This window comes from Amblyomma mixtum, chromosome 3, assembly GCF_055824585.1.
Source record: "Amblyomma mixtum isolate Tamu chromosome 3, ASM5582458v1, whole genome shotgun sequence".
Lineage (NCBI taxonomy): Eukaryota > Metazoa > Arthropoda > Arachnida > Ixodida > Ixodidae > Amblyomma > Amblyomma mixtum.
Window position 1 is genome coordinate 44,744,878 of NC_143014.1, and position 255,365 is coordinate 45,000,242.

Genomic DNA, 255,365 nt, shown 5'->3' on the forward strand with positions numbered 1-255,365 from the left:
CACAGCGCAAGATCAGGCTGGAGAAATATGACACTTGATTATTACTCTTCAAAAGATGAAGGATAAAAAAGGACTGCAACGAATGACGGTGATTAATTTGCTCGGATGAGCAAGATAACTCCGTTCGCAGTGCTCACCGCATATTAAATATTTATCACAGTTTATGGTGCCATTAAATTTGTGCTTAACAGTGGTCCTCATGCAGGTGTTGAACGAAACGCCCCCATTATAGAGACAACGTTTTGTTAATGAATGCGTCTGGCTACAAGGTACAGTCTGTTGCAAGACACGTAAAGGTCACTGCAGCATTAGCCAGAAGCGGCTTTTTCTTCTCTGCGAGAGACGGTTCATACCGTAATTTACGGCATGCAGTACGCAGGCTTTATACGTTTGAATGTTAAATTTTTACGCTTTCCCGACTATCTGGCGGTGCGGACTCTACAGTACTTTTCTTTTCTAAACCGCCTGTTACGCCCTGCCAAACGCAGTTCTCACTATCACGAGTTTTTTGCGGCCATACTTGGCGCTGTGTTCTTGCCACTGAGCAGTTTAGTGATTCTAGGCGTGATTACTAAACTGTCTAGATTCAAGTTGCATTGCGGGTCTCGCCTGAAACCCACGCCGAAGATAAAGCGCGTGACTGATCATCGGCGCCGGGCTATATAAGACATGCGCGTAGCCTGACTGTTGTCACCAGCGGCCAACGCAGTGTGCTGCTGTGTGTTTCGCATCGCCTCGTTTCACGCCTGCTTTCGAAAAAAAAAGAGAGAAGAAAAAAGAGAAGACAGGCCTTTTGTCGATAGAGAAATCAGAGACCTAATTTGCTCCAGCCGCCTGGATGATGCTGATCATGACCGCGTGATTTTTTTTCGTATAGCGATTGGAAATAACGTACCCTCGCCAAAGAAAACAACAACAACAATAAAAAACATTGAACTTTCGACGCCCTACGGTTTCGTGGTCTTTGCGCTACTCCCTGCGAATTGAGTGCAAATCTAGCAAAAAAAAAAAAATGTTTTTCTACTAGAATTGAGCTTTGTGGACTATACACCGGATGCGGATTGTAGCCCTGAAATTACGACACCCGAGGCATCAAAACGCTGCTCAGGCCTTATGTTTGCGTGATTGTAGGTGTAAGTAAGTAGTGGTTTAAATTTTTAAGACGAAGGCCCCAGAGAAACATTTATTTAGAAATAGAGTGGACCGCTTCATAAGAGCAGCCGTCCTGTCATAACTATCATCAGCCTTTCAAATACCTTTCTCAATGTACTCCAATTATTACCGCCTTTATCGCCAGTCGTGGCCACCCCATCCAAGCAGATTTCCTAACCTCCAAGTCTCTCCACCTGAATTTCGGCCGTCATCGACTAATTTTTCTTCCCCTCGGGATCCGCGTCTTTTACCTTATCAGACAACTGGTTATATCTTCTTGAAGCAACACATCCCGCCCAGGTACACTTTTTCTTTTAATGCCCGCTAAAACACCATTAACTCGAATACTTCCTCTAATCTAGGTTGCTCTCCTTCGGTTATTTAACACTGCCACGCTACATTCTTTTCTACAGCCCGGTGCGCCGTACTCTGTGTAATTTCAAGCCTCTTCGTTAGGCTCCAAGTTTCGGCCCTACGGGTTAGCCCTGACAGGATACAACTGCTGGGAACTTCTCATCCCAGGGACATCGCGGTAAGCTGCTGTTCATAAGTTGAGCGTGTCTGCCGCATGCACCTCGACCCAATCTACTCGTGATTTCTTTCCCATGGCCCAGTTATGCAGTCACTTCTTGGCCCAGATGGATGCTCTACCCTTACTAGAACTCCTAGTTATATAACCTTTCTGCTCGCAACACCTCGTAACCTATCAAGCGATTTGCGGTTGAACTTCGTCCGGGTAGGCCGCCAAGCATGTGCTGCAATGCATCTCCTAAATTAACCAGGGCAATACCATCAGTAAATCGGAGTTTACTGAGACTTTATTCGTTAATCCTTACACCTAGATCTCGCATCTCGCAAGCCTACAGTGAGGAAAAGCGGAGAAATACCGCCCTCTGTCTGGCACTCTTGCTGAGTGGTGTTTTCTCGTTTCAGTGAATCAATGACTATCGCAGTGCAGTCCCTGTAGATATTTTAGGGGGCATTTACATGGGCTTCTTCCACGCCTTGCTTGCGCAATGTCTTCTTGACCACGGATGTTTCAACCGAGTCAAGGGCTTTTCCATTTACAGAGACTCGTTATATTGTGCACATTTCTCTGCCAGGTGATAGGTGACTGATCCGAAAACCAGCCTTTTTCTTTGTTCAATAAAAGACTAAGGTTGCTTTGACTTCATTAGTGATTTCCTTAGTAGATACCTTGACAGCAGTAGACAGTAAGCCAATGGGTGTCTTATCCTTTTAACTTTTTGACATCGCCGTTCTGCTAGGTTACTGCTAGGTTACACGTCATGCGGTTTTTTTTTTTTCTGCCGCTGTCCATTCCTACATTGTAAGAAATGTGTGTGAATTACGCGGCGCCCCTCTTGCCGTAAATATTCATGAGTAGCGGTTACGAGCTACCTCTCTCCATTGCAAGCTAAGTAAGCATCTCGAAATAAGAAAAAGTTTGGAAGCTGGTGGACTTAGCCCCACTCGGGCGCGCATGTTGAAGAGGTCATGTATTCACTGAAAAAGCGAGAAAGGAAGAAAACGACTCTCAAAAGCACTCGCGTGCATTTGCCTTTGTCCTAAACAAACAAAAACAGCGCAAAAAACGGGAAACAGGGTGAAGAAATGACACGCGAGTAGTTTTGTGGGAATATTCGGAATTTTCGAATAGCGAATATAACGTCCTCCTGTTGGATTCCCCGAACGAAACAAATAGGGCATGCGCAAAATCATTCGAAACTAATCGAATGTGTTCTCAAGTTTTCTAATACTTCTCGAATGGCTGGCACTTACCGTAGGTCCAATAAGACAGCGAATAAGACAGCGTTTCAAATTTCGAATACGGGGTCCACTCCGACGCCTCAAGGCATGCTGCCGCGATCGGACTGCGCTGGATGCAGGGTTCATACTTGGCCTCCAAGATTGGGTGATGCCGCAGGGATCAGGCTGGCTAAGCGAACCCTGCTTTCAGGCGTGATCTCGGAGGCAATGGCTCATGGATAATCTTGTTCCCCACGCATCTACCGAAATGAGGTGCTAGATTAATCGCTGCCGTCATCAGTAGCGAGGGTAACTTTCCTGTATGTATAACATGATGGTGATAGAGTTAATATACTGGCCTAGTGTCGCCCACTCCCTAGTGGAGATCGCTCTGTGTTTTTTGACGGCTATAGCAATTGCCCTATAAATTATAGCGCCGTGCCTCAGCGCCAGCACAAGTACTTACCTGTTTCGCACGATTTTTCGTTTTCTACGAATATTCGCACAAGTAGCGAATAGTGGTAAAATTATTCGATTGGTACTCAATTCAGTTGTAGCACTTTTCAATTCGTGTTTGATAGGGTTTTTAGCAACACTATTCGTATTTTATTTGGTAGCAAATGAATACTGCTGGTATTTGACTCTATTTTAAACTACACACGAGCGCCGTCAGCTGGATGCATTTTTTAATTTGTTTTTTTTTTTTGGGGGGGGGGGGGGAGCGCGATTTAGGGCTCTTGAACAGAGCAAACACACAAATAAACCGGAAATAAAATCAAGAGCAAAACACTGGGACCCGTCATCCACGAATCAAGATAGGTCATCTCGGGGAGCGACAAAGAAACCGGAGGCTTTCTTACGCAAGATGCTCCCTTGCCTCGAGAGCTTCCCTCATCCGCGAATGGGAGTACGGCTTGAGGATGGCGCTCCGTTCAAAAACTGACACACACACCCATTGCAGGTCTGCCAGGCTGCTGTTTGGGGCAGCTGCATCCATAGACGAGGCATGTTCTCGATCACTGATGCATCTCCCCGTTTGACCAACACGGGAGAACCTAAACGACACTTCATGCACGACATAGGTGCGGCAGGCTACAAAACGCTTTTCGTGCTTGCGACACCGGTCCGTACGAGGCACAGGAAAGCTCACCTTGCTCCACAAGCGTTGAAGGGGGCGGAAAAACATATGCCCAACCTTGAGAGAAACGCGCGTTAGCTTATGAAATACTTTGCGAACGCGAGGCACAGCGGGGATATTAGGCTTGTGTCGAGGTCCCACTTGCTTGTTGGCCACGGATTTTCGTCTTCCGGCTATCATCCTCTCCACAACACTCAGCAGCAGTGACCCTGTGTAAACAGCAGACCACAAGCGTCCTTTTTGTGCTTGGCTATTTTCTGGCACCTAACGTTGGCACGACCTGGAGATTGATTGTATGGACGCCCTTTATTTTGAGAGGAAGGCGCAAAGCCACTAAAGGGGAAATGGGGAAAAAGCGTTAGTCACACTGGAGGTCCGAGTCGGTGTATTGTCCAATTTGCTATCGCTGAACCTGATCAGAAGAGCTTAAGTAGGCACCCCTACACCGCCCTGATCAGTCCGCCTTGGCTCCCATATGCAGCAAATAGGAGCTGTTTGTCGGTATCCGTGAGCAGCACGGTTCGGTAATCTGTGTACTGCAGGGACTGTATGGTCATTCTCCCGGTTCCAAATGCAAGTACATTGCTAGAGTAAATGGGTAAGGTCCGCGCGGCAGTGGAGCCCGCAGTGCGAGCACGGTACCGCGGTGTTGTTGAGCCGTCGCCATTTCGCCAGAGCGTATGCGGCATATGCGGAGTCAGCGTAAACCTTATTGATGAAGGCCTCTTGGGAACGTCTAAGGCGGGTATTGCACGAAAAGAGGACCAGCGGAGTAGGTTCTTTGATGCAGTGACGACTTGAAGTACGGAGAGAGGCACGGGCGTAGTGCATGGTAGCTACTGTGGAGGTTGCATAGCTGAGGAGGTCGTACGGGTTTGCCCAGAAGAGTGGGGGTAAGGAAGAATTGATCGTCCCATATGCGGTAGCAGTGGCGGCATGTGCCGCCATATTGCCTCCGGGCACACCTTTATGCCCCGGTGACCAAATGGTTTCGATCTGATTACCTGCATGTGCATGCCGGCGGAAGGTGTGTTGTATGGCCGTGGCATTCTCCGAGGCAGGGCGAAAAATTTCTAAGCCGCGTGTGAATCGGTTGAGACTCTGACTGGTTTGATACAAGCGTGTGGGAGGGAGGCACTGGCTCCGCAGATTACGAGCAGCTGAGCGTGCAGGGGGTACTGGAAGGAAGGTGTCATGTGTAGGCCCCCGAGCAGATAGAGGTCTGCGTACAGATCCACGCCATGCGGACTCCGTCGCGCAGAGAGAGCAGCATCAGTGTAGATGTCGAGGTTTTGTGAGTGCGCATCCGCAAGCTGACGCGTTGCAAGGAGCTTGCAGTGGGGTCCATTGTCGCGGGCTATGGGGCGACAAAACTGCCTAGAAGCGATCGGAGTATCCCATGTGAGTATCCCATGTGCTTCCCACTCACTGAGTGAGTGGGGAGCATCGTCATGTCGCTGGCATTTTTGAGAACTCCTGAGGAAATTTGGCTCTTGACGTCCGCGGAATGGTCCGGCGTGAAAAGAAGAAAGCTCTTCCGCGCTCGGGGCTCGTAGCGCTAGCATAGGTGATGTCTTGGAAAGAGGACCATCGCTTCTATAAAGTTTATCGGCCCAGGGGGAGGGGGGGGGGGGGGGGACGCTTTTTCTCAAAGCGAGAAATTGTACTTAGGAAAACCATGCTGAACCCCACTATGCCGACAAAAGAAGTCCAAGGAATACTTGGTTCGCACGAACCCGGCCCTTCAACCTCTCGCCTCCAACCGCCGCCTCCAAGAGTGACCCATAAATCCACCGCTGATCTGCCTTTCAGTTGGTGAGCAGGTATGGACGGAGGCAAGTTCCAAAGATCGCGAGCACCTCATCCACTCGATGTGTTCGAACATTACCCTTGGATCATTCCCGAACACTGAAAAAATTGCCGACGTGGCGAAAGGCTTTCATCGCGTGAAATCCGTTCAGTGCCTTCTGCAACTGTCTACCACAGTGCGGGAGCACTGTATCAATCAATCAATCGATCGATCAATCAATCAATCAATCAATCAATCAATCAATCAATCAATCAATCAATCAATCAATCAATCAATCAATCAATCAATCAATCAATCAATCAATCAATCAATCAATCAATCAATATTTATTTATTTCTGTCTCCCAAGAAGAAAAGGGGGGGGGGACGGGTAAAAGCCGCCTAACTGCGTCTTGACAAAGCCCGGCCCTCTCTATGTACAGTTCGGCAGCAGTTCTAGTACTACAATGCAAGAAACGACGACATTCTACCGGGTTCAGATTTTCACACTGCAGTTCGCAGAACCATATTAGCACTTTACAGAACAAAACACTTCAGATCAAAGCACATCCAGCTTGGAGTACATTAGAAACCCAGTCAATCTGAAACACATTAGGTTCTAAAATTAATAAAAATGAAAAAAAAATCAGTTTAAAACACTGTAGGTTTGAAACACAATCAGTTTAACGCAGTCAAGTTTTAAACTTGTTTTAAATTTAGAGTCTGGAAAACTTAACATTAAACGCCATGTAGAATTGAAAAACATTTTATGGCAAAGCAAAGCACATCATCAAAATAAGAGTGAGATTATAGAGGCTCCAATAACATAAAGAAAGTACACCCACACGTGTACAAGAAATGAGACCTTGGCCATATAGAAATGTGCATGAATTACTTTTATTAACATCTTTTCCAGGTAGGTATCGATGAGAGTAAGGCTATTTAGAAGAACAGCAGCATGGTAACAGATGTACTCGCGACCGTACTCTGTACGGGCGTCATTTTAACGTGTATTATGGGTATAAGTGCGGGGGCGAAGGTTTATCAAATTCAGGATGCTGTGACTACTCGCTGAAACAGACGAGCAATATGTGCACGTTAGACAAAAAGGGTAAATAAATTCCATGGAAAGAAGCTTATAATGCAAGAAGTAATCAGAAGTATGTGCATAATAATAAATATTAGCAATGCCACGCAAGCTACGCTTCGGACAGATTTTACGTTTCACTGTTTTTTTTATGTAGTTGACCAGATTATGGGAGTAGTTAAGTGTCGACCAAAATACTCCGTTAAGCGTTTAACTGTTCTTGGCAGGAAGTAGCGGTGTCTGTTTAGTACCCTGCAAACCTCATTAAGTTTGTTGCAGAGTTCTTCACCGTATTTGTTCCACGTAAGACTTTCCGAGAATGTTATGTGAAGTGTCCTAATTTCATTAACAATGCTTACCTTTTCGCCGTCTAAAAGTATTTTTCTTTTGAGGTTTACCTTTGTGTTCTTAATGCAGAAGAGAATAGCTTATGTTTTTTTTTGTTTTTGGTATTCAACCGCAGGTAATTCATTTGCGACCAGTTTCTAACTAATGACAAAGCGTGATTTGCGGAGCAAATAAATCATCAGTATTTTCTCCTCTGAAAAACACAGCAGTATCATCCGCGTACTCAAACCACAAAGTTGTGCCGGGAAGAGAATAAATGTCATTAATATAAACAACAAATAACGGAGGCCCAAGAATACTTCTTGTGGCACGCCGGAAGTGATGTTTTTTTCTGTTTGAATTGTGATTGTTGTAGTTAACATATTCGCATCTGTTTTGAAGATATGAAGACAGGAGAAGATTATACCGCGTACTCCGGAATGTTCCAGTATAGACAATATCGTTTCCTGATGGACACAGTCAAATGCTTTTGTAAAATCAATATATAGTCCTACTACACATTATTTATGTTCAAAAGCGTCAATGATGAATTCCTTTTCTATTAATAGTGCAAATCTTGTGGATTCACCTTTCAGGAAGCCATATTGGCGCGGCGAAACAGGAACCGATGCAAATTCCTTCGTTCTGCCATCACCAGGAATTCGTGACAAACGATTCTAGTTCCCTTGATTGACACCACGTGGCGCATGTCTTAAAATATCACGCTGACGTCATCCGTGCTGCAAGAAAAAAAAAAGAGAATGACCGAGTCGCCTTCTATTGAAGCGCTTAGGCCGCTAGGCTCGTGAAATGAGTGTCCGAACTTGATAACCATATAGACCCCCGGTAACAGGAAAGTGTCTGAAAGAAGCTGATTGCGTCAATGCCGCGCCACGAGATGGCCCGTCTTGATTCGTGAATGAGGGGTCTTGGTGTTTTGATATTCGTTTTATTTGTGCGCTTCCTCTTGTCACGCGTATTTAGCAGCGATCACGCAGTAAATGCATCCAGTTGATAGTCTGCACTCGTCTGTCGTTTATTCCCCCATGTTTTCCATTCTTTGAGATATTTTTCGTTTGAAATATTCAGCCATCAGCTTGCCGAACAACGCGTATTGACTTTTTTTCGTTGTCTTCTTGTAACAGTTTAAGCTGTTAAGTACAAATGAGCCAGGACCTGGTGACTTTTACTCACTGGAACTGTCGCGACGTTTTTTCTTAGACAAAGTCTGCACCATAGGCTGCCTTTACTGCACTCCGTCTGAGGCAGTTTTTGTGAGCAAAAGTATATATTTAATGCGTGTTGTATTGTTACATTCACAGAATTGCCGTATTCTACTCGTAAGGCATGAAACACGTACTTAACATTCAGTGGCAACCACTCGTGCCATATCCAACAATTCTGGACAAAAGACCCGTACGAAGACAAGTCCTCTTGTCGAAACATTGGCAAGAACCCCGAGGTTCTCCCCTCTCTTGGTAAATTTGTGATTAATTCTGGACAAAAACATTTTTGAGCAGGAAATAGTGTATGAACGCATTTTTTTTTTTCATATAATATAAGACTTCACTGCAACAATCAATATATCCTCAGATCACCCGACGGCAGTCTTGCATTTTTTTTTCTATCAACGTTTTTGCTATCGCCAAAAGCGTTCCCCATAGGTTTTCTATGGCAGTCTTAACTGTTCGATGCGATCGACGGAAACGCTATAAAAGAAACATTTTGCAACATATCTGAAGAATGGACCTTTACCTTCTATATATCCATAACAGTATCTTACAGAGGAAGCTTGGGCGAGTTGTTACGACATTTTCCTTAATAACAGCGCGAACTTGGACGAGGACAGAAGAAAGACACATGAACGAGCGCTGACTTGCAAGTGAAAATTTTAATTGCTTGGACAGTGAAAATAAATGGGTGGCCACCAAACAATAAAGGAAAACAACACACTCAATCATACATACTCATCATTCATACACACTCAGTCATGAAGGAGCCATACGATATATCACTTGTATGTCGATAAAAAGTACAATTCTTTAGATGAAAGTGCCATGGAGGGGCTGCTGACACAAGATTCTGCTGACCGGGCGATTTGTTCAGCTTCAATGACTTCACGCGTTAGCTGATTTTTGTGTTTACTTATCACCTTGGTTTTCTTGAAGTCCGGCCGGCAATTTCCGCCCTCACAATCTCTGCAGTGAATGCCTAGATGCCCTTTCACGGTGTAATGCACGTTGTTGTTGTGTTCTTATAGCCGTTCATATGTGATTCCACTTTCTTGCGGCAAGCAATATGTTGGCCAGACGGGCAGATGCCTAAACGAACGGCTAAAAGAACACAACAACTACGTGCATTACACCGTGAAAGGGCATCTAGGCATTCACTGCAGAGATTGTGAGAGCGGAAATTGCCAGCCGGACTTCAAGAAAACCAAGGTGATAAGTAAACACAAAAGTCAGCTAACGCGTGAAGTCATTGAAGCCGAACAAATCGCCCGGTCAGCAGAATCTTGTGTCAGCAGCCCCTCTTTGGCACTTTCATCTAAATAATTGTACTTTTTATCGACATACAAGTGATATAGCGTATGGCTCCTTCATGACTGAGTGTGTATGAATGATGGGTACGTATGATTTAGTGTGTTGTTTTCCTTTATTGTTTGGTGGCCACCCATTTATTTTCACTGTCCAAGCAATTAAAATTTTCAGTTGCAAGTTAGCGCCCGTCCATGTGTCTTTCTTCTGTCCTCGTCCAAGTTCGCGCTGTTATTCAGGAAAGTGGTTTGGTTTGGTTTATGGGGTTTAACGTCCCAAAGCGACTGAGGCTATGAGAGACGCCGTAGTGGAGGGCTCCGGAAATTTCGACCACCTGGGGTTCTTTAACGTGCACTGACATCGCACAGTACACGGGCCTCGAATTTCTCCTCCAAAGAAATTCAACCGCCGCGGCCGGGATCGAACCCGCGTCTTTCGGGCCAGCAGCCGAGCACCATAGCCACTGAGCCACCGCGGCGGCTTTTCAGGAAAGTATCTTACAATTCTCCGATATTCAAAATTTTTGTCCGAGAATGTTGGACGCACTTCATTCGGCCGCCCTGCCTTCGAAAAGAGCAATGCCTGAGTATCTCCGCAGGGTAGCTCCGTCGCGGCACTCTTCAGCGCGGCATCCTGAGCAAGGTTGGCCGTGGGCCACGCGGCGTGTCTTTCACGCGGTGCCGCGACACGCTGATCTCGCATCGCTCACGCCCGCCAAGAAGCGCCCAGCAGTGCGAAGCCGCTGACAGGTACGGCGGCGACAAAAGGGCGCTTGCATGGCGCTCGCAGGAGCGCCCACACGCGTCGTCGTATATGCGGTCATCAGGGACTCATCAGAGGGCTCGACGAGAGTGTTTGCGGAGGGGGGCGCATGGGCCGCGGAACACCTTTGTCCGCGTAACGAAGGCGGTCGCCGCGCCGAATGTGCACGAGTGCGCGGCGTGCAAACAGGCGGCAAAGGAGGCCGGCCGGCCGCCGAGAGGGGTCTGCTGGGACACCGCCGGGGGGCCCGGACTCACGACACGGCCTCGGACAAGCGCGGCCAATAAATAACAGGGCCAGTTACGCCGAAGGCACGCATCTCGCGGCGGGGACACCGAGGAAGTGCCCGAGAGAGGGGGCCACAATGAACGCGCGGCTGCTGCGCGGCGGCGCCTTGTGCTGGAGTCTTCATTACCGGGCTCGTCTCCGGACAAAAGGGGCCGCTCGGGCTTCTGTTCGGGGCCGCCCTGCTTTTGCGTTGCCTGCGGGAGGCTGCCGCGGGTGGGCCGCTACTGCGCACCGCGGCCCACCGGTGCGATACGGGTGTCCACCGACACTACCGTTGCACCTAGTGAGTGAAACGAATCGGTCTTGGGTAAAGAATGTTGCCTTCTGACACTTCACTTGGCGTGTTTACAGGCCCCGCAGTACCGTGGCAGAGAAGGCGGAGATCACGAGTTTGCTGTCGCGGGTGAAAGCAGCGGGCGACGCGGAGGTCGTCTTGCTATTTAGACTATAGAATGTCTTTTGGGGGATGTGTTTGAAGGTGCTGCCCTCTGTGACAGACGCATGGGGTTGAGCGCAGCACATTGTCCGTGTGCTCAACAATGTGATCAACTTATACAGAGTTATGCCTTTGTTTGCGGAGAGTTACTTTCGAGAATTTTTCCCGAGTGTGAGCATGAGCACCCCTACGATTGTTGCAGAATCTACACGACGAAGCAGCCTTGAGCGTTGTAGAATAGTTAACTTCTGAGAGCTGACTAACGAAACAAGTCTTCATATGCAGAAGGACACCAGCGCCGTCGAACGGTGCAAAAATTCAGAGAGGACACAGATCACGCCGAGAGTATTCGGAAAAAAGCAGATTGGCAGTAGAACAACTGCTTCAGTGATATCTTTTTGAACCCCAGTAATAAGAATAATCACGCTGCGGTAGCCTGTAAGGAAGTATTCGTCAGAATCTCCTTTCGCACATTCACTTGCAACAAATAACAGGGCTTTGCCATCTTTCCTTGCAGCCGAACTGAAGGGCTTTTCCGTAAGCTGGAGTGGATCGCCACTGTTTTTGGGAGGAAACCTTGCATAGTCTGACCTTTCCAGTTAGGTTCTAATTTCTGCCTAGCCTTCTTCGGATAGCGTTTTTGTGCAGATCTAGGCACAGTCATGTTCTGCGGGTATTGACAAAATGTACTCTGTATGAATGATGTAAAGCGCAGCTGTTCCCTAACTTCAGTCGGCGGCAAAGATCGAAAACTTCCAAGTTGATAATCCATCCTGGAAAAGTTGTGGCACAAAGGGGGACAATATGCAGTTGAGGAGGACGGACACGAGCATGGACTTGGAACTGGCATTTTAATTTGGAAATAGGCATATTTATGGAAAGGTTGGCGATATTAACGAAATCGATGCCACACTGCGGCAGCGCCGCGAACTAGACCACAGAGGATTGGCGCGCACGCAATCGCGTCTCCAATGCATCAGTGGTTTGTAGACACAATAATGCGTTGTTTTTAGAGTTTCGCGTTAAAAATTAAGTTTTAGAGCAGCTCTTACATGGATTTTTGCTCGGTAACGAGATAGAAGAGCTTCTATGTGTCATTGCGCAAGTTGTCTGGTGCCAGCGACACAGCGCTGGGAACAGGAGGTTGCCACGTCCTGTTGAAAGGCTCGCAGGATTTCCCTCCAGACGAAGCGGCACCGTATGTCATAGATTATCTCAGCGTATATTGCTTTGTCCGAAGGCTAATCCTCATCAAATAATCCGATTCATTCACGGGGTCACAGCGAGCGCAGTCTTGGCTTTTCGCAACGCCGTCAGGTGACAGGCTAGGCTCGATTAGGAGTAAAGGCAAGCGCGTACGGCACTGAGACTTAGAGAAACATTCAACAACAATGAGGAAGAGGTAACTAATTGCAGCAACTCATGACCTGATCCAATAATAGGGACCTCGGCTCCTGACTTCTGCAGGTGGGTGCGCTGCCGGCTGGCAGGTGTTGCCTACACATTGTTCATTTACACTTTATTGGTGTTTAACGTCCCGAAGCGACTCAGGCCATGAGGGACGCCTGGGGCTCTTTGACGTGCACTGACATCGCACAGTACATGGACCTCCATTGTTTGTTTACAATTACGCGATGTAAAGTCGAAACAGAGTTTACTTGGCTTTTCTCTTGTCCTCTCAACAACTGAATAAGTCTCTTTCGCACAATTATTTTCCTTTATCCAGCCACACGCAGCACCGTGTGGTAAAAGCTTTATAGTTAAAGCTCAAGCGGCAGTAACTGGCTAACATTTCTTACTTTCCTGTTTTCTGCGCAAGCAGCATGACAGTCGCTCTTTCTTGCTTACCCCATAGTTAAATGCACAGAACTGAGCTTGTTTAGTTTTACCATTCACCAGTTGTGCAGGACTCTTCATCGCCGACATCAGTGGCACGTCAATGCAAACCTCAATCGCGCTTTCAGGTATACGTGGCGGTGGTGTCCACCTTAAAAAAACCGTGCTTTCGCGCAATATTTCGTGCTTAGCAATGCTAAACCGCCAGACATTTTTTTTTATATTTAACGTATTCGTGAACATGGGGTTGTATTGCTATTTCGGCATTTAAAACGTCAGCTGAAACTTTTTCTGCTCACTTTTATCCCTCTTTTTTTTTCTGCCCTGTAAATATCGCGAGATAGGTTTGCTCAAAGGCTGCAACAGTGAACGACTGTCCTTATGACCCGGTTTGAGATGCCTGCAGGCAGACTTGGACAGTATCGAAGACACATGTATCTTCGATACTATCTTTCGATACATTTTGTGTATCAGTATTAGGCATCGCTAGCCAAAAATGAAAGTATCGGTATCGGAAAATAATTTTATTGGGTCGTGTATTTTAACGATACTCGATACTAAAAAAAATGTGCCGCAGATTTTGAGGCCACTGTAAGACTTTGGGCCGCTGGCGCTTGCTCAGGCGGTAGCGCACTGAAAAAAAAAAAGGGGGGGGGGGGGGGGATTGAGTACAATTAGAAAGACGATGCCAGTGACATTGACGCCGTCAGTCTTCATTCTTCCTACGTTCATTGTTTTGGAAACAGACGACGTATACCTTGCGCTTCTGCACATTCGGTGACAGAAGGAATGAGGAGACATGCTCACCGTTGTGGTAGATACAACACCTCCTTCGCTCCTATTTCAAGTTGCGGTGGTTTCCAACAAAAACAGACGACTTTCGCTTGACAGCTTGTCCTGCTAGCTCGACACTTGTCCTAATCAAGCGACTTTCGCCGTTATGCTCAGATGCTTACAGAGCATTTGTTGTTTACTTCACCAGCCCGTTAAAGGTCAGGCACTCTTCCACATGCGGGTTAATGGGGTCATCAGCACCAACAGCGTCGAATACATCAGCTAACGCATTCCTTTGGAGGAGCTACAAGCGATAGTTCTCAAAGAGGCGTTCGTCAAAATTGAGTCTTTTAACTATACCGTTAGGATGCTGAAGTCGACGTGGCTATATGTTCTTACCCGTTGCTAAAAGGCACCTTCATTAAATGAAACACGGCGTCTGCTCCGGTAGCGAGACTTTTTTCATTCGCTTCGCTTATATAATGTCCGCATCGCGGGGCTCTTTCGGATCAGCGGTTCGAGCGAATGCTGTGACTTAATATAGATAAGTAAACGCAGCGTCTGGTTTGGTTTGTTAGGGTTTAACGTCCCGAAGCAACTCAGGCTATGAGGGACGCCGTAGTGAAGGGCTGCGGAAATTTCGACCACCTGGGGGTTCTTTAACGTGCACTGACATCGCACAGCACACGGGCCTCTAGAATTTCGCCTTCATCGAAATTCGAAACGCAGCATCTAAACAACTGAGATGAGCAAGATATGTCCTGCCTGATCAAAACTTTCAACCCCTTTATTTCCTTTTGTTTTCTTTCCAGCTTTCAACGCGGAATTTTCAACTTCAAATGTCTGTTAAACACAGTGCTGGGGAAACAGTGCTGGTACAGGGTTATGCGCATTACGTGAGATCTCTGCCGCCTGACACAAGGAGTGCCTCAGTCGATGTTTTTTTTCTCTTGATTTTTTTTTTCCTGCTGACTATGACCTTAAACATACGATCACAGAACGAGCGCTGCCTGAAGGATTTGCATTCCAGCTGTAGATATGAGGAGAGAAAGCCGCCTTGATGAGCCATGACGCGATCCTAGGAGAGGGCCCTATCGGGCGGTCCTTCAAATAAAGTTCACGCTGAGAACATGACAAGCTCATGGTAAATTTGGAATACAGCTTGACGGCCGTTAGTACATCTGTACCAACATGTGTGTGTGTGTTTGTGTGCGCGCGCGCACCACTTTTGCAGCTCACATCGCAAAACGTGCAACTTGTCTGCATCCAGCACTGTTTACATGATGCATGCACGTTATGTTGAGAACTAGCTGTGCCGTACCCAGGTCATATGGACTATACAGTCTTGGAGTTGCATTAGAGCAAAACTCGAATACCGACTCATATGAGGAAAAAAATTTCTGGCATGGATGGCCCGAAGTTTTGCGCTTTTGGTTCGATGTCAGTGCATCACTCGTTTAAAAGGGTCGCCAGAGCGTTACGGCGGTTGGTATTAAAAAATCCGCCGTGTATCGCCTTCCTGGCATAAAAACTCGATGTAAACACGGCGAAAAGTTACCGATGTCAGGCCAGAAATTAATTTGCAAGAAGCGCGGCGAAGTATGGCCTACATTTGCTTCTAGGAATGGCCGTACTGCTAATCGACTCAGTCGATTCGTGTCAGTATGCGAGGGATAAGAGAAAGAATTCCGGCGCCCATTAACACCAACGTAAGAAAATGCGATTTGCGGTCTTGGTCCCCAGCGCAGTGAAAGTACGCATCACTTGTAGCTCTTCTGTCGTCGGTCCGTGCAAAAAGAGGAAAAGAAAGCAGGTCATAAACGCACTGAGAAAGAAAAGCGCAGCGAGAAATGATGCTCAAGCAGAGGGTACTTTCCGGAATTTTTCGTGGGAACGAGGTTTCAAGCTCCAATAAGCGGCCATCATTTGGTTATTATAAAATGCTTGAATGGAATGCATAAGAGGTTGGAAACAAAAAAAAAAAAGCGAAGCAGACAAGACGGTAGCCCTCGATCGTTGCCCATTTCCCCGCAAATCCTACGTTCGAACGAAATCGGGCTCCACTGCGAAGGGAAAGAAGAGCAGAGAGCCATTGAATCGAGGACAGCGGGGTCGGGCTCGCCGAAATCATCGTTCCCGCCGCTCATTAACGCTTGCGCGACCATGGCTGCCGTCGCGGAGGCCGCGGAGCGCGTGCAGGCCTCGGTGCGCGTCCCATCGAAGATCGTCGCTTCCGCGCGGTTAATGACCTTTCATTACGTGTTACCGGGCGATTTGTTCCCGGTATTCATCGTCCCCTTGCTTTTGTCTTGTTCTCAAGAAATGCGGGGCAGCGAGGAAGGGCCACCACTTCACAGAACCTTCGTGTCCCTATAGTTGAGCTGCGGCCTGGCAGGAATCACACACACAAAAAAAGAGAAATTGTGAAAGAAAGACAAAAATGCGTGCTGGATGGAACATGTTTTGCAACGTAAAGGCGCGGAGGCTGCGGAAAATTCTTGCTCAGCAAAACACTCGGCCTCAGTTCCCACTAGGCACGTAATACGTATACATAAGGTACTACGAAAAATTGCACCCTCGCTGGTATGAGTGGAAGGTAGTTCAACTTTCTCAAAGTTTTCTGATTTTCAGCTGGCCTTGCAATAAATTTTCTCCACCTCTGTTAGCATTCATGAGCATTAAGCGTTAGCATGACATCCCGACTTATCAAGGCGCTGGTTTGCACAAGAAAGCTTCCCGTCGCTCTAATGATGCTTACAAGTCCACTGGCTCTGCTTTTCCACCCTGAAATATACACGGTCTACATTTTGCGCAGTGGAGGGACATAATCGCCGCCATTAGGTCAGCACGACTCTGTCGGCGCAGGAGAGGGCAGTGTGGTCCTCTCGGAAAGAACTCCGCACAAGGCTTTATATCCAAGTGGCCGCTCCTAAAGACTCGTCTGTGAGGCTTCTCGGTCAAGAAAACATTCGGCAGAAGGGACAAATTTGATCACAAACTCGGAGACAGCGAGATTTGCTACGCCTTTCAGGACCGGCGAGAGAAATTGCCGACTTTGTCCGACAACGCGAGCAACTAGGCTTTTCCTGGAAGTCGTCACAGAGTCCAGCTCCGGGATGAACGGACCCACGCCGTCTGGGCCGAATTTCTGGCCGGGACTACTCCCGCTACTCCTTGCACATCTTGTCACGAGGAGGGAAAACTTTGGGACGGTGGCTCTGAAGCCGGCCCCGTAACCCAATCTGCAGGCTTGCCGCGGACGCAATGAACCAGGAAGTGCGGGCAGGGTTGTTTGCGGGCGGTCCAACCAACGAGATGGTTTCCGGGAAGCGGCCGTATTACGCGCCAATCGCGCGAGGGATCCCGTGGCCGATTCCTGGTATACGGGGACCCCCCTCGCTGTCGCCCCCGGCAACCGAATGCGCGCTCACGTGACTCCGATGAAGTAACAGGGACACCGAGCAGTGCCGCTCCCCCCTCGCTGTGGTCCAGGGCCGACGGACCTAATGACCGGGTGGGCCGCCGCCGCTGGTCCGGCGTCACGCGGGCTGCGGTTCCCATTCGCCGGCGTCCTTCCTCCCTGCGACGCCCTCGGAGCAACCGGACAGCGTGCACCGCTTCTGCGGCAGCCTTGCGTGCTGTATGGCCGGCAAGTCCGCCTTGAGATAGGGCCAGAACGCCGCTTCGGACAGAGGGAGACAGCGCCACTTTGCGTGGGCCGCATCGCTTACGAAATGCACTCAGGGCATGCATTTGTGCTTGTTGGCCCCTCTGGTCATCGAAACGGATGACGCTGTGCTGCTCGTCTTCACTCGAGATGCTTAGCAGCGCACGAAGCCAAGACAGAAGAAGCACAGCCAGAGCGCACGGGCTGAATTGTTTGCGTTTCCGCGTAATGAGTCTCTCCGTGTAGTAGCGGCTAATGCTCAAATGTTCAGTGGCCCAGCATTAGTTCTAGAAACGCTACAAGCACTGGGATACTTAATAGCAGATGCAATTCTCAGCGATTTGGTAGACGGGGAAGCTTTTGCAGTATATATAACATCGCAAAATTTGGTTCATCTCACTGCATTCGCTGGCAAGGGATTTTTTCCTACCTTGAGTTGTGCTGACTGCGCTTTCTTTTGCTTTTTTTTGCTAGTGTGAGACCTCTGCATATAGCCAGTGCCATACGTAAAGTGCACAGCATCAGCAAATAAATCCTGTCCAGGTGTCGTCAGGGCTGGCGTTCTTATCTGTTTTTATGCAGTTTCCGCCCAACTAAAGTACATTACGAATGTCTGTGATGCGTCATGGAAAATAACCTTCTCATCGTTTCATTTGCGCAAGTAGTTTTTGTTGCGTTTTAACGTAAAATTTCGTGCGTCCCAGTTATTTTGTTTAATTGCTTGACGACCGATCTTGTTTTCGTTAGCCACTTTAGTCATTATTTTTGGACGGAACGATAAAAAAAGACGTTTGCGTCCCGCTGACTTTCTTAAGACGGGAGTTCTTTAAGATTTTCTTTTCTCAGAAAAAGCAATATGCCTTGAATGCACAACTCGAGGTGCTGAGCTTTACTACGTCACGTGTGACGAAGTTGTGGTCATTATTTGATGCAGATTTTGTCACCTTTTTCTTAATATTTTCCACAAACGACTACATCTAATGCCTGCCTTATCAGTAGAGTCCAGGCACTGTAACAGGAGGTCTTGGGTCCCTTTTTGTCGTCTGTAAAGATATTCAAATGCAACAACGTTTGTGTTCTCCTGTATTTGTGATCTTTGAGAAAGAACATAAAAGTGCGATGAATAGGAAGTACAATCAAAGTGCAACAAAGCGCTGAGGAAAAATCTTATGCACGGGATTTTAGACCTTAGACAACTGAAATTATAGCTGAAAATCGAGACATAAATAACTATTTATTTTGAAATACGCAAGAAAACAAATCAACGACCGAACTGAGTACAAGAGTGGGACGTGAAATAAATTCGGGATCGTATTCTGGGGGTGTACAAAGAGAGTATTACATATGCATTATTTAGTCTGGCACCTCATGTTACATACAACTCTGGGGAACAACGTCACAGAACTACAGAAATTTAAGTGCCTAGTAAACAGTGGCGTAGACCCCATGAGCTTCATAGGATGGCTTATATATCAAGTACCTTTAAGTAAAAGAAAACGCATGCTACTACATTTCATTTCAGCATATTAGAAAAAAAAATGGTAGGGTTTTGACGGAGTTAAACCAAGTAGACGTGCGAAAACATGCGTTCAGCCTGATTGGCTCACGGTTTTGCTTTGCTCAGTCCTCGGCACGTCTGGCGACGATATCAGACTGAGGTTAAGCTCTGATCGAGGTTAAGCTGATCTGATCTGTTCATGCCGCAGATGGAAGTTGATGAAGACGACGATGTTGTTGTTGTTGTTGTTGTTGTTGTTGTCCTCTAGATAATGGCGCGTACCCACTGCGGGGGATTGGCCAAGACACAGGCGGCAACTGATAGGTGTACAAAATGTTAAACAAGAAAATAATGGTTATGAAAAATAAAATAATCATGATAATAATAGCAATTAGGAAATAAATGAAAGGATCTCAGATGTGTAATTGAAATAGGATAAACAAATGCTGTGAGATCGGTGACTGAAATAGAGAACGGGGCTAAATATTCCACGTTTCAGAAAGCTTTCGTTCCAGAGGAATATTGATCATGAGAAAGAGCAGAGTTTAAGACGGCAGCCGTTTAGTGTCTGTAAGGAAGTTTTGCATGGCGGAGAGCACATTCCAGTTGCTGTGCCCAAGGGAGGAAGCCCCAAGAGACAGAGCAACCCCGGCAGACAGACTTAGACCAAGCTGTCGTAGCGGAAGCTCCAGCAGGCGGCTCCGTAAAGAGGAGAAACGGCGGCAGGTCAACAAGAAATGATCTATCGTTTCGGGTTCTCCGCAGAACGGGCACAATGGGGAGACCGCCAGACCAGATCTATAAAGGTAGAAGTGGAGTGCACAGCGCAAAGAGTGTGTTGCACTTTAACATCCTCTATGCACCCTGGCGAATCCCCCGCCGTGGGTATGGGCCATTAAGCCTGAGGACATCATAATCATCATCGTCATCACGAGGCGTGATCGGCTGCGGTGATAGAAAACTTTTCACGCCGCCTCGGGTTCGAATCCCAGTGGCGGCCATATTTATTTATTTATTTCTTCAAGGTGAAGGCTTCAGCGATGGACCGGCTTTTGCAACTTTGGTCGTGAAGTAGAGATTTCGCTCTAAAAACTATCCGCACAGTATTTCAGGTGGAAAAACTGAATACTGCCTGCGCACGCAGCCTAGGACACCTTGCATGGGGACGAATTACGACCTACAGCCCGCCGTGATCTACAAAATCCCTTTCGTACTTATTTTACCCCGACGGGCCTGGGGCATTGCAGAGAGGTGTTGCACGAGGTCAGAAATATCAAAACGCAAACAAGTCATCAAATAGCTCCTATTTACACAATGTAAAGTTATGTGTTTAAATAAGGTTTGTTATTGCTTATGGCTGTAATGGCATTGAGAAGGAGTTTTCATTCCAGCGATACATGAAGTAAAACTAATTTACAGATTAAAATGAATAAATCGTATTATGAAATTACAATGATTAATACATTGCATGCAAAAAATGATCCGCTATCTGGGAAATTTCTTATTGTTTATTATATTGCCAACCAGTGGCGAAACAGGCCGATATTCCTGGTACTGGGGAAAAGGGGAAGCGATAAATTAAAAAAAAAAAATGCTTCTCTTCGGTTTCCTTCTCTTTTGCGTTTCCCTTGCAGTGAAACTGACATTACATGTTTCGATAATGTATTTATCGCGAACACGCAATGTGCACTTGTGGATATATTTCTAAGATGAAACTTTGTACATTTAGCTGTAGTACATGAATTTGTCTGGAACTAGCAAAGGCGGGTTTATGGGCACTCTTGTTGGGAAGAGGGGGTGGGGGGGGATTTTCACATGCGCAGTAGTACATTTTTAAACTTGATTCGCGGAAAAAATTAAGGTCACTTCGGTTTTTTCAGGACGCAATTTGTCGCTTAGGAAACTGGTGAGGAGGGGCTTTAAACCCGCCTGTAGCAATTAGTGATAGTCCTTGCATGCCGAAAATATTGCCGAGTAAAAGCCACTCTCATGCGCTGAGCCTTTACCTCGGTACCATGAAATTTTAAGCCAATGGAAATCTTTAATAGTATGTCCGGCAGCACAAAAAAAAAAAAAAGACCGGTTGCGCGTTTTGACACTTGCACCTCCACTGACGATATTGTTAACACTGCTTATTGTTCGCCGCGTTCTTCACGCAAGGTAAAGCGAGACGTCAGTTTAAGCGCAAGTGAAGCTCAGAAGAGATGGCGAGGTCCCGTACACTTACGCTGTCGGGTTCGCATGCAGCAATCAATTACGAAAGTGTTGGGCGGAGTGATGTCAAGCGGCAGTTCGAGGAAAGACGTCCTTGTGCTTTCAAGAAACCAAATCACTGTTCTCTTTTCGTTTTGTTTTTTCGCACTTCGTACGTCGAATGTGTGCAATCTGGAGGATCGCTGTTGACTGCAGTGTCCTTGCACACGCCGTTCAGTGCTGCTTCTCAGGAGGCGTCACTCGATCCATGCTGCCACGTCAGCTGCCGCAGGCCCCCCTTTTCCTCCAGATGTGTACAACAAACACCCCTGGCGTAGGGCAGACGGGTAACTGGATCACAGGGGCGGGCAGCACACTGTAGTGCCGACGTACACAATGCGCTTCGGTGGTCAAGGACGGTCGTTGTGGGAGGCGCCACGTTCCGCGCGGATCGTGCTGAAGTTGTGACAGGGTCTTCTGCGTCGCCAAGCGAGGTATCCAAGTTGGGCGGTAGCGTATTAAGTGAGCGTGTGGTGGGTTCTTGTTGATAATCTTGGCCTTCAGATCGCGAGTCGGGCCCTTGATAGGGCTACGGGGAGCCCGGTTTTTCCCCTCCGGCGATCTTCGCCTCCTGCCCCTCCTGAGTCGGTCGCCGCGGCTGTCGGGCGGCAGACGGCGGATACTGCCGCGCTGCTAGCTCCGTACGGGTTTCTCGGTCTCGTAGCACGTGCTGTCTTTTTGCTTGTACTGTTTCGTGCTGTTTTTTTCTCTCACGCGGTGGCATGTTTTACTGAAGGCTACTGTGGCTGAGTTTTTCTCTGGTTTTTTTTTTTTTTTTTTGCGGAAACAGCTTCAGACGGTAAATAAAATAATTTATTGGGCAATAAATGTGGCTCTTGAACAACAGGGCAGCACTTCCGTGATCGTGAAAGTGTGCACCGTGCATTCATTCTTGAAGTTTTTGAGCCATTCATGTTATTTCCCCGAAATAAGGGTTCCGAATATGCGCATACAAATTTTCAGATTTTTCAGATAGTGGAACCATAATGGGTGTCTGAAAGAGATATGCAATCGAGCCCACTTATAACGGCCGCAGGTATAACTAACGGTCGCCTATTACGAACGTTTGCGGTGCTACCGTAAAAATATCTATCTTCTTCCTTGCACCATGTGACGAAGCAAACCAAAGTTCATAGCATGGTACAATCTAGAGCAGGCAGTTTGAAGGAGAGATTGACACACAGTTCGTGGAGAGGTCGACCTGAGTAACGCTGTGGCCTGCCACTTCACACTAGAGAAGAGGGGGAGGGAAAAGGAAGAAGTTGTAAGTTAATCCCACTGTAATCAGCACTGACCTGCCATCAGCTGAGGGAGGCGTGATCGGCGTTGACATCTCTTCGTAGGGATTCGACGTCTTCTTGCCGACCTCATCTGCTCTCTCTTTCGCATTGCGGCTACGTGTCTTTCCTTAATGTGGCCCCGCGGCAGACCACGGCAACTTCTACCATCCTGATCACATTTCGGTTCACTTCGTCAGTTTCGCACTCAGATCGCAGCACGTCACTTGCATGACTCACGGGTTCGGGGTGTCTTGTCTCTGTCACTGTAGCCTGCGTACATGGCCAGTTCTTTCACCCACGTTGAAGTAAAACCCTACAATTCCTACTGACGTGTCTCTTGTTGCGACAGGCGTAGTCAAAAATAGGGACACCTGTCGCCACTTTAGGAGCTAAACGAAAATAATTAAAGCTTAACTACCAGCTGTCTGACGTTAACTAGGTATAGCGGCCTCAACCATCCATCTCTAAAGATTCATATCTTGCTCCACCCTATCCAAACAAAAAGACTCATCACACCACCTGCTCTTCCTCCATCTTGTCTGAGCTACGCTTCTCTTCCCTTAGAATCCACACTGGCTCTCGGATTGTGCACGGGATGTGTGTGCCGTGGGCGTAACACATGCTTTGTCCACTTTCTCCTCTTGATTTCAGTTAGGACACCATTAACTCGCGTTTTTCCCCGAAACCACTCAGAGATGTTTTTGTGTTTACAATAGCCTCTTTGTGTCTTTTTTGACGCGTTTCCGACAGTCTCTACATTTCGGCCGTCATAGATGGGTAATAATAAGAGAGTGATTACTCATTGGCATCCACCCAAGCGCAGCCATACGGCTACAAAGGAAAGCTATACAGCTTTCTGAGAAACTTTGCAGTTAAAGAAAAATTCGTCTTGGTCCGAGGTTTCTGAGAAAGCTGTATAGGTTTCCTTTGTGGCCGTACGATTGCGTTTGGGTGTATGCCAGTGAGTAATTACTCCCTTATTACAATTCTACTCCACCTTGGGGGATTCCCCTAAACATTTGACCAATAGATGGGTAATGGCGGGATTATATTCTTTCTTTTTGAGGACATTGGTAATGTGTTATTAATTTAGAAATGTCAGCCAAATTCACGCGGTTCCATTCTTGTTTTTGCGTTAATTTCTATTTCAGTGTTCAGATATGCCGCGACTGGCCCTCTAAGTATAGGTGTACTTCCTTATTTTAGCCTGTACTCCACTGGCTATCATAAACTGTCATAAACACGGGAGCTATCAGAAACCTATCATAAATACGGGGCGCTATTCTTCGTTTAACCTCCCCAACTACCGCGCCCGAGCATGGTCCGCTTGTGCACTGCCGAACAAGAAGGGCGGAAATCATCGTGTGCTTAAGCATGGGCGGCATCACCTAAGGCAAGCACTCCAAAGAAACCTCAGGGTTACCTCGCATCTTCGAGCTCAAGCTCTGCTTCAGATAAGCTTCTAGAAGAAATATCCGCAAGTCACAGCGATGCTACTAGATAAACTACAGACTTCAACCACCTGAACCACACTGCAAGTCCTGGGCGCGCTCAGTCCTGTCCTATATTAAACCATGGCTTCCTAGCTACCTTCGTTTCATGAGGAAGCCACAGGCGCTTCAACTCGTCTGTGGAATTCAAAAGGCCTGAGGTGACGAATTTTCAGTTTTCGCCAATTCGTTTTTAGGAGCCGACATAATAAACATGACGAGCTCTACGTTCCTTCCGTCTTCTCTCCCTTTATTCCTTTTATGCCCCTCCCTATGTGTAAAGCAGCCATCCGCGATCACTATGACTGGTTAACCTCTCCGCCTTCATTTTCGCCTCTCTATCTCTTTCTCTCTCTCTCTCTCCAATTCTCTACGCATTCTACTTCTAGATATCGCTCACAGTGCGCGTAATGAACAATTCTTACGATTCTACTATAGTTCTATTTTATCTTTAAGGCTATAGGCAGCCATGTTCGGGAATTTTTAATATTATCACGCACTTCGTTTCCTGGAAGTGCTTGGCAGATCCTGCCTAGCTACTCAACCTCCTACTTCACTTGAACATTCTGTGAGCATAATGATCACGTTATTGTTCATTGCCTCTACGCAATGCTCGTCTTCCTCGGCTTTATATCTAAGCATTGTCCCGAGAGCTTGAATGGCTGCATACTTTTTGACTTGATTCTTCCTGGCAATTTTCGTTCTCTTCTCAACGCTAAGCGATTCTCTTTTGGCGAATTTAACTTCCTTACCATTATATCATCTGACAGCGTATAGGGTTCGACAGAATTCTGCCTAGTAAAGTAACTAGGTAATAACGTACAGAGTAAAATTTCAGGTCACTGGCCACGCCAGGATGGCGGTTGACAAAGACTGCGATGAAATAACCTGTACGAGTTCCGAAACGGCAATCAACGTTGTGTCTTTGTTGGTGGCAAAATATTTTAGTATTGAGATCTGATATCGCAAAGATCTGATATCTGATGAAGTATTGCCTTCGCAAACACATGCCTCACCTTTGCTTTAACCCAGCTTGTGTTCATCCTAACTAGAAAAAACTACTCGTTCTTAAAACATGCTTCCCACATACCCGGGTAACCTTTCGTCGCCAGCATTTCAAGTGGGGCTAGTTGGTGTGATCGCATGACGTTAGAACTGCGCTGGCTGAAGGGAACAGGACCATACGAAAGGACGACGCGAACAAAAGGGTGTGTCCGTGTTCACCCATGTGTTCGTGTCGCCGTTTCACCTTGTTCTGATTCCTTAAGACGGCGTAGTTCTAACTTCGTGTAACCTCTTTTCGCTTTACGTGTTTGCGTGTGATTAGCGGCCGCAAAGTAATACAAACCTCATTCCATTACCTGCCATTGCAAACGAAAGAAGACCATCCATGACAAAGGTGGCTGCATAAAAATAAATTCTGCACACGGTATCTACCGATTTCATGAAATGTTCTGTACAAATAACTGGTGTATTTTCTAAAGTAAAATGTAAGAGTTTATTAAAGCGTACATCCCCATATCGCTGTAACCGTGCGAATGTCAAGTGCATGGTTCAGCGCTAAAATCAGAAGAGAAAACAACAAAGAGGATGGAGTGTATTGAAGTTGTTGAAGTTGAAGTTTATTTCTCGCTCTCAGTATTGATCTACTTTAAACACTTCATCCACTTGAGAAAAAATACCGCACTATCGGCAAAGCAGTCCAATCATTCATCCCAAAATCCAAGCCGCATCTTGTTTTTATCAGCACTACCTAGTTTCGTTTTATTTTAATACCTTAATGACGCCTTTCGGGGTTTCACAAAAATGGCGGGATAGTATCCCGCACACCGATCCTAGAGAATTTCTGGGAACTATCAAATAGTTTTACTACAATCAGTGTTTCTTTGTTCGATGTACACAAAGGCTCTGTTCCTGATCATGAAATTCATCACCTCCTAAACTCTGCATCTTTGTCTCTATTTACTAATGAACCTTTCATATATCTTACAGTTGAATCACCAGATTGTGTCAGGTATAATATTTCATTCTAATATTGCCACGAAATAATTTGAATCCCTTCACCTCTCAGCCTTATCTGGGATCAATTCGAGTGTGCTGAAAGAGACGTGAAAACGCCACAAATATATTTATATGGTGCATATTTTAGCAATCCTTATTATCCGGATGCCGAAGGTTTGTAACTTGGGGAAAGTGATTTCAGAACCAAATAAAAAGAGCCATCATCTTCATTCCAGGGAACTCCGTAGGCTTAAAAAAAGGGGGGGTTAATCAGTGACTCACATTATCTTCCGCCCTTTTGAGAGCCCGAACAGCTTGGAAAGTGGCAAGCGGCCAGAGCCAGTTTCTTTACAGCTCACACTCGCTCTCTTTTATGTTATAATATAATTGTAAAAATTGGGAACTTTTCGAAGTTCAGATGATTCTTTGACAGCAGTCCTGCAAAGGAAATAACGCTAGCTTGTTTTTCTTAGTGTTCTTAAATACCCTGTGTGAGGCGCACAATTTGTTCACTCCTGCGTGGCTGTACTGAGAGCGTCACAAAAAAAAAAAAACTCACAAAGTTTTTTTTTGCTCATGTTGGCTGCCGACGGCGACCCTGCCACCGGCTGTATTCGAAAGACCCCGGCACTAGAAACGCGCGCAATAACCAGATGTAGAACGAACCTTTTGTGCGCAAATACTCGCCATAATCTGTTCTTCACGCTATGTAGTCTGATTTCCAGCCACCAGCTGATCTAGAGCTTTTTAAGGAGAATCCGAGGTACCAACGGGCCCTTTAACCTCGTCGTCTCGGAGCATGCACCAAAGAATGACTTCCTTATGATGCATATCTCCGAACTACCACTGTAGATGCAGCTGTCACATTCAATGATGGTAGCATGAAGGTATCTGGGATGTCACCGCAGGAGTGCATCGTGATATGGCTGCATGAGGTGGAACTTTTTTGGAAGTTCTTCACTGGGAACGATGCAGAACAGACCGTTACGGAGATAATAGACGCAAAGTGACAATCAAAGGCGCGTATAATTGACACGTGCATTGATTGCATGGCAGGAAGCTACTAAACACGTTTCGGTGCGCGTTTTTTTGTGACAGAAAACTGAAGTAAACTTGTTTTATCTTGTAGCTTAATTACCTAAAATATCAAGCTACATTTGGTATATTATTGAAAAAAATATGAAAAGGTGGAAGCCTGCCTGTTTTGAAGCTTTATCCATGCAGAGGTCCAGAGCTGTTGAACAAAAAGGCACCTACGCAGTTGTTTGTTTTTTAGAAGAGTTTTATTTAAAAACAAACACTCCAAAGAAATTATGGATTAAGGAAAAAATAGCAAAACGGTTAATTGGGAAATTAAATTATACAAACCCGAATGAGCTATGTGCAGCATAGTTGCTGAGAAAACTGGTCTCAAACTTTGAGACCAATGTAATTTATTGTACCAATGTAGTAATGTAGTTTACCAATGTAAATTGTTACCAATGCAGCAATGTAGCTTACCATTACATTGTAGTATAGGGCGTACCCTGGATTGTTAACAGTTATCGCTTTATAACCCTCGCAATAAGCAGTTATTGAAAACATGTGGGCACGCGGTTTACTCTTACACGGAAGAATTTATAATATTAGTTCGATTTTTTTTCACTTTGAATAGCATGCTTTCCGGAAAGGTTTGTGACCTGACACTCAGCTAGCAGTCTTCATTAATGGAAACAGTTCCCATCTCGCAGTTAATATACCAGTCGACGCCTTCTTCGTGGATTTGGGATGGCTTTCGACAGTATTTCTCGCAGGTGGTGTTTCTTAAAACTCTTGCTTGAATCAACTCCCTAACTGGAATGGGACTAACAGCCTTTAGAAGCGTCATCTGTTCTTATTTGCTAATAAACGTTCCTCTTCTCTGGCTTCCGTTGTCTCCAAGGTTCCTCAAGGTACAGTAGTCAGCCCTTAGCTTTTTACAATTTACGTTATTGCCTTGGCCACTCCTGTCTCTTCTGACTTGAACCGAATCGCTGATCGTTGTAACTCAACAACCTGTTCCAAGCACCAATAATTCCGAATCGTTTAATCTGACCTAAACCAGATAGCATCATAGTGACATGGTGCATTTCTCAGATGTTGATAAATCAGCCCGATTTACTTTCCACCGCTAACCATCCTACCTATTTCCTAGGTATATTACATATGCCTCCGCAATGTGCTCCATTAACTGCCATGAATTCCGGATATCAGGATTTCTCAGTTCCTTAGCAGGCCGCCTTCCATTTCGAACATTACTGATAACGTCAACCACGCCCTTTGTTTTCTACGCCGTGACCCTATGACTAGCACCCTTCTATATGAAATCGCTAACCAATTTGACCTTAGTTCGTCTCAAATTGGAATAAGCAGGCGAAGTTTCGCACCTTTGTCATTCCAACGTTTCGTTCATCCTCGAGCCCATATAAAAATTGCGCACCAATATTCAGTCATTCCAATGACTGCTTTTACGCTAAAATCATTAAGCTTAGGTCCCAATTTCATCTCGCCTCCCTCAAATGGCGCAGTAGAAAAGCTAGGCTATGTGTGTTCTAGAAATATAGCGTGTTGCCATATGGAAACTGTCATTACACCGGCTTACTGCGGTTCAAGACGCCTTAGCGACGCTAAAACAGTTTGTCGCCGATATGCGCAATCTGCTGAGCTCTATAATTCTTTTTTTTTTGCTTCAATAGCAAACAACTGGAATTGCCCAGCCAACGTAGGTCGCCACTCCAGAATTGCGCATTTCAAAGAAATATTTTTATAAAGTTTGTCCATCTACTTTAACGGCCTGCTCATGCAATATACCTGCATGATGAATAAATAAATAAATAAATAAATACACGCTGTTAAAGTTAGTTATAGATTCTGCCCCGGGGAGGATCCTGTACTTGGTGGGGGCTCTTGATTTCTTCATTAAAACAACGTTAAATACGGTAACAACTGAAAATTGCAGATAATATTGAAGATTCTCCTTGCAGTGATAGTATACGGCAGCTGGTAAGAATCTCAGATGCACATTATGCTTAGACCTCGCTCTTTACCCCTATCTTAATTAATGAGCAGCATTAACTCTTGTTTCACCACCTCGTGCGCATTAACATGCCTGATTTTTTTTTTTTTTTTTCACTGCCTTGACCTCCGCGATGCCTCCTTGGAGGACGTTCGCTTCTTGAAACTCATTAGGACGATGCGCGTCGAGTTCTTCTCGGGCTCCTTCAATGCGTTTAAGTTCGACAGCAGTCTCGATTCTTTGTCATACTCAATGTTGTTATCACGAAAATTTTATTTTTCTTTTCTGTCTTAAGTCATTTCAGCTTACTCGCCCAGGCTGTTTGCGTTCTGCGGTTTCACGCTTTTCGCGCGTTTTTTTTTTTTTTGTGGGCCTCGAAATCGCTCGAAGGGACCCCGAAATACCCATTGTCGGGATCACAAGATCTGCATAATATGAACACACCCGGAAATTCGGGACAAGCCCATTTTTTTCTACGGGAATTGTTTATGAACGGAATTTTTTTGCATATCGAAAGATTGCTTCATAACAATCAACACATCCGAAGCTCACTCCTCGGGATGGTTGTTGTTTTCTGCTATTTATTGTCAAGAACGTAACCCCATTGGATTTCTGTGGCAGTCTTAACTACTCGGTCTGAGCGCAGGACAAATTTTAAAAGCAAAATTTTGCACACAATATTACACAGTTGTCTGATAATTAAAAATTATGTCCTCCAAGGTAGCTAGACATGGAAGCGCCACAGCAAGAATTTTTCATAGGCGACTCGCACTGGCGGAGTTATGAGCCATCAGAGAAGCTCCTCAGCGCCCTCCGAGGCATTTCTCGCCATTTGCAATGCGCTGGAAGCGACATGTTCCTTCGACCACTACGAGGTGTTTGCGATGCTGCACTAAATGGCTCCGCTTTATATTGTATTTCCTTTCTTGCTCGCGTGCTCCAACCGATGATTTAGGCATGCGGCTGGTAGCGTTTGTTTGGCCTGCGTCCACTAGCACCGCCCATTCGTGGGTGTATATATATATATATAGGGAATGGGAATGAGGGGCTCGTTATAAATATGAGAGAAGCCTATAGCCACAGAAACCAAGGGACACAGGGAATTTTTAATTAATTTATTTATTTTGTGGTGTTGATAAATTTAGAATATTACTGAATATGTTATCGCTCCGGTCGTGTGTTCGGATCCCACCGGCGGCATGCGGTTGTTTTTTCTTCTGATTTTCTAATCAATTAGCTTTAAGCGATAACATATTCAGTAATATTCTAAATTGGACAACTCCACAAAATAAATAAATTAATTAAAAATTCCCTGTGTTCCTTGGTTTCTGTGGCTGTTGGCTTCTCTCTCTTTCTCTCTCTCTCTCTCTCTCTCTCTCTCTCTATATATATATATATATATATATATATATATATATATATATATATATATATATATATATATATATATATATAAGAACATTTCCTAAAATGACTGATGAATGGGAATTATTATCATATTGGAAAGTGTTCTAAGGCACCTTTGAACAAGAAACGCTGGTCTGTGTTTGTGTACGTGGCCTCACTGGGGGAGTAAAATGGATGAAACAAAAGTTTTAGGAACCGGTGTACCTAAAAACAATCCAAAACTGCCGATGTAAACCGTTATTACTTTAGATCAGTGGCGCCTCGGTGTCTGAGGACCCATTGTGACACGGGGCAGCTACGCGACAGGAAATGAGTATGCTGCACCTGGATTTTGTTAGGTTCCACGAATTTCTGATAATTTTCGATGATTTGTATTAAATTTCAGAGAGTTTAGCGATATTTTACTGCCATCCTTTGGATTATGAACTCCGCCTCTGAAACCGTTAACAACAGGACTAATACCCCTATCACACTAGCAAATTTGATGTCATTCAAATTGAAGGGCATTCGATGCATAGAATTTCATTCAGTCTCTTTCGGGGCTACATAGTAAAATATAATGTCATTCGCAAATGGTAGCAATGGCGATCAGTAAAAAAAAAATATTTTTACAATGAAGGGACATCAGCGCACATAAAAGGTGTTTGAAATTGTTGTGTAGTATTTTAAAAGCGGGTGCGAACATTTCTGTGCAATAATATAGGGTTTAAATATTAGTTCCGGTCATTCTGCAGCACTTTAGCGTTCAAAAGCTAAGCCAAACCACGAATCCGATAAATGTAAGCACTCAAAACGACTGACACGGCAGGGCGTGGTGACGCGCAGAGCGTGGAGTTCCAGAACCGAGAAGCGAAGCGTTCATTCTAAACGAGCATGGAACACCAACCAACCACACACACTCAACTCAACAGGATCGACGGTCGCGATGGGGCCTCTGCAATTGGCTGGTGCTGATTCCGAGAGTCATAGCTGTCCACGACAACCTCTAGTGCGAATAGTTTCACACCCAGATTAAAAATTTTTAACAGTTATATAAATAATACTCCTAACTTTGATGGTGCACACATTATTTTTTCGCTTCGAGTGTTTCTGCTGCGTATTTGGAGTCCATAGTATACATTCGCTTCGAGATCGAATGCGAATGAGTTCCCCGAAACTCTTTCGAACCTAATGACGTTAAATATTCCCGTGTAGCAGCTGTTTAATGACATTAAATGCTAATGCCATTCGAGTCGAATGACACTAAATTTGCTAGTGTGACAGAGGTATAAGGAGCAATTCGCTCTAAACGAAGTAATTTAGTCATAGGCGAAGCCCTACGGGGTACTGATTCGCAAAAAAAAAAAAAAAAGAACGCTGGGCAGCCAGGCCATACCAGTTCGCTGAGAGACCTGGAAGCGTGAAAACACATGAACGCTGGATGCTCTGGAACAAATGTCAGGTGAATGGGTATAGAGGCAATGGCGGTATATATGTATGTGTCCCACGATTCCGCATCCCATAAACATTTGTCCGTGACGGTGCATTTGAGCCACTGCAGTATCTTCAAAGGTTCTAAGCCTCGATGTACGCTGCTCTTTTCGGGTTGAAACAGGAGGGGCAGCGGGCCGATATGCCAGCACTAGGTCATGCTTTTGTACTGTTCTCAGACGCGTCAGTGGTTCTAGGCTCCTCGACGTGTCGACAAAGAGCATTGAGTCACCGCAACGAATTGGCGACAACCGTTGAGTCACTGAGTGGCACCAGACAGCGCGCGAGACAATCTAAGAAGGAGGCCCTCGGCTGCCGAGACGGCGCCATCCGTCTTGATCCGATCAGAGGATGAGAGGGAAGGACCACTGAGGCCGCTGTTCTTCGCGATAAAAGCCGTGAAGCACAAATAAGTTGTTAAAGGCTGCACAAGCGAAAGCAAGGAATAGCACTTGACCTACAGCATAGACAAGCTGAAGACACATATCAGAAATTGCATTGGAACTAAAAAAAATATAAAAAACAAGCTATTTAAAGCGACAAGAATTTTTTGTGGCAAAGAGTTTTAATTTATTTGATAGTTCACAAATAAGTAATTATTTATCACTCACAGTACTGCTCTAAACTTGGAACATTTCGGCTCGCAACTAACCCAGCAGTGCGCAGTTGCGTCGTCTGTCCCCAAGACCGCCTCTTGCCTTGAATCATGATTAATTGATCAGTCAGTCAATATATTGCTTTCGTTTGGCAGCTGACAGACAGACAGACACTGATTGATTGATTGATTGATTGATTGATTAATTGATTGCTTGATTGATTGACTGACTGACTGACTGACTGACTGACTGACTGACTGACTGACTGACTGACTGACTGAGTGAGTGAGTGAGTGAGTGAGTGAGTGAGTGAGTGAGTGAGTGAGTGAGTGAGTGAGTGAGTGAGAGTGAGTGAGTGAGTGAGTGAGTGAGTGAGTGAGTGAGTGAGTGAGTGAGTGAGTGAGTGAGTGAGTGAGTGAGTGAGTGAGTGAGTGAGTGAGTGAGTGAGTGAGATAGTGGCTGATGAGTGAAGTTTAATATGCTACTAACCTTTCTGATTAATTGACTGAGGCCCTTCGCCCTCGAAGGGCCTCCGCAAATACTATATATGGCACTCCTGGTGCAGGCACATCCTGGTGCAGGCACACCAGAAGCAGTCGGGGGTATCGTCTGCGCCGTCGTCTCCTGCGGTGTGCGGTTGGTTTGTCATGCCGCATGCGCATTCCATGTAGAGCTGTCTAAGATGCCAGGTTTCAGCGACTTTAGCTGCTAGCAGATGTCGCGCATGCAGCAGCACGTAGCACTGTACGAGAAGCTTACGTGATTCGGCGAAACACCCAACTGGCTGATCGCCTGGACGTTTTGCTGAGTATGTTCGGCATTGCAACACTAATTTATCATGACACTTTCTTTAAAATATCGGCTTCGGAATGACGTTTCATATTTTTTCATGGTCTTCTTAAAAGCACTCGCCAGCCGTTAACGAAGGGCCGCGTTCATAGGTACACTGTGGAATGAGAAAAAAATTACGGAGGGCGCTTAAGACTACTTATGTGCTGTGAATGCAAATGCATGCACGCTGGGTGTTCGTTTGCGGCGATGGCGTACTACTCTAATGCGGTTGATCATGTTCGCGCCACCCGAATGGAAATTGATGAAGACGACGAAACCCGAACCCATTGGGAGAGAGTATAGCACGTGGGGTGTTGAGCTGCAGTGATGGCGTACTGCTCTAATTCAGTGGCCAGCGAAGTTTATCTGTTCGCGCTGCCCGAATGAAAGTTGATGGATGACGATAGCCAAACCTAGCGCGAGAGACTGGCAGTTCAGCGCGCGGGGTGTTGTGCTGGAGTGACACTTCCCCTTGGTGATGCGCTCAGCGCTATACCTCCCGTCTAGTGCTCTGTTGCTCTGTCTTTTTGAGACGTCTGTCGTGGCTTTTCCTAAACCTTTGTAAATAGGTAATGTAAATAGAACATGACTTCAGTGTAACAAATACCTTGGTAAGAAAAAAAAAAAGCGGTGATGGCGCAGTGCTGTAATGAAGCGGCCAGCGAAGCTGATCTATTCGCGTCGGCCTGGGCTTGAAACCCACTTCGGGAGATATTTTATTTATGAAATTTTATTTTTCTTCCTTTCCTGATGATACAGGCGCTGGCGATGACATCCTGAAATCACGCTGGTTTTCGGGCCGTCTGGCGTGGACAACGACAACGCCGGATTTTCAGCCTCGTGAGGCATATAATGATTTCGCATTAGTAATCCTGGAAAGTTCTGTTGAAATGCATTACTGTGGTCCGCGCTCCGCGCCGCTAATTCGCCCAGCAAAAACTCTGACATGCACATATTGCGGTATTTTAAAAATAAACAGGCTCTAAAATGACGTATCATGCTTACAGATTCTGTTCTGGGATGTACTCGGTTTTTATTAACTAAGCGAAGACCTCATAGGTGCAGCGTGAAATCAGAAAACCACTTTGAAAACTTGTTTACACTGCATTCCTAGGGGCACGGACCCCCGACTGCTGCCCGCACCGATCACAGCAGCGCCACCGCATCTTACTTCCGTCACAGATTGGTGTTTATATGTAGTTATAAATGAAATGAAATTTAAGCGCACACAAAAAACGCACACAAGAGGAGATACACACAGGACAGGCGCTAACTTCATCTGATTTATTCGCAGGTAAGAGAGCGAAAATATATACATAAAACGAGACATGCGCAGTAAAGAAACAGATCGTCATATCACAATGCGTGCTCAAGGTATCTGTATTCTGCCTGCAAAAGATTAACTGATGTATCACTCACACAGTCATGCCCCCTCTTCCTGATGTGAAATGCTTCTAATAATTCACGTGCCGTCTTATCACCGCTCCTGCCAAGAATCTTTATCTCCTTCAGCCGCGGCTCGCACGCTCTGCAGTTCGCACAATGGTCAGCCAAATGTGTCCCTCCACCCCTTAATGCCCGCAAATGTTCCCCCGCCCGGTCATTGACACACCGCCCAGTCTGGCCTATGTAAGCCCTACCGCAGGTCAAAGGTATCTCGTAAACGACACCGGAACAGCAGTCGACATACTTCTTTGAGTGCTTCTTCCTGCAGCCACTCTTCTTTTCCGTGCACGAAATGCGTGAGCAAAGGTGGGCTTTTGCGTTTTTTGTGCGTTTTTTGTGCGTTTTTTGTGTGCGCTTAAATTTCATTTCATTTATAGCTATGCACCATCTAGCCCAAACAGAAGTTTTGTTAAATATGTAGTTAGTTCAATTTATTATTTCGCATAAAAGAGAATGATCCGATTTCGTATCTTTGGAGGGCCCTACAGGAACCAAGCGAATCTGCAGTCATTTGTTTCTGCGTATGCCTCTAATTCGAACTTGTTGTTCACAGCGCACAATGCAGTGCTTGTTTTGTTTTTTTTTTCTATCAGGCTCTGTTCAGACAAAAAGGAAGGCTGGAACGGCGTCCTGTTGCAGGAAGGTGGTGACAAGCATATGAGCCAGCACTGTGACTCATGCCTGCTTTAAGGCGTGACGTGGAATCTCTCTATTCCAGGCCATGACGCGTGTGGGATCTGTGGCTCCACAGAAAAGCGTCAGGGACGCTGACCCCATCGTCGCGACAGTACTCAGACCGCCGGAGCCTTCGAACAAGGAGATTCGATTAAACGCCGACGGGTTTTCGATCCCACGCCGCATTGTGCTCGACAGGCTCCATCAAGTCGGTGTACTGAGGAGACTGCCACGACGTACCCTGGAGCCGCTGAATCGTTTCTGGCAGTTGTCCAAAAATCCAACAGAGCTGCTCGGCGTATGTTTTTGGTTGTGACTAATGGAAGCGATATATACGTGACGTTTCAAGCAGAAAACTGCAAGCAAACCTGAAGATATGCGGTGTCATTTCGTCAGGCGCATCTTTTCTCTTTCTATTCTGGTTCTACGAAGCGAAGTATCACAAGCCTAGAGAGTAAAAACCTTAAAGTTGCCACAAGAGAACATTCACATTGAGGTAGGAAAACGTGAATGACTGCGAAACACCATGCATAAACTAATTTCTCATCTTGATACCGAGGAATCGTCGTTCCAGCAAGTACAAATTTTGGTGTTTTGCCTCGAGTGACTCTTCGTTCAACCCGATTGATCAGCGTATCTAAAAACGGTTTGTATGCAAAATTTGTTTATTTCTTTCTTCATCGAGGGATGGCGTGACAGACGTTCGGCGTCCTTTGTCAAGGCGCATCAGCGCCAAAGTGAAAAGGACGTTATAGATAGACCAATGTATTAATCTATTTGGTCTCAGGTTGAAGACATTAAGAGAGGTGTGGGTTACTTTGGAAGAGCAAGCAAAAATAGAACATTAGTACAATAATTCACAAGCTCGTATGTATTAACAGTAGTGGTTTTGAACACTCCGGCGTTTTTAATGGAGGCGCCGGAAACGGGAGGTGGTTATAGTCTGACCTGGTTTTTTGGAGTGAAAGAGTTAAGATATTATATCAGTACAGCAGCTGGGCACGGCAACCATGACCGTTTGGCCGCTGCTGGATGAAATCAGTGATGATTAAAAATTGAGGAAGGCGCTAAGAGTCGCATTAAAATGGAAATTCTTGTGAAATATGCACAGGCGTGAAATTTTTCGCCCATGAGAAAGATGTCGTAAATTGATATTAAACTTCATCATAAGGGAGGTGCTTGCAGTGCCGTGGTAACAGAATAATATAAAACATGCAGAGCCACTCAGAATGGCTTCGATATAAAGAATGAAAGCACCGATGGATGGATACCAGACGAATGATGCCTACTCGGGTTTTGGTCGAGAAAGGGTTTCAGTTCACATTTGGAGGATAGGTCATAGAAAAAATATCGGTGGAAGTAAGCTCGCGAGTAGTCGATGGGTGTTTTCCAATAACGGTAATCAGAAATGTATTTCGAGGTATTTGTAAGGAGCTGTTTTGATAAAAAGGAGTTAAGTATGTAATAGGAAAATATGGGGCTAAGAACACTTCACGGAGTTCTCATAATCTTCTGTTTAGTCGTGTTTAGTTTTATTTGGCAAGTATCAAATCCACGAGGAAGTTTTTGGAAAGTCGGACTGCAAAATAAGGTGGCCTGCAAGACTCAGGACTACGCGATAAACGACACAGTCACGGGGAAAAAAAAAAAGCAAAAATTGTTTCCCTGTAAATCGTTCATCTTAATGCGGAAAAGTAAAGGTCCTAAGACTGATCCTTTGGGGACGACGGAAATTACTGGGCATGAAGGTGAATCGAAATCGCTAACGGTTGCGAACTGAATTCGATCAGACAGAAAGCACTCAATCCCTTTAACAACGCTAGGACCAAATTTAAGTTGACTTAGCTTAACCATCAGTAATCTGAGGCACTCGGAATATAGCACCTTAGCGAAGTCAACAAATATGCAGTCGATAATGGACGAACGATTAATAGCAGAACACAAAGCATCAATAAAGCAGAGCTGCTGAGTTTCGCACAAGCAGCTCTTCGTGTGTCGATCCCGGCCGCGGCGGCCGAATTTCGATGAAGGCGAAATTCTAGAGGCCCGTGTACTGTGCGATGTCAGTGCAAGTTAAAGAACCCCAGGTGGTCGAAATTCCCGGAGCCCTTCACTACGGCGTCCCTCATAGCCTGCAGAGTTGTTTTGGGACGTTAAACCCCCATAAACCAATAAACCAACCAGTTCTTCGTGTATATGTGTTGACGATCACTAAAAAATGAGCGATCTTAAATAACGGGCTCTGCAAGTTTGCATTATAGGCTGGTCAGTAAAATGGGGTCCCGTACCGGCATCGTACCAGCATCTGCAGTCGGCGCAGCGGGCGTTTAGGATATCGAGGAGACACTGTAGGCTAGCCTGAAAGCGAGTCGCAGAGTGTTCGGTTCTCATTCGTATTGTCACGAAACGCATTCGGTCGCAGCGATTAAACGAAACTCGCTCAACGTATCACTGCCCAGTACATCCGTTTCCAGTACCTCCGCGGCTCCGCAGCGCAAGCGCAACAGCCCGTCGTATATAAACACCAATTAGATCGAATTAGCGGCTCCCTCGTCCTTCGCCGAGAGACGGGCCCAGCTTCCAGTCCGCTACGCCTTCCACCCCAAGAAGCGCGCTCTCATAACCCGGACAGTTCCCATTAAGCGGGCCCGTCCGGCGATACAATACCGCGCGGGCTTCCGAGTAAGAACAACGTCCTTCGGCGGTGACTCACCCGTGGCCGACTGGCGTTTCGGGGCGCGATGAAGGGAGATCGGCCGGAGGTTAATTGCGCCGCGGCGAACCCGGCGCTTGCATTTGCGTGTCAATTCCGTGTACGCGCGAGCACGAGACGCACCACGGGCACCCAGAGGGGGCAACCGTCCTTGCCACGGTGCGCAGCAAGGCCGGCCAATTATCTCACCTTTCGCTGATAACGAATTTGCACGCTTCTCCGTAATGAGCCGCGGCCCACGCAACGAAGGACATCGTTCGCAGAAGAGTGGCGCTTCGTCTTCGCCCATACGTCAGCGGGGCGCTAAGAATCAGGTGAAGCGCCGGGTGGAAAGTAGATATTCAAAAGAGAGAGAGAGAGATAGAGAGAATGATAGCGCGTGTTACCACACAGACGTGGGGGAGACGGGAAGCAAAACGAGGCTGCGTCCCCACGAGGCCACTTTGACCGCGAGAAAAAAAGTAACAAGGAAAGCGCAGCCAAAACAACCCGCGGTGGCACCGAGTCCAAAAGGCAGGCGGTGACGTCGTCCGCTTGGCGGGCTCGGCCGATAAGGCGGGTACAACAACACACTGACACGGCTGCAGTGCCAAGGCGCTGCGGAGGGCGACCAAGGTGATTGAATATTTTATCGAGCACGACGAAGCACACGCGCAAGCAAAAAAGAAACCTTCGAGGTGAAGGCTGCTGGTTACGCATCTCTTGTTTATTGAACGCGGTTCGCAGCCTCTCCGCCAGGAGGCGCGAATGGCCGGGCGACAACGCTCTTCAGGGAAAAGATTTCGGACTTCTGCTGGCGCCGATGTAGGAAAGCAGCGCAGCTGGAACGGAGAACAGATGTTGGCTTTCGAGAAGCCTACGTCAGTTCTGCCTGGCAGGGTTAATTGGAGGTTAATGGGAGAGGTCTTTGTCCTGCAGTGGACGTAGTTGGTCTGTTGGTGATGATGACACCAAGCCTGCATGGAGGGCTGTACAGCATGGCGCGAAAAGGGCCTGAGAGAGGTCACGTAGGCACGTGCACTTCACGCGAGCGACTGATGCGCGTGTTTATGGGCTGAAACACGCTTACCGGACCTGTCATTCTAAATTAGTCATTCGATTTTTTCTACCTCGTCGCTTGCGAAAGAGTTGATTAAGATTAGTCAACCTTCTAAACGCTCAAAGTAGGCGAGGAAGAATGATTGAAAGATAAATTAGCGCCGAAAGATGCACATAGTGACTCTGTTTCCAAAAATTAGTTAACCTAAGCTTACCGACTTAGCGCATTAATCAGCGAAAGCTGACTGCCATTAGCAGCCGAGAGGTCTGGAGTGGCAGGCCCGTTTTGCATTTGCACAGACGATTGCCCAGTAAGGCGCTTCACACGCCTGTTTTGACGCCTCTACGCTGACGTGCATAGTCAGCTTTCTTCCGCTTGCGGTCTTCGGTTTGGTCGCGTTCACAGTACACTCACGGACTCCAGAGCCCGTTTACATCAAGCAAATTAGCCTATAGTTGGAAAGAAAAGGCGCACAGCTGGCTTACTGGATCAGTGGACTTCTCAAGTGGCGGTGGTATCCATCTAAACAACGCGTAACACGTTACACGGATGTCGTTGTACCATAGAGTAACATAAAAGTAAAGAGCGGACACTCGGGCCCTTTCGCGGCCGAGTTCGGCGCTTCCCCGTTTCCGCCAGATGGCACTGAACGTGCAAATAAAAAAAGAAAAAGAGTATGGTCTTGGCATATCTTGGCTTGCAGTGACGTGCGCTGCGCGCCTACGGTCGCAGTTACGTCAGCAACAGCGGCGTCTTTTTAGTGCGTCAAGCCAACGGGCAAGCACGCCCAGGCGGCAGTGTGCGACGGACCGACGGTGTGAGCGGCTGTATTTTTTTGCGGCGTCTGCAAGCTTCGTGGGCACGTCCGTTTTGTGTACTGCTGTGGTGCTGCGACGGTTGTTTCTTCCACCCCGTGAACTGTCCAACAAGAAGCTGCAGCTGTCGGCCTTAAAGGCGGCGGCGGCGGCTCTTCCTAAGCACTTCCAAAGAGGCAACAAAGCTGCGTCAAGGGCAGATGCCCACCACCAGGTTTTGACAGTAAAGCCTCCAAGATTCCTGTTTAAACCTATCATCTCTGAGGCCAGTGCGTTTCCCCGGGTCCGCTAGGTGCGCTGTGCACAAAAGTCGGCCGCTGGGGCCTACGGGAGTGTCCGCTCTTTACTTCTATATTACTCTATGGTTGTACCCTCTAAATGGCTTGTAAAATGCTATTACGGCTTAAGCTGTAAAAGAAATTAATAGCTTTACTTCGGAAGCCTTTCTTTCATTGAAGATTCAGGGCCTCGGTTTCAGAGCCTTCTTTTTAAATAAATGTATTCATTAATTATTTCTTTATTCTTTTTACATAAAAATGGGAGGAACACATATGACGGAAGCCACCAGTCATCAAAACTAAGGAGCATAGATTTTTTTTACATAATTTGTTGTAAGCATCAGTGTGAGATTAATACGGTGATTATTTTTAAAGATAATTGATTAGAAAGCAGAAGAAGAAGCAACCACATCCTGCAGGTGGGATCCGAACCCACGACCTCGGAATTTCGCGTCCGGTGCGCTACAAACCGAGCTGAGGCAATGGCTGTTCAGTCTTCGGCTTTCGGGGGTATTCGGCTTTCGGGGGGCTTTCGGGGGTGAGGGCGCAAGCTGTGTGAGAACTCTCTTATGCTATCTACGGCATCAAGGCTGGCAGAACCGAGGCCCTCGTTAGCTATTGATCAGACAAGGGAAGAGGAAATAGGGGCTCATTATGACACACATGACGGAAGCCAACAGTCATCGAAACTAAGAAGCATAGGGGATTTTTATTTTTTTAAGGATTCACTACATCCGCCGTACTACATACTACGTCCGCCGCTATGGACGAGGGTGGCGCTGGCGAACACTCTCAAGGTTCGGTTACACTACACATAAATACCCCCGAAAGCGGAAAATTGGACAGCCGTCGCCGTATCTCAGTTGGTAGAGCATCGGAAGCGAAATTCGGAGGACGTGGTTTCGGATCCCACCGGTTGCATGTGGTTGTTTTTTTCTGCTTTCTAGCGAGTCATCTTTAAAAAATAATTACCTTATTAACCTCCCATTTATGAACACCACAAATTATATATAAAAAACATCCCCTATACTCCTTAGTTTCGATGTCTCTTCGCTTCCGTCATGCGTGTCAACGAGCCCCTCTTTTCCCTTCCCTTGTCTGCTGAATGCGACGAGCAGGCATCTCGGCCGCTGGGGCGCGCTGATTGGTCGATCCAGCATGGAGTTCTTGGACATGCCATGAAATCGGCCAGTAGGCGACGCTCGTGCAGTGCGCAGTTTAATTGCCCTCGTATTCTTTACTGCTGCCACAGCCTTTCATGAATACGGGGTGAGTGAGTGCTTAAGTCCGCATTTATATTATGTCGCAAAATTTCTACTAATCCTGAACTCCCGTCAAAATTACGCAAATGTTTTGTATACCGTCTTGCTGGCTAACCGCTGTCATGGAAACGAACCTCATTTGGTGCTGTCCTTTTTTGCTCGCAGCCGGATGGAATAATTGGCGGAAAGAGAGAGGCGGCAGATGGATGGCGTAATAGAAGGCGCCGACTCTTCCAGGTAGCATGACGCTGCAGAGCTCCCCTGCTTGTCTTGAGAAGCGATGCTTCGGCTGGTTTGAATGTCGAGGAAACCAGCAGGAGAAAGGTCCGGTTTCGTTACATAGAACAACGACCGTCCTTTTAATTTTAATTCTGATAAACCTTCACGGACCCTAAACAGAGGAAGCGAGAACAGGATAAGTATATAATGTTTCGCGCTTTGTACCTATGTTGTGTGGAGCGATGGAAGGCGCTTGTGCTTATATGCCAATGCCATCCGAAGTTGATACTGCGATTTTTTTCGCGACAACTTTGCTCCTAATTGCCAAGCACAGAAAACCAGTAAGTCGCACATTCTTAGATTACGTATACGAGTAATGATAGATTAAAGTCATTGTTCACGCCTGATTCTGTCATACGGGTGGTTGCAGCGTGAACAAGCAAAAAAGCAAGCCGTCAGTCTCAGCAGCAAATACCACGCAAACAATATAAGTGAATGATTTTTTTTACGCGATGAGAGAAAAGCCCTTTAACAAAAAACAGAGATTTCAGCCGGTGTTTGAGGGTTGAGTGTCGCAGGACAACAAAAGAAGAGTGGAAGAGACAGCTGGCCAAAATGGGTGCTGGAGTGACCAATGCTCACTGAGTAGCATGAGTCCAGTTGCGTCCTTCTGTGCTTGTCTGACTTCATCTCAAGATCTGTAGGCTCCGCCATTTCCTATCGCCGCAGCAGAAGCGGAATCTATACTCCTCCGCGCGTACATGCGCGAAATTCATGCGGCAAATTTTGGCCGCGCTTCCAAGCCTTGCGTCGTTCTGCGTTTTTTCGCTGGTTGATTCTGGCTCCGTATTGTCGCATCGACTTTTCCCTTGTCTGTCGTTGTCTTTTGCCGGCCAGTTGTTTAGCTCTTGATGGCTTTTTTTTGTTTTGTTTTACACGACTGCGCATAATGCGTAATGTGGCAAGATGAGGCGGAAAAGGAAGCAGCTTGCCTCGTGATAAACAGCTGCAGCCCTTCGTTGGCGGGTTGATTTTTTTTTTTTAGAATTTGTTTAGTTAAATTTCTGGTAGAAATCGGGTTCTTCAATAAAGAGCTCCATAATTCAGCTTTTGCCGGGTTGTTTCTCTCTTTCTTTCGAGGAAAAATGGCCCACTATTTGTGCTCCAGCTCCTTCCACACATAAGGTACCGTATTTTTGACTCGTTGTATTTATGAACAATCTAGAACTTCAAGGTTCGCCGGAAGACTTTTAGCGAAGTAGCTATTAGTTTTTAATGCGATAGCATTAAAGTTAACATCAGGAGCAAAATCCCCAGTCCGATGTTACGAAATTCGCTGATTGGTCGCAAGGGGTCACGTGAGCTTGTGACGTCAACACAACCTGCCCACCTGGTTGTGAGCAACCTCCTCCTATACTAGGATGCTAATGTCGGCACCGTCACAGCATAGCGGCTACCTGTTACTGCAGCTAGCAGTCTAAATATGGCGATGCACTGCCAATTGCAAAGAAACTGGCGCAAACATACATCGAAGTTGCAAGAGAAGCTGCGACAAATGTGAAATCTAATGGTGTCACATCCCACTCTTAAGGTGACTTCTCGTTTATTGCACTTACTGTGTAGTCTACTTTGTCATGTCCATGTGCAGCACATCCCCGTGTGCGTTGTACCTTCCTGCCTTTGTTTGTACACTGCGGAAGCATTCATTCAACACAACAGCCGCCATTTTAACAGCGTAATCGCCTTGAAGCTGGACGTTGTTGGTGTCAGTAGCGGTGCTGCGACGTCTGGTCAGTGCCTTCGTTCTCACCTGTCGCTAGTAAAACGTACCTTTGGAACATAATCTCTGCTCGGTCAAGCCGCGTTTCTGGATACCAAGGCTTAAAATCATCTGCAAATAATTGAAAACACCACTGTGAAAGAAGTGTGAGGCATCGGCTAGTTTCCCTGTTGTGCCTTTTGAGCTGTGCGCTGACAAACCATATTTTCCTGTAGGCGCATGAATAGGGTTTAACCCGATTTTTAAGAAGTCTGCTCGGTGTTTAAGAATCACGTAAAACGGGGCTTTACATGGAAAGAACCCTGTATATAGCGTGGTGGAGGGGCAGCAGTGGAAAGCTGTGTTTAGCGCTGAGACTTTATAGTGAATAGTGAATGCAATAAAACCAGTACAAGAGGAGGTCCCATAGTACGCGACTGTCGAGTGGACCTCCTAGAGCAAAGCAAGCGGGGTAAAATCGCAAACAATGGAAGGCAGCGTATCAATTAGTTACCATAAAAACACAACCTACAAAAAGCGACGGAAACAATAATACGTGTGAAAAAACGGAACAAAAAGTATATACAGTAACAACTTTGGTACATAATACAGACAACATAAAATTTTAAACAAGGGTTACTACCGTTAAGCAGGTGAACTGCACAGCAAATTGAATAAATGCTCTTTAATGCGATGGTGAAATGAGTGAAAAGTAAATGACGCTTTAATTTCACATGGTAAAGTATTCCAACGGGATATGCCGGCAAACATTGTAGCAAATGTTCAATAATCAGTCCTCACTTTAAGCAAACGAAGATTATTACGTTGTTGAATTCTAGTAGGATTAGTATTTATAAGCTTATCAGTAAAGCCGTCAATATGAGCGTGACGATTAATTAACTTGTACATAATGATGAATGAACTGACTGACATGAGCCTGATGGCTTGACTGTGAAGGCGCTGGAGTCTTTCAATATGTGTGAAGTGTGTATTTCCTGAGCAGGATAAACAGTAACCAAGGTGCATAATATAATGAACGTATGATGTGCGGTGGAAAGTACGCACGTGTTTTGGTAATGATATAAATGGCGAACGAAACCTTACACAAGAGAGATTAAACATGGAGATGAAACTTGAAGTACTTATCTAAAGTGACGCCCAGAAATCTGAAAGTTTCGAAGAAAAGCAGGGCATGGTTATCGAGTGTCAGTGATGGCGGAACATTGAGGATTGCGAGAGCAGAGTGGAATAACATGAAAGTTGTTTTTCTGGGATTCATTTGCAACATAACGTTTTTGCACCAGTGGTCTTTAGGTGTAAGAAAGACATGCCACTTCAGACAGGAAGGAGTGCAGCGGAGGATTAAAAAGGCACGAAGGTGTTGGGGAAAAGTGAGAGGACAGAAACATCTTCGCAAGTTAAAGAACCCAGGAACGCCGACGCAAAGCTCTTGCGTAGGGGGGAAACACATCGGCGGTTGACGATGTAGCTCCTCGATACGCGTGAAGAACTCCCAACGTCCAGCAGACCACAGAGCTCTGAAAGGTGCGAAAGGAGCCAGTGAGTACCGGAAGAGCACCAGTTTGTGCGGAAGACGGAAGAACTCACGCCAAGCTTTCCCTGTTCTTTAGAGTACGTTATCAACGGGCACGAATATGTGTTCATCGCCCTTGAGGCGCGTGATACGAAGGCGAAATTGCAGCTGCTTAAGTGCGTACAGGCAGCGGCCGTGAAGTGAACACGTGGTGACCGAAGAAGCGATGCTGACGCCGCATTAGGCGAAGCATTCAGCGGCACATGATCAGTCTCAATCGGCTCGCCAGTTGCCCCTGAGGCACCGGTCCTCTCCCAACCAGTTCTTTCTTGGGCTGCAAGGGAAATAAATATAACTATTATTACAGCACTTAGCAGCAACATTTAGGAAGAAAAGAACCTCACTAACTAGTGAGAAAGGGTTAGAACACAGACGCATACAGACAAGAAACTTTAAGAGAACACACGGGCACCCATAAGCATAGCTTCTGCGCTCGAACCCGTTTGTGCAGCCCTGAGCCGTGTAGTCCATGTCTCCACGCTGCCTTACGCAATTTAGTTACTTGCGCTTGGTGTAATTGCATTTGCTGTAATAGTGACTTCCGTACATCGAGAAATAAAACGTTATCAAGGACCTTATCTACAGTGACTTACCTTGGTTGATAAATGTAGAACAACAATAAAGGGCACAGGTTGGAATTTGTGAAGCGCTTTGTGCAATGCGGTTAAAGGGTCAATAACTGTTTATGATCAGTTGAGCGTGTAAGCGCAAACGCGAACTTTCGATAATGCGGGCATACTGGGCCGTCTATACAATAAAGTAAACATGCTAATTATTGCATTTTCTCTTATCTACATTGGCTTCACAGTTGCGAACTGAAACATCCTTTAATACCTCATTACAAAACTACAACCTGTCTTAGCAAATAAAGCCTATCCTGCAACTCAAAAAAAACAAAAAAGAGGGAAAAAGAACGCGTACATAGTTAACAATGTTGAAGTGAGTATACATTGCAAGAAGGCAAAGAGCGGAAGCCGCAGAAAGACAAATAAAAGTTAGTTGCATTTTTTTCTAACGCTCTTCCACAGCCAGCGCCACAATCTGCCTCGTTCTGCTGAACGCTGAGTTAAAGCACCAAAAAATAAATGCAGTAAAAAAAAAGCTATACAGAGATAGCGCCGCCCTCCGTATATCTTATCACAGTGTTCCCTTGGGTGAGGACGCAAGAAGCAAATGTTACCCACCAAAAGCAACTGCGCCTGCAAAGTGGCCGCTCGATATCGCACGAATGCGACAACTGTACAAATAAAATAAAAAGAGGTGCGAGTGACCATGCTGAGCATTACAGCCTTGCAGTGCTGTCTACAAGCGCTCTTTAATGAGAGTTCATCACATATTCCGTGAACTGAGCATACCTGCAAAAAAAAAAAAAAATACTGCAGGGAAGATAACAGGCAATGCATCTGTTAAGAATTACCGATGACACGGCCCGAAAACAAATAAAGGAAGCTTGAGTAGGGGGGAGGGAGGGCAATACGTAAGGTCAATAGCATTTGAAATTCAGAGGCACTACCCTGGCGATTTCGAAGGCCTGCCACCGCGCCCCGCCGTCAGGTGCCCGAATGCCCGGAATCACTCACTACCAAGCACAGCGCAAGGGCGAGGGGGCTGCACGGATCGATTCACTCGAAACGCGCCCGGTCAACAGGGAAAGCGCCGCTTATTAGCATCTGGGGGCACCGTGTCGGTAAACGAGACAGGAATGCGAGCGACCACTGCGCGCGGCGCGCCCCGGAGGATGGGGGCGAGGGAAAAGCGCGCCCTGGGCCGCGCGCGAGCCTGCCCGACGCGCGGTCCCTTCGAGTGCGCGCACGAAGTTTCTCCGGCGCTCGGCACGCAGAGAGGGAAAGCGCGGTCAAAAGTTGCGTCCTCCCGGGTCACTGTGTCAACGGGAGCGAGGATAAAGGCCCGGCCGCATCCTGGATGAGGCCAAAGCTGCAAGAGCGCGGGGGAAAAAAAAGCTAAAATTTCCAAAAATAATAACAAATAAAGAAATATGGACGCACCGAAAAATGAACCGGGTTGCGCTAACGAGCCGGCAGACCTGGGGCCCGGAGCTGCGCCGGGGTGGCACCACGAGCGGCGGCGGCGGCGGCAGCGCCATCTCCCTCTCAAGCAGGCCCGAATAATTCGGTTCCAGGAACACCGGGGGTTGGAACCAGCTGGACCAATCAGGGGCCACGCCAGCAGCCGTACACACGGCGTGGTTTCGATTTGCGCGCTTCCCGGGCGAAAGCAAAAAAGAACAAGAAGGGGCCGAAGAGCGAAAAGGAGAGCAAAGGAAGGAAGGCGCGCAAGAAAGGGCGCGCTGTTCGTTTTATGCGGACCACGAGCCCAGACACCAGCATGAGTCACGGGGAGATGAGCGGCCCCAGCGCGACATGCCGGCAGTGTTGGCCGACCCGGGCCCTGGGACACTGGGCCGCCGGCAGCGCTCGAGCCCCCGACCCATGGATACCGGCTGAGGAGCCCGCCAGCGGCTGCTGAGCCCCCCGCGCGGGACGTCCCGGGAGATATGCCCGCCGCCTCCGCGGGCCGCCGCCGCGACGGTACGGGCTTCGGGACGGCGCCGGGACCCGGTGAGTGCCTTGGGACAGGCCGCGCGCATCTTGACCCTGTCTCGGCGCGCGTGAACTGTCACGGGCTCAGCTGCGCGAGAGCGTAGCCTCGAGAGGTTCCCTTTCTCTCGCTGTTGTTTGTTCGTTTTCTGTTTCGGCTCGTCGTGTCTGTTAACGACGCGGGGCGGCAAAAGTGTATGGAAGATGTTGCCGCGCTTTCAGAAATGGAATTTTAGCGCGTAGAGCGGCCGGCACGAACGCCCCTCACGTTCGCTTCTCCAGAAATTGTGCGGCAGTTAAGGGGAAGCGGCGCTTTGCGTCCGGCCGGTGCATGCACGAATACGGAAGGAGAAGCAGCTCACCGTCGTCGTGCCTGGGCCGGTAATTCCACTGCGTCGTTGCGGTCTCGCTCAGTTCCCGGAGAAAGTGCAACTCCGGCCGGCGCCGATGAGTGGGCTCGCGCAAGCCCGAGTCAAGGCGCGTTTTTTCCCGCGGTTCCGGCGCGCGCCGAAAGAGAAGACGAGAACGCTTTCGACCGCCCAGCAGTCCTCCCGGAAACCTCGGCGCCGGAGCAGCGGAAGGGCCCAGTACGCGGCGGCCGCGCTTTCGCCTCGGGTGCCGTCCGAGCGTTCCCCGGGCGCGGACCCAGGTGCGTTCCGTGCAGCGATGTCGTGCGCGGCGGCAAAAAGAGAGACAAAAGCGAACTCGGCCGCGGAGTGGAAGGGGGGCCCGTTCCGGGAACCACCGCCGCGGATCGCGTCAGATCACGTAACCGCGGCGCTCACGGACGCTCGGCATCGACCGCGCGCGTCTGGCCTCGCGGCGTGCGTCAGCCGCCGATGGGAAGGGGCGCCGCGAGGAGTTCCCGAAATCGGCGGTCTGCCCCGGCGGGGCTTTTCCCCTGGCCGTTCGCCCCGCGCGGTCGATGCGCATTCCTGGCGAGAAAATACGCCGCCGCTTGTTTTCGCGCTCGGTCGTTCCCCGGTCAGATGCACGCGGCTCGATCCCTGCGGCGAAGCGACGCACGGCAACGACTCCTTGGGCCGCTCCACCCGCGGGGATGGTGCGCGCCAAGATGCGGGACGCGCGAGGAGGAGATTTCATTAGGACGCCCACCCGGCCGCGCGCCGTTCCCACGCTAGGCAGTCAGCCGGCTGGTTCATCGCCTCTCGCCGTTTAACCTACATCGGAGAACGCAGGCACAACACTGGCTTTCGAGTTTTCAATCTGCTCCGGATGGCAACGTTCTTGCGAATAATGCACATACCTTTGAAATTTTCGAGTGCTTTTTGTACAAATGGCGCAGAGGCTATCCTTTACGGCGTGACCGTAGTTTTAAATGACGCAGTAGAATGTCAAGTGCTCACTTTACTCAAAATTTCAATGAACGACGCGCAGCAAAACGGCGTCAAGCCACCGGATGTACCTGGGGGGAGCAACGTAGAGCTTCCCTTAAAAGTTTTCAGGCCACTTGTTTCGTTTTTCTAGCGTGTAGTAGAGCAGTTAAGACATCCCTTCAGCTCTGAATTTCTGTAAGCTGAGGAGAACCTTTTGTCCTCCCTTTTCAAGAACTCTCAGTCTTTCGGTGTTCAGTAAATGTTCCGCTTTACGGCGTGAACAAAGCCACGTGACCTGAAGACTTTTGACCAAGGATGTACCTTGTATAAACAAAGCGCTTAGTCGCGCGCTGTCATTTGTTTTGAAGTGAGTAAAAAAATATACACGCAATTGGTGATCAGATCCATATGCTGAAGTATGAAAAAGAATATTCGTTCGATCGGCGATAGCACTTGCAACGCAGGTTGTAACTGCTACCGCCAGAACGCCGAGTGCTCTGCGAAGTTAGCGATACATGACGTGCAGCGGATGACGCGTGTAGGGGTGTACTCCTCTTTTCATTTCTACGAACTATCTTCATCTGTCGACTAAGAACCACTTAAGGCTGCTCGGTTTCGCTTTCGGCTATTTTTAGCTCTTTTGCTAAATTATCGAGAGAACGGGGTGGTTCTAATTCTAGCCGCTGATACGGGAGAAAATAACTGTGTTCCCGAAATTCCCCTTCCTCGGAAGACCGCAAATGACGGGCTAAAAGACGCCATGGTCGGCACTCGACAAGCGAGGAACGTCGGGAGATCGGCAGAAAACACGGAGGGATGGCCGCGTTTCGTAACTGAGTTTCGGGGGACGTTGGGCCTCGCACCGTGGACGATCGCGTCCGCTCACTGGAGCAGCAATAAGGGCACCCACCTGAGACCCACACCCGGCGCTCGGCAAAGTCGACCGGGCAAAGAACCGATCGCCAGGGAAGCCTAGTTTCTCTCCGGACGGCCGCCGTTCACTGCAACTGTTGGCTCGGCGAGGGGCTTCTTCTATGCGTACACAAGGCCAGTACTAGGAAATTTGGGTGGTCGAAAACCAAACATGCCGGGGAGCGTCTTTTTTTATTTATGTAATCCATTCGCTCTTTCCCCTCCCCTTCTTCCCTCCGAGGGGAGCGCGCGTGCACAGAGATCGCTTCGAAAATCCAGGTGTAGGGGCGGATTCCAGGAACCGATGAAGACGTGTCGCCGGTGGCATTAGGTGCACAATAATGGCGCCCTGAACGTCTTCCTAGAAAAAAACACGCTCCGACCCAGTTTCCGCCCGGCGCCCTTGTTCTCCCCCGTTGGGTCTCCATTGATTGCTAATGCGCCGGGGGAAGAAGCGGGTGGGGAGGGAGCGCTCTATGATGCGGAATGGATTCTGTCGTCGGGACTGCCACCGCGACCACACCTCGTCGCCGCCGCGGAACCAAGCGCGGCTGCCCGCTCGCTCACTCTGCGCCGCGGACGCTCGTGGCCGGGTTCGAAGACCTCGGCTCTCTCTCTGCACGCCGCTAAGCGTCCATGTGCCAGGAGAACGCGCTGGCTCTTCTCACGATGAAAGAAAGAAAGGGGCGTAACTTTAATTTGACTTGGTCCGAGTTTTTTTTTAAGGGAAACTCATCTGTTAAGCTGCCTGAGGTTTGAATTGATTAAAACTTCAGTTTGTTCGTACGTTAAGGATGCTTGCACTATGTAGTTTTCTTTTGATTTTCTGGTCCGTTTGTGCCTTTGTTGCTGCACGAATTAGATTTTTTTTAGTGAATAATGAGTCTTAGGGAGAGTGTGTTCGCGCGGCCCTGTTTCCCGCCATGCTTTTAGTATGTCCCCAGAGGGCAGACATTTTCAAGCTTCTGATTTGGATCTTTCTTACGCGTTTTTTCTTTAAGTCCACAATCAAAAGTATATTATTTTCCCATTTATTTCTTCAAACTAAGGGTCAGCAGTTTTCGAGCTTTAACCGTTTTATAAGAGCTTCGCAGTGACCCGCTTCGGTGTATGTTGGAAAGTACGAGGGCTGTGTAGTCAAGCAGCGTCTGTTTGTGTCAAGAAAAGTGGTCCGTGCGTCACGGGTTGCTGTTTCTGATGTCTGTGGACGGGGATTTCTGCCCCAAGTGCGTCGCTTTGCTTTCCTGTGCGATTGTCCTGGTTGCCGAGTAGATTAGACCGCCTGGCTTTCTGGCTTTCTCTAAGGCATTAAAATAATAATAAAAACATTCAACGCGTGTGATGACGCACGCTGGATCCAGCTATGCAAACAGCCGTCATCGCACTGTACAAGCGCTCTCACTTGTGAAAGTCTATACATAGTTCGGAGGTAGCCACATATTCGCTGTGCTGTTTTCTCTGCGCGTATGGATGTTATAGTAGAGACGCAGACGGAATGAGAATGCACATTTATTTGTTGAACAGTTGCTTGGACGACTGTGTTGGTCTTCATTCGTCCTCCAGGGTTGCTCCGGGTAAATTCCAGACGTGACTTAATGGAGTACGTCGGCAGAAATCTGGGAACACACTTGGGGGAAAAGGGCAGCGACTCGCTAGTGCTAAATGCAGGCATTAGGCCGTTATATTTGGTCCGTGATGTGTGTGCCGGTGTTCCTTGCATGCGGTCTGAGGCCCACGGCGAGGACTGCTGTCACGACATTTGCCGTTTGTGCGGTCACCTTTCCCTGCAGGCGGTGTGTGGTGCGATCGCTACTCGGGGTTTATTAAAGAAATGGTTTCCTTGGTTTATGAAAGAAAAAGAGGAATCACGGCGTGCATTAAGGATGCTGTGTGAGATAGAGCCACAATCGATTTCTCCGGCCTGCAGATTTGATAAGCCGCTGCTGCTCTCCCTCAACCTTTTGTGCCGACGGCGCATGAGGCCGCTGTCTCTACTGCTTTGTTTCGGATTGGCGGTCCCTTAACACTGTTCCAAGGGGCGTTACAGTCGCCGAACTTGATTCATGAACAGACGCAAGGATAGGATCGTGCATGCATTACGTGGCAGGTGATGCTTACGATAGACCCTGTCAGACGTTCTTTTTTTCCAGCGACCACGGAAGCCTCTGCCATTGCTGCTACCTTTTAGCGTGACAGCGTTCGGAGGAAAAGCCGTGCGCGTTGTCACACCAATTCCGGATTGGTCGAGAGGGCTCCGACGTCACGCGTTGAGCTTCGGAATGAAAACGATTTAAACCGGAGTTAAATTGCGACTATGAGTTCGCAGCATGACTGAAATGTCATTATGACATATAAGGATGTAGAGTAAATTCATTACGCTGAAAATAGAATCGGTGGTAATTCGTCAGGAATCGAACACATGACCCTTGAGCTACCCCTAGGCAATTAAGGCACGTTCGTTCGACTTGATTACAGGGAGACCCTGTGTGTCTTGTGGTGTATCACGGGGTCTAGTACGCTTACTGATGTGAGCTAATCAGTGTGTATAATTAGAAAGAGGTATTAATTAAGAAAGAAGTACAAAATAACCCTTACCGCTTTCACGTCATACCCTAAGGAGGAGCTTCAATGTCCTCCTAATTTTCGTTAAGAGTTTCATTGAAGCTTTATGCACAATAAAAGTTGACGGCACTTGGTTCGTATGTGAAGGACTGATTCGCCGGAGTTTTTCTGTTATACCTGGGCAATACGCAAGACAGTGGCAGTACAAGCACTGGATGGGCCGTATAGAGCACTGGTACGCGAGTGACGTGTGCACTATCGCTGCACCTCCGCTCCGCTTATGCTGAGCGTGGGAACGTAAGCGGAGCGGAGCGTACAACCGGTCAACTAAAACTGTCTACTCTCTGGCGACGTCCTTTGATGTGCTGTTTTTCTTCCTTGGACAGTTTGCGTGTTTTCGTTTATGGCTGTGCATTAGATTCAGTTGCGCATGCTAGAACTATATAGTGGACGAGGAGAGGCGGCGACAGGACGCGTCGGCGCCGCCGTCACACGAGATGCCCAGCGCATCCGCGCCGCTCGCCGTTAACTTGAGATGCCTCACACCTGCGCGGCGCGGCATCATCAAAACGTTTAGTCGCTCTGCTCCCTCTCTCTATCTCTCCCGCGAGGGCAAAGCCCTCGCCACAGAACTTTAAGAGAGGTTTGAAAGCCTGTGACTTGGATTTTAATCGGGACAAAAGAATTCTACAGAATGCACTTTGCTGCTTATTATTTTTAAATTCGAAGTAAACGAAATTCGATGAACAAAGTACGACGAAGCACTCCTTCAGAGAGCAGTTGGAGCATTTGGTTTTTTCAAGGAGGCAATTATATTAAAAATGCTTCGAGAGCACGCTGGATTAGTCCGGGCTTCTATAATACTACAGCTATAATGTACGCATAAATTTGTGCCGCTTCCCACTTAACCGCCTGTAGGAACCACGTTGTTGCTACAAATGAGTCCTTGTGGCCGGTCGGGATGCAGAAGACAAAGTGTGTTTTTGGTAATGATTAAACATTTTTATATCCCGAGGTTCTGGAAGAAAAAGATACAAAGTATACCAAGTGCAGACGACACAGATGTGAGTAGGAAGGTACACTCACGGATAAAAGTTTGCGGGAAGCGGATTTCGCGGGAAAGAAAAAAATGATTTCTGCGTGGTCAAGTAAAGCAGATTAATGAACTCGATAGACGCATCGGGAGGTTTTCGTGCTCAATCCGCTAGAACTAATACCAGCTGAGCATGGCAGTCGGGAAGTAATTTTCCTCGAATCCGCATTCCGCAAACTTTTGTTCCTGACTGGACTTCGCATTCATTTCCGCCGCATATCCGTTTTTGACGAAGCCAACTTTCCTGTCTTCCTCACTTTTTTTTTTTTCATTTTTGCATTGTGTAATTGATTTTGTTGTGCGCACAAAAATAAAAAAAACTGTCTTGGCAAGTCCGGCTTATTGCTTTTATATGATATGTACTCACAACGCTTCGCTAAGTCTGTTCCATTCTTCGCTACTATTCGCTAGCTAAGTGCCCTCTTCGTTACATAGTCTAATGTGTCTCCAGCGCGCTGGCTCTGGCTATGGTGCCCAGATGCAGATAATACGTTCGTGGGTGGGACGCAGGCCGCGGCGGCCGCATTTTCATGAGGTATAAATGCCAAAATAGTCCGTTTAGCGAGATTTAAATACACTTCAAAGGATGCCAGGTGGTGGAAAAACAGTCCGAAGACAGCCCCCCCCCCCCCCCCCCCATATACCGTCGGGAGGTTGAGTCCTTTTGTTTTCGCATAGATCCCGCAAACACTCGCCTGTAAAGTTTTTTCGATCAAAATTTATCCCAAAAACTCCGATTTTGCAGCTAGATATTTCGGATAGATTTTCTTTCGAACATCCGGGCACCCTTCGAATGTCCCGTACCGGCTAAGCTGGTCTCCTTTATGCGCGTTGACTCCTTCCTGTCATTCAGCCAAGTATACACGATGTTAGTTTCAATGCCTGGTTACCACCCTCTTACTTGGCTGGTGGCGTCCCGTAGGAGCAAAACCCGCGCTTATCGGCGCCATCTTGGGCTGTGCGTACGGCGTTGGTGCAGCGGCTACTGCGCTTTGCTCGTGAACGCTGCCTGACAGCGTGGTTCGCGGCGTTCCTGAACTGAAAAAAAAAAAAAAAACGGCTGGTTTCGTGTAAGCGAGCCGAAAATTAAACCACACCATCCGAGTAAGAGTGTCATTGCTGCATGGTGGAAGCGGCTGCAAGCAGCAGTAGCGGCCAGCACGAGGGCGGCGCCCCGCTTCCTACCGAGATGTTTATGTTTTGTCTTTTGTGCAGTACATGTTTCGGGTTATGAATCGTAACCGCAGTGACAACTGCGGTTACAACTTTGGACACAACCGCAGAGTGAAGGAGCTGCATGAGTAGCTACCGATCGTGCGACGCTGGTGTACTATGCGGCTCGCTACAGTACACCAGCATCGCGCTCTGATCATCGCGCCGTGCGTCCCGTTTCATGTATACATCTCCCGATGGTGCCTGCCACGACTTAAAAGAGAGCTACCTTCATATTGCATGAAATGATTTCAAGTAGAGCCGCTCACGTCACATGCGTATCGTTTACCGTTGTTTATGAGGTTTGTCATTGCGTCCAGGCGGACAGAAGACCATACGTCGTGCCTTTGACCTCCTGGGCTATGTCATAGCATTAAGCTGCGGATCTGCTTCGTTCCTCTCGGGGTATTGAATGTGCGCTGACGGGCATTTTTGCATCTCGTCGTGATCGAAGTCGGTGATCGCTATAAGCGGTTGCCGCCAAAAGTCTCCTATCTAACTGACTTTGGCCAGAAACCAGCATTAGGATTGGGTAGCGAAGTCAGGGTACGAACGTCTGAGTACTGTGGGAACGATCACTACTGACGAGATGTTGCGGGTGTTGTAATGCCATCAGGTTACTGCTACATTCACTGCACGATCCTCCTCATTTAATTCCTTTTTTTTCCAGATTGTCGTCCCGCATACATCCGCATGGAAGTCGTCAAATTCGTTGATAACGTCAAGGAGTGCCAGAAATTTACAGTGCCCGTACCGCTGTTACAACGTACTACATACCCATCTCGCGTTTGCGGACCTGTCCAATGTGTTAGTCTTGGCGAGGCACCGCGATCATACAACCGATAACCAGGTCAAATTTAAAATAAAAAGAAAGTAAACTTACAATCACTGTTACAACATGATCTCAGTGATTTCACGACAACGAAACAACTTCTTTAACTGTTCGTGACGCGATAGAAGAATAAAAATCACTTGCCCAGCTCTTGTATCCCAAGTTCAACACGGGTACCGGATTTTATTCCGTGGTACTGCCATCCACAACAGGGGTTCAGTATCCGAGAGTTCATAACTGGTACCAAGACTTTCCCGTTTACGCAAGACATGCATGGGCAATTTGACTTCAATTCGGCGGGAAAGCAGTGTAGCAGAAACATGAGGCGACCCCACTGGGACTGCCGCTGTCGGCGATCCGCTTCCGATTTCTTTGATTGTTGTGCAGTCCGAGATCAAGCAATCCTATCCCGACGACCTTCCCACTCAGAACGGCATTGATACAAATATTTTAAACGGCAAAAAGACAGACGAAAAAGGCGGCTCTGCAACGCATAAAGCGTGCACAGCCCACTCCAGACTGGCAGCAATGGACCGGCGGAAACGGAAATGGCTGTAGACGCGCAGTGCATGGGGTTAGAGAGTGTCTTCCTCCTTCCCAGCCTGCCTTCAGTAAAATGCTATATAAGTAATTCATTCATCGTGGGCTTGGGCCTTGAATGTCGCCGCGACCCAACAGTGTCCGGTCATCTAGAGCTGCCCGAAGGCCAGTCGCCGTCCTGCTCATCCCCCCCCCCCCCTTCCTCACCCACCCTCACCTTATCCACCAAAGTGGGTCTAATAAAGTTATTACCAACCAACTGCCCATTCATGAGCCTCCTTCTAGCAGGGATCTGCGCAGGTACCGGCCTTTGAAAACTGAAAGCGTCGAAGAACTGCTAAAACTGATACCTTTGGGTTGTGCACCATGTTGAGGCTGATAGGGCCGTACTGTAAAACAAAACATTGCAAGCGAATTGCAGTATATTGGCGGGTCGTTGGAGTGCCAACCGTGAAAGTGGAAATGTTTTGAACATTCCAGATTTACGAGCCATTGTTTGCTCTGGTTATGCAAGCAAATGGCCATGTTCTCCTCAAGAACTGCACGAGAGCTCTTGCAGTATGAAGCCAACGAAGTGATCTAGATTATTGCAACCGTTCTGGCGTCTGCTTAGCAGGGGCTGGCCCGTATTTCCCTGTTCCGTATTCTGAACCTACCAAAGCGTGCTGCAGTTGCGGTCGGAAACGTAAGAAAGTACTCTTCTGTGTATCGTTACATGTTGGCAATAGCGACTCAATGCTTTGGCTGCTAGTTGTTTAATAAAGCTGGTGCAACGGGTTTAGCGGGGTGGTGCAGCGGGTTATTAGTGTTTAACGTCACAAAGCGACTCAGGCTATGAGAGAAGGCCATAGTGAAGGGCTCCGGAAATTTTAACCACCTGGGGTTCTTTAACGTGCACTGACATCGCACAGTCAGCTGCCGCGGCCGGGATCGAACCCGCGCCTTTCGGGGCAGCAGACGAGCGCCGTAACCACTGCGCCACCACGGCGGGGTCGTTTTGAAGCAGGCAAGAAGGTCAGCAGCAGCTTTGTCAATAGATAAAGTATGCGACTGGTCCATTATCACTAGATTGTCGTCTACATATCTAAAAAATCGTAGGTTAGGCAGTAAGTTTAACAAACTTTTGTCAATGCGAGCAAAAAAAGACGTCAGACAGGACGGGTGCCACACGCGACCCAATGCAATTTGCTGCTTTTTCTGTGTAAAACTGGTTGAAGATAAAACTCTAACAGGGCTAAGACAGGGCAAGTTTCTTGGGCGCGGAAAAGATCAGATTGAAAGAGAGATTATTGAGGCGTATCACATCAGAAAAGCGGATGATCAATGTGTCAGCTAGCACCCCATCCTTGTTTCTTCGTGATAAAGAAGTGAGCTTTTTTGCCACAAGGTGATAATAGCGTTGTCCTGAAGCTTGGTTTTTCTGAATAAAACTTACTTGGAAGTTCAGCTTTCGTCCTGTCATGCGTGATTTCTTTTTGTCCCCGTTTTTTTTTTTCTTGCAGCGAACGAGTTTCAGTTGGTTTGATTCACAATGGGTTAACCCGATTTCTTGTACGTGATTGTAGGGAAGATCGAACAGAATTGGTTTGCTGTCAGTGTGCGGCCAAAGTATAGTCCTTGCTCGCCGGCAAAAGGGCGGTGCTTATGCTTTAAGTAATGTTCGTGCATTTTCTTGCCGTCATATGCTTTACTTACTTTTCTGTGGTGAGCGTCTTTAGGGAGACCAGAATTGTTGGTGGCATTGACACTGCTTGATGATCTCCAGTGCTTTCTTCATACCTTCGTCATGCCACAAGGTAATCATTGTTTTCAGTTTGTACGCTCAGGCCATCTTATAGAGAGCGATGAAACAAGGGCAGAGCTTGCGAGCAACCAGTAAAGCTAATATCATTACCTGTGGTGCACTAAAGTGAACCGCATTGTCGTATATTGCCCCATCTCTAGCTTGCTGCTAAAATAATTCTATCGTAAGAATATGTGGCGCAAATAATTCTTAATATTTACATGATGTAAGCCCAATAGCCAGTAGTAATAAACAAATACTTGCGTTAATCGATGACGCTTGGCCCGTTGAGCTGCAGAGTCTTGAAAAATGTGGCGTGCAGAGGTGGGCGCCCCCTAGTAAGGTGTTGGTCATTGACATTTTTTTTTTAAGTTCTTTTTTTGCTTAGATGTGGCGTGTTACGATGTATTAGCTACGTGTTCCGAATTGGCGCTTTCCTCGTGCTTCATTGTTATGTGTGGTGATGTGTCACTGTTTTCTTAATGTTTGTAGATAGCTAATATACATAAAGCATCGCATCATAGTAATAAATACCATGTTAAAAAAGAAACGAAAAACGATGGTGGCCGAGTGGCCTAAGGCTCAGGAAAATGAAGCTTCTCTTGTGATTCTGGCAGTGCTTCGAATCCCACTCAGGGCTGCACTTCTTTTTTCTCTCCGCTGGCTACCATTCTGGCGGAAAAATTTGAAAGTTTTCGGATATGTTCGGCCTTCATGTTCGGCCTTCGATTCACTGCAGTTTCTAGACCATGTTCGCCGAAATTTGCCGAGAAAAGGAGCCAAATTTTTTTTATGCTTGTTAGTGTTGCAGTAATGCATGTCAGAGTTTGAGGCGCATTCCTAGTAACTTCTTACCACGTCTGTCCTTCATTTTAAGGGCAAAACTTCACTATTAACACTGACGTAGTGTCTTTTAATACAAGAAGTAATAAACAATTGAGAATTAAAGGGAAAAGGGTGGAACGAGCTTTCGACATTGACGGTGGTTCGACTTCCTGCACCAAGTTGACGACGTCATTTCTTTCAGTGTGATTATTCACTATTGCGGAGTTTTTTATTTATTTACATGAACAATGAAGGAGAGGTAGGTGCCTGGTAGCGGCTGCGGCTACTTCTTTTCGCAAATTTAAAGAAACCATATGTACTGACGATATACAGCTCAACAAAACCCAACACGACATACACAGTACACAACACAGAAAACCCGCTACACAGGTCAGGAGAAACAACATTAATGAGAGAGCATAATCTGTGTAAATGCAAATACAATACAGTATTCAATAGGGGAACATAACAACAACAAAAATGAGCAAGCACATAAGATCGTTGCAATAAGCAAGGACAGCATAAAAATAAACAAGGGCAATACGCACGCAAGATTGACTTAACCGCAGAGACATGAATCAACCTTAAAAAATGGCTGTTTGGACGCCATCGCGATCGTGTATAAAGTGCTTGCAGGAAAGTGAATACTAATGACATTGGAGATACTGACGAGTGGTAGCAGCTCTTACATTTTGTAATTCAAATCCATTAACACCGAGTAAATCCCAAGGATTCCGCTGTGCTTGAGAAATGATTTAATTGTCATTGTGGGCATCTTGCGTACCACGGGTTCTATTGTTTATTTTCTTAATTTTCCAATTATTTTCATAGCTTTCAAGTGGGGAGGGAAAACAACAGTAACAACAAGCTGGTGTACACCGCTCGCAATTTAACAGTACATGTGAGGTCAGGGACGATTTAACTGCTGCGACGTGAAAAGTAAATGATTCCAGCGAGGTGGACAACGATCAAGAGTGAGAACCAAGTATGTGACAACGTCTCGAAAAGGGGTAAATAACGACGCGATCGAGAGCAATCCCCTTTCGAGACGCTGACATAATTTCTAGGCACTCTGCACCCCCTCTGCTACAAGCAGGGCGTATTAAAGGCATGAGAAAAAGAGCCTCTCTCGCTCCACGAATATATCGTGGGTACTGCAAACAAGACGCGACAGCAGTAGACCATTCTCCCGCATCAGTCATCGCCGCCAAACACTGTCAGCACGGATGCAATTTTTACAGTACGTTCCCCCTACGATTAAAAGTGAGCCCAGTCACTAACATAACTCGAGGAAAGTAATTATTTAAAATGCAATTATAATATTAGCAATACCAATAAACCTGCCCAAAGCAATGCGCGAGGTTTGGAACTGCAAGGCGCTGCGTATATGTCCAAAAACTTATTAATGGCATGCCAGAGGAATTTTTTTTTTTTTTGTGGACTCGCGTGCTAAACTGAAGTGGCCATTGGCCGTGTTGTGATCGCCTTTTGTTTGCGTCTGTTTGGTGCTGATATCACGTTAGAGCTTCCCAGTGATTTTTATTTCATTCCTTGTGAAACATGTCCGACGTTTGTTACTGCTATTTTATTTATTATCTTTGCATTACATTTGCACAATCATATATACATACTGAAAACTGCGCAAAAAACGAAGACACAGAACGAGAAGGCACAACACGGGCCTCTGTGTCTTCGTTTTTTGCGCAGTTTTCAGTATGAATTCCTGCCAACTAGCCCAGTTTACCGTTCTTATTAATCATATATATATTGTAACCGCATCACTTAGCTAACAATTCCGGGCCACATGAGACCAGCTTAAGTGAACCCGTTTTGCTGTGTTCATTTTCTTAAGTGACGAATAAAGATTTGTTATTAGTATTATTCTCGTTGGGAGTATATATATATATATATATATATATATATATATATATATATATATATATATATATATATATATATATATATATATATATACATATATATATATACGAAGGCCAGACCCTGGTCGCAACGTTAGAATAAAGTTGTTGTTTTTCTACCGTGTGTCAACCGAATTACGTTTTTATATATATATATATATATATATATATATATATTTAGAACGGTCCTGTTTATATGTCCTGTGTTTCAATGATATGGCGTCGTTAAATGGGCGAAAATATTTTAATATGCATGTCAACGCCATGGATGCATGGGTAATCAAGACCTCCGCTGTTGCGTTGAAAAACCAACACATTGAAACCGCAAGAACAACATTTTTTTTTCTTGGGGAGGGGGGGGGGGGGATCTGTTCCCATTGACAACCGTAAGTGTTCTTGGGGTAGAAATCTACCTCGGGGCTTACGGAAGATATCCTGCCTCTGTTAGGCAGTGCGCTCTCATATAGCGTAATTCGTGCATAATGTGCAGAAGACGAAAAAAAATGGTTCTGGGCACAAAGGCGACGTTACAATTAATTATTAACTGTGGCATATAGCTTTTTCAGGACAGCCCAAAGAGCGATAAAAGGGAAATGAGAGGTTGCCCTTTGGATAAAAGTAGAAAACAGCTTCGGTTAACGAATAAACGCGTGTTCCAGAGACAGAAAGAGAGAGAGAATGGGACTCTATTTAGAGCGCAATGTATACTATGGTTAAATCTAGGCCGAGGAAACTGATTTGGGCTGGGTTATTTAGTGGGCCAATGACATCCTAGTCGAAATCAAGAAGAAATGGACTTGAGCAGGGCATGTAATGCGAATGCAAGATAACCGACGGTCCTTATAGGTAATGGATGATGGATTCCGAGAGAAGGGAAGCGTAGCAGGGGGCAGCAGAAAGCGAGGTGGGCGGATGAGATTAAGAAGTTTGCGAGGATAGGGTGGCCGCAGCTGGCACAGAGCAGGGTTAATTGGAGAGGCATGGGAGAGGCCTTTGTCCTGCAGTGGACGTAGTCAGGCTGATGATGCTGCTGCTGATGATGATTTAATGCTCCGAACAGACGTCCGGTATGCCTTCGAGTGACAGAATGGATACCAATAAAACGGACACAACCACTGCGAGAACTTGGATTATGGCGATGATGATCGTAATGATAACTTCGTTCTTTTTTTTGTATTGTTTTAGTAGAACAACTTTTTTTCTTGCATTGTGCTTTTTGTTAAACTCAAGTCGGTAATGTACTGCATAGCGTGCAGTCTTGCACACAGTACAGAAAACAAGTAACCGGTTATAATTATCATTAATTAGTCTGAAATGGAACTGTTTTAAGTGGTCAGTTGCAGCCTATAAAAAGTAACTGAACAATCACAGGATATTAATCGAGTACTGTTGTTATTTTTCACCCCGCTTTTATTAACGTAGCGCAAATATGCACGGACGCGAAAGCGCTCCTGCGGCTTCCTTCATCTGCAGTCTGTTGCAGTACAAATTGAAGTACGTACTTTGGCAATTTTTTCCACGCTTCCTGGTGAAAATATCCGCAGCGACACTGAAGAATATTTAGATGTACGCGCCTGTAGGGAAGTGTGTTGCTTTAACATGCGAAGACCTTGCGCACCCCCTGGAAGTTAGGCAAGGCGTCGCGCATCGCTGTAGTTCGCGCTCTGAGGGCAAGAGCTCACGCTCACTAAACACGACATTCCGTTGTGCCGCCGTGATGAAATGCGAAGCGCGGAAGACGGAGCTATTTAGACGCAGGTCGCTCGTGCTTACATGTGCGGACATCCTCACGTGCGGGGGTTCTCATCAGCTCGACCATTGTCGCTCTAACGCGATGAATTCCGTACTACACCAGCGTTTGCCACCGAGTACAGGTTCTCGCAGTTATACCACTGCTTACAACTTGTTTCAGAAAAAAAAAAAAATGTGATGGATTACTAGAAGAAAAATAGTTGGATTGAAAAGAACGTTACGCCTTACAAAAAGTAATCACTGCATTACAAGATTCGAGGATAAGTGAATTTATTACAAGTAATCGATATTACTTATAAGGGGTTACGTACAAGTCTGATAGCCTGTGACCCAGACTTGCAGTTGCGGTACATATTTGTGTCTTATCGCGAACGCAAGCTGCGTAGTCAGTGACATCTTATCATGAGCGGGTATGACATGCAGTATGAGGGCCAGGGATTTTGGTGAACTCTAGAACCTGTTCGGCCTCGCCTTTCGAGTTCAGTCTGTTGCTCGTGGCTAAGTGAAAACTATCCTGGAGAATGTGAGCAGCGTATCGCACTGATTTTAATCACCACGAGACAACGATCGCGTCAGACTTCTGTAAGCCAGGAAGAAAAATATAGCTTGAATTCGGTATTTATTCATTTTATTTATTTATTTATTTGTTCCTTTAATCTTAATCTTCGATTCCGCAGTACTGATTTCATGAAGGCATGATCCAAGAAATTATCTGAGGATTGTATGACTTGTTAGTTTGGTTAAGCTTACGAAGCAAAGAAGCAACACTAGAGTACTAACGACACCAACACACATGCGACCGAACAAAGAAGCCTGACCCAGCCAGGAACGTTTTACAAGCGTCTGGCACAAAATGAAGCGTGAGACGTTCCTGGGCGCTCAGATGCATACTGACTGCGTCTTTGCCGCAGAGAATACGCTCCCTTGGGGCTAATGAGTGCGTGGCATTCTTTCTGATGACAGCACTAACAACGCTTTGAATGGGCGTGCAAAACAGCAAGTGCTATGGTATCCACTGCACGATAGAGAGTTCGCGCCAGCGGGGAACGTTTGTCCTCGCGAGTGGACATGCCCTGAGCGACCTTTCATCCCCTCCTGTTCCCTTCATTTGTCGCCGAGAGAAAAACAGAGCGGGCGCAAGGGGCGCGGTTTCGAGGACGCGTCAAAGGCCGCCCGTAAGTGATGCGACCGAACATCACCAGCCAACCTCCTCCCCTGCCCTTCCCATCCTATGCGGGGCTGATGTATCACGCACAGGTTGTAGCAGCCTGCTTAACTGCGTGTACCTCCGGGACGTGTTCATCGCCGCCTCTTTTGCCACCGCGGGTCATCGAGGGGTCCTTTGCTTGGCGCCCTATCTGTTCCCATCTCTCGCCCGTGCCGTGGCGGGGCGTAAATGCCCAGGGAGCCCCATTGAGGAGGGCCGCTCTTCGGCGAACTGCGCGGGGTGCAGGGCGTGTGGGGGGGACTCCACAATGCGCCTGGGAGCCGGGCTCAATGAGCAGGGGGCCGGCTGCGAGAGCAGTGCCAGCCGGTCACCAATGCACAGGAAATGGCGTCGAGGTCAATATCACAAGCCGAGGGCGCCCCACGCGGACGGGCCCCTTGTGTCGAGAGGTTTGTCGGACTGAGGGAACACGCCGCGCCCGGAGGTGTCCCTCTCCGTGACCGCAGAGGCTCGCGCTGTGAAGGAGGACTGCGGGACACGCGGGGACATACGAGGTGTCCTTTCAGCGCCAATTGCGCGCACTGCGACTCCGGCATTCCTAAATGGTGCGCGCTGTCCTTGAAAGGGGGGGTCGCACGGGGCAGCTCCTGCCTAATGACGCGACCACACGCGAAAAGTGCGCGGGCACGGACGAACCCGTGTGGGAAAGGCGTTGTTGCTAGTCGACCTGAGTGCTCTAAAAAGGATGCTTCGGTTACAGTCCAGAAGAAATGAGGCAAAGCAGTGTTGTAGGCTATTCGGTGCTCGAACATGCTAAAGTGCGCTGCAAAGAATTACTTCACGCAACGAATGCTTAAGAAACAAAACAGTGAGCTGACAACATATGAAGCAGTTACAAGTTCAATTCTTTTTTGGTGCGATAGAATTTTCCCAACATCCAGAGCGCTGTAGCTGTCTTTCTCTTCACTCCAGTCGCTGTGTGAATGCTTGAAAACATTTATTTCAAAAATAACAGGACAACACCCCCATTCCCTCATAATGCGATGTTCGAGCATGGCTGTCAAGTCTCTCGAAGGCCAGAAGAGCTATAAAATGTTTGCTAAAACAGTAAACTATTAGAATATGATGTCTGTCTTTTCTTTCATTCCATTCGTCTTGACAAAGTACGGAAAACACTGAAATCTAAGGGGAGAATGCTCGTGAGCGAGACATTCTTTGTCAAAAGTATGAGCCCGAGGGTTTCCTCATGGCACTCGCTGTGTGGCTCACTATGCATCGCCAGTGTTCGAGATCTTTAGAAGGTAGAAGGTGAGAGGAACTGTCCTCACCCGTCCGAAAGTTAGGACTTCCCCGGATGCTACAAGAGCCCCACTACGCCCCTTAGAAACGAACCACTCATTACTTTTGACAAAAGCTCTACCCTAAACCGTTCAACCGTTAATCACCACGTCAGCCATGGCGGGGTCTGTAGCATCGTGCAGATTTTAGATGAATACGGGAACTACCTGGTGTACATGAATGACCCACCCGGTATTTACCAGAATGTATTCAGTTTGATATGGCTAGGGGCTGCACTTTTCGGTTTGTATTTTTTGAAAATTCGCGAACTTTTGTTCGATTTGTATTTCAGGACGCTACGTTGCGGTTCTTTTCGGCGAAAATTATTCTCGACGAATGAAATACTGACTTTTTTTCGGTGACTTAATGTAGCAAATCTGCGTGATCGAAGTCATTTAAACTCTTTCTCGTTATTTTTCTCATCCTGAACAATTTATCTGCCAGCAATTAACGTGCAAATGGTAGTACGTGGAGTTGTGCTTGTAGGAAAAATTGTCGCCCTCATCAAAAGAGTAACTCAAGTTAAATGACACAGCCGGCAGACAAAAACGGAAGTGGAAGTTTACTTCCAAGAACCATATGTTGACATGCTATCGTTGCATTGTCACGCTGCGTTGAGCGCGAGGGCGGGCATCACGTGGTCTGCGTTTTGATGGCAGCGGTGGAACTTCCGCTCAATTGTCGCGGTAGCCAAAATATACTTTTTCGTGAGGCCCATTCGCGGTTGCGTGTCAGTGTCCTACATTCATTTGATTAACCTCGTTAACCAACTATCTGCTCTAAGCACGTGATGATATTGAAGAAACAGTGTTTAGTCAGCAGACGGCGAGGAGGTGGTGCTTCCCGCCCTTACAAAAAAACTTTTAGACAGTCTATAGACTGCTTATAGACTTCCGTCTATAAAGTATATAGAATCTATAGACAAATCCTAGAGAGCAGTCTATAGGCATAGAAATGCTATAGACAGTCCTTAGACAATGTATATATTTATGGCCATACACTTTTAGTAGACTTTTGTCTATAGACAGTCTATAGACTATGAATAGACAAAAAGAAATATCTATAGGAAGGCAATAGGGTCTATAACACGTCTATAGACTGTCTATAGACCATTTTATTGAGGGTCGGTCTGCAAAAGCCTTTAAGCTAGCAGAGCAATACCTCAAATCGTACAACTGTGCTGCTTATCTACAATACCATCGTTGCACCATGGCCCTGGCTTCCCTACTTAGTTCATTATCTACTTTAAGTGAGTGTAACTCGCATTCAGCAACCAGCTAGCTGTGCCCTGCAAGCCAAATATACTGACCTTTTTCGGTTAAAACTGGATTTCTAAAAGCGAATTCGGCGTACTTCTATCGCTTTTTTTTTTCGGTTTAAACCAAAAAATCCAGCTCCTAGGTATGGCTCAATTGCTCAGTTTGTCGTTGGTTTTCAGACGATGAAAGCATCTGAGCACGAAATGTTTTTAGCCCCCCCCCCCCCCCCCCCCCCCCTGCGGTTTCCGCTTAGTGAAGCCTCCAAGGGTTCAACACAGTGCAGAATAATGTGCACACAAAGGTCGCCAAGAATATGAACTCTGCACACTTCTGCATTTTTCGCGGCGAGATTTTTTGTGGGCCATACGTAAAGGACTAAGCAACTCGTGCTTAACCGAATTCGCTCTCAGACTGAACGTCCGAATGAAGCTCGATAGTGAAGCTGGCAACAACTGCTGTGTTCAGGGTGTACGTATGTGCTGCTTTCTTGTTCATACAGTATATGTCTGCATGCACGCTATCATTTTGTCTGCAGTGTTGTAGCTATATGGTCTGTTGTTCTCCAACGGGTCACTTATGAGCTCATTGCTCTCAGAGGTTACCTCCGTTAGTCTTCTTGTTCAGTTCGTGTGCTCCATCCTTACGCTACTTTTTTCTTTTTGTTCCATTCCTCCTTATTTTGGGGAGAAATGAGCTGTGTAATTTATGTTTTAGTTCACCCTCTGTTTTTGCTCATTTTAAATATGATTTCTTAGACAACCCATACGGAAACGATCACCCACCTTTAATTTACGCGCATCGATCGTTCTCAATAGCGCTCACCTGGACAAAACCACGGCTTTGGTCTTATGCATCGCAGTGAGTTATTATGCATCGCAGTGAAGAATGCAGTAAATTCACATAATCCTTAACATGTCTGAAACAGCAACATAGGCAGCATCAATGAAGTGTTATTTTTGTGAAACATTAGCACAACATCCAAATATCGCCAGTAGTTGAACATTTTAAAATTTTAACATTTTTTGTAGAATATCACAGAAACAGTGCTCCTTTTTTATAACGTTTCACAAAAATTCTCACAGAATTTTGTGCACATGCCTGTTACAAAATATCATAACGCAGAAGCAATCATTTAAAGCTATAGTTTAAGTTCTTCATATTAGTACTGACCTCACAAATAATGTTCAGTATTGTAGGCATGCATGATTGACGATAATATTCCTTCTCCATGGCTTGTATAACATGGGCAAAGAAAAAAATCCGCAGATACTTTATGTAGTTATCATTACCGTCTTAAATTTACTAGATATGACAACAAGAACGAGATAATGCAGGAACTCCTAAGATAAAGCGCCGACATGCGCTACATTCGTATTGGCTCAACCGCATTCTACTGGACAAGAATGTTTGCTTCGTGCTTGGTGTCGTTCTCCGGAAACCTTTTTTAAACGTCGCTAAGAAATTGTTATGGTACTGCGCAAAAGGTGAGGGCGTACATGGGCATGATTTGAGTCTCCTTCCACCGCTCTCTTCCGATAACCGCGTTCGAAGATAACCTACAATTAGCTCGCGAGCACGAGGTCTGTCGCCAAACATACGCCATGTCGGGGTCGTTTTCTTGCTAAGGAGTAAACGTTTCTCCTATAGGCCGAGGAAGGTCGATTAGGCCTGCGTCGCGGCTGCAGGTATTAGCGTTATTGGGAGGCATCGATCATTAGTGCGAAGTTGGCGATGTTGACGAGAGAAACAGATGAGAGAGGCGTGTGCCTGACTGGATGGATGGGCGAGAGTGAAACGACATGCAGGAGAGGGTGATCCCTTGCTGGGAGAAAGTGTGCACACAATCCGGGGAAGCACCCTGTTGTTCCCCAGAACTGGGCAAAAATCAACACGACCTGCGAGGGGGAGAGAAGAAGGAAGAAAAACAAAGGCTTAAAGAGGGCAAGAGACGACAGCGATGCTCACAAGCTGTCAAACGGCGGCGCGCAGATCGAAAACTCCGAGACACCTTCTGGCGCAGGGAGGAGACTTCTTCGAAGCCCTGTCAATCGTGCGCGGCCTCCATTCATAACAGTGCGGCCGAGATATCGAATTTGTTTTCCCGGGAACGCAGTGTCACGTCGCGGACGCCGGCGTTCGCGGAACCTGGCGCGGGTCGCCCGCCCGCCTCGGACGTCGCCTAGACAGCCGCGGTCGCGTGCGCCCCGCGTTCGAAGAAGGGCCGCCGGCGCTCTGGCTGCCCGCTAACGGAGCCCCCGCGCATGGCTGTTGTTGCCGACGCTGCGGCTGCTGCTGGTCGAACTGTGGGGAGGGAGAAAAAAAATATATATAAACGAAACAGGAAACAGCGTCACGCAGCTACAATTTCTGATATAAGGCGCTTGTTACTTTAACGACCGCACTCCGGAACGATGGCATTTTATCCAACCGGCAACGAGGCAAACGAAAACATGGTTTTTGATTCTCTTCGCGTAATTGATAAATATGGCCAGAGTTTTGTTCGGCGATCGCGAACCAGCTGCCTGTGATCTCCTCCTGTGCGCAGTCGACACATGCTATGGTTCATTAGATTCCGCCGGAATAATTGTGCGCACAGCATAATCACAGTGTTTAGCAACTTTGCCTCGAATTAAAAAAATAAATAAAGCCTTCCATAAGATGCAAAACACACGTCTGCATGTCAAAACGCACGACAGAAATAAAGCAGGCGGTTGGGTACAAGCATGACCTGTACAGTCGAAATGAATGTTCATACCGAATATTTGCAACCAGTCTACCTGAAAGTCTCTTTCGATAGAGACACAATTTTCAAATGAAATGCTGAGCGCGGAGAATGATAGGACATGCGTGGACCAATATTTTGATGGCATCGAACCCAAACATTACAGAAGCATGGCACTTGTATAGTAGATGATGCTTAATGCGCTACTATATTCGCCAAGTACATTCAGGGACGCAAAGAACGCGACATATAACGAGTGCCAGATGTTCCCACTTCATTGCGGTTAACAGCACCTTGCTAGTCTTGCTATTCAAGCTGGGCGTGATCCATACGCTTCAGTTATTTTCTTCTCGCCGCAGGTATGCCAGTGGAAGTACGAACGCTTTGCGATCGCAGTGTTGCCGCGTGGTCGCCTACTAATTCCGCCGTGTGCGTGTGTGGGAGCGCAAAGCGCAGTTCCGTTTTGGCGTAGGCCTCGCGCGATCGCCGCGCGCTCGTGCCCCCCCTTTACTGGTCTCGTTGGCGGGTGGGAAGACCGCAAATGGGCTCTGCCACATGGACTCATCTAAATGCCTCCGTAAGAAAGAAAGAAAGAAAGAAAGAAAGAAAGGAAGAAAGAAAGAAAGAAAGAAAGAAAGAAAGAAAGAAAGGGAGAAAGAAAGAAAGAAAGAAAGAAAGAAAGAAAGGAAGAAAGAAAGAAAGAAAGAAAGGGAGAAAGAAAGGGAGGAAGAAAGAAAGAAAGGGAGAAATAAAGGGAGGAAGAAAGAAAGAAAGGGAGAAATAAAGGGAGGAAGAAAGAAAGAAAGGGAGGAAGAAAGAAAGAAAGAAAGAAAGAAAGGAAGAAAGGGAGAAAGAAAGAAAGAAAGGGAGAAAGAAAGAAAGAAAGAAAGAAAGGAAGAAAGAAAGAAAGAAAGAAAGGGAGAAAGAAAGAAAGAAAGAAAGGAAGAAAGAAAGGGAGAAAGAAAGGGAGAAAGAAAGGTAGGAAGAAAGAAAGAAAGGGAGAAATAAAGGGAGGAAGAAAGAAAGAAAGGGAGAAATAAAGGGAGAAATAAAGGGAGGAAGAAAGAAAGAAAGGGAGGAAGAAAGAAAGAAAGAAAGAAAGAAAGGAAGAAAGAAAGGAAGAAAGAAAGGAAGAAAGAAAGGAAGAAAGAGAAAGGAGGAGAGAGAGAGAGAAAGAGAGGGAAAGAAAAAAAGTGGCGGAAGCGGCTCCGTAATGGTATGTCTAGTGCTCGCAATCGCTTGATAACAGTGACACAGAGCCATATGTTGTTAAGATATAAAAAAAGCTTTCGTTTCTAAACCAAAGAAAGAGGAAGGATTATCATGCGCCCTAGAGAGTGGGAAAGGAGATGACAGTTTTTCTTGCCCGGGCAAGGAAGACCTTGGCCTCGCTGCAATTAACATACTGGCACCTTATCATGGCCTGATATAGGAACTTAATGAGCCCAGGCCACACGCACTAGACGCGCATCGTCTCATACGCCTCCCACCGGCGTCACTCGGTTCTTTAGGGTCAGTCTAAATAGTTTACACCTGCCGTGGTGTTCCAGTGACCAAGGTGTTCTGCTACTCAGCCCACGGTCGCGGGTTCACGCCCGGGCCGCGGTGGCCGCATTTTGATAGAGGCTGATTTGAAAAAACGATTGTGTTTTTCGGTGCGCGTCAGAGAATCTCCGATGGTCGAAATTGATCCGTTGGACTCCTCTGCGGCGTACCCCATAAACGCTCCCTCGGTTCTGGCTAGCAAACATTTATTAATTATTGTTATACGAAATAGTCGAACTTGTAAACTATTTCTGCAGTCGAACATGACCGTCAAGATGGTCCTGCAGAACTTTATTTCTTTTCCGTCATACCAACTGCCTTCCATCCGGATGGCAAAAGCAGCCTAATAGCCAGAGTTCGTAGCTCAATTAGTACGATACCTATACGAGAAAGAATTACATGCCCTCAGTGGATGGAATTCTTCGGAACACAAGTGAACCAGTGCCGTCGGTCGGCTAAATGATCACGCACACAGTATGAGAGTGCATGTTTCATTTTACTCCAAGCAGTCACGGCTCCGGGGATGTCGATATGCCACTTAAGCGTTCGGCACACGCCCACACGTCCTGCGCTCGGACGTCGCTGCAAGCACCTCAGACGCTTGTAAAACGATCGTCCCGAGCAGTCGTCTCCCGGCGTGGCTGGAGGGAGACGCAGCTAAATCCAAAGCGGAAGGCGATCGCAAGAGCTGCGTGCTTTCGCAGCCGTGTCCTGTTTATTCAAACCGCGAACGAAATGAGGCGTAAGTTAAGACCGCGCTGTAGTTAGACGCGTAAACAACACATCGCTTTGCCTTCCAGCTGGACAGATGGCGCGGAGGCGGCTGGCGTTGAGTGGCGAGTGCCTGCGTAGTCTGTGCGACGACCAAGCACTTTTCACTGCCTGTTGCTAAATCGCCCGCAGTAGAACGCAGAAAGCGTGTTACTCGCTTCCACAGTTTTCGCATACAGTCCTCCGTGCAGCACATGACTCTTGGTGACGCAGCACGATACCGTACTTGCCATCATACGGTTCGTTTGCTGCAACGGATCGATATACATTCGAACATAAGTAATTGAGCTTCAGCGTCGGTCTGGCGCATGGTGAACTCATACGAACCGAGAACATTTGCTTTCCTTCGACTCCTACTTGTTTTCGTGGTGCTTATCACGTCCACATTTTCGTATAAGTTTCGGCTGTAAAGCGGAAATGTCTAGCTGACAAATTGGCAATCCAGTGTTGGCCAAAATCTATCACCCATTTTATTCGGAACATGGAAACTCTAGTAAGCGAAAAAAAAAAACAGGAAAAAAGAACAACAGTGTGAACTGGAGGAGATTAAGAGGCTCCAAGGCACGCACGTGCACAGAAGGATAGGAGAACGACGCATGTGATGTGGGACACACGCAACCGTGCATAGCCAGATATTGATTACTGATTCGCACTTCTCCAGTCGGCATTGCTGGCTCGAGCTGCGGCCGTATCGATTTCACCCAGAAAAAAAAAATGAAAAGGCAGAGAGAGGGAGAGATGAATTTTGGAAATCCATTCGGCCCTCGGTCTGACATTTAACATCGACAGCCCATACATGGCGTAACATGTCCCGACTTCCGTTTGTTTACACATTCACAGACCATGTAAGTCTAGCTTTTTTCTATGTGCAGCTCTGCCGGTTTACACAGGCTGCCTATTGAGCAACTATGGCCTATTTTTGCCAAATGTCTAGGGAATGAAGCGCTTGATGATGCACTTTGGTTCTAAATACCTAGTGTTTGCGTGCTAGACGTTAGTGCATTCCGTCTCCGGAAAGTGCTGTTCATTGTTTCCTTTGCAAATGAAATTTATACAGAAACAAAGTCCACGCGTCATGAAAGCGTACTTTTTAGTGGTTTGGAGTCTCTCTCTCTCTCACACACGCACACACGCTCACACGCGCGCGCCACACACACACACGCACACGCACACGCACGCACGCGCACACGCACGCACGCGCGCGCGCACACGCACACGCACACGCACGCACGCGCGCGCGCGAACACACGAACACACACACACCCGCGCGCACAAAACGCCGACATGGATAGCCATGCAACGGGCAGTCAGCGTTGCAAATTGACTGCGTATGGAGCAGCCAGCTGTCTTCTCGCCGTCAAAAAGCCCCGGTATTACGCTGGCACCCTCTCGAGTGTGATGCTGTTTACGCGCTACCTAAAAAGTGCGTATGCCTATCCGTGTGAATTGGCTGATCGCAAATTGGTTCCGCCTGTGATGGATGGTGGCGCGCGCCGCTGTATTGAGCGCCTATACCTCCCAGCGCGAGTCGTGTGCCTGTTCCCTCTCTGGCTGGGACTCGCTTGCCCCAACGGAGGCCGCCCAAAATTAGCCGCGCGTCATCCCCGACGGGCCATCCACTTCCCTGCGGGCGGGAGATGACGGGAAACAGCGCACACCTCCTCTCCCTCGTTTCCAAATGCCGCGGCGTCGCGCATCGTTAGAGCGACGGGCGTCGCAAAAACCGCGGCCACGCGGCGACGTGGAAAGAAAAATGGGCCATTTCCGCGCGAACTCGAGTGTGCTCCGGATATGTGATGCAACAGCAGGCTTGGAGGTCCGCACGCAGGATGGGGATACACTGGCTACCAGTGCCGGGTAGTGACGCGACTCACCGTCGCCGGAGGTCACGGGCCTCCGTATGGTTGCGTACACGACTCCCACATGCAGCAAGTGATACCACGGCGATAAGGAGCGATGCCTAGGAGTCCATAGTGGAGGAGTGCGGGGACTGTGCACGTGATGGCGTTCGGTATTACTGCATACCGAGTGTATACGTGCGCCTTGGAATGCACCGCAACACCAGCCAGCTGGCGAGCCCGTTCTCTCTCACCGCCCCTCTACTGCTCCTGCTCAGTCACAAGGCCCACCACGTAGCTTGTGTAAGACGTCGCAGCGATTTGCAGCGACAGGACCATTTTACAACAGAAATCAGCTCGGCCTTTCCACTTTAAATTTGTAGGAAGCGGTCTTTATCCGGCCCGGGCACTTCGGGAATCGCCACCAGCCTGAGCTTCGCGTATACCGAGGGATAGAGGCCATCCCTCTCGCTGGGGCTTCGACCACTGTCCTACACGAATCGCTCCGCGCATTCCTGGCTCACGACATACGGGCACGTGTACAGCGAAGAGCTGCGGTGATTTCTGCATATTGGCCCGAGCAGGAGGCCACGAAGCGAGTCGACACAGAAGCTGGAAAGGCCGCCGCGGTGGCTCAGCGGTTATGGTGCTCGGCTGCTGACCCGAAAGACGCGGGTTCGATCCCGGCCGCGGCGGCTAGAATTTCTTTGGAGGAGAAATTCTAGAGGCCCGTGTACTGTGCGATGTCAGTGCACGTTAAGGAACCCCAGGTGGTGGAAATTTCCGGAGCCCTCCACTACGGCGTCTCTCATAGCCTTAGTCGCTTTGGGACGTTAAACCCCATAAAACCATAAAACCAAACAGAAGCTGGAAAGCCCGCTCCTGCTGACCATGGCTCCTGAATTTGCGTGCTGCATGAGCTCGTGCCGAGTGACGAATCACTCGTAGGAGCCAAGTCTGCGTACAGTCGCGTGTACGCTTCTACTCGCCGCCACAGCAAAACACTGTACCAGCAACAGCAGGCATCGCCGTGCAGGTGACTCGAGGAAGAGCGATCCGAAGCAAGTCTCTTCAGCACGCTCCGCTGGGTGTCACATCCTTCGACTGGAACTCATTTATATCACGAAATAACAAAATTACCGCCTACGATAACTTTGTTTTGGTTCTTAAAAATTTAAAAGAATCCTGCAAAAAAAGTATCATTGTCAAAAAACGAAATAATAAATGCTTCCTTACAGCTGACATTCTCGCAGCCATTAGATGCAAAGAAGCGCTGTGGTCAAAATGTCGCGCTTCACCAAAAAATGCAAACTTACGAAATGAATTTCGGGCTGCTAGGAACAAAGTAACCGCTCTTCTTCGGTCCTTTAGCTAAAAGGCGTTACTATGCTAGCCAGTTTCGCAATTGCCACCATGACGTGGCCAAAACTTGGGCTATCGTGAACGAACTACGTGGGCGTCAGCGTAGACCGGTCAAGGACGCAATAGAGCATAGTTTTGGTCACTTGAAATCCTCTTTGGCAAATGATTTTAATAACTTTTTTTCTAAAGAACAGCGCATTGCCCGTGCCACATCACGTTCGCCGTTACTTCCTTCTTCTGTGATTGACTCAGCATTTCTTCCACACATAACAGAGCTAGATCTTTTCAGCATAATCTCCAGTCTACGGCATAACAAATCAGCTGGAATTGATGGGATATTTATCAGCGACCTTTCCAGAAACTTCCAAAGCTTGAAGTGTGTCCTTCTTTTTATGCTAAATGATATGATATAAAGTGGCTTCTTACCATGCTCTCTTAAACAAGCGCGTGTTATACCACTTTACAAGCGTGGCAAAAGAAATGATATCTCGAATTATCGCCCAATATCTATCGTGTCGTGTATATCACAAATTTTAGAAAAACCCGTCTTATGTGCAATGTCAGCATTTTTGCTGAGGCATAACGTGCTTAGCCCACATCAATACGGATTTGTCGCTGGTTCTGGTACCCAAACGTTATTAGAAAAGATGTCGGATTCCGTTCATTCTAGTTTTGATAAAAATGAAGTGGCATTTGGTCTCTTTCTTGATGTCAGGAAGGCATTTAATACTGTTCACCATGATATTCTCTGTGAAAAGTTGTTTTGCTATGGTTTTCGTGGTCCTTTTCAAATGTTACTAAGAAATTATGTGTCTCAGCGATCTCAAATGGTGGAACTTGGACCTGTGGAAGGCAGAATTATAGACTTATATAGTGGTGTTCCCCAGGGATTCATCTTATCACCCCTCTTATTTAATCTCTATGTTAATGACCTCCCCAGCATTATAACTTCATCACAGATTTATCAATATGCAGATGACACCCTCCTCATCTCATCTAATACAGATTTTTCTTGCGCACTCCGTCAACTTCAACAGGACGCTACTAATCTATATGATTGGTTTCAATGTAACCTGATTGATATAAACCCCCAAAAAACTCATCTAGTGTGCTTTAGAAATGCACACAAGCCAATCCCGAAAAACGCTGTGGTTTTTTTGCACAGCTCCAGTTGCACTGCATGTTCTTGCTACCCCATTACATGTGTTCCGTCCGTGAAATGCCTTGGCATTTACTTTGACAGTGATTTATCCTGGAACACGCACATGGCACACCTCAGTAAGAAGCTTAGAGGCGTCGCATGCTTGCTCTATGCTCTAAGGGCCTACCTGCCATTTGCCATAAGACGTTTAATTGCACAGTCTTTGGGATATTCTCTGCTGAGATATGGCATGTGCTGTTTCTTCAACTGTTCTGCAACATGGAAAAATAGGATAAACCGTATTCTCAAGAATATGGCTAAGAGTGTCATCTATTCAATACCCCATAAACAGCAAAGTGTATTCCTTTCTTCCGGTCTGCCTTCCTTTGACATTGTGTTCAAACAAATCACTGTACTCAGATATTTCTGGAACTCTGAATTTCGGTTCCAAAACGTTAAACCAATCCCATTAAGAAAAGTTTCTCGATATATTGTCCCTGCAGTGCGAACTCATTTTGGTATGTCCATGAGGTCATATTATATCCCATGTATATTCAATGAGATGCCTGATAATGTTTTCAACTTGAACACTCGCAGACAGTTACGGGATGCTATTGCCGAGCTTGAACAGCTCTAGTGCATATGCTTTAATCTACACAAAACAAAGAATTGATTTGGTAACAGAGGTTGTTGCTGCTGCCGGACGGCGCCCTACAAGCCCAATTCAGGCTTTGGCGCGTCCGCGCCTTGTATTGTTTCTTTGGAGTAAATAAAGTATTTATTATTTATTATTATCTTAAATCGAACCCCTCCGGCTTGCAGCACTCGCCGTTCAAAGCAGCGCATCTTATCAAGAGCTTGCTACGGTACTCGCGGGCCGTTACGTGCCGTCTGCGCCCTCACGGCCGTTCGTCCAAGCACCCATTGAATCCACTGCTCTCGGACTTACAGGGCAGTAACCACTCTCCCATCACGTCAGCCTAACTGGGCTGCGTTCTCCGCTCTTGCTCCTGGTTCATGCGAGATCGCATACAAAATGCTCAGGAACCCGAACACAGACAAGCTGTACTGCTGCGCGAGCTCACAACGTCAGGGAGTGCATTCGTTATCTGTGGCTAACCGTGACGGCGTGTACCCTATTCAAGGCGAGGAGTCCGTACTCATATTACCAGTGCACCGCCGACACCAGTGGCTTGGGGGCTGATCTCCCTCAGACGGCATGCTGAGACGGTGACTGCTCTGGGGAGTAACAGAGCGACTTACGCAGGATACGATGCGCTTGTGCTGCAGTCTTGTCCCTATCCCCATTGCCCTGCTGAACATTATTGTCATGTCGAACCAACTAGCCCGCCCGCGCGTCTACTTAGCGAGTGGAAGATATTTTTCCTTTCCTAGTACGCGTAGACTTCCTACAGCAACTTACCCCCCCCCCCCCCCCCCCGCCCGAACAATCAGGCACGCACGCACGCACGCACGCACGCACGGCCAGACGCGAGTGTTCTTTTTTTTAGACGTCGAGACGTCCTTAGCAATGACTCTAAGTCAGACTTGTCACGAAAGTACGCCTCTCTGCGCACACATGTGGCCCTTGGTCACATCTGTGCCCGGATAGACAGCAAGGCGCCAAGGTGCACTGAAGAGGATTCTTAACTTGTCTTTTTGCCGCGGGAACTCGATCTACACGTTCCTAGCATTCTTAGAAACAGTGACTTATTGCCCTGTGTGGCCGATTTCCCCAATTAAATCGAATTAACGTCCGGCTCCCGCCTTTTTTTTTTTATTCTACCTCGTACGGTGGGCGGAGTCAACCAACGCGTGGAGCGCCTTTCACCCAGTCCCGTGGAGGCATTGGTTTCGCTTCATTTTGTTTTTTAGATTTCCGCGAATAAATAGTTTCATTCGCAGATAATAAAGCCGCAAAATAAGCCCGAAGAAATAAAAATATGCGCGGGCTATTTGCTACTACGGACTACTACGTATTACTCCGCCGATGGCAGAGCGGCAAGCCGCCACGGGACTGGGTTAGAGTGTACTAGAACCTATTCTAGTACACTCTAACTGGGTGAAAGGCGCTCCACGCGTTGGTCGACTCCGCCCACCGTACGAGGGAGAATTAAAAAAAAAAGGTGGGAGCCGGACGTTAATTCGATTTAATTAGGGAAAGTGGCCACACAGGGCAGTAAATCGCAGTTTCTAAGAAAGCTCGGAACGTGTAGATCGAGTTCCCGCGGCAAAAAGACAAGTTCAGATCCCTCTTCAGTGCACCTTTAATGGCGGGAAGTCTACTTGCGTTGAGCACTGAATTTCTTAGCGCCATAACTTTGTTCGTAAAAATCGACTAAGCGACAGCTGTAACTACATGCGCAGGCATATATCCTCCATCGTTGGAAGATGTACTTAGAACGGGCCGAACCAAGGGCGAACGCTAGCACGGGAAAGATTTGATCGAAAGAGAGAAACTAATAGCGCAGTTCTTGTCCGCTTATACGACGAATGGCCATCAGATACGGGAGGTTAAAATTAGCTACTCTATTACTTAGCCTCAACTGCGACCTTTTCAGGATCGGAGAGACCTCGTCTGTATTGAGATCTCGCATTACAGTTGTCCACGAAAGCACACGTCCGGCTGGAAGACGGGATCTCAGCGAAGTACATTTGCTGCTGGAATTTAAGTTTTCGAATTGCTTGGGCAGCTGCCGTAACAGCGTTTGACAACTGACCACTCTTGCGATCTGTGCGCTCCGAAATAACGCACGACAAACGCTGAGAAGGGTAAACGGACGAAACTACAACTGGGCACTTCATATTTAGGCGAAAGCCTTTAATGGCTCGTACTCCCGTCCGTCCGTCGGCGTTACATCCAGCCCCTGCGGTGACTCATCGACGATGACGGGTGCCCACTGAGATATGTGAGACAGTTACTGCGTAATTTCCTTTCCTCAAATACAATTTTCATTTTCTTTATTACGACCCCTCTTTCTCTTTCTTCTTTCACTCCCACTTCCTCCCTTCTTGTACGGTGCGGTTCGGGTGTCCACCAAGATGACAGAGAATTTCTGCGCCATTTCCTTTCCTCAAAAAGCGTTGCGTCCAAAGGCAAGGCATCGCGCCGAACGGTTGGTGGCGTTCCGTGGACTCCCTGGCAGCGCTACAACACGCTGTCGCGTTCCACTCCTAAAGGCGAAGCTTAAGCGTCATTAATTAGCAGTTAATTACTATTTAGTCATTAATAAGTAAATAGTCATTAATTATGTGTGACGTCAACCAGTGGTGACGTCACCAGTGCCACAGAGGCGGTCAAAGTGGTGCGGAAAGCGCTTTCGCCTCTACGCACTTTAGACAGTCAAAGTGCCCCCCCCCCCCCCTGATTTTTGTGTGTTACTCCGCTGAGCGGCAGTCGCTTACGCGGCATAAACCAATTAGCTCTTGCTGAAGACATTGAATGAGTGAGCACTCGGTACAGTACGTGAGCACTGAACGCTCCTTGAGGCAAGCAACATGCAGCAGTGACCTGTGTCAGATCGTATTCTCTAAGTTACTTAGGAGGAGGTTTTGCCAGCGAATACATTACCTAGACCTTTGTAGCCCACCTTTCACACCTGTATATTCTGTGTACTGTATCTGTATACTGTAACTGCATACTGTATACTGTAGCCGTATACTGTATCCGTATACTGCACCCGTATACTGTAACTGAATACTGTATACTGTAGCAGTATACTGTATGTGTATATTCTGCATGCATCTGTATACTTTTATCGCACTTAACATATGATTTGCAACTAGCGTCAAACCCTGGCTGTCGCATATGATCAGATTTTCCTGTTGAAACGACGAAAAGACATGAAAAGGGATAAAAAGGACGGAATGTTTGGGAGACGCTTGCATTCCTTTTATCAGGATCCCGACTGAAATTATTATTAAATGTGCTCAACTGCTGGGGCTTCGGGTACAAGTACAGCACTGCGCTATTTGGAGTGTAAACAACAAGAGAAGGAACAGCAGCAACGGTTCACCTCACTGGATATTACCTCAGAGACCAAAACGTTTCTTACAAATTTTTGAAATTTGTAACACGCGTGTAGGTGCTCCACAGATATATAGTTCTCAAGTTCAGCGCTTGAAACAGAGTTCCTTGCTAATTCTCTTAGAAACCTGCCTGATTAGGTACGGGCTGATAGGCCGTGTCACACCTTTATCACCCTTTGAATGCCCTCTATATCGCTTCAAGGTTCACTTAGTTAACTGAACAAAGGGAGTTCAGCAACTTGACAGAACTTCTCGGTTGCAACACCTACCCGATTTTCAAAGGAACTACGGATCATTTCTGCATTATTGCGCCCCGGAGAAAATAATAGAGGGAAGAAAGAAATGATCAAATCTCCCCGATCTCGGCGCTGTGTCGCGTCTATTTCAGACCAGCTCACCTTGGTCCAGCGCTGAAGCGTCTCGAACCACACAGGTTGTACTAGATACACAAAGCACATACCAGAGCTCACTGTAAGGGGCGGTTTAGTATGAAGTGAAAGAGAAATCGATAACCGATTCCCATTGAGCGTTTCTGTCCGCACTGAGGTTATAGCGCCCTCGACCCAGAAAAAGGCAGCAGCAGAACAATGACCGCAGTTTTTTTTTTTTTGATTGGCAGTTACCTCTTTACGCCGTGCAACTCTCAAATACACGGTGTATTTCTTAGGTAGCTTAAAAATAAAGTGAAGAAAAAAAGGCAACTTTTACCGATGGCAAAAGAACAAAGCTCTCGCCACCGTTTCCAACAACACCGCCAGAGAGCTCCTTCAATGCTACTGGCGATTCAGAGAAATTGTGCCCGAGGAAATGACAGTTTTCCCGAAGTGCTACCTTGGCGGCAAGCTGCATAAGGAGCGCTCAGAACGCAGTCGGAAACGTGTTTCTTTGCCACAAAAGGCATTCACCGCACGTTCCTTCCGTGACCAAGGACATCGAAAGCAAAGTAGAGAATTTCAAGAAGGTTAACTTGCGAAACTGTGCGCCGTTGTTAAGCGCAGCCGCAGACACGCTAATGCCGAATCCCCTCAGCGGCGACATCTCGAACAGTTCATGACATGTAATGTTCGTGAGCAGTTCGCCGAGAGTGCTGCTTTCTTTTAGCTTCTAAAGCATCCCACGAGCGTGCTTCGACATCATAACGACTCTGCATGTTGCAACGAGCCTGCACGACCGCGAGCGGGCCCCGTGCTCGGGAGCACAATCGATGCTATCTCCAATTTCTTCGAAAATCGTTATGCACCGCTTTCGGTCAAGAGCCGCTGGGACGCCGCGGCGGTGAATTCCGGCGCGGGTCGTCCCGCCCCGCCGGACGACCGCGGTGCCGGCCTCGCGGCCCGAAGCGACCCGATCAATCCGCGCCAGCGCCCCCGGACTCTCGCCCCGAGAGTTGGGCACCGCGGCTCCCTAGAGCTGGGGAAGCGGCGTCGCTCAATCTAGGGCACAAGTGAACCTTTGGGACCACGTGACACACTTCCGCCAATGACAGGTCGCTTTTCCTTCCCCGTTAGCAGCCTCCGCTTCCCCGCGTGCGCTCGGGGCGCTCGCGGTTCTCTCTCTTCCTCCCCCTCTTACTTCCCCCCACCGCACTCTTGGACTGTTGTTCTTGCGGCCGTGCAGTTGGGCCCTGCTGCCATTGCGCAAAAAAATCCGGGAAGATTAGAACGCGCTGCCTTAGTTCTCCACCCCGACTGCTGCCAACCAGTCGGAATCCTAACGGTCCACGCCGTTGCCACTGCGTGGGTATCTAGGTTATCGCTCGAAAGAGAGCAAACGAGGGAGGGAAAAGAGCGCCGGGCGCCAGCAGCGACTGCGGGAGCCGGCGAGACTTGAAGGCTACAGGGCGTCCCGCCGCAGCGCGCCGGTGCACGAGTCGCCACCCTCCGACCGACCGCCGTCTGCACGCGCCAGGCCCCGGCTGCTGACGACAGGCTTCACCGTCGAGCGGCGAGGAAGCCCGGAGAAGCCCGCCTACAGGTAACAAAGCTGCTGTGCATGCCTTTGCGAACGGGCGTCCGCAGACAGCTCGCGAAAGCAGCAGCGTGCAACGTTCAAAAGGCTTGCGGAGCCATGCGTGAAGCATTTGTTGCAATACAATGTCTTGGAAGAAATTTGGTAGAGGCAACGAGGCAAAAATCGCTGCGCTGCAGTGCACATTTGTTCGTTGAAGAGATTCATCCGCGTAGAGCTGCAGCACTTGATGCGGGCTCTGAAACTCCGCAGCCTTTAGCAGCAAACCTTTCTGGAACGCCCTGCAAATGTTTTACGCGATGCCAAATAGCGGTCCCACTGAAACCGAGTGATCCCATTGAAACGCCGAAAATGCCGGGGTGCTGTTCGGCCCACCATCGGGCGAGCAGCCTTTTATAGCGCGGTGCGTGCGTCGACGTTACAACTCCCAAAACGGAGAACGAGCATCGCGGCGGGGCGCACTTAGCGGCGCCGGAACGGGTGAAGCCGGTTCCCGCATCGGCCTGGCGCCGGTCCACGGCCCAGCCTCTTCCGCTGCCGGCGCGGCGAGCGAGAGAGCGCCGGCGTGGCCCCGCGCTTGAACTTGGCGGCCGATTTGAAACGGACGCGGAAGCGACCTTAGCCTCCGAGTCCCTTGCGGGCGAGGCCGGACGCGACCACGGGCCCTTTCGCAACCGCGTAGCTTAGCCGAGTCACACGGTCGTCTCCACGCTCGCGTGCGAAGTAACAAGTCTTCGGAAATGCGTCCCGTAAATCGAAACGGGCGGAGCGGGAGCAAGCAGAGGCCGCGTGCAGCGCGCCTGTCATGCTTCTTATCTGAGCGGACCTTATCCGAGCGGATCTTTTGAGCGGATATCCGAGTGGAACTCTCTTGCGGCGGCATTTTTGGGCTCGCATTCGGCATCTGTTCATGTTCCCGGGAACATAGCAATGCACGCCACCAACTGAGGCAGCCGGCAGTCGCTTGGTCACGACGACCGCACGCTCCAGTAGGCAGTGAGGCACACAGCAGTCGCGATGAAGAAAAAGAAAGTGAACGGCGGTGTCCGTGAGTCTGTTATGGTTTCTCAGGAGAGGGCGTCTTGAAGATTGCGAGGTCGGTTTTTTTGCACGTCCGGTGCCCTAAAATAAGCAAGATTTCACCAGGGGCTTGAACATTAGCGCATGCAATATTTGTAAAACATCTTTTTGACATTTTGCGCTAGCTCTGGCCGTCGCAGTTATAGTATATTATGAGCGACTGCGATCATATTGTATGCATGCCCGCATTGTTGACGGGAACTGACTCGATACCAGTGTGTTCACGGGGTGCCACTCAGCTGAAATTTTTCAGCAGAGGCTGGAAATGCTTTTTATGTAAGCGTATTTGAAATGTTTTTTTTTTTTCACTCTGTAACAGCCCGCACTGGCTTAACAGTATTGTAAATGAATAAAATAAATAAATAAATAAATAATTACGATGACCTTCCCAGGGTCAGAAGCGCGAGCCGAAGACTGGGATGTGTCGCGTCTAAATCGTATCCTCCTGGGGGCGTTGTGCGCAATTCAAATTCTTTTTGCTTAAATCAGTACGGCCAGTTAACTTCTGTTGCGGCATCGGTGCAGTGAAAGCGAGCCAGGCGTTCATAAAATTATTGAGGGTGTGAGCCGATTCATGTGTTACGAATGTTTCTTTTTCAACTTAATATTCCTCTTCTAGGCGTTTCTTACGACGGCTGCGTCATATTTACTGCAGTTTATCCAGCCTTGCAGAAGGCTGGTTAAAAGAGAAAAATTATAGTGAAAACATTTAATCCTGGCTTCTTGCTGATCTCGCTGTTGTTATAGCATTTTCTTTTCCTCCAACACTGCGCCGAGGAAAGATAGCGAGGCATCGGGGATAACAGCAAAATATTTAATCTCCATAGCGCAGTTCGCTCAAGATTGAAGTGCAAGCATTTCTCATCTTAGCCATTCGGAAAATGCGCGAATAGAGGGGTTCGCGCACGGCCTAACGATCAGCTGAATGAGAGCCGAGGAAGCGTCGAATATCCCGGGCACAGCTATGTATGCTAGGCTCCGAATAACCCTGGCAGAAGAGTGACGACGCTTGTTTTGCTCGCTTTGGTTTCAGCGCGAGGAGACGCGTGTTGGAACAGCTGGTTCGCGCTCGTGACTTCCCCTCCGTAGCTACGTCTGCGTATACTTTATTTTTGCACACTTCAGGACTTCCCAGAACGATCTAGCATAGAGGCCGCAGTTGTGATAGCGAAGCGAACAATGCCATGAAATAAATTACAAAACAAATTTGTCAGTACCTAGCCGAGAGATACAAATTTCAGAAGAGACGTCGAGTTTGACGAGGAGAGGTTTTGTTCTTTGTCGATACTAATAAATGGGAAAGACGACACGAGAATTGTATTCGCAAACTACTCAGCTGCGGCACAGATCCTTTATTATTAGTAGTACGGTGTGGGGTTATAACGCTCCGTGAAACAGAGAGGGAGAGAAAGAAAGAATACATACGTGCATGCGTCATTAACGCTCGTGCATTATTTTACTGCACTCTTCTGTAGGAATTTAAATGGTACTGGGAATATTACGCGTCCAAACGAAACAAAACAGCGTCCTGAGCTTGTCCTGTAATACGGTGGCGCCATATGTAGCTTTCAGAAAACGGCTCCGTATCACTGAAACAACGTACGTACAAACTCCGAATGTATACCGCCATATGAGAACAAAACGGCAGTTGCAGAAGCATGCCAGCTAAATAAATTCGACTGCTTGCTCGCTTGGAAACGAATCTCATCAAGGTGATTGCGCCAGGCCGCACGTTTGTCTTGTATGATAAAAGCACCGTGCGACTATCTATCCACACGACGCTCATTGTTGATGAAGCGTCTGTGGCTGAAACGGGCACTCAAGTGTGGCGCGTGCATTGCAATGCGTCTCGTGCTACGTTCGCCCGGCGCACCGATGCAGCGTGGCGTCACAGACGCTGCGAAATTAGGCAACTTCAGAATACGCCACAATGCGATGAGCCGAGAGCGTGCAGTTTCGAAAGCGCGCAAGGGCTATGTACGGGATGCAGCAACGCGAGACTGGTACTGGTTGCGCACAGAGACAAAAAAAAAAAAAGTAGAAAGCTTGCCTCAGTTGTAGACTTTAGCTTTCAAGAGAACACTGACATTACATTAAAACGAATGCCGTGGTTTCTCATTGTGTCTTTTCCTCAAGAATGGGCTCGTTTTAGCCGTCTAGGACCAGGAGAAGCTTCGCTACTAAAGCCTGCTTGAAAGTTAGTTCTTTGTGTCTCTCGATGTAACTAATCCTTCCGTCTTCCTTACTTTCTCTTTTAACAAGCGTAAGATCGATAACCTCAAATGCTAAGTGTTCTTGTCGCCGCAGCTGAGCCTGTGTGTGACGTTCGCTTGTTTTAGGGAATTAGTAATTTAGGGGCCTGTAAGTGAAATTTTACTTTGACGTGTTTACTATCGCCCGGATACTCCTGAACAAGTTTTGAGATTTACGAGCAACGACACATTTCAAGCACTCCCTCGGAATCACCGTATTGAATAAGACACTAAGGGTCTCATGCGGGAATGCACGTTACGCTAAAGCTGCACGCTTTCTTCGCGTGGTAGTCTAAGGCATTCGGGCCGCTGAAACAGATGCATTTTTATTTTCCTTACGTCCCTTAACAACAATAAAGCAAACGGTTGAAATAACCATGCAACTTCTTCCTCTCGGCTCTTGGTGCTCGCACTACGGACAATGTCTCGTGATTTGTCTTGTTTAGCATGACACTAAGCTGCACAGTTTATCAGATTCTTCATTGAGAGAGAGAGAGAGAGAGAGAGAATGTGTGTGTGGAAACAAAAGAGGGTATCATTCGACAGAGTCCGTGGAGTTTCCGCTGGAGTCTGCGTCATTACCCCCCGCTTCAACTCAGCGCCCCTCTTCGAAGCAGTTGTGTTCCATGCCGTAATCGAAAATTCCCCATTTCAGACTTTTTTTTCCTCTGCAGCAGCCATTTCGGTTCCTCCAACACCCTGAAAGTGCGTAAAAGTATCCCTTAAGCCAAATTTTACCCCTCAAATTTTCTACAGGGAAGGTTCCTCGAATGGAATATCGCTGGTACTTGTCCGTGAAGGCCAGGCGCTTAACACCCTTCCTCACGCACTTTCCTTTTCCGCGTATGGCAATCAGAGCTATATCGACGAATGCTGTGCAATGCATCTTGCTGGGGCCGGGTAGTCCAGTGCCCCGTACGGAGCCAGTGTAACAAATAGTGTAGTTGAGGCGTATGAATGAATTGGAATAAACGCCTCGCCTGTACCATCTGCACATAACCGATGTAACAGCACGAAAGGAACGTCGTTTTTGCGCGATAATAAGAGTGAGGAAGGAGGGGCGCTAACCGGCTCGAAGCACCTTTCCTCTTCCGCCACCCTGTTCCACAAAATGTGTTCAGCCTTATATTTGCTTTGCAGCTTTTTTCGGCTCTTACACGCCCCACCCTCTTCAACAGCCTGGCACATGTCAGCTCACCGGCCCCTCCACGTCTCAAAAAAAAAAAAAAAAACGCAAAAGAACTATGTTCTCTGCTTTAGAGGCTGGTTTGAACTGATGCAGTATGGTCGACAGTGACAGATACGCTTAAGACGCATACATTTCAAAATAGCAGCCCAACTGTGTTTGACTAAGAGTTTATTCGTTCACATGAAACTATTCGCATCATTATCGATCTACAGCGTTTGGTGTGATCTTCTACCGTTAAACGAGAGTAAAAATACGTTGGTAAACAACAAAACCGGTGAGCTATGGGCTTTTATGGAGATTTAGGCCCAGTTAGGCTCTGTTTATTTTTTGGATTTCGTGAGATGCGCAGATTAAAAAAAGTGGATATAGCTTTGTCGCCATGCATGCTTTACTGGCAATGACAGTCACATGAGAAAGCGCTTTTTGGGCTGAATCAAACTACTTTGTTAAGTACTAGACGTGTTCTTAACGATGGAGCTTCTCCGTTCAGATGCGATGGTGCAACACGAAAGAGTACCAAATAGCAAAAGACTACAAGCTAAAGTGGTAACCAACCGAGACAGAAGCATCGAAAGGAACCAGTCTGGCTCGTTTTACCGCAGAACGACCTTTTCCACTGGCACATAACGCACCAGTGGCTGCCAAGCCGGCTTCTTCTTGTTCTGCGTGCAAAGCTGGTGCCCGTGACCTTTACGAAGCGCATCGAGCCGGCTGCAGGCAGTAGTTGCTTCATGCACTTGGCATACAGGAACCCCGGAGGCGGCCTTAAACTGCAGTGCAGCTGGTTGCTTCTGCCTCAATAGGAAATGGTCCCTACTTCGAGAAACTCTGCGCCTAAGGATTTTAGCTGTAGGCTGCGTCCATGCGGAAAACGGAAGCCTTGGGACGTCGCCTGTTTATCTGCTTTGGTGTGCAAAGCTTCTTCTCGTGTTCAGCGTAAAACAGTTATCTACCAAACAACAACAACAAAACGAAAATCCGTCGTCTCTTAATACCGAACTCCAGGCCAGCTCACGGCACCGAATGGCAGTCATGATACTCACGCCTGGCAGACCTAGAAAAATTTTTTGCCTTTGTACCAGGGTTGCGCTGTCGCTCGATAGACCTCTTTTTCTGCGCTTTAGTCATCGTGATTCACCCCCTTCCTGCTTTCTGCTCCCCTTTGTGGTTTAAGTTGCTCCTGCTTTTTTTTTTTTTTTTACCTAGGTTGCACGTTTCTATGGCATTTCTGTGTTCGCAGTCGCACTAGTGGCTTATATTTTCGTAATACTCCTCTTCAGAAGCCTGTAGGTGAAATACCCGCACGGAAAGCAAGCCAAATGACTAAATTCAAGAGCCTGTCGCCATTTTTCTCCTCGCGCGTAGCAGCGAATGTCAGCGTGGTGCAACACCTGTTGGGGTCCCCGTATATCAACCGTGTCCTCAGTTGTAATGTCGTGTAACCACTTCATAACGCGGCAGTACCGCGTTCTTCGGTGCACGGGAAAGATCTGAGCGAGAACGGCAGAGGCCTCACGCGCTCGGCCGTACGCCGAGCGCGCCGGCATTCTTCCGGCAACGCGGGGGCTGCCGGCAGCATGCGTACAGGCGCCCACGATCCGTGCCTCCCATTGGGAGTCAGTGGACCCTGCAGCACTGCGCTCAGGCGGAACGCTTACAGTGGGCCGAGGGAGGCCTGGCATCAAGTGCGCAGTTGATCGCCGACTACGCGCCGCCGCACGGCGGACGCAAATGAGCCACCGCAGCGCCGCAGTACTCTGTGGGTGTCCCCGGACCACGTGACGCCTTTCTGCGCTCTTAAAAAGAGCACCCCTGGGCGCTTGCATCTCAGCAAGCATCCAGCCGCTCGTCAAGGTCTTCCGGGTATTCATCACTGTCGTCGTATTTTTATTTCTATTATCTTTTAGCGCGGTTTGATCAGGAGGTTAGGCACCGTGTATGAGGCTTTTTGTCAGGGGGCAGGAGAGCAGGAAAATACCACTTCTGTGCGGTCGGCCGCGTGAAAAGTTGGGAAGACGAAGTAGGGCAGGGAGGGTGAGGAAGCGGCTTTCCCCCTCTCCATATCCTCGCTCTGCCCCTGTTTTGCATCAAATCTGTGACTGCGCGAAAAAAATTTATGGGCATACTTTCTTTCAATCGCACTTTCAGGAATTGCAGTGTAGCCATGAAATTGTTTTACAGCCAGTGAATAATGCCCGTGTCGCGCAGTCGCTTTCAGTCGACTGTCCAAGGTAGATATACCATGGTAGCGAAGGCTCCATAGACGCCCATTGGTCCAAAACATGGCGGCTCATGGGGGCACCCCAGCGCCACTAATTTGGGGGGCAAACTACGTATGAGTGACGTTGAATGACGTCACGCATACCTACGCTTTTGGCGCGAATTATGAAGTGGTCTTTTTATAGAACCCGCATTTTCGAGCCGGTATCACTTTAAGGTTGCCTTTCAGTGCGCACCAACCTTTGCCAGTCAAATGTGCTCGAGTTCCTGCTAGTTATGGCCTTGTTAATGTGCAATTGGGAACCCAATGAAAGTGACTGGCAAAGAAGGCAGCACAGAAAGGCAGCAACACTTGCAGACGCTGGGTAAGAATGCATGATTCGTAGTGGAAACCTTGGTGGAAATGCTGGTGCTAGTACTTTTGAGTATATCAAGGTATGATGCACAAAGCACAGGCTCAAGTGCACAGTTTGCAATACAGTGCACGGCAAGTATGGTTTTCATATTCATGGTTTATTACAGCAACCAAACAAATACAGCGATAAAGCACACCAACAAAAAATGCGCGTCACAGGCAGCTCAAGCAGTAGTTTTTTTAAGCTGGCTATTCATCTCAATGGTCACAGTGCGGTTAGGAAAAAGCCCTTAAGTTCCACGAACGTTGCCAGGTAGGAAATTGAAAAGTATAGGAAACAATGAATGCTACGACAGCTTCCATTGAGGCAAACGTGACATGACATAGTACGCGCATCAACACATAGACCATGCAGCACACAGGGACTACTCTTCACATTTCATTTCTTCAACTGAAAGAATACAGCAGCTATGTTCACACCTGCATGACAGTATTAACAAGTTTTAGCATCAACAAATCTGCTCAACGCTAGAGCATTACACCATACATAGGGCCTGCGCACAACCTCAACAGCTCCTTCTTGTCGCTAACCGAAGTAATTTGAAGCAATTCTAATCAAACCAAAATATACATGAAGTGCAGTTTAAAGTGAAGTGCAGGGATATTCAATACAGCCACTCCTTCCTCGAGTAGGCACAGCATCGAGACGCAGCCATCCTGGCCGCAGATACACAAACAGTTCGAAGTGCTTGGAAGAAACCCTCAGGTCTCGCAGCTGGCACGGCGTCTTCTCCAGGCTGAGGTTGCGGCAGAACTCCACCCACGTTTTGCACCTGGACATGAAGCAGCATACACGTTATACAACTGCACCCAAATGAATACCATATACTCCAAACGTCAATACGCCAAGATTCCTTTCACCTAAATGCAGTACGTTATAACTATGGCAGAAAATGCTCGCGCCAAGCCTCCGCGCCTCAGAGTGCGGTTAAGCTCGCCTGATACCACGCGGCTAGCTACTTTTCTATGCTCAAAGAGTGACGAGAGCGATGCAGCAAAATGAGTCTAAAACTACATTGACGGTCATGTATACGTAGAACGGCAATAACTACTGCTGGGCGAATTCAGTTAAGGCACAGTCAATGCGGCGCACATACACATGGTTGAGTTTCGATACTGTCAGTTGCGAGGGGATCCTCAAATTGGCTTCACGGTGCTGCAAAACCCATTAATGTCACGCTCAGAACTGTTAGGCAACGCAGTTGGTTTTAAATTGAACATGCGGCAAGTCAATTTACTAAAACATCCCGATAACATGAAGCCAAGTGCGTATGAAACGGTTACAGCTACGAATGGGCGCTGAAAGCCCGACAAAAGCATATCTAGAGCAGACGAAAACGGCAATAGCTCACCTGCGAAAGTCCAGAGGGAAGCGGTGCAGGCTTGGTAAGACACCCACGGTACAACCCACGCTGTCACAATGTGCCACGGAGCAAGGTCTCTTCACATGCCGCAACCTCATCTTGAAATGCAGAGCTAAGCGCTTGAAACGATGAGCGCGAAGCCTCGGGAAAAGGTTTCGCACTGGCCGTACACCGAAGGAAACGCTGCAGCGGTGCAGCGGGGTGCAGATCTTGCCAAACGGTGACAGAGAAGCGACAGGCAAGGACGACAAAAACTTCTTAAAGGTGCCATTTCGAGACCGGCGAGCTTAATTTGCACGCTTTCTAAGGCGCGCCATAGCAGGCAGCTGGAGATAAGAAAAGAAATCGCTTCGTAAGCTCCCGCAGCCACTGTGGTCAAGGGGGGCCGGGTACCGAAACAAGGCCTGCAAAATCGCGCTGGAAATGCACAGAGGGCGCAACAAGAGCGTTGCAAAAATTACAAAATTCGGCTTAATATGTTTTGCTGAAATAGTTTATCTATTTTATAAAACGTGGCATTAAAATGTTCATTTGTTTTTGTTGTTTTATAGCATTTTTATTTGTGCTTTTGAATTTCATTATATAAGTGTTTCGGCCGCCCAAAGTGGCTGTGCTGCAGTCGCGCTAGACCGTTTTTGGGCCCAGCCTTCGCCACCATTCTACATCCACCTTGGACTGTCTGTCGAACTCAGCTGAGTTGAGTTGCTGCTTGCGGCCAGTTCGATTATTTCACACCAGACACTTTTGGCGTCACCACCATTACCGATGGTTTTGTGCATACATTGAACAACCAAGCTGCTATTTTAACCAAAAGGGATGAAAACTGGAACGTTGTTCTTCCTTCAAAAGTAATTCTCATTGCTTCTGACATCTACCCCTTTTCTTCTCATGCGCTCCAACGTTGCCCGAGTGAACTTCGTGCGGGCGTGCACTGTTTTTCAAATGTACCATGTTTTGTTTTGCTGATTAAGCTACTTTCTCCAGTTCAATAGCTTGAGCGCACTTTTGCGGTTGTAATTTTGCGGCGCGTAGCTTTGAGCGCACGGCGCTCGAGAATGCGCGCTGCTGCTGTGACGCGAGCGCCCTAAAAATCTCGATATATCGACTTCCGCGCTGCCCCGTCGATTAGGCATACTGTTGACTCGACGGTTGTTGAAGCCACCCGTGTAGCAGGGCTCAACTGGCCGTTGAATCGACCGACTACAGATTCAAGGGCCTTCTAAATGCCGGTATGATACAGGCATATAAATCACTTCGGTTGCAGGGGACATTTTCACTCTCTGACACGAGAATAAAGAAACACCGAGCAGACGGCCTTACGTATCCACAGCAGACGAACGAGGCGCTATGAAGATGACGTTCGGCGCGCTTGGACTCATCAGTGTGCAATTACTTCTGCACTCTGCGAAATCTCTTTGGCCCCACCCCGGGGCATTGCGTCAAGCGATTGCGTGCTCGAGTGCAAGAAAGGCGCCATTGACAAAGCGCGCATCTGTGCGGTGGTGTATGGGCGTTAGTCTCGCAGGAGGCAGGGATTTCGTCAGCAGCGCAACGACGCTGCGCACGTTTAAAGATGGATTAGCGAGGCGCACGAACAACGTTGTTTTACTGTTTGCGATTTCCGACGGCAGAAGAAACGCATGGGTGTGTTCACGATATATTTGTATAACGTACTGCAAGCAGCTTAAAACTATGAAAACGAACGCGCGAGTGAGTCATGATATTCGCTGCGTCATAAAATGACGAAAACACCCACTCTAAGGCTGTCTCACGGCCGCGATGTGTCTCAACTTCATGCTTGCAAGCGCTAGGAGTGATGCGGTTGCATAGCAGAAGTTAAAGCTGTATGTTCGTTGCAGAATTCGCTAGCGACCAAGGACAATTAAAGTTACTCGGTAATCATCACCAGCACCACACTCCATTGATATCGCAAATAAATGGTCTTTTACTTGTCGTATACTGTGCCGAGAATTTGTATTCAGACAGCGTGCGGGGTATTGCTTGAAGTGCGGAGGGTACGAAATCACATCTTATGGGCCATTAGAACACCGATATGGAGCAGGAGGGGGAGTGTTATAGACGCCAGCGCCTAAATTCAAGCCCCGCAAGCCGCCCAGCAGCTCCGTGATGAAGGTTGTGCCTGTCACCTTGGAAAAGGTACGAGAGAATGGTCGCTATTGTGCTTGGAACTGGAAATTTGGAACAGTATGTGGGCACCTCCACGCGGCGGCATGGTACACAGCGGTATCATTTACGGGCCTGAATTCAAGCGCAGTTGCGACGATCAGCATGCATGCGCACTCAATTGCATGCCACCTTTCTGCGCGTTCTTTCGCCGGACCTGCGTGCATTACTAAACAAAATGACAGCTTACGCAAGATACGAGGATTGAGTGAGGCAACTTACACTATTTGTTCTCGCAGTAGTGTTGGACATCGATGGGGCCTGAACGCATCACCAACCCCTAAACATTTGACCAACACAGTTCCCACTTCGAGTTATTGATCAATTCGCTCTCGCCCTACCATACGCTTGCCGTCCCGGTTAGCTCAATTGGTAGAGCGACTGCTCCGGTGAAGCGGTGGTCCCGGGTTCGAACCCCGGACCAGGACGAATTTTTCTTTAACTACGAAGTTTCTGAGAAAGCTGTATAGCTTTCCTTTGTAGCCGTATGGCTGCGCTTGGGTGGATGCTAATGAGTAATTACTCCCTTATTACAAATCTACTCCACCTTGGGGGATTCCCCTAAACATTTGACCAACGATAGGTTTACGTTGGGCGATGAACAGATGCAGCGATTTGAAGCCTAAGAGAAGCCTCGTGTGCTGTGTTGCCGATAACAGAACAAAAATAATTTTCTGGAAAACTATTTTATATATATTCGCTATGAAGATCGTAACAGAATGTGCCGGACCCATCGAGCTAAACGGTGCATACATACGCGTAGTTTCAGGTTTTACCCGTGGCTGCGACAGGCGAACCGCATTGACTTGTTAAACGGAGGGGATAAATAATGAAATAAGGCGCCAACACAGCCGAACTCTGATCTTACAAAACCGGAATTTGCGAATTTCCTGATTTTATGAACAAATTTTGATGCCTTGACAGCCATAAATGGCTAATTGTAATCGCTACTCGATTTTACGAACTAAGTCTGGTTGCTGACCTCGACTTTACGAATCCTTTCCAAACGATCCGGAGAAGGAATTAAAAACGTCACAACACGGTTACGTGTTCGCTATGCGTATGATACAACATTAGCTGGCTTGTGATCGCGAAGGAGTGGAGACATGTCAGGCTTTATATATTAGAGCGGCTGCTGTAACCACTAGTCGTTAGAGTATACACCCCGTATTCAGGAGGTGCGGGGCTCGTATCTCGGATGTGCATTTTTTCCCGGTGGATGCCCGAAGGCTCAGTTTTACTCGCGGGTGCCCGGTGGTAGTCTTGTGGACGCCGATGCCAAGGGCGCAAAACTTCAGAAAGAACTGCCTTAATCAGCCGGCCACCGCAGCAGGTGCCCGGGGGTTAGCGCATCCGCCCCGTACAAGGGAGGTGCTGAGCTCGTAGATGGGAGGTGCACTTTTGCCGGTGAGTGCCCGATGGTGGACATCGCCACCGTCGCCACATTTTTGAGGAACGAGCTAAGAACAGCTAACGCTTCAAAAGTTCCGCAAGACGTGCAGCGAAATAATACTGAAGCCAAACACAGTCATATCGCAGCCAGCTCGCTTCGTTGAGCTAAAAGTTTTGAGTGATGAAGAGACATCTGGGAGCTTTATGCACGGTCAGTCACATTACGCTCACATACGCGAGCTTTGGTCTCACGAGGCTACCATTGCTACCGAGGTCCTGTGAACAGCTTCTCTAACTTGAACCGGTCCTTGCCCAGGCCGGCTGTTGCCAAGATGAAGGCAGATCGTTTTGTCGAAAGTTGGCTATCGGACTGAGCCTCCCCTCCAGTCCCTCGTCCGTTTTGTTTTGTGCTGAACCGGTCCTGTCAGACGTGAACTTTGGCGACTACATGGAACAGGTACTTCTGCCGACGGGAACACCTCTGATGCTTGTTGTCGGCGTTGGATACGTGTCTAAAGATGATGTCAATGATTCCCCAGGCTATGTGCCGAGAAATAGCGAGGTTGCCCATGTCGACGACCTTTCGCAATGGTTGCCATGGAGGAGACAGCCATTGCTCTGGCGAGCCGCGAGGGCTGCATAGCACATTTACTTGCGATCGCGCACAAGGTAAAAAAATATATATATATATATCAATGTATTCGCCATGAAATGAATTCGTACTTACCTCGGGACATTTTTCTCTTGTGTGCGTGTGTCTCAATTTTACGGAAGTTCTGGAAATCACCGTCGAATTAGTAAGACCGTATTTCAACTCTGTGTACGACTCAACGAGAAGGGCACGCACCCAGGCGCACGCAGGCGTTCTGACTGACGATACGTGCAACACGTCCGCGGCGTCTAAAAGGTTTGAGCAATAACCAGCAAGCGACATCGCCTTCCACTACGTCACTTTATGCTAGTGGAAAGGAACCAGAAACGATGGCGACTCGGAGACGATTCTTCGTCGTCCGCATTCGAAACAAGAAGGGAGGAGGAGACGGGGAGAGACAAAATAAAACACGCACGTGGAGCGATTCCACTGCCACTGAGCTTTATTGAAAAAAAAAAAAAAAAACTCGTCTTTTGGTTTGGTTTTGGATCTCCGTATAGGAGCATTATTCGTTGGACGGCCGCCAGCGTTTCTTCCGGGGAAACCATCCCGAGAGAGAGAAAGAGGGGGGGCACTCGGAGTCGCCGCGAAACCGCTATGCAAAACGTTTTTCGAATAGGCAACAGCTCCGTTGCAGCGCAGTGACGTCGTCACTGGAAGGCGACGCTTGTGGCATCACGTTCGGAGCTGGGGAAGCAAACAAACTACGTGACGGGAATGGCGTAAGCACATGTTCCGCGCTGTGCGAATCAGGCTCTCGAGACGGCGTCAATTGTAGGAACGCATTATATTGAAACTGGCGGCAGATTTTTTTTTTTTTTTTGACGCGAAACCAGAAATAAGTGCTATAGGAACTGCATTGCGACAGCCGTTCCGGCACACTCCATCGCTTGTAGGCACGCTGTTTACAGCGTGTGTCATGCTCCGTCGCTCGTTGTCTTCGAAGAGCGCTATTTGACCATTAAATCAGTAATGCTTTGATGAATCGGCGGGGACTGGATCGGCGAGAACGAACACTATGAGCCCAGGAAATTTTGAGACCGAGGATCCACACTAAGAAGTCAGCGACGCCAGCTCCTCGGCTGCCGCGTAAACTAAGACATTCATGCGTTTGCAATTAATTAATTATCCACTAATGACTGAAGTGCATTGCGACGAATTAGTTGGAAATTAACGCTAAAGATGTGCACTTCCTGGCAGCCCGGTTGTGGTCCACGATAGGCCCTGCGCCCATGCTCGCAAACACACGCGAACTGGTTGATAGATATGGAATTTTTCGACCGGTGCCCCCTCCATGGCAGCACTGCCTGCGGGACATGCGCTGTTCACGGGCTTACGTGGCGTGAGTCTTCCGCACGCGCACGGTAACGACGCTTCCCATAGATAAAACCTTGGTCTCTGCTCGTTGGCGTACCTCTCGTAGATAAAAAAAAAAAAAACAAGTGTTCGAGAGAAAAATAAATGTTCAAATACAGCAGCATCCCATATTTACCGTTGCAACCTTGGCAGTTCAGCCGAGCTTGTTGTTTTGGTTCGCTTACGTATGGTTACCGGCCTGAGTGTTCTGGCTTTCAGATGTTCGATAACATTTGTTCTTTTCGTTATCAATATCTTTGTCCGTGTCCTCCTTGCAAGCAGGATGTTCCCTTGACGTCATCGTGCGCTCTTCTCTATTCTTCTTACGCGCACTTGTCTGACCATTTTTACATTAGATAAACTTCAGAACGCTGCCGCAATGAAAGGATATGAATAGCGAGAAGGGCCATTTGCGCTCATTTGTGTTTCTGCGTCGAAGTTGATCATTTCGCTCACACAACCGTGAGCGTTTGGAGGTGACCTTAAGGTTCATGATGGGCGCACGCAAGGACCGGTCTTTCGTGCGCTTGGACTCGCTAATCTCTGCGAAAAAAAAAAAAAGAAGAGAAAAGAAGAAACAAAACGAGGGGTTATTTTTGTACGCAACCGCTCTATTTAGACCGCGAGCGTGATGGCAGCAGTGGCAATTAGGACAGGAGCATTAGGCGCAACACGGGAAAGGGCGCGCTCATCCAGCGCCCCGACCCTCATCGATCGAAGCCTACTTAACGCACGGATGGGCACACGCCCGTTTCGACAGCCGCCGGGTGGAGCGACGCCCGAAGACACCTCGTTCATATTTGAAGCCCCGCACAATGACCAGCGGTCCGGACTCCGGAGAGAGGGGCTTCCATCGCGTGGGGCTTCTACTTGAAGGGCTGAAACGAGTGACCTCGCCCGGTGTCACAACAAAGCCGAATCGAAATGACAGGTTCGTGACACTGTCTACACCGTCCCATCAAAGCAGGGCTTTGTGTACCACTGTCCTTCCGTGACGGCCGACTCATCGACGCCGCGGTTTCCCTAAAAGCTCCCTAGGCTGCCAAGTGAGGTGCAGACTCTCCCTAAAGAGATACCTAGAGCTGGGCGCCCGCGCATATTTGCATATTTATAACTTCGAACGTGCAGGAGAAGATGTGCAAACGTTGTGAGGAAGAGCTTGTTGACTGCAGTTTCGCAAGCAAAAACGCAACGTTTGTATGCGCTTTAGCGCATCACGTACTGAGTGCAAAAATGTTTTGTATACATTTCTGATTCCGTTTTTTGCTTTCACGTAAATTATTTCGTCAGCAAGCGCACGCTCTCCTTCGCAGTTGTGCCAGATCACCTGGAACGTTGTACAGTAGAAACATTCTTAGGACTTGTAGCAACTCTCGACGATGGCGCATTTACAAGTGTTTACAAGCATTTACAAGCCGTTCGCTCACTCTGTGCGCCGTAACTGTGTGTTACGAAGGAGGCAATGGGTCTTGCTGAGTCATTTGCACTTTCATGTATGTTGGACTGACGTCGAGTGATCGAAGTCAGTCGCTTTCGTAACTAGCCAGGCTTTCATGCAGCCTCATTCGTGGCAAGCGACCTTTGTGCTTGTTTCCTTTTTTCTTTACTGTTCAGTCAATAAACAGGGGTGAAATTGCTTGTACTTCATATGGGGGTAAAATTATATAATCGAGTCTTTACTGTAACGGGCGTAAGCTCGTGCGATCGCTGTTTGCTGGTAGAGTGCATCATAACGGGCTGTCAGTGGCTTCGATATTTTACTCGCGGGTTGGTCTGAGGTAATATTACGTGCCTTTTTCGTGTGCCTCGTCCACGGTATTGGTAATTTTTGGGAGGATTTGTTTTCTGGTTGTTTCTTTTTTCACGAAAAATCGGGTCATACCATGCAGCGGAACGCGTCATTCATGAGTAAAGGGGTCCTGCGCGAGATATATAATAGGGCTAATGAAAGGAATGGCATGCCCGCCTACGCTGTAGCGCCTTCAGTACTATGTACGATCTATGTACGAACAGATAATAGCACTTAGCAACAACATCATGGCGCCATGCAGTAGTCAGATACTGTTTAACTTGCTAGTCTACATGCGAACTGTGCACACCGATGTGCATAGTTAGGAAATAAGTTGTGGCTAAGCGTTTTTTTTTTTTTTCAAGCGTTATCAAAAACAGTATATGTCAGATGTTTAGGGGAATCCCTCAATAAGTACTTTCTTCTGGGCGAGTTGGTTCATAATTTCCAAAGGTAAAAACTTGCGCAAACAGTAGAAGAAGAAGGAGACGGTACAACAGGACAGAGCGCAGGTTTTGCGCTCTGTCCTGTTGTACCGTCTCCTTCTTCTTCTACTGTTTGCGCAAGTTTTTACCTTTGGAATCCCTCAAGGTGGAGTGGACTTGTAATAAGGGAGTAATTACTCATTGACATCTGTATAACGTTCCTTTGTCGCCGTATGGCTGCGCTTGGGTGGATGTCAATGAGTAATTACTCCCTTATTGTGTTATCAAGAACAGTTCTCAAGATAAATATTCCCCTCTACAAGCTAGCTCGTCGTGAACCTGATTTGAACAAGGGAACGATTGCAATTGCTGAATATTCCTGCGCGCTTTACTCCTGAAGATTTCCAACTGCTGTCGGTGACACGAAGCAGTGAAGGGAAGTGAAGTGGAGCGTTGACTCAAGTATGTCCGCCCTGCAGAATTCTGAACCGTAGTTAATGTTAATGCACAGTTGTACATCAGAAACGTCCAGTTCACTTACTGCATCCGCATTATCGGAAACGTATTTTTTTCCGGGCGGCGTTTAATCACGTTTAGAAAGAGAAAAATTTAATGTGTCACAGCAGCGAGCAGCTTTGGCGTTGGAGTAATCTCACTGCGTGCTGTTCGCGAGTATGCGTTGCAGCAAAGGTTTTACTGGCCCAGCATATTGCGGCACGGTTGGACAACGTCGAAAGAAGATCAGCGCGCATTCGGCGCCCTCGTTTAGTGCATGTTTTTTATGTGTGCTGGCAGAAACAGTACGAACCTGGATGAACTCTCCGAGAGATGGCATCACACACACAGACAAAAAAAAAAACAAACGAACCTGCAGTCTTTTTTTTTTTTTTTTAGCAGTGGTGAAGATAAAACCAATTGCTTCGGTCCGTGACAGACCACTTCTAATCAGCCTTTTTTTTTTTTGTTAGTCATTCGGCTTGTTAAATGTCTTGTGATTTTGAGCACTACGCTTTAGAAATAAAAGTGACGGACAGAATCTAAGTACAACTGCATGATGAAGCTTATACACAAGCGTACACGTTACGCCCACTTCAACGTGCAGTTGCCAGAAGCACCAGCACCAAAACAGACTAGATGCGAAGAGCGAATGCATTTTTTGCAAATATTCATTCCATTCTTGCTGTAAAAATCACTACAACTAATCTATGTAACAGACCTTGGAGTGGACGCCTTTCAGGCAGGCGCTGAATTCACGAAGTATGCAGCCAATAGGAGGAGAGATGGGCCAATAAGTGGCAGGCGGAGAGGTGAGATCAAGATACTTGACGGGGTAAGCTTGCCGCGGGTGATGCAGGGCAGGACTAAAGAAAAATCAATGGGAGAGGCCTTGATCCGGCAATAAACTGGTGGGGACGACGGCGATGGTGATGGCCAAGCCGCTGAGCAATAGCTGTTCTTGAGAAAGTCTTCATTAGCACAGCTGCCGACTAGCTGCCACCAGCTCTGGAACTCAGGGGTGTTTAAAAATGGGCAGTCAAAGCAACCACATCCGCTGATTCTTTCCAGAATTTCTGCGCTGCATGTTAATAGGGTAGCTGTGCAGCTTCTCCGTAAAAGAACTTAGGAGCGAAGCGTGCATGGGCTGCCGTGTAGCTAAAGCCGCAAAAAGGCGACCTTAGCGCGATTTGCGTGCAGCGCCCTCCATCGAAGAAGGAGGCCGCTTTGGGTGCACCACACCACGCATGCGCGATGCACGAAGCAGCGCAGACCAACGATCTCGAAAGTAAACTGTGCGACGCAGTGACCCCTGTGCGCCCTCGATGAGAGGTGCGCGGCATTTCTTCTCGGTTCCGTACAAGCGCCGAGACAGGTGAAACTGCGAGGATACAAGGCGCCCGCCTCGGGCCGCTGCTTGCGTTGGCGACGAAGCTAAGAGAACACCATGCGTGACCCGAATCTTAATGTCGAGGCGGACGTGGGTTTTGCGCCCATTTCCGACACCCCCAGACCGATAGGGAACAGCGCGATCTGTGCGAACACGTTGTTAGGGACAGGGAAGCGAGCCCGCTGCCGCCTGCCGTAAATCACTTTTCATGCGCTGATGATGCATGCGCAGCTGACGGCCTCTGCATGTTGACTGCTTGCCGAGGTCGTTGATGCGCGCGCATTCTCGCGCATGTCGGTGACTTCAGTGCGAGACAGGGCCCACGGGGGCATTGTACAGGAGGCCAGATTCGTCGGTCGACGCAACCTGCTTGACTTGGAGGACCGTATGCATGCAGTGAGGCCAATAAGCTGCAGTAATTGGTTTGCCTGCAGGTGTCGTGAGGCTTTACAGTGACAAACCTTGTATCCATTCTAGAGTAGGGATAGTGCGTGCGGATAGGAGAATTAATGGCCACATCATTTATCGTATCGTTTTGCGTTAACGAATGTCATCTGCGTTTATTTTGAAATAACGCGGTTAATTTTCAGAGAATGTCACACGAGGTTAGCTGAGCGGAACAATGGAAATCTGATATCAGGAAGCTTAAGGTTGCTTCAGAAATTGCACTTACCAGACGCTTGTAGTCGGCCTCTCAATTTTTTTTTTTTTGTACGCAACTGATTTGTGGCTGTGAACCACGCTTTTCCCGACTCATTGTTGTCGACCATATGTTAAAGCGACACATAATGTGCCACCGTTCTGTGCGTCCAAAACGGTGGGCTGAAAGTAAGGAAGTCGATTCTCATAATCAACGCAATTTCGAAAATGCAAACTTGGGTGAATGCCACCGGCTTTCCACAGCCGAGGCGCGCAAGCCTTCTCGTCTTCACGCGATGGCACCGCCTCTCAACAGCCGCGGGTCCGCGCGGAGCGGCCGCAAGAGTGGCAGGTCAACGCCACGCGCGGCCAGGGAACGAGCAGCGCGCCCAGCGCCGACTCCCTCCCGCGCCCAGCCCATGGCGTGGCGCTATCGCGATCAGCGAGCGGGGCCTCGCTCCCACACGCGGGACGCCGCCACCCGCGAGACGCGATGCCGCACGAATTAATCTTGCGCCCCCGCCCACGCGGGAGACGCGAGGGGCCCCCGCAGGTCGGCCGCGCTTGTCGCCGACCCCGGCGACAAAACACGCCGCGCTCGGCGGCCGCTGCAGCGACCGCAAAGGCGACCGACGACTCCTCGTTCAGGAAGTGCGCGAGAGGCGCCGGCGCTGTCATGCCGCTCGTCGTCGGGAGCGTTTGTGCGGCCGCTTTGAGGCAACGTGGCGCGGAGCGGCGGCTGTCATCGCAAGTCACCGGTTTACAGAAGTAGAGCGCGGGCAGGCCAGCTGAGGGGCTGTGCGCGAGCCGTATGGGTGAACGGACGAGGTCGGCCGGGCCAGCCGCGTCGCAGGTGGCCTCGCGTTGCGCGATCCTGGGCGGGTGTGTGCGCGCGCAGACAACGTGGGTCGGGCAGCCCAAGGCAGCTGTAGCGCATACTGTACGCGGCAGGACTTCGTGGAGTATGCGGGCACGAGGTGCCGAGCCGGAGCGCCGCTGGCGGTCGGGAAATGCTGCCGAGTGGGAAATAAGCCTTGCACGCTTGTACTTTCTTTTCAGGTGTTCTTATGGAAAGGGTACTGTTTTTAATTGAATTCGTTGAGATATCAAGCCTGTATATTATTGGGAGATAAGTCGAGCAATGAAAACTGTGTATCGATGAATATTGTAGTATAAAGAGCGGTGCAGTTGAAAAAAAATATGGGGCTGTATGCCCCGTCATTGCTGTTGCTGTGTGGGTGCAGTCAATTTCTATGAAAGTAATTTTTTTTTTCGAAAACCTTCGCGATTGTTCTCTTTGGGCGCCCGAAAGTTTTCCTTTAGTTATCACTAAGCGCCAAGACAGCTAATTTGCGTGCAATAAATTAAGAAACAAAACAACTGTATGAAGAATAATACTTGTCTGACACCCTCATTCGCTTTGTCTGTACATGGTCTGTACTGCTCGACGTTAATGCCGACAGGATGGAACACTGCAATGAAAGAGAAGAGATGGCAGTTGACAGAGACCAGAGAAAACAAGGACGGTGGAAATGCCACACATTCCGTTTTCTTCGCATCAGTTACTTTCACTTGTTCCTTCGTGAAGACAAGCTGTGTTGTATTCGATGTTCCATAATTACTTTCCCTATAACGTCCAGTGACACTACTTCGCGACATACCATTTATACGCCGGGCACTCATTCCTGCAAAGATCTCGCATACAAATTCTGGTGTCAATATGGTGCAAGTAGCCAGCGCATTTTGGTGAAAATGTTTAACACCACTGTGGGGAAGCTGTGTGAAGGAAAAGGGCGCTTGAATGTGCTTTTCCGAGCCAACGTTCAACCGATCTAGACTGTCTCATTTTGTGAGCGCTGTTGTGGGAAGAACAGGAAGTAATTAGAGCGATTGAAAATTGTTTGCACTCCTTAGGCTCTTGCTTGAAACTTTCTTTTTGACGAATAACTTGTTATTTTTTCGTTCGCCAATTCACGACATTGCCTCTCCTATCTAAAATGACCGCGACAATGATGGTCCAGACCGCATGCGCCGTTTTAGAAAGGGTTCAGTCGTTGAATATGAGTCGCAGCAGTGATGGCAGGCAGGACAGTGTCGAAGGACAACAACTGTCTGAGTTTAATGTTCTTAATAGTAGAATAAAGCGACGACGAGAGCGAGAACAGACGGCCCCGAAAATGTAGCTTTGCAAAAAAAAACAAAAAAACAGGAAGAAAGCGACTGCACTATAATTGTCAAATAGATTTCATTTGCTGCAGATGCAAGCTGTATACCTCTCTCTAAGAAAGAACTGCTGTTTGTACCATATACATTGTGAAGACGCACCTCCAGTTTGGTTTTCTACACATCTCTGACTATTTGCAGAAAATGGACCAAGTTCCCACTGGCACTAATTCACGTCATACCGATTTCCCATTCTTGTGCTGTATTAGCAAGCTGTTGGACTTAGTTTTCCTTCGTAGGTACTATTTACACAAGTTTCCATAATGCCGCAATCCCGATTTGCCTTGCATTCCTTCATAATTTGGTCGTTAAACGGTTTACGCATCATCATCACTATTAGGTTAAGTCATTTGCAGCACTTAACCTAATAGCGGTCAGACGCACTGTTGTTCCATTTCACAGTTGCCCGACCGGAAACAGGGCAGGTTTCCTGTAGGGAGGGAGGGAAAATATTAGGCCATAAAAAAATTACTGTGCGCGCTACGCATGAAGACCCGTAGGGTGGGTATATACATATAGTGGAATATTCCTAAACAGTGAAACGAGGGAGGGGAGACGGTACAAAGATTTCCTTGACAGACTTCATGATAACAGCCTATGTCTGTCTGTTTTATAAGTATTAACTCTGCGTGACCACGTAACGTTCATAACTAGCAAACAGCGCAAAAAAAAAAGAAAACGACAGAATAGCAAGGACGAGCACTCGTCCCCTGTATTATCCCAGGTGTGCCTTTGTTTTGTTTTGTTTTTGCATTGCGTGTCCGCTATGAACGATAACCAATTCGCCCAGCGTTCGATGCTTCTGACCAGCGTACGGTCACGCGCCTCTGGTCGGCGACTGCTCCAAGGCACGCGTCGACTCTGGGCAGCACGCACTCTCCGAGGGCTATTTTGGCTCCTGCGTGCGGTGCGTCTGCAACGGACGTCTGCTCTCTGAACACCGCATTTTAGCGTCTCCAGAAAGGGAGACTGCGCTCGGTTACGTACACTCGAAGGTCACGTATACCACTAGACCGTTTTACGCCACTATCATTTCGAAAGCCGCAGCCGGTTGCCTGCCCTCAAAACAGCTGCTTTCTTTTATGCAGTTGAGATTTACGGGTATTCTCGATCAAAACATGCGCTGATCTGTTCAGTCGTAAGACTGGCCCGTTGCCGTATAGTAAGTGGCAGACAATACATGCAATCCCGAATGGCGAAACAAGACGTCCCTCCGGGCACCTAACCGAAACAAGTCTCCGGGGAGGGACTTTTTTGTCTTCGTGGGTGGCAGCATTTGCACTACGTGTGCATTAGGCAATGGAAACAGCTGCAAAGGAGGGATTCAGTCTCAATGCTGAACGCGTGTCTCGAGTAACGCTATAAATTGCAGTCTCTCGAACAGGTGAAGGGTGATCGCTGCACAACGCGCGAGCAGCAGTCGACGCGCATGTGTCTGTTTCGTTACTGGAGATCCCTGTATCGCATGCAGTTCTTTCATCCTTTCATTGCAGCACTACATCACTAGGTTATGGATATAAGCAAAGCAAAATGCTTGTTTACTATGTGATGTCCGAAGCATACCTAATCATCATCAGTTCGACGGCTACTCCTGCTCCACGCTTATATCAGGTGTTTCAGCGAAGGTGAACCTAAATTTTTATAGGTAGGCTTTTTGAGGTATGAAGGCAGCTTTTGCGGCACAGTGATACATGCTTTGGCGTACATTAAAAAAAGTGAATAAATTCAACAAGTTAGCAGCTAAACTAATTTCTGGCAATTAACCTTTTAACCATCGCAGTTAGGCAACCGGCTGCAATTAGATTTGTAGCCGTTCGTTAGTAATATGCAGATCAGTTTTTATAATTTCTAAAACCCAATAACCCTTGGTGCTGTGGCCATGGGCGTCCGGAGGGGGGGGCAAGGGGGGGCTGCTGCACCCCCCTGGAAAATCACTCACTCGAACCGTGAGTGATGGCCGCACGCCAGGGGCGGTGGTGCGCTCAGTCAAAAGGGTAAAAGCAGCCCCGCATGGTCACATCTGCGAAATGCCGCGTCCGGGCGTGCGTCGTTCCGCCGTTTTCAAACCACGCCATCGTTAGCTCTACTGAAGGGCGACCTGTTCCAGACATACAGCGGCACCGGCGAGCATGTGTTTCGAGCCGCCTTGAGATGGGTGTCTGTTTCTTTGATCTCTAGAGAGATAGCGACACGGAGGCAGACAGTGCACGGGGCATCTTGTTTTCGCCTATCGTTACGCCGGTCACCGATGAATTCTTAAGGAGGGAAGGTAAAATCAGCCGTGTCCACCCCCGCTTTGTCGGGCTGCTCAGGGGCAAGCGGGCGATGAGTTGGCGCCGCCGCCGCTCGCTGTCTCCTCCGATCCACGGGTAGCGCAGTTCGGTAGAAGCGCCGCTTTCAGAATCTCCGGCAAAGGGGATTAGCTGCTTTTGTTCACGGCGACGCAGTCTCCCGAGGCGCCCCCACACCAGCGTTCTTTGCGTCTTCTGCGAAAACCAGCGCCTTTGGTCAACGCAGCCCGATGGCGCCTGCCTGGCTCGCCTGTCACCTCTGGCTGGGCCTCAAATCACAACAGCGCCCATGTACTGTGCGTGTCAGTGCATGGTAAAGAGACCCAGGTGGTCGACATTACCCGGAACTCTGTACTACTCCATCCCTCATAGCCTGAGTCGTTTTGGGGCTCTGAACCCCATAAAAACACAAAAACAAATTTTCCGACTGGAGTGGCGAGTGTCCCTTCCCCTCGGAAGTTGCGCGGCGTTCCTTTCACCCCCAAAGTGCGCATTCGGGGATACTGCGGCAAGTAAGCCCTTGCACGTGTGCGCGCCTCTGTGTTTGTGCTTGGGTGTTTTTAGTGGCCGGTTGTCAGCGAAGCTGAGAACAACCAAGACAGCGGACGAGAAAACGACGAGCGGAGAGCAGTGTGTGTGCGGTTGCTCGACTGTGCGGATGCGCAAGCAAGATGGAGCGAGGTGTATGAAGCTGCGAGCGTGCATTTATCTTGTAAATAAGTTTTCGTTGTATATATAGTCATCTTTTGTTTTCAACGTACGCGTTCAACAGTTTTTCCAATCAATGTGTATGATGAGTGTGCACCGAGAGCGTGTAATGAAGCACAGAAGTGAATTTATCACACGTGTAATTACGCAATTCGCCCAGAAAAATCCGAGGCGCCTACAGTTGCTGTTCAAGGAAGACTGACTGAGTGACTGTAGTTGCGTGTTTGTGAACATATTGTGCTGTGTGCTGGTCATCAATCCGGGTGAGTCGAGAACCCGTATGCAGCAAGACTGAGCACTCTTCTCCACGAAGTGATATAGCATCTTTTTGCATTTTTATTAATTTTAGTTGTTTCTTCGTTGATAAACTCCAATGTACCTCTCATAGCCGCGCTTTAATTTGCTGTTTGTAATTTTTCTTTCATGTGTGCATTTTGTTTAATTTTTATTTATATATAAATAAATAAATTTACTCCGCAAATAGCGCCTTTCTGCTACGAACATACCCCCCCCCCCCCCCCCCCCCCCCGGGGCACCAACGGGGCCCCCCCCTGCAAAAAATTCTGCGGACGCCCTTGGCTGTGGCCCAACAAGTTTCTCTAACATCGTGCCAAAATGCATGCGCTTTCGCAAAGCTTGCAGGCAAAACAACCCCTCCAGTGCACGTACTAATTGAAATTGGCAAGTTTTGTCGAGCCACGGCGCTGAGGGTAATCGCGTTTTCGAAATTCTAAAAACTGATGTGGCTATTGCTAACGACTGGCTACAAATCTCTAATTGTAACCAGCAGCCTGACAGTTATAGTTAGAAAGTTAATTATCAAAAATTAGCTGAGTGGCTAACTGGTCAAGATTATTTACCTCTTTTCTAATGTCCGCCAACGCAGGTATTATTGCGCTGCAGAAGCCGCTTTCATACCTGAAAAAGCCTATTTTCAAAAATTTTGGTTTAGCTTCGCTTAAACACCCGGTATATACCTAGACCTTTCAAATCAGCCGATCTGGGCGCAGCCATGGATAATACCTCTGGGCCGTGGCAGTGGCTTTCCGGTTGGTCGATTTCTCAGAGGCAGCTTACTGTGAAGACATGTCACAGTCCGCGTACACGTTCACGGGCATGTGGACCGTGAAACAATAAAAACGTCTAGCGGCACAACTTTTCAAGTTATTCATGCCTTAAACTGCTGCATACACGATTTATGTCCTCTCGGTACTAGATCTGTCCGCCGAATATGCCGACACGGTTTTGCACCTAGTAGACGTGACTGAACTTAAACGCCAGTTATGTAATTGAAAAGCGAAAGGAATCGACTGCTGTCGTTTTTAAATGGATTCGATGATGTGCAGCCGTACGTGTAAAGTTTGAAAGGGCCATTGTAAAACGCTGAAATGAAATACCGAGTGCCATGGCAGAGGAGGCCGAGGTTAGGATGAAAAGAAAGCCGCGGTAACAGTGTGCCGAATATGCAACTTTTTACTAAAATCAGCAAATGCAGGAAGGTTAACAGAGAGCGCGACACTGACGAAGGTGCGAGCAGGCACCATTCACTGAAACCTTAATAATGATCAGAAAAGCAAACATGAAATAGTTTAATGAAAATGAAAGTACAAGCGGAAGCAATGTGAAAGAGAACACGCGAGCCCTGGGGCAATGCGCGCGCCTATAGCTGTTCTAAAAATTGGAAGCACGCCTCGTCGCAAGCATCAATTTTTAGAACAGGAAGAGTTTTAAATAGAGTTCCTCCAATTTCAAACGCGGAATACGCACAGAACGAGCACTTTGGCACGCACAGCGCCTTCTAAAGCAGACGGCACGAAATAGCGCGATGGTGTGCCTGCAATGTTTAGAACAAATATACAAGAGCGCGATCGGAATGCATCGCCAGGGGCCGCTTATTCGCTTTCATATGTTGCGTCTGCTTGTAAGTGGGGAGGAGAGCTGTGATGATCGCGCACCCGCCTTGTCTCGGAATGGAGCTCAGGCTGCGTAGATGTTCTTCCATTCATTGCACAGCCTTTTTCATCGGGCGAGGGAGATGTCGAAACAGCTCCTCCACCGTGCTATATGGCGCCAGGTGCACACAGCAGTCCAGCGAGCAATGTGGTGATGCCCAGGGAACCCTTATTGCAAATGACTATGTCTTAGGACGGTGGTTTTGCGGCTTTATTTTTCTAGACATGGTGATATAAAAAAGGGCGATTTTTTTTTTTTTACCTCAAATTCGGTTAAAAATCAGATTAAACAGTAAAAGGTGCCATAATTCAGGTTTGAAATTCGTGTTCGAAAGACTCGCAGCGCGCTTTTCTAACTTATTCTCAAATTTCGCCGCTTCATGAAAAAGGAAGTTGTAAAACGCCCGTCTGGAACAAGCAGAAGATATCCACTCATTTTTGTTCGGTGCCTTCAACTTTGCGCTCTGGAAAACTACATTCCTTAGAAGGTACATTTTCGGGTAGAAATCTGGTTGAACCCGAGAGAGAGAGAGAGAGAGAGAGAGAGGGAAAGGCAGGGATGTTAACCAGGAAGGATTCCGGTTGGCTACCCTGCACAGGGGAAGGGAATGAGGGGAATTAAAGAGGAAAGAGAGAAGTAACGAGAAATAATCACAGTCTGTCAATTAAGGCAGTCGCTCTCAAAAAGCGAAAGAGTGCCTTGTAAGCCTTGATGGCAGTTGACTGTTGTGGCCACGGACCGAGGATCTTGGCCTCTGTGAAAGGGCGAGGGTCCAGGCGGTCCAGAGCACATCGCAGCTTATGTCTTAACTGCGCCTGTGAGACAATCACCCATATCTTGTGCGAGTGCCCTGCCTTGGTTGAACCCGATTTTCAATAATGTGCTCGAGGTGCAAGAGTCGCGTAAAACCAGGTTTCTCTGCAGCACAAGGAGCGCGATTTCTCCATAAATGCTTGCATCTGTGAGACGTCATACTGACGCCGCTCTGACTCGCGACGCTGATTTGGCTGCCTATTCGCGCACAACGACGTATCACCAGCCCCACGACGAAGAGTGGGTTCTGAAAACCTAATTCAAGTCCTGCAAGTGCAGTAAGTCTTGGTGACTGGAGCTGTACATATCAAGGCAGATCATGCTCATAAGAATACCTTTCACATACGGAATGATGTGCCGAATGAAGAAAAAAAAATAAAGAGAAGGAAAGCGGGAAACGACGAGAAGTATTTAATTACTCCAGTATTTCTGTGAAATCGCAAGGTTTTCGTTCTGCAGTGAATGGCAGCTGAAAACAAGAGTTAAAAAGACATTTTTGCGAGATGTGGTTTTCTTTCAGGCACTACTGCAGTAGGACGTCAGCTTCCACAACCTTAAAGGCTCGTTTATAGTCCGACGTGACGCGTGCGCGCGCGAGCGCGCGGCACAGCGACGTCACGCTAGCAGAAACGGGGCACTCTACAGTCCGGCGCGCCAACGTCGCCGACGTCCACCAACGCGCGCCGGCTGCACAACGTCGAAATAGAACCTGCTCTATCTCGCGCCGACAGCAGACGCCTGCGCTACCCAGAATGCACTGCGTGTCTGACCGAGAGCCTTTGCGCGCAACGCGGGAGGCACGGTCCACAACGGGAAGCCATGGCGGAAGTAGGCAGCATGGCCGTGTATTCCGACAGCGTCATTGAGGCATTCATTGAGGCAATTAGCAGACACCCTTGTGTGTATGACACGCGAAAACTCGAATACAGGGACACGGAGCGGAAGGAAAACGCCTGGAAACGGATCGCAAGGGAAAGCGGCCTGGCTACAGGTAAAATAAGCCGTCGCTACTCGCCGTCTGTAGTGTTTACCCTTTGTTGTGGTTGCTGCAAGCCGCTTGTTTTTCTTTCGTACTGTAGTGGACGAATGCCTAAAGTTGTGGAAGCGGCTCCGAGATCGTTACACGAGAGAACAGAAGGCAATTGAGCTGTCCAAAAGGAGTGGGAGCGGATATGTTGCGAAGCGAACGTGGGAATTCGCCCAAGCTATGGAATTTTACCGGGATTGCGGCCGACCAAGAAAGTACGTATTGAACGCAACGCACTTTTATTTGTCATATTACGCGCTTGTTATTTTGTGTCAGCAGTCGTATGGTATATTATGCGATGCCCCCAAGCCTGCTGCTTGACAGTGACAGGTCAAAACACATGCAGCTTGCATGTGCAGCGTGTACTACTTGTGTGTACGGAGGTGGTGGCCGCTGGCGTGCGGCGCGGAACTTGCGTGTACAACAGCGCGCTAGCAGTGGAACTTTTTCATAACTGGTTTGCATGTGTATGTGAATGGGCTTTGTATACGTAGTGCAGTGTTTTGAGATTACGTTCTTTCCGCCATCCCCTCTCGGAAATCCCTACAATCCGCATTGCGCCACTCTGTCGTTTCTCCTGTCACTAATTTCCTCCGGGCGGAGCTTTTTCAGTAGATAGCAGATGCCGCAAATGACATCGCTCTTTGCCTTTGTCTTCCATTTTTGCTATTTATGTAGAACTTTACTAACAGCACCGAATGCCTCAAAGCATTCAGGCTTGCATCCGCATGGCTTGCATGATAGATGTCATGGGTTCATTAAATGACTGCGCTGAAAATGCAGTGGACGAAAATCTGTAAAAACAAAGTCTGGAGCAGATTGTCGTACCGATCATCAGCCTCTTGTTGCCAAATTTAAGCTTCGATTGAAGCAAGCTCAGAAAGCTAGCAGGCCATTCACGTACGATTTGGATCAAATTCCATCAGAATATGCACTGGAAGTGAGAAACCAATTTCAAGAATTCGATCTAGGTGAGAGGGCGCTTGAAGAGATGTGGACTGATGTTCGTGTATCTTACCGGAGGTTACTGCTGAGATAGTGCCAAAGGCAAAGAAATGCAAGAAAGCAAGATGGTTGTCTCAAGAGGCATTGCAAGTAGCCGAGGAAAGGAGGTTGGCAAAAGTTATGGGTGAAAGAGAAAGAAAGATGCAAGATTCTAAATGCTGATTTTCAGACTAGCAAGAAGAGATAATAATGCCTTCTCGAACATGCAGTGCAAAGAAGTTGAGGACAACAGCCAATTGAGGAACTCAATGGCTCTGTATAAGATAATTAAAGATATCAAAGGAAGTGCTGCCTTTATGCAATTTACTGACATCTGTTTTCTCTTCCAGAACAACGTGTAGTTCCACTGCACGACAGACAGAGAGGCCAGTGCTTGATGAGCCCAGCACCGCAGAAGACATCTTCGCAGCAATGATGGATGGCCCCTCAGTTCATTCAACACCTGAAACAGCAGCAGAAAGCTGCGACATGCAGATAGAATTACCTGCACCTCCAGAAAGCCTTGTGAGAAGGCCCGAGGCCAAAAAACGAAAAAATGACAGTTTTGAGGATCAGCTGCTTTTGCAGCTTCAAAAAAAAATGTCTGAAAATGAGGCCTTTGGTCTATCAATTGGGATGACCCTTGGCAGGTGGCCACCGCAGATAGCCAGCCAATGCAAGGCAAAAATAATGGACATCATAGCATCATTTGAGCCACAACGTTTATAAGTACTGTGCACTCCCTTTTTTTTTGGTAATAAATTCAAATTTCAATAATCCCCAACTTGTGTGATATACTTGGAAGCAAGCACACATGACAGTTTTGCGATCATTTCTTGCTTTCCTGCAAAAAGAAGAGACATAGAATTTTGGTTCTCACAGCCATTGATGCAACTAGTGCACTGTCGGCCAGTCTGGACTACAGCTTAATTGGATTTGTTTGGACATGCAGCTGTCTTTTCAACCTGGCATAGTAGCATTGTCTCAGGTGGCCTTGCATGTGAAATTAGATCCTCTGTGTTATATGCACATTTCTGAAAACAGTAAGATATTTAGTACTGTTTTCTCATAAGACAATAAAAGGTTGCAGAATCAGCAACATACCAGTCAGTAGTGAGGAGTCTGGGTACTTTTTTAAACGCTGTTTGCGTGCAAGCTTATTTCCTTCTCGTTTACTACAGTCGGATAAAACTTTCGCCCGCAGTGAAACTGTCCACATTGTGGGCCACCACACAGAAATCGTCCGTGACAAAAGAACGGTAGTGTGCTGTGCTAACTTTTTATGTTGCCTAAAAAAGAAGCTAATCCCAAGTAAAAATACGCCCTAGAATTTTGATGCCTCTGGTGTGTTTATTATAGTCAAAGATTAAAAAGCTGATTTCGCTTATTGTTGTGCTTGGTCAGTGCAGTAATATGGGACGCTGCAGACCGTGGCCCATTGTTACTAAATACTGTTTTGTAAGTTGTATCCTACTATAGCAATGTGCTTATGATCATACACACTTGCATTTTCATTATTTGTCTCACGCTGGAGAGGTTCAGAAGGCACTGTGAAGTCATTCTATTCCAGTGGGTATACGAACAGCACAGAAATTAAGGAATCATTTATGAAATCTAACACTGACTCTAGCGACCATATGGGGCTGTGCAATGTTGCGGCTCAGCAGCAGATCGGCAATAGGTGCAACTAGGTAGTCACCATCAGGGATAGACAGGTTGGGACGCAGGGCAACGAAAGATGCGGCTCGTGATGGCAGAGAAACTTGGCTAGAAGAATACAATCAGGGCACAGAAGACAAGGGTTCGGGATCGATGGGTGGGAGAGCAAGGTGCAAAACGCCTTGCGAACAGTTGATAAGAGCTGAGCATTCACACAAAAAATTGAAACCAAAAATAAGGTCATGTGCACAGGGGTCCAAAACAGTCAACTCTACCAGCAGACCATGGCCGGCAACACTAACGCGAGCGGTACAGAGTCCTTCAACAGCAACCGTGCCATCGTCCGCGACAAGCACTCAAGACTGAGCAGGTGTGGGGTTGAGTCATTGCAGCTGTTCTGGTGTAGCGACCGCTGCGAAGCTCCGTGGTGCAACGTGCCAGGACGCGGAGGATGGGAAAACCCGTGCCTTCACCAAGATGTTACGAGGCGGAAGGAGTTCACAGCACGTAAACCACACAAGACACAAGCACAGGGCACATGGGACATCAAGGCACAGGCTACCATGATGAAACAAGCCAGCGAGCGCATGCCAGACCCACACATACTCTTCGTCTGCATCGTCCTTGTTCTCTCGAAGCAATATTGTTACGGGGAAATACTATTTACATTTATTTACAAGCGGTAGGATAATAGTTCCTAGCGGCGAGCATCAGGAAGCACCAACAACCTCTTCTTCTTCGTGCGACCCTTTCACGCAGGAGGCCACTTCGACTTCCACTTTCTCTTCGTCGTAGCATGACCCCCGGCGGCATGAGCGCCGTCCCGGCGTTAGGCCGGTGATAGAGGAGCGGCGTGGTAGGGCTTGAGGCGCATAACGTGAACAATGTCGGTGGGTGGTGTACATGAAGAGGAGGCAGGTGTATGAGGAGCAACTTCATACGTGACATTGGTGACCTGACGCACAACACGATAAGGACCATGGTAGGGAGACAAAAGTTTTTCAGAGAGACCGACGCGACGGGAAGGGGACCACAGAAGAACGAGCGACCCCGGTTCGTAGGTGACATGACGATGGCGATTATCGTACAATGACTTCTGCGCTTGTTGGGACGCTTGGAGCCGAGTTTGGGCGATTTGGCGAGTGTCTTCAGCTTGAGCAATGGCGTCCCGGGCGAAGGCGGTGACGGGACGGTCAGCGGATGGCACGAGTGTGTCCAATGGCAGGACGGCGTGTCTGCCGTATAAGAGATAGAACGGAGAGTAACCAGTTGTGTCATGCCTGGAGGTGTTGTAAGCGAACGTCACATAGGGCAAGGCGAGATCCCAGTCTTTGTGGTCGGGGGAGACGTACATAGACAACATGTCTGTTAATGTTCGATTCAAACGCTCGGTTAGCCCGTTTGTCTGTGGGTGGTATGCTGTGGCAATCTTATGCTTGGTAGAACACGAACGCAGGATGTCGTCGACAACTCTGGACAGGAAATAGCGTCCGCGGTCTGTGAGTAATTGACGAGGGGCACCATGTTGTAGAATAAGACTGTGCAAAAGAAAGTCAGCGACATCGGTCGCGCAGCTCGTAGGCAGCGCACGGGTGATCGCATACCGAGTGGCATAGTCCGTGGCTACTGCGATCCACCTATTTCCGGAATCCGAGGTCGGGAATGGTCCGAGGAGATCGAGCCCTACACGGTGGAACGGCTCCACAGGCACGTCTATAGGATGCAGAAGACCAGGAGGTGGTGCCGAAGGCTTCTTTCTGCGCTGACAAAGGTCGCAATTGGTGACGTAATGCCGGACTGTACGGTATAATCCAGGCCAAAAGAAACGGCGCCGTATGCGGTCGTAAGTTCGTGCCACACCAAGGTGGCCAGCTGCAGGCAGGTCATGGAGTTCTGCAATTATAGAAGACCGCAGCTGCTGGGGAATGACTAGGAGGAGTGAGGGCCCGTCAGGACGGAAGTTGCGGTGATAGAGAATGTCATTTTTAGTAACGACAAGCTGCAGGGAGCGCTTCAAGCTTCCAGAGCTGAGGCCCTCGATGATGGTTTGCAAATATGGGTCTTTGCGCTGCTCCTCGGCGATGTTTTGTAGATCAGAAATGCCAAACAGGGAAGGGATATCGTCAGGGTCACTGAGAGCAGGTGGCTCGACAGGGTACCGAGACAGGCAATCAGCGTCTTGATGGAGACGTCCAGACTTGTACACGACAGTGTACGAATATTCCTGAAGGCATAGCGCCCAGCGGCCAAGACGCCCAGAAGGGTCTTTCAGCGAGGACAGCCAGCATAGGGCTTGGTGGTCCGTGACAACAGAAAAAACACGCTCGAACAAGTATGGCCGGAATTTAGCTACAGCCCAAACCAGAGCGAGGCACTCACGTTCCGTAATGGAGTAATTTCGCTCGGCAGGTGAAAGCAGGCGGCTAGCATACGCAACCACGTGGTGTGGGCCCCGGGAGCGTTGAGCCAGCACGGCTCCGATCCCGTAGCCACAGGCGTCCGTGCAGAGTTCAGTAGGGGCCGCGGGATCAAAATGTGCCAGAATTGGGGATGATGTCAGCAGGCGGACAGGCGTGGAAAACGCATTTTGTTGATCAGAGCCCCAGGTAAAGTCTGTGTCCGTCTTCAGGAGGTCAGTGAGGGGACGAGCGATAAGGGCAAAATCTTGAATAAAACGGCGAAAGTAGGAGCACAGCCCAAGAAAACTGCGCACGTCTTTCTGAGAATTTGGGCGAGGGAACTGTTGCACCGCTGCAATTTTAGCTGGATCAGGACGTACACCGGAGGCATCGACGAGATGTCCCAGAATGGTGAGTTGCCGGCGGCCGAATTGGCATTTGGACGAGTTGAGCTGGAGCCCAGCCGTACGAAAGACAGTCAGGATACTCCTGAGACGTTCAAGGTGCGAGGCAAATGTGGGCGAGAAGACAACAACATCGTCAAGGTAGCACAGACACGTAGTCCACTTAAATCCGCGAAGGAGTGAGTCCATCATCCGTTCGAAAGTAGCTGGTGCATTACAAAGTCCGAACGGCATCACTTTGAACTGGTATAAACCGTCAGGTGTGACGAAAGCTGTCTTTTCGCGGTCTTGCTCGTCAACGGCAATTTGCCAATAACCGGAACGAAGGTCAATGGAAGAAAAGTATTGAGATCCGTGGAGACAGTCGAGAGCGTCATCGATCCTAGGGAGTGGGTAGACGTCTCTTCTTGTGATGCGGTTCAGGTGGCGGTAGTCGACGCAGAAACGCCAACTGCCGTCTTTCTTTTTAACAAGGACGACTGGAGAGGCCCAAGGACTGGACGACGGTTCGATTATGTCCTTAGCGAGCATCTTTTCGACTTCCTGTTGTATCACTTGGCGTTCGGAGCTGGACACCCTATAAGGCCGGCGGTGCAGAGGAGTGGCGTCACCAGTGTTGATACGATGCTTCACAATAGTCGTACGAGCTAAAGGGCGGTCATTGAAGTCAAGATGCCAGAAGATGGGTAAGCGCCTCAGCTTGGTCGGCAAAGAGATCTGAAGCGATCATATTGGCAAAGTGGTCAGGTCTCGAAAGAGCTGTGACATGATCGTCCGGAGAGGACGATACACAATTTGTGACTGCAGAGATCACGTATTCATCGGTAGGGGACAGCGTGGCGAGGCACATGTCTTGAGGAAGCGTCTGGACGTGCGTACTGAAGTTGAGAACAGGTAACCACGCGCTGTTTGCCGAGACTGCGACAACCGTATGGGCAAGGGCAACATTCTTTGTGACGGGCAAATCAAGGACAGGGGTGATGATATACTGGCCGTTAGGAAGAGGTGGAACAGATTTAAACAATACGTAAGTTGCGGCTTCAGGTGGTAAGCGGGTGAACTCGGCAGTACAGAGACGGTGCACAACTGGGGCAGGTGGTTCTGAGAGGTACGGTAGGTCCAACTCAACAACACTCGTAGCACAGTCAATAAGGGCTGCGTGCTCACTAAGGAAATCAAGGCCGAGTATGAGGTCATGAGGGCACTGATTCAGAACGATAAAGAGCACAGTGGTTTGGCTGTCAGCACACAGCACACAGGCCGCAGCAGCACACAGGCCGAGGACTGGGGACGTTGTGCCATCGGCAACTCGAACAACAGCTGTAGGAGCAGGCGTCAGTACTTTGCGGAGGCGGCGTCGTAGGTCGGAACTCATCACAGAAATGTGGGCGCCCGTTTCAATCAGAGCAGAGACGGCAACGCCATCGACTTGTATGGTCAGTAAATTGCGCGGGGCACGAAGAACTAAACGAGGATTTTGGAGCCGGGTCGTATCTGCAGCATCACCTCTGGATGCTGCAGAAATTAGTTTTCCGCCTGTGATCGTCCGTAGGGGCCGGGAGAGGAAGCGCGCGGTCGTTGCGGCGAACGGGACTGGCGGCGCTGTGGAGATGGTGAGCGGCTGAAGCGGGGCGGCGGGACGTCGGTGGTGGGTCTTGACGTGTCCAAGGGTCGCGAGAAAGAGCTTGAGTCTGCAGCGTCGGGGCGATAAGGTGGGGTCGAGTAACGATTCCGCTGGGAGGAGTACCATCGACTACGGCAATGACGGGCGATGTGGCCGACACGGGAACAGTTGAAACAGATAGGCCTGTCGTCGGGCGTACGCCACTCGGAGGGGTTGCACGGCCGAGGAGCGGCGTAAACAGGCCGGACAGGGTATAGAGGAGGGACTTCGGGCACTTGGGAGGGATGAAGAGCGGCGACAGAGGACAAACCCAAGTTAGTAAGTTCCTGGCAGACGACGGCTTGAATAAGTGGCAGGGGCAGGGGCTGGTTGGCTGCAGGTGTTGCTAAGGAGGCCGGAGCAATGGCTTCAAGCTCACGGCGTACGATACGGGTCACGTTCTCTGGTGAGGTCGGCTGGTTCCGTGGACAAAGATCTTGGCAGGACGAAGACACAGCCGTGTTGGGCAGGCGTGCGATATGCTGGGTGATCCGTCGGCATTCTTTTACGATGTCTGCAATCTTGTCGCAGTTCTTATAAACGAGCAGATTGAAGGCATCGTCTGCAATGCCCTTCAGCACATGTCCGACTTTGTCAGCCTCGCTCATCTCCTTATCGACCGTGTAGCACAAAGCCAACACATCCTGAATATAGGACACGTAGGACTCCGTGGATGACTGGGCGCGACTGGCAAGATCTCTTTTAGCGGCAAGCTGCCGGCCGAGTGGTTTGCCGAAAAGGTCAATAAGTTTCTGCTTACAGTCATCCCAACTGGTTAATGTCTCTTCGTTACTGTCGTACCACTTCAGCGCCGTGCCCTTAAGGTAAAAAACCACGTTCGCAAGCATGAAAGTTTGGTCCCACCGGTTGTTAGCGCTGCACCGTTCATACTTGCGAAGCCAGGTCTCAACGTCAGCGTCGTCGTTCCCAGAGAAGGGTCCAGGATCCCGAGGGTGAGTGAGGACCACCGAGGACACTGATGCTGCCGAATCCGCTGGAGCGGCTTCCGTCATTGTAAGCCGTGGAAGGCAGCGGCGGCGTGAAAGGTACGTCGGGGGTGGAAGGTAGCGCCCGCTGCGTAGTTCCGTCTTGCCGCACCTCCACCAAGATGTTACGGGGAAATACTATTTACATTTATTTACAAGCGGTAGGATAATAGTTCCTAGCGGCGAGCATCAGGAAGCACCAACGCCAGCAGGAAGCACCAACAACCTCTTCTTCTTCGTGCGACCCTTTCACGCGGGAGGCCACTTCGACTTCCACTTTCTCTTCGTCGTAGCAATATGTACCGTATCATAGATGATACGCTATGCGGTAAGGGGTTGACGTCACTTCACAGCCTGTGTGTGCTTGAGTGCCTCCTTGAACGAAATTCATTTGTTGTGCTTTGATTTCGTCCAGTAATACCGGTTATGAAGCGATGTTACTGATGGAAATTTACTTTGTGGCCTTCACTGCACCATTTGCTTCCGACTAAGGAGTACTCCATCCAATCACTTCAACACCTTCGCACAACTTGCAGCTGCCAAGGCACGGAACCTTCTTGTGACATGAAGTATTGTGTCAAATCGTCTCTCATTGCCAAGGCAGCTGGTGAAGAACGGTTGCTGGAAGATACGTGCTGTTGCTGCACCGAAGCTACCGACTGCCTCCAAGATCCGTCTTGAATTCTCTGCCCACTGGGCCTGTCACCATACTCGCTGGGGCAGTAGGCATTGTCCGCCATCAAGAAATTGTGCAGACATACCGCCGCCTTGATCATGTCATCGAGGAGTTTGAGGTCTCCACTGACAGTTCCTAGGAATGACCGCCACCTCGATACTAAAATGCCAAAGGCATTTTCGACGCACCGCCGTGCTCGAGAAAGTCGGTAGTTGAATATTTTCTTGGCTTCGTTCAGGTTTCTGCCTGGGTATGGCCGCATCAAATATGTGCGGAGGGGAAATGCGGCATCTCCTAGCAAACATGGGGCCCACCTAGATGCACCTGAGGGCAGATGGTAGCTGCCATCCTCCAGCTTCTTCCTGATATCACTTTCTCTGAAAAAGGAGCCATCTGACTGGCGGCCTTGCGCACCAATGTCTACCAGTGTGAAGCGGTAGTCGGCATCCGCTACTGCCAGCACAAGGAGGGAGTAAAAGCCCTTATAGTTATGGAATTCTGATCCACTGTCCTCCGGGCATCGGATAGCAAAATGCTTTCCATCGATGCTGCCTACAGCATTTGGAAAATTCCATTTGGAGTGGAAGTTCTTCATAATTGCCGTCCACTCTTGCGTACCTGGTGTTTTTAATACCACAGGTGCAAGGCAGTCCCATATTGCAGGAAGCGTCTCCTTCAGAATCCCAGACAGGGTAGACGGATGCATTCTATAGCTGAATGCTATATCGTGCATTGAGCCACCTGTTGCCAGGAACCTGTAAAGTGCAGTAATGGTTATGGATTATTAAACGTGTTTACATGCTTTTCATTTTGTCACTTTGAGGCAGGAACAGAACTACAAGTAATGAGGATCCCTTGGCCCACAAGCAGTGATCATTGACAAGCACAAAAAAAAACAGCAAAATATTCTACAGACTAGTACCATTGCCAACAAACAACGCAACAATATGGCACAGCCACCCTTTTGTTCCCAGTGCATGCGATCACCTTATGTCCTGAACCGAGATAGGAGTGGTAAGTTTAGCAAGCTCACACAAAACTGCAACACATCACAGAAAGATGAAAAATTAAAGCACAACACTGCATGTGTGAGCTACAGTTGTGCTTAAATTATCATGGTCATGTAGGTGCATGTATGTTTGGTAAATGATAATGTTTGCAAACTTTGGCCTAGAGCAAACATTGGAAGCCAGGAAAAAGCAACCTGAGTCTTTCAGCTGGTGGCACACTACATGAAATGAGAGTGTGTGCCCATGCTGAAAGCAATATACGCTTGAAGCTAGGCACAGGATGTCCAAAACACCTGAAAAGTAAATCGGCCATGTTTCTGTCATGCTCAAAGATAAACAAATCTAGGTCACAAAGAGCATAATCGTTTTGCATGCTTCGTTTAGGTTTTTTTTCAGTACCCTTGTCATGTATGCGAGAACTTCTTAAATTTGGAGACAATGATTTCTCTTCTACAAGGTGGCAGTTATTTAATGCCTATCTGCGTCTTTGTCGTTTCTCTCTTGCCCCTTGTGTTTCTTAATGAATTTGTAATACTGATAATCTCTTGCAATTTTTATTTTTTAGTTCTTCATACAATGCAAACAGACATGTGAAAAAAATTTTGAGGCAGTTTTGGCTCACACAATTACTATAGTACAACCTTATTTTCTAAGCGGTGATATGGTTGCTCTTTTGGTGTCGGTTTCACTGTCTCTATATACACATATATCTAAGGGGATGGTGCAAAAGGCCAGAAATATATCCCGCCCAAAGCACAGCAGCAAGATGTAGTGCTGTGGGCAACATTCACGGTATGAAAGTTTATGGATCTTGTATTTTTGTAAAACCAATTTTTGGTTCTGATTCTGACTCACCTCAAAGTGACTGCAAGGCGCTCTGCTGGTGATATAGGACTTCTATGATTTGGTGGGTGGAGCACCCTGTGGTACACTAAGGCCAACAGACGATCGAAGGAAGCCTTGGTCATTCTGCGTGCAATATTTCAAAACATATGACATTCCGACATCATCAAATGTGACAACAAACTAACATCAGCTGTAATATTCTTAGCCCATTGTTGAATTTCCATTTCACTGCAAAGCGGTAAAGAAAAATTACTGAACAGCCAATCATTCCTTTACGTATAACTCTGAACAAAAAACAATGCCTGGACAATATTTCAGGAAAGGTTTATAAACAATCAACAAATAGCGACATACAGAAAAAGATGCCAAGCACTGCAATAACACATAAATATCAAGTTCTGAACACAAATAAGCTGTGATGCAAACCCACTGAAACCGCAATAATATATGTCTGGAACGCTGCACTACAACAGCAAACATTGGTTGTGTTCTTTCAATTCCTGCTGTAAAGATTTTAGCATGTGTCAGTAAGCATTTACCGCGATCAAGGCCACTCTTGCGCAGCCAATAAACTGCTGAGATAAAACTGGAAGACGTGCTCTGCGTTCAGTTACCTGAAGTATTTGAAGTGATACTCCGGGTCAGATTGCCGAAGCTCCTGCACAAGGTGATGGAATTCTCCAAATGTTGTGCGCTTGTCAAATATTTCTCTGACATACATGCTCCTCTTTCGCTTGCGCCGATGCCGATCCAACAGCAGCGAAATGGCAAGGTTCTGCTGGGCGGGATATGTCCAAGCCATTTCAATCAGAGAGCACCAGAGGCGTTTGCAAGCGGCGACCAAGGAGACAAGCGCGTCGGAACAAACCGCATGCAAAAAGAGACGACTGCAAAGGAAACGGAAGCAGTCTTCGCGCAAAGCATGATGGTACATAAGGCAGCGTAGACAAATAAGTTAGTGCGAGTACCACCACTTCGATTCAGGGATACAAGAAAGGTGTCTATTCATTTATCTACTTGTTCTGACAAGCGACGTGCGCCAAGAGTCGTCGAGCGACGCCCGACTGTAGAGTGGCGCGCACAGCGTAGCGAGCTCGCTACGCTGCGCGCGCCACTGACGTGACGCGTACGCCGGTCAGCGCGCGCGTCACGTCGGACTATAAACGAGCCTTTATGCTCACACTGCGCGTTTTGTGTCAGGTTTTATTTAGTTCATGAAGTGCCAGAAACTGTGATGTTAGTCAGGGTAGAACTGATTGGTGCACAGTGGATAGGAAAGGTGAGCAATGACCTTCGACAGCTTAACACTCTAAGTAGGGTCCTTCATTTCCGGGTAAAATCCAATATTACTCGATTTTTGCACCCCTGAGTAAATTTTTTAAAAATCGGGCTAAACCCGATTTCTACCCGAACAGAAGCCTTCTAGGAAACTTAGTTTTCGTGTGAACAAAGCTGAAGACACTGCAAGCAAATTAGCGGACAACTTGTGCGTGCATCCTGAGGTGTGCTTTATCACGGTGCTTACTTTGAGGCCAAGTTCGAACCGTACGTTTCGGAAGTGAAAAGCAAAAGCGCGGGTACTGACCGGATGTCTCATTGGCATCACTCTACCAAGCGCTGCACACGCTAACGGCGTCCTGCTGCAAGGCTATTCCGCGTTTAAAATGGTCGCATTGACGTTGAATGAATGTTGTCGCAGTGAACAAATGCAAATGTGTATTTCACAGACGCTGACGTGCTGCGCAGTAGATGAGAATGTGCGCGGGGAAATTATCACAATAAATGAGAAAAAAAGAAACATCTGATTTTATAGAACGTTTTCAGTGCAGTCTGCAATTTCCATATTGTTTACAAAACAATGTGCAACGTTCCGTACGAAGACGAGCGCTTATAGTGAATTGTCTGCTGCTGCAAAATATGGCCCGATAAAACCTGCATTATGGAACGTTTTGCTCAATAGCCCGATTTGTACCCGAATTTCTGCAAAAAAAAAAAAAAACATCGCCGTCTTTTTATTCCCCGAATTTCGGAAAAAATAAAACCCGAAAACGAAGGGCCCCAACATCCTATCTCGCTATTTGGTTCGTAATTCCCGTTTAAACTAGAACGGGCAAACAAGGCAAGGAAACAGGACGTCATAAAGATTTTCATTGCTGGGGAACGGACAGTGCTGGAACTGAACGAAAAATTCCCGGCTCCTTGCCGTGTCATGCAAAGGAACAGCGGCGACAGCCTATAGGCGCTGCAGGTACGCTCTGATGCCGTAGAGTGCACCCAGTCACACTGGCGGAACCCAGTATCCAGCACTAATCAAAATTTACCGCACAACACACATAATAGGCTCGTGATAACTAAACTGTGGCGCTAAATTTAGAGAGTCGACACTACGAAAATTCCTTCTAGATACCAAGTCCAACACTGGCCAATTGCTCGTATCTGTTTTGTCAGCCTTGTTTACGTGTGCAGTTCGAAGTCGCTAGCGCCGTGACAGCGCCTCCTACGGCGTTCGGCTGCTGAGGACGACACGGTATCTGATCCCGGCCGCGCTTCGGTAATGGCAAAACATGGCTCAAGTCTGGCTTTCTGGGACATCACTTTCAGTTGTGTAGCAACTGTGGGATATTGTAAGATACCGTTATGAACATATTGATGGGAATGGTCTAATCTTCCTATGTGAAGCAAAATCTTGCTTTTAAAATTTGTCCTGCGCTGTGACCGAGTAGTTAGAACTGCCATAGAAGACCAGTGGGGGGAGTTATTGACAATAAAGAGCGGAAAACTACGAGTGTGCAGAGGAGGGATCTGCCTATATATTGATTGTTATGGTGCAGTATTACGATACGCAAAAAAGTTGCTTTGATAAACAAGTTCCCGTTGCAGAAATGCGTTTGTCCAGAAATTCTGGGCGTGGTATTGCTGTCTAATGTCTAGTGCATCCGGTAGTTGAAATAATTTCGGATCCCTCCACTACGGCACCTGTTTACTCTCCTTCATCACCACTGTGCAGTCCAAGTGGCCACTAAGAGTGAGACAGTTACTCTGCCTTTCCGTTCCTCACGATCAATTTTGTCTTCCCTCTTCACGCCTGTTGCCTTTCCCATGTCCCGGACGTGGTCACGCGAACGCACGCGCGTCCGCTAGGTCTCCTCGCCTGTAACGTCAATCGCTGGGGGGAAAAAAAAAAAAAGGATCTGCTCGACGAAGTCTTTCACGTAGCACAAATATTTGTTTTGCTCCCACTGTCTGCACGTAGTGCCCGTTGTGCTTTGAGCGGTGCGGGCAGGGCACTATTATTTTTATTTATTTTAATTGCCCACACTAAAGTTTGTCTGCACGTAGTGATGCGCCTTGCGTAGACAAACGTAATCGCCTCCGATGTGCGGACCTCAACGGTGCGACCCGTTCAACGCCCCCGACTGGCGCGTGTCGTTCGAGCGGGCCTGGGAGGGACAAGCTCGCCGGCCGCTAAGTCCTTGGCCTCGCCGCCGGCGGGCCCCGGTCGAGCGCGCCGCTCCAACCGCAGTTCCGCCTTCACAAATCACGCGCCGCGCCCGAGCGCCCCCGATGCGCGCGCATGGCGGCCTGCGGCGCGGGCACTGGGGACAGGGGTCAGCCAAACGGCGTCCACATGCCGCCACAAATCACCGCTTCGAGACGCCAGCCATCGGCCAATAACAACTTCTCCGCAATCTTTACGATGTTGCACGCTCCTCGGCCACGCCTGCCTCCACTCGCGTCTTGCTGCCGATGTGTACTTTCGCGCAGCTTTTCGAAGCGAACCGCCCGCCCGAAGCTACCCCGAAGAGCGTACGTACGCGCTGCCTCCTATGTAGTACACCCGGGCGCAAGCGCCAAGAGGTACCGCTCCTGGCAGCTGGAGCTTCCGATCGCTGCGTGAGAAGGCGAGTTGTGGCGCAACAGTCTGCCAGGCACTCGTTGCGCACAGTGGACTGCTCTGTATTCTGCATCCGGACAAGGCTGGCTCGCGGAGCTATTTCACCGGCTTTCTCAGAGCTGCGCAAGGAGCGATCCGAGTACGCTGTCTGCCGGCGCGAGTACAATTCGTTTTAGGATCTTGCCGTGTCCAGCCGAGGTCGTCGGAGCGCGTTCACCTCACACTTCGCCGGAGCTTTCGCGAAGAACAGCGGCGGCCTCGCACGCGCCAGTGCTTCTCTATACTGCGGGTAGTGTAACTGCTTTCCGATAGGCATCCAGTCAACTTACCCTCTTGTTTTGCTGCAACCTTGCGCAGCCGTTTTTTTGAGCATGACCAATATCGAGTCCAGACGGGATCGTGAGTGGAACATCAGGGAAGTGATGTACAGTACTCGTACATTCCAAAGGGCAATCTCACAGTAAACGATTAGAATCGATCGCCTCAACAAGTTCTTGAGTAGTTACCTAAAACGAAGCTCTGTTATCAGACATCTAAACGTGCGTGATTTCGTCCTCTTTTGCGCTTACTCCCATTGTGCGTGGTTTTTCTTTTCTTTTATATTGCTTTCTTATTACACTGGCCTGCAGCATTATCCATGTATCCTCTCCCCTGCAATAGCACCTCGGACACTGCAGGTACATTCAAATAAGTAAATAAATAAATAAATAAATAAAATACGATTGGTAGGCAATTGCGCGCCGTACAATGGTCGCGCCACCGACGGGCACATGTTGATTCCACATACAAAAAAAAATACAGGCATACAACTGCGACCCATATTTCGCAGGTTTACGGCGAAGGAGGAAAGAGATAACAGGCGGCATGCGGGCAGATCAGGGTTCAAATTGCAGGAATTTGTGAAGCACTTCGCTCAATAAGAGGCCATGGAATCAAAGCTAGCGCACCTACGAGGGCGTTGCGGTCACGCGATCAGTAACAAATTTCCTCGAGCCTCGCCGGCGAGGCTGCTGCGATGTCTGATGCTATATGGGACTTGTCCGCACATTCACGCTTGCAACTGAAGGAAGGCGAACAGAAAGCTGGGTCGAGCGGGGCACGCTTACCAATACCCGACAGGTGACTTATGTTACATGCGAGGAAAAGTGTAGTTCCATTTCCATTTTCTCTCGTAGTTGGTAGTGCAGTATACGCTGTGTGTTCTTTAGGCTGCGTTCTGCTTGCTACACTGCTTGCATTTACTGTGCGTATTTACTGATGAGAAATGACAGCTTGCAATTAAGTGCTTCCCAGTCGTGCTTCCTCCCCGTCTCTGCCGCAGTGCCATCCCTCTCTCTTTCTTAGTCTTCAATTTAATTCGGGAAGACGCAGTTCTCTACCGCAGCGTGTGGCGCAGTTGGAGACTATTTTGTTGGAAAGTGGTAGGGACATTGATTTAGCTCAGAACATCAGTGGTTAATCGTTGGCAGCCCCACTCGGACACCCCCTTTCTCTTAGGCCCGTTAAATCCGTGCAGCAACAGAAAACCTTTCATCCCTCAGATGAGAAACGTTATCTTGTGAAGAAAAAAAGAAAATGTAAAGAAAGAAAGAAAGAAAAGCAAGAAGGGAAGAAAGAAAGAAAGAAAGAAAGAAGGAAAGAAAGGAAGAAAGAAGGAAAGACAGAAGGAAAGAAATAAAGAAAGGAAGAAATAGAGAAGGAAAGAACGAAGGAAAGAAGGAAATAAAGAAACAGAAAGAAAGAAGGAAGGAAATGAAAGAAGGAAGAAAAGAGAAGGAAGGAAAGGAAAGAAGGAAGGAAAGGAAAGAAGGAAGAAAAGGAAAGAAAGGAAGAAAAGGAAAGAAAGAAAGAAAGAATGAAAGAAAGAAAGAAAGAAAGAAAGAGAGAGAGAAAGGAAGGAAGGAAGGAAGGAAGGAAGGAAGGAAGGAAGGAAGGAAGGAAGGAAGGAAGGAAGGAAGGAAGGAAGGAAGGAAGGAAGGAAGGAAGGCGGAAAGAAAGACGGAGTCGACCCTTCCATTCAACGCGGAACCTGGTGGGTAGAGTCGACATTTTGCGCATAAAACAAAACCACTGAAACCATTTTATTTGTTTGATGTACGAGACAATACCGGCGGCCAGAAACCATGTTGTGTTAAGTGTAGTGCGAATTATGGCGTCCATGAATTATGTGTTTTAAATCGGTGAAGACAATGGTTGAAGCATCGCTTCTATGCTTCTCGGTCTTCGTGTGCAAAAAAGGCGCGCGGGAATAATCCATTGAGATCTAGCGGTGCCGTCGGCGAGTAAACGACTAAGAGCGCCGACGTGCAGTTTGAACTGCGCCGAGCCCACCTCGGCCCCTTTGCTGAGTGCCGAGCAGTGCGTGCACAGACTCGATCTTCGATTTGTCCGATCGATCGTTCCGCTGTACGAGCGCGCTGTAGGTCAAGGCCGCGGTAGCCGCCCAGGGAGAGTAATGCTTCTTCGTACCCCCTCTCCGCGTCTGCCTAATCTTTCAGCGAGTCCAGGCTGCATCATTAGTTTTGCAAGGACAACCTCGTATCTTTTGTCCTGGCCAGGAGAACCGCCGACGCAGGAAAGCAAACAGTGAGAAAAAGAGGAACGTGCCAGCGTTACAACTCGGCTCGCTGAGAGGGCGTTGGCTTTTTTGAAGAACAGATGTACGCGTGCACACAAGAAAAGTTTAAGCCGCCCTACTCTCTCTTTTTTTGTGCCTTTTGTTTTTTGAATGACCTGCCTGCAGTGCGTCTTTAGGCGTTGTATGGACGATGACAAGACGCATGCGTGTTAGGGAGAGCACATCTGCCCACATAAGACCGCATGTTCTTTTTCTTTATTATGCCTACGCTGGACTTGTGATGAGCTTGGTTTGACAGAGAGCGGAGTAACTTGCCCTGAACGATTGTCTGCTGCGAGTCGGTTATTTATTTTTTTTGTCAGTTCTGCGTAAATAGGCTCAGGTCAAGTAATCATCTTAGGTTCTGGGCGCTACTGATCCTGTCGGAAAATAATAAGGGTGTAATTACTAAGTAGCGTTCACCTAAAAATTGTACCTGATCCTTTTTTAGGCACATCATTATCTACAGGTGCGTGAAAGGGCACTAAATATTATTTCATGCTATGTTCATTTGGCTGCTTGAGTTGAGGCTGAGGGTTCTTTGACCACGCTGGGTGCTTTTCTGCTCATTCAGGCGCATTTCATCCGCGAGAAAAACGCATTTGCTGTACCTGTTCATATCTCCCGCACTGTAAAGCCAAACGTCGCCAAAGGAACCCCGATGTAATAGTTTTTTTTTATTGTATTCCGCTAAATGAGCCATAACCTTCGCTCGGCTGAGTCGTGTTGGCTTAGCGAACGATAGGGGTCGCTCGTTAAGCCAGAATACTCACGCCAATGGGGCCAAATCTACATGAGGGATGTTTCCGCGTCACGCGAGTAGTTCACTCAAGCTCCACAGAGGGCGCCAAGAGTCTCCTCAGTTTCCGTGTTTAAAAAATTAACAGGATTGCGTTTAAGTCTACTTAAGAGCGGAAATGCGAAAGCCTTTCCCTGTCCTCTTTTTCTCCCTCCATTTTTTTTGTCAGTTTTGTTTTTATCTTTATCATTTTTTTGTTTTCAGTTTTTGCTTTTTATTATTTTACTTGTTTGTTTTTATTTCTGATTTATTTTTGTTTTTTCTTTTGTTTTTTTAGATCACAGTGGCAACCCGCATTGGAACAATGCGAAATCAAAACGTCCACATATAATCCACGTCCGTGGCTGTTCTGACGTCCATATACTATATCGACGTCCGTGGCTATTTGGACGTCTAAGTGTATTTTTTCGCTTTTAATTACTTAACTAATTAAACCTCTTCAACCAAATTTTTCCGACGGCAACCTTTTATCACACACTATCTGCACAATCACACTTTCGTACAGTTATCTTCAAAGAACGACGTAATCGTGCGGGCAAAATTGCGGACACTTTTTGCTGACGCGAGACAGCCATGTAATGCTCTCGCATTCATAAGCAAACAGTGGTCTGCAGCATGACTGAAACGCCTGATACTCTGTCCTATGCAGCTTATTCTACAACATAAGGCCATAACCAATATTCACCTTAGCGTCTCGTAATATTAAACAAGAACTGAACAGCGTCTTGAGATGTCACTTGAAAATGCGAGAAATGACGTCTTATCATAGTACCATTTCCTTGCTTGGAATCTGTTTTGCAAAAACCATCGTTCTCAATATATTTACGTTCGTGTCTTATGACTAAGAAGCTATACAAACGTGTGTTTCGATACGGGGAAGGTGAAGTGTGACACACATAGGATAACATCTGTTCGAGAGCATAAAAGGCTGTAAATGAAGGCTACGACAAGGAAAAAATTCAAGATTTCAGCAGCATGAATCATTGGGTAAGTGAAATACATTTTTATAGTGACAGGTCTACACAACAGATGCGAAGATGATACAGTTATAGTAAGGAAATCACTGTATAAAGTGGAGAAAATTTTAAAATAAATTGCAGGAAAGGTGAACGCCTCTGCAACATAACGTCCTGTCCGGATTACAAGCAAAATAGATGCTACTAGCGCAGCGAGCTGCGTTAAGCTCAGATGTTTTTTTGTTGTTTTTTTCTCTCTGCGTACTGAAGGGCGGCATGGTTCATAGCGTATAAGCGAGGCGAAGATATAACATACCAGACCGGTTTTTTTCTGTGGCAACGAAAATAGTGCGCCACATGCGATATAACGGGCGCCGAACGGCGCTCCACGGAGGAAAGCACGCAATTTCAAACGCAGTGTAGCCGCGGTCAGCGGCGCTGCTAAAGGCGACCGGAGCGACCGCACAGGAAATCCGCCCTGTGTTTTGCGTTGGCGTCGCTTCCCGTCCGCGGAGTAAACATTCGCAGATATAAATACACCTTCGTGACCGCCTATTCCGATTGCGGACGGCGAAAAACGGAACGCAGATAAAAGAAAATCATGCAAGGCCGCCAAGGCCGCTGCGGTGAGGGGCCCAAATCGTCCGCGCGGCCTTTCTTCACCGTCACGTGCGTGCAGAAATACCGCGCGTCGGGCTTTCCCACCGCGTCTGAGGTGCGCCAGACGTGCCATTTGTGCCTTTTACCGGCTCGCATCCCGCGCAGTGTTTCCCTCAGACTGCAAGACAATCCAGCCGTTGCGTGAATGAGGCGAACGTTGTGACACTCGGCCTGTCCCGCATCTGGACACTGGACCGGTGACTAAACGCAGCCACCGCAGGCTCCGTGGACCGGCCATGCATTCGCTCTCTTCGTGGGTTTTCTGCTGTCCGAATCTGCACGCCTCTGTTTAGACTCGCTTCTAGGAAGTTGAGCGGCCGGCGAAACTCCCCACTAGTCACTATGCCCGAGTACATTTCCTCGTTCGCTGCCCAGAGTATTCATTCATTCATCCATCGCTACTTTTGATAGATGAGTCATCTCTCTTGGGGGGCAGCGTAGAGCAGCAGCCTTACGGAATCGCCAGTGACAGTGGCGCTCAGTCTTCTTCGAGCTTGGAATCTGAATTATAATTTTAAAAAAAGTCATAACAGAAGGAGAACAGGAAATCGACAGAAGTTTTGTAGCTAGCCCGCCTGTGCGACTGCCGAGGTTCCTGCATCTCAAATTGACATTTTATAACTGATATTATGCGATTGTCGTGACCCTTTGACGCCAATATAGGCACCGCGAGTACCCATCTACGCTCACTGTTATGCGAAGGGTGATAAACTGCGCTTCAGAGGTAATAACTGACAGCTACTTATTTTGGTCTTCGTCGAAAGTTACCAACCTACATCGATCGAGAGCTACCGAAGTTGACGCTTTGGAGCACTGTGGGTAGTTGATGATACCCCTCACGTGCGGTGTCCCTCATTTCGTTCGCCATACGCCGTACCGTTTTAGTTTTGAATGACTGGAGCGCCGATATTGTTGTGGGAGGCAAACTAAGCGGAGCAACGGCTACAGCTTCGGTCGCGCGGGCAGTGGCCGCTGTATTGCTCGAATGCAATCACACCGAATTTTACCTGCCTTCCAATGGCAGTTATAAATTCGCCATTAGAAGCTTTCTTTGGTCGAATTAGCGCGTATTGAAGTTCAAAGCCGACACCTCGGGATGTGGCTAGCGGTGAGAAACGGAAGGGCTACGGGTTCATTTCTGTCACTGCCGATGCGTCCCTCAGCGAACACCGCGACCTCCGCTGCAACGCATCCGCTACTGGTCGTATTTAGGAATGATCGTTACTGAAATGAGGTTATTTATTCAACTCGTAGCGAGGCTTGAACGTGAACAAAGAAGATTTTGTTCTAAAGTGTCTCTAGTGGTGGTTAATTTTTTTTTCTCTTTCATGGCACACGAAAAATAGATTGCGTTGTTTGCTTTCGAACTGTGAAGTATTCCATTTCTTTTGCTGACAGGACTCAGAACTGAACTGCCGTAGACGCATCGTAAGCCGCCGTTTCCACGCGCTGCTGCCGCCAAGTTATCACAGGGAAAACACACACACGCACCAGTTGTGCAGATATCTTTCACCTGCATATCACTGAAATTTCCACATGCTGATCCTCTCGTAAGAACAGGCGATTCAATATTTGTAATAATAACCAAGAGCACGCGAAAAAATTGCACACGCCCGCCCGAACCGTGCTGGGGGTGCTTTGACATTGCTTTGAGGCACGCTTTTTGAAGCGTGCGCCTTTCTTCTCCTCTTAACCTGCTCTTTCAAGCAACCACCCTGTTTTGGATACCTGATCATTCTGGGTAATGAGTTGGTTCATCAACGGGCCCGCAAAATTAGCATCCGCGCTCCGTCGAGCACCTGGCTAAATGCAGCGTCAGCTGAAAACGCCGCAACATTTGAAGAGCAAATATAGCTCGGCGCTACCAGAACACCAGGGAAAACCGCACAATCGTACCCCAACCCCACCCATCACTCAACACGGTACAAGCAAGCACACGTCCTTCGCAAAGTTCAAACCAACACTCTCGTCATCCTACTAATGCTCTGCAACTTCGGATGGCGTGACACAGCTGACTGTCCCAAATGTCCAGAGATCAGGGCAGACACAGAACATATTCTGCACTCATGTAACACTGCCATTGCCTCCATTTACTTCCTTTACCCTCCCCTTCCTTCGGTGCGCACGGTGGCTGCGACGCGCCTAGAGAGACAAGGAAAGTGCAGTAACTGGCTCACTTTGTGCGAACGCACGAACATAACATTTAAGTTAGTTTAGCGGAAAGGACAGGCGCAGTAACTGCCTCGCTCTCGGTGGACGCCTACACCGCGGCATGAGAGAAGGGATGAAGGAGAGTGTGAAATGAGAAAGGGAGAAAGGCGTGCCGTTGTGGAGTACTCCGAATTAATTTCGATCACCTGCGGGGTTCTTTAAGGTGCACAGGCATCGCACAGAGCACGGGCTTTTTCGCGCTTCACCTCCTCCGAAACGCGGCCGCCATAGCCTGGATTCGATGACGATGCGGCCGAATGCTGTAGCCTGCACATAAGAGTGTGCGCCGTCTAGCAGCAGTGCCTGCAGCAGTTCAACCCTCTGGAGGATTTATCCAGGACCGTGTGTTTCATGCAGAAGTTTGATAGGTAAAGAAAATTTGTTCTTCATTCTAACTTGAGGTGGCGACACAAAAAGTATCACCAAAACTATTAAAAAAAATTATAGCTGAACCATAACAAATTTACAACCGAATTTTGACCGAAAATAAAGCGTCGTGCGGAAAGTGCTTAAAAAGGCTCGTGAGAAGTGCGACCTTAGCGCGGGTTAAAAAACAAAAAATACAAGGAAGTCTATATTTGTCCCGAGGCCTTAGACACGCGACTCTTTCTCTCTGCCTCGTCTCGTTCCCTCCTTCGTTCCTCCCCCTCACGGCGCGGTTCAGGTGCCCACTAATGGTGCGACAGTTGCAGCGCCTTTCTTCCGTGCGCGCCGAAATGTCGCGGATGACTGCGTTCAAGCCAGCGTAGTCTCTAAAAGAGAAATTAATTGGTTATGAGGAAAGGAAAGGTGTAGTAACTGTCTCACTCTCAGTGGACGCCTCAACCGTGCCACGGGGGAAGAGATGAAGGAGGGAACTAAGGAAAGATCGCCCAAAAGACTCTCGTCGCTCCATACATTGCCTGGAGGCGCACGTTCTGCGGCGAGGAAAGACGCGTACATTCGAAGCCTGTTTCTCAGCCATGCCACGGCGCAGCACGGGTGGTCCTCTTGTCAAATCTTCATCAACGGTGATGACTGCACTACAAAAGTTAACTAACTATTGGAAAATGCTCGTGCGGTCTAGTCACACAGTACGCTCGTGTAAAACGAACGAACGAACGCAAATATGGCTAGGTTGTTCGATGCGATGAATTGATTGAACCGGAACCTTATACTGCAGGATCAGTAAAAAATAAAGGCACTTCTACCATTTTTTTCGTGATCTCGACTGCGGCTCTTGAGTTTCCCTTTTATCTGATTCACTTACATAATTCCGCACTTTAAAAAACGCGTGTCTGGAAACGTGTGCATAGAGCAAAGCGTGGCCGTCTGAGTAGGTTGCTACTGTCATTTGACGTGTTTTGAAAACGCTGGTGGTTGATAAATCCGCGATTCGTACTCAAGCACGGACGAGAACAACTCTTTCCTTTCCTTCTTACTTCCTCTTCCTCTCTATATATATTTCCTCCGACGCTCCGTCGTCCATTGTCGCTGCTCCCGACGGAGGAGAAAAAGTGTGGCCCGAGTCGGGTTTTACGATCGAAGTCTCGACTGACAGGCGCCGCGGGTACAGGCATCGCCGACACAGCGTCAACACTCCCTGCATGTCCTCGCGGAAACATAGTCGGAGATACGCTTAGCCAATGTTGCCTGCTTGCAGGCGTAAACTTGAGACGCTATTCGAGAAAACAATACACGAACCAACCCCCTTCGCATTCATTGGTTTCACAGGACTAGACGCAGTGATTTCACAGGACTACAACTGACTATCTTGCGCATATAACCGCTTTTAGAATTTCGAAAACGCGATTACCCTCGTCGCTGTGGTTCGACAAAATTTAGCTGCATCGTGCGAAAATAAATGCGCTTTCGAAAGCATGCTGACAAAGAAACCCCTCCAGTGCACGTAACTAGTCGAAAAAGCGAAATTTTGTCCTGTCCAGCCACAGCGCCAAGGGTAATCGAGTTTTCTAAATTCAAAAAACTGATATGGCTATTACTAACGACCGGCTACAAATCTCTAATTGTAACTATAGTAGGATACAACTTTAAAAGACAGCAGTTGTTTACACTGGGTCACGGTCCGAGCCGCCCTGTATTACTCCGCTAGCCAGTACAACAGCAAACGAAATCCGCTTTTGTTGCGAAATAACACTCCGACAGACAGCCAACGTAAGACCTCAGGTGGCCGCCGTAGTTACGCTTACCTTGTTTCAGTTGGTCGAAATGGTCGCGACGTCACTGTGCGCGAATTTCAAATGGGTCCAATTGTACTTAGGCTAGTAACCATGCAACTAATTAAAGGGATCGTATAATGGTGCTCCAAGTAAGTTGGACTGAGTTTAGTTACCGCGCTTAAGGCTTCACCGCGCTTAGGGCTTCCGCCTCACCGCACTTTGGGTCAACAAAGTGCCCCCCTGAATTTTTTTAATGTTTGACTTTATTAAACAAGCCAGATTCAGAATTCTAGAGCTTATAATGTGTTCCTGTGATTAGCTTCTTGTTGGGTAATGAGAAAAGTTTTAACGGTCTATTTTTTTTTATTTTTTTTGTCATGGAAGAATTCTGCGCGGCGGTCCCGAATGTGGCGGGGTTTCATTGCAGACTTAAGTTGTATCCGACTATAGGTGCCTAGCTATAATAGATAAAAAGTTAATTATTAAAGATTAGTTAACCAGCTTACTATTTAAAGCGGTTGACCGGTTGTCTGGCATCCGCCAACATTGGTAATAATACATTAATACTACATGCCACAAAAGCCATATTTTTACCCCAAAAAGCCTGTTTTTTGAAAGTTATTCTTCCCTGAAACACCTGGTATAATGAGCCGGACGACAGAAAGCCCTCTTCGAGCTGGCGATTAAAGATGGGGCACGAGATTAAAGATGGGGCACCCCGTAATTTTTGGTATCATTTTTCCCTTTCTTTTTCTTCTCATACAGTACCAGCGCTAGTGTTGTCCCCATTTAATCGAAGAGTTGACCATAAGGTGGTGAGAACAGTGGAGAAGATTTCCGCTATGGCGACCTCTCTGACTCTCGGAGGGAGGGATAAAGGGATATGGAAAGTGAATACACAGTTCCACTATGATGTGATTCGTGAAAAAGCAGAAAAGTGCTGTTACCGCCTTTTCGCTCCCGCTTAACACCAGGCCTTGGAAGGAAAGCACACTACGAGGACTCTCGGCGCAAGTGCGCCCTTTTAGAATGTCGGATGCATGCTGAAAGCCAATGATGTACAGCCCCCGTCAAAAGTATACAGCCCAAGGGGTTTGCTTCGAAGCTGTTTAGCGTGGCTCCCTGGCGCATCAAGCAGTCCAAACATTAAGACGATTGAGGACGCAATGCCTTTTTCTCTTTCGAGTAGGGGTGTGCGAATATCAAATTTTTCGAATACGAATCGAATACGAATACTTGGTTCCGAATATCGAATCGAATATCGAATAATCAGAGAGACGCATTTAACCACTACAAAACTTTTATTTGAGCACCTAAGAACAACACAGTTCAACTATCAGTGATGAAATGAGCACAAAAGGTGTGTGTGGCTGTACAAATGTATCAAAGTTTCGAACATTGTTCTTAGAAGAGTGGAAATATCAGAGAAGTTGTCTAGTACACAGCATTGATCAAGGCTAGCTTGCCATAAGCACAAAAGGACGTTGCTGGGATGAGCATAAAAGGTTGTCGTGAAGAGAAACCACCTGCTCCACATGGTCAGGCAGAAGTAGTTCCCTTCTAGCTGAAACGACTTCTCCAGCCACAGAAAATGCCCTCTCAATTGGCACTGAACTGGAACGTATTGCGCGGTATTTCGTGCACAGCTCTGACTATACCAGCTCGCAGGTATAGCCACAAAGAAGCTCACCAGCGCAGTCAGCTACTGCATGGCCAAACGTTACGCATTTGTATGGGCGCCGCCTTGTTATGTCTCTGTCGATAGGACTTGCGGACCGAAATGAACGCTGGTGCTCGCAATAGAATATTCGGCTAGATACGAATATTCGTGTCGTGTCGAGTATTCGAAACAACACGAATACTTGAATTTCGAATCGAATACGAATACTAAAAATATAATATTCGAATTATATTCGAAAATTTCGAATATTCGCACACCCCTACTTTCGAGAGATCACCGTTGCTTAGGATGCATAACGAGCCATGCTGTAAGCCTCACAATCAAACCCTTTGGGCTGTATACTTTTGACGGGGGTGTACATGAAACCTTTCAATCACTGGTGTCTGAGGTCAGTAGTACTGCGGGTTATTACGGCCCGTTTGGGCACACATCTTCGTTGCGCCCTGAACAGGTGACTCAAGTATTTTTCATTTCTGATCGGACGTGCGCATCCAGCTCTCACGTTCTGCTTTTCCCATTGCTCACTTACGTGTGTTGAAGCGTGACGCGCGGTTTGGACGCAGCCCTCACGTGCAAAATATAAACAAATCGGCGTGTGCTTCCCGCGTCTTTTCTTTTACATCTTTGCTTTCCTGGAAAGGAGCCCTCCGCGAGTGGAAAAAACGAAGTGACGACACCGGGTTTATTTTCCGCTCCGTCTACGTTTCCTTGCGGAGTTTCTTCGTTCGTAATTGCTTCTTTCCCTTACATTATGCAAGACGCGCAGTATGCGCCGCTCTCCCCCGAGAGGGGCGAGACAACTAGCGGCGCTTTAATCAAGACGCATTCCGGTTCGCCGTGCGGCCGACAGGTGTCTCTCGCCTGTCGCTAGCGTTCCCTCTCCGTTTTGCGTCGTCGGGCGCCGTCACCGACTTCATCGGAGTGACGTAATCGACGCTTGCGTGCCGGCGTGACGCGGCGTGACGCCATCCGGAGAGCAGGTGGAGCCGAGGAGGAGGGAGACGCGCACGCGCGGCACGTAGGCCTCGTGTTTGGCGCGGTAAATGCGACCGGCGGCCAGGAGCGACACTTTTTTGCGGCGTCGTCTGGTGCCCTGCTTTCCAACCGGGGACCGCTTGGTCGCGCGCTAAGAAAGCGGTAAATGCGGCGCAGGTATGGTTCTGTGGGATATTCCCAATTGTGCGGCGCGCGCGGACCATACGGCTCTGCGAGCGGAGAGGGGGGCCGTTTCGCAACCGGGCGCGAAGGAAAGCGAGTTTGTGTGTGGCAGCTCTGCACACGGCGAACATGTGAGTCGTGCGGACCCGTTGCGCGTACTACAATTGCGCTTCCGCGAGTAAGGCGGTTCGCGGAGCCTGTTTGCGGCGTCCCGACGGGGCCGACAGGTAGCCAGAAGTCGACGTCACGGTGTCATCGCTGTTATTACTAACCGAGAAATCGGGAAGGGAGCGCATATAAATTTATAACAGTGTGGTTTAGCTGTCTCCCAATTGCACGTTCGGTTTTTCCGCGCGATAAGTGAGGGGAAGGATGATGGGGGCTAAACAGTGACGAAACTGCAAGCCCAGTCGGAGGCTCCCGTGTTCCGAATTCCTGGCGCCTGCGCGTGCAACTGAGTCATGGGACTGAATGATTTCCCCGATGGATTACGATTAGCGTGGGGCGCGTTGTAGACCACGTCGGAGTCTCGTAACGCCGTGTCTGCTTTCGAAAGGCATCACTTAAGTCTGCAACACAGCGTACACGCCCGGCCATTTCCTCTTTTGTTTTGTCCCGAGAATGGAGATACAACCTGCGTGGTACGCCCAGTCCTATGTACCGTCCCAGAGGTGTTCGAAGCCAAGATAGTACGGCTTAATCAATGTGTTTCACTCCCTTTTTCCGGTGCCAAGTCTGACTGCATCAAAACACCGACCTTTGACAACGGCGAGCACTTTTTTTCCCCTCCCGTGAATGGCCCAGGTTTAGTGAATTCCAAGTTCCACCCACTACTCGTGCATCCGAGCTAGGAATGACGGGCGTAGAAATAGAAAAAATTCCCTCAACGAATGGAGCGGAAGACCAGCTCGGCGTTTCGGCGCGTGGCTTGGCGGCAGCCTCCCGTTTTCAGAAAACAATAATCGCGTGCCGAGCAATCTATTGCTGGCTCAGGAAGACGACCGTGGCCGACGTGAAAGGGTGAGCTGCGGCCACCGGGAATCTCCCCCGAGGAAGCCTTGAGGAGCGCGGTTAAAGGAACGCCTGCTCTGATAAACGGACGCATCGGCTTTCCCTCCCGAGAGGCCTTATTCCCAGAACGAGGGAGACAAAGAAAAAAAAAACGCACGGTGGTTACTTTCTTGTGATCGCGATAATACAGAGCACAATTACACAAAATAACTTTTTCTCTTTATTCCTTTCTTAAATTGCGGCAATAATCCTGCAATGATTTGCAAGGTGTTTGAGTGGGAGCGGGAGTTAGTCCGGGTGCCTGTGTGGGCATAATTGTCCTATGCGACGGATCTGCGCTCAGGAGCTATAGTCATCAAGCAACGACGAAATAACTCTGTCTGAAGAGGCGTTTCCTAAAAGTGCTAGGCAACTTAATGGAATGCAGACGTGTTGCCTTATGGGGGTTCAATCGCTCGGGTAGAAAGTTGTGCGTAGAGCGAAGGTGTTCTAGAAAACTGCGATTTCATTCCAGCCACCTTTATTGACATTGCAAACTGTATCTCATGAGCAAGGTACGGGCAAGGTCGTCGGTTTTCTTTTATATTGCTGCAAAAGAAGCAAAACTGCAAAACTTAGAGCTGATACATCATCTCCCAATAATGCGTGATAAAGTTGACAAACTCATACGGTTAGTCGGTGTCATGCCGTGACTCAGCACTAAGCGTCGAAGGGCGGGAATAGGAACACGCCACACCGGAATGCAATAAGGGCTATAATCACAAATTTTGGAGTAGTTACGTTAGCAGTGCTCGAAAAATGTGATTTTCAGGAACAATTGATTCAGCACTAATCCGACTAAACGTACAAGATTCAATGCCAACTTTAACTGGATGTCTTGCGGCCTGAAATTTCCCTCAATACCACCTTCCCAATGAGTTCCGTAGCTGAATAAGCTTTCAGTAACATGACTGAGCGGCACATGGCAACCTGATCGAGAAAGCACATGGTTCTACTGCGCTTTTCCATCTGCCGATACGTGTCGCATGAGGATCCGCGTATATGCTCCGTGGGCCGTTGCTTTCATCGTGCTGATACCTTCGGTGGCAACAATGACGATAAACATAGAGGCCATCTTTTGCGCATTACGCAATAACGAGCACTGATGAATGCTTATTTGGCTTATTTGAATTTTCTTGTGAAGCTTGTGAGGATTCCTCTTTAGGCGGGAAAGCACTTGCGAAATGTAGTTTTCATTACTGATAACAGTGCCTTTTAATGCGCAGAACATTGATACACAGTTGGAAGCATCGCTCATTAGGCTCGCATGCTGCGTACGAGATGCGTGCATCGACTAAGTGGAAAGCTTTTTTTTTTTTTTTTGCGCTCCGCTCGTGATGGCAAAAGCCGGTCGCTTCTAGCGGTAAACGCTGGCGCCGATTAAGGAACGCTAGCGCCAGACGCCTCGGGCGTTCGCCGTTGCCGCTTCGACGCTCCTCACTGCGCTGTTGACAGAACCGGAGAGGCGAAGCCAGCCGACGTTGGATGATTTGCTCGGGTGCAGTAAGGTCTACGAGGCCTGCTTAGAAGTGGAGCCAGGGTCCCTTGACGTGGACCTGAATGTTAGCTCAATGTTAGCTGAAACCAAGTGAAGTGGTACCAACTGCCGAACTTGGTCCTCATGACTATAACGGCTAGCCCGTGCGTCAGCTAACTGCAATTGGCGGCCCCTTATCAATTAGACTCTGCTGTTAGGCAGAGCGAGACCAGCTGTCTATCAGTCTTCCTGCTATAGACGCTGCATTGGTTGCACACCAGCGGGGATGTCTGCACGCCTTGTATGCGAGGGTAGACATCTTGTTGGAGGACCCAAGTAGGAGCAACAGCATGGCCTGGCTTTTGGCCTCGTAGTGAGGACAGCGCAAGTCGTAGTGGCCACGCGCACTGAGGGGCTCGGGCCATCGCTGACCGGTAAATCACGGCGACCGTCGGTGCGTCTTGGTGAGAACACGTGGGGCTTGCGCCCTTGAGGGTCACGTCTTCGAGCAGAGAGGAAAAACACAGTCACGCTCTGCCGGCGCAGGAATTCCCTACAAAGCGCGTGCCCCGGAAAACACGCCCGCGGCTTCTAATTGTCACCATTCCGGGTACAGAACAACGGCGAGGGTCCTGCGAAAATGGCGCGCAGCCGGCGCGAAGCAGGCGTGGGAGATGCGCCGCGGTTTGCGGGTCTCGCTCTCGATTTCTTGCACGTCGCGTAACAGCCAGACTTGACGTCCACGTCATGCACGCCGAGTAGCGAGCGTCCGCGCCGCCACCTCCACCTTGAGGAGGGCCAGTGGTCGTGCCATATTAGCATTAATGGTTCCCCGCCGAGAAACAGGCGAAGCGGCGGGCGTGCGTTGCACGAGCCAGCCTCCATCGTTCCGGCGTGGGCGCAGCGAACCTCCGTTGGTCCCGTATACGTCGCACTATACGCGTACGTACCCGAGGCGGATGGGAGAACTTGAGGCCTACATTAGGCGGCAGTGTAGCAGGACTGCGCGTGCGAGTGGCATCACTTTCGAGTTTGAACGGTTGTTCATAACAAGGAAGGTGATGAAATGCCTGTTTCGTCAGCCGAGAGCCGGTAGCGTCGCGGCCAATGGGCTCTGCGCGCTGCCGGGCTTGAGGGCTCATCTCTGCACGTGCAGTGGCAGAAACGAGAATACATCGGTGCTCATACACAGACGTGCATTATAAGCGGCACCGCTGGCTCAATATTTGCCTAAGTTTAATGACTGCAACGCGTTAGGTGTTCCGCGTTAAAGAAAACGACTCGCAGAGTTTTACACGCCTGTCACATGGGCAGTTTCAAAGGCTATCGAGTTGAAATCCGTCGAGATTCGCTATCAAACTCGTAGGAGTTGTGCCGCTGCTACACGGCAAACTTGATCGCCGCCGAGAGGTTCCATCATATCACACCAAGGTGGTGTGGCGCCACCATCGCATACATTTCGCAGGCATTCTAGCAATCAACGAACAAGTGTAACCTGAAACGGTGAAAAACAAAATTTATATCGTTACAATAACATTAACCACTCTTTAAATGAACCTTGTTGTCTTGGACGATATCTAGTAGCATTTACGCACTTTTGAAGAAGCTGGTGGTTGTTTTTGTATCGCTGGCAACGATGGTATTATACTTATTGCGGTGTTTCGCAGCCCAGCCTGTCTGTTTCTTCTGCAAAATAAGTTGTATATGTCAGAGTCCCATGATTTTCAGAGAATACAACAGTGATTTTATTCCCCAGCGCGTTGCTGCGACCACTCCGCGTACGAGAGTACGCGCAGCCCCCGCTCGAAGGCCGTCGAGATCGCGATAGAGTTCCACGGTACTCCGTTGTCTCGATAGGCTATTGGCTCGATCGCCATCAGAACCGCCCGCGTAGCAGCGCTCGATTAGCCTTTGAGTCGACCGACTATCGATTCGAGGGCCTTCGGAATGACAGTGTGACAGCGCCAATAGTCACGCGTCAGTTGGCGCCGCAGAAATGGCGCCAATAGCTGTCCAGCGACACGCATCCTGCCTCCGCACTGGTCTGCCCAGAGGGCCCTTTTACAGGCCAAGAGACCTAACCCTTGATCCCGTCACCACAGGCCGTCATCACATTCTCATCGCAATCACGTGAACAACTGCACTATATATTCTCATTGGCTAGTGTGCGATCGAGTGACCCAAGGGGTGAGACGTCAGTACTTTTTTACGACAAACATGCTACCGTGAAACACTACTTGAATGAACTTTTCAAGTTGAGGAAGTTTCGCAAAATGACCCGCCGAAATGTCATTGGATCCAATGCAAATGCGAATTCGATTCAAAAGCGAATTTCAACGCATTGAAACTTAAAGTTTAGCGCACATTTTAGACAACACCAATGTACTGCTTTCGCGTCAGAATGAGTTATTTTGGTAGACACGTGAAGCCATTTCATATCCGCGAAACTACGGACAGTGAAGTTTCGAAGCTGTGCTTTAGTTCTAAGCGTTTCGAAGGCACAGTGGACATTAACTTTTGATTGCACATTGCCTATCGAAGAATATGCACGATGTGGCTGTAACGTTGAGATCTTTGTAAGACTTGACTCTAGTACTCGAGAAGTAATAACCGCACAGCCCCAGAAAAGTAAATGGAGGAAGGACCTGATCTTGACGAAAACGACGAAAATTTCAGCAAGAGCGAAAGTAATGCATAAGAGCACACTAAGTTTACAACCAAGTCAATATTGAATGCGATACAGCAGAACGTTGCTGCAATCCATTGGGGTGTTTTTAACCCTTTAACTCCCACTGTCGCGACTTGGTGGATCTTGGTTACAAGTTTTGATGTTATGTTTTATTTTTGACGAAGATATTTGGCGTCACTATAAGGAAGCTGTATAAAAGAAAAACGGACGCGTACGTGCAACTGCTAGCCAGCGTTCAGTGACTCCTTGTGCTCATTAGAAAAGAAAAAAGCGTGGTGCATAAAAATTGTTAGCACTCCCCGAGTCCTTGACGATTTCCTGCGTCGCTACCAGGGGCTTCAAACGTTTTGTTGTTGTTGTTGTGGATAACTTGTAGACTTGTGGTTTATCGCGAATTCTCGACAATGTGCATTCGAACCACTTTGTATCTGTTCAAGAAGATATATATTTAAACTCACTGCACCGGGTGATTTCTGCGTTCCTCTTGACCGACAGGTGATGCGTATAGCATAAGCTGTTACGAGTCCAATCGGCTAGAGGGCGCGTGTTTCAGCGCAAAATGCGGTGACAACTGCTGCACGAAGCAGAAACCTTAATGAGGGGGGGGGGGGGGGGGGGGGGGGGGACAAGCCTCAGTGCACTGACCGACTCACATCTTTTTACCTAGAAAAGAGCTTTTCAAGACACCGTAATACGCCGCCCTCCCACCCTTTTCCCCGACCTCACGCTCCCCTTTCCCTCATCGTAGTCCGAGCTTCAGTCAACCCAAGGACCTGGCTGGCTCGTAAAGGCTACTCGACAATAGACCATATTCACGCCATGCAATCAGGTGATAAAGAAATGCGCAGAACATAACTAACGCCTATATATACACTTCATATATAGGTTACGAGAAAGCATTTGGCTCAGTCTAAACCTCGCCAGTCGTGCAGGCATTGCGGACTCAGGGTGTATAAACGGCGTATAAAAAGGTACTGGAGAATATCTATAGACGCTGCACAGCCACCATAGTCCTTCACAGTGAAAGTGATAAAATCCCAATCAGGATGAGTGAGTGTCAGGCAGGGAGACGCGATCGATCTCTCCGCTGCTATTTACCGCGTGGTTACAAGAGGCATTCAGATGGCTGGATTGGGAAGAGCTGGGAATAAATGTTTATAGAGAATGCCTTAGTAATCTCCGATTTACTGATGAAATTGCCTTTCTAAGTAACCCAGGAGACCTATTGCAAAGCATGATCAGGACCTAGACAGCAAAAGCAGAACGGCGGGTATGAAAATTAATATGAAGAAATTTGAAGTAACGTTCGACAGTCTCAGAAGGGCACAGTAGTTTACAGCGAAGCATTGGAAGTTGTCAGGAGAGAGATCTACCTAGAGCAGGAACCTGCGACCTGTACAATGAGAGGGAAATAACTGAGAATAAGAATAGGGGGGAGTGTATTTGGCAGGCACTCTCAGCTCATCAAAAGCAGTTTACCAGTATTTATTTAGGGGGAAAGCATACAACAATTGTATCTTGCCAGTACTCAGCTATGGCGTAGACACATGGAGGCTAAGAAAGGACATGGAAATAAGTTGAGGACAGAACAGCGAGCTGTGGAAAAGGAAATGGTAGGTGTAATGTTGAGAGACAGGAAAAGGGGAGAAGTAGGTCATTTAATGATATCCCACACTCTAAGAACTGATACTCTCTATGATAGAGTATACCGGCTACTGCACTCTCTTTAGCAGCAGTTTACTCCGCCTAAATTCCCTAAGGAGTGAAACGCCTCCTTCGGTAAAGAGTAAAACTGCGAGCGCACTCCCTCTAGGGCCTGAGGGAGTTGGAGGTTGTTTATTTTCTTAGCTTTTGTGCTGCAGCGGAGCCATATATATAGCGACCTGTGACTCGCATCTCATGCAAACTAGTGATAAGCAAAAACAAACAAACAAGAAAGTGCGCTGTGCTCCGCCCACAGAGCCAGACCTTGTACATAACCGATACGTGCAGTGTACACTTTGGAGATTATTGCGTTGCATTCATACAGCATATTTGATTTGATTTCAATGGATTTTACGTCCCAAAGCAACTGCACTGACATCGCGACATCCCAAAGCGAAGTGCACTAACATCGCGCAGTGCATGAGGCTTTGGAGTTTCGCATTCATCGAAATGCGACCGCCGCGGGGTTCTGAATAGTCTATACCATTCAGCGAAGTCATGCACTTCCGTAGAATGCGTTTAAGAAGAGACTGTCATGGTAACTGTCGCAATTTATCCTAATCATTGCTAATCCTAATCCTAATCCTAATCATTTATCCTATTGCTGTGTGAATATATTTTATGCCCTTCGGAACCGCCATTCACATTTTGCAACATCTATTTCAGCACAACAACCTCCAAGAAAAAGCGGTTCGCAGAAACGAGCGATGCTTCTGTTAAAGGAAAACACTTCTGTCAGATCCCGTAAACCTTCGCGGTCGACGGCGAAACATTAGTCTAAACACTTTATATGGCATTCCTACTACGGTATGAATGATCGACGAGTGCTCTAGGGAAGCTACACATCATTTTAATACGAATAATAGTGCATCAGGACACCAGTTTACTCGTTGGCGAAGGGCGAGTCAACGTACCGTGCACCATGAAATTGCTGTCGAGTAACGATTTTCCGTGCCGTTCAGATGTTGCCTTTACTGTTTCATCATTTACTGAGCTGTGCCAACTCTAACCAGCCAGCGATCTACCAATTTAGAGAACAGAACTCGCGACATATACGCACGAAACTGCCGCTGAACTCAAAATGTTAGCATATATAACTACTGAAAAGCATTACCACTCGTCCCAAGTATAGGCGAGAGGTCCTCTGCCGGAGGTGGTCGCTACAGTGTGTCCCGTTACCTTCGTGAGGTTGTCGCATCTTATCGATTCCTTGTCACCCGTTTTTCCAGAGAATATTTGACAACTGTGAAGAAAAGGCAACTTAAGAAAGACTTATTACACGTCCTTTTTCCTTCTCCCTTGTACCGGTCGGCATTTGGGGCTTCACCGGGACAAAATGTGTTAAAGAGGGTAAGAAGAATGTGGGTAACGCCTTCAGCAAAAACTTTCTTCTTTCAGCTGCACACAGGTACCTTACCTGTTAAAAGCTGGTTACATGAAAGCTGAATCCGACTTATTGCCCTTATCGCTTCGTCGCCGCATTGCCAGCCTTTGCTTGTTCCATAATTTTTTCCATAATTCACTAGGCCACGCACCCTACATCGTCCCTCCAGCCCGCATATCTCATCACACTCGTCATCCTTTTCAAGTTTCCAGACCTCGTGCCCGTACTACCACCTTTGCCGCATCATTTTTTTCCCGTACTGCAGCAGACTGGAACGACCTACCCAACGAAATCGCAGCCATCATGTGCTCATCCAACTTTGCTAATAATGTTACCAGTCATGTTTCTTTGTGTTAACACTTGCTCACCAAAATATATGTACCCACCCCTTATGTAATACCCCTCGTGGGTCTTTAAGGTAATAAAATGAAATGAAACATGTACGTCCCGTGGGGCACCCATTGCCTTCTGTGAAGGAAGGAGGAAACAATTGACCATGTTTTTTTGTCGACTGTAATAATGCAATCTTCTTTTGGGACGTGTTGCAGCGAACCATAAAGAAAGATTTGCCGCTCACTCCGCACGGCATTAGGTTTCTGCCTGTCGAAGACGATGGAGCTCCATATGACACCATTTTTCTGCTTGGCTTGCATGCAGTGTGGCGTAGTGCCATGGCATATCGCCATTGCGATCCTGGAGCCAGATCTGTGTATCAATATTTTGTTGAGAGTGTCCTGAAAATTTACGATGTGTTAAAAGACCGAGGTTTTGACGAAGAAATTGTATCCCTTTTCCAGAATCTATCCCAACTGAAGAAGTTGGAATGGTCGCTGGAAGCGAGGAGTGCTGTAGCCATGTATATAGCCATGTAAATAGTCACATATGTTGTAATGCACTGTATTCCCACGCCTTTGAAGGCAATAAAGAAAAAAAAAGTATAGGCGAGAGGTAGCGCACTCGACTCGCAATGCAGAGTTTCCCGGTTCGAATCCTCCCTCCGGCGAAGCTTTTTTTTTTTTTTCCCAGCCATTCGTAATAAAGGAGTGTTTCTACTCCTGCAGAGGGAGTGAGTGCGCCTAGCAGGAGTGCGGCGACTCTGGAAAAAGGAGTGAAATATGGGACAAGCGTATACTCCATCGAAAGGAGTTCCCCGCACTCCTTTAGTTCTTAGAGTGCAGTCGAAATCGGGAAGAAATGGCCGCTATCAGGGCATGTAATGCGAAGGCAAGATAACCGATGGCCGTTGAGGGTACCGAAACGGATTACAAGAGAAGGCGGCAGAAAGTCATGCGGGCGGACGAAATTAGGAGGTTTGCAGAAATAAGGTGGCCACAGCTGTCACAGGACAGGGTTAATTGGAGACATAAGGGAGAGACCTTTGTCCTGCAGTGGACGTCTGCTGCTACTTATGGGGATGGTCAGCGGATTGAGGCCTACCCCTCCCTCCCTTTCTTCAAGTTTTAGCATCGTTCTAGAGCCGTCTTTCTTTATCTTTTCGACTACGAATTGGTGCACGAGTGAGAGCGATAATGATGACCCCAGACTGCTTGTGTGGGTTGTAAAGGGATGAGTTGTTTAGTGTGGGTAGCAGCAATAAACACAGGACGAAAGGAGATACACGCAGACGAACTGCTTGAAGTTGAAGTCAGCGTTCGTCCTTAGTGTATCTCCTTTCGTCCTGGGTTTTTTGCTCTGAAATAATGCATTCTAAGTAAACCTTTACTTGCTTGAAGCATTACAAGCTCTTCTGGCGAGCAGTGATGGTAGCAGCGTGGCTTCGATGGCGATAAAGCGAGCATCAGTTCATCGAGATGGGTCAGCCGGATGTGACGACGCCCTTTCGCTCTCTGCTGAACATCTGCTGGCAGAGCGCGCTGGCATGCAGTTTCTCCCAGTTTGGCCATCGCTCGCGTGCTCCGTTTTACTTTTGGCGCACCTGTACGTTTCCTAAGTGTGTTCAAGCGGATATGTCACTGTTCTGCATGCTATTACCACCACTACTATGACGAAGCCGCAAAGTCTGCAAAACTCATCGATGGCAGCGCTATCAGTGCTAGCAGCTCAAATCCCTTATCCGGAAGCGGAGAGAACCGCGAGTTGGCTGGAAATTTGAGCTGGGATCAGCTCCGCTGTATTAATCCTTCGCCTCTCTACATCCGAAGTATCAGCATTTTGTGCATACGCCACACGCGTGAGCTCCTACGAGCGCATGCGGTACACACAACTCAATCAGCACAGTTCGCTTCCCTCGTCACAACTGCACGGTTACAGGGTCAGCGCGAGCTTTCGCGAGAACGAAGTCTGACCGTTGCTGGGAGCCGCTGCGGTAAACGGAAGCGCGGGCGCGTCGCCGTCAGTTCTGGGCAAACGAGCTCCGAGGGAGGCGTCCGCTTAGCATGCAGCCGGCGCGCCGCAAGAAAAATGAGGAGCAAGCGGCTTCTCGCGTGATTCCGAAAAAGCCCACGCATCCGCCGACCGCGCCGCCGCAATTACAGAAAGCGCGGCCGACGCGGTTTCTCTTTCTGGCCTGCTGCCCGGCCATAAAGTTACTATCTATCTTCCCTTTCCCCTTCTCAAATTAGCGTCTTTGTCCGCCGCTTCCTCGATACGTCACCGCGTAAGGATGCGCCGAGTCTCAATGTGAGCCATTCCTCCCGCGCCAGCATTACACGGACGGCTCCCATTTCGCTTCTGGTCCCGATTCGCTCGCGGCCACCTTCTCGGGCGGCAGACGGGAAGGAGGGAAACGACGCCTTGCGGTGCTCGGTGTCTGTTGACAGATTAACGCTATACGCATGTGCTCGTAGTGCTACATGTCCGGAGATTTGCATTGACCTGTGTTATCACCGTGGGTTTGGCAACGGAGGCTTCTTGCTGACGCCGATACGAGTAGAATCGCAATGGGGTGCTCGACGTGGCTAGAACTGCGCGCCGTGTCTCTTACGGAATTTTTAGAATGGCTGTTGATGAGGGTTATTAATGCGACACGAAATCTCGGCGTCGCCCGAAAAGTGGCGTGGTTACGAAACTCGCCTTTGGTCGAAACGATGTGACGTCATCAAAGGCCGGAGGGTGCGAAATGTTTTCCAGTAATAGTCAGTACTAGTACCTACAACTGCACTAACTACGAAATAATAGAATTAGAGCAGAATTGGAATAGAACCGCAATGCTTTCGCATTTCTCGCACGTGAGTTCCTTAAGTGCCTCCGGTAATTTTTTTCATACAGGAAGCAGGCAGTTGGCATATACTAATTTTGCCTGGTATGCTAACTGGGCTAACTGTTCAAAGGTTTGGTTGCGTGGCGGAGAGACAAATGCGCACATAGCGTTTTTCAAAAGCGAAAGTTTAATCTGAAACCTCGCTAAGGCTTTGCAAGTAATGAACTTCTCACGTGCTTTCATGGTTTGTTTGTAACACGTCGCCGACCAGCACATCCTGAGGGTGGGAAGCCACAGAGCCACAAACTCAACTTTTTCCTCGTGCCCTACGCACGGTATAGGATATCGTATAGAGTTCAACGTCCCAAAGTGACACATAGGCTATGAGGGAGCCCGTAGTGGAAAGCAGCGGATTAATTTAGACCTCCTGTGGTTCTCTAAAGTCCGCTAACAGCGCTCAGCACGCGGGAGCCTTTTTGCGTTTCGTCTTCATCGAAACGCGGCCAGGATTGAACCCGCGTCTCCAGGCTCAGCAGCCGAGCGCCCTAGCCACTGAGCCACCGCGGCGGGGGCCGTATACGAACGCTCAAGAGTTCGGAACAGGTCACTTCGTGACTCACACTGCCGCACTGTGCGTGTGACAAAAGTCGGCCAAGTATCATTGAATCATTTCACAGTGATATAAAAAGCGACCACAGACACTGCACAGAAACTGGTTCTTATCAAATACACACAAGAAAATGGCTTGGGTTCATCCTACTCGTCGGCTAAGTTCAGACTGTAAGGCACACCTGTATAGACGTAAAGTGGCCCATGACGCTTATACCTAAATTACACTTAAATTTCTCAGCTTGCATTGCACGACGCCTCCTTGCTCAAAGTGCACTTTTACCTCAGCAGTACGTATATTTAGCACGACTATATCGCGCCTAAGTTTCCGTCAGCTACGCACAAGTCCTGCTGGTATGTTTTAAATGTGCTAAAGTACATTTTACAACTGCTTATTTCTGGCAAGATACTCCGGTGCGTACATAACTTTAACAAAATACCGTGAAAAATTATGCATGTCCGCGACCATCTCCCTCGAAAAGGCTGCCCACTTTGCAGGACTGCGCCCCTAGCTCCCAAGGAGCTATGACACGGATGCAACTTTCACGCCTTATAAAGAGCTCATGTTCCGCCTGCCTAAAGCTATAGAATGAAGTGGGGCGCGAGGGGCTGCCAGGTGGCGACTTCCGAGATATGCGTTCTGGCATTCTTAACGCAGGTGTAGCTCCCTCCGGAACCAGGCGACGGTAGCAGCCATTTCCTGGCGGCCAAAGAGGCGGGAGCGCATCCTTTTACGGCACGCAATGGCTTTCGCCCTTAATCAGCGCGCTCCACACTTGCAACCGCGCACAAACACAGGAGCGTAAGAAGACAATTACGCTGGGGGCAAAGGGGGGAGGGCAAGCTCGTAGTACTCCAGATATTGATGGTGGTGGCGGGGGAAGGGAGGGAGAGGGAGCCGCGCTCACGACTTCCCACCGGCGCCGAATTCTTGGCATGTTACGCGACAGGAAGAATGCCGCGAGGAACCGCGGTCGCTTTCCGGCGCCCGCCCAGCGGCCGGTTCCCGCCCCGGCCGATGCGTGCGCCCGGTATCACGAAGACGGTCACCGCACAATCGCAGGAAGCCGGCCTTTCCCTCGCACGGGCCCGCGTAATGGCGAACGGGACGCGCGGAGGAAATGCCGGAGAGGACAGGGAAGCCACCGGCGAAGGCCTCGGCGAGACCCGCATGGCCGGACCGGATGCGTCGGCCGGATCCTTTCAGCCCGCCGGAGGAGTCGCCGTCCAGCGACAGCAGACACCGTCGGCGAGGGGCGGAGTCGGCCACTTCGATCACGACGCCTCCTCTGACAACCCGTGTACGGCGGACCGCGAGGTCGCGAATGGGAATGCCGGGGCCACGCAATTACAAGGAGCCCCCCGAGCTCCGACTCCGCGGAGCGCGCGCGGGACGTCCGGCTCGGCGAACTCGCGGCAGCACGTGCGACGGGCGATCGCGGACGGAGCATCGCGGACGAGGGCGAAAAGTGGCTGCCCCGGTTCATTGCTGGCTGCAACGATACCGTGGCCACTATATATTATGAAGGATATCTTATTAATTCTATATTCCGATCAGATGCCTTGAAAAGTGGACAGCGCGAGATAGATGGGACACGAGACGAGAATCTGACGCTCACACCGAACGAAATTCTCGTCTAGTCTGTATCGAGCTGTCTAGTTTCTGAGAACTGCAACGCCAGCTGGCCCGGTTTCCTTTTGTTTTGGTTCTCACATCGCCGGCGCGTCGATTCTTGAAACACGGCCGCCGGTCAATCGACGTGATATGAATGGAACAGAATCAAATTCATGCCATCCTTTCATATGCCTTCCTATTCGCCTAATTTTGTTCACTAATGTTGCTTATGTGTGTTAATTTATCTGTATTACCTTTTGTTGCTTCTCCGATTGATTGCCGTCTTGTTTCATTCTGTATTACCCGTTGCTTTGTGATATTTTTTCATTTTTGTGTAAGACTGGCCGTCATCCTGCTGTCATGCCAACTAACAAGGGGTCGGGACCTCGTCAAGCTGTTCGAGCTTTTAGTCCCGTACTCCTCCTTTTCTAAGGAAATAAAATGATTGATTGATTGATATACTGAACGATGTTCCGTTTCAATGCTTTCCTGGAGCGTGATAACGTTGTCTGTCACAACATGAGTATTGTACGCCGAGCAGGTGATCGTGGAGAATTCTGATACCTTCATCGTGCCTGCAGACTTTTGCGAGCGTTTTTTTTTTTTTTTTTGAAGAAACGTCGGGGGGGAACAGTCACGCTTGGTCTCTCTGTCGCGATTCCATGCAGGCCGGACGGTTTTCAACCTTGACGTCAAAGTTATGACTTGCTTTTGTGTCTTCTGAGCCCTAGTAAGGATATTTGCTTGCGTTTATATTAACTTTCTCACGCTCTCGTGCCGTGATGGCTTGGCGGCACCTCTGCACAAGTTGATACGTTTTCTCTTCGGGCATCTCAGCTCCCAACAACTAATCTCAGCTCGGGAAATCATTCTCTTCCTCCTGTGCGGCCGAGTTACTTCGCGCAAGACATCAGCATCCTTACTTTCAGGCCGTGTACGTCAATCGAGTGGCAGTCCCGCAGTTGTCGATACAACGGCATTAATCCCGTCACGCTTTGCGTTCCCATGTGTCATTTGGGTGCATCTGCACTCGCCGTTCTGTGTTGCGGGACACGACCGCAATCGGTCCTAACGGGGCTCAGTGATGAACTGGTCCATTTACATCGACAGGAGGAAATTTGGCTCTTCCTCATCTTGTGCGGAGACCATGCAAGAGCAGATAAGGTCGGATCCGCTCATCTCTGGGACGTTCGAAGACGACGCGCGACACGAATGGACTGGGCGCAGCAGACGGCCATCTCGTCACGCTTGCGTCGTGTCGGTCGCTGGGTGCACCTGCACTCGCGATGTCGCTCGTGCGGCGCAAGCAAGTCGGTCGGGATGCAACAGTGCAGAGGACGGTTGTAACTGGCGGCGCAAACGAATAAGAATGGGTAGCTGGTAACTCCACTGCCCAGACTTCGAGGTACGCAAGTAATGCATCTAATTATTTAGTACAAATGTACAGCCTTGGTCAGAGGCAAAGAACTTATAAGGAGTCTGCTTCTAGGCCGTGTATAGCTGCGCTCTTGTAGCATCCATGGAACTCCTGACTTTCGGAGAGAGGGAGTTCATCTCAACTTAGAGCATTGGCGGTGCATGGCAAGCCACAGAGCATAGCCCAGAAGCGAATCCCTTGGACTCTGAACTTTTGACGAAGCCTGTACAGGCGTACAGCAAAAACGATCAGTGCAAGTGACTCCACCGGTGGCCCAGCGCCGCGGTTTGCGAACACGTCTGGCGCTCGTGCTATCGGCGTGCTCGTAAACGCGCCGCCGAACGTCATCTGTCACTCTGATGGCGCATGTCACTAGCGCTAGTCTTTTTTTGCTCTCGGCTGTACATGTTATTACCACGAAATGGAGAAAACTTAATTCCTCTCATACAGGTTCAAAGGGCAGCTCCGGCGATCTTTCAATGCTAACATATGTGTCAATGAAATTTCTGTCACAAGTTCTTCTCGGTGTCAAGATTGTGCGTGTCAAACAGCACAGATGAGAACGCTTTAGTTTTCTCACAAAGCAATTTTTGAAGATAGTCCTCCGCACTCGGCTCTCGCTGCCCAACAAGAGTTTTTTCTTTTTCGGCCAACCCTGAGGTTGATGAGGTCACAGGTTGGCAAGTAGCGTGGAGCAGACGGCGGCGATAATGCCCTGCTCGGCATGGCTTGTTATCGAGAAGAGTGAAGTCGGCACAGTTCCGAGAAATAGATATGGGTTCGCCTGTAGACTTACGCTTTGTGCTCATGATTGGCACAACCTGGCACGAGGCTTGGGACGGCGGCGCTACTTAGAACTGCCTTTCGAAGCGCAGATGGACAGCGGCCTGCTTGAGAGTGGCATCTTGGCTTCACCTTGCAGTTTTAGCTCGCACTTCGTGCATTGAGGTCTTTGGAGCAATGGGTGGTAGCTGCTGATGTGTTGTTGGATGCACCTATACTCAGCGAAAAGCAAGGCAGTGAGTGATTTACCGCAAATTTCCCAACGACAAAGAGGTACGCGACAAATGGGCTCATGCTACCCGGCGTCTCAAATGGTCCCCGAATTCGCGAACGCGTGTGTGCTCTGTAGATTTCACGTGGTACTGCTACCAAGACAAGATGCTTCTGACGGAGGAGCTTGGCCTCGCGAGTAGCAGGCCGTGGTCGGATGCTGTGCCGACGTTGTTCCCGTACGCGACGCCTTCTAAGCCACCGATATGCCGAGGGGCAGCAAAGAACAGGAAGCGAGCTGAGTTAAGGAGATTATAGTCTTCTTTTAGTTAATTAAACCTGACTTCCTAAAATTACCGCAGGATACGAACCGCAACCAAAATAATTTAGGGTAATTGACGCGGTTAAGTCTATATCGATGCAAGAAAGGGAATTTGGACCAGTAGTAACGCTCAGTCGCCATTATAATCGCAGCATCATTATTTGACGAAATATGCCACTTGCATCAATGTGTCGGAACGCATAAACGACTTCAAAATTCTAGCTAACATGCTTCCTGCGGCAGTATTTCAGCCACACTCCAGATTGCTCACTCTTTCTGTCCATGAAGACCATGCATGCAGTCTAGAGTTGTGTTCATTTTTTTGTTTTTTTTCAAGCGGCAACACCGGGAATCTTTTTTTTCGCACCTTTATCGTATCCGGCCCCTACATTTCTGGATCAGTTTCGTGCTTAGGATATGGGTGCGCTGCTTCGTTTTTTTGCACAGCACTCACCTGCGTTTCGTATTTAAACCAGCTCGTCAGGGAAGCTGGATACCACGACCGTCAAGCTGATGATAACGCGACACGCCGCGGTCGGGCCTCTGTCGTCGCGACGGGTCATCGCCAAATGGGGAATCGCTTACGCTAAAGATCGAATCGTCGCTGTCACTGCCTAATGACATTCAGGAAGAATCGGCGATTTTCGATGGCCCCTCCGACATGGTGCTGTCACAGTTATTCTCTTTTCGCGGCAGCAGGCCCGTGCCTCTCGCTTGCCAACCTGTGTCGTCATCCCTGAAGTCACGCAAAGCAGCTCTCCGGGCCCCTCGTGAGAGTTTTGATTTTGATTCAAGATTTCCGCGAATTTAAAATGGTTGTTTGCGTATTGTGAAAAACGTAGTCGCGTACTGTGATAAGACAGCCTTCAGCGATATAAATCAACCATTAAGTCAGTACGGACAGAAGATTGCCGGAGTTGCCCTTTAATGAGAATGAAAGTCTATTGGAATGATTAGCGCCACAGTACTGTCGTAGTTGCGTTCGGTACTGCGGTTCCATTCATCGCGAAAGCAAAGATGGAGTAATCTGTTTTAGTCCGCTGTAGTATTCTTTTCGCCCTAATTGTACACTCCGGCGGTCTTTTTCAACTGCAGAATTGTATTCCTGTAATATAAGCATGCAACTTGCACTTCAGTACCGCACATATCATAGCAAGATATACAGGTGGACAAAAAAAAGTGCGGAAACGTCTCAATGTGACTGTTCGTTAAGAACGTGTCTGTGCGTAAGTTGCTAACGGCCCTCACAAGCCACACTGTTTGCTTTATCTATCTTTATTGTCGCCCGCGGTCAGAAGGCGCAGTATCTGTTAGGCGAGCGCTCGTGGCGCGTTCTAGGCCGCGAACCCTGCGTGAGCAGCGCGGCCGCCGACACGTTCGTGTCGGCGACCGGCGGTCCCGGGAGCAGCGCAGTGTCTGGCGACCCTCCGGGGACCCCCTCCGTCTTATCCGCAACCGCCGGGTGCACGAACGATGTCGGCCAGCGCGCGTTCTCGAAACTTGTTAGCGCGGGGAGAGCAAAAGGCGGCCATTAATCGGACCCTAATTGAAGAGAAGCGCGGCCCTGCCCGAATCCCGTTCGCCCACATGTCGGGCGCCGTGAGTCAGGCGCAAGGGCTGTCCCGGTCGTTGGCAGAGCATCCACCAGTCTTCCTCGTAAGCGCGTAACGGGATGAAAGCAAAAATCCACCACCACCGGCAGCAGCGAGCGGCTGGAAAGCGCCCAAGGGTGCAGCCGAGCGCTTCTTCCAGACGGAGAAAGGGAAACCTGCTCGAGAAACCGAGACGAACAAACACGGAGCCGCCGCGATTCTTGGGCCGCGCGCGGTGGGCACACGCCCCGGAGCAAAAACGCGTCCTCCCTCGCTGAGAAGGGCACGACAATCATGCGTCCGCTCTCCTCCCGCCCCCCTCGCCGTGACTCGGCTTTGCGCGGGGAAGGGTTTCCTGGAGCCCTCGTACGGACGCGCGAAGGTGAATAGACCATTTCGTTGATTCACCTTCGGGCGAAAGCCATCACAAGCAAAAACAAGGAGCATCCGACCTCAGCTTACGCTCCCAGCTGACCCCGATCTTGGCGCTGGGAGCGAACGCTGGGAAAGCGTTCCTCGGCAAGTCGCTACACGCCCAAACACCGCGCGCCATTCCAAAACCGCCTTGACACTTTGCCAACTAGACCGGCCGTCCCTGCGCGCCTGGATCTTTTGATCTGCTAAGCTCGCCAAGCGTAAAACCGGCAATCGCCGATGCTATATTTAGTTCTGTACTGGTCTACAGACGTTCGCTCTCGCCATCTCATTGTGCGCCTGCGAAGCAGTTCCGCTATCGGAGTCTGAAGCGTGCAGCTGGTGAGTACTACGCTTAAACCCGCGACCGCCGTCCTCAGTCTTGCTCAAGGGCTTCGTGAAAAAATGTACCACTCTGTAAGGCACCGCCAAGGCTGGTTACTAGTCGGCGCCTTTGCCCTCGCCGTGACATCAAGGCATAATTGCTCGCTGAATCAGCTGTGCATTCCTCAGCTTCCCGCTACTTTCCAGCTTCGTTTTTTTTGCCCAGGGTTTAAAAAAAAAAAGCGGAGGAAGTGCGAGAGGTGGGGGCAAGTGCTTGCAAGCGAGGGAAGCCCAGAGCGTGTGACAAGGCCGGCCAGCCCCTTCGTGCCGTGCCAGGCGGAGCCGCGTCCCGCACCCCGAGTGACTCGCCCGGTGCTGACTGGTGCCGGCGCTCCGCCGCGTTCCACGGCTGCCAGCCGCCACCATGGGAACGCGTGCCGCATTCCTTCATCGCTCGCCGGAATCTGTGCACAGGCAGGAAGCTCAGTGACCTTCACGAATTGTCGTTCACAGTTACCCACTTGCTTCATTAACGGTACTGTTCTGCGTTGGACGAGGCAGAGCCTGTTAGGAACAGAGGAACTACGAATAGGGCTTAGTTCAGACTAGTGTCGCAAGCGCACGAACTGCGTGCAACTTCCGTAATGAACCCTAATTCATGAACCCGCGCCGACGAACACGTATGCCCACGCCATTCCTAAAGTCGCGGCTGTTATGACGCAGTGTAAACCTAGCCTTGAAGATTACTATTGGCCTCGAGCTGCGGAACCACGTTCTTCGCGGGAGCACAATTTTACACACAAGCATTCCACAATTTGGCATTCGTGAAACGTCAGCGTCCTTACCCCTCGTCGTTCCGTATTTTTTTCTTCTTTTCACATTAATCTTCTTCCCACTCGATGCGTTGTTCGCATTCCCGATTCTTATCGTTTTACGCTCGAGCACCCACGCCATCTCTTTCGGGCTCAGCCAGAAAGAAAATGAAACGTGAGATCGAGATCCTTTAAGTATACCGACAACTCGACGGCGGCAGCGTGTGTCGTAAGCTTAGGGCGGGGTTACCCTTGCACGGTAGCTGCCCGCGTTTGATCCGCCTGAGTAACGCGCTGTATGGAATAAGTATCCGGATGCAATCGTCACCTAGGTGCAATACCAGTCTCACGCAGGAGCTGCAAGAAGCGGTGAGGTAGTACACTCGCCGTCTTACAATACTGGGACCTTCCATACGCAAGCGATGAAGCGACCATGTAGTGAGGCAATCCATTGTGTGGAAACCTTCAGCGCGTCGGTGGGCGTGCGAGTTGGCTTCCCTGGAGGATCATGCACGCGATTATAGACTCCAGGAGGGGGAAGCACTGCATGCAGTCACCTCAGCGCTTGTACAGAGTGCTACATCAATTTGACCAAAGCGGTAGAAGTCCGCAAGTTGGTCAGGTTGATGGGCGTCTGCGGCGGCTCTCGGGCTTATTTGAAGAGTGGTCATGGTGTAAGTTACATGGCTCACTCTGCATATCAATGCAACTGTATCCCCGTGCTCCACACTTCGTCCCATCATCGACTTGGCTCTCAATGGAAACGGCTAAAAACAAACGAGCAAAAAAAAATTTCCCTTAAGCATGTTAAGCCATACAAAAGGCGCGATGCTTCCTGCCTTGCTGTCACGGCCCTCTCCCGTCTCCTACGTAAAATCGTTGTCACACGTTAATGATTAATCCACTGTAATTCTAATAAGAAGTAGTTTTTGTACGTGAGCGCACATTGACTGCACTGTAGCAGTATGATCAATAAGTACAAATGAATATCCGTTGGCCTATTTACTGGGGCGAGCAGTATTGAATGGAACGTTCAGCTCTCAAGAACCTCATTCGTGCTTACTTCTGCACCGAACTTCAAAACGCACCGAAGAGAGCATGTTTCTAGACAGAAACTATACTTACGCAAAAACAAAAAAGTGCCCTTCTCACTCGTACCAGGAGGTGCAGTCTTCGACTGCAAATGTAGGGTTCCCATTGACATTTCCTCGACCCGTATACCTTTATACTGTTGCATACCAGCTCCTTGAGGCTGTTACTCAGGGCGACGTGCACCATGCAGTAGCGTCAGGCGACGTACACCATGCAGCGACACGCACAGCAGTCTCCGTGCTTCCGCTCTCGAGCTTAGTGCACGCCCGTAACCTGCTCCCTCTCTCAACATTTTGCGGGTGTGCCTCATAGCCGGGGCAAAAGAAACATTTTCTCTACGGCGGCGGTGTAGCGGCAGCGGCGACGACCAAGCCGGCGTGCTTGCGGAGACGAAGTCGCATCACGGATTCGCGGGGGACGTGTGCTTTCGTTCGGTGCTTGCGCACTCCGGCTCAGTAAAAACGCTCCCGTAACCTGTCACCGCAATCAGCTTGTAATTGAGAAAACCATAATATGCAAGTGAGGATACGTGTCGCGAGTGTTTCTGCACGTATATACAGTTGGAGCGCAGCGGCAAGGTAGATAGAGTGCCGGTACCCGCGGCTCGACACGCATCTCTCCCTGCAGTGCGTCCGCTCCATATGTTGTTAGCCCTCCGCAACCGACAAGCACATTGTTGTGGGTCTGCCTCACAGCTACAGCAAAGCAAATATTTTCTCTGCGGCGGCGATGACCAAGACGACGCGCTTGTTGAGGCGAAGACAGATCTCGGAGGAGAAGCAATGTGACAAGCCGGAAACGGCCAGTGGGGGTGTGCTGGTTGGCTAATCGCTTTATGACTTCCGGGCGACGAGTGAAATTTTCTGTTGGTGCAGATCTGAGCGACGAGGCAAGCGACGAGGCGAAACTGCTTCGCTTGCCGCCGTCGCCTTGGCGCGAGTCTTCGCGTACATGGGGCTTCCCCTTTGCACACCTCTCCTCACCAGCACCGACAAAGGGTGTAATTTTTCGCAGCAGCAGGGTTTGAATATCACCCTGCGTTTGTTAGGAGACGCCGAAAGTCCATTTGTTTAATCCCTACGCCTCTTGACAGTGTTGCTGCCAGCAAACAAGTGCGCGTCATGCTGACCAATTAGAGTAAGTCACTACAATGGGATTAGGCGAGTTCGAGAAAAAGAAATGCAGAGTAGCAGATGTTCTTATTATGCTGCCTTATGCCGTTTGTGTTGCCTTGTGCCGTCCTCGTGCCGTTTGGCAGCAAACAACTTATTGTGCATGCAGGAGCTACTCATTCACGCCTAAACTGTAAATTGCGCGCTTTATCAGCTGTGAGGGACGCCGCAGTTAGGACTCCGGATTATTAATCCGAGAGCATTACTTGACTCGTTGAGCGAAAACACCGCCGTCGCCAGAAAGTCGTGGCAGAAACGCGGCCCGCGAATGACGTCATCTAGGACATCACAAGGCAGGGATAGGTCGAGAAAGGAAGTCGATTTCGTGATGAATGGAAACAGGCTTGAAGGCGCCCTTCATCCTCCTCCCAGCTGGGTAAGAAAGCAGCCTGCGTAGGGCAGGGGTCGATCACAAGGCAGGGGTCGATCAAGAAAGTCGGACTTTCTCAGTTAATGAAAACAGATTTGGAGACTCCCTTCCTTGCAGCAGTGGGTATACAATACCGTCTCAGTTGAATAACAAAACAGGCTGCACTCACGATGGGTGCGGCTGGACCCCTCCCTCGCGGGTACTGGGCGAGGGGTCTCTGTCCCGACAGTAACACTGTGGTATTCTCGTATACGAGGCGTATAGTATGGAGTCATCATCCAAAGTTGAATCGCTCGCGTCTACAACGTCAGGCGAGACAGCAAGCGTGGCCGGAGGCGGCAGGTCACTGCCGACGAAGCACGAGACCATCGCAACACAGCGAAACGGGCGAAGCGAGTTGCTGCAGCCGAACAACGTTGAGAAAATATGAATTCAGGTAAATTGCAATAGCCTGTTCTTAATGGAAATAAGCGTGCAGTGCAATAGATATCGGCAAAGAGATGAAGTGAGCATCATGAAATACGGAAGCACGACAAGAGGAGACATGCGTAAGGGAAAAAGACAGGACGACAACGAACACTCTTTGCCGCCCTGTCTTTTCATGCTCTGTGTCTCGTCTTATCTTATGCCGGCTGTAATGATGCCTGGCATCAAGCTGAGCATTCCACGCTTCTAAACATGGAGTGAACCATGAGGTTAGCCGCCAAGGTGGCGCTACAGTTGTTCCATTCGGCGACTAAAAACTGCTGCCGTCAGCCGCTTGGGCCGCTACAAACGCGAGAGCACAGTCTAAGCGATTAGAGGCCCGCGTTTGGCTGATAGCATTCATTCCCTAACTTCTCCCAGCGTAGTTTCACATCGCTGACGCACGACACGTGTGACTTCGACAGAGCGCGGACGCTCATGTCAATAAGCGGATGAAGAATGCGTGGGAAATCACTACCGCCCAAAATTGGAGGGTACACTTAAGCTCCGCCTTAAAGGTATGACGCGGTAGCGTTACTGGGTTGATGTCCATGGCAATTGGTCATTCACAACTTTACAGTCATACCCCGCTGGTAGTCCTCATACTCCTTCTGGCGCAGTGGTGCAGCGGTTAAGGGATGCGTCACTGCCCTGCGATGGCAGGTGCTCCCAGCGGTGGGTCTTGTGTGGCCCAGGTTGCTCTTCCCGAGCGACCAATCATAATGTAACTGCCACCTGCCACGGTTGGCAGTTTGCTCCCAATCCGGTGGGCAGGTTGTGATGATGCCCCAAGGTCACGTGACCTAGGTGGCCCACCTGCCGCATTGGTTGCTACCTGGGCACCATAGAGTTTCTTACTATTACCATAGAGGGAAAGCTGGCGGCGCTGCACTTCAGCCACCATGGACGCCCAAAGCATCATGGGGCGGTGAGCTACTTGTTGCGGAACAGTCATATTTTTTCGGGAACACGGAGTGGCACTACTGAGATGTTTCATTCCGAAAACGCTGTTCGTGTGTGCGCAGACGACTTTCGCGCGAACGCAGTGTGCAAAACCCATAGTAGTGAAAACGCGACGACACACGACGCCAATAAAAGGTTTCACTTTTCCGAAATGCCATTAAAAAACCTCTTGTAGTATTTAAGCAACAACATCTTTTTTGAAAACATATTTGCTTTTAAAAGTGCGCCTGTTAATTACGAAATATTAGTTTTTATAGTGTTCATTACTAGGCCAATAGGAGAGCGAGTCGTCTCTTATTTTGGGCAAACTTTGCACTTAAATGCTTTTCTGCTCATTTGTTGCAATCATTAGACAAGATATTGAATATTAGGACGTTTGTAGTTATCAGACAGCTTAATTTTTCTATTATTTTTTGGCCAAAAGTTGCAGTTCCGCAACAAGTGGCTCACCGCCCCATGATGCTTTGAGCGCCCATGGCGGCTGAAGTGGTCTCGAGGGGTCGCCGTGCAAACTCCCATAGACGGGCTGCCAGCTTTCCCTCTAGGTAATAGTAAGAAACTCTATGCTGGGCACCACCTGCCAGAGCCATGCCCGTGATTTCTCGCTCACAACGCCGACGCCGGATTTTCTGGGGAACGGGGCCTGTAACGCTGTCGCGTTAAAACTGGTGGCTCCTCTCGCCAGGCTGTGTGTTACGGCGCTGCAATCGACTCGGCAAACTTCAGCCCAGCTTCCCTATACCAAGCGACCTTCCGAAAACATGTTTTCTGAAGAACCTTGATTGCAACTATACTTTTGGAGCAACCGCGGGACAGCATATCAACATGAGTTAAACCGTATCATGAGACGTATCTGTACCTAAATTATGCTTACACCTCATCTACTGCGTGTGCAATATAAGCAAATGAGGCTAGAGAAGAAGAAAAAAACAACACGCAAGCTCAAAAAAAAAAAGCAGAGACAGGGATGAGCCTGAAGCAGAGCGGTGCTTTGATTGCTGAAAAAAAAAAAAAAACGGGCTGTAGGTAGTAGACCTTACAAGAGCACGCAAAAAAAAAAAATACATGAGTAGTTGCAGTGCAGAGTAAGAGTCAGGAGTGAGCCCAATCTGCCTGCTGCAAGGCAAAGGGAAGCATGTCGAGTGAAAGAAAATAAATTGGAAACAGGCGAGCGGTGAATGTGCGGCCGATATTCCACATACATTTGCTAACCGCTTCCTTTTCGCAAGTCCCCATTTACTCGATTCTCCACGGTCTCAAGTTGCACCACCAATGTCTACGCAGAGCAAAACCTCGCGTGCGTTAGGAAGACGTTCCGCAATAACCGACCGGAAAGCCATCGGTCTCTTCCTAACTGGCGTCCATGAATTCATTCCAAGTGGCGAGAGCGTGTACGCAGGGGGAGCTGCTGCTCCTCCTCCGGCAATTCTTCAACCGCGCGCGAGAGGTTCCGGTTGAGCGCGACGAAGGCGGCCGGCGTGCCCCGTCGCGAATCCGGCCACCTCCGCCACGGTACGCGGACTCTTCGCACACGTATACGGGCCAGCCGGGAGAACCTTGAAACAATGGCGCCGCGGGTCGCATCGGCGCCGGTGGCACAGCAGCGCTGACCCAGAGGTTGGCCGGCTATGTTTTATGGGCCGAGGATCTGGGCGCAGCCGGCGCGGCCTTGCATACCAACTCGGCAGAGCCGGCCGGGAGAAGACGCGGGCCGCTTTCTCCGGCACCGCTGGTCGGCGCTTCCTGATGCGGCGCCGAGGTTAGCGCGCGACCCCCGGGCTTGGCGTCGCCGCGGGCAGCGGTCGCGATTGCGACGGCGCTGCGCTCTGTCAGCGCCCCTCGACTGCCCATGAATACTGATTCCCAACTGAGCTGTCGCATATGAATGCCACCACGCGGCGAGAGAGGGGCGAGCGAAGGGAAGAACACGCGGGCCGAGAGACGAGCGTCTCTGTATAACAACCGCCCGCCGGGTGTATGGGAAGTCCCGGACGGCCCGCTTCGGGTAAGGTCACGTGGGTAAGGTCCAGCGTCGCGAGGCGCGGGGGAACGGAATGCAATGCAGTGCGATATACTCAGAATGGTTTCTAAATTCGGCCCCTGCCTAGCTGCGGCTTATATGTGATCCTTTAACTATCGGTTAAGTCCAGTGAGATTGCGTCAGCTGTGAATAGCGCAGGCCAGGGACGCCGATGTACTCCTTTCCTCGGAGGAGAGACGCAACCGTGCGCTGACATGCTTGAAGCAGGTTCTCGCGCAAAGGAGCACTAAGCGATGAAAGGAAGAATGGAAGATTCCACTCCTTGTTGCAATGCCGGTACACTGGCAGTATTGTACTGGCTTAGCTGATGATGACTCGCTTCTCTGTATAGCGGTGAGTCACGAGAGTATATGTACTATATTGCAACCATCGCGTGTTCCAGCGCCGCCAGTATGGGAAATCCTTCCAACGTGCCGACGGATAGAGAATGCGACGGAATGTGGACCAAAGGAGGCATCCCGGAGCGTCGAAGGAAAGAGCCCCTACTTAGGACAGATTTAAAAAAGTAAAGCATGAAACGTTTTCTAAATGCGCGTACTTCGATTGCAGACTTACTTATACTGGAAAAATAATTTTTTCACTACTGACCTTTACAAAAGTAACACATTAAATGGCGATATGTTTGTTGCTTTAGGATTCTGCTGTTTCGCAGTATAACCATACATCCACTTTAGAAACCACGAGGGCTTACAGCGATGACATCCACTGCGTAAAACGTTCGCCCTCCGTCTTGAGGACCGCACAGCGTCTCTCAAGCTAGGAGCACAGCAGTCAGCTATATCAGCAGCACTGTCGGTGCAGATCTGCTTGAATACGAGAACCGGCTGAAATGCAAAAAGAGCAGATATCGCGCGCATCTAGGTTTCTGCAAATTAAATCTTGCGCGAATAGCGCTAGTCACATTTATGATTTTTGGAAGAGTGGCATTTCGTCGCAACTCCAGCCGCTGGGAGTAGTGGCGTGGCTACCTGCGCGTTGCTCTGACGCAGTTATTCTACCGTAAAATTCTACCAGTGGCGTATTCACGGGTGAATCAGATTCCACGAATGTTTGTACTGTACGGGTTTCTGATGTCGGCGTCCGGGCTGCACGAGCTTCATTAGCGTTTCGACAGGCAACGGAGAGTGCGCGATGCATACCGTTCTGCGTCTCAGCCTGGAAGGGAGCGTGGCGATTTCGGCGTCACCGCGGCCCCCTCCCGGGCGGTGATTCTGCGGCCTTGGTCTAAACGGAACGAGACGCATTTCCTTTCAGTGCTCTCATTGTCCGCAGCCACCTCATGACCGCAACCGGCGTTCGCATTTGCATTTACGTGACGCTGGGGCCGCGTGGATGTGGGTCATCAACGCGAGTGTTTAGCGACTCGATTCGCGCAGCCAGAGTGAAACAAAGCGCCATAACACCTGCCCGCCGCGATCACAACACCGACGTCACCGAAGGCTTGTTTTTCGGACTCGCCAAATGATTCCCCGGCACGCGAAAAAAAAAAAAAAAGAGATCGACGGGGCTGGAATCGTTCGCCGCCGCGCGTCGTCGATTTGACGCAGGCGACGGCTTCCGGAGCCGCCGCAGCACCCGGGGCGCCACTCGCGTCTCTGGGCCCGTGTGTAACGGGGCCCGGAGAGAAGCACGATCACGTCGGTACGACGGGCACCGCGATTGTTTAGGCGGCCCAGTAGAGGAGTAACGAACCGCGCCCTCGCCCATAGGGATGCCTCCGCAGGGTTCACACCTGGCGTAAGGGCGCCGAGCGTCATCGGATTCCTGTGTCGTCGGTTCCGGCCTTGGCGGCTCTGGCGCGTCGGTCGGACCTCCCCCATCACCGGTTGTTTTCGGGCGTATCCTCGACTTCCGCGCGCCCCGCAGCTGAATGGCACTGGGGAGCGCGTTTTTCCTGAGCGGATGCATAATTACGACAGAACGCGCCGGTTCACAGAAGATGGCAACGCTCGTATGCGAATCGCTCCACTGACGTGACTTTGGGAAGCGAGCCACGCTCTGACGCAGGTGCTGCAGGCACCGGCGCCGTTGCAGATAAGACCGCGGGAAAACAAACACGGGGGCACTCCTTGTTGATGGCTGAGCCGGGTCACGAGGGCTCCGGCGGTCACGCATGCCGCGCTGGAATCACGTATCAACATGCATGGCGGACGCATGCGAAGTGGCGTGCCTACGTGCCCCCACGGATAAACCACCGTTCGGAGCAGTCAATGAAGCGGTGAAGCCAGTAAGGATAGTGTTGTGAGTCTGTTCAATCGTAAATAACTAAAAGGAATTCGAAACAGAACACGCCTAATTAACCTCCAAATGCTTTGGAAAGTGGGATCGTCGAGTCATAACTTGGTATCATAACGCCATATGCTCGTGAGATTTGATCTCGTTATGAACACAAAGACTACTTAAGTAGACATCGTCGCGACTTGCTTTGCAGCTGCAAATTAAGACTAGTTGTACGTGTACCTAGTGGCCAACAGTACGAAGTCTTACTCTGTGCCGTACCGAGTGCTGCCTCTGGTTTTTTAACACCCAATATTAATAATATGTCGCGAAAAAAAGTTTCTAATGTGATCGCGAACGCAATTCCATAGATCGCATGTTACGCAGCCAACCATCAATATATAACTCGCGGGGCTCTCTGAATGTTATTTAGCCAACGACAAGGTCACATCTATGCGCCAAAGGAGGCTGCGCACGTATACCTATTAGACAACGCAGACAACTCGCCACTGAAGAAGCGTACAGTAGGAAAACGCCATTTTTTTTTTCTCTCTTTTCCCTCCTCACTGCGACCACTGCTGCTCCCAAGCATCGCTGACCGCTTCTGCGCGCGCCCGACAGGTGGTGACGGTCGGAGCCATTATGCGGGGCGATTTTGGCGCGCGCGCGCTTGGATGAACGACCGCGGCGGCGCTGTCAGAAAGGGGGCCGAGGTGAGGGGGCAGGGCGTCCGTGCGCAGCGGGGCAGCCGCGCGGTTCCTGGCTGAGTGAAGTGACCCCGGCCGGAGTCGAAAATTGGCGGCACGAGAGAGTTGCGCCGCCGCCACGTGGGAGGTGAAGGTTCCGCTCAATGGGGGCCTGTCACACGGGGCGCCCGGCGATGGCGCGCCGCCACGCACGCCACCGGTGAAAGCGGCCGCCAGGGAACGACCGGACGGGCAAGTTTCAGCAGCCGGTGGCTCAAGGATCGCTACACGGGCCGCCGCCGCCGCCGCTGTTGCCAAGTTCAAGGGCGGGGGCCTCGGCAGAAGAAACCCGGCCGGGCGTCGATCAAGCCGCGCGCCAAGGCGCCGCGTGCGCGGCCGCCGGCTGCGCCCAGACCCTCAGCCGAGGTGCCGCCACGGGCGCGAACCGCGCGTCCAGAGGGCTCTGAACACAGGCCAAGAACAACGAAAGGAAGGAGATGCCAAGGAATGCCCAGCATTTAAAAAACGAAAAGGCTTACGCTGGAGGCGAAGTGAATGCTAGAAGGATTAAGAAGTGGACACCAACGAGTGCAAGTAACGAGCAAACACAGTTTAGTCCGCAAAACATAACTTTTCAGGAATCAGAATGCGAAGGTGAAACGAAAGCGTGAAAACAGAAACATCATCCAATCTGTGTTTCATTGTACTTCATTGAAAGATTTTTGCTTTTTTTTTGCCAATAATCCGTCTGTGGTCTGTTGGACCGAAAGACGCAGGTTCGATCCCGGCCGCGGCGGCTGGAATTTCTTTGGAGGAGAAATTCTAGAGGCCCGTGTAGTGTGCGATGTCAGTGCACGTTAAAGAACCCCAGGTGGTCGAAATTATCCGGAGCCCTCCACTACGGCGTCCCTCATAGCCTGAGTCGCTTTGGGAAGTTAGACCCCCATAAACCAAACGTCTGTGGTCGTTTCGGCGAAAGAAGAGGGTCCAGAAAGTCGATGAACGCTAATAACTCTACTGACGGAGTAAATCTGCTGTTGCCGCATGTCTGAACGGCACTCTTCATAACTTCATTATATTCAAACTTTCTGGTGATAACGTGGGTACTGCCATTATTTTGCACAAAAATTCGCTGCGTAATATTAGATGAAAATGTATTAATGTAGTTGTTTACAACGAATCGCTTCTAATCATATGTCTACCGGGGCTTTTAATACACACATGCAAATCGTGAGAACTTACTTGCCATGTGTTTTTTTTTTCGGCAATAAATTTGATCTGACTTAATAATACGCCAGATATTTCTGGTCTCATATGTTTTTTTCTACTGACGACACGTGCAACAACTTCATTTTATGAGACATTATGCGTAATTTCTGTATTTATTTACTCGTAAAACCTTGGTGCCGTCGTCAGCTCGTGTCACTGCTATTTAATGATTAGATAGAAATGGCGCGAAGGTCAGGAAAATGATCTTGGTCTAGATATTAACCACTGAAGAGTCTCTGCCAGAAGCGTAGAGTTTCTCACTATTGTCTAGAGGGAATAGTGGCGCTGCTATAATTCATCTACCGTGGAAGGGCGCAGGAATGCTGGGATGATGAAGTTTCGTATTTGGCTTGGTTACTATTGGGGCATGAAACGTAAATTCAGATCTAACGGTAAGACCTCACAACGCAAGCCTAGTAGAAATGCTGTAAAAGTTCTCGTACCAGCCTAACGCTTCCGTCAGATTTATATACGAAGTGAAAAAACCCGCAACTAAAATAATTTAATCTGCGTGGGCAGGAGGGTATCGCGGCGCAGCTTCAGATTCCGAGGCAGAATCCACGTTTTCGGCCCAACACAAGCCAAGCCAAACAGGAGGCCTCATCTTCCCGGCATTCCCGCGGTGGATGAAGTGCTCTTTAAGAAACTCGCATTGACGGCGCCACTACGCTTTATCATTACTAACGCCTGAGCACGCAATTCAATGATTGCACTGCAGGTACTGCGCAACTACTCCACTACTGCGCTTGTTCCAAATCTCAGCCAGCAGCGGTGTTATGATGCATCGCTCGAGCCAACGCAGCTACGACGCTCGTTCTCGTACGACAGCAGACTCTGAAAACAACTTCAGCTAAGGTGCCGGCCGAACTTGCCGCATGCTCCTGAGAAATGCATTGCTGGATGTAGCAACCTGTAAAAAAAAAGTGAGGGAGACTTCGTATGGGCGGTGACTCCATCAGGCCTCGTAATTAATTTAGCCTGAATAGCTCGGGCAACTTGCGCAAGTGAAGCTGGTGGTGATGACTTCGTCCACTCGGTCTCACCCACTCAGGCAATTCCATATTTTTTTCCACCGATACGGCCACGCGAAGAGCTTCAAACACTGAGCGCCCTCTGTCACTGTCACTGGCGATAGACAGCCTGCGCGATGAAAGGTGTGACATAGAGGGCGACCGTTTTCTTTCCGGCTGTCGTAAAGGGGGGCGACGGAGGTGTGTAGATTATGACGCGAGGCTCGCCCCTGCAGGGGTCCTCCGGCTGTTACTCCGGTACGGACGTGTTTGCCGCACATACTCGAACAGACTTGCATTTACGTAACAGAGCCTTCAGCTGTTTTTCACGGCACCACATCAGTCGAATGGTGATGGTGTAAATTCTGAGCTGTATCTTCACAAGACGCAGCCCGCACTCCAAATAAATTAAATTTCTTTTTCAACAGGTCGTTGAAAACATCGAAGCCAGCCATGCCGATCATGGGGAGGCTGTTGTTGTCCGTCCTAGGTTTGGCGTATTTCTTCGAGTGCAGCTTTAGAAGTTTACAACACCCGCAGTGAGCTGCATATTCCTGGCCGGGAAGCTTCTCTTATGACCACTTCCGAAGACAGAATAAGATTTTGGCGCTCCCCCCCCTTCCTGGGATTTTGGCTTCTGATTTTCAAGACGTGATGAGCGTTAGTAGTTGTTGTCTATTATTACCAAAATACAAAAAGGAAGGAAAATATGTTGCCAGCGGCCGGTGGAAATAAAGGTGCAGGAAGTGGACAGCAAGGAGAAGTACAGAGGGAAGCCATGAACCCTTTGCAAACTGCGAGTTAGCTTCTCTTCATAGTGCAAACCACTTCACCATGGCAGCCAAGCCGTTTTGGGGGCAGAAATAAGGTACAGCGCTGGTGACATCCATTTTCAGATTGACGCCACATAAGTTACTTTTCAGGTACAACTCTCCCTCCCCACTGCAGTACTAAAGGAAGGGTGAAAGGCAGTACATGGCGGGGAATAGAAGTCGTTAGCTCTAAACCCAACTGCAAGATTGCGTGGCTCGCGCGCGAGAGCTCACACCTCGGTCGCTGAGTGAAGCTCTGCTGCGCAAGACCCTCTATTGACAGCTACTTCCTCAACATACTGCGGAGTAGTTCCCATGCTTTTGTAGCCACTCCTCGTCCCCCCGAGCTGAGAATAAAGCTAGAAGTCTGAACCTAGAAATGCGTAAAATGATAAGTCCGGCTGACGATTCCGAGAAGGGCGTGTTCACGATGAACGTGTGTCGGTACTGCATCCGTGTACCCTTCCTGTGCCAGCGCTGCAGTCGCAAACATTGGCGGCCGTTGTGCCAAAGGCTGCTGCGCTCACAAAGATATCTCCTCTCCGAACTGACTCACACCTTGCCACCACGCATAGTTCCGCTCGGCCGCCGCTGACCGCTGAATCGCGCGGGGTGACATCACGGCCGGCACGGAAGGGGACAGGAGCAGCGACGGGGGCCACTGGGGCTCCGCGCGGCCTGTAGTCTGGGTGCCGGGGATAATGACGCACGTCCATCTGCGGCCTTATTTCGACGGGCGGTGGCTGCCGAGGCTCATGTCATTCCGCGAGCCGCTTAACGCGCGGAGCTAAATTAGCCGCGCAGGAATCACCGCCGGGACAGGCGCCAAAGGCAGGCAGCCGGCACTACGGGCGGCACCTGTCCGACTTTTTTGGGTCACATTAATCACGGCGTCTCGCGGAGCGCGATAAGCGCGGCGGGCGCATGGGCGGCGATGTCGCTGCTCCCATTCGACGCGCCCCGCGCTGCTCACGTGCCCTCGACCGGTTTCAAAACAAATTGCCAATTAATATGTTCAGTGAACGCTTCCATGCGCGTGCGGCAGACTGAGCGGCGCGGCGCCGCCAGAAACGCCGGCCAGGTCGGCACGGCAGCGCGCAGGTGGAGTGCATCACCGGCCGAACGCCGCCGGGGCCTGAGCGATGGCCGGGGCCGCATTCCCGAGCGATGGATGTTTCCGCCGCACTTGAAAAATTCGGAATCGCGGCCGAGATTAAATCTACGGGCCATTAAACTGTGACCCCCACTGAATCCCTATTCGGCTCCGCATTTTCATTTTCAGCGCTTTCCCGCCAGTTGCGCACGAAGACGTGTATACTTTCCTTCTAGCTGCAAGCTAAAACGGCCGCCGCACTGCACGTAATACGCGTCTGTGTGACCACATTTTATGCGGCTGGCGAGACCTGCAAAACGCTCTCAGCGATGTCCAGGCCCAGGTGTGATCCTTATATAGTTTCTGACGTGCCCCGCTCTGTGTGTACGCCCAAGTTTTTGATGACTGTTTCACTCCAACTTCATCACCTTCCAGAGGGGGGTAATGAAGATGGAGATTTCCGGTGAACGTCAAAGAATTCCTGCTTGTGTATCCTCGTATGATCATATGGGTGCTGGAGATATTGCAGAAGGCCTTGGCGAACAATACGTAAAGCTACGTCAGCATCATCATGGCCACCATTCTTCAAGGCAGGGTTCACTAAAGAACGATGGCGAAGGCCTTAGTTCTGCAGTTAATGTAGCCAAGAAGATAATATAATGATGTTGATGATGATGATGTTCACTGCAGGACGAGGGCTCCTCCCGTTCGGTTAGCTGCTCTGCGCCAGCCTCGCCCGAGCAAATTTCTTTACCTCATCTCTCCGCATAATCAGCTCCGAACCCCCTCCAACGTTCCCCTTGCCTCGTAATCTACTCACTCCACTCCGATGAGTTGGGCAGTAAAATCCCTGGGTAACCTGATTACCACCCACAGAACTAGTACATCATTTAGATGCTACTTTTGTTCTAGCACACACTGCTTCCTTAAAATTAAACGTTTGGCCTATAAAAAGAGATGGGTCTAGCAGTTTTCGACCAAATAAAACTACGACGTTTTAATTAGCCTCTGACTAGACCCATTTTACCAGTGCGACGGCCCCTCGCTTCCTCGTTGCCCTTCTATTCCACCCCCGTTCCTCAGAGGCCCGGACAGTTTCGTGGTTCGCTGCCGCGGGACGGCCGGAGTGTTCCGCCCCCTGCATGCGAAGAGGCGTCCGATGCCCTACTAAATATACCTGTCCATAAAAGGGCATGGGCTCTCGTCCGACTTCCTCGTGGTTCTCCGGTTTTTCTACACTATGAGCAACCGACTACCGCGTCGTGCTGTCTCTTCCGACTCGCTACCGTCGGTGCGAAATGCGGATTCGAGCCCGCTTTATTTTTCTTTCCAAACACGCTTCCCGCGTTTTCTATTTTTCTTTCGTTCGTGCAACACCATCGCACTGACGTGGATGCGGACTGGCGCCGGCCGTGACGTATGGCGCTAACTTCCGCGCAGAGCACACCGGGGCAGAACGCCTGCGGGCTTCGAAACCGCGGCGTGGGAAGAAACGGGGACAAGCGCGCATCCCCGCGCTCGAGCATGGCACGAAGGGGATGGAGGGGGTGGATGGCTTATAGGCTGCCGCCACCCCCGCGAGCTGACTCCTATCCGTAGGTGAAGCAGTGGAGCCAATTTTCACCACGCGCAGCGCGCTCTTCATTGATTACACAATTTCGCAACTCGCAGGTACAGCTCGTGAAGCCGCAGTGAGCTATACCTGTCGCCGCTGCTCCCGGCGTTACATGCAGTGATGTAGCAACGAGTGCAAACACGCCTTTTTCGACAGTCGATCTCGCGCGTCTGTCGAGGGCAAAGCGTTAACTTGAGCGGCGACTCTATTTTCGACCCGGTTTCTATTAGCGCCACCGGTGGGCCGGCGTGGCAGCTTGAGGGGCGCATGCCGCTTGGACGCCCCGCTGCATCGTTTCTCCCTCCGCGTGTGAGAAGAGCTGCTCGGTCGGTGGGCGGCACAGCGACGGAAAGGAAGGGGCCGTGCTCTTGCGTATCCTCTGGGCAACGCTCGAAGAAAATTCCCTGCGCTGTTGACGTCCGGCCGTGACCAGACCTTGACAAAAGGCTCCGAGAGCATGCACACACACACGTGCGCGAAAGAGCATCGGTTGATGCAGCACTTCAAATGTCGCTGCTGAGCTGCGAGACCCGATTTAGCGGCCCCCAGAGCGGAAATTGTGGTGGTGCTTCAGGTTTGATGATGATGGCTTGATTCTAATGGCGTAAGGCCAGAGTGGCCGAAGAGCGCCTTGAATAACATGTTTATCGTCTGCACGAGGTGGAGTCAAAGACCCATTTGTCGAAGCAGTGCACCCTGTAATTGCACCCACAAGAAGCGCAATGGTGAAAGCTTGTGGCACTGGGAATCGAACCTCGCCACTCCCGCTTACGGGGCGGTTCAGTTTTAGATTCGATACCGGGCCTTCGTGATTGCTTCCAGAACCGAGTAGAATTTCGATAGGAAAGTTGTCATGAGCCGATGCTGTCGTTCCACTCTGCGTAACGTGCCGGATAAGATAAAGTCACCTCTGAGAACCTGTAGTTTGTAGATGGTGGAGTCCTTCCAGAGCAAGAAGGATATTTTTTTTACAATTCCCGACTTTCACTTGTTTGGTTAGTTGGTTTATGGAGGGTTAACGTCCCAAAGCGACTCAGGCTATGAGAGACGCCGTATAGTGGAGGGCTCCGGAAATTTCGACCACCAGGTGTTTTTTAACATGCACTGACATCGCACAGTACACGGACCTGTGGAATTTCACCTCCATAGAAATTCGACCGCTGCGGCCGGGTTCTAACCCGCGTCTTTCGGGTCAGCAGTCGAGCGCCATGACCACCACCGCGGCGGTTCCTTTCACTTGTTTCGTCATTTGTTTACTTTCCCTCTAAGTTTTCTCCCGAATGCTTATAATAACCATATAAACCGACATATTATAAGTGCAGTCTTCAAGTTTATTTATTTATTTTCAATACTGTCGGCCCCTTTACGAGGCCCTAGCAGGTGAGCACGCACAATTTGTACACTCATTCTAAAGCTACATCGAGACAACAAGCGTAAAACAATTCACACGGCTGCAGGAACAAATACATGATCCGAGCACAGTCGTAAATAAGAAACAGTCAAACCGTGGCGGAGAGGCGTAAAATGCACTCAAGGCAAAGACGCAATGCTCGCAAAAGGGATAAGGCGAGCATCACTTAACAATGCAACGAAGTATAAACTTTTTGCATAGACGTAATCATTGAGAGTGAAGAAGCAAAGTAAGGATGACGCAAACGTACGTGTGCTCTTTGTTCCGAAAAAAATTCAGGGGGCACTTTGACTGTCTAAAGTGCGTAGAGGTGAAAGCGTTATCCGCACCACTTTGACTGCCTCTGTGGCACTGGTGACGTCACCATTGGATGACGTCACACATAATTAATCACTCTTTACTAAGTAATGACAAATTGCTGATTATTGAATAATTACTCATTGATGACTAAATGCTAATTAATGACGCTTAAGCTTCGCCTTTAGGAGTGTAACGCGACAGCGTGTTGTAGCGCTGCCAGGGAGTCCACGGAACGCCACCACCCGTTCGGCGCGATGCCTTGCCCTTTGAACGCAGCGCTTTTTGAGGAAAGGAAATGGCGCAGTAATTCTCTGTCATCTCGGTGGACACCTGAACCGCACCGTACAGGAAGGGAGGAAGTGGGAGTGAAAGATGAAAGGCAAAGAGGGGCCGTAATGAAGTAAATGAAAATGGTATTTGAGGAAAGGAAATTACACAGTAACTGTCTCACATATCTCGGTGGACACCCGTTATCGTCGATGAGTCACCCCAGGGGCTGGATGTAACGCCGTCGGACGGACGGGGGTTTGAGCCACTAAAGGCTTTCGCCTTAAAATGATACAGCAACTTCTCATATGTACAGTCTTTGTCAAAAGTAACCAGGCTGCATGGTTTGCTTCTAGCTCGTACAGTGGAGCCCTTACAGCTTCCCTGAAGCTGAACTGGTAGTTAAAGGTAAGAACTGGGGGTCTTCTTACCTTCCAACAACTTTTGATGTCTAGGCAAGCCACAAGGGCTCCACTATACAAGCTAGAAGCAAACCATGCAGCCTGGTTACTTTTGACAAAGGCGGTACGCGCGTTAACAGCTGAAATCTCGGGATTTCTGGCAACTAATCGAAGCGTGCCGTGGAAGTGCTGCACCTAAGCCAAACCTGCCGCGTTATTGCGTTGCCACAGGCCAATACCGCGGCTGCTGGCGCTGAAGTCAGGTGAGATGCAGTGCTTTTATCAAGATGAATACCAGTATATACGCTGTATCGCCAATGACTGCCTTTTTGCGGAATTCGAACTGTTTCAAGACGCCCAGAAGCCCATCGGGTGCTCATCGTTTTGCACTTCGCAACAGCCACTTTTCCCGTTTACTCACTCCGAAAATGCAAACAGGTGGGTGTACTGGCCCACTTGGTCGTCGGCTTGGTAGTCAGCGGAGCAATAGGAGATCGGCGAACAAGTGTGCATGTGTGTGTGTGTGTGTGTGTGCGCGCGCGCCAGAGGTGGCAGCGTGGTGCTTCCGCCGGCGCGGCCTACCGCGTCTCGACCTTGATTCTGATCACGTACAAAAAAAAAAAAAAAGAAACAGCGAGACTTATTTCGTCGCTGCTCGAAGCAGCAGGCACCGAACGGGAATAGACGCCGCTCGAAAGGGGGAAAACAAAAATGGAAACCGGCGCGCGCGCGAGTCGGTTAATTGTTTGGAACGTCCGGAACCCCCTCCTCCACCGTCTCGCCCTCTCACCGGCATTTTAGCGAATTGGCTTGCGGAAATACTCTTGCGTCAACGGCGTGCCGCAAGAGGTGCTCCTTCGATCTCGATTGGCTTTGCGTGCGGGCTCATCACAGCTGGCCTGCCCCCGGCTATGCGTGCGAGCCTTGGTCACGGGGTCGCCTTAACCCGGTCCAATTGCTCAACGCGCAGAATTGTTCTACGGGTGTGCACATCCTATAGCACGTGGCCGGCGGAAGGCGTTCTTTCTTTTTACACTGCCTCGCATTTCCGCCTCGGTATGCGCGGCGCCGCCAACACACCCTTCATTTTCTTCGTCTCAACAATTCGAGAACCGGTTTAAAACGGTTTTCTTTTCTCGAATGGCACGCGGAAGCTCTCGGAGAGCGCGCGCACAGAAGCAGAAAAGAGCTGACCGTGATTTCAGGTTCGGAAACGCGGCACGGCTGGGCGACCCAGCATCGCCGCACCGGCTGCTGCAGGACGCTCGTTTGTGTTCGGTGGATCCGCTCGGAAGAAGTGCGAGCGACGCGCTATCGACGACGCAAGGCACGCATCCGGAAAGGCGGGGAGGGGTGCGGAGGTGTCTCGCATAGTCACGCAACCAACGCTTCGCATGCGTTTGTTCGCTGCGTGCGTCTGGGTGAAAGCAGGACTTGTCAGCACGTTGCCGTGCTCTAGTTTTACTGGAGACAACTCCGGCCGTCCCAGCTTTGTTTTTTCGTTCCGGTCTCGAAGTTGACCTCTGTCGTCTGCTGGCTGAATGGCGTACACTTTCATGTGCCGAAGATATTTTCTTTTTTTTTTTTTTAATTGTAAGCGACTTTATCGAGTCCTCGGTGCTTTGAGGAAAGGATGCCTGTGGAAACGCTGCGATGCGTCCAATCAGCGAATCTGGATATGGATCTGGAAAGTGCCGCCGCGTCGCTCAGCTTTCGGGCGTCTCCGCAGCGCGGCAAGGTTGCCCTTCAGTCGAGCTGCGCGGGCCGCGACGTCGGCTTGCTGCGCTGCGGGCAACGATGATTGGCGCCCAACGGCGAGAGATGCGCGACACGTGCAGCGGCCGCGTGTCGCCCGGCACGCGGACACGCTCCCCCGACGCGGCCCGGGATTCCCCTCGCGTCGCGGTTTCAGACACAGATACGCACCAGAGCGCGAGGTCGCCAGCAAAGGCCGCCCCATCCACACGGGTTGCACCAACGAACTCACCGCCGTGACACGGCGGAGAATCGCCTCACTGCTCCGCGGCGTTTTGCTTCTGGAAGCGTAACACCGGTGTTCACATAATGGCTGCCAACCGACGCAGTCCTTGTCCTGCATTTGCCGCGATAGCGGCATACCGCGTGACGATAACGGGACTCGCACGTCGTCAGCACACTGTAAAGACAACGGCAGCTGCGTTGTGAAACATTGCCTAGTATCGTAATCGTGCTGTGAGCCCCCCCCCCCCCCCCCCCCCCTTTTTTTTTTTTCATACATATCTCTAAACTATATCATGCTCATCTGGTGCATACTTCAGTGCAGCCAACGATGGCTTCAGCACAGAAACAAAGTAATAGTCTGGCGACTGGAATGACAGTCGTGCTTAGTTTTTCTCGCACTTTTCTTGGCAAGGGAGAAAATAAATATCGAAACAAAACAAACTTTACATTTCCAATGCCAGGCGACGGCTAAAAAGAGAATTTCGGTTTATTGGAGGAAGTCTGCACAGAGATGACATTTACGTGTTGTGCATGTCCGCGCGTTAGTAATTTCGTAGTGGCGTTGACTTTGTCGTTCATTTATTAGTTACATAGCAGTTTTGCTCGGAAAACGTTGTGATCAATACCCCACATCGCAGATTTCTAAGTATAAAAAAAAACAACTGAGGAGTTCACGTCGCGTTAGCCCACTGGCCGTGAATTATATTTAGCGGTGTCATCTGAAAAAGAACAAATTTCAATTGCGACAACACTGTAAGACACGCTAAGTAAGTGTTGCAGGTATATTGTGATGAAGGAAACCTGCAAAATAAAGCTTGGGTACCTTCATCTGGCTTAGTTCTTTCCGACTCCTACGAGGCTCCTTTACCGATGAAGGAATATCAAGAAGCCAAATAAATTATTTTTAGCAATCATATTTCTACCCTTACGAGACGCTCTTCAGTATATTGATCCAACTTCCTTTTTAAAGAGATCATAATTCATTCAGAAGAAGCCCGCCTAATAAAGTTGGAGGCCTGGTTGCTGAGCATGGCTTCAGCAAGGTTTTTATTTTTATTTTTACGTCATGGATTCTGTCTTCCCTTATTATCTCTTATCATCCTCAAGAAGATTACAGAGTTCGTTAGCTGCGGTAGGAGCAGTGTCCTGGTGATCTTGGCTGGTTGCCCACTAAGAACACGTGCAGTGAGCTTGACGACACGCGAGTGCCCCGTACACGCCTGTCGATTCCGCAGGCCGCGTGCTTGTTGGCTGCCGTGACATTCACCGTTCACGCTCACAGATTTGCCCGTGCCTCTTTTTCACAACGGGTCACCGCATGACTGGTCAGTGTCTTACCTACTGCCTCACCGGCTGTCGGGATTGGATAACGCACGGACCAGCTACTACTGGCTACTGTCTCGTTGGTTATTGCAGTTAGGCAGCACAACACGTGCTGGAGAAACAGAAGCCGATTTCTTGCACGGAGACATACGAACAGAGTCCGTCCCCAGTACTTGGTTGGAGTACTTTGTTGTGGTGCTCAGTGATACTCTTCGGCCGTCGCTAAACATAGGTGCCCACAACCATGCTCAGCTGTTAGCGTATATGCACAGTCTTTGTCAAAAATATACAGCCCAAAGGGTTTGCTTCGAAGGCGAGGCTCTTAAGCACATTTGACTGTCCTAAGTCTGGGCGGGTTGAGGACTCAAGTTCCTCCTGCCTCGTGAGATTAGGGTCCCTTGATATGCAAGAGGAGCCGCGTTGAAGGGCTCAGACGCAGACCCCTTGGGCTGTGTACTTTTGACAAAGACTGTATGCTTGTTTTTCAGTTTTTAAGAGTGCACTGGAATGTTGAGCACGGGGCTGCAACCTCTGCAGCCTGCTTTGAAACCTCCTGGGTACGTGTGCCAATTCTACAGGCGTAAACACACCTCATCACCGGAATATTTTCTCCTAAATGCCGCTATCGCACGTGCCAGCCGTACCTCCTGTGAGATGAGCTACTTTAATTCCGAGCCTGGTCGGCGAATCGTGAACCTTCCCCTGTTGCAGGGGCCGCCTATTAGCAGGAATACCCTTGCAGGGCCTCGTAGAGGGGTAGAAGCCAAGTGCTACAGGGCAAACTTTCTTAGCTGCAAGCGCGCACACGTAATGACACCAATTTATTTCGTCACGCAGCGACTACTTTTTTCCGTTTCGTGGGCATACATCATCATAAATCTGCTCAAAAGTGCCGACGTCAATATGACGTAATAGTTGCGCGACCACTCATGCGAGGGAATAACTTTATTTCCGCCAGGGAAATTTTTGCCCTGGCTGTTACACTGACGCAATTGAGATTAACTTTTTGGCTTGCAGCTGCCCCGTACGCGGCAGAGGTGGAGAGGGCAACCTGCTCTGCTTGCCTTCCCCTCCGCTCAGGCGGGCAAACAGTGGCATGCCCGCGAACGACACAGTGGGCGCAGCCTGTCTCACTGGCCTCCTCTCTCGGCGGACAAGAGCAAGCGCGAGTCGCCGCCGTGCCAATCGCATGACTTCCAAACTGGCGGCGAAATTAACGCAGGAACCCGATCCCGCCGAAACTGGTTCCCCGCTTGGGCGTCGGTCGTAATGGGTGCCGCTTGTCGTCCGGTGGCCCCGTGATCCGCGCTCATCGGCCGATGCAAATAAGCGGGGCGAGGAATCCGAGTGGCGACGGCCGCGGGGGGAAGACCAGCGCGCTTCCGCGATTAAAACGGCCGCCGCCATCGCGTGATGCGGCCGCCTTCCGCCATCGCCAGCTTCTCCTGCGGCTGCTGGGAATGCCCGCGAGCACGGCGACGGGGTCGCACCGGCCCCGCTGCGGCTCGCACTCCGGCCGCGGCGGTGGTGAATGTGTACGCCTGCGATGAGGAGCATTAGGTCTCGGGCTGTGCTTTCTTTCTTTCTTTCTTTCTTTCTTTCTTTCTTTCTTTCTTTCTTTCTTTCTTTCTTTCTTTCTTTCTTTCTTTCTTTCTTTGTTTCTTTCTTTGTTTGTTTCCTTCTTTCTTTCTTTCTTTCTTTCTTTCTTTCTTCCCTTCTTCCCTTTCTTTCTTTCTTTCTTTCTTTCTTTCTTTCTTTCTTTCTTCCTTTCTTTCTTTCTCCCCTTCTTTCATTCTTTCTTTCTTCCTTTCTTTCTTTCCTTCTTTCTTTCTTTCCTTCTTTCGGTATCCAGCAGCGTTCCGTTACTGGGCACTACCCTGGGCGTACGCACATCATTCCGCATATGCAGTCAAAGCTGCCTCGATCCAACGCGTGGTATACGCCATTCATTTATACACTGACACTGCCTTTGCCATATCCAGGTTTCTTCAGCTCTTTCTTTGTTGACACTGAAACACTGCTCACTGATGCCTTTCTGCGTCGTTTACCCGCAACGTAACACATTTTTTCGCGTGTTTTCTCTTCGGTTGGTTTTATAGATGAAGTCCGATCCAGTATGTATAGTACGTGGGCTGGCTTTGCGGGGATATTCATAAATAAACTGGGACGCCCTTCTATCCTTCGGTGATTTAATCGAGCAATGCTGTCGCCTGGCTTGCTATCCATCCGGCTTAGCTAACAAACTGGAGCAGGGACATGCGTCTTCTGGCGTGCAAGGACACCCACTTCCGCTCACTCACGACCCACGCGGCGGGTTTCAGCGGTGACATAGAATACCGGACAATGGAGGCGGCGGAATCCAACTCCAACAGCTGCAACCGCACCACAAGGCGTGCAAAAGTTTGTGCTCCATTAAGTGGAACACCTAAAGCAGGCATCGTCTATTGTCTTGTACTCCACTTTGAAGATAACAACTTATAGGAGTGCGCTTGGTACCTTGCTCTTCAAATCCAGCACTGTTTCCGTGGATCCAGACAAAGAAGGATTTATGATAACTGCGATAACAATAGTGTCTGACGCTGTTTACGCAGAACGCTGCACGTAGTTTTTTTTTTTTTTTCACTTATGAAGTCAGACCCCTCACCTTTGAGATTTTCGCTGGCAGTCAGGTATTTACGACAACATCTCTACGCTTGCTCAAAAATATATTCCTATATAAGGACGAGGAGCTTGACAGAGCTTTTCTTCCGCGACTTTGATTGTGACTCGCTAGCGCCCGCGTGTCTGGCAGAGTTGACGGTCACAATGAACTATACCAGACGATGGCCAAGTCGCCGGGGGCAATCTTCCCTTCCGTACGAAGACCTTCGTGAGCCCGGTCCAGGACTGTTTGTTTTTTTCTCTCTCACACTCAACTCAGGTGGGGGTTTGAAAAAGGTACGAAAAAAGTGCCAGTGCCACTTTCCTTAGCGAAGCCGCAGAGTTTTGGCTGAGTGCTAGCGCGTGTCAGACTACGTCAGCGCGCCGTCGTGCGACATTGCGCGTGGGGACAGACCGTCAGCGGTGATGTGACGTCACCGTGCTGAGCTGTATGTCAGGGGGCTGTCAAAGCGCGTGGGCGGCCGGACAGTGTCCGGACGAGCAGTAGCGCGGCCTGACCTTCGCCGTGCCAGCAGGTGCCTCGGGGAGCCGCCGATGAGGACGTGGGCGGGATCGCCCCCTCGCTCCCGGCGGAGACTCAACGACAGCCTTTTCCCATTACGCGCGTCAATTTGGTCCGCGACACCAGTCAGCTCGGGGCCCGCGCGCTTGTTTAACCGAGCCCGGGTAGCCGGCGGCCGCGTGGTCGCGCTGCCTGTCGCCACCGGAGTTGATATTCGCCTACGTCCGAGCGGCTGTGCAGTGGCCCGGAATCATTGTCCGCTTGACGGGACGGAAGGAAAGAAGGGAGGCCAAGCAGGAGAGACCGCGGGCGATTTCTTTCCCCGCGGAGAACAGTCAGTTTGAGCACCGTGAAATGTGTGATTAGGTCAGGGCCCACGGGCGCATTAAAGTTCGCGCGCGTAGGCATTCGGAGGTGGGGGCGAGGCGGAGTAATGGTTAGCGATATTTGCGCCGCGGCGTAGAACAGGCATCACGGGTTTCCTTGCAGCTGGGTGGGGGAATAATGGAGGATAACTGCGCCCGAGGGAGGTAGCGCTTCCGCCGCTCACGATCGGGTTTCACCGGGTCGGCCACGTACGGAATCGCCAGCTTGACCACGCCGAGGAGCGGACGCGCCGGGAGTCAAACGGAGCGCGTCCCGCGTTTGTCAGCCGCCGCGTTAAGAACGATCCGACAGCCACCACACGCCGGCCGAGCGGTGTACTTTGAACCGGCCGACCGGTGCCGGGCATTCATCAAGCGGGAAACACGCCAGGAATCCCGCCCTTTCCCCAGGAAGGAAGCGGCCGAGGAAGACGAAGGGTTGGTGGACTCAGCTTTACGGCCGCCGAAGCGCTCGCGTGCGCGCTGCCCCTGGTCGCTCCTTACACGCGCGGATTAGCCTCGCCACCCATCTCTTCGCGGAACGGCGCGCCGAAACGAGAGCCGCTCGTCGACAGGCCTCGTCGGAATCGCGCTCCGGCCGAAGAGCTCGAAGAGCTCGCGGCGCGTCCGCTTTCACTTGCCGCTCGTTACTCTGCGTACGCGAGACGGAAAAAACTGCCATCATTCGGCTGCTTCCAAAGCTGGAGCGTTATTTAGTGCCTCCGTGGTGGCAATCACAGCGTCCGGCATCCTCGTCTTAAAGGATGACATGAGCGGCTGTAAAGACCTCGAAATAGTAGCTCTTGTAAAAGGTTGCGGTACTGAACAAACAACGCGGGGCGTCAGTCGCGGCGTTGCGAGGGAGAACAATTTGCTCCCAGCGTGCTCCCAGGACGTCCGCCCAGATAAAGGTGAGGAGTGGTCGTGCGAACAGCGCAAGGTCGGAAAATATGCTTCCCGGACGTTCCAGTGCCCAAATAAGTCGTGGGAGAACAAGCCACGGGCGCTAAACACCGCATCTCTTTATGGGAGTGACGCGGTCATCATGGACACCAGTGACGTAGCAGGAAATGCGCTTCATTGCTGGGGATGCTGCCTGCGATGATGCACGGGAAGTGGAAGTGGGAAATGGGTGCCCCATTCAAAGGTCGACTTTTTCCTAAAATGGGCGACAATTGCTATCTGACTTCATGAATGACTGCTACTCGCTACTAGTGCACTCCTGAAAAATGCGCACGCGTCGGATGCATGCAGCAAGGCAATTCTATACACGCAGCGAAACTTCTACCGTCAGTGCCGCCACACGTATGTGTAAGTACAACACGCGATACACCGTACAATGTTTTCGCCCCATGTAACTTCATGCATGCCAAGCCATCGGTCTCGAATTTACAACGAATGCGGTGCTCCTATAAAGCATCTCTTCTGTTGATCATTCTACGCAAACGTAAGGGTTCAAGAAAGGCGACGAATTTTCAGACACCTAGGGTTCGCTTACGCCGTTTTATATTCTTTATTTTGTATCGAAGTGGCTAGGTGGCAGGCAGTCCATGCGGGGTAGACGTTGTATTATTAAATTTGAGGGGTATGTACCCGCCCTAACTTTCCACTAAAACATCTAACGGTGAATACCTTAGTAATCTGCGATTCGCTGATGACATTGCCTTGTTAAGTAACTCAGGGGACGAATTGCAAAGCGTGGGTAATGACCTAGAGAGGCAAAGCAGAGATTCATACTGAAAAACTGCGCAAAAAACGAAGACACAGAACGAGAAGGCACAAGAACGACGTCATGGTCTGCGCCCGTGTTGTGCCTTCTCGTTCTGTGTCTTCGATTTTTGCGCAGTTTTTCAGTATGAATTCCTACCAACTAGCCCAGTTCACCGTTCTTATTCAAAGCAGAAAGGTGGGTTTAAAAATTAATAGTCAGAAAATCTGTCCTTTCTCGCTATCTCTCCCCTCTGTGCTTCTCTTTGCTATCCTCTCCTTGTGCCTTTATTTTCGCCGGCCACAGCTCGGGTGCTTAAGGTTTAGATAGCAATTGCCGCAGCTGGCAGCATCTTTTCCTTCCTTTTTGTGCTTTTGTAATAATGAACCACTACTACTACTAAAACTAAAGTAACGTCCTTGGAAGGGAACAGCCGTTTACGATAGGCAGCGAGGCGCTGGAAGTGGTAAAGAAATGAATCTACTTAGAGCAGTTAGTGACTGCATATCCGAGGACGAGCGTAAATTAACTAGAATAATCAGATTGGGGTGGATCGCATTTGTCAGATGCTCTGAGATACTCTGAAATCGTTAACGGTATAGTTTACCAGTATCCGCAGAGGGAAAAGTATATAACAGCTGTATCTTACCGGTACTCACCTATATAAGGGCCGAAACGTGGAATCTAACGAGAAGGATTCAGCTTAATTGAGAACAGCGCAGCGAGCTACGGAAAGGAAAATTAAAGGTATGACATGAAGATACAGGAAGAGGGTAGAGTGGGTCAGGGAACAAACGAGAGTTAATGACATCCTAGTCTAAATCAAGAAGAAATGGGCATGGGCAGGGCATGTAGTGCGAAGGCAAGATAACCAATGGTTGTCAAGGGTTCCACTTACACGTTGCTTCACTTATTTTGTCATTCGACTTTTCGAATCCTTGACCGTTGAAAAAAAAAAAACCGAGAGAACGAGTAGCCCATCTTCCTTTCCAAACAAGAAGCAGTAGCCTATACTCACACTTCTACGGAAAGGGAACTGCGCTGCGACGCGGGAGCAAGCGTCACAAAAGTAACTTCTCCGTTAAGTGTATATGTCTGCGCAAGACGCGATTTTCACGCGCCACACATGCCCCGATGGAGCTATCAGCCTTGTTATAAGGCTTTTGTGGCTGATTCTAAACGCGAACTGCACCATTGTTACGCGGATAGTATGGTTCTTGTTCTGCAGCAGGGCGAGAGACGGGACGGAGCAGACCAGGACTCTGCAAAGCATGTGTCGACTTGCTCATTGCAAACTTTTCTTTTTCTTGTGTTCATTTGTACGCGACTGTGACCGTTGTGGCTAAGTAGCACTTCAATCAGTCAAGAGCATTCGTCGACTGCAACCTCCCCCCCTCTCTGCAACAGACTATCCCCTGCTGTAGCGGCAAAAGCGAGGAGCAAGTGTCGCGGGGCAACGTTGGCGGTCCCTTCTGCTTTCCTGTTTCTTTTCTCTTCCCTCGCTTCTCGCGTTGCCTTATCGTTTGTCTGTGCAGTCAGTTTAGTTCCGGAGTCGCTTTCGCTTGGATTCGCTCCAAGGACGCCTTTCTCGCCGCCGAGACCTGCTTCAAGAAGTGGGCCTGCGTGTTCATGATGCGAAATACTGGAATGAACGAAGTGCAAAAAAGAAGCAAAGAGAAGCTAAATGTTTCATCACTGCTCCCAAACTCCCGATACTCTTTGGAGCTGCAGCACAGACATGACTGTAGGTGATGAAAGGTTTGCTTAGGATCCTCTCCACTCGTGCGCCTTTTCCATTTCCCTTTGGCTCTTCCGCACTGAAGCAACTCGCTTGGGATGCAGTTGCTGTGCTTGACTGTGCTTGTTGGTATAGCTAGAGCACCAAGTTGAAGTCCTCAGCGCGTTGTAAAGGTGTGGTGACGTCCAGAATTCGTGAAGACGAGCTTGTTTTTCAGGAAATAATAATAACGCGCGATCAAGGTTGAATTCCTCGTGAGCACTTCATTCGAAACCTAAATCTATACACGCCTGACGCAGCTAGAACGCTGACCACATCGCGTCATTGTGTCAGCTTTGCTGGTCGCGAGCATAGCCCGCTGACGGCCATAGTCGGCATTTGTGTATAGTACGTAAATTCTCATTACAGTATACAGGCCAGGGCCGGTGTATAATAGAACGATTCCATTTTGATTCCCTTCCATTCTTCTTTATTCTTTTCGTGTTTGGTGATTGGCTCAAGTGTACGATAGCACTAACCGCGTGCACGCCCTCTTCTTCATCGGTTCAAGTCGGGCAGTAGTGAACAACAAATCACCAATAAATGCAACTGAAAAAAAAACAAAAAAAAAACAGTCGGACACAACGACAAATGCCCCTTGAAGAAGGCTCTGCCTGTTTGCCTGTTACGGGATCTACCGCTTGGCGCATGCTGGCGTGGCATCACAGGTGGCTGGACGGTGCAAGGCGGTTTATTGCGACGTCTCGGCATAAAGTGGATGCCGTCGTTGGCCGGAGGGCGTCTTTTTAGGGGCCGCTGCATTCTTAAGTTTTATCCGGCTTTGTAATCAATTTTCGCTAAGGCGGCAAAAAAAAAAAAAAAACTGGCGTGGCAAGCGTGCCAAACTTTTATGCCTTTCTTTCACGAAATGGGGGTGTGAAACTGACCCGGGGCACCGGCGCTGCCTCTTTTAACCGCCGTTCGACTATTCGCCGTTAATCGTCATCGTAGCCCATACCACTTCTGAATCATCTACGGAACTAGTTGTACTTACCCGACGCGCGGAATTCTTTTGGTTTACCATAAATGCTGCTTTCGGCTTTTTCATTTAAGCAGCCTTCCGTGCTTTCAGTCTGTCTATGACAAACTCTCCTCTCTTTATATTCGTGAACGGGGCAGGTGTTTGTTAATGGGCGCACATATACTTCTGTCTGTAGGGTGTACATCCATTTCTGTTAATAAGCCCAAAACAGGCCACGACCAATGTTCGAGGGCTCGTTTCTTGAAGCGACCTCTTGCGGCTACTGCTGCGTATGGCCCACAAAGATGGCTTCAGTAGCCCTGATTATATTGCATATACTACGCTCTAGTGGCCACACAAAAATTCCAGTTTTTCTTCACTGTCATCGTCTGCTTTAACAGCGTTGGCAGTAACTTGGCGGCGTTGACAGTGACAATCCTGCTGAGAAGCCAAGACAGTTGGCGTTTTTGCATTCAACGCAGCTCAGCAAGGTACTATCGGGGACAAAGTTTTGCGGGACGCGAGTTCTTGGAGAAATGTTTATTGTAGCTCCACCTCGCTACTCAGTCGTCTGATATTGTATGAAGGTATTAAAGGCCTATAGATGCTCCTTCCTCTGGTAACAATCTCAGGCGACTGGGTGGAGAGGTGGAGCTACAATAAACGTTTCTCCAAGAACTCGCGCCCCGCAAAATTTTGTCCCCGATTGTACGTGGCGCAGAATTCCTCCTGCTAATTGTGACCGAAGGTCATCCGTTGCCGCTTCGAAAAAACATCGAACAGCGTTGCGTTGCGAACTAAGGGCGGATAACTTTGTGCTCGAATATTTCGCGTAGTATCGATGCATAAGCTGCCTGATTTGCCTTTTTTTTTTTGCGTTTTATTGCGACGTCCCACTACAGTGCTCAACTTTTGGACCTTTTCTGTGTTCTTTTTCTACATGTAAATTTTGCATATATTTTTTAATAACCGCTGAGTGTAAATGCCTAGGTTCATTCTTTTTATGTGGACGCTTGCCGCAGACTCGTCAGACGTCGTCGATTGCTTTTAATGGCGATTCATTTCACGTTGCTTATTTGCGGGGCCGAACAACATGTATGCATTTTACCGCGCCGACACATTCCGCGCCGTTTTCCAAGCGGCGCTCAGCTTTCTGCGAAGCTGCTGGTTGGCCGGCGCTACCGAATACCGTGTTAAGCGTTGGTGGCCTTAATAATAATTAAACGGCCGGGGCGGCCACCCACACGGCTCCGCTTTCAATCGCTCGACCTCCGCGCAAATAATCCTTTACACCTGTCGCGGTGCGAGTCCGCGCCCTCGTGCGAGCGTCACGAAGACGGGCGCATGTGTCATTACACGGAGCCCTCCTTCGGGTGAGCGCGACCGCAGCAAAGGGAACGGCGCGCTCGCGGTAGCGCGCCTCCCGCGTGGCCTTTTAATTAAGCACACGTACTGAGTGGGACAGAAGTGTTTGTCCAAGAAAGCAAACAGAGCACTCGTGAGACCAGCGGCGAGCCTGAAAAACACATTGGTCAGCAGCACGCGCATCCCGGCTGGCCGCATCCATCTTTGTCAGGCGAACAACAGCAAAGCGGCCAGACAGCGCGCGTTGCGCAAGCGCCAACTGCTTCGCGCGCTTTTGAAACGCGCGCGCGCCGCCGCCGCCGCGGGCATCAACTCCTCGCGCGGCCCCGGAGGAGCCACAAGGCCATCGCCATTATTGATTCTGATGGATGGCTTGTGCAACCGGAGCGCCGCCCCCCGATCGCCGCCGCCGCCGAATGCCTCAGACCACGTGTCTCGCGGCGCGAATCCGGGCTAGAACTATAGACCGCGGTGCGAGGGAAGTCCTGGAATCAACTGATAACATCATGTTTCGAGGTCCTCGAATCGTGTGAGCAGCTCGGAATACCTCAGCTTCTTGGAGAACGTGCGAACCCTTTTTAGTTTCCGTCGATTTACAGGCTCTGCCAAATTGAGCTGTAGACGACAGATAGGATTTTTTTTTTTTTTTTGCAGTTGTGCAGTGCTCGCCAACAACTTGAGGCTCTAATTATAAAGTCGGAAAAAAAAATCTGGAAGGTTTCTTATGCCTCTGTCATACGGGCGCATTTAGGGTCACTTTCAACTTGTGACATTCGCCTAAAATGTAATTCGCGCAGTGTCACAGCATGAGCTTTAGTGACGCTGCAGAGCGCACTTTCCCCGTAGTGTGTTTAGCGAACCCACTCCACTTGGTGCGGTAAGGCGAGTGGGTAGTCTCATCAGCAGCGCTCCGAGGAAAAAAAAAATGATTTAAGAATTAAAAGGTGTTGAAATTCTTAAGGATATCCATCTTATTTTCTTTATTGTGCCTTTTTGGGACAGTTTGTTTTAAGCCATAAGCAACTAAATATAATGTGCACACTTGAACAGCTACTCTCGCTGTCAGTGCTAAAGGTGGCTCTGACATCACCAACTTCACGCAGGCCTGCCAAGTGACGACGACCCATTTCCGCGATGAGTAGGCCTAACGAGTCCGCAGGGTTCGTGTGTGCAATTTCGGCGATTGTGGAGAGCAAATTCACAAGTTTTTGCGAATGCAGATGGCCAACGAGTGCAGTTTTGACTACAGTGACCTGAAATCGACTATTGCTTACATCGCAGGAGGCACATGCAATGAATGGAAAGTGCCGGTGGGTCTTGGAATGTCTGTCACGCAATGCTTTAGGCGGCCGGCAGCAGTCGTCGCCGTCACTTATTAATAACAAATAAGGACGTTTCAGTTAATGCGGACAGTAACCGCGCCGGTCTTACGCGATGTACAAGGGTACAATCCGTACAAAAATTAGATTACTGAAGCGAAAAGCTTCACTACGAGGGTCGGAGCCGAGCTTCGCGTGAGCCGGTGCTCAGATTTGCCAGTTCTGCGCATGCGCGAAACCGAGTGACGTCACACGCGGCGCAGGTGGCCGCAGCCGTCGCCTGACCTTTTGCCGCAGGCGCGCGCTCCGCCGCTACCGCTGCGCGCTACTCCTCCTCGCCACCGTTTGACCTGATGCAGCCGCGCGCTACTGGGCTGTAAATGCGCTTGTCAGAGAATAGGCGCTCGCACTCGCCATGGAAGTAGGAGCACCAAGACGTGGCTGTAGAAAATCTGCCGATCCAGAAGTGCTAGCTTGGGAGTTGGCCGAAAAGCAGCGAAGAAATGAAAAGCGCAAAGCTAAACGTATGGCCGAAACGCCTGAAAACCGGGCGGAACGCCTCTCAAACCAAGCGTAACTGAAGCTTTTCGCTTGTATATCCAGGCTTAACCCGAGCTGAGCCACTGCCAAATTTTTTTTATATAACTAAAGCGCAGTTTGCGTTTTATGTCATGAAAAGGAACATTAGCTGTCTCTACACAGCGCTGTAAGCAAGCTTACTGGAGTGCAGTCGTCCTCATCGGTGCATTCCTGAGGAAATCTCGTGCTTATGCTGTAACTGCTCAGTGGTGTACTTTGATCTTCAAGTACTAATATAGCGAGTACACAAGATATTTGCAAAACAAGCAGCCGTAAAAAGTGAGCAACACATATGAAAATGAACATCCATTGAAACCGAAGCAGTCATGATCCAGTGTTGCTGTGTTCGGAGCGAAGCCATAGCGACCGCCATTGATCAGCGCGGGCTGTTTTCGCGTTCAGAATGCATTTCACAATCTAGAACGTCTTCGCGGAACTCCGTCGACACGAATGTATCGCAGCCGAATGGCGTTAAAAAGTTGGTGTAGCAGCGCAAGGCGTGGCAGTCGAGTCGAATGACATTCGGTTGGAAGGCAATCGAAACGCCTTTTATCAGGGGTATTACTTGCCTTGGATTGTGATGCTTTTTGTATTTGAAAACATGTACAAACCCGTACCCAAATTGCACGCGTCTGACTCATGATTTGCGGCGTCGGAAAAGTTTTAGCCGTCATTTGGTTGGCTTGCTCTGTCTTAACACGCAAGTAATGAACTTTCGCAACTCATGTGGTCAACTCGTGGCACAGGCGTCGTGGCTATAGTATTCATTTTCTTTATTTACACGAAGTAGGTACTTGGCGTGGTCAGTCCCCTCAGAGTTAGGCCTGAAAAAATGCGCGCAGAAGCGGAACATCTTGTGAGAGAGGACCGTTATTTATTCTTTCATTAACGTGCTCCGCATTCAAACTTCCAGCCGATGACCCACAGCTGAGAGTCGCCGCGGTAGGTTAATTTATACGATGACGGCTCCCAGAACGTGCCGATTTCAAGATGCTTGCAGATAGCACCGTCCCGTTCCAGATGTGGCGTCAGCGTTATACGTAGGTCTGTCGCTTTGCAACCGGAAAGTGCAATGCCACCTGAAGGATATTTCAATCTGGAAAGTCAAGCGGAAACAGTGGAGCCACAGCCGCTGTTCCCACGAGAGCGGTGTTGCAAACCTTATGTAATCGAGTTCCCTAGCTTATGGACGAGTGTTTTGCATATTCAATTATTTTGTTTATTCATAAAAATGCATTACAGAAATTAAATAGTAGGAAGTAAACAGCAGCAGGTTCTGAAGTACAGGACTGCGATAGGCGTCCGCAGTGCGCTGAGGTGTTTCGCGTAGGTTCCCGTAGAACTGTACAGATAAGCTGCAGGTGCAGACAAATTCTAACTCTCTCTTATAGACGAAGCCATTGGAACCATTCAATACTGCTGCTTTCTCAAGCAAAGGTGGCATGCGATGACTCCAGGCGTCGTACAACGAGGCTGGCGAAACGCTTCTGACGGCTGTTGCTGCGCTAGGGTGATTGAGCAAGTCTGAACGCTGTATGAACGCCTCCCGTTCGCAAGCCTAAGACAGAGGGGAAACTGATGAGCAAATGTTCCTTTCTGATAGCAGGCCTGAACGGCCCGTCAATCCGTGCGTAAGCTGCAAGAAAAGAAAATACTGGGCGACCACATTTGGAAAGTTTAGCGCTTCATAACAGCCAGCGCGCCATAATCGAGGATCAAAGCGGCGCGGAGACTCTACGCAGACTCAATGCCACGTATCTGCCGCCGCGGATCGCACGAAAGGCAACAATTAACCTGCAGCGGGGAGGTCCCCGAGCGCCCCGCAGACAGCCGACCCGCGTGTCGTGAGGCTCGCTGCAGTGGCCGCGCGGATGACAGGTCGCCCGCCGACTCTTGGCTCTGCCACGGGTGTCTCAAGGCCGCACTGCAGACCAAAACAAAGCCAGGGAGGTCTTTGCGCAAGCAGCCCACGCCGGGGGAAAGGGCACGCTCCCTCTGATGCATCGCGCGCGCCACGGCGCATGCACGATTAATGCGGCACAAGCGGCGCGTTCCCGCGCGACGCACCCTCCGCTGGGAACCCCACCTGTCCGCGCATGCGGGGGCACGCCGCAGAGAGGCGGAAGAATGAAATAAGGAAAGAAACAACGAGCGGGGGGGAACTGGGCGAAGTCTGACTGCGGAAAAAGGGGGCCGATGTCGAGGAAAAGTTATTTTTCAAGGTCGCCCGTATGTGCCTGTGCAGTGGCAATGAACGTGTTGCCGCTGGCCGCCACGCCGAGTGCTCAAAGTAACTTTCCCTGCTTGTTTATCGTCCGTGCGATTGCGTCAGGTCTGCTTAGCGCTGCTGCCACAGAGTCTGCCTCAGTCCTCCCTTGAGTCCGCTCTCTGAATGATCGTAGTCAAAAGAAAAGGCTCATAGAAACTCGTTTTGTACATTTAATGACTGTCTAATCACTGCACCGAGAAACAAGCTTATCAAATGTGCGTCGTTCTTTTCTACGTATTTTTCGCTCTCAGAGGTGCTCATCCGTAAAGCTGTCGACTTTTTCATATTTCCTGTTTCCCACAGATTTGGCGTCCTGTTTCGCACTATCTCACGAAACTTGAAACGTGACTTACCAACTTGTGGGTGATCTTCAAACAAACAAAAAAAGAAGCCAAAATACACGTTATTGGCGCTCAGTACGTGGAGAGCATGGCTTCTGGTCGCCATTCCGGAATCGTTATGCCGCCGTGCATTGACTGGACCCTCTTGATCCTGGGTCGCTGAGGTGAAGGTCCTTGGGCGGTGGTCCTGAAGGCCTGCCAGCCACTGCTCCATAGGGGTGATTTTTCCGTACACGCAGTCCTTACTGAGCTCTATGTTCTCCTTAGCCTTCGTCCCTTTTCCCGCAGTGTAGGGTAGAACCTTCTTCCGGTCAGCTTTTCCTCCTCTCCTATTCCCTTCCCTCTCTCCCCAGTAGTTGACTTCGCAAACGTCATTAGAGGAGTCGTGTCAGAGTGGCGACCATTTGCCACTGTTACAAACGGGAGTATCGCACATTCAATCTCTTCAGGATCGTGAACAGGGCGTTCAAGCCGTTTCGCTGCGGCACGCAACGCACGTGCAGCGGCCGCGTCTGGATCACGGCGAGGGGGGAGCGGGGCCAAGAAGGCACCCGCTAAAAGAAAGCGGTGAAGAGGGCGGCCCATTCGGTCGCACAACGTGGCAGCTATCGCCGCCGTGATGAATGGGGACAGAGCGGCTGTAATGAGCGCCGAGAAGAGAGAGCCCGACGCGATGTCGTGGGCGGCAAACGCGTTCATTATTCCATCAGCGCCTCCGCGCGCCGTCTCCGACACGACAGTAGCTGCGGGCAGGCCGAAACGAGGAAACCAGTTTCTTCTGCGCGATATCCGAGCCGCCGCGACTGTGCTCGCAGCCCACTGGTACACGCGCAAGCCGCCGGGTTTATCGGGTCACTGGTGGCCACCGAGTCGCCAGAAGCCGTGCCACCAGTGGGTGGTTGTTGCGCCAGTGCTCGGTCAGTAGTCGTTAAGACCTGCGACGCCCGAAAACCACTTAGTCTTGTAGGCCATGGGAACACCAGAGCCACGAGGAACGTTCAACTGACCGCCACCTCATAAGAAAATGCACCCAAAAGCGAGCTCTCTGTCACTGCTCGATTCTTTGGCTTCCCGCATTTTAGCAAATCACACCTGCTGAAGCGCGAAAGCCGTGAATCGGGCCTGCATCCTAAGGGCGACTAGCGGAACGATCTCACATAGCACGGGGAAGTCGCGGCTAACAAGTGTTTGCTGTCGCACCTGTGCGAGGCGTGAATAAACTCTTCGCAGTGATAAAAGGTAACAGGCGTCAGTCTGAATAAGGCCATGCTTGCCAAAGGCGCCATGCTTGACTCAGGAAGGAATGAGTCAAAGACCGCAAGAGTGAGTGGTTTTATTAGGCCAGGCTTGAGTATGAAACAACTAAACAGCGATTAGTCACGGCCACATCCGTATAGATTGGGGCATTCGCAGATTGGGAGACAGCTTTGTATGCATTGGACGCACGAGTATGGGGCGGTGATCAGTTTTATACGCTGAGATAATTCTCAAGGAGGCTTAGAGGAAGCGAAGCCGCGGAGAGTGCACACCGGTCTGTTAGGCTAGTCTTCTGCAGGAATATCCGTCGTGCTCTCAAAACAGGCGAAATGGCCGCAAACACAAATCGCGACTTTGCAAGGCATTTGCCGCGGTAGCTTAATGGCTTTGTCGTTCGCCTGCTGAGCCCAATGTCGCGAGATCGAATGTCTTCCGTGCTCTATGAAATGACAGTGCGCGAAAAAGGGCCCCAGAGGGTCGAAATTAATCCGGAGCCCTCCACTGCGACTTCTCTCATAGGCCACGTGCTGTTTTGTGACGTTAAGCCTCGTGTACCGTACCGCTTTGACAATGACACCGCCACCACTATCCTGATCGAAATCGCGGCTAGGATATCAGCTACTTTGAAACTGTCTTTCTCTCTCAAAGTGAGCTAAAGTCGTTGTCGCTCCTGTCACCTCTATGAGCTCCACAGGCGCATCGCCAGGCTTAAGAAACTTGCCGTCGGGAGACACGTTCCCCACCATCGGTCGTCGAGCTTGACGAAGGAAGGAGACGTTGAGTGCGCAACAATAGCCACTGACATAGCTAGTGTAGTAAAAAAAAAAAAAAATTCTCACATTCCGCTTCTCTCCCAGAGGAAAAAAGAACCGGCTGTGTCCAGCGTGGTGATGCGTCTGGCATGTCAGTCAACTGAAGAAGGCACCGTCATGGGTGCAGCGAACATTCGCGCAAGCTTCGTGCTGACTTCGCGGTCAATGCTCCTCCCCACTCCCCCTCCTTTTTTTTTTATAGAAGGGGATATTCATGGGCGTCCGTTGCTTCCGAATACCAAGCCGTCGCATGCATCCTTGTTCTCTTGTTCTGGTGCTACCCCGGACGCGCTATGCCTTCGTCGACGAGGAGCGGCGCTGTTGGCAGCCATGCAGGTGTCAGTGCAGGGCCTCCCTTCACTGTGGCATCTCTCTCCTATGGCGTCAATCGGGGGGAACAGAGAGGAGCTTGAGGCGCAGATAATTTCGCGCGCAATCTTGAACGAGAAGCATTTCAGGTAGCGTTGACCCCCAAGGGAGTCCTCTTCGCCACGGTGCGACAACTCTGGCACGCAAACCAAGCGGGCGCTCGTCGTCTTCATTTTTTCCCTTCGGAGGAGGCGTGTGCAGCCCTGTCCCCCTTCACTCGGTGCGGACACGCTCCTTTGGCCTGTGGGGATGAGCGCCCTTCGCCGCGGACTGAAGACAGTCGGGCTGTTTTTCGAGCGCCGCCTTGTTATGCGCCGGAGGCACCGCCTTGGGCAAATAACACCCGTGGCTCACTGCCTGAGTTGGGTTAGTAACCCACACCTCCCACACGCGCGTGCGCAGGAGAGGAGAAGCACTACATTCGGATGTTTTTCAAGTGTCCGGACGAGTTGCGAAAAGGATGGGAGTAACGGCACGCCGTTCTCCCCCTCCCAGCTGTCATATGATACTGCGCGTAGGCCGCACGTAAACAGGTCTGAAATGCCAGAATGCTGGTTGGCTGCGTGTATCGAGTGATGCATGGGGCTTCTTTCTTTGGAGCCGTGTGGCCGATTTCGTGTTTTTCAGGAGTCGATCAAAAGGTTTTCCTCGGAAGAGCGTGAGAGTGAAGCGGCTCGCAGACAGAAGCGGAAAAGTTTCGTTGCCCAATCGGCGATCGGGGTTGCAAGATTGTTTCACGAGTCGGTCGGAGTGCGTTGGCGGCAGACGTTGCACGCCCAAGTGCCATGTGACTGCCAAGGCACTGCAACGCTTCATCGTTGGAGATGCGCCTCCCGGGTGGCTCTGTCGCCCCGGTCTGCTATCTCGCCGACGTACAGCGTGCCTAATGAACGAGACAACCAGACACGGTGACGAAACAGCAATGATCGATGGAGCTGTCGCACGCGAGCGCACGTACACGACGAACACGTGGCGTGGACAGTGATGCCACTTCCGCGGTGGTCGTTAACACTTTGTTCAAGAAACGCCTTTACTTGCGCCACCGTTGCCGTTTCGAAACAAAATCCCCTCAGGCCTGGCCAGCATGAGTGGTGTTCGCACCAACTACTGCTTAACAAACGCACTGCGAAATGTTGAATGCCTGACAAGTCCAGAGGCGAGCGGTACACGAGCATTGGCGTTTTCATAGACCCAGGGGAATCCTCCAGCCTTCAAGAGTTCGGTGCCATCCAAATCACTCCATTCCGACGTCGCCTTGGCTCTCTGCACGCCTCGTGCGCCAGAAAACGGCTCGCCGAGCGCATTGTTGCATGCGCGGCCCTGAGTCTCGGAAATCGGCTACTCCGTACATGCACCTTGTAGCACAACACAGATTAGCGTCGAGAGGCGAGGACAAGGGAGTGAACCTTTGCAGCAGCTCGGCCGTTTAGGGCTCGCGTTAGCCAGTTACTGTAGCCCTCCTTCTCGTCCCTTCGCGATGATTTACCGGTGTCACGCCGTCTGGCCGACTCGCCCAGCTTGCGCGCGGCCCTTCCCTGCCGCCCTCACTTTTTCTACGCGTGTGAACTGTCCGAGACAAGCGTGCTTATTCTGCTGTTTACCCCTCCTTGAGCAGTCGGCAGCGGGTCCTCTTTCTCTCACGGAGCATGCCTCTCCCTCTCGGGCGGTCAGCGCCTAGGAGGAGGCCGTGGGCGGAGAACACCCGTCAGCCCCGGAGGCACTACGGTTAATCGCGGCTCGTAATCGGCGCCGCGCGGGGGGGCGTTCTCTCCAACGTGCGGCGCGCGTAACCAGCGCGCACCCGTGGGAGAAGGAGATCACCAGATGCGGGGCGTGTTCGGTTGGCCAGAACGGCGCACGGGGCCACGTGCCATCGCGTGACTCTGGCCACGCGGCGCTGTGGCCGCATGTATGCACCCTTCGGGGCCGAGCGACGGCTTCCGTTCTGCAACAGACGCTTCCGACCCCGGGGAAACGCGGCCGAGGCTGCCGGCCGTCTGGCGCTGCCGCCGGGGTAAACAAGAAGAAAAGCCGCCCGCCCGCGTAAGTGGTGTTATCTTACGGAGCCGCGAGAGTTGGTGTGTATATGCCCTGTAACGACCGCGCGAAAGCGCTGCTAGAACGCGGCACCTCACGCTCTCGATGGTCGCCCCCCTACGACCAGATGGATTGCGTCTAATGCGAAAGCGCTTCGGTAATCTATGCGTTCGACTGCATGCTCTACACTTGGTCAGCGTTAGAGAGTTTACCGATAGGCATTCCCGTGCATTCGCGAGAATCTCACTCTTTTAGAATGCCTGCGCGAGCGTGGGGACCAAGGAAAACCTTGTTGCCCGAACAACTCTCTCCTTCTGTCTATCTCTCTCTGCACTTTTTTCCAAGAGAGCTTCCACCGTTCCTGAATGCCCATTAAGCGCTTCCTGCAATGAAAAGAGTAGACCACACCTACGATTTGCTGTTCACAAACGGCCCAGGCGATCGGAGCGCACACCTAGTGGGTGTACTTGCAGGCAACGCAGTTTCGCCGTCCCTGCCCCGCAGCTTTCAAGGCCTCGGCGCGCTCAAAGACAAATGACGATGAGGGCTATGTTCCTATCCCGCTGCAGTGAAGATTGCCACGACCGATAAGCGGCTGGCGTAGCTTCCGATCAAGCCTAGAGCCGGCATCCTCGGCCATTGTTCCAGTGCCGTCAGCGAACCATCGCCCGAGTGCAATGAAAGGCGGCAACTCTACTTGCCGCGCTAGTGAGCTTCTCAAGCTGCACTGGCCATTATTTATGGTGCTGCGCTATCAAGTGCTCGCGCAAATAGCAGCGGGGAACCCCCTTGCACGGGTCTTAAGCAAAATCATCTACGGATCGCCCAAGGCGGTCGTACTATGGGGCACCAACGGCGACGCTTGTTGCGTGCCATGGAACTGTGTCAGATGCGCCACTTCTTTGTAGATCCTCGCTGGCACAAGATAGTCCAAAACTGCGTCCTCAAGACGGCCGATCAGTTAGGCTTGCAAGAGGCAGATCCTTGTGCCACCGCAACGACCTTAGAGGAAGCGTTCCAGGCAACGTCTGCCTCGGTTTCGGGTGAAGCCAAGGAAACCGATGTTGTTTACGTCCGCTGGGGCTGTCGCCAATGGTCTTCAGATTTCAATCGGCCCGTCGCGCTGTTGCGACCCGGAGGCCAATCCGGCGTCGGCCGACGGCCTTCCGCGCCGGAGGGCGGCGGTTGTATCCGTGTCCCGGCCGTTGCCCCGGCGGGCCCGCTCAGGGACGGACAGGGTCGCTGTCCTGGACGCATCCCCAGGCGCGACCTTGGCCGGAAACCCGGCTCGTGGCCCAAGCCCAGAGCCAAGTGGGCCACCGGCAGCAGGAATCCGGCTAATGATGTGCGGCTCCGTCAAAGGGGTGGGGTTGCGCGCGCTCTTACGTGAGCGGGATCGCAGACGGAGCGGCGGCCAGATTGGCGGCGACTGGGAAGGAGGTTGGCTTGCCTGGCAGCTTTTCTAGACTGCTTGGTGCTGCCGAACGCCCCGGGGCCCGCGGCGACAGAGGGCCGTTCATGCGCGCGTCCTTCCTCGCGCCCGTACATGCGTCCAGCAGGGCCATTTCGTAGCGCCGCTCGATCGGGGCGAGGGCGCGAGTGAGGGCTGGCTGGACAGCGAGAAAGGAGCGCGATGAGTAAGCGCCTCTGAGAGAGCGGCACTCCTCGGGCTACTACCCGCGCCACCTGCCACGCCGCCGCCGCCGCTGCACGCACCGGACTCGACGATGGTGCGCGGACGATGAGGCTCCATCATGGTAAGCACGTGCTCTGCTGCCGTCACGCCGGCTCGCGCGCCGCCTTCGCTGCTCGGGACGCTGCCGCCGAGCCCATGTCGCCGGCGCTGATTGCCGATTCTGTCCAGGAAGACTCGGTTTTCTCCTCCGGCCGCGGTGTATATTCCCGCATTTCCCGTGCGTGTTTACGGTGCACGCCGAGAGCGCCGGAACGCGAGAGCCGGTTTTAGAAGTTCGACGTCATTTTAGCGTCACTGATAAACGGACGATGCGGCAAAGAAAGCGCGTCGTAGGGTTTGTCATCAAATGCAAGGCGCCGCTCACCTGAGTGTGCAACCGCGCCGGTTTAATGAACAGTCGCCCCGAAGCCGGCCGCCCAGCGCACGCGCCGTTTCAGTGGTGGCAGTTCGCGCAGTGCTTCCAGTGGATATAAGTGAACGTAGATGTCAGTGCTGAAAGACTTGCATCCCTCATCAAGATGTGGCCGACGCCTGAAGGGGAAGTGCGCCGGTACGTGAACAGTGACGTTCCTTCTCTGTAGACGTGCCCTCATGTGTTTCGAGCGTTGTCGTCGCTTGTGGGAATACGTTTCGGTATATCTTTCTGCTGCAATGTTTGATCAAGACGGAATTTTGAATGCGGCTGTTTTCTCCCATAGAAAGCGCAACATCCGTGCCCTGGGTGTTGTATAGGAGCAGCGCTTGTCAATGACACGCACTGTTGCTAGTTGATTCACTCGGAAGTCGGTGTGGCAGGCGTGCACATAGGTGATTGGTACGTAACTGTGGTCTTGGAATTTCGGCAGGTAACGGCTATCTAGGAATTGCTGTACCTTATGTGACTGCGATGTTTGAGGACCGTGCTATATTACCTTTGACCTGTGCAGACAAGTGATTCGTATAGTTTATATTCTAGCTGGGAGCCATTTGTAGAAAAAAAAAATGCTCACTGGGGACATTATTCTGCCGCAAACTAAGACAGTATCGAACCATTCGAATTAGCCCGTTGAAAACAACTCGGCTGTCAAACCGCTCAGGTCATTGCCCGGAATGACCACAGCAAGTGTGCACCGCAGACTAATTCGCTACAGCACCACTACTTTGTGTCAGCCAGCACTGCCTCCCCGCCACCACAACATAAGAATGACGCCCAACTCAGGCGGGAACGAACGAATGCTCTTTCTGAGCGGTTTCTACGTCACCTGTAGAAGAAAGATGCACCAGCATCACGAGCTGCTGTATCTTCATTCTGCGTATTCTTGCCCGCGTGGATTACAGTCACGTAAAGTTAGCTTCCGGCCCAGATTTGTTGTCATTGTTAGTTTCGTGCAGGGGCTATTTTCCATCTGTTATATTTTATTCCACAGTGCTCTTTGTTGATCTCTCGCGAAAGCATCTGATTATAATATGAAAACTTCCGTTTTTTTTTCTTTTCGTTCGTTTCGCGAACTGGAGGTCCATATGTTCTTGCCCGGATGGAATTTTGTCGTTGCAAGCGATGAAAGGAGCTGTAGTTAACATGAAGCTTTGCGTTAATTTTGTTTCGGCTAAGTACGCGTTTGGTATTCGTCTGTATAGTTAGGACTTGAATTATTTGCTACTGGAAACAGAGAGGGCGGCAACAGGAAAGCTCGGTCTGGTTGGCTCCTCGTACACGGGGAATATGTGCGCGGACGTAAAGAGCGGACAGTGTGCTCATACATATACGCTGGCTATTGTTTGAATGCATCACCTAGGTAGCAAAGCAACTAATTTCAACCTTCGCACGCAGCGTAGATGGGATAAATTACTTACCGTGCATGCATGCCTGAAAAGTTTATTCCATTCGAAAGCGAAGTCGACGAGCCGTAGTTCCTCACGCAGCGAGACCGAGTTTCCAGCTCGTCGCCAACTTGTTTACTTGGCGCCTTCCATTTCCACAAAGCTTACGAACCGCGGTTTGTCCCTTGTTCTGTCGACTTCACTGATGATGACCCTGAATTTTCGGTCGGCGCGGTACGCGTTTTGCAAAGAATGCGTGCGAGATTAAATATGAGCCTTTATCTACGCTGTACGTATATGCGAGCCCCGTTGTCGAAACGAGGTTACTCTTACGAGTTGAACAGCCTTGTCTTGCGGGAAGGCTGCTCGCTGGCCCTTGTTAGGCATCAGCCTTGCCGGAACCAATGCGTTCTCGTCTTCCGAGGGCTTCAAGCCACCGGACCAACCGCGAGTGCTTCGTTCGACAGCTTTTGTTTCAAGTCGTTGCTTTTGGAATGCAAGATCAATCAATCAATCAATCAATCAATCAATCAATCAATCAATCAATCAATCAATCAATCAATCAATCAATGTTTAATGACATAAGATAGGTACATGTTTGTTTTTATACAGGTGGGGCACGAGTTGTGGAAGGAGTCTTTTGATTGGATTTTTGTGTATTTTAATGATGAATTAACCACATAATTAACGCATTAGTCAGAAACTCTAGAATGAGCCAGCGGCTCGAGTTTTCTCTCTTTCTCAGACTGTCTTTGGTAATGGCTCATCGCATTCATATTCGTTGTTTGTGAGAAGATTGACTCCCATTCAGATGACTATAATCGTACAGTCAGGTCTACGTGTAATCAATAAGAAAGATAGAAAGTGGAGTCCTTTTGGCTAAGACAATTTTTTCAACCTGTGCATGCGTTAGAACGGTATCGGTAGTCGGAAGATTGAAGCTCAAACCCCAGGTTTTTTTATTCACTCGTTGATTTCCACGAATTTTTATCGCGCATATGATAAGATTTGATAAAACTGAGACTTAAACTAATGTCGGCCTGCCTAAATAGGAGAACTACGTCATGCAAGGCAAGCGGAAGGAGGAACTATAGTATAGGCGTTGCTGGGCAACTGCATCTCTGTGGTTAAGATATCCCTTTGACTAACCTGGCCAAGGGTTCGCGTCAGACAAAGGAGCTCGGACGGAGGATTGAGTGGAGGGTGTAGCATGCGCACCAGTTGCCAGAGGTGGCACCCGGACTTGGAGGCTCGCTTTCTTCTCGGGCCTCCCTGTCTGGACGAGATGGGCACCGCGGAGGAGACCGCTCGCTGGAGGGTGGACTGGGCCGACAATAACAGCGAGACCGCACGCACGATGAGAACGCGGAAGGATGGATGTGCGGCGGCCACTTAGGCTGAGACGGCGACGTCCCACGGCGCACCGTAAAGGGACGACCGCACTAACGAGCGCGCCCGCGGGAGCTCGGCGTGCGTGCGCGGAAGCCCTGTACTTTTCGCAGTCGCCGCGAAAGGGTTGGCCGCCGCAGACACCTCCGCCGCAGCAGGGGCCGATTAGCGGGGCCCGGCAACGAGCGCGCGGCGGCGACTGGTTCCCCGCGCCGCCGACGGCATTAGGCGCCAAATTAGACTGCGTGGGTCGGGGCTCCGATTCGCGGGGCCGATAAGCGCCGAAAGCGCCCGCCTCTTCTTCCAGGGGCCGCCGTGGGAAACGCGCGGTTCCGGCCCAGACTCGCCGCGCGGAGGACCCGACCTGGCCGGCTGTCTTGCGTAGAGGGAGAAAACGGATATAACGAAACAGTCGTCCTCCGGCGTATTAAGACGGCAGCTACTCAACCTGCTGCCCCACCCTCGCCACCCAGAGCTCGCCTAAGACGACACGTGTTGACTGCGCAGCACCAGGAGAAGCGCCGCAGGCACTGAACCCATGCATTTGCGGGCGCACCGTCGAGAGGCGCTTTATTAAAAGCGTTTAGGGGCGGCTAAACGCGCTCAATCACGACGTTCATTTCGCACTGAGCGTGCGCTCGCCGGGGAGATAGCGAGAGGGGGGACGCGTCACGACCGCCGCGCGTGAAACCGCTCGGCGATTCATGCCCTTCTCCGGCGGCTACTCACTTTACGCACGTCCCCCCCCCCCCCCCCCCCCCCCCCCCCCCCCACCCCCCCCCCCCCCCCCCCCCCCCCCTCCCAGTCAGTTGGCTCGTGGCTCACGTGCGGCGGCTTCATCGGCGAGGTCCCCGTATCGTTTCGCGTTCGGAACGTTTAGTAGGCTTTGCAAACCGATGAGCTGCTGCACGCGCAAACGTGGCATTAGCGAAGGGGAACGCTACGGAATGATGGTACTCGGAACTCTGTTCCGCGCGATAACGTCGATCGAACCGCTTGTACATGAGTTAACCAGCTAGTCATCGTGGTTGTATTTCTTTTTGAAGACACTGACTCTAAGGTTGCTCGAATACTCTGGCAACCATAGATGTCTTTATCTGGTCGAGGACGATATCCTGCAGGGTATTCAGCTTGGCAGTCCGGTTGCGCTCGTTTTTCCTCTGGCTGAAGCAACTAACCTGGAGCGACTTCATCATCGCCGCACGTTTCTTTGCGCTGTAAGAAGCGGGAAGTGATACGGTATCCCAGGGAGCTCGGATGGCTTCGTGCTACGCGCAAGATCAAAGCGAGCAGGCTTGAAATGGCCATTCGCCAATGCCTCTTCGGGATGTAATGACGGAGTAAGCGTGGAACGGGCAGTGTGTTGATACGAGCTGGGCATGCTTCATCAAAGTATTCAAGTGGACCAGTAGCTTATGAAACGCAGCGTGCGAATTGTTTTTGTAGTGATTGATGAGGTGAATCTCGAAGTGAGCGCGTCTCTTGTTGACTTTAAGAAGAGCAAGAAATGGCACGATGGGCTGTCCGTTAATGACTCGGACAACACGGGGCACCGAGACACGCACGCTGTGCTCCAACAATGCAGTGGCCGCCACGTATGGGCGAAGCGACGAGCGCGGGGCCCGCCAGCCGCGAACTGTAGGCGTGGTCACATGCACCCGAGATCTCGTGCCGATAACCGCGCTGACGTGAGGTGCGGGCATGCGCTCGCGACGCGAAAGAAACGTTCGGCCCCCCTCGGTTCGGTCAACCAACGCTGGGCGCGAAGGCCGCGCGCTGCTCCCGTTGTGCCTAATTGCAGCGCTTCGAAACTGCGCGCCCGTCTCGCTAGCCGCGCCAAAGATATATGGCTCCAATCATTCTCTCGATCGTCACGGCTCCCAAACGAGCCGCTCCTTACCGGCCGCGCCACTGCTGGCGCGTGCTGCGCTCCGATTTTTTTTTCTCCCTCCCATTATTCGCTTTTTGATTCTGCAATCCGGTCTCGCCAAAGCCACGAGGGATAGAACTGAGTGAGTACGCCACCGTGGAAGGCCTTATCTATGCAAAGAGGCGGGCCCTGCTGGGCGCGCGCGGGTCAGGGCGAGGAATTCGGTTGTGAATACGAGCCTATTGCGAAGCGCGGCCAGGAGGGGAGGAAAATAGCGAATGGGAAAGCAATTACCCGGTCCTTCTGCGTTTGTCATCGCTCTCTGGTTTCGATTACTCCTCCTTAACCCGCACCCTCTTATGTGTTTTTCCTTCCACGCCTCCGTACCAAGGCTGACCTGTGAAACTCATTTCACCTGTTCGGCTATTCAGAGCTACTGAGTGACCGTGAAAAGCGTTCCCTCCGCTACACTGACAAGTGCAGAGCTTCATTCGACCTCTGCAGCTACGCATTCTCGCAGAGAATAGGAACCCTTTTATCATGCTATCTGCAAAGCTCTGTCGATCCGCTTCGCCCAAGCAGCGCTCTTGACTTGGCGCAGAGGACCAGGTGGCTAAATACCAGTCCTGATTATATTCAAACTCGATACAGTGTGCTTCATCGCGCATTTATTTGAGAGGCTTTAACCGTTTCAAGTTTTCTCAAAACAATTTATCACCTTCCGGAATTTTAAAGAGTACAAAGTTTGGATTCAGGTGGTCTGGTAAGCGATGCGCAAAGATTAGGGTTACGCAATTACAGCGCACTTTCAAATGAGGAGTCTGGCCGACCTGGTGATGACGGTCCGTTTCCTGGCGTCTCCTAACGCATGTCGAAAGGTGTTGCGTTCCGTTAACCTCATTGTTATCGTAGAAAAAAAACTTGCTGCTTTTCCCACACCTCAGTCATGGCACGTGCGCTAAGCGATCTAGTCACCCAATTCGGCCGGCAGACGCGTCGGCAAGCGAAAGCAACGACCTCATTATGGCGGCGCTATGGGCTCTGAGCGCGCTGTCCCGCGAGCGGAAGGAGCCTTTCGCCACGTCGCTATTGTGCGTAGCGGGTTCCCTCTGCCCACCCGCATACGAGCAGCGGTTCGACCCAGAAGGCAAGCTTAGTCAGCGCGCCCAGTGAGCCGTGGCGGGCAGAGGCGGCGCGAGTGGCGAAAAAGAAAGCGCGCACAGCTGAGAAGAGGTGTGTCGAGACGGGCGCCTCTGGCGTACGAGGAGGAGGCTGCCCGAGGGCCAAAAATAAACCGAGCGCGTACATCCCGGATCGGACTTCTTTTGTGGCATTGCGTGTGACGCAACGCGCGCGGGGAAACACACAGCGCTAACTTTCCGATCCGAAAGGCGACCTTCGTCGCTGGGTGCGCCGGCCGGTCGCCAATTAGCGGTGTCACGTTGCGGCGCGTGGCCGTCGACCAGCAGGGCTGTTTTGGTCGCTGGGCCAAGGGTCTTTTTCGGGTTCACTGCGTCGGCCCGCGCGCAGCCTTGAACAGCACAGGTGCGCGGAGGGGCATCCACCGCACGGCTCTAAACAGTGGCCTCTCCTCAGCATCGCTGCCCGAAGTTCGGCCCTTTCCCCCTGCAGGCACGCCGTTTGCGAAGCGGGGCTGACCAGGGCGCACAGTTTCTGAACCTGTCGGCGACGCGCTCTTCCTCGTGTCCGTTAAGGAAACCCACGCGACTGGTGCGGCCGCCACTGGCGGAGCGGTGTTTTCCCAGCGCCGTTGCGGTCTGTAAAACTGACGGCATTTCTGAGTACTGTGCCGTCGTCGATTGCACGCGATAAAGCACGAGCAGGGGAGAGGCGCCTTTTGCTGCTGCATTTTCTGCGCTGGTGGCAAAACGACTGATGACCTAATGGAAGTGTCCCCGTCTCGTCTTCGGAGATTCTTTCCTATCCACCAATGCGAGGGAGCTTTACGGCCGCAGAGGGTAGCGCAAAGGTGCTGAGAATTGGCGCTCAAACAATTGGCTGTCATTCCCCAAGCGCCGCTTCCCGATTCGGTGTCCCCTCGGCGACCGCTGCGGCGTCGTCCCTCTTAAGCCATCGCGTGCCATAAATTAGTGACGCCAGGGCCGCCACCGCTTTACGATTGCACGCGACCGGCGGCGGAGGCGCGAGCCGGACGGTGCGCCCGGAGGAGGGAGCTCGCCCCCGCTGCGCCGGTGCCATACGGGAAACGCGCGCCAGCCCGTGGTCCCAATAAATACGCCAGCGGCGGCTTGTCAACGGCCGACCGTCCCAGGGACACCCGGTCAGCACCGCGCTCCCCGCCGATCCCGCGGAATGCCGTTATTTATCGGCACCGGGACCAGGTGTTACAGGCTGGATGCTAAAGCTGTCAGGCCGGCCCATCGGAGGGCCAGACGCCGCCAGGGCCACTTCTCCCGAGGAGGCCGCCGAAGGGGCTGCCCTGTCGGAGACCTCGACCCGCCGCCGCCGCGCACACGCCCAGCGGTCGAGCCCCATTTCTGTCTCTGCCGCGGAGATCAGTGCGAGCCATCTCGGCGGAACTGCGTTGGCCGGACGCTGTTGTCGCGGGCGCTTTCACTGCCGGCCGGTGACGCGCTGATCGATGCCGCGTTCATCTCGGACTGTGAGGAGGCAGTTCCCTCTGCGTTTACACACCGCGCGATGAATGCAGTGTAGTGTGCATACAATTACGGTTACTTTTCTTGTCTGACCTTGTTTATTGTCAAACTGTGTAACAACGGCTCGGCTACACTAGAACTGCAGATAAATTAACGCGCACATTTTTTTTCCCTTGCTGGGGGTGCAGAGTTCACCTTGGTCTGACTGGGTTTCCTTATCCGCACTGCACATGACGCATACGCTGCGTATGGGCATAATGAACCAAGCTGTGTCGAAGCGTTTTTTTTTTCTTTCTGTGTCATCTATACGCATCGGTGGGCTCATGTTTCCAATGCGTGAGTTCGGTGTAGTCTCTATTTTGTCAGCATGCTTTGTTTTGTGTAGTACATAATTTTCAGTTGTTCTAGAGGGCGCAACGAAAAACTTACTCTCTCGTGTATTGGCTAAAGTGTCACTATGTCCCACAGCAAATACCGCTGTGTTAAAATCTACCCTGAATCGAAAAAAAAAAAGACATGGTGCTGGTCAAATATATTCTTGCTTCATACCTATAGTGAGGAGTTGCGAAAGGTGCAAAAAGAAAAGAAACCGAAGAGAAAGAAAAGCGAGGTCGTAGTCTTTTTAAACAGTTTGTACAGCACCTTCGTGCACTCTGCGCACATGTAACCCTTGTTTGGCGGGCGCTTGGGTCATCGTCTCGCTTCTCCTCCGCTCAGGCTACTCATGTCACGCGATTAAGCAATCGTCTCGTCATACACCACAATCGGCCAACGCGGTGGCCGTTCGAGGATCGAACTCACGCACGGAAACATACGAACAGGTTTGTATATCTGGTGGCGGGGACCTGTTGGAAACACAGGCGAGGACGTGCGTCCAAGTCCCACGTTGCAAAATCAGTGTTCGAGGAAGCGGGCCAAAGATGCGGCTCCATCGGTGGCCAATAATACCTCCCGGAACTGGGCGCGCGCGCGCGCGGCGGGGCTTTCCGCGGGACGTCCCGCAGCCACCTGTTGCGCGTCCTGCGCGCGCGGCGGCGCGCGGCCGTCTGCGCGAGCTGTGCCGGCGGCGGCGGCCCGTGCGTGGCGCTGCCGTCGCCAACCTGCGCGCGAGCTCAATGAACACACCTACGGGGAAAAAAGCCCGCTCTTCTTTCGAAGGCTCGCCGCCCACGTGCGGGGCGGGCTCGGCCGGGCGGCGGGCCAATGGGCGGCCGCACCTGCGGGGCCCGGCCAATGACGGCGCCGCGCCCCTACGTCACATCCACATCCGGGGCGGAGGGGAGGGAAAATGGGCCCTTATCTTTTTATGAACAAGTTGCGGGAAACATGCACGCCATTTGTTTGAGATAAGCGTCATGGAAGCATGAAATCGAGAGTAGCGCGTGTCCCCGGGAAGGAGCCATGCTGCGCCGCGCGGCCCTGGCCCAGCTGGGCCCACCACCGACCGGCGTCTGTACTGCTGCCCGCAGATACCAGGACCTGGGTCACAGTGCTCGCCGTGCTGTTCCACTCCACCATGAGTGCGCCCGTGTCGCGGTCCGGAGACAACGACCACCCGCGCTGGGTCAACCCGTGCAACCTGCCCGACGACGCCAGCGGACACTCGGGCCACCTGAGCCGGGAGGCCGTACGCAGCATGCTCGACGCCGTGGCCAACCGCGCCCGGGTCGCCAGCGAGAAGGCCGACGAGGAAAAGCGCAGATTTGTGAGTACCCCGTCCCGCCGACGACGACGACGAGGCGCCCGCGAGCTCCACTCGCGAGCGCCCCGGCGTCCGAAATCGGCTCTCTGGGCGTCCTTCGGCGCACCAGGAGCGTGTCAGCGACCGCCTTGTTTTCATCCCACCAGCGCAGCAGCAGCACCAGAGGCTGGCAGGCCGCCAGAGACCCAGATGCATAAGAGATGATCACTGTGTTCGGGGAATGCCATTAGCGCACCGCATTGGGCTTCGGGGAAGCTGCGCTGCTCAGGGAGGGCAATTACTGGCCGGGAACGTCAGGCCGCTGTCACCGCTGCTGCGCCGTGGAAAGCGAGCGCCTCCTTTTTTAAGCCCGTCGACGTGCGAAGGCGGCGGACGAAAGAAAGGGGGCGTGACGCTAGTGTTGCATGTGCTCGCTCTTCGCGTCTGCGGGTGGAGAGGTTTTAAAGGGCTGTGTTTCGATGGCCGGCCGCTGTGCTGACTGTCAGCATCGTTTCGACCAGGTCACAAATTGCTTGGCACCTGTTCACGAGAGACAGTCACCGAGGGCAGATTCTGCTGTTTCAGTCGAGGGACATCTCAGCCACCTTTCCTCCCCAGGCAGTTTACTGTCGATCAACTGCGCTGAAACTTGCGTCGCGAGCAGTGTCAGTCACGTTTATCACGGCCGTAGTTCAATCAGTGCCAGATCCATTGAAGAAAGCGCGCTTCCTACGTTGTCACGAGTATCAGTAGCACTGATTTTTTTTTCATTCATTCGCCCTGTCCCCCAAATTCTCTGACAAAAGCAAGGTGGAGCACCGAGAAGCTTTCCGCGAGTAATTAGTCCGCGCGATCAAGTATAATGGCGAAGTAGCAGAACTATCCCGTGCGATCAGTTTCCCCGCTGCGTGAAGAGGGTGATCGAGCGTTCCTCTCGCCGGCTTTTCTCTGATCTCGTTATTGCTGGAAGAGGGTGTGCGGTGTGTCGCCTTCTTTACCTCCGGCACTCATGCGATGCGTGCAAGGCTGCACCACGCACGCGTCGAGCGCATCCTTTCGGGCTGGCATCGGCGATTGCCACCGCCGGGGGCTTCCCTGCGATTCGTTCCGCCAAGCTGCAGACATCGGCACGCGCCCCGCACCGCGAGAATCACGGAGCGAGCGACCGTCGCCCCATTGAGCCGAAGAGGGATTTTCGGACGCGCGCGTCAGAAAAAAAAAAAAAAAAAAGCACTCGCTGCGTGTTGCGCACTCTCTCTCCCCTTTTACTCGGAAGTGTCGTGCGCCTCGCCTGCGCGGAGAGTGACGGGGTGACAATCACCGTCGCCAGGTACAGAGGTAACTGAGAGGTTAAGAGCGAGTATGTGTGCACTTTGACGCAAAGGAGGCCTTCTCGAAGTTTTCTCAGTCAAATTAGTGTATTTTATAATTATTCTCAGTTAAGGGCTGTTACAACTGCAAGCCGTTTTCTGCCAGGCAGTCGCGGGCTACCAAGGTGGCGTTGACGAACCTGCAATCTTAATGCGCATCTGCAAGTCGTGCTACTGTTTTAGGTCCATTCTTTTACGGTCGCTCGCCGCTTGCCTCGACAGTGGTGAGCGTAAATAGGAGTATAAATCGCTCGCGCGACGTCCGTGACTCATTCATGTGGATGGTCCTCTGCTCGTAACTACAGCCGGCACAAAAAAATATCTCCTCAGGCGCACATGGTTCGGGAGAGCTTTAAACAGCGTCTGCCATGCGAAGCGGCTTTCTGCTCTTCGAGAAGCTCGCACCGTTCCATCTGCGCCGGTGGTCCCTTTAAGCATGCATACAGTGGTTAGAAACCTTTCGAAGCGGTTCAGTATTGGCCATTAATACGCAGCCCTCTTCGCGAATGCCCCGAAAAGTTACTGGCTTGCTAGGTTGTAAAATAGGGAAATACGTTGTTTTTTTTACCCTGCATGGAGATTCAGAATTCAAACAGCATTGCAAAAGTCTCAAAGCTCTGTCCTAATTGTATTCATGCCGGTCTCAATGTGCGCTGCGCAATTTTGACTGCCTCTTTGTTTTGCATGTGCAGCGTTAAAGTTTAGAAGGGTAAAATATTAATATTCAGCTTAGCAGTGTCGTAAATGCGCTGTTGGGGAGAAACTCTAAACGCCAAGTCATAATCGTCTCATATGTCTAGCATATTTAATTACACGGTCTCCTCTATTCCTGAGGTTTTGCCAGTAGAAGCAGTGTGGAGTTTCATGTCGATGCATAAGCTAAGGAAGGGTTGTAAACGCGCGCAGTTCAAATCATTTCTCGACCCAACCTGTGCGATGTACCACCGTCGGTTCTTTAGAAAAGTATGTAGTGCCGACGATGTTCGAGAAACACCCGACGGGAAGGAGCCTCCAGTTCCGCTCTCGCAGACGACAGCAGGAAGGGGACACGCCTGGAAAACAGTCGTTTTCCGCAGAGAGTGAAGGAGCAGTTTGCGGGAAGGGGCATACCGGAATCGTTCCCGACTTCCGTGCGCCCCAGTGTCGCGTTGCCCCCGCGGCGGCCGGGTCGGTAATCGCGCCGGAGAGAACCTCAGGTCGTCGACGCGCAGTGCGGCAACCGGGCCCACCACAGGCGCGGAAGAGCCCCGAAGGGGTCGTTTGCGAAACGCGCCGGGTGCAAGAACCATAACACTTCCTTTCTGGATGTCGTCCAAAATTGCCGCCATTGACCGGCTTGGCACGCGAGCAGCGTTGAACGGGCGCCCAGCACCGGGTCAGCCGCGTTGGCGTGGCGCTCTCTGCCATTCACCTCGCGCGCCACCAGAACCGTGGCCAAATATAGCCGTTGTACGCACAATGCGCACGGGACGCCGTGTTTACTGCGGGCCTTCCGAGGTCGCTAGCACCGCGGCCCGCTGGCTTCCGCGCCGAAGCCCCAGGCGCGGACTCCGCGCGACAACAGCGGCGGCTTTGTCGACGCCTCAATGGGGCGCGGGAATCTGCTCAAGGCGAGCGGAGCACGCGCGCTCAAGGGCCCCGCTGCTGCGCGAGCACGCGTTGGCCCCGCCATTTTGTTTTCGTGCGCGGGCTTGTTTTGCCGCCCATTTTGTGCTCTCTGTCGTCTGACAAAGCCAACAATGAGATCGTGACTTGTAGTAAAAACACGCGTGGGCGGCCTAGAATAAACGCCACTGCTTCCTTTCTCGCGCTGGGCGTCTCAATCCGGCGCTGCCCTGAGCGTTGACGAAGTCGCAGTTCTGCCCTTGGCGTCGGTGAACTTGGCGCTTTTCTTTGGAGGCTGCCTCGCTCTGCCCACGCGCGTCTGCTGCAGCTGCCACTGCAGGGCCCCTCTTTTACGAACCGTTTTGTACCAGGCGTTGACCACTAAAAATACCCTAAAACATCGAGAAGACGCCGGCCGTTGCGCGTCTCTGAGCGCAATCTGAAGGGACAGGGGCCACTGTAGAGTTTTCTTGTCCACATATGTTCCACCTGTGACGACTCCGAGCTGCATCAGTCAAGCGTCGTCGGCAAACAGTGCACTGTCGGTGCATTTGCGACAGGCGTGCAAAGAGTTGCTCTGTCTCCGCAGAAGTTGACTTGAGTCTCCCCTACCCCCGGAGGGCAGGGGCGATTCCCCGCGTCTCGCAAGGCAGTAATCCTCTCAGCGCACCCGTGCGCCCTCAATGGGCGCAGTGCAGCCCTCCAACGAGACAGTAAAGCGTCTCGGGCGCGCGCATAAAAAAGGGGGCCGAAGAGAAAGCGCCGCTCAAGGACTCTGTCGCTAATCCTCGCGGTGACGTGCGCCGCGAGTGATTTTGAGGAATTTTAACGACCATGTTCGAGGCGCGAACGACAAAGCGCCAGATCGCACCGGTGGTCGGTCGAACGGAGGCTTTTCCGCCTTGTTTGTGAACGCGTCGGCCTAGGCGAGGGGCGGGCGCGACTCCGCACCATTCAGAGGCTCGTTAAAGCGCGCTATAAAAACGAGCTTGAGGCCTCTCTTCGTTCTCGGCTGAACACTGGCTGGGCGCGCGCTGCTGTTTATCGCCTCCCCTCCTCTTGTTCGCCGTTTAAACTTTCAAATCGGCCTCGCGGCTGGAACGTCCGCAGTCTGCAGGCCATTTATATTGTTTCTTCCCGACTCTATCGGCGACGCAGATCTGACTGGAGAGCACAACTTGGATACAAGTCGGCGAACACCCTTACGCGGGGCAACAATCTGAGGCCATGATCGGGCGCTCCTGCGGCACAAATTCTGGAAGATAGTCCGGCCGCAATCTTCCCATGTACCCGCACATGTGCTGTCTCCCCGGCGCTGTCATTTTTTGTTTTTTTTAGCGGAGAGCCTGCGCTCGTTGTTCAGTTTCAGTCGCGAGCAGGAACGGGTTAGGCGGGAAGCGTCGCGCCCCACGGGGCAGGCGAGCGTCGCCCCGTGGGTCGCGAGTTCGCCCGCGCACCGGTGCGAGCGCTCTGTCTGGATGCGACAATGGTGCGGGTTCGAACGCCTCTGCCGGCGGCTTTTGACCGCGGGAGACGGCGACAATCGGCGGAAGGGACCTCGTCAAACGTTGCCGCCTTCCGTGCGGCGAAAGCTAGTGCCCTCAAGTCCACGGGTTCGTTTCAGCTCATACGGTTGGCGGCGCCATTCGCTTACACGAAAGTTGCGGCTGTCGGGCATACAGAGTGAATTCCCTCTTGCAGGCAAAAATGAAACTGCGCTCTGACGGGACGGATTACTCGCTGTGCGGTACTCGTTCCCGAGTCCTATCGCTGTTTTTCCCAGCTATGATGCACCTCTCGCCCAAGGTAGGAGCCTATCGCCGGCATGTGCCAGGCTTGCCTTGGCACCGGCAGCCTGACTCATGCCGGGAGAGGAGAAAAGTCTCCGGCGGCGCGCGTGATTTGGGAGACGAAAAGAAACAATGAGCGACGGCGCGTAACTCCTCCAGGCTTAGTCGTAACCCACTTTCATTCAAAGTGGACGCAGTCAAGGTCAACGCCCTTGCGCGGCGCGTTTCGAATCGACCCGGTCGCCCTTGGGGGGAGCGGCGGGTCCGCGTGGTTGGAAACTTGGAGCGCGGACACATAACCCGTGCCGCCTCCGGGCTGTGTGCGCTCGTTGACGTCCAGCACCGATTTCGGTCGATCGTGACGCGTTTTCCATTAGAGCGCGTCGCGAAGCTGCCGCCGTTGCCCGAGGGCTGGCGACTCTCTCGGTGACGCGTTCGGATATCGAAAGTGCTCGCTCGAAATTTCCCGGACAGCGCTTGCCCTTCGTCTTGCTCCTGCGCGTGGCTGAGGCTGACCGGCAACGAAGCCAGCTTCGGGGATTTCTAAAATAGGTAACCGCGTGCAGGCCCGAGAGGGGAGGGAAAGCGCTCGTTGCTTTGCAGCATCGTCTGGCATAGGCTCGCGTTAGCACCCAGGGCTTTCTCACCCCCGTAACCATTCTTGTTTTCACCGAGTGGCGCCGCAGTTGTCTTCGGGCAATAACTGCGGTGAGGCACTTGGTAGCTGCCGGTGGGGAGTGCTGTGGAGGCGAGAAGAGCCAGCTTTGTCGTCTGTAGCGTGTAATCAGTCGTCTCCGCCGCAATGCGTGTTGTTTTCTGATCCGTGGTAATCGTTCTCGGTTGTCGGGTGTACTATGTCGAGCCTCTCATTATGCATGCAGAGGTTTGGTCCGCTGTTTCTCAGGCCGTTGCCACATCTGGCAACGTAAACAGCCGAATGGGCTATGTATGCAGTTTCTGCGTAGAACGCTGCTTACAGCGTCGGGCAATCCAGCTTTCTTCGGGGCGGGGGGGGGGGGGGGGGGGGGGGGGGGTTCTCGGTTAGGCGCTGATGCTTGAAGGCAGGTCATTGTCAGACGTTCGAATCTAAAGCGTCCAGAGGACAGATTCGCTTACGGTGTACGCGATTTCTCGTCCGTTCGGCAGTAACGACAGCCGTTTCTGTCCGGAGACGACCCTTGGTCAGCGAAAAGTCAAGAGCTAGGTGTTAGCCCCCGTCAGCAAAAAGACTGCGACAGACACTCTTTTTAGCCTGCGTTATTTCAGTTATTCCCTGTATCTATCTGGAGACGTTCGCAGCGCTGCCGAGCAACCACTCTGATCCTGCGCTTCGGGATCCCTTTTACCCGTCGGCACACGAGTGTCGCTGACTGCCGGGCACAGGGGGCGCGGTGAGCAGCAGCAGGGCTGGTCGTCCACCCACGGACTTTCCAGGAGCGGGCCCACGCTGTCGGGCAAGCACCGGCACGTTAACCCCGGGCTCTTGCGGGGCAGGCGGATGCTTCGCGTGAGCCTTCCGGCGGCGCCCCGCGCAATGGCGTGGGAGCCGAGGCTTGGCCCCGCCGGCAGAAACACCGGCGCCGCGTCACGCGCTCGCACACACCCTGGACGCGATTAAGCGGAATCGCGCGACGGTTGCTCGGAAGAGGACGATCGCAGCAACGAGCCGCGCGGCTCCTTCCCCGGCGACGATCGGATCCGCGTCGGAGCAGGAAGCGTGGTGGCGTAAAGTCGGCGCCTACCAATGCTGTCGTAGGATCGGCGCATGTGAGCTGATCGGCGCGCATTTGCTCTCGTGCCACCGGCTCTGCGGGAAATGCCGTCCTCTCAGAACGCAGCTCTCCTCGCGAGCGCTTGGCGCCAATGCGCGCGGGTACTGGAGAGTTTCGCCCGTTGGCCGCCGGAACCTAGCGTACAACGCTCCTGGGTAGGGTCGCACGTCTCGCCGCAGGAGGAGACAGTCACTGTGACGAAGCGAGCGACGGGCCGCGTGTCCCCCCAGCTGGCGTGCGTGATCTTCCGCATGAACGGTCCGAGAGACGACTGTGCGTCGCGCGTGGGGGCAGGCACGAAATGGGCGCCTTTATGCAAATACGTCACGTTCACCGCTCAAAGGCGCACCGCGCCAGACGCGGTCGCGCGGCGTCGAGCTACCCGTCTTCCATGCCGTCACGTCTGGAGCACGGGAACGACCTGGGCGCGCCCCGCATAAGATGCATGCGCGGAACACTGCTCTTCCAGGAGTTGGGCGCAAGGCCGCGCGCGGTTCACGGGCGGCTTCCTGTAGTGAGGAGCGCGGCCTTCGGGAGGATTTCGCGCCCGCTGCTCGCGCCGTTGTGCGAGGAGGGTGGCTTTCGAATCCGCTCTGGTTCGTCTGGAAACTGCGCGTGCCTGTGATGTCTGGGCGGACGAATACCGACTAACACGGAGCATTAGGCTCGTTGTTGTTGGAAATGGACATCGCGTACATCCGTGCAGGACCCGCAGCAAGTCTCACCCACTGACCTGTCTTTGTTCGTGTACTTAGCTGTACTTGCCGCGTGCAACGCACCGAGCTACCGTCTTCGGGAACGTGGAGAGGGCGCAGGGGCGCGCGCGAGAGGACACTGTGGTAACAAAGCGGCGACGGCGAGCAGCCGCGAATGTTTTGCTTCCGCGGAGCGTAGAAAGCGTCTGTAACCATTGTGCGTCCCCCGGAAAGTGAGACGCAGGTGTTCGCTTGTCACCGTGCGGATCAGCCGATGAGGTCATACTCTCATTAAACTCCTTCAGGTGTGACAGCGTGCGCGCACGCTTCGGTGCGCGCGTTCCTCACCGCCCTGACGCATGCATCGACTCCCGCCCCAGTCACCGCGGCGCCTTTTGTCACCACGAATAGCCGCTGCTCGGAGGAAAATCATTAACGGCTTTGTGAGCGCCAGTCGAGGCGATGAGGTAAAATATTGAGAGAGGCCTTCGCGCTGGTTCACCGGATTAACTTTATCCATGCTCTGCCGGAAGCTTCGTTTTTCCGGTTACCCGGTTTTATGCCTACTAGCTCGAAGTGGAGAAGCGACAGCCAAAATAATACAGCGCCGTGCTGGCTAGGTCTTCGCTCATGCGTCGTTTGGCGAACGAAGTTGCTGCGCGGACGCTGGCACCGTTTTGCTCTACCTGAAGCTGGACAGTGAAATGGGCAAAGTTCGCGATCAATAGCTGGACCACGCTTCTCCCCAGGAAAACAATCCTTTGTTCGTTTAGCGAAATAAAGAGGGAGTGCACATTTAAAATATCGCTGCAGTCGCCGATATAGTAGAATCACCTCTGTTTCCACGCGGTATGCGTGTCTGTTCAGTGAAAATGTAAAAAAAAAAAAAATTGGAGGAGACACTTAAGCTCTACCTGAAGGGTATGGCGCGGTAGCGATAATGGGTTAATGGACAATATATGCGGAGTTGGTCATTCTCTACTTAGCATTCTTAGATCCCTGGCAGTCCTCACACCACTCCTGGCGCAGCGGTTAAGCGGGAGTACCTGCCCAGCGATGGCAGGTACTCCCAGCGGTGGGCCTTGTGCGACCCAGGTTGCTCCTCCCGAACAACCTCTCGCGGCCAATCATCAATATAACTTCCATCTGCCACGGTGGTCACTTTGCTCACAATCTGGCGGTCAGGTTCTGATGACGTCACAAGGTCACGTGACCCGGATGGCCCACCTGGGTTGCTTCTCCGGCGATTTTTCGCTCACAACGCCGACGACACCGGATTTTCTGCAGAACTGGCGCCTTAACGCTGTCTCGTTAAGAAGTGCCACCATTGCCTAGCGCTCCTGAAACAGTTCGACTCGCTTCGCAAACAGCTCAGAAACCACGGTGAAAAAAAAAGAATAACAGTCGCGCGAGAGGCAGCGACGTCACGCCAGTCGCGATGCTGGCGGCGAACGCTCGCCTGCGAGTGAGCGCTGGGCCGCCCCCAGCAGCAGTTAGTTGCACGTGTCCCTCTAGGTGGTCCTCCACCCTGCGACGACGTAAATCGTCGTTAACAATCGGGCCGCGAGGAATCGGCCAGCTCGCCGCGGACGAAGCTGCTTAGCATCCGCCGTGCACAGCTCTCGAGTGGCGCGTTTAGCCAGATCGTATATTTTTAGGCCACAAGGCGCGCTTGTTGTGGATTCACGGGCTTTGCCTCGGGCCAGCGTTTCGTCACCGCCGTCCGATGGGTACAGCGGCGCTTCGCTTGACTGGCCGTTGGACAAGGGCAGCGTCTCTGGATGGTGGAGGGCGCATGCTTCTAGTCCCGATTCTCTTGCTCGCGCGGTGCGCCTTAGCTGACGAACCGCTGCATTCAAAGCGAGGAAACAAACTCAGAACAATGCCTGTAGCAAGCTGAGCAGTACTACACGCAAGAAACAACGTTTCGCTGCGGTGAAGGTTTTTCGAATCTATTATTTTTGTGCACTTTTGTGCAAGCCCCCGCCGTTTCAGTATCAGGCGTGAACCTGTGCTCTAGACAACGGCATAAAGGCCGCGAATGATGTGGGAATTGTTCTATGCTACTTTTACAGTTCTAAACGCGCGCACAACAGAGTAGCCGTGCTTGTCGGTGTTAGCAGACGCCAAAGAACAGCTCTTAAAGACGGGCTTTATTAGCGATTCCGGCTGGAAAGGCCCCTGTTGAACGCGCGGGAGCCGACCACGTCAGGGGGGAGGGGGTGGGAAGCAGCCGCCGTCTGAAGAGCGCTCGCCTTTCGGGGCGCTCTGTCTTAACGGCTCTGCGCCAGCTGACCTTGGGTGTCGGCACGCAAACATGGTTTGCTGCAGTTTAGAGACGCGGGGAACAGCGCAGCACACCCGAGACGGGAGCCGCGCGGGCCCCAGCAATGGCATTCCAAATATTCAATTCACATTCTTTCCCCGTTGGAAAAGCAAGAGCTTGGCTCCGCTGGCACAAAAAGCGGAAAGGTGGTGGGGAGGAGGAGGTGACAGTTCAACCATGCAGCAGCCGAGCCAACCCATCCCTGTAATTAGCAGGGCTCGCTTCATCGGTGGCGGGTTCCCCGACAAGCGTTGCCCTGCACTGGAGATCACGCACAGTAAAGCGCAATGCGTGCGTGCGTACAGGCAGCAACAGGTGCCCCGCTCGGGCTGACTCCCCCTCTCCATCCGCTTCAAGCCGCCCCCCCTCCCGACCTCTCTGCTTCGGCGCCCTCCTTTCCCCAAGCCGCCCAGCGAGCGCTTTCCTGTCTGCTGCGCTTGCAATCAGCCGCTGAGGGAAGTTCCGGATTTGTTCCCGACTAACCGCCCGCCTGTTGCCCTTTTCTTTTCTCCTGGTGCAGGTAGAGGGGACCTTCTCGGACTCAGAGTTCGAGGTCTCGGTGGCCACCTACAACCTGCCGTGGCTGCCCAATATGACAACGCCGTCCGAAGAGCACTTCAAGTCCATGACAGTGAGTATGCGCTTATGTTCTGGGCATGCCCCTTACTAAGCTGGCTTCGCAAGGCATGCCGCCGCGTGGGCAGTCAAGGAAGTGGAGGATCATGCATACGGGCGCATATCTGCCTCTGCCCCAGTTTTGTCCCACTACCTGTTATTCCTTTTTTTTTTCTGCGCATATTTTTAGTTGCCGCGTGTCTGCTCTCTTCTGCAGTCACAGCTGAGCGAACAAACGCATGATGGGTGACGCAGGGCGTTGATTTTTCGGCCGGCGGTGAACACATCAGCTCCTCCCCAACACGATACAGAGTTCGGTAGGCTTTTATCCGTGCCCGTGTTCCGTCGCCTGTCCGCGACTCGTCCCTTGGCTCGTGTAGAATCAGACACTCCGGAAGGAATGGCTCGGGAAGGCCTCTCGGAGCGCCGGCGAACAAAAGGCGGCCCAAGGGGCTCTCGCGTCACGAGTGGCGCCTTGGCCAGAACTGGTTCAGCTCCCGCGGACAGGTGCTCGCCCGTCGCCTTTTGTCTACCAAGAGGTCCGCGGCGTCTCCCGCGGGCCACTCCAGGCCCGGCACTTGTGCCGAGGGCTTTGCCGGGTCCCCGGGCATACAAAGGGAATCCGCGGCGCTCCGCTGTGTTTCGGCGGCACGGCCACTGACCCTGCGGCCTCGCGGTGGTCTTGGACATCGCACCTAATTGAACGCTCCTCTGCACAGTGCCGCTAACGGCGCGAGGAGTCAGGGGAAGATGAGCACCCTGTCGGGCGTGCTACAGTGGCTGGATGTGAACGTTGGGCAGCCCCGCTCGCGGGGAGTCCCTAATAGGCGACGGGGAGACGCTCTGAATAGCCCCACCGAGGGGCCTCGGTGTACGCGCCGAGAACAAGACATCGCTCGGCTATCACGGCGTTGACACCAGGGCCCGCCGAGGGAGGCCGCGGCGATCAGCAGAGATAAAGTGTGCAGATAGGCTGCGCGGAAAGCGCACAGGGCCCACGCGGCGTTTTTTCCCACGCTTGGGAGGCCGTGGGTGCCCCGAGGCGGTCATCCGGGCCGGAACAATGGGCCGGAATGTGGGCCCCGTTTTGTTCCTTGGACCCCCGGGGCCACCCCGCGCAGCGCGCCCCGGGTGGCCCCGACTTTTATGTCTCCCGAGGCTGTCGCCGAAAGGTCCAAAAGTTGGAAACCGCTGTTCCTAGGCTGGACTCGTTAGTCCCAAGCACTCGCCGCCATTCCTAGTTTCATAGTTTTGGCGCGTTGTTTCGTTCTCGGACTTGGTCGCAGGGCGAGTCGTCGCTTCATGATTTGAGCAGCAGCGCATCGCTGTCCTTAGCCACTGTGCCCCGCGGAGGCCTTGTCTCCGTGAATTATGGTGCGGCAGCCGCGGCTGTTTAATTCGAACGCGGCTCTTTAACGCCGCCGCGCCCGTTCGCCTCCGCTGCTGGAAGAGCGGCGGCAGCAGGCGAGGACACTGTCGGCGGCAGGTGACGTCCGCCGAGGGGGCTGCCCGGTTTGCCCGAGACGCTGGCCGCTTGGAGAGCGTCCAAGCAGACGCTCGCGGCACCATCTCAAGGGACCCTCGGCCAGCCGGGGCCTCGCTTTGAAAGACAGTGGCCCAGATTTATCGTCCTATACGTTACGGCCTGGGTGTTGTTGTACAGCCGGCCGTATTTCAAGCGTATACCACTACGTCCCCGTTTATCCCCTTACCAAATCAGATTAGGGGGACCAGAGCGTCTGCGGCTGGCGGCTGCGGAATAGCAGCAACATGTGGCTAATTCGAGACGCGAGATTCATAAATCGCCGACATCCTGCCCTACGAGCGACCCCCGCTTAACGAGCCACATTCATTCCCCATCGGTCCCGGCACCTTTGTTTTGCTGACAATTTCCCACCTTCGCCAGTGCGTTAAAAAGCCGAGCAAAGCGGACGTTGAGCGCCTTTGACAGCTACGTGAATCCGCTTCTAGCCTGTCACTGACAATTGTTTTTGTGTAGTGTTATGCGGCGGCACTTGCCTTACATGTGAGCGAGTCGGCCCAAGTGCATTGTCTTCCCTTTATATCGCTACACACGGTTACCGTGGCGTTGGCCCGCGTGTGTGCTCACCTTTTTTCCTTCCGCAGAAAGAAGAGGCGTACAGGAAGTCGTTCGGCGACGTCCAGTACTACGCGGTGGGTCTGGAGCAGGCGGTGCTGGACCAGATGTTCCACAACGGGCCCTTCTACCCGCTCTTCCTGAGGGTCCAGGAGGACCTCAGCCAGCTGCTGTGCGAGCTGCAGATCGGCATCGTGCACTTCAGCGTGGCCAAGGACCCCGACGTGCTGCGCGAGGTGATGTCGCACGAGTACCGCGACATGAAACAGGACAGCCAGCGCAACGTGCGCGACTACATCATCCTGCGCGATTACATCCGGCACACCCGGTACATCTCCGAACTGTTCGCCTACCTGCGGGACCACTCCTAAGGGCGCCGCCGCGGACGCTCGTACAGTGCCGCCCGCGCCGCCCCGCCTAATTTATTCCTATTTATTAATTTATTATCGACGAGGGACACTCGGTCGCCCGAAGGCCGCAACGTGTGGCGGACCGTGGTGCGGCGTGAACTGTGCGCCCCGCGAACTCGGCCGCCTCCAGCACCAAAGAATTGACTTCCTAGGACGGACCACCAGTGCGCGCAGTGTTGTGGTGTGTGTGGTTGTGTGTGTGTTTGTGTGTGCGTGTACGCCCGAGCGCCTGTGCGTCTATGGGCAGGCAGGGCGCGCGCTGTTGTTCCCCATTGTAGGTCTCGTCTGTAGCCGTACAGTGTCTTGATCGAAAAGAGAGAAGGAAAAAGCCTAAAAAAAATCAGTGAGCTCTAAAACTGTCTGTCCATTCTAAACAGGCCCCGCACAGAGCCGTCCTTGAAGGCCTGGTCGCCTAACGGCTTGGTGGAAGCATTACGGGGTGTAACGTGGCTGCTCCCGAAGTCATACTCATGGACCTCGCTCTTCGCTGTTTCTCAGCGAAGGCGGTCTATTCTTTTTTTTTTTTTGTCACATGATTGTAAATGCGTTTCACAACTTCTCTATTTTCGATTTTATTGACAACACCAAATTTTGTGTGACCTCCCGATCAGTTTTTATCGAAAACCTGTCTTTGTGGTTGCTTTCAGAGGCCTGAGATGTGACTGGAACTTTTTATTATTTTTGTTATTTGCACGCTGTTATAGTTGCTGTTGCAGCAACAGAAGACATTCCTGCGCTGGAGTTGTATATACGAGGATGTTTGTGGGCGTCTGTGCATGTTTGTGTGTAGTGTCTAAGGAGAACTGTCCGACAGCGCGATTCCGGCAGCAAACGGTCACGCACGCTAGTCTCGCACCTGTACTCGCTGCAACGTGCACCTATTTGAACGAGAGACCTGTCCGGAGAAACTACCTCAGTCCTCGCATGCGACCGCGCATGCGCCGAGCAGCTATTCCGCGAGTGCCGCGCCAGCGTACACATGCATCGGCAGTCGATCAGTTGAGCCAGCTTGCCGAGGACAGAATTGAGCACGAGTCCGAGTTGGGCGAAAGCCGTCCCCGTAAATCACACGCTATAGGAAAGAAGGGGGGTGTCTTCCCTAGCTTGATGAAGAAAACGAATATACCTCATGGCGGTTTCCTAACCGGGATTGGTAGGGGCGCAAAAGGAAGATTAACAGCAAAAGAAAAAAAATAAACCACTTTGCTTAAAAATGGGCACCGGGTTCTGAAATCATAACAAAGATTATGGACGTGCAGTCGCATCCACATTTCTTGGCCCATTAAGTGACGTCAGTTATGAACGTTCACACAGAAATAATGCTCGAAGCCCCGGAGAAAAAGTGATGGAACTAATAGCGAGAAGGAAGACAGCAGAAGCGTGTTGACGGGGGTGGGGCCTCTCCTCGCCCAAACTCCTCCCGATTACGTGTGGCCGGCGCCTGACGAAACAAAATTTTGATCAACTTGCGGCTGCCGTAGGAACCGCTGGAACGAAACGCGCTGCGTGCGTTTTGGCAGCGACTCTTAATTTCTAGTGGTGAATTAGCGTTCGGCTGAGCCTTTCGAGGGTGTCTGTTCAATCACTCGACATTACTTTCTCTTCTCTCGTACTTCTAGCATGCAGAGGGAAGCGCTACTTCGCGTCTCTTAAAGGCCGACCTATTTTGGAGCGAACTTTCAAGACGAACTTCGTGCGGTCAGCATTGGCGCGGACGAACGCCGGCGTGCCGTCGCCGTGCTGCACCACATGGGGAGAAGAAAAAAAAAACAGACGATCGCCGCCGCTATGAATTCAGTGTTTCTAAAAATGGCGTGGTTCTATATACTCAGTAAAATGCTGAAAAGAACTGCTTTGCATTTACAATTAAGCCATTATTTATTACATGGCGGTAGACAGGACGAATTAGTTAGTTTTAATGTTAATTTTACAATTTTTCTCTTCTTCATCAGAACATTAACTGGAACACGCGGAGAAATCTCCCGGGCTGCCCACACTGTGCGGTGATAATCGTGATCTGGTCTAGCCGAGATGTGCTGTGCGAGGTGTTTTCGCGGTTTTGTGCTCTAGGAAAATATTGGTCGTATCTGGACGGGCAAATGCGAGTCAGATGCGGCGAGAAGAAGTCAGATGCGGTCGCGTCCTGATTCGTCCGCGCTGACACCCCGCGTGACAACCGCCCGGCCAACATATCTAGCCCAGTTTGATCGACGGCGGCCGTTCGCCAGTTTTTCGCAGGAAAATCGCTCCACGTGGGCCGGCCTTCAGACCTCTTGCTCTGGCTAATCGAAAGGCAGCTACGGGGCCAGGCATTTATGCGCACATTTGTAACTTGTCTCCTCCGACGACAGTTTCATCGGGCATTCTGGAAATCGTACGTCTTGGCTACCGCATCAACAAGCGGTCATTTTTGTTCTATATTGCACTGTCGCCGACGTGCCTATATTTGTATTACCAAAAAGAAAGACCGAGAGATGAGAATTCTTCCTTGGCTGCGAAGGCTAAGGAAGAAAAAAAAAAAAGATGGGAAAAGAGTCCAAGATGTTCTTGTCACTAGTATGGCTGCAGACAAAAAAAAAAAACATAGAAAATGCGCCCGTCGTAATTTTGCCCCCTCTTCCTATGAACTATGTTCCTGACAAAAAAAAAAAAAAGTACTGCAAGGCCATAGCTGGTTCACTGCGACCAGAGTTCACGCGAGCCACCTCCCAGTTTGAGCGAGGCGACGCGCTGCTGGGCAACCCTCGAGTGCGAGGATGAAAGCAGTTCTCGCCTGCAGTTGCTGTGCCAAACTGCTCCGTCCCGTTTACTGAGCATTGCAGGACGTTAACTCGCGGCCTGACGACTGTACCTTGCGAGGAGTTTTAAATAGAATCTCAAAGGGAAATTCAAAGAATCGCGCACAACTGACGGGAAGCCGAGTGGCCGGTGGTGCTTCGTCCGCGACGGACGCCATCGGCGCGCACAGTTTTTCTTTAGTTTTCGCGGTTCTGGGCGAGCTCTCTCTGTACGCATGAAGTGATTGGCGCTGTACCATATTTTTGCTGTTTCTCGGACGACGAAACTGCCACATACACTGTATTTTTGCGGTTGTGAACAATTGTTCCGCGTAGGAAAGCAAGGCTGCTGCACATGTTAACCCCGAAGTGTTGCTTTTTGTCTTTCATTGTTCACTTGCTGTCACTGCAGCGCCACCTTATCGTTCTGTATTCTATTGCCCATTGTTATTTAATACTCATCACCACATGGCATGCAGAACATACACTGATGTGTTACTCCGTAGGATTTCTGGTATGACCAGTCCTATGTTCCATATGTTCAATGGCGTCTGACGCTCTACTTAAGCGAGGAATCGCGTGAAAGACATCTTTATTTGGTTTCGTTTCTTGTTTTTTTTTTCTCCATTCAAGGCTCTTTAGAAATATTGAAATATAAAGCGTTGTTTTACATCAGCCAAGTGTCTGTTCCGAAGACTTCATTTCCCACTTTTTACGAAGAGTAGTTCCAAATATGCGGAAGTGTCACACCCCGTATGCCGGCCTGCAGGCTTGCGGAAGCGCCTCATTTGCACGTCTGAGCGCCTCCTTTAACGTCTTAGTCATTTATCCAGACCGTCGCTCTCTATATTCACGAGTGCGAAGTCGACGCAGCATTGGGCCCTTCTTTATTTCTACACTTTTCCTCCCCACGAGGACAGGTGAAGAGAGAGAGAGTGCCCGAAGAGAGTCCGTGCATTTCAGTCGCAGCGCGACGCCGCCGCCTCCTCCGACGGCGGCATTCACGTCGGCGGCGGTCGACGCAGGTGACAGAAACGCGTGCTCGTTTGGCTCCGACATGAGCGCGGCGGCGCTTCTCAGCCGGCAGGCGGAGGAGGGGGAGCGGCGCGTCTCTTCTTTGGCGCACGTTGTCTGCTGTAAATAACCCGCAGCCACAAAGCGAACGAAGCTCGTGCGGCTCCGTCGAGAGGCGGAGAAGCACCTGTACATACCTAGTTCAAAGCGTTCGAGCCTCGAGTAATTAGTTTTCGGTCCTTATTTTTTTTTTCTCTCTGCCCACCGTTGCACACTGAGGCTGCCTTTATGTGATGAGCACTTCAGAATAAATGAAAGCGTTTTATTTGAGCAGCGGCCCCCCTCCGTGTGTGCTTCTTGTCCGCCCGGTGCGGCCCCGGCCGGCTGGAGGGCCCTCTTGACACACATCTCGGCCGACCGGAGAGTCGAACCACGGGCCAGACAATGCCGCATTAAACACGCGATCGTTCCTCACCGTTATGAATACGAGGGCGGAACTCGCCTAATACACTTCAAGCGCCTAGCCGAGCGTGGCCACAATGGCTCCGGACAGACGTCATGGCAGCCGGCCTTTGTCCCCCGGGTCCGGCCGACGTTCGGACTCCTCCAAGGCCGCCGATCGCCAGCAGTGGCCGCCGCCGACAGGCTCCGCGCCCAGGCGGACGCCGCGGGGCGCGCGGGGCCCGCCGACGCTGATTAATGGCGTCGCGCGCGTTAACGGCGGGAGCAAAGACAAAGGGCCGGCCATTGTTGACAAAGGAAGAGGACCGCGGGGAGTTCCACGTGCGTCACGTCCGGCCCGCAGCGCGATCAGACAGTCGCCCTTCGACCTTCGGCGCGCGAGCAGCCTCCGCGGGATGCGGCGCCGGATGAGAGCCGTAGCAGCGCTCCTCCCCCGGGCTGCTGACTCACGGTGCCCTCCGTGGATCCGGAAGCAAGGTACCACTCCAGATTCCGGCCGCCGCTCCTGGGCGTCAGCGGCGCCCCGAAACGCGGGGGCCACGGCGGGACTCTGGCGAGGCGTGAGTGTCGGCTGACGACGCACCGAAGGACGGCGGGGCTTGACCCCCACCACCCGTCATTGCTATTCCTCCTTGGCACCGCCTGATACGGCGTGGGTGGGCCCGATGACGCGAACGCGCGGCTATGCGCTTGCTTTCCGCATCGCCCGGGAACCGTCGCGCGCGCTGCCTGCTACCGCGTGCACTGATTCACGCGCAGAGGCCCGGCTGCACGTATGACCTGTGCGCTTGCTAAGCACATCGAAACCAGTGCTACCAACACCGCCGCCGAATTATTGACCTTCGAGTGCGAGTGAACTTAGCTGCGCCACTCTTTCTGTTGCGACACAGCACGGCATCCAGTCCCTGGCACTACTTTCGCAAGACCCAGACTTGTATAACGAAACAGCAAATGTCGTGCCTATAAGTTTTTTGCCACGACAAGAGAACGCGGGTGTTGCGCGAAACTGCCGGCTCGCATGCCTCGAAGGCAGGGCGATGCTGCGTACGCAGGAGGAGGGATAATGTGTCACCCTTCGAACATGACAGTGCACGATCCACAGCTTGTTATGAAGTCTGTCCGACGGTCTGCTCAACGCGTCGCTCTGCCAAGCACGTGATGCGCGCCGCATGCATGCACCCACGGCCCATTGTCGCCGCCGACAATGGGCCGGCCGTACGCCTTTGCGCCGCTTCTTGTCTGGCGTTCTTTATTTCCCCCCGCCGCCACACTGACTACATCGCTCTCAAAGAGCGCGGCAGACAGCCACGCCGGCTGACCTGACGAGGCCCGAGAGGCACAACGAGTCCTCGGCTGCAAGGCGCACGACGAGGCTCGCCTTGGTGGCCTTTGCGCACGCCGCTTCACCCGAGGCTGTCATGCTCACATTCGCATGTCTGTTCGGACTCGCGATGAAATCGTGTTCCTAACGGTCGCGGGTGAGCTTCATTCAGTGTGGGACGTCAACTCTCAGGCCGAATGTGTGAGCGTCCTTCGATGGCTAAGCGTACAACGTCCCAACAGCCTGCGAAGCTGCTCTTTGAGACTGCTGCTCGTACAGCGCGCTGGCTCTGAAGAGAATTTTAGTTAGCACCAGGGTAGAGAGCTCTGGTTGAGGTGGTTGCCCCTGTGACTGCTGCAGTCTGTATCCTGCTGCCCCAAGGCACCTGCAGCTGGCCTCCCGCTCTATAAGCAGTAGCCATTGAGATGTCGATGCCGGCAAGATCAGCCTCTCTGAGGCGCTATACTCCATCTCATAAGTTCCTTATACCGCTGTGTAAGCTAGAGACCTCTTCAGCCAATGAGGAGAGCGCGTTAAACGTGATCCTCCGCGACTCGTCGTCTGCTTGCGACGTACACAGATGTGGTTAGTAGAGAGCTTAAATAGACGCTGTCTGCGTACCATAAGCGTATGCACGCTTACGTATGCTAAACGCAAGCATTTCGCGGGATGTTGCGCTATCTGTCACATTCGTATTTTTAGTTCAGCGTGTGTAAACGGAGACGCAACTATAAGCTGAGCCCAGAGGCGCAATCTGGTTGTTAGAACCGGAACCATTTTTGTTAACAAATCGACACTGCTGTTAGTACTAGAAGCGGCAGAATCGTCACTCTAAATAAAAAATAACGCGAATTTATCGCTCATATCATTTGTTATAGGCGAGACGAAGCGTGAGCTCAGGGGCTCATTTACGGCTAGTGAGCGCATTGAAAACGGTAGTAACAACGACAATTTCAGTCCGAGACGAGAGGTCCTGCTCCGAAGGGGCTGCCATTTCGGAAAAGATGTTTCGAACATAGTCAAGAATCGCGCACGCTAGACTCGGCAAATTGCGTACGTAACGCGAGCGTACATTAAGGATCGATATGAAATAGGGTTTGGCGCATCAGAACTTTAAAGCACACCTTCCCATATACTCGTATGCCTACTTTATACTGGCACTACATTCGGCAGCGTCGGGACGTTGCCTGTGGACTCATCGCAGCTTTGGTAGTGCTGCAAGGACCTACTGATATGGAGTATAGAGAGCAGGGACAGCGAAGGTGCTATCGCGATCAAAAGTTTACGGGACGCGAGTTTGCGGAAAACATTTGTTCAGCGCAGCTCACGTAATCCAGTCGGCTGAAATGTCTCCAGGTACGCGGGGACGCGTGCACGCATACCCCATACGCTCGTAACAATTCCAGTCGACTGGGTCGCGAGGCAGAGCCACAGTGAACTTTTTTTTTCCGAGAACAAGTCTCATAAAACTTTGATCGCTATAGTACGCACGTGTGTGTGTGCGGTAGACGTCAGTGAAAATCGGTTGGACGATTGGTGCCTTAAAAGCGGGCAAGTGCCCTACAGATGAGATTTTAGGAGTGAAATTCTGAATAACCTAAATGTTACTGGCATTCGGGTTTGAATGATGGGAGAATTTCAAAATAGAGCATGTTAAGGTAAAAATGTTTCAAAATTAACAAAATCAATAAAAGATTACTGATCCTCGTAGTGCCCAACATTGCTCTGCTTCAAAAACTACCGCAATCAATATCAATCAATCAATCAATCAATCAATCAATCAATCAATCAATCAATCAATCAACCAATCAATCAATCAATCAAGTCAGTAGGCCAGTTGGTTGATTCGATCATAACGGAAGAGGCCTGTACACGTTCGGAAAACATTCCGCTCTGACTTATAGCCCTATAGCGCAGACTGCTCTTCTACATATCGATGCATATCGCAGCGGCTGTCAAGTGGCTTGAGCATCCGCCTCGCATGTGGGAGGTGCAGGGTTCGATCCCCAACGAAAAACTGAAAATTAAAACTGTCAGCCATATGTATGCTGTTTCAGGGGCTCTTAGATGGCGACCTGCACTGAGAACGCGAACATCAAGTCACAATTGAAGAAACGTGACGCCACTAAGGCTTAGTCGTCAACGGACCATGACACATAATTTATCAGAGGGACAAGCTGTAATGAACATATAAATATGAACATGTTATTTATATGACTGTTACAACGCATTCAGTTTGGCCATTAAGTCAGAAGCTTAAACAGACTAAATTAAATGCGGGCCATCTCAGTGACAGCTTATGTCTGAAACATGTAAAGCGCAGCATTTATTTAGCCAGGATTATACATCGTTCTGAAAGCTGGCAGATTAACATTCACGTGCGTGTCATTCACCGTCGGTTCCGTACGTATCGTCTTTTCTCAATAAATTTATTTCTTTATACTGTGATATTTTTACCTTTTTTGATCATGAAGCTCTTGACACTTTACTAGCAGTTGAAACAGTTTCTGCATACCTGTGCAATAGTGACGTGAGTGAGCCTAAGTCTGTGATGGTACCTTAAATCTGTAATGCCCAGGCATTGAAAACGTCCCATGAAATTTATGAACTTTCAGTATTTTGTCACTAATGGACTCCTCAATGCAGAAATGTAAAAAAAAAAACTGGGTGATTTATTAAGAAGAGGACGATTGCAGCATAATTAAATTTAGGTCGTTTTGACGATTTCGGTATATAAGGACGATAAAAATGCGCGTAATACACTGGCGCATGCAATAAATGAAGGACAAAATTCAAAACTGCGCTATCACCTGCATTACGACCGGAAAAATTTTAGGCTCTTTGTCGTTGATTAGCTTTGGCATGAATTTGTTTTTCAACAGGTCTGATAAATCTTCGGCAGCTCACATATAGACCATTCTTTGATAAATTAGTTTCTCTTCGCAATCAGCCAAATCCACTTAACTCTGCAGCAATTCAGAAAAACGTGACAGTTCCTTACCCGCATAAACCTAAGTGCTGTTATACGATATGCTTTACATCTTGACTGGGGCCAATATACACCACCGTGTAATTAAAGATGCAAATAATTCGGTCAGTAGCAGCATGCAAACTTTGGATTTGGCTCTTTCGAAATTAAACCTTAGATGTGTACCAGTTTTTTTTTTCCCAAAACTTTATTTCTTCAGCAGAAATTTAAGCTCTGCTTTTGATTGCAGTCCTTAAGAATGAACGCTGAATTAAGCAGGAAAAACAATTACAACATTCATTGTGTGCAATCAGGGGCATTGCTGTGCTTCTTCAACACAACCAAGTAAATGTGAATGGAATTGGCTTCGCTCACAAGCGCTGACTTGACAGCCTTCTTTTCTTGTGTTCACACTTCGGCGACGGAAAAGTAAGCTATAGCTAGAATATATGAGGTCTAGAATGTATTCTACTTCACTGTAGTCTCCTGAATTTACGATTAACAGCGAAACTGTAGACGAAGGGAGGACACAGATTGACAGGACAACCACTTTCCTGTCGTTTCCTGTCTGCGTCTGCCATTTCGCTAGTAGCGATGAATTTAGGAAGTCAGTACAAACCGGCCGAACGAGACACTTCAACGTTTTGTGTAGCAGAGGCGCATCCTTGCTTCATCGGTGACGGGGCTAATGATCGCTTCTTTATCATCGTCTTCTGGGCTCAGATCTTCCGCCGATCTCTTCATATCCTACGCAGTCGATCATAAAGTAGCGCTGGAGAAGAAATAAATGAAACCATGCTTGAATCAGTCCAAGCTATGAGGCTCAAGCTTACGAAGAAGGCCCTCACGAGTGGATATGGCGCATTTTGATCCAAGAGAAGGCAAGCGTAGTAGGGGCGGCAGAAAGTTAACCGGGCGTATGAGATTAAGAAGTTTGCGGGATACGGTGGCCGCAGCTGGCGAAGGACAGGCTTAATTGGAGAGACATGGGAGAGGCCTTTGCCCTGCAGTGGGCGTAGTCAGGCTGATGATGATGATCCGTATATCAGCAGGGTCTGGTTCATTCTTTATTTGGAATAGGATTTGATCTCAGGCTTCCTAAGCGTTACATGGCTTCTCTCGTTCTCATAGTTTTTGTTCTAATTCAAAATAACGATGAATAGACCTTGACATTCAAAGAAGATTTGACTTTGTTTCGGTTTCTGCATTTGGCTTATTTTGAAAAAACAAACAAACAAAGAAGCTTAAATATTTTGGAAAAGGCAGTTCCTGCGATTATGTTAGCAATTCCTGTAGTTCTGGGAGCAGAAGGAAAAATTATTCACGCTTTCAAACTCTGTATCGCCGGTGATAAGTAGCAGTACACACAGTGCAGCTGGACGAGGAAACAGGGGCACAGAAAAGAAGAGACAGGACAAGGTACACACTTAACTAAGGTTAACTGCACAAACACGTCAAATATATGCATAGCAGCGTAACCACGTGCAAATAATAAATAACCAAATAGTCATCATGATAGCCTGCCATGGTGGCGTGTGTCGCGCCTTCTATGATGGAAATATTCAATTTTTTTTTTTTTTTGAGAGCGAGGATGGTTTGCTGACTCGGAAGTTCTCTCAAAGATTTTCGCGGTCACTACAAACGTGTACCGGGTGTTAATAGTTTCATTAACTTAATTCTCAGCTGATTATTTTACCGATTACAATGTAATTCAGAAAAACATTAGACGGCCAACAATATTCTGTCCGAGCTGTTTTTTTTTAAACATATGATGTTTTGGCGTCGCTTCAGTGCAAGAAAGCCGCAGTGGAGAATTTTTCTGCTTACTTATTGGCGATAAAACTTCATAACAGCTACATACATTGTTCGAGAGAACATGAGCGGTGGCTATGCTGCAGCGCGAAAATGACGCTGACCACCAGAATCCACTTCATAGCACGAGCTTCACGTTGGATTCACGACATAGTATTTTAGACGCTGCATAACACGTACGTCGCCGCATGGCAGTGATCTGCTCAGTTTTCTATTCAGTGCACATTGACACTGCGTAGATTGCAATGCACTTCTGTTGCAGCCATTTGTGACGAAAACAACGATATGGCAGAAGCTACTTGAATTACATTATTTATTTTTGCATGCGAATACTTCGCAGATTTTCACGCTTCGTCAGATGTGTTAATGCAGTATTCTTGGAGAGCCTTTGTTCTGAAGAAAGGCGACTCGAGGAACTATATTTTGCGTGCCCAGGAACAACTAAGTAGAAAACCAGCGGAAAGGACGCGTTCACAAGGAGGAGAAGTACACAGGACAACGCTGGACACAGAAGTACACAGGACCAGCGTTGTCATGTGTACTTCTCCTCCTTGAACGTGTCCTTTCCACTGGTTTTATACTTACCATGCACCAACTGGCCCAACAAGCTACGCTTCTTCAATACCAGGAACAACTATGTCGCAGGAGGGTCGGAACTTAGGGCAGATTAATATAAATGCAGGGTGCAAAACAAATGAGAAACTCAAATTGAAAACAAATGAAAACCTCCAGGCGTTCTGGAGTGTTGAGGTGGGTGGAAGCTCGTAGGTGGGAGACGCATTGTTACTGGTGGGTGCTGGGATGTGCACCCACGGGATGGATGCTCCTGGGCCCAGGGGGTGCCTGGAATGTGACCCGATCCGCTAGGGGCGCTGGGGGATGGATGCTTCGCACGCGCACAAAGGCAACGGCCTTTTCGCCGAAAGAGGGCTATACTGCTAACGCAGTAAAAATAAATGGGTCAAGATAATTAGGCAGCAGACAAAAATAGCAAAATAGAATACGATGTCAAAACAACGAAAACAAGAAATGACGGTGAGTAACAGAACGGGGAAGGCCACCGCAGCGTAAAACGAAGAATCCATTAAGAGGAATATAACACGAGATTGGGGCGCAATCACGATAAAAATGAACAACAAATAAAGTGCGTAACATTCCGTCAAAAGCGAGAGAAGTATATTTTAGCAGCGAGAGGAACAGCCGCAAGTTTGGTATACGAATTTGATACGCATTATGTAAAGCCTACTTCGCTAACATGCAACCAAATCGACTTGCCTCAAAAAGTGAGGTACACGGGTCATTATATTCCTTCGAAATGCTGCAGGCAATGCCAAGTGCAAGCATTACACGGGGAGATATGACATGGTGGGAAAAAGTAAAAATGTGGTCACTTGGTCCACTTACGGGAGATCTGCTCCTTCTACATTACAGGAGAACAAACATTCTATTTTGCGCGTGAAAGACTTGAGTTTTGTCTATTATTATAAATTTGAAGTTTTTCTCTTTTTTTTTTTTGCACCAAACAGCAAAAGCAGCTAAATCATCTTGAAGTGTTCTGCAGTCATGAACTCCTCAATTTTATGCAAATGTTATAAGGCCGTCGGCGCAGGGAAGAAAGGAAAAAATTATGTTTGTTGACGCATTCATTAAAACTACAAAAATAAATCAAACCTAGAGCAAAGACTTATAGTAGACATGTAGTTGCTTCATAAGTAAAAAATGACTGACTGTTCATCGGGGGAAAAAAAAACTGCGGTTAAGCAGATAGCAAAGCACTAAAGGGACCGACGGCAGGTCGACTCCACATTGGGAAAACTTGTGGAGCAGCATGCACAATGCCCAAAGGTCCCGGCTAGTGCATGTATAAGAGAAGTTGTAGGAGGGCCATTAATCTGCGCAAAAGACGTATTCCGAATTGCACTTGTGATATAAGGACATGTATTTATTGCAGTGTTATCACCAGCGCACCAGCCCGTAGAGGGGAGCAAAGGCGCGCACTCCTGCCCTGGGCACCCCAGCAAACGCACGAGCGCAACTACTCAAACATACTGACCACATACTCAGAAATCCTAAAACACTACAGACCACGCAGAAGGGAATACGCTCCATCGGATGAAGAACTCGGCAAGGGGCAAGGAATAACACTCAGAAGAATACAAACAAACACGTACTCAAGTCCAAGAAGACTTTACGCAGTCTGCCCAGAAGGTGATGATCCACAGCGCGCACACTGTGACATAGAGGTGGACCTATACCACATTGTATGGACCTGCCAAGGCAACACTGAAATAGAAGGAATGGAAGAACCGACGATTGAACGGTGGGAGGAAATGCTGTCCAGATTCGACCCGAAAGTTCAGCAGAAGTTGACCGAAAGTGCAAGAGCGGCTGCAAGATCCAATGGACTCCCGGAATAGGGGGGCTGCCCACCAATTTTAAGTCCAATAAAGAATGCTTTCGCTGTCATCATCATCTAGTCTTACCTTCGGCCTGCACTTCCCGCGTCGTCATCGTCATCTTCTGTCTCGTAATATTACTCTAGGGCACCGGCCAATCGCGCAGTTCGCTTCTCCCTCTTCTTGCAGTTCTTTTTCGTAGCGACCCGCCGCGGTGGCTCAGTTGTTACGGCGCTCGGCTGCTGACCGGAAAGACGCGGGTTCGATCCCGGCCGCGGCGGCTGAATTTCGATGGAGGCGAAATTCTAGAGGCCCGTGTACTGTGCGATGTCAGTGCACGTTAAAGAACCCCAGGTGGTCGAAATTTCCGGAGCCCTCCACTACGGCGTCTCTCATAGCCTTAGTCGCTTTGGGACGTTAAACCTCAAAAAACCAAAACCAAACATTTTTCGTAGCCAGATTGAATAACATGGTTTTCTAAAAGCTTCGCTGGAAATAAGAAAGCACTCAGGTTGACCCTACGAATGCTAAGCGTTAAAATAAGCGAATAAATAAGCAACAAACAAATGAATAAGAACCTCATATCCTATCTTCCAGAAATTTTCTGTCCGGCTAAATGAAATCGCATTCGCAGGAAGGACGTCTTCCACGTGTTTTCCTTGAGCAGGCTTTTCCTCAAGAAATTGCTATTACTTTAATTAAAGAACTGACCATTTTCGTTTTGCTTCGCCGCTAACTAGCTTTCTGGCTGTCTTTTAAAGCTAGCCGTATAGATTTGCAAATAGATCAGCCCTTCTTTGGCGCAAGTGTTTTTCCCTCCCTACAGCGCGCTTCCAGCAGCACGGTTCGTCTTACTACCACGAGGGGGGGGGGGGGGCAAAAGCAATTTTTAGGCAGATGGGACACAGGGGCTGACGCTTATTCAAGGGCCACAAATAGTGTAAGTCATTGGCCTCACGGATCGATCTGCTCAGATGCTGAAATTGTCGCAGGTCTCCCTCGGTTTGAAGCGCGGTGGGCAGCTTTGCCGCAAGACTGTGCGCAGCAGCGAAGAGATCGTTCCCTGCTCCCGGGGGGTGAGGCTGGCGGTCTGGCTCTGCTGGGTGCAAAGGAAGAATGTGAAATGCCCTGAAAATCTCCGAAACCGGTCTCTCGTGGTTTGGGAAACGTCAGTGGAAGCGGAATTAAGGAAGTGGGTAAGGCGGAACAATATACTTAGTAACAGTCTGAAGTGCGGCTAGTTGGTAAATAGTAAACAGGGCAGATAACAGCGCGTAGAGACGGGACAAAGAAAGGGACGACGCACACAAAGCGCTGTCTCTTTCTTGTACCGTCTGTGCGTGCTGTTTTCTGCCATGTTTACTATGGAACAGGCTTAAGCAGTCCGAAGTCTCATCATGACACATACTGAAAGGGATCATCATCATCATCATCAGCCTGACTACGCCCACTGCAGGGCAAAGGCCTCTCCCATGTCCAATTAACTCTGTCCTTCGCCAGTTGCGGCCACCGTATTCCCGCAAACTTCTTAATCTCATCCGCCCACCTAACTTTCTGCTGCCCCCTGCTACGCTTGCCTTCTCTTGGAATGCACTTCGTTACCCTTAAGGACCAGCGGTTATCTTGCCTTCGCATTGCATGCCCTGCCCAAGCCCACTTCTTCCTCTTGATTTCGGCTAGGATGTCATTAACCCGCGTTTGTTCTCTTACCCACTCCGTCGCTTCCGATCTCTTAACGTTACACCTATCATTTTTCTTTCTATAGCTCGCTGCGTTGACCTTAACTTAAGCTGAATCCTCTTTGTTGGCCTCCACGTTTCTGCCCCATAGATGAGTACCGGTAAGAAACAGCTGTTGTATACTTTTCTCTTGAGGGATAGAGACACCAAAATTTTCGTAGTGCGCTTTTGGTTTCGAATGATGCGTAAGACACTAGTAAACATAGATTACCCCGTGAAATTTGCCAGCATTCGGCAAAATTTTGTAATTATATTCTCATGCGTAGTTTCAAATTCGGTTTCAGCAGTTGAACAGTGGTGCTGTAATAAGTGAGTACGAGATCACGTGACGCATTCAAAGACTGCAATACATCCTGCAGTTTCTTTACTCAATGTTACTTCGGCTTCTGAAGCAGGTTAGCACAACAGTTAGTCCGGATTATAACTGCAAAGCAGCGATTATATTGCAGTTTTTGTATTCTTCACTTTATCTCCTGAAACGGAAATTGAAACTGTACACGAAAAGAAATTCAATTATAAATTATTCACTGAGCGCAGGGGAACTCAACCTGGTGATCCATGTTTAGTAATGACATCATTCCGAAGCAAAAACAAACCTCGAAAAATTTGTTGTTTCAACTCCTTTAAGGAAATGGACCAGAACGGAAAACGGCGGAAAGCTAAGTCCATTGTTCTGTGTTGCTGAGTTTCGGCAAATTTCTTACGAATCACTTTAAGGCGTCACCCACAATGTGAACAAGGCGATATTGGTCGCGACTGCACACCCCCTGGATTAATACTTTGGCTTGGCCTAAGCAAGCTTAGCGACGTAGTCTAACGCTCGACGGAATACCGTCTGGCCAGGATGAGACATTATTAGAAGGCAAAGATTTGGTCACTGACCAAGTCAAAACAGAATGAAAATGACGTTTCGGGTCCCGTACGGGACCCGTTTTCATAATAAGACTGTCCCGAAGAAAAAAAACAAAAAACGGCTTATTCTCTTCTATTGCCATTCTCCCCGCGGACAAAGGAAAGGCGACTGTAGTCCTTCACCGCTCCACGCACCACTCAAAAATGACTGAGATGGTCGCGGATGCGACTACCTACTGTGCTCTGAACCAGGACCCTACTACAAATGGGCAGTCAAATCTTCAAAGAAAAAATCCTATCTGACATATTCAGCGGTCTTCCGCCTTCTAAAGAAATACTGTACTACAAGCTTCTTTGTACAAATGGATCTGCTCCTGCGATATACGGCTTGCCTAAAATTCACAAAACTGGAACTCCGCTTAGGCCGATCGTGGATTTCACGAGGTCACCCCTTTTCCGTTTGTAAGGATATCTGAACAACGTTCTGACTCCATTAGCTGGAAGAACGGCGACGCACATTAGTAATTCGCAAGACTTCATTTGAAAGGTCAAGGTCGTTGTTCAGGATGAGAAGGACGTACTCGTGTCGTTCGATGTCTGTGCACTGTTCACGAGTATTCCAGTTGAGCTTGCCGTAGAGTCGTGCAAAGAGCTGCTGAAGAACGACCCATCGTTTCCCGACAGTACGCCGTTAGACGTCAAGGAGATAGCGAACTACTTCACTTCTGCTTGGCCAGCACATATTTTACTTACAACGGTATGGTCTACAAGCAAAGTTTCGGAACATCAATGGGGCGACAAGTTCAGTCATGGCTGCCAACCTGACAATGGAAGCCATTGAGAGCAAAGCCTTGGATTCGTTCACACCACGTCCAAAGATGTTCTTGAGGTACTTCGACGACTGCTTTTGTATTCTAAACACGCAGCACTTACAAAACTTTCGTGAGCACCTGAACGCCGCGGAGCCATCCATAAACTTTACTCTGGAAGAGGAGGCGAATGGCAGTATTTCGTTTTTGGACGTCAGCCACAAACGCGATGCACATCGATTATGCTTCAGCGTCTTCCGAAAAGCAACGCACTCAGGAAGATACCTGGATTTTGAATCGGCTCACCCTCTGGCTCAGAAACGATCAGTGGTTGCCTCACAAGTCAACCGTGCACGAAATATCTGCTCCGACTCAGCGAGCCTCAGTAACGAAACGAAAGTGGTGAAACGGGACCTTGAGCGAAAGCGCTACCCTTGAAACTTTGTCAGCAAAGTGAAAAGGAAGCTCAAGCACACGCACGACGGACAGCCAGCTGCAAAAACGATGAATCGGGCTGGGATTCCCTATGTGCCTCAAGTCAGCGAAACCTTTTCCCGGATCTTCAGGAAGCCCGGGGTGCACATCGCACACGTGCCAACAAGGAAGCTCCGAGCCGGACTTGTAAATGTAAAGGACCCCTTGCCACGTGCCAAGTTCCCTGCTGTAGTATATCGCATCCCTTGCAGCGACTGCCCCGCTGTCCACACCGCGGAAACGGGAAACTTTCAGCGTCGCATCGGAGATCGCCAGGGCGACGTTAGATGCAAGCGCGTGTCAAAAAACGCGATTGCGCAACACGTGCAGACCACCGGCCATGAGATAGGCTGGGACGAGGCGACCATCGTGGCAACCGAAAGAAGCTTGACTACAAGATTGCTTCTGGAGTCCTTGATCATCCAGACGACACCGAACACGATGAACAAGAATCAAGGCATGCTTCATCATATCTACGGAAAAAGATTACGAAGAATCTTGAAGCCTATATGAGTCGCTCTTTTCCGGGACAGTCTTATTGTGAACAAGGGTCCCGTACGGGACCCGAAACGTCATTTTGTTTTGTTTTTGCGTTGGTCAGTGACCCAACCTTTGCCTTTTAATAAAGCTTAGCGACAATGCATACAGAAGCGCAGGAACGGCACTGTCCTTTAACTGCTTTGTTGTTTATTTTTCGTACATTTTTCGGACATGCTATGTCACGAAAAAGCCACGGAGCCTTAAGTTACATTGTCAAGAAACCCGAGAAGAAACCGAACACTAATAAAGAAGTTGTGAAGGTGCTTATGGAGCTCGTGCTCAAACTTGATGCATTTGCAACAAAAATAAAATTTTTTTTTGTTAAGGTTGATGCTTCAAGCACCGAATTCACGCTGAGCTTGGTGGCATTCGTTACTCCATTATATTCATGAATGAATGGTTTGAGCTATTTAAGAAGGACGCCGAGCGCTACAAAGAAATGAGTCGGGGTTAAAAGGGGTTGCAGTACAGCAGGAGCATCAACCTTTAAATTCAAGCCATCCCGACAGCAGCTAACGCAGACTTGGGCAAGGCTGTTCAGGACATTATTACAAGTACTTGAGTACTACTGACGCTGTCATTGACGTAGCGCATTGTGTGGCCACGAAGGATAAGCAAAAGCCTAATGTCTTAGTAAAGTACTTTTCAAGAACTGTCCTTGAAAAGTCGCGCTCTGTTGCGCGGAAGAAAAACTAAATGCAAATCGCTTTGGATTTTATACAAATGATCTCGAGTATTTAAACGAACTCCTGTGGGCCGAGTACAAGACGCTGCTGGGCAAAGCACGAAAAGTCAAGAAGGAAGAGACTTGGAAATACGTGTAGGTGTCCCAATAAAAGATCTTTATGAGGAAAACTAAGAACTCTCCAGTTATGCATGTAACTTGTGATGTGAGAGTGCCGCATAGGCGTTCTGATATCGGCACATGGTCCTTCACAATTATGGCATGTCTCTTGACGATTCCTTAAGATTAAACTTGTAACTACTGCATTTTCTGATTGATGTATGTCGGCGCACATGAGGAATTTACCGCTTTGGCTGTCAAAAAAGTTTTTCATTGTTTTGCTAGCTCATTTATGGGTTTTGCTTCTGGTACCAGGAACACCATTAATGAAATCTCCACTTCTTTGATTGATGTCTCTGCAGGGGGAGTCTGTAGTTCTTTCCTTTCGGTTGTTTTGGATTTTATAGTTTTACGGCAAAAGCCCTACTAGCCCGATTAGGAGAAAAGCCGGCGGCGTATGTTAATGCGTGTACCCGCAGGAAATCCCAGCGATTGCAAGAAAAATAGGGTGACGTTATCAAGCGGCTGTAGCACGCGCACAGCAAGCCGAGCTCCACCATTTCAGATAATCATATACTTTTTGTTCGTCTGTATAAACACCAACTGGCTGACCTCAAGTGGCGCCAGTTTTCCCGACTACATTCGTACCAAAATTGTGCGCAACCGTTTTTCGTACAGCGAAACTTCGAAAAACTAATAGCTAAGAGAATGCTGGATTTTATTGAAAAATATCGCATCTTAGCCAGAGAACAGCATGGTTTCCGCAGAGGTCACCCTACAGGCACAGCAGTACACTCAGCAACAAAAATAATTAACCGGGCTTTAAATTCAAACAAGATTACTATAGGCATATTCCTTGACATTAGAAAAGCATTCGTCACTGTTAACCATGACATTTTGTTTCAGAAACTTAAAAATTATGGATTTCGAGGACCAGCCAGGAATTTTTTTCCGTAGCTACCTAACTAACCGCATGCAATTCGTGCAAATGTTAGATCAAAGATCTTCAGTGGGGGAGGTTAGGACAGGAGTTCCGCAAAGGTCAGTGCTTGGCCCCCTACTTTTTTCCCAGTTTATAAATGATTTTCCTCGTTATATTGAGCATGGACAAGCAGTCATGCATGCAGATGACACAGCTCTACTAATATATCATCAGTCGGCAGAAAAGTCCGAATCACTTGCAAATAATAGCCTTCAAAAAGCAGCAACTTGTTTTAGCACAACAAACTTTCGCTAAATGTAAAAAAAAAAAAAACAAAGTTCATTGCTTTCATCTCCTGTCGTAAATCTACCCCCGTGGAATGTGGCCTGCATCTCGATGGAATACCCAGTGAAAGGGTTCAAAGTTACAAATATTTAGGAGTAACTCTTGACGAAAATGTACACTGGGCATTTATGCAAAAAGTTAACCTTCGGGTGTTATGCACTAATTAAAGCACAAAAACTTTTCAACAAAAACACACTACGAATGATATATTTCAGCGTTTTTCATAACCATTTAATACACTGTATTGAATCCTGGTGTTTCACCTTCGCATCTTACCTAGCAAAAGTTAGCACTCTCCAGAAAAGGGCTGTCAGAGTAATATCTGCACCGAGAGCAATACCATCCAAACCTCTTTTTGATGAATTAAACATAATGCCCTTCACCAATGTACGTGAATACAAAACGGCCATTTTAGTCCACCAGATAATTAGCACGAACTCTCCACATCCTCCTTCCATATTCATCTCTCCCAAACGTGACACTAGGCAGGAACAACAAAATAATTTTAATTTACCCATAGCTCACAAGATATACGGGCGGCGCTCAATATCTTTTATCGGGGATAAAATATGGAATACCGTTCCGTGTTACATGAAATACACATCGAACTGTGTGTCTAAACTAAAACGGCACTATCTCAACAAGGAATTTGGTGCATCAAGCTAAACGCATGTTATAGCAATGCTCCATATAGTGATTGTTTAACTCTGATAATGTTTGTAATGGATCCATCACTAGCCATAGCGGCTAAAGATCCAGATGACTACGCAGCGATTTCTGTAACAGTTTTTGAGTGAATAAACGTTTTGATTCTGATTCTGTATCCTACTAACGAAGACCTTCAGCGACGGGAACGACGTCGTCGCACCCTAGCGGCGGCCTCCATGAGTGTTGATTGATCCCTCACCATTAATTTCAGCACCATCCCGTTCCCTCTTCAGGCGGGGATAGTCCTTCGAGGCGGCATCATGAGGGCCGCAACGGTTGGCGCACTTTAGGAGAGTTATTGCCCGGCAAGCGTCGCCGCTGTGTGGCGTGGGCGCCTTGGACATATTGATGGAGTAATCGCACACGCCACTCACGGACCCGATCCCCATGCATTTTCGGCATTGGAGTGGTTTTGAGGTGAAATGCCTAAACACGTGTCGGAAGTGCCTAACTTTCACGCGCGCTGGCATACAGTCCCCCAGTAAGATCATCTTTACACTCTGACCTACCGACGCACTGGGCTTGTAGCACTGCAAACGCCATTGGTAGCTGGTTTAATCCAATTGCACAGGTCGCAGTCAGAGATGTTCGTATCGACGTCCTTAATTACGCCGACCCTAGTGCCGCGGTTCTGAAGGGCATGTGGGTGAGTCGTGATATTGCTGAGCTTTTTTGCTCAAAATTTCAAGCGCGCTACGGTCCATGACATCGCTGACGAGGACGTTCCTGCAGCGATTCGTCCTCGTCTTTGATCCCCCCCCTCTCCGGAACGCAAGCCTCAAGGAACATAGATATGGCTTGCCAGTTGAGGTTGAGATTGTCGGTAGGAATCTCCGAATCAAGCAGGACATTGTCGGGGGACCTCGCGCTGCGGGATGATCACAGACATACTCAACGAGCGGTAGTCTTAGCCTCTGTGCAGTCTTCTTTTCGCCTTCTTGCTCAGGACTCGAACGAACTCGTCGTCAGTCGAGGAACCATCACTTGCGGCAAAGTACAGCAAGGCCTAGCTACTTGCTTCGCTCGTGTGGTAAAGGCGTTTCCTCTGAGCGGCCGCTGACGACCCACCGGGTTCGAAGGAAATCACGGCAGCCTCCACTACCAACACCGTCACAACAAAGTAACGGCGCCACCCTGATTATGCGCCAATCTAGATTAAATGGCTGAAACGGTAGGATAGCGCTCTGGAATTAAACAGCTTCATTGTATCTCTTTTAACCTGTAAGAATTTGGCCGAACTGCAAGCGAAAGCTTCAAGGTACCGTACAAGACGATTCGAAAACTAGTTTGCAGCGACAGCACGATCAAATTGTTGAAAACAGTGCACACAATTAGTGATGGGAGAGCTGAGAAAGAAACAAAATTAAAAAGGCGAGTTTTTTTTCTGTTTTTTTTCCGCGAGGTACGCAAGGAGAGAAAAAAAAATTGCGTGGACACTTTGGCAACGAACGTGTTGAGAGGCGAAAGCCGTGGACACTATGCCCTGTCGGCTTCCGATGGATGTGACGTCACACCGTCCCCGTGGCTATATCGATACCCAAATTATACACCTTTCGGGGAACTTAAGTGTTAATTACGCTTAATTACATATCTTTCCATCTAATTTGACACAAATACGACGTTCATCCGACCATTCTGTGGCAATTTTCACTATGCCGTGACGACTTCCGGTGGATGTGACGTCACACCGTTCCCCTGGCTATATTGACGTAAAAGCTATTTCGACGCAATTTTGACATTTTTGACTGTAATTTATTAACCAATTATCTGCAGTCATCAAACGTGGCTTCTAGGTTAATTTTTTCCTCCTCTTTCTGAAGCAACCATTCATTTTCTCCTATCTTTTTTAGTTCCCGAGTTAACACGACTTAAACGCTGCCAAAGGTGTGACACCCTCTGCTAAAGGACGACAGTACGACCCATTAAAGGCTTTCGCCTTAAAAACCAGGCGTGGTATATAGTGGCCCTTTAAATAGGTTGTGAGGAATTATTCCGACTAACATTTAAACTGTACAGGAAGGCTCCGACACACACAAAAAAAAAACGCGAAAAAGTGCGTTTCATTTAGTATTATGTTGCACTAGCAAATTAACCCGCTGTTGAGTGATGGCATATCATGTTTACTCGTTCATAAGGAAAGTTTAAAGACTACGGCACTAAGTACTGGCCTGCTGTAATCTCGTATTGGGCATTTTGCTCTTTCCCGGCGCGGTGGCAGTGGTTAAGGCCCTCGTCTACCGAGCCGGAGTACCTGGGGTCGAACCCGACCGCGGCGGCCCGTGTGCTGTGCGATGTCAGTGAACGTTAAAGATCCCCAGGTGGCCAAAATTATTCCGGAGACCTCCCCTACGGCACCTCTTTCTCCTTTTCTTCTTTCACTCCCACCTTCCTCCCTTCCCTTACGACGCGGTTCAGGTGTCCATCGAGATGTGAGGCAGATACTGCGTCATTTCCTTACCCCAAAACCAATTTTAAACCAATTTTCATTTTTCTTTCCCTCCGAGCAGAGCCGGAGCCAAGGTGTTTCCAGAGAGAATATGTGGCTCTATTCTGAATGAAAATGCTGCTAAATGAGAAAATTTCAGAACTGGATTTTTTATTCAGCTGCTATTCTCTCGCTACCGCTTGTCAGTGCACAAAAAAAGTTGCCACTCAACCACAAAAAAGAAAAACTTGTAGTCCTTTTTTGCCTTAGAAACATTACAGCGCATCTTATTTCTCATTTCGGGAAATATTCATAGCCGCTAACTGCCAAGCCTAGTGAGGATAGAGATACAAAATGCGACGACACCAAAGCACTATCCTGCATTGCAATTTGTGGAGACCCCATGTGAGTGCTGTTCCAATGTCTCCGATATTCCCGAAAAAAAAAAAGGTTTCCCTCAATTTTTTTCTAGCATTCAAAATTTCCCGAAATTTTACATCTCTAGCCACAATACACACTACTATCGCGCCTAAATTAATATGATTAGGTTCGCTTTCATTTGTTACAGTCATCCTATAGCGAACTCCGGCTTAGGTATAGGCGTCTACAGCGAAATATTAGGAGTGTTTGGTTTGTTTGATTGATGCTTTCAGAAATATCTGAAAGATGTAGATGCATACCTGTTTTGTATGTTTGATGCTGCCTCTCTGCCTAGACGCCAGCCTGTTGATCGTAAGGCTGACCAAGGATAGGCTTAATATTTTTTTTTCGTACAGCTGGTCCATCTGTATTTTAACAAGGTGGACAAAACATCTTGATATGTAATTTTAGCTACCACGTCCTTAGCTCACGTAAAAAACAATTCTTGAGTAATTTGCGGCAGGGTTTAAACTGAACCCAGTGGTCCTGTGCCATCGACACAGCGAGTGGCACGCGACATCATGATTTTGGGTGAAAGAATGGATGAATGGTAACGGCGTCCCCCTTGAAACGGTATGGCGACGGGTGCCTCCAGGCTCTTTAATTTTCCTTTCCTTTAAACATTTCTCTCAACCTTAACAAGCACCATCTTCAATTTGTGGGGGTTCTTACCAGGCCGTTGCGCCTCCTTTGAGGTCTAGGCCGCGAACTCCGAGCTCCTAATATCGCACACCACGCACGACCGTGGCGGCACAGCGGAAATGCGAATAAGGACACAACACGGAGCAGGTCGATTTGCCCGACGCCAAACGTTTATTGGGTTCTCCCAAAATCGGTGGCTGGTGGATGCTTGATCTGCGACCTTTGCCGTCTGGCTTGGTCGTGCGGCTGACGGGGCAAGGTGACAACAGAGATTAGGTTTAGGTTTATGGGGTTTAACGTCCCAAAGCGACTAAGGCTATGAGAGACGCCGTAGTGGAAGGCTCCGGAAATTTCGACCACCTGGGGTTCTTTAACGTGCACTGACATCGCACAGTACACGGGCCTCTAGAATTTCTCCTCCAAAGAAATTCAACCGCCGCGGCCGGGATCGAACCCGCGTCTTTCGGGTCAGCAGCCGAGCACCATAACCACTGAGCCACCGCGGCGGCAAAGAGGGAAGATGGGAGGTATCTACCTGACGTCCTCTCGCTGTCGCGGCTCGCTCTTGTCTCTCTCCGGCCGCAGCCGGTCCCCGCCGATCTCGGCTCACTTGTCACTTTCGGCCAATCAGAGACCGCTTCTGCGGCGCTCATTCAAGATCTTAGCTGTTCTTCAGACCTCATATCAGCGAGCAATGGAAAACAGTACAAGGTGGCTTGGTAGCCACAAGCTGTGGTAGTTCCAACAAGACGAGGAGGGGAGCGCATCTTGAACTACAAAGTTTCTTCTCTGCCACTGCTACCAAGTGAAGGCGCTCGCTTGTAGCGCCTTCAGTAGGTGCACTTGCACCTGGCGGCCGGTTGACGCAGGCTGTGACGTACTGCAGGAGCTGATGACAGGCTAGACGATCGACGATGATATCAGCAGCCAGAAGTAATCTGCAAGACGAGGAAGGGATGCGCATCTTAACTATAATAGTCGGGCACAACTGAAGAACTCAGCGGCAAAAGTCCTTTGAAGGAGGCCCTCCAGCAAAGCCTTACACTTCTGAAGGAATGAAGTTTTAAAGGCAGAAGAAACATTGGAAGCAGTGAATTGCCCACTTGTCCCAGTTTGAGGGAGATGTAGATATACTCATCCTCTCTGAGACTAATACTGATAAAGCCACGTGTGAGACATATATACTACCGGGATATCATTCTTATTATTATTGTAGAGAAGCAGGAAGAGGAGGTGGTGTCATTATATACGTAAAAGAAAATTGGATCACTGAGCAAGTGCAAGTTACCTGTGGGAACGCAGAAATTGTAGTTACCAAAATATCGAGCAAAGAAACAGCTTTGTTTGCGCAATTTTCCTCCACAAATGAAGTTATAAATAAAATCCTTCTAGAATTCGGTGCACTTCTAAAGTGATTTGACGGCACAACAAACATAATAATAGATGGTGATTTGAATATTGATACACTTAATCCAACCAAAACATGATTCGAGAACTATCTAGATATATCGGCTTAATTTTGCCTTGAAAATGCTGTTATAGGGGTAACTAGAGCTAAAATTTTAAAATATAAGTTTACGAAATCATGCATATCATATGACGCAATTATCAGGTAGAGTGATAAGCAATGCAGCAGATCGTTACTATGCTACTATGGCAGTGGTCGGCGACAATTTTTCTGCTAGTCCTAGACTATCACATTGCAATTATTGACAAGAAACAGGTGGATAATATGATCCGAAAATACGACTGGGATTCCTTTTCCACTATTGAGCTTATAGAATCGTATCAGTTAATGCTGAAAGAATTCAATACCATATATGAAAGGTCAAAAAGGCACATCAAGGTAAAGCAAAGAAAGCCAGAAAACAAATGGATAAGTAAGATATATTAAAACTTTGCTGGCTAAAAGCGGGGGCCTGAAAAAAAAATAACAAACAGAATCGAGAAGACAAGGGTCTTAGAGGAGTATCCTATGCTCCGCAGTCAAGTAACGGCAAAGATAAGGCTAGTCGGGTACAACTTATGAACGCCGCGTCTTTTCCCCTTCAAAGGGCCCGCTTCCAGCCAATGGCGACGGCCGATTCTCATGACCCTTCTAGTGTGCCAAAGCAGGGAGTGGCGTCACAGTGGAGAGAGAGGTCTATTCCCGACCATGAAAAGAGGAGACTACCTCTTTACATTTACCGCTTCCTGCTTTGTCACACTAGCGGGATCATGAGAGTCGGTCGATGCCATTGGCTGGAAGGGGGTTATTTGACGGGGAAAAGCCGCTGTGTGCTTAAGTTCTATCCGACGAAAGTATTTCTAAGATAAATTAGGTCATGAAGGAAGAATGCAGAAAAGGCATGGTCCTACCTGAATGAAATAATGGGTCTAACGCCAACAGGAATTCAGACAGATCATTGCAGAAAGGTTTCCCTGACTTGCATGGCTCACCGGTGCTGTGCAAAAAGTTTAATTTTGCTTTTCTAAATGTACCATTAAAACTTAGCAAGCAAATTAAAGACGCTGATAACAATACATTACCTTTAGAAGCATATGTCAGATGTTCTGGTGAACTGTGAAAAACATTCGCTATTCTCTCAGTCATAGGTTTGATTTAGGATTTAGGGCTATAACTCTTCTAGAAAACTTCAATGGTGTTGCTAACACTGCTAATGATACCAATGAAATTGCCTTGGCGCTGTTTTTGAATATGGTTGGGGCTTTTGGCACAGTTCACCACAGATTATTGGTGGAAAAGGTGAGAGCAATGGGGTTTCGAGGAATATTTGCAGACTTGCTTCAAGATAATCTCACAGAAAGGTATCAAATGGTAGGGACTGGGAACGTAACAGCCTACTTAACACACGTTAGACTCCTCGAATACGCTTGTGCCGTATGGTACCCCTGGCAAATACACTGAGCAGTGAAATGAGAAAAAAATTCAAAATAGAGCAGCGAGGTTTCTCCTCTGTCGTTACTCGAGAACTGATAGCTGCACCGACATGAAAAATAAATTGGGTTGGGAAGCTCTTTCCTCTCGATGAAGAACATAACGACTTGAACTCCTGTGTCAAATATATGACGACAAAACCGGCATTCGAAAGGAAATATACTTACACAGGCCACTTTGTTTCTGCTCGCACTGATCATTTTAATATTTTGGAATACCGTGCTCGAAACTAATATGTATGGAAGTTCCTTTGTTGTTCCTTCAGACCGCGAATGGAATCGGCTTTCAGGTCAGTAAGCGTGCTGTGTAAATGAAGATAGGTTTTTTTTGAACTCTGTAACCCCCCTGCTTTAACACCCTCGGGCTAAGTGGGGTAATCGCTGAATAAAGAATAAAGAATAACGAAATATCGGGTATCACAAGGTTGCAATATCGCTGCACTTCTCTTTACTATTTATACAAACGATCTAAGTTTCGTTACGCTGACATCACACCTCTTTCGGCATGCCGATGACACTGTGTTAGTTCTTATGGAAAAGTCATACAGATCTGCCCCAGAAAGAATGCAAATAGACTTAAGCAGCCTCGTATCCTGGATGAATATAAGCTACGTTTTTAAAATCATCATAAAACCAGGATTATGTGTATTAGAAGCCCACATAAACAGACAAAACTTGACTGTAACCTCTTCCTTCATAACAAGTGTAGATACTACTGCTCGTGCCCTCCACTCGAGTACACATCAATAGTTAACTGTTTAGGATTATATATCGATGAATTCTTCAGTTGGGAAGAACACGTCATGCATATATGTAAGAGGTTAAGAACCGTAGTAGCATATATTTACAAACTGCGTGATGGTGCAAATATGCAATCCCGTTATAAGGCGTATCAATCTTTAGGAAAAAGAGTACTTCGATATCGTATAACTGCACATGGAAGTTGTTTACCCGGCTGACAAACAGAAAATAACAAACTTATCCACAGAATATGTAAAAGTATAGTATACAGAACGAAGCTGCACGAGGCGCATAAATAAGAAATGATGGAAAAAATTTCCTTGCTAATTTTTTATCAATTGTATGTTTATGTTGTTTTGACCTCTCGATATTATAATAATGAATACAGAACACCGGTCAGCAAAGACCGAACACTAAGAGAAACTGAAATATACCATGTTCCCAGAGTGTATATAAATGATGGGAGAAGAATTAGAAACTATGTAGCTCATCTTTCAACTACTTACCCAAGGAGTACATGAAATTCAGTAGCATCAAAAAGGGGGAAAAGTAGCTAAAGAAATGGAGCCTTCTTTCATCGAGCGTATTTTATGTAAAACGATCAATATTTTCCTTGCTTTCAATCGGAAAGAAAATCCTTCGTCATGGCTATCTAATGCTGTTTACACTAAAGCCTTTGTGACATCGCTGTGTTGGCTTTTTGTATTCGGAAAGTGCCTGTTTATTTTTCGTTGGTTCCTGTTGATTGTGTTTCTTTTTGTTACAAGTGTAATCAAATATTGTTTCACACCAGCGTTGGGTGTTGTTCTGACAATTTGTTTATATAATACATGTTTGGCCACTACGTAACCGCTGACCAACCTACCCACCCACAAGCACTGTATGCTGAGGCGTGGTAGAAAATGTAGACAAGAAAATAGAAAGGGCAATCAAGATTATTAATATTGCTATTAAAAGGAGAACAAATTATGTTGCATTTTCGGCAATATAAATTTTTAATTCCGAAATTGTGTCCCTACGTCACTGCCCAGTTTCTCAGTCCCTAATCTTCTAATCGCTTTTTGCTAATGGCTACGGCAGATTTATTCACATTACCTTTTTAACTCTAAACACTAAGGCCTTAGGGAGAGAGAGTGTGCCTGTAATCGATATCTACAAGAATTCTGTCAAATTAGAGTAAAACATCTGCAATGCTTCAAAACAATCCTTCTGCAGTAGACATGCATCCCTGCCGGGATTCGAACCCGGGACCTTTGGATTAGAAGTCCAACGCGCTATCCACTGCGCTACAGGGACGAGGCCGTAAACGGCGGCCGTACATGCAAGGTAGATGCAGAGTGATAGCGCAGCTTATACAGAAGCCCACGCGTTCAAAATAGGGAGGTTTGGATGGATGAATGGATGGATGGATGGATGGATGGATGGACGGACGGACGGACGGACGGACGGACGGACGGACGGACGGACGGACGGACGGACGGACGGATGGAGTGTCCCCTCTGAAATGGTGTGGCGGCAGTTGCCCCCATGTGCGGCTTTCTTTCTTTATATTTATTTAACAGTGTAATAAACTGGTGTATAAAATCCTCTACATGCGTTCGTAAAACTTGTTTCTGGGCGAGTTGGTGCATATTCTCTAAATATATGGTGCATATTGGTGCATATTCTCTAAATACATTTTTAACTGCGCACTTCTTAACCTTAAGCTACCCCTCTGCTATTGAACTACCAATCTCCCAATCGCTTTTTGCTAACCCTGATTCACATTCATTCACATGACCATTGACTTACTGACATGACCGATGTTATCTGTAAACCCTAGGGCCTCAGTGAGAGAGAGTGTACGTGTGTCGATATCTGGATTAATTTTGTCATATTCGAATAAAACATTTCGAATTGCTTCAAAAATATCGCCCACCAGGTAACACGCATCCCTGCCGGGATTCGAACCCGGGACCTTTGGATTAGAAGTCCAACGCGCTATCCACTGCGCTACAGGGACGAGGCTGTAAACGGCAGCCGTACATGCAAGGTCGATGCAGAGTGGTAGCGCGGCTTATATAGACGCATCTTTGAAAAACGCAGAGCGAAAAACGAGACACAGAAAAGGTGAAGACAGAATTGCTCCGACTAGCCCAATTCTGCTTACTTGTGCTTATATAGACGCCCGTACGTTCAAAACAGGGAGGTTTGGACGGACGGATAGACAGATAGACGGATAGACGGATAGACGGATAGACGGATGGACGGACGGACGGATGGACGGATGGATGGATGGATGGAGCGTCCTCTCTGAAATAGGTTGGCGGCAGTTGCCCCAGGTTCGGCTTTCTTTATATTTATTTATCACTGTAATAAACTGGTCTATAAAATTCTCTATATGCGTTCGTAAAACTTGTTTCTGGGCGAGTTGGTGCATATTCTTCGAAAAACTTTAGCGCAACATAATACAAATACATGAAAGGAAGACATCCTGTCTTCATTTCACGTGTTTGTTTCATGCTGCGCCAAGTTTTTTCGAAGACTATATTCCTTAAATACATTTTTAACGGCGCACTTCTAACCTTAAGCCACCCCTCTGATATTGAACTACCACTCTTCCAATCGCTTTTTGGTAACCTTGATTCACATTCATTCACATGACTATTGATTTATTCACATGACCGATGTTATCTGTAAAACCTAGGGCCTCAGTGAGAGAGAGTGTACGTGTGTCGATATCTGGATTAATTTTGTCATATTCGAATAAAACATTTTGAATTGCTTCAAAAACATCGTTCACCAGGAAACATGCATCCCTGCCGGGATTCGAACCCGGGACCTTTGGATTAGAAGTCCAACGCGCTATCCACTGCGCCACAGGGACGAGGCTGTATACGGCGGCCGTACATGCAAGGTAGATGCAGAGTGGTAGCGCAGCTTGCATAGAAGCTCATACGTTCAAAACATGTAGGCTTGGACGGATGGACGGATGGACGCATGGACGGACGGACGGACGGACGGACGGACAGACGGACGGACAGATCGATGTATGGATGGATGACGGATGGATGGTTGGATGGATGGATGGACGAATGGATGGAAGATAGGAGCGTCCTCTTTGAAATGGGGTGGTGGAAGTGTAATAAATCAGTCTATAGGTTCTCCATACTCTTTAAATACATTTTTAACTGTGCACTTCTAATCTTATGTCACCTCTCTGCTTTCGGGCTACCAATCTTCCAGTCGCTTTTTGCTAACTTCCACCGCAGATTCATACACAGAACCATCGTTATGTTATCTGTAAACCCTAAGGCCTCAGGGAGAGTGACTGCGCCTGCATCGACATCCGGATGAATGCCACCACAACTGAGTATAAGGTGTTCAATTGTTTCCACAGATTTACCACACACTGCACGTGCCATCTTCGCTAAATTTCTTTCTGCAGCTGGGCGTTCTAAGACACCCTGTCCCAGCTTCAAGGAGTAGGGCACTTTTTCTTGAGTTATCGTAGAACAATTCCTTCCTGATCTGTCTTTTAACGCGAAAGCCTTTAATGGCTTTACTGTCCGCCCGTTACATGTGAAGTTAGTCATAACTAGCATTACTAGTTACTAGTTAACTAGTCACAAGGCATGACTAACTAGTCATTAACCAGCTATCTACTAATTTGTCATGACCAGTTAGTCATTAATCAATCATGACTATTTAGTCATTAGCCAAACATGACTAGTTAGTCATCAACTAATTAGTCATTACTAACTAGGCATTAACCAGTCATAAACTAATCAGTCATGACTAGTAAGTCATTAACCAATCATGACTAGTTAGTCATGACTAGTTAGTCATGCGTCATGACTAATTAGTCATTATCTTCGCTAAATTTCTTTCTGTAGCTGCGCATTCTAAGACACCATGACCTAGCTTCAATGAGTTGGACATTACCTTTTGAGTAATCCTAGTCATGACTAGCCAATCCAAGTCGCCCTATAGCCATCTCGTGTGTGCCTACGGCCGTCGTGTCCTTAGCAGGCAAAGTTGCCTGGAAAGGCTTTCGCCTGGCGCAATTTAGATCGTCAAAGTGGCCCCGGAATTTTTCCAGCATCGATATAGTTCTACACTATGCTTCTTTTCCACTAACCTAACCCAATTTTTACCTTCCGCGTTTTAACCCGTCGTTTAATGCTCTTTCTTTCTCCGTCCTCGTGTTGGAATACTTACTGGTTAGTTTCCTAGTTCTTTTCCGCCATTGTGAGCCAGCGCTCTTACAGCATAAGTATCTAAATACCTTAGCTGCCTTCCTGTTATCGTCCAATTTCCTCAGGCGTTCTTCGTATAATAGTTCACTCTGCTTCGAAAGATGTCCAGCCCATGTCCCCCTGCACTGCCTCGGTTGTGGTTTTGCCTTGGGCGCCTGGTGTAATCTTCCAACAGCTCTCTGATTTAGTTTTAGTGTCGACTGAACTTCTGTTCTTAGGCTCAAAACTGTGTTCCCGAAAGTAACCCGTTGCAGCATTATTCCTTTCCAAATACCTCTCAGTACTTCATACTTGTTGTACACCGATAATACCCGATATTTTATTATCCCGGCATCTCTTCGCCCTTGAGCCCTAACAGATTCTTCGTGCTTTTCCGTCTATATCCGTCCTTCGTTTATCCATAGCCCGAGATATTTGTACTTAGCGACTCTGGGTATTTCATTGCTTTGCATTGTAAACACCTGACCAGGTGTATCGTTGAAAATCATCAGAACTGACTTAGCTGCGCAAGAACTGAAACTTAGATCGTCTACTTCGTCTCAACAACAATTAACCAGAATTTGAAAATCTTCCTGGCTTCTTGCTAGCAGTACAATACCGTCCGCATAGATTAAACTGGGGAGCCACTGCTCTACGACCTTTCTGCCTAATCTGTGTGACATATTATAGCCAAGATTACTTTCTTGTAGCCTTCTTTACATATTTATCATGAACAGCATGAACAGCAGCGGTGATAGAGGAGAGCCTCGCCTTAATCCTTTGCGTATATCGACAGTTTTCGTACTTCTTATTCCTTATCATGTATTTTCAATTTTATTATCTAGGTATATTTCATCTAGGAAACCAATTATATCATGGCAGTTACCTTCATCTTTGACTATGTTCCACAGGAGTACCCTGTTCACGTTATCGTATGCACCGCTTATGCCCAGGAAGGCTAAATATAGAGGTAAATATAAAGGTCGCTCCAAAATGACTGAGGTATAACTGATGTAATGTAGTTCACTGTGTCGTCTCTCTTTAAACATTTTCCCTCGGCATCCTGAATACGTTCCTGCTTTCTTTGATTCTTTTTACCTAGACAGTTTATATGGTTACAGAATTTTCTTGGCCCACCTCAAGTTGCATCGCGAACTTCAGCCGTCCATTGATCAGGGGAGTGCTTTATTTTACCCCGGATGAGGACCTGTACTTACAGTTTCTTTTGTCGATAAGATTCCCATTTTTGGTCTTTTTCCTCTTGAGATAACTGCGCCTTCTTTGCCTCTCTGTGTCCCCTTGTAGCCAGACGTCTTTGATCGATGGCCTCCTAAATTTCCTCATTCCACCAGCTTCGTGGCTTCCTCTTTCTTTTCCAGTGGTTTGCCGCTTCTACTTGTTTCATTTTCGTACAGGTGAGTAGTTCTGATTGTAATCTCACTTTTCCATGGGCGTTTCTCTATTGCTTCCTCAACACCTACTGCTATTAGTGTTACTTGTTCGTTCTTAAATTTTGCGTTCCTTTTTTTTCTTTTCTGCATTGCTCTGTTTATCAGGGCTCCCACCTGCAGACAAATACGTTTATGCTCACTTCACAGACGGTACTCCCCTCTTTGTCTATTTTAATTTTTTGTGAGCTTGCTATAGATTCCCCGCGACATTAGGCAGTAGTCAATGGTCATCTGCTTGTTCTTGAATTCCCACGTGATTTGACCCACACATTTAGTTTCTCTATTTACAGTAACTAGGCTGTGCTGCTCACAGCGGTCTGGCGTCAATTTCCCATTAAAATCTCCATCCAGATCGTCGATGCGGCCATTCATGTCCCCCAATACATTAATATCGGCACCGGCTCCACACTGTTTTAAATCGCCATTGAGACACTTAACTAGATCCTTGTTTTCGTGCTAGCATTTGCCCCTTGTCCTTACATAAAACTACCCCTAGCCATGTCCTGTTACCGGCAATTGTTCCTGATGGCCAGACATAATCTTTGCAAGTTTATTTTATTCTTTGATAATTTGTTCCTTGATGTACCAGCATACCTACCCCTGCGGAGCCAGCGCCCTCTTGATGTCATTGGACAACTGAAGACGTCATAATTTAAAACCAAATTCTGCTGTGACACTTAAGACTGATTACGTGTGGAAATGAGAAAGCATTACTGTACCTGGGTGCAATGTTTACGCGTAATGTTTGTACATGCATTAAAGTCCTTTTCTACGAGTTTGTGTTTGCGTATTGGCTGCGCAACAGACCGCAAACGTTCGGATCCTCTCGCTGCTCGGCGATGAGGTTGGCCGAGTTTGCATGTCGTGGACGCAAGACGTAGAGGTTTAGTTGTTTGGGACGCCCACACACACACACACACACACACACACACACACACACACACACACACACACACACACACACACACACACACACACACACACACGCACACGCACACGCACACGCACACGCACACGCACACACACACACACACACACACACACACACACACACACACACACACGCACGCACGCACGCACGCACACACACACACACACACACACACACACACACACACACACACACACACACACACACACACACACACACACACACACGCACGCACGCACGCACGCACACACACACACACGCACGCACGCACGCACGCACGCACGCACGCACGCACACACACACACACACACACACACACACACACACACACACACACACACACACACACACACACACACACACACACACACACACACACACACACACACACACACACACACACACACACACACACACGCACGCACGCACACACACACACACACACACACGCACGCACGCACGCACGCACACACACACACACACACACACACACACTCGCGTATGGCACCACCCGGAACTCTGTACGACGAATGGTTGCATCACAATTTTGATGCGAAAGTCTGGAAAGGCGTAAAATTAATGGTGCATATGTCGCCGGTTCGAATCCGAGTCGAAAGCTAGCCTCCAACTTAACTAGCACATGTAAGCTATATGCAATGAGAAATCGCATGATACCCCCCCCCCCCTCCCCGATACGCTGTACGACAAACGGTTGCGTCGTGTCACAATTTCGAGAAAACTGGCACCGCATTGAGATCGGCCAGTGGTCAGTATATACAGGCGAATGACATGTATAGGATTGTCAGAAGTGACGGTGCTCGGCTTGCTGTATGCGTCATACGGCTGCTTTATCACGTCACCGTATTGTTTCGATCAATAGGATTTTCTGTACCATCTGCGAGTACACACATGCAACCGGATTTTCTCCTAGTGGGACTATTAATGCTTTCGCATTAAGTCGTGACGTCATAGCCACGTGATTTTTGGTGACAGAAATAAATCCTCGAACGTCTCGAGGTTCAGCGCGACACACGAGACAGAGACGAAGAAGATACGACGAGCGCAGACTAGGGACGCTGTTGTTAGTAGTCCGCGATCGTTATGCCTTCTTCCTTCGTCCTTGCCTCGTGTGTCGCGCTGAATTTCAAGGTATCACCATTCGAAGAGTCCAAACTATTTGTTTTTATGCCCAAAAGGTACAGTTATAGGCATAGTTATAGCTCCTAGTTTGAGAGCCGGTCTTAAGACAACACCTGAGTTTGCGAACAATGGGTTGTGACAGAATTGTGTCGACTGAGTTTAACTCACAAATTTTTACCCAAAGTCATAATTTATTAGTTGAAAGCCACAGCACACAAGACTTGGAATAGCGTCATAACAGGAAGTTTCTGAAGTAACCCACGAGACAAGTTTAAAATTTGCAGGAACAGATGACGACCTCTTTGCCTGCTATGCTTAAATGGAATGCGAGTGCTGTAAATTGAGTTGCATTTTCCCGGTGAAATTGGGGCTGTCTTTTAGAACACGTGGAGGACAGACGTTTTGTTTGATACAGTGAAAAGCTACGCAGGCCAACTGAAACAAAAACAAGCGCTTACGAAATGAAAAAGCAAGGGAAGGCATGGGAGAATAACCAAATACAATTAGTGAGCTTGCAGACACTGGAAACGTTCAAGCAAGCACTTGCACAGGAGTTTGCCCAAGAAGATTTCAATAAAACAACTGACCTCAATACAGACCTGTCCGTACCTAACACACAAATACAAATAGCATCTGGGCATGCGACATTTTGCTGTATGACATGTGACATACAACAGCCTTTTCTATGATTTATGATAATAAGAGGGCGTCATCACAACATCTACAAAACTCAGTGTGTATAAAACCTTCTGCAGACGCACGTTTTAGTACTCAGTAACATATAAGTAGCGCAAACGCTCCAGGCAGCATGCACTTCGTCTTTCTAGCAGATTTCTCTATTATGAAAGCAGTGCCCAACATTTACAGGGATATGAAGCATCTGTATGCTTCATATCACTGCCTAGTTCACGCTGATCATAACGTTTCTTCGCCACGAACAGAATAGTTCTCAGCAGAGTCAGCATAAAGCAAAATAATTGCGTTCGACGGCATGTGCCAGGAAATTAAGAGAATTCACTACGGAACCCGCGCTTTCACACAGACTACCAAGCGATCGTGCGAAAGTCATATTTGACACCGTCCCCAGTGACGTAATAAGGTAGCTCTCTGGCAGTGGTATAGGCACTCAGCGGCAACGGCGTATCACAGTACCAAAGCGACTGTAACACACTACAGTTGCAGTGTGATGTCAGCGGAGCAGTTCTCACTTTGACACTTTCCTACGGAGCACCAGCTCTTCGCTTGCTGTGCGGTCTTCGTCTCGAACCACATATCGTCTTTCCGAAGGCAGAATCATTAAAACCTGCGAGTATGTTTTTGCAGGCTAGTTGGTGCCTAAGCATTGTGGGTTTTTTGCGCAAAAGACACGACACAAAGGAACGAGGTAGACAAGACAAGCGCTTACTAACAACTCAGGTGTTTATTGACATAACATTGCTTAAATACAGCAGCTGCTCTTATCAAACACGAAAAGGGAAAGAAGAGACTTAGCATACATATATCATATCAGCACAGATCCCACCATCGCACGAGTGAATGCATGTTTCGAGCTCTAATTCTGCGCAAGATAACTGATTTCTTTTTTTGAGAGCAAAATTGAAGGATTGCTGACACACGAGTTACCCGATTTTCCTATCTCATTGGCCTCAATTATCTCTCTTCCAAGTTGTGTCTTGCACCGGCGCAGTACTGAAGTTTTTTCGAGCGCGGGAGTGCAGTTGCGGCAATTCCGAATATGGTCAATCATTTTGCTACCTGACTTGTTCTTTACATCTCTTGCGTGCTCCCTCAGCCTTTCATTAAGGCACCTGCTAGTTTGGCCAATGTACTGCTTACCACAGGCAAGTGGTATCGAGTACACAACGCTCTTTTTACAGGCCACGAAGCGCTGCTGGTGCCGCTTCGAACAAGCGACGGCCGTATCCTCCGCATTCACTCTCTTGCAAATCCTGGAGAGTTTTTCAGGAGCGTTAAAAACCACTCTAACACCAGCCCTAGCACCGATCTTCTTAATATTATGCGAGATTCCGTGAATGTACGGAATGACCGCCACTTTCTTCCGGTCAACTTGGTCGGTTTTGCTGGCTGGTTTCTTCAGCAGGTTCTCGGCAGTTGAAGCCAGCA

At 49.6% G+C, this 255,365-nt stretch overlaps 1 protein-coding gene, 3 long non-coding RNA genes and 3 other non-coding genes across 11 annotated transcripts; 3 read left to right on the forward strand and 4 right to left on the reverse strand.

Annotated features, from left to right (window-relative positions):
* Nucleotides 1–6,218: 6,218 nt before the first annotated feature.
* Nucleotides 6,219–38,385, reverse strand: LOC149349996 (uncharacterized). The gene is made up of 3 exons (XR_016290195.1): nucleotides 38,236–38,385; nucleotides 7,831–7,981; nucleotides 6,219–6,898 (listed from the first exon to the last, which is right to left on the reverse strand). It is a non-coding gene; the product is annotated as an uncharacterized LOC149349996 (long non-coding RNA).
* Nucleotides 38,386–81,286: 42,901 nt separating this feature from the next.
* On the forward strand, nucleotides 81,287–221,866 carry LOC149349997 (uncharacterized). Of its 5 annotated transcripts, none has more exons than XM_089579009.1 (4): nucleotides 81,287–81,673; nucleotides 205,522–205,757; nucleotides 215,812–215,922; nucleotides 218,034–221,866. In XM_089579009.1, the coding sequence occupies exons 2-4, from the start codon at nucleotides 205,569–205,571 to the stop codon at nucleotides 218,373–218,375; spliced, it is 642 nt and encodes a 213-aa protein (XP_089435135.1). In that variant the 5' UTR covers nucleotides 81,287–81,673; nucleotides 205,522–205,568; the 3' UTR covers nucleotides 218,376–221,866. The 5 variants fall into 5 exon arrangements, with proteins under 5 accessions (XP_089435135.1, XP_089435136.1, XP_089435134.1 ...); XM_089579010.1 differs by lacking the exon at nucleotides 81,287–81,673 and adding an exon at nucleotides 194,589–194,664; XM_089579008.1 differs by lacking the exon at nucleotides 81,287–81,673 and adding an exon at nucleotides 196,275–196,415.
* LOC149349998 (uncharacterized) lies at nucleotides 109,075–111,916 on the forward strand. Its single transcript, XR_016289428.1, has 3 exons — nucleotides 109,075–109,488; nucleotides 109,577–109,739; nucleotides 110,859–111,916. It is a non-coding gene; the product is annotated as an uncharacterized LOC149349998 (long non-coding RNA).
* Nucleotides 221,867–223,036: 1,170 nt separating the features above from the next.
* On the forward strand, nucleotides 223,037–231,234 carry LOC149349999 (uncharacterized). The gene is made up of 2 exons (XR_016289429.1): nucleotides 223,037–223,227; nucleotides 230,720–231,234. It is a non-coding gene; the product is annotated as an uncharacterized LOC149349999 (long non-coding RNA).
* A 15,491-nt stretch (nucleotides 231,235–246,725) lies between these two features.
* Nucleotides 246,726–246,798, reverse strand: TRNAR-UCU (transfer RNA arginine (anticodon UCU)). Its single transcript has one exon. It is a non-coding gene; the product is annotated as a tRNA-Arg (tRNA).
* A 633-nt stretch (nucleotides 246,799–247,431) lies between these two features.
* On the reverse strand, nucleotides 247,432–247,504 carry TRNAR-UCU (transfer RNA arginine (anticodon UCU)). The gene has a single exon. It is a non-coding gene; the product is annotated as a tRNA-Arg (tRNA).
* A 791-nt stretch (nucleotides 247,505–248,295) lies between these two features.
* Nucleotides 248,296–248,368, reverse strand: TRNAR-UCU (transfer RNA arginine (anticodon UCU)). Its single transcript has one exon. It is a non-coding gene; the product is annotated as a tRNA-Arg (tRNA).
* Nucleotides 248,369–255,365: the final 6,997 nt, after the last annotated feature.

Bases quoted from the DNA above. Each gene is read 5' to 3' on its own strand.
- LOC149349997 (XM_089579011.1), top strand. From the start codon at position 204,283: ATGACGCATACGCTGCGTATGGGCATAATGAACCAAGCTGTGTCGAAG. The intron at 205,758-215,811 runs GTGAGTACCCCG...CTCCTGGTGCAG, and splicing joins ACGAGGAAAAGCGCAGATTT to GTAGAGGGGACCTTCTCGGA. The intron at 215,923-218,033 runs GTGAGTATGCGC...TTCCTTCCGCAG, and splicing joins AGCACTTCAAGTCCATGACA to AAAGAAGAGGCGTACAGGAA.